The sequence below is a fragment of the Pristiophorus japonicus genome, chromosome 16, assembly GCF_044704955.1.
Source record: "Pristiophorus japonicus isolate sPriJap1 chromosome 16, sPriJap1.hap1, whole genome shotgun sequence".
NCBI classification, from domain to species: Eukaryota; Metazoa; Chordata; class Chondrichthyes; family Pristiophoridae; genus Pristiophorus; species Pristiophorus japonicus.
The window spans coordinates 95,854,494-96,142,851 of NC_091992.1; the positions used below are offsets into that span (position 1 = coordinate 95,854,494).

The 288,358-nt window shown below is 43.7% G+C and overlaps 1 protein-coding gene and 1 pseudogene across 1 annotated transcript; both read right to left on the reverse strand.

The window, feature by feature from the left end:
- Positions 1–33,968: 33,968 nt before the first annotated feature.
- On the reverse strand, positions 33,969–212,752 carry LOC139227110 (heparan sulfate glucosamine 3-O-sulfotransferase 3A1-like). The gene is made up of 2 exons (XM_070858177.1): positions 212,220–212,752; positions 33,969–34,590 (listed from the first exon to the last, which is right to left on the reverse strand). Exons 1-2 carry the CDS (start codon positions 212,750–212,752, stop codon positions 33,969–33,971), a joined length of 1,155 nt encoding a protein of 384 aa, XP_070714278.1.
- Positions 212,753–272,418: 59,666 nt separating this feature from the next.
- On the reverse strand, positions 272,419–272,620 carry LOC139227255 (U2 spliceosomal RNA; annotated as a pseudogene).
- Between the last annotated feature and the right edge of the window lie 15,738 nt (positions 272,621–288,358).

The following is a 288,358-nucleotide window of genomic DNA, read 5'->3' on the forward strand; positions in this document are numbered from 1 at the left end:
GTTCTCAAGGTGTACAACTTAGGTCAGCTTATACATGGGTTACAATGATAGTTGATTACATGACAGAGAGAAAGCAGGACAGGGGTACTGAGGGAATGATCAGCCATGATGTTATTGAATGGTGGTGCAGGCTCGAAGGGCCGAATGGCCTACTCCTGCACCTATTTTCTATGTTTCTATGTTTCTATGCTCACAGCTATGCTCGGAGAATCAACCCAATACTACTCAGAGGACTTCAAGCCGTGAGCATATTCTAAGGCTTGGAATGGAATATTGCTGCATTTCTGCCAAACGAGATGAGGAGAAACTTTTTCACCCAGATAATTGTGAACCTATGGAATTCTCTACCACAGAAAGTTGTTGAATCCAGTTCGTTGGATATATTCAAAAGGGAGATGGATGTGGCCCTTACGGCTACAGGGCTCAGGGGGTATGGAGAGAAGGCAGGAATGGGGTACTGAAGTTGTATGATCAGCCATGATCATATTGAATGGTGGTGCAGGCTCGAGGGGCTGAATGGCCTGCTCCTGCACCTATTTTCTATGTTTCTATGTTTCTATGTAAACCGTGTCCAGTGGAGTGAAGTCTGCCTTATTCGAACAATATACCTTATCATCAACATCAGGGAAGCTGACCCTCTTGCACCAGTGCGACTATTCAATTTCCCACACACCCCAACATCCTAACCATATGACCACTCTAAAGACTGCCAATTCAGTACACAGGGCCTAGACAGAGTGGATAAGAAGGACCTTCCCTTAGCAGAGGGGTCAACAACCAGGGGGCATAGATTTAAATTAATTGGTAAGAGGTTTAGAGGGGATTTGAGGGGAAATGTTTTCACCCAGAGGGCGGTGGAGGTCTGGAACTCACTCCCTGAAAGGGTGGTAGAGGCAGAAACCCTTGTCACATTAAAAAAGTACTTGGATGTGCACTTGAAGTGCCGAAACCTACAAGGCTACGGACCAAGAGATAGCTCTTTGTCAGCCGGCACGGACACGATGGGCCTCCTTCCATGCTGTAAATTTCTGTGATTCTATGATTCAGCTTCAATTCGCACAGAATGATTATTCATTGAGATTGCCTAACATTAAAGCAAAATACTGCGGATGCTGGAATCTGAAATAAAAACAGAAAATGCTGGAAATCTCAGCGGGTCAGGCAGCATCTGTGGAGAGAAAGCAGAGTTAACGTTTCAGGTAGATGACCCTTCGTCAGAACTGGAGAGTGTTCGAAAAGAACAGATTCTTAAGGAACACTGAAAGGGGGAGAGGAAGAAAGAACAAAAGGGAAGGTCTGTGATAGGGTGGAAGACAGGAGAGATTAGAGAGATGAAAGGAATGATGGGCCGACTTGAAATGGTGATGGCACCTGCATGGACCTGGAGTTGAACATGGGTACTCGAAATAAAAAGACAGTCATGGCCTGCTGTTACATTCAGTTCCCTATGGTGACATTGTTATTAAACCTGTCGGATGCCAACAACATGGTCCAGGCACAAGGGAGTTTAGTAATGTTCAGGGATAATGTCCTCACATATTGGACCACTTACGATTCTGTTTATGTAAAGTGCAAGTCTCTTGCTGTGGAATAGGTTTCCAATTATATTTAAGATCACTAACTATTTTGTGGGAATTTAATGAATGTTTTCCTTGATCCTTGAATCCTCTCATTTCATTGCTTAAATTTGAAATTAGTTTGGATTCACACAAGTGAGGAAGTGTAATAGGAAATTTAATTAGCTGCTGCCTTCACCCTTCTCAGAAGTATAGCAACAATTTCATGCTGTAATTTAAGTGCTAGAAGTCAGCGGGATATCACAATAAAAAAGGAATGTGCACATAATCACCCTCCTCCGCCTAACAATGATGCAGCACCATCATATTTACAGCTCATTAAACTGATAATAAGACACACTGGGTGGATAGGATTGTTTAAAGACACATTACAAAGTATTGTTCAGGAAGAATGGTTAAACATTAGCTGTTGATGGCAAATTTTATAATACGTTTTTTCAATCATTGTTTTTCCCCAGTTTTCTCTCTCTTTTTCTTAAGGCAATAACTCTGACTGGTATGTGGTTTTACAGAATGGTGCCACATTCATCCAAGTGCCATTATTTTACATGTCGAGCCAGAGTATTGGTTGGTCATTAGATTGAGGGGAGCATCGTAGTTGAGCCCAATCCTTTTCTCAGCCAACATGTATATTTTCCATTTCCAGCAGTTCCGCTCCGCCCCCCTCAGCCCAATGACATACATTCCAGTTGTGGCATCTTTTTGAGGTGGCTGAATTCAGCCAACAAGGCACAGCCAATCCATTGAACCGAGGCAAAAGCAAAATAATGTGGATGCTGGAATCTGAAATAAAAACAGAAAATGCTGGAAATCTCAGCCGGTCTGGCAGCATCTGTGGAGAGAGAAACAGAGTTAACGTCTCGGGTCTGTGACCCTTCGTCAGAACTGGAAAAGTTTGAGATGTAACAGATTCTTAAGGAAGTGAAAGGGGGAGGGGAGGAAAGAACAAAAGGGAAGGTCTATGATAGGGTGGAAGGCAGAAGAGACAAAAGGGATGATGGGCAAAATTGAGATGGTAATGGAACAAGCTCAGAAACAAAAGATGAGTCTAGATGGCGTATGAATGGCAGAATCATCACCAGCTGCCATGGGAAAGAGAAAAAAATTGGGTGGTGTATAAAAATAGGTCCATTGAAGCAGGGACCTTCTTGGTCACAGCATTCTTGTGCAAGGACAGATTTGCACATTGTTGTGCAATGTAACTAACCTTTTGAAGTTTCTACTATATATTTCACTAAGTTTTTTAATATGCAACAAACAGCATTCATTCGTGTGCACGATATTCATTTCATTTTCAGCGGCACGGTATTTATTTACCATTACACTTTTTAAATTACACCCTCACAATTATAATCAATTCCTATGTGTGTTAGATTAAAACTAGTTTTTATAACGCTGAGGTGTCATAAGTTTGCAAACATCAATATCAAGAGGAAAATCTATTGAGCAATAGGCTTTTCTAATAGCACATTATGTCAGCTGTGGCTCAATGGCAGCATTCTCACCTTGGGGTCATAAGGTTGTGGGTTCAAGCCCCACACCAGAGACTTGAGCACATAATCTAGGCTGACACTTCAAGGCAGTACTGAGGGAGTGCCGCACTGTTGGAGGTGCTGTCTTTCAGGTGAGATGTTAAATCGAAGTCCTGTTGGTCCTTTCAGGAGGACATAAAAGATCCCTTGACGCTATTTGTAATGCAGTGAATATTACATTCAATTGTTCACTTGCTGAGCACCTCCAAACTGACTCTGTTTCTCCCTCAATGCAGCTAAGTTTTGTCTCATTACCGCTCTATTTACGCCTGCAAACAGACGGTAGGTGAGAAGGATAATGAAAGCTGACTTATCCCTGGAGGTCTGTCTGTTCCATTTCTGGGTGACTTTGACTTAGGCCAGGAACAGGTGGCGGGGTGGGGGGCAGTTGGGGGGGCTTATAAATAAATTAAAATAGAGGTCATGACCCTTAATACCATTTTTGTTTCAATTAGTGCTGCGACTGCTATTTCCTCAACTTGTCCACAAACTGTGGGTAGTACAGGTCACAAGGTGGCCATTTGCAGCAGTATTTAAAGGACTCCTTAGCTGCGGTCAGGAAAAGCTGGAAGCAGGTTTGGCACCCATTTTCTTTTTTCAGTCTCTTGACTATTTTGAGCCTTACAGATTCCCATAATTGCATCTCCTTGCTGCTGCGAATGCTGCTAAAATGTCCCTGCTGCTGAAATCTGCTGCTTCGTCCTACTGCCAATGCTTCAACCCTCCTGCCCCCAACCCCCCTCCACCACCACCACCACTCCCCCTGCCCCAACCCCACCACACCCCCCAACCCCCCTCCACCATCACCCCCAAACCCCCCCCACCACCACCACCAACCCCCCTCCACCACACCCCCCAAATCCAACCCCACCACACCCCCCAACCCCCCTCCACCACACCCCCCAACCCCCCTCCACCATCACCCCCCAACCCCCCCCACCACCACCACCAACCCCCCTCCACCACACCCCCAAATCCAACCCCACCACACCCCCCAACCCCCCTCCACCACACCCCCCAACCCCCCTCCACCATCACCCCCCAACCCCCCCCACCACCACCACCAACCCCCCTCCACCACACCCCCCAACCCCAACCCCACCACACCCCCCAACCCCCCTCCACCACACCCCCCAACCCCCCCTCCACCACACCCCCCAACCCCCCCTCCACCACACCCCCCAACCCCCCTCACCATCACCACCACCCCCCCTGCCCCAACCCCACCACACCCCCCAACCCCCCTCCACCATCACCCCCCCAACCCCCCCCAACCACCACCACCAACCCCCCTACCCCAACCCCACCACACCCCCCAACCCCCCTCCACCATCACCCCCAACCCCAACCCCACCACACCCCCCAACCCCCCTCCACCACACCCCCAAACCTCCCTCCACCATCACCTCCCAACCCCCCCCACCACCACCACCAACCCCCCTACCCCAACCCCACCACACCCCCCAACCCCCCTCCACCATCACCCCCCCAACCCCAACCACACCACACCCCCCAACCCCCCTCCACCACACTCCCCAAACCCCCTCACCATCACCACCACCATCACCCCCGCCAGGTGCTGTTGCAGGCCCATTATGATCATCTATGCCACTGGATTTCCTGCCCTGCCAAACAGTGAGCTGGCTGTAAGCAGCATGAATAGCGCTGGCAGCTTTTCTACTCAATGCAAATGAGGACCAACCGCTAAAGCCAATTGAGCCTCCCACTGATGCCATCGGGCGAGTAGAGTTGTCACCTTGTCCACCACCTACATTATGATAGAGATAAAGATTGACCCCAATATGTCTAGAAGTGACCTGCCTTTATCTAGTCAAAATGCAGTATTGATTTCTAACATGGACTCTTGAGTAGAAAATCAAAATGAAATTGCCAATGAAATAATAAACACTGCAGCAGTGCACTCAAGGATGGAGCATTTATTCCTAATGCAAACATTCGCCATATCGTCTCCCTTCATGTAATGTATTATATGTTAATTGTGTGGTAGACTGCAGAAGTACCCATGCCACTTGAAATAACAGTTGACTGTGTACGCATTTGGTGATGTGACCTTTGATTAATTCTCTACCCATTGTGCGAACAGATGAAAATCAGCAACCAGTGAAAAGTGATTCTGTGGATCCTCTTTTTAGTTGGTAATTTGTGATCCACTAATTATTCATCAATTTACATAACAACATTAAAAACCCAGTGGTCATCAGTAGCATAATGCTTCTACCGTCCTGACAACTGTTCCAAGAACTGCTTCTGAGTAAAGTTCTTAACCTGTTTCCAACTCATAAATTTCCTTGTTTGAATCACATGGCAACTTTTAGTCCAATTATGTTTGAGTTACTTTCCCTCTAATAAGGGGCAGAGGTGGAGCAGTCTATCAGATTTAATCCCATCGTAATTTAATATCAACAAAACAACAACTTGTATTTCTATAGTGCTTTTAACGCAGAAGAACATCCCAAGGTACCTCACAGAAACGTAATCAGACAAAGATGGATGGAGAGCCAAGAGAGGAGAATTTAGGAGCAGTGATCTAAAGCTTGCTCGGAAAGGGGTGGGTTTTAAGGAGGGTCTTAAAGGAAGAGAAAAAGGTGGAAAGGAGGAGACGTTTATGAAGGAAATTTCAGAGTGTAGGGCTGAGACGGCTGAAGGCACGGCCACCAATGGTGGGGCGAATAGAGTGGAGATGCACAACAGGCCAGAGTTGGAGGAATGCAGAGTTCTGGGAGGTCATAGGGCTGCAGATATTATGGAGATACAAGGCCACAAAGGGACTTGAACATAAGGATCAGAATTTTATATAGGAGACATTGAGGGACCGGGCTAGAACCTCCACTTTTGTATTATCGCCCCAAAATGGGTGTTATTTCCGACGCGGGCAGTAAAAAAGGGTTTTCAGATCGCTGGCTTCTTGCCCATTCTCGAAACACCTAGTTTACATTTTTGAAAATGGATGTTACCGCGAGCGATATCAAAAGGGAGTTAAATTTTTTGACCTTCTGCCGTAAAGTGTGGCCGTCCTTAGCAACGGCATTGCAACGCTCGATTCCCACAATTCTAGAGGTCAAGGGTCATCATGACATGCGCAGAAGAGGAGACAGAGAGAGAGGGAGCTCAGAGGCACTGAAAGCGTGTGTGGCTGTGGTGTGTGCTTGTCTGGCTGTTGTGGGAGGCACAACGGAGATTCACCAGTAGCAAAAAGCCTACTAAGCACCAAAACATAGTTGACACTGAGTTTTTGTCCAACAAATAAGAGATAATATGGAAGGGATGGAGGACGCCCTGGAGCTGATAGCCAGGAACATTGGTGGCAGAGGACTCCCAGTGGTCCCTGAGCATGGCACTCCATCCCTAGGTTCCACACCACCACTGTGAACGACAGATGAGAGCAAGGACCAAGATCCTGCTTCTGCATCAGAGAATGTTGCTCCCTCGGCACCCCCCGCTCCCGTACCAGTGCACCCACCGTATCTGCCTTCATCCCCCCCAATGAGGTGCCGTCTGAGGAGCTCCTCGGCCAGGCGCCGTGGAGCGAGGAGGGGAAGGGGTAGAGGTGGGCAGAAGAAGGAAAGGGGGGAAGGAAAGTGAGGTGCATGTGCTCAGGTGATGGCTGTGTTATATCTCCATCTGGGTGTATGCAATTTGTTGCAATGTATGGGGGCTGGGGACCACGCTCCTGCTTTGCCTTTGCATTCTGTGTTGGTGGACGTTGACCATGTGATTTATGTCAATGATGGAAAAAGTGTGGGGTTGGGTGTTATTGGCTCTGATACTTATGATTTCAGACCAATGTTGGTATTAAACTTTTGTTATTGAACATAACCTTGTTGCGCATTGCCTCAGATAGCTGGACCATTACACATTGGTGATTCCTTACCATGAAAGGGTTAAATACAACTTAACATCAATCAACGTAAACTTTAACTGGCATCAAGGTGATGGGCACCTTTGATGTCTGAGCTGCACACACACACAGCAGTGTGTCAGCGTTGTCATTCACATCAGTGCTCTTTCAGGCAAATCTTTCTGATATCAGATCCTCACGTAAGAGTGTGATTTAACAAATGCTAGCCACACCGCTGATGTTCATTCTGGATAGTTCCACTTTTTGTGGGCATTTTTTTGAGTGAGCGATATTCCGGGCGATATGTGTGCGAGTTGGTGAAATTGACGATGGGCAATCTCCATGACCGCAAGTTTGGGTGAATATGCTCTTTACGACAAAAAACAGTGGGCGGGCATTCATATTGAATCTCGGCATTAATTCCATGCGGAAAGCAACACTGGGCGATATTATGGCTGTTGATTTCGCCCATTCTGCTGATTCCGCCCCAAAAAAGTGGGCGGGCGGTGATATTTTTCCCCGGCGTTAAGCCCATTGGGAAAATAACGCTCGGCAATAAGTCTCCTAAAAAAGCACGTCAGTTTCCATTTTGTTCCAAAATGGGCGAGATATGGGATTATATGCCATTTCAGCGGTAAAGTGGCCGTTAAGCATGCAAAAAAAGTGGAGGTTCTAGCCCCAGGAGGCAATACAAGTCACAAGAAGAGAGGGGATGGATGAACGGGACTTATGGTCAGCAGAGTCCTGGATGAACTGAAGTTTATACAAGATGGAGAATGGGAGGATGCCCAGGACAGCATTAGAATAGTTGAGTACGGAGGTAACAAAGGGATGCATGAGGTTTTCATTTATTCATCTTGGTAATATATTGAAAAAAGGTAATCAGAAAGAAATCACTTCTTTCCCTCCTTTTTATAATTGTGTTCTTGAACATTTCAATGATTTGAGCAACTTGATAATTTCTTCTGCCAGTGTGTGTCTTTCAACTTGATTGTTTGTTTGATATCTCCTTATTCAGCGGTTTTTAAATCAAAATATATACTCCAGACTTTTCTCAACATCTTTAATTCAGTTCCTGAATTTGACAGTAATGCGACAACTTAGGAATCACAGTTTCTACGTATGGCATTTCATTTTGAAGGTCCATGAGAGATGGTTTCAACCAAAAGCTTCATTGCAAGACAACTGTGTAAAAAAAGAACCTATTTTAAGCTTTGTGTGCTGAGTCCACAAACTCCCGTTCTCTTGCCATTGACTCCATTCCTCTCCCCAACTTTTGTCTGAGGCTGAACCACACTATTCACAACTTGGTGTCATATTTGCTTTGAGCTTTTGACCACATATCCACAGCATAACTAAGACCGCCTATTTCCACCTCCATAACATCGCCCATCTCCACCCTTGCCTCAGCTCAACTGCTGCTGAAGCCCTCTTCCATGTCTTTGTTACCCCTAGACTTGAATATTCCAATGCACCCCTGGTTGGCCTCCCCATTCTGTGCTATACAAAACTCAGCTGCCCATGTCCCATCTCGCCCCAAGTCCTGCTCACCCATCACCCCGTGCTCTCTGACCTACATTTACTTCTGGTTAAGGAACACCTCGATTTCAAAATTCTCATCCTTATTTTCAAATCCATCCATGGCCTCGCCCCTTGCTATCTCTGTAATCTCCTCCAGCCCCATAACCCCCCCGAGATGTCTGCACTCCTCTCATTCTGTCCTCCTGAGCATCCCTGATTATAATCACTCAACCATTGGTGGCCGTGCCTTCTGTTGCCTGAGCCCTAAGCTCTGGAACTCCCTCCCTAAATCTCTCCGCCTCTCTACCTCTCTTTCCTCCTTCAAGACACTTCTTAAAACATACCTCTTTACCTGTGCTAATTTCTACTTATGCAGATCGGTGTCAAATCTGTTATCTCATAATACTCCTGTGAAGCACCTTGGGATGTTTCACTCCGCTAATGGTGCAACATAAATACAAGTTGTTGGTGTTGTTGATTCCACTTTTATTGGTTTCGAGATATTTTTACTATCAGTCGGGATAATTTTCACTTTGAACTTCAATGCAAGGAAGATCAGGCGGAATATATAACAGGTGGCCAATCCACTACTGTTAGTTTCCCGCCTCCACCAAGAGTGAAAATACCCCTGTACCTTGATGCTTCTATGTAAAAATGTATTTAGTAATAATTCTGACCATTAGTTTTAGCTTAAATGAAATGGTCTGACCATATGGTATTTGGCACCATTTGGAGCAGATAGGAGAAAATGAACAGCATCCCATGTAGTTTCTAGTGCGATTGGCTAAAGTTAAGGGGTAATCCCATGGCATGTCATCCCACTTGCACTGGGTGTAGGTTTCGGCTCCTCGGAGACTCAGTCTACTTATGGAAACTGGGAGAAAGCCTGGTGCGCAGCAATAATCTTTAACAATAAAATCATCTGCTCAAAAGATGTTTCTAAAATTTGAATTAACTATAAATTCAAATTTCCTGGGAAGAGATTGATAATTCATAACATATTTTCATCTTTGTTGACACCATCAGCTGGACATAATCCATCATGTGCAAAAGATGTTTAGAGAAACGAGCATCTCTGTGTTTGAAGATGAATGTATGCATTAAATGGCAATGCTACAACTTGACTGATATTGAAGATTCCAACTTCATTGTCAAAAAAGATAAATATGAGAAGGCTGCAGTATTTCCATGTTTAGTTGAGCAGGATTTGAGTATCATATTGATAAGCAGATAAAATCTACACCCGTTCTTGGTATTGTAATCTGCTCATTTCAAATTTTAGCATGTGTACATAAAAACCACTCCAATCACTTGTGATCCACGATTACAGTAAATCAACGGCACAACACAAATCTAAATGCTGCCTTTTCAAACGAGTATAATTGCCTATTGAGCTTTGCCGAAGCAAGGTAAATTTGTCAAATGGATTTGGCCATATAATGGTAGACAGACACTTACCCTTCTGGAAAGTTCGTTGGCTCTGAACGCTGAATAAGCTCTACAAGTTGAACCAGTATTTTTTTCCCCAGAGGAAATCTCCTATAGTTTATATTTCCAAATATCTTCTGGAATGAGTCAAGTGTTGTTAGTTCTGTCTTAATCAAATATTTAAAATTTGAAATACAGCTGGCCATCATCAGCAGTCAAATAGTATAATTTAAAAAAAATTATCTGTGAGTATTTTATACAATTATACAACACAGAAAATTCTCATCCTTGTTTTCCAATCCCTCCATGGCCTCACACCTCCCAACCTCTGTAATCTCCTCCAGCCCCACAACCCCCGAGATGTCTATGCTCCTCTAATTTTGCCCTCTTGAGCATCCCTGATTATAATCGCTCAATCATTGGTAGCCATGCCTTCTGCTGCCTAGGCCCTAAGCTCTGGAATTCCCTCCCTGAACAACATAAGAACATAAGAAATAGGAGCAGGAGTAAGCCATATGGCCCCTCGAGCCTGCTCTGCTATTCAATAAGATCATAGCTGATCATCGACCTCAACTCCACTTTCCCGCCCGATCTGCATATCCCCTGATTCCCCTAGACGCCAAAAATCTATCTATCTCAGCCTTGAATATATTCAGAGACTCAGCATCCACAGAGAATTCCAAAGATTCACAACCCTCTGAGTGAAGAAATTCCTCCTCATTTCTGTCTTAAATGTCCTACCCCTTCTCCTGAGACTGTGCCCCCTAGTTCTAGACAATCTAGCCAAGGGAAACATCTACACTGTCAATCCCCTTCAGAATCGTGTATGCTTCAAAGAGATCACCTCTCATTCTTTTAAACTCCAGAGTGTATAAGCGCATTCTACAAAATCTCTCATAAGAACATAAGAACATAAGAATTAGGAACAGGAGTAGGCCATACGGCTCCTCGAGCCTGTTCCGTCATTGCTGATCTGATCATGGACTCAGCTCCACTTCCCCGCCCGCTCCCCATAACCCCTTATCCCCTTATCGTTTAAGAAACTGTCTATTTCTGTCTTAAATTTATTCAATGTCCCAGCTTCCACAGCTCTCTGAGGCAGCGAATTCTACAGATTTACAACCCTCTGAGAGAAGAAATTTCTCCTCATCTCTGTTTTAAATAGGCGGCCCCTTATTCTAAGATTATGCCCTCTAGTTCTAGTCTCCCCTATCAGTGGAAACATCCTCTCTGCATCCATCTTGTCAAGCCCCCTCATAATCTTATATGTTTCGATAAGATCACCTCTCATTCTTCTGAATTCCAATGAGTAGAGGCCAAACCTACTCAACATTTCCTCATAAGTCAACCCCCTCATCCCCAGAATCAACCTAGTGAACCTTCTCTGAACTGCCTCCAAAGCAAGTATATCCTTTCGTAAATATGGAAACCAAAACTGCATGCAGTATTCCAGGTGTGGCCTCACCAATATCTTATATAGCTGTAACAAGACTTCCCTGCTTTTATACTCCACCAGACCAATAAAGGCCAAGATACCATTGGCCTTCCTGATCACTTGCTGTACCTGCATACTATCCTTTTTCATTTCATGCACAAATACTCCCAGGTCCTGAGAGAAGGAATTGAAAAATTGGGAGTTCTCCTTAGAGCAGAGAAGGTTAAAGGTAGATTTAATAGAGGTGTTCAAAATTATGAGGGGTTTTGATAGAGTAGATAGAGAGAAACTGTTTCTGGTGGCAGGAGAGTTGGTGACCAGAAGACACTGCTTTGAAAGAACCAGAGGACCCAGGAATCAATCTAGTGAACCTCCATTGCACCGCCTCCAAGGCAAGTATATCCTTCCTTAGATAAGGAGACCAAAACTGTGCACAGTACTCCAGGTGTGGTCTCACCAAGGTGCTGTACAATTGTAGCAAGACTTCCTTACTCTTATACTCCAACCCCCTTGCAATAAAGGACAACAGGCCATTTGCCTGTGCTGGCTCTTTGAAAGTCCTGCTCCCCTGCAGTCTCCCCATAGCTCTACAATTTCTTTTCTTTTCAAGTATATATCCAATTCCCTTTTGAAAGTTACTAATGAATCTGGTCCCACCACCCTTTAGGGCAGTGCATTCAGATGCTGCATAAAAAGAAATTCTCCTCATCTCCCCTCTGGTCCTTTTGCCAATTATCTCAAAGCAGTGTCTTCTGGTTGCCAACTTTCCTGCCAGTGGAAACAGTTTCTTTGTCATGGGTCGGGACACCGTCGAGCACCTACAAAACCTGGAGGATGTCCTCCAGTGACTAGATTGCGTAGGGCTGCAGCTGAAGAGGTCGAAATACATCTTCATGGCAACAGAAGCGGAGTTTTTGGGGAGAAAGATCGCAGCGGACAGCATTCGGCCCACAGGCGCCAAGACAGAGGCTATCAGGAACGTACCCAGGCCACAGAATGTCACGGAGCTGCAGTCGTTCCTGGGACTCCTCAACTATTTTGGTAACTTCCTGCCGGGGTTAAGCACCCTCCTAGAGCCCCTACATGTGTTATTGCGTAATTGTGAGAACTGGGTATGGGGAAAAAACCAATGAATTGCTTTTGAGAAAGCCAGAAATATTTTATGCTCCAACAAGCTAATTGTATTGTATAACCCGTGTAAAAGACTTGTGCTAGCATGTGATGCGTCATCGTACAGAGTCGGGTGTGTATTACAACAAGCTAACGTTGCGGGAAAGTTGCAACCTGTCGCCTATGCCTCCAGGAGCTTGTCTAAGGCCGAGAGGGCCTACAGCATGATTGAGAAAGAGGCATTCGTGTGTGTTCAGGGTAAAGAAAATGCATCAGTACTTGTTTGGCCTCAAATTTGAGCTGGAAACCGACCACAAGCCCCTCATATCCCTGTTCGCTGAAAACAAGGGGATAAATACTAATGCCTCAGCCCGCATACAAAGGTGGGCACTCATGCTATCAGCATATAACAATACCATCCGCACAGGCGAGGCACCGAGAACTGTGCAGATGCTTTCAGTCAGCTACCATTGCCCACCACGGGGGTGGAAATGGCACAGCCTGCAAACTTGTTGATGGTGGCGCAGCCCACAGACTTGTTGATGGTCATGGAAGCGTTTGAAAATTATAAATCGCCTGTCACGGCCAGCCAGATTAGGACTTGCACCAGGCAAGATCCTCTGCTGTCCCTAATAAAAAACTGTGTACTGCATGGGAGCTGGGCCAGTATCCTCGTTGAAATGCAAAAGCTAATCAAGCCATTCCAGCGGCGAAAGGACGAGCTGTTCATTCAGGCAGACTGCCTGTTGTGGGGTAACCGCGTAGTGCTACCCAAAAAGGGCAGGGAGACATTCATCTCGGATCTCCACAGCACACATCTGGGTATGGTAATGATGAAAGCGATAGCCAGATCCCACGTGTGGTGGTCCGGTATTGACTCTGACTTAGAATCCTGTGTATGGCAATGTTGCGTGTGTGCTCAGTTGAGCTATGTGCCCAGAGAGGCACCATTAAGTTTGTGGTCCTGGCCCTCCAGACCATGGTCGAGGATCCATGTCGACTATGCGGGCCCGTTTCTCGGTAAAATGTTCCTGGTGGTGGTGGATGCTTTTTCAAAATGGATTGAATGTGAAATAATGTCAGGAAGCACCGCCATCGCCACCATTGAAAGCCTGAGGGCCATGTTTGCCACCCACGGCCTGCCTGACATACTGATCAGTGACAATGGGCCATGTTGCCCCAGTGCTGAATTTAAAGAATTCGTGACCTGCAATGGGATCAAACATGTCACCTCGGCCCCGTTTAAACCAGCCTCTAATGGGCAGGCAGAGCGGGCAGTACAAACAATCAAACAGAACCTTAAACGAGTCACAGAAGGCTCACTCCAAACCCGCCTGTCCCGAGTACTGCCCAGCTACCGCACGAGACCCCACTCGCTCACAGGGGTGCCCCCGGCTGAGCTACTCATGAAAAGGACACTTAAAACCATACTCTCGCTGGTTCACCCCAACCTGCATGATCAGGTAGAGAGCAGGCGGCAGCAACAAAATGTAAACGATGGTCGCGCCACTGTGTCACTGGAAATTGATCTGAATGCCCCTGTGTATGTGCTAAACTATGGACATGGTCCCAAGTGGATCGCGGGCACGGTGATAGCTAAAGAAGGGAATAGGGTGTTTGTAGTCAAACTAGACAATGGACAAATTTGCAGAAAGCACCTGGATCAAACGAGGCTGCGGTTCACAGACTGCCCTGAACAACCCACAGCAGACACCACCTTTTTCGAGCCCACAACACACACCCAAAGGATCAATGACACCACCCCAGACCAGGAAATTGAACCCATCACGCCCAACAGCCCAGCAAGGCCAGGCTCACCCAGCAGCCCTGCAGGGCCAACAACACGCCAGCCCAGTGAGGGCGCAGCCAACACACCAGAACAGACATTTGTACTGAGGCGGTCCACCAGGGAAAGAAAGGCTCCCGACCACCTCACCTTGTAAATAGTTTTCACTTTGACTTTGGGAGGGGAGTGATGTTGTGTATCTGTAAAGCATGCATTCCCATGTTCCGCCACCAGGGAACTCATCTCCTGAAGTCCCAAGGGATCCCAGCATCCCTTGGGAGCACTGTATATAAGCCGGCCCCTAATGCCTGTTCCTCACTCTGGAGTGTCTTAATAAAGATTGAGGTCACTGTTACTTTAACCTCCCTGTGTGCAGTCTCATCTGTGTTAGGAACACAATAAAAGGAGAAATGGGAAAAAGGATGAAAAGCAAAACATAGGAATTTCACCGATCTTCCAGGAAGCAATGTACACAGATAAGCATTCTACCCTACCTAAACTTGAGGTCATCCAAAACTCGGCTGCCCGTTTCCTAACCCGCACCAAGTCCCTCTCACCCATCTCCCCTGTGCTCGCTGATCTACTTTGGCTCTCAGTTAAGTAATGCCTCGATTTCAAAATTCTCATCCTTGTTTTCCAATCCCTCCATGGCCTTGCACCTCTCTATCTCTGTAATCTCCTCCAGCCCCACAACCCCCCCAAGATGTCTGCGCTCCTCTAATTCTGCCCTCTTCAGCATCCCTGATTATATTCGCTCAATCACTGCCTTCTGTTGCCTAGGCCCTAAGCTCTGTAATTCCCTCCCTGAACCTCTCTGCCTCTCTACGTCTCTTTCCTTCTTCAAGACGTTCCTTCAAACCTACCTCTTTGACCAAGCTTTTGGTCATCTGCCCTAATTTCCCCTTCTGTGGCTCAGTGTCAACATTTTTCGTCATAATACTCCTGTGAAGTGCCTTGGGACATTTTACTATGTTAAAGGCGCTATATAAATACAAGTTATTGTTGTTATTATTAAATAGCAGCAAGTGCAAGGCATGCTAAAACAGAATCAGCATATAATGAACTACAAAGGGACAAAAACAGTAAGCTATTTCCTAGGAACTGCAATTATGTGCAGCCAGAATCACTAATTATATGTGCATCTTTGGAATTAATAACACAGACAAAATGTCAACAGCTTCTCATTGTTTTTCTACAACTCATAGCAAACTGAACGGATTGACTGCGATACATAGTGGTTTACGATCTCCCTCGATGATATTGACAGTGAAAGCTGATTACTGATTATGCCCCCTCTTTCTACATTTTGAGAAAACACACCTTCGCGACACCACTTTTTTTTTTAATCGATCACGTCGCTGGAAAGGCCAGCATTTATTGCCCTCGAGAAAGTGGTGGTGAGCCGCCATCTTAAACCACTGCAGTACTTCCTTGGTACAACTGAGTGTCTTGCCTAACATAGTTGCTGTGGGTCTGGAGTCACATATAGGCCAGACCCGGTAAGGGTAGAAGATTTCCTTCTCTGAAGTACATTAGTGAACCAGATGGGTTTTCACAACAATCCGGCAGTTTCATGGTTACCATTACTGACACTAGCTTTTTATTCCAGATTTATTTAATATTTGAATTTAAATTCCCAGCTGCAGTGGTAGAATTTGAACTCCAGGTCATTAGTCCACCCCGACCAGTCCTACACGGTCCCGGGCCGGACAATCCACGATAACATCTATCTGGTCCGGGACCTCATCCATTGTTCCCAGGAGGCTGGTCTGTCGGTCGCCTTCCTATCCCTCGACCAAGAGAAGGCGTTCGACAGGGTGGATCACGACTATCTGCTCGGAACTCTGCGCGCTTTCGGGTTTGGGACGCATTTCGTCGCCCGGATCCGACTTTTGTACGCCGCCGCGGAGTGTCTGATTAAGGTTAACGGGTCCTTGACGGCGCCCCTTCGCTTTAGGAGAGGGGTGCGCCAGGGATGCCCCATGTCCGGCCAGTTATATGCTGTTTGCGTGGAGCCTTTCCTGCGCCTCTTGCGGACGAGGTTGACGGGACTAGCTCTGCAAGGGCCGGGCGTGGAGGTCGTCCTCTCGGCTTACGCCGATGACGTGCTCCTCGGGGTAGAGGATCCCGCTGACCTGCGGAGGATGCGTGAGTGCCAGGAGATTTACTCGGCCGCGTCCTCCGCCAGGATCAACTGGGAGAAATGTTCCGGACTCCTGGTGGGTCAGTGGCGGGTGGACTCCATGCCGGAGGAGCTCAGGCCTTTTGCCTGGAGCACGACCCATCTCCTCTATCTGGGAGTCTACCTTAGCCCCGACGAGGGAGCCTGGCCGGCGAACTGGCAGGAGCTGGAGGCCAAGGTCGCCGCTCGCCTAGGGCGCTGGACAGGACTGCTCCGAGTGCTGTCCTACAGGGGTCGAGCGCTAGTCATAAACCAGCTGGTGGCCGCAATGTTGTGGTACCGGCTGGTCACTTTGACCCCTCCCCCTGCGTTTGTCGCCAATATACAGAAGAAGCTGGTGGACTTCTTCTGGAACAACAGGAAGCACTGGGTCTCTGCCGCGGTCCTGAGTCTCCCGCTTGAGGAGGGCGGTCAGTCGTTGGTGTGCGTCAGCGCCCAGCTCGCGACTTTCCGTCTTCAGACCCTGCAGAGATACCTTTACGTCGAGCCCCCTCCTAGGTGGTGTGCTCTGGCGAGGTATTTCTTCCGCCAGCAGCTCGACCTCAATTATGACACGCAGCTCCTGTTTGTGAACTTGGGGGGTGCCAGGACTGCCCTCCGGGAGCTGCCTGTCATTTACAGGGAACTCATCAGGGTCTGGAACAAAGTCTCCACCAAGCGCAGCTCTCCGCCGGCTGGAGTGGCGGCCGTCCTGCAGGAACCGCTGCTCGGGAATCCGTACCTCCACGGCCGAGGTTTTATGTGGCGGTCGGAAGAGAGGGCTGTGGCTGGTGAGGTGACCAGGGTCAGGGACCTGCTCGATGGCGGAGGAGCGGGCTGGATGGCGCCAGACACGCTGGCGCGGCGCCTAAATTCTGCCAACGTCCGCCACGCGGCCGATGCCATCGAGTCGCTAAAAACAGCTCTGGGCCCTGACTCCGTTAGGTGCATCGAGGAGGCTCAAGCACGTGGGGAGATCCCGTCCGAACTGACCCCCGTCCGGACGGAATTCCTCATCGGCGCCAAACCCCGGAACCTCCCTCGGGGGCCGGCGCCTCACAACTTGAGCCGCCTCGGGGAAATCCCCTCCGTGCCTTTCAGTTCCGCGCGGAGGGGTTTCCTGTACGGGCTGCTCCTGCACACCCTCAACTTTGCCATCCTCGCCGGCCGTCCGGACACGCCATGGCGTACCATCTTGCCGTCCGGAGGAGGCGGGGGTCCCCGATGGAGGGCACTCTACGCAGGGGTCCTCCCACTATTCATCGGGGACTTGGCCTGGAGGGTGGTGCATGGAGCAGTGCCGTGCAACAAATTTTTAAGCCGGTTCACGGACTCCCAGGCCGCCTGCAATTTCTGCGGTCTGGAGGAGTCCGTGTTCCATGTTTTTATTGAGTGCACAAGGTTGCAGCCCCTGTTCCATTATTTGAAGGGGCTGCTCCTGAAATTCTGGCTGCACTTCAGTCCCACTCTCCTGATCTTTGGGCACCCTGTGCGGAGGGGAGCGGGTAGGTCCGAGGGCCTCCTCGTAGGACTGCTCCTGGGCACGGCCAAGGGTGCCATCAGCCGGTCCAGGCAGCGGGCGGTCGAGGGGGTCGTTCAACCTGACTGCCTGCCTCTCTTCCGCTCTTACATCCGGTCCAGGTTGTCCTTGGAGATGGAGCACGCGGTGTCTACCGGTACGCTCGCGGCCTTCCGCGAGAGGTGGGCACCGGAGGGACTGGAGTGCATCATCACTCCCGGCAACCAAATTTTAATTTGATTTTACGTTTTAAAGTTTAATTTGTTTTAATTGCCGGTGCTTTTAGTGTCCCCCTCTCCTTTTATAGGGGGCACTGGAAAAAGGAAAAATTTGATTTTAGTGCCCCAAAAAAAAAACCACAAAAAAACCCAAAAAAAACAAAAAAGGGCCTTGTAAATGTCTTGTGTGTGTCATCCAGGTCGGGTGGCACGGATACATGTTTTATGTTTTGCAGGTAGACTCTAAAAGAGTTTCCAGGTCATTAGTTCAGGCCTCTGGATTGCTAGTCCAGTAACATGACTACTATGCTACCGTTCAGCAAACAATTAAGAAAGCAAATGGTATGTTGGCCTTTATTACAAGAGGATTTGCATATAAGAATAAAAACATCTTACTGCAATTATATAGGGCTCTGGTGAGACCACGCCTGAAGTAATGTGTACAGTTTTGTTCTCCTTACTTAAGAGGAAGGATATACTTGCCATAGAAGCAATGCAATGAAGGTTCATCAGGTTGATTCCTGGGTTGGGGGGATTGTCCTATGATTGAGCAGACTAGGCCTATATTCTCTAGAGTTTAAAAGAATGAGAGGTTATCTCATTGAAACATACAAAATGATTACAGGGCTTGACTGGGTAGATGCAGGGAGGATGTTTCCCCTGGCTGGGGAGACTAGAACCAGAGGTCACAGTCTCAGATAAGGTGTCGACCATTTAGGACTGAGATGAGGAGAAATTTCTTCACTCAGAGGGTGCTGAATCTTTGGAATTCTCTACCCCAGAGGGCTATAGAGGCTCAGTCATTAAATATATTCAAGACAAAGAGTCAATAGATTTTTGGATATTGAGGGAATAGTGCAGGAAAGTGGAGTTGAGATCGACGATCAGCCATGATGGAGCAGGCTCAAGGGGCCGAATGGTCTACTCGTGTTCCTATTTCTTATGTTCCTGGCTGGCACTTAATTAATATGAAAATCAATTTGCAACTCAAACTCCCCTAATCCCAAATTGTCCTTTATGCAGCTTGTTTGCTTTTACTTCCTTGAATCTAAGGTATATTTTACCCAGAAGCCTAAATTGAATGTGATCAATCTCCCTGACATGCTTATTTTTGCAAATTAGAGAACTTTTTATGAAATAATAATTCTCAGCCAATTTCCAAAGCTTAACTCGGAAGTAAACAACGAAATTCCGCCAATCCCCATAAATATTTCTGCAAGAAACTTGTGTAATTTGGCTTAAACAATTGGTCCCTAACCCTTCATGTTTCTACCAGTGCTGACAACGCTATACTGTAACTATTGCATCCCTTAAGGAGGTGAGATTTTTAATTCCAACAGCTGTTAAAAATATTGCAGTGCTTTCCACTATTGTAACATGGGCTATAAAGAACGGTTTCTTTGTCCCTGCCCAGGGCAAAGGAAGCATATGATTCCAAAGATCTGAGCATGGGAGGAGTTATCCTCATTGCTTGAAGGGTACTGAGTTAGAAAGACATCGTCCGAATAATCAGTAAGACAACACGTTGACCACTCACACTATTAACAGCACACCAGATTTCCTTTGGCAGTGCACATTTCAGCATAACTCTAACTGAAATGTGTAAATATAAAGTAGCAAATGGTCATTTGTGAATGATAGACTCAGATGAAATCACAGGTTAATTTGGCAGCTAGTATATGCAAGAATGGCAATGCCATAAATGCACATGCAAACCTGAAACTAATGAGAGACCCATGCACATCTGTAAATCATCCCCTGACCAGCTGTTACTTTGCATCATATAATGAAGGCATTTTATTCATTTTTGTTTTCTGTTTGTTAAAAATGGATGGGCCACACTCACAGAAATGATGGTAAAGAGGCTGTTTGTGAATAAAGAAAGGCTGGTGCCATGGGCAAAGGATTGTGAAATATAGCTGGGATCATATTCACAGAAATGATTACACAGATAAGAAGGTTGCTGGTGATGAAAAGAGAGTGGTACCATGGGAAAAAGATGACTAAGTTTCTATTTACATGAAGGCATCGTCCTTATGATCAATCTATTGTGACTGCTATAACATTTTAAAGCTCAACGTTTGTGATGTGTGATTGCACAGGAAAGCTTATTCAATAACCAATTACAAGCGTCAACATTTATCAGCCATAAATTGTTATATAACTGGGTGACAGACCAGAAGACAGTAACAACTACCGTTTGTTTAGTTTCTGTTTGCAAGTTACAGCTATATAAACAAATAATCACCATCATGTCAACTTGTTTGCCATAGAATTAATTGGTACTGAAATTGTGCTTGATGCTTTTAACGATTAGTTAGAATTTGCTGAACACGTTTATTAGTAATAACATTTGTTGGTTAATAGATTAAATGAGGATAAGTTTCATTTTTGTTCACTACATCATTGTAGTCAACAATAAATATCTTGAATGCCTTCGTGTACATGGCCCAATAATCCTAATATCAAATGCACAAAGTAATAGAAAATTAATTTATACACTTTACAAAGGCATCACTTCCAGAAAATCCAGCAGGTAAAACAACTTTATTATTAATCCACAGCCATTATGACAGGGATAAAATAAATTCTATGCAATAAGCCTTTGGGGACGTTCTTTGGAACACTCTTCAGGTGTTTCATTTTATTTTAGACAGGTGGTTTTCTATATTATAGGCTTAAATCAGGGGCCAGATCTTGCTGGAAAAATAAGGATGTGTTAATGATACATACCATTATTAATGTGCAAATCGCCCAGTAAGTTCAGGGGATTAAAAGATACGCCATGAGTTGTGAAAATCCAGAACTTGCTGGTTGATTTACACCACTCTGCCATTTGTTTTGCACAAATGGCATCTTGCCCTTAGATTCCATGTTATTTTTAAGAACTTGCTGGATTTGCACATTAATTGCCCATTGGCTTGTAATTAACAGTATAAGTACCCTTTTAATGATGTGATCATTGATAATGCAGTCCCAAAAAAGCTCTCTGGACCAGAATAGAATCATAGAATAGTGCAGCACAGAAGGAAACCATATGGCCCATCGAGTCAATTTAAACTGTGGACTCTCATTCTTTCAGATGGTAAATTGTTCTTGGAGATTTAAAAAAAGTCAAATTTAAAATTTCTTAATTTCCTTTCTGTCACTTTCTTTTCTCTCTCTTAATCAAATCTTTCTTCCCCTTTCTTTATTTCTCTTCCTGCACCTGATATGACATTGAGTTCGCCCACTCTAATTCACCCTCCTTCTCAGTCCTTCCTCTGTTTATTTCTCAATCTTTAAATCTGATTGGTTTAGGAGATACTCTGTTTGTCCCACCATTCACTGAGGTCCCAGATGCCCTGGTGCATTTCCAGCAAGTTACGGCGCAAAACATTTTTGAGCTGAAGGGTGCAGTAAAAAGTCTATTGGGGCACAGCTTGGGATGCCTTGCTCCAGCAACATCCAGTCCATTGTAGATATAAGCATAAACCTCATGGGAGCTATCAAGACCATGACCTCCACACAGAAAAGAAAGTGGGCCTAAAATTGAGGTTGGAAGCTTCCTTCATACAAACGCCTCTGACCCGAAAAAAATCTACGAATCTACCTGTTGGTCTTGAAGAAACGTAAGATCCCGGTCGGAGGCCTAGATTCATTGTGCAGCGCATGGGAAGATGTCTTCAAGGTACGTAAGTCCAAGCTGGAGTCATGTGGACAACAATCACGAAGCAGTATTCTCATTGATAATAATGGGAACCCTGTTTGTGCAAGTTCCCATTACTATCAATGAGAAAACCCTCTAAAACACCCAAACACAGTATAATAAATATATAAAACACCACACATATTTAAAATTCATTGAAATTAAATGTAATTACATGTTTTAGAGAAGAAAAATATTCTTCTGAATTTTTTTAATGTGTTTTAATAGTGTTAAAAATAAACTTACCTTAATGGACAGAGTTTTTACTATAAAAATGTGTACTTAAATTTAATTTTTATATGTGTTAAAACTCTTACACTGGTAAAAGTAAGCTATGCGCCGAATGTCTTTCTCCTGGGGATGCAGAGGATCTGTCAAGAAAAAATCAGCTTTTGCGAGGCCTTGCCGGGTCCGTCCGCATTTCGTACAGACCCGACGAAGCTGGAATTTTAGTCCCAATGTGTTTTTTTACCCATTTTCCTTTGGCATATCATGATTCCTCCATCGCTTACCCCTTAACCAACCAGGAAAACAAAACGGTTATGCTTGTGCTGATATATATAGAAACAAGTCGATGTTCATACAGGTTCAATCTTAAATCTGTAGAATGTCTGTCCAATGCATTTTCCAAAGGTATTTATCCCAGTGTTAAGCCACGTATCCACACCTCAAAAGTTTTTCACATTAAAAGTTGGCTAACTCCAATCTTTAATAAAAATTGAATTAAAAACAAATGTGATTATTCCGTTTCTTTTTAACATTCCCATCACCGTGCACATTCTTGTTGCTGCAAATAGGATGACTTACGAATATACGAAAATGATGGGCAGGAAAAAACAGCTGGTCCATCAGGATTCTACTTCATTAGATTATTTTACTACTGTTCAATGTATTTGTTTTGCAATCTGACAAGAGCTTTAATCAAAAGATGTTTTTAAATGAATAACAAAATGGAAAGTGCAAGGTTGGACAGTTCTGGTTGTATATGATCTCGGTTTCCTCAAGCACAATAAAAGACAGATTTCTCTCAATAAAATATTTGCAATAACTTGGTCAAAATAAATGGTGTTTTCTTTCTAATGAGTGTGTAGGGAAGTTAAATATGTAGTGCATTTCACAGACAATGACTTTTATAAACTAGTAACTGATTGCCATAATACAAACATAAAATAGGTAATGAGATTTTGCAAAATAAAATGTAACATGGTGATGTTAGCTATCAGCTTCTAAAGCAGTTACTGTGAAATGGAATTGGTTTAAATGACATTCGAGCCAATTTACTTTTCAGTGCTCGGGAAGCATTGTACATTCTTCCAGACATTTAATTGCATTCTATTAGCATGAACTGGAGGTGCTGTAGTCAAACCATGACAGTAAGATATGATTTAGCTCTTTAGCATAAGAAGTGCACATCTGAAATCTTGTATTACGTCTGTCTCTTAAAAAGCATTGGCTGCAGTACAGGGCTATTGTGGTGAGCTATGGAATCAAAAGTTTTAGAATGGATTGAAAGTTTGTTGCAATGTCCAAAACTAAAGGCATTTTTGCATACTGAAGCTCATTTGTGTATCCCTTACGGCTGAAATGCTGCAGTAAATGTTTATTTCATTATATCCTTGCACTTCATGTATTCATTTTGAACTGCTGCTGGAAGCCTTTTTCATATATTCTCAACTTGTCTTCTGAAGCAACCATATTGGCAATGGTATCAAAGATCCCTTTTGTCTGTCTCATTACGCTCCTCCTTTGTATTGTGCACTTGCCGCAGCACTGGTAAGTGGTTCCAGGCTGTGCCTCTGGAAAATGGTTCATTCAGAGAGGATTATTTCCTTCTGTTCTTGAATTAACTTGTGCTTCTTTGAGTATTGTCCCTTTCGGAATATTATTTGTGACAAATGATAGTACATCTCTGATATTTTGATGGAGTCCCCCTCTGGTAAGATGTTGGTGGAATGTTGCGTGTGGTTGAAGGAGCATAAGAAACGCATGGGGATAATGTTGTCAACCAGTGTGAGTGCAGTGAGTCTTTGGAGCCTTTCAGCTGACTTTTAAGGGTGCATTCTTTCTCATGGGGTTGATCTAGTTTTCTATTATTTTTCCTTCTTTATCTTTCTCTAAGCCTTAATGGGAGCTCCAGACTCCCAGATGGACTGGACAATGCTAATTCAGTTATGTCTGTCCCTATTCAATGGTATGGCCTCTTTGCTTGAGCCTAGGCTTCCAAATGATGGTCCCTGTATGTCTTCAGTTCTGACTGTACCCCTTGCTCATCTGCTACCATTATCTTCATTCCTGCTATTCACAAAAGACATTTTATAGATTAACCTTTTTTTAGTTGTACTTGTTATGTTATGAATATCGTATTTGGAGTGCATTATTCTCTGTTTTAATGTTGACATGCACTTATCAAAAAACTACTTAATAGTAGACGTCCAACTGGAGGCAGGGACTGACAGGCGTGGCATTCACAAACTGTGCCAAATGGCTGGCTTCTCAGTGGCAATGTAATTTAAAATTTCAAGTGCAGTAATTTTCACAACACGCTAAAAATCTGTCCCTGCATCTCATGTCTTTAGATAATGAGGAATGAGATATAGTTTCGCAAAAGAAGATACCAGTGATTGGAAAGAATGTGGTATTTGTAGGAGTGGGACCAACTGCCTTGCATGATTGCCATAAAACCACTCAAGCACGTTAATGGCCACGCATTGTCCTCCTGATATAGAGAATGCAGTGCAATGTTAGCACTCTACATACTCTCATATAAAGATATGACTTTCTTTTTACAAAAATGTGTTAATTTGGGCATTAACTTTCATATGGATGGAGCAGTAACCAATAGAAACGAGCTAATGTCTGATCTGTCACATGCTATATATCTCCATTAGGTGCTGTACCACAAACTCGATAACCATTATGGCACACATTATTGATTTAACTAGTGCCAAGACATCATCCTTTTTGTGATAAGGTGCTCGTTGACTCTGAAATCTCAAGATTTATATGCCAATCGATAATGTTAGGAACATAGGCCATTCAGCCCCTCAAGTCCGCTCCGCCTTCCAATTAGATCATGGCTGATCTGTATCTTCACTCCGGTTACGCACTTGGTTCCATCTCTTAATACCGTCACCTAACAAAAACCTATCCATCTCAGATTTGAAATTTTTCAATTGGCTTCAACAGCTTTTTAGTCGAGAGAGTTCCAGATTTCCACTACGCTTTGTGTGAAGAAGTCCTTCCTTACATCACCCCTGAATAAGCTCGCTCTAATTTTAAGGTTATGGTGCATTATTCTAGACTCTCCCACCAGAGGAAATAGTTTCCCTCTAGCTATGCTATCAAATCCATCCTCTTAAAGGTCGCAATTAGATCATCCCTTAGGGGCCAAAATTCATCACTTACAGCCCGTTGCCGCCAACTGCCACTGACATTGCTCTTCTTGATCCGTCCAGTGTCACTTTCGGCGTGGCCTGGAGTGGGCGGGAGGGGAGAGCTGCCGGGAACAGCCCGCTGACATCAGCGGATGGCCGAGTGGCATAACTGACCTCCCGCCCGCCGAGCTCCCAGATTCCTGTGGGCGGGAGTCAGCGGGATTCGGTGGCAGAATGGGGGCAGACTGCTGCGAGGAGGCTGGTCTGTCCCCAACGGTCAGTATGAAGAACCTGAAAAAAAGTTACGTGAAAAAAAAAAATTTTACATTTCCACGCCGACCTGCATGGGGTCCTCTGGAGATCTTCTGATTAGTTTTTTTTTTATTGCTTCCCGGCTCCATCCTCAGCGGCACTTGGGCAGCAAACGCCTCTGCTACCGAGAATGAGACCTCCCGCCCGCTGCCGCCCAGATTGGTGGCGTATGTCGTCCATTTGCCACCCGCCGACCTTCGAGGGACCTTGGCGATGAATATTCCGCCAAAAATATCATCCGGTACCTCAGCGGCCATCGGCGGCACTTGGGCGGGCAGAGGCCTTGATGAAAATCGGCCCCTTAATCTTCTATACTCAAGGGAATACAAGTCTAGTCTATGCAACCTGTCCTCATAATTTAAACCTTTTAGCTATGGTACCATTCTGGTGAATCTGTGCTGCACCTTCTCCAAGGCCAATTCATTCTTCCTGAGGTGTGGTGCCCAGAACTGAATGCAATATTCCAGATGCGATCTAACCAGTCTATAGAACTGTAACACAACCTTCCACCCCTCTGTAATCCACACCCCTTGAGATGATGGCTAACATTCCATTAGCCTTTTAAATTACGTTTTGTATCTGCTCACTAGTTTTTAGCTATTTCTGTACATGGACTGCTATATCTCTCTGCTCCTGCACAGTTGCTAGCTTCTCATCATTTAGGAAATACTCAGATCTAACCTTCTTAGATCCAAAGTGGATGACCTCGCACTTCCCCACATTGAATTCCATCAGCCACAGTTTTGCCCACTCACTTAATATATCAATGTCACTTGGAAACTTTCTGCTCCCATCTACACTACTTACTGTGCCACCTAACTTATTGTCATCAACAAACAGATATATGGCTCTCTAAGTCATTGATAAATACAGTCAGAAGCTGAGGCCCAAGTACAGAAAAACAGAATATTTGTTAAATGGCAAGAAACTTTTAAATGTTGGTGTTGGAGATTTGGGTGTCCTTGTGCAAGAAACACAGAAAGCTAGCATGCGGGTACAGCAAGCAATAAGGAAGGCAAATGGCATGTTGTCCTTTATTGCAATGGGGTTGGAGTATAAGAATAAGGAAGTATTTCTACAATTGTACAGGGCCTTGGTGAGACCACACCTGGAGTACTGTGCACAGTTTTGGTTTCCTTATCTAAGGCCTTGGAGACGGTGCAACAGAGGTTTACTAGATTGATTCCTGGGATGAGAGGGCTGTCTTATGATGAGAGATTGTGCAGAATGGGCCTATACTCTCTGGAGTTTAGAAGAATGAGAGGTGATTTTATTGAAACATACAAAATTCTGAAGGTGATTGACAAAGTAGACACCGAGAGGTTGTTTCTCCTGGCTAGAGTGACTAGAACTAGGGGGCACAATCTCAGGATAAGGGGTAGGCCATTTAAGACAGAAATGAGGAGGAATTTCTTAACTCAGAGGGTTGTGAATCTTTGGAATTCTCTATCCCAGATGGCTGTGGATGCTGAATCTCTGAATATAGTCAAGGCTGAGATAGATAGATTTTTGGAGTCTAGGGGAATCAAGGAATATGGAGATCGGGCAGGAAAATGTTAAGGTAGATAATCAACTATAATCTTATTGAATGGCAGAGCAGGCTCGAGGGGCCATATCGCCTACACCTGCTCCTATTTCTTATGTTCTTACAGATCCTTGGGGGGGGGGGGGGCACAACTAGTCACACCCTGCCAATTGGAGTCTATACCCATTATCCCTAATCTCTGATCTCCCACCTCCTAGCCAGTCAACTGTGATCCATGTGTTTGTCAATCCATGTCAAAAATGTGCCTCCAATTCCATTTGCTTTTCATTTTTGCTAACAGTCTCTTGTGTGGAACCTTATTGAATGCCTTCTGGAAGTCCATGTTAAAAACATCCACAGATTTCCCAGATCTACCATTTTTGTGACCTGCTCAAAAAATACAACTGGGCTAGTTAGATATGATGTACCCTTTACAAATTCACACAACAGGCATTAGACTAATAGATCTATAATTTTAAGGTTTATCTCTACTATCCTTCTTAAATAATGGAGTGACGTTGGCAATTGCTAATCCAAGGGGACAATTCCTATAGTTAATGAAGTGCACAGACACATCCTTTCCAATTTGTATCAGCCTCACTAGAATTGCAACCAGTGAAAGATTACTTTAACACCAGTAATATCATTTATCATTCAGTCATGCAAACAATGTGTAGGGGAGGACGAAAACCCCCTCATTTTACCCAGAAGGAAAAGGGCTGTGGGATCAGTCTGTGCTGTGAATTGAAACCGATGGAAGGAAAACTTTGGGACACAAATGGAGACCCCCCCCCCCCCCCCAGTGTTTGGACTCATAGGAAAGGGAATGTAATTTGGAACTATCTACCAGAAAGTTTGAAATCCTAAAGTGCACATGGAAGAAACTATGAACTTTAATCGAATTTGGGATTTTTTTAAAGGTCTGCAAGAAAAGGGGTGGAGTCAATATCAAAAGGGCCAGTTTGGACATTGGAACTAATCAAATTGTCTGGGAACTGTATACCCTCGAAACTTGCCCCTTGAAAACATTAGCATTTAAACAATGCCACATACATATTCCAACACCTTTTTCATCAGGCATAGAAATATCTGGCTCAGGCCAGACTAGCACAATGGCTACAGGAGGCCAATGCAATCAACACCCACTCAAACCTTGAGTAGGTTAAGATCAGTGGGAAAAAAAACCTAAAAACCTCATACTGCTGCATTTTTCAAAATCAAAAGTCCACCAATGAGAAGAATCGACTTCAGCAGGAGAGGCGGACTGGATAATCTGGCTATAAAAAAGGGGTTTCTGACGTAGTGAAATAGAGGAGTGATGATTTTCCCTGCCCTGGTGATTCAACAACCACAACCACAGGCCTCTCGACACGGAAGGAAAACCAGTGTCCGAAAACACCAAAGATAGAAGAAACAAACCACCAGACTGCGGAAGGCACAGTAGTGAGTATAACCTCTGGTCCCCAGAACTCCCAACTCAGTTAGGCCAGGAAAGGTGGGAGGTTGGGCATTGTACTGCTAAACTGGTGTAAAGATTTTCGTTGTGTCCGTTTAGTGGGATTTAGGGGGATTGTTTTGTTGGTGTATTGCTGTTTGTTGAGTTACACCTTGCCAAATAAATTGGAAGCCTAAAGTTCCTCTTGGAATCACCTTGTCTCAGTTCTATTGTATTACATCTCCTGATCATGAGTCTTATGTCAGAACCGTGTAAGGGAAGCTAGGAGCGCCTCGAAAATGCTCAACTGTGTGTCACAGGCTAGGGAAGAAGGGGTTAGGAGTGTTTGACACTCACAGGTGCCTCACAGGCTAGGCATAAGCTGTGGGGACGCACGAGTCTCAAAACCCCCTTCATAAGCTGTGGACACAGTCTCTCCAGGGGTGCTCTTGCAGCACTCAGGGTACCTCACAGGCCAGGCATAAGCTGTGAGGACAGAAGCCCAGAGAGAGACACCCAAGGCACAACAACAACCCTGTGAAAACCCCTTACAAATGGTAACATACGCTGCTTATAGTACTGAGAAAAAAGTGCATCACTGTGATCACATAATGTTTCCCACATTGCAACAGTGACTACACTCCAAAAGTACTTTATTGGCTGTAAAGTGCTTTGAGACGTCCAGTGGTCATGAAAGGCGCTATATAAATGCAAGTCTTTCTTTCTTTTCATACATGCGTTAGAGTGAATCATGTAATATGATCATACCAGACTTGTTCAGAACTGTAGCTTCCAGCAGTAAGGCCTAAAGCAAATTATATGCATTGTATTTATTTTTAAAATGTGTTCAAATCCTGTGCTATCATCAAAATACTTCACGCTGCTATATTTTTAATTTTTAATGTTTTTACTATGATTTTTTTAAATCTCGTGACTTCATTTAAATTAATTCTGATCAGTTGAGGTCGAAATGCCTGAGGTCCACAAACCCATCTTTCTCCAGATATTCCTGCCTGAAGTTTCATTGACCAGAGGAAAATAGCCAGCTGCATTATAGGAGCTAATTCATGAGTCGCATGAACTTTCATGTGAAAAAAATCAAGCTGGACATGCTCGTTCTTTCAATTTGAAGTTCTTGTGTTGCACTCATAAACTGTACCTTTACAGTAATGCACACTTCCCTTAATACAGGCACAGAAACCATGCCCTACATTAAACTAAGATGCAGTCATTCATCATCACATCACCATTAACCCAAACATTGGATCTCAGACTGTCACCTCAGGCTGCCATTAATGTTGAGATAAAAGCACAATGACAATTCTAAACTCTTCTACATAATTGCCCCGATTTTAACCTCATGGGTTACAGAAGGTGTGTGATGCGCTTGTCGCAGGCAAGCGAGGGCCTAATAAATATTCAGGAGTCGGGGACCGATTACGTCATTTTGACCCCCCACGCGATTTTAACTCTGAGCTTTGCACAGTACCAACTGCACCATGCAAAGCTGTCAGCAAAAAGGCTCTAGAGCCAGAACAGGCTCAGCCGTCTAGGATTGTTTAATACATTTAATGGGGTCTTTCTGGGTCAAGAGGAACACTCTTCTGGGCCCCACAAGGACCCTTGTGTTGACTCAAATCTCTGCTGACCCTATCCTAAACCCCCTAGCCCTCGGGTTTCCCCCTCCCCCGACCGTGAATGTCTCCCAGTTCCCCTCCCCTGAACGATGAACCTTTGTGCCCAGTCCCTACTGCCAGCGCAACCAGGTAAACCTGTCACTCTGCTCCCTCATGCCACCATTAAAATTGAGGCTAATGTAACATCCAGTGTGTCCCATAGTGTTCAAAGGTTGTTTAATTATTGTTTCTCTTGCATCTGCAAAGTACAGTTGTTCAGTTTTGTTAACACCTTTCTTTTACCAATTGCACCACCTGGTGAATGAAGCTTAAATGAAATACGTGAAGTTGGACCTCTCTTGTTGTGGAGCTGTAGAAATACATTTAAAACAGATCTTTCACCTGAATTTAAAAAAATGCATGTGGCATCTACCTTTAAAACATTGTCAGGAAAAACAATAATCCTTCGAGAATAGTTATTTGTTGGATGTTTTAGAAACTAAATTGATTCAGAGTTCTTCAGTGCCTCATGTATAGGATCAAGTATCTACCCAAACAGTGTCAATGGAACCACTGAAACCAGACTAGGTGAGGACACAAGTGCAGCGAGACGGTGTTAATATGCAAAATATAGTCAACATGGAAATATTTAATTAACAATCACATCTTCCACTCTCAGCATTCACAGGCACATGAACATAGCGTCACAGTAAAGTTCCCCAAGTACAAATTGCATAAAAACAAAGTGAAGGGTTTATTTTTCCCCAACAGTCGAAAAGAAACCATGAGTTCTTCTTACTATTTCCAGTATTTATTTAATCGGTCAATTCTCAAATCATGACTTGGGACAGGTTTAAAAGAGCCACAAATTACAACACTGAGGAAGGAAGATCTGCTTGAGTAAAAAGGAAGCAGTATCTTAGGTGCCCCATCTACTGATAAATAACGGAAGCATGCCTTTAGGCGGTTCAAACGCCTGGATTCAGGAGGTTGGTGGGGACGTTCATGGAATTGAGATGTGAATTTGTGAAATACAAAGCCACTGGGAAGTAACCTGAGAGTTACTTCATTCCTGGAGCATCATCTACTCCAATAAAGCTTTTCAGATTGAAGATGGCTGCAAGTGATTAATACCAGAAATGTCATCGAGAGCTGTACAATGGGGTCATTGTATTTCTGGGTTTTGTTTTGGAAAACACTGTTCTCTCTGCTGGAGGACTTGCTTTCATTGTAGTGGGAATAATTGGTTTTAAATGTTAGGCTGAATAATAGATAAATAAATTTAATCCTTTTCAAAGAATAGAAATTGTCACCATTGAAAGACCAGAGGACACTAAATCTGTATGTAGCTTTAGCAGAAAGAGTAAAGGAATAGGAAATTAAGTTCACCTTCATTGTAGATCTTCTCTAATGGACTGACAGCTTTAATTATTTTACGAAGATATTAGAATCCCTTTAATGCTTGGTTTCACCTCAATTTATATATGTGAATTTCTGTGCTTCTATTAAGGTGAGGGATATCACTGCTGAGGAATGGAATATTGTTCTATTTTACGCACCCTGTGCTCCACAAACAGGCAGGGCAAGCACCAGGTGTAATGTATGACTTTCTCTGTTCTGCCCCAACAAATGGTTTAACTGTAGCCTCAGAAAGATCGTCTTCACTGCAACTGTGTGACGCCTGTGAGTGAGATGGTTAATTTTGTGACAATATGTATTGAAATCCGGGATGTCTTGTGCTTTGCAGTTGCAGATACTTAGGGGCATCTGGGACCTTGGTGAACGGCGGGACCAACAGTCTGTCTCCTTAACTAATTAGATTTAAGGATAGAGATAGAAATAGCAGAATGATGGAGAAGGAAATAGAGAATTAGAGTCAAATTAGGTGCAGAAAGAGAAATAAAGAGAGAGGTTAAGAGAGAGAGAGTGAAATGGGAAACAAAAAGGTTAAGAGAGAGAGAGTGAAATGGGAAACAAAAAGCAAAAGTAAGAAAAAAAATTAAATTTTAAATGTTAAAAACCTCCAAGAATAATTTACTACCTGCAGGAATGAGACTCCAGAGTTTCAATTGTTCCCTTTCTGGGCTGGAAAGGTTGCGTGGTGTTGCGGGGACATAAATCTCATCATTAAAAGGATCCTTACGCTGTTGAATACCATCCCTATCTTTCTGAGGCGAGTTTGATCCAGATTTGCTGCGCGAATGCAGCGATTGCTTGAAATTCACGGGGAGGTTGAGGGCGAGCTCCCGTTTTCGCGTGGCTAATGACAGAGCGGCGCCGATTTTCAACTCATGGCGTATCTCTTCCTCGCCACAAATTGCTGGGCGATTTACAACTAATAACGGCGTGTGCATTAAACTTGCTATTATTTTCCCAACAACTTGTGGCCTTTGTGTGTAACAAATTTCTTGTGATCCTGTTCCACAATGCACAATATAATCTGGTCAGGGAGAGAAAGTTATATACCCGTACTGGGGAAGAAGAGTGGAGCACATTTCTCTTCCACTTTCTTTAATCTACGGCATCATTTTTCAATGAACATCTTTCTTCATTCCAATTTTACATAACAGTGCTTGGGCAACATCCACCTTCTGAAATGTGCTAAAGAATCTGTGCAACAAAACAATGAAATCAGAAAATGCTGGAAATATACAACTGGTATCTGCATATAGAAATGATGGTGGAATGTTTCTGGTGAGGCTGATTGTCAGGACTGGAGAGTTTGAGCTGCCTCTTCTGTGTGTTTCCAATATTTTTTATTCTTATTTCAAATTTCCCGCAATTGCAAATCATGCAACCAATGCGAAGTTGGATTAACAGTCACAAAAACGGCCACTTTTTTTTTAAAGATACCATAGCAGTTGGAGAATGAAGACTCATAAATTGTCACAAAATAGTTATTAGCTCTTCCTCACAAATTAAACCCAGCAGTGCACTAAAATAATTGCACCATTCCATGGATATTGAAGTTTTGTGCATTTCTTTCTTTAAAAAGACCAACATATTTTTCCAAATAAATATAGGGGCTATTTCTCTTCACCACAACTTCCTTACCCTGTTGGTAAAAAATTCTATCCAACGTTCTTCTCATTACGAACTCCCAATTTTTATACATATATTAAATACGCTTTTAAATTTTTATGGGGCGGAGGCATGTTTTTGCAGTTTGCTCATCTGTAAATAGATTTGGAGATCTTTATGTATTTGGGCACACTTATATGCTGAAAATCGAACAAATATTTTTATTTTACCCCAATAAAGAGATATTAATTCTGAAACATCTCCTTCACTCGCCAAAGTTTTCCTTTGTTCACACAAACAAAGTCAAATTAAGATACAGTAAAAAATATAATAAATAAAAGATACATAATATACCAGTTCCTAACATGTCCTTATAGGCAAGTAGTGACTCCTGATTACAAATGATATTGTTATAAATACCCGTAAACTTTATTAAATGTGTGCTTTTTTTTTAAACTCGTAAATGAGCTAAAAGAAATTACCCAATACAGAAATAGCACCCTTAGTTAAAGAAATCTGTGAATAAAATATTAAAGTATCACAAAGAATTAGCAACTCTGTAAAAATAACAATTTCTGCTAAAGGCTTTTGTAGTTTTGAGATAAAACCTCTAAATAATTCTGAGTAAAGCTGAACTCTAATGCAAATGTGTTAGATTCTCATTCTATATTCTTGTCTAATATGTGGCTAATAGTTTCAATAAATAATCCAGAAAAAAATGCATCTTTGAACATAAGGATAAAACCGTCGTGATTCCAACAGATTCCTGCTCAAATTTAGGCAGAATATCTTTTTTCTTATTATTTTACTTCATAGAGTCTTGTTGGGAATATTTTTACATATTTAGTATTTCAGTTATCCCAGCCAAAGTTATGTCCTGTCATTTGGTAAAATTTCATGTTAAAAGGCCGGTAGAAGTCTCTCAGCCTCTGAATCACCTCTGGGTCAATATTGGGATGGGTTCTGCCTTTTGTTTTGCCCAGGCAATGGGGCTTGCTGCTGCCCTCTGGCTTTTTCAAGCAAGGGAAGCCCTTGGTTTTGTTTAAATAGAAATGTTTGTCTGTGATGATCCTCTTCAGACCCAGAAAGTCTTGCACCTTGCCGAGTTCTCCCGCTGGGTCGTTGATCAGCCTCTCTCCACTCACAAACAGGATTTGGCCCATGGGGAAATAGAGAAGCCAATTCTCCAGGTGCTTGGCGTAGATGCCGATCTGAATGGCACTCCACGAGGTGTCAATCAGGCCTGTAGTCCTGTTTTTGAAGACCAAGCTCTCAAAACTGGGGATGTCGGGTTTTTTCGAGAGAGTTTGCGTGTAGTCAGAAATAGCCCGAGTGACAGGGTCCCGAACCACCACTATTAGCTTGGCATCCTTGGACATTGCATAGATTCGGGCAGCTGCCTCCTTGGTAACAAAGTAACTGGGAGTTTTCTCCATAGTGATTTGTCCATCCAGTGTTTTAGGCATCTGGTCCCTGTAGAAACATAATGTTATATTATTTTTAAATCATGTCAGAATTTTCCTTGTATTAATTTTTTAAAAAAAATACTAAAATCCAGTCCGGAAAAGTTTTAAGGAGGGTTTTAAAGGAGGAAAGAGACGTGGAGAGGCAGAGAGGTTTCTGGAGGAAATTTCAAAGCTTAGGGCCTACACAGGTGAAGGACAGCTGCCAATGATGGGATGAAGGAAGTCAGGGATGCACAAGAGGCCAGAAGTGGAAGAAAGCAGAGTTCTTTGAGGTTTGTAGGGCTGATAAAGGTTATAGAGATATGGAGGGGTGAGGCCATGGAGACATTTGAACATGATGCTGAGATTTTTTTAAATCAAGTCTGTGCACCAGTATCTACATATCTCCCTCCTGTGCTGTATCCTGTAGGTTGTTACTGCTCCTCTTACATTCCCACTACTCATTCCCCATCCCCTGAATTTCTGCACATTAAATGGCATCTGCCACTTGTTAGCCCAATCCCCAACCTTTCCACCTCCTGCTGTATTTAGACTACTTGTTCCCTCTTTGCAACTCCACTCTCTCTTAATTTTGAATCGTCTCCCTCAATTACTTAAGCTAGCTTTGTTTCTGCCCCTCCTTCCCAACTCATTTATGTCCAACGTAAACGATGGTGGCCCCAAGGCTTCCCACTGATTCTTCCATTCTGATACAGCTCTATGCACAACTATCCTTTGTTTCCTTAGATTGAGCCAATCCCTGATCCGCTCCTGAGGTGCAGACCAATTGAGGCTGTGCCTGGTCGGATTTCACTGTTAACACATTCCACTCACTTCAGCTTGATCCTGAAAAATTCATAATAGTTTGCCAAAAAATTGTATGGTTAGTACAGAATTTCCACCACCTCCAAAAAACAATCAGATTTGCAAGTCTTTGTACCGCAGCCCTTTAATTTTCACTCAGTAATTTAAACCCAAACAAAATTAACAATGTTTTCCAAAACATTGATTACCCACAATGGTGATTACATGTGGCTGCCTTTCAGACAGACTTGGCAGACTGACCATGTTCTATGTGCTAAACCCATTAAAAAAAACGACTGGGGAGTATTTTATGAATGGTTCAGGATTTTCCATTATAATGTTTTACACTGCGAGTGAACGGCATGATTTGGTTCATTACATTTATACGTTTCAAACACAATTATGCCTGTTTCAAGTTTACATTAAACGGCAATCAACATGCCAGAGAATTTCTTTCAGTATGAATTTCCTAGAACGCACCAGCTGCTACTTTTAAAATATCCTTATCATAGGCCTAGAAATTAGCCTGGGTGTGCTTTCAGGCCCAGCTGCATGGCTCGTGGGCGCAATAACATAGAGGCCTAAGAATTGATGGAAATCGGTTCTTGAACTCATTAACTGTGAGCATCCAGAGCTGGTCACTCCTCCACAGGCGACTCGCCCCAGCGATGACATCAACGTCAGGCCTCCTGCCTCACTGCCAGTTCCCCTCGGGTAGGTCCCGGGAGGGGGGGTGGGGGGATTGGAGCAGGATATGGGTGGCAGGGAGCTGATTGCAGTTCCTGTGGTGCCTGGAGAGCAGCCCTGCTCCTACTGGCTCCACAAGATGGGTTGTTTAATAAAAAATATTTTTTTCCAGTTGCCTGTTGCTGACGACTGCTAAAGAATCCCGATTGGGGCAGACCCAACGCCTGCACTGACTGATTTCTCAATTGGGATCTTTCAAGAGCACCTAATTTAAATATAAGAGGCCTAACGCCTACTTTAGGCATCTGTTGCGGATGCCTTAAAAAGACCCCCACAAATTTGGTTGCGGGATCAACGCCAGCGCAGATTGGGTGCAAGATATCCCCACTGCTAAATTGGCATGCTTTGCGCCCATTTTACACCGAAAAACTGGTGCAACACATACTTATCTCTACCTCTATATTGTCTTTGTGACTTTCTATAATATGGCACTAAATGTCTCCAATAACCCATGCCATCCTGGTGCTATCATAGGCTTCTTTGCACAGCAAACCAAGAAGGCCCCAGGTTTGGATCCTGGTGTGCTGCAGAGTTGGCTGATCTCTGCTGATGTGCTGAGGTCTGGGTGAGGGAAAGGTTCCTGCACCTAACTCCTACCCAGTGATCCAAGGTTCCAGCAACTGACCCCTACCCAGTAATCCCCTGCCGGAACTGCGAATGTGTGGACATTGGGTGAAAACACAATCTGGCTTGATTGTGATGTCTCCTCAGTTTAATAGTCAATCAGCTTGTTGAGGTGTGGGGGGGAAGGGAGAGGGGGTGATATGTCCTTACTATACAGAATAAATGCACACGAGGCCCATACTTGAGAGAAGGTCACTCTGTGACCAGTTACCTTTATTACCAAGACCTCAAGTGATGAAGGTGGGTGGAGCTTCCGCTTTTATACCTGAAAGTCCAGGTTAGGAGTGTCTCTCACAAGTTCACCCCCTTGTGGTCAATGTTCTCAAGGTGTACAACTTAAGTCAGCTTATACATGGGTTACAATGATAGTTGAATACATGACGGGGGGGGGCAGGGGGGGATGGAGAATTTTCCTATTCTGCCCACACGCTCCCCATCGTGGCCAGAGTTTATTTCATATGCATGCCAGACACCCAGCAGCATTCTCGCCGTCCAAAGGGAGCGTGTTGGGGTAACTGAGTAATACCGGATTGGGAATGCGGAATGGTTCTGAAGCGACGTGCTGTCTTACATGCAGAGCAATCGTTGCAGCAGCAGTTGGTTCAATATTTTCTGCAAACGCATGTTAAGAAGTTTCAGCTGATGGTAAGCTAAGCTGCATCCCGATGAATGATGCGGCAAGGAGAGCTTTAGAAATTGGCCGATCATGGAGCAAGTCTGCAGCTTTATGAAATCCTATCTGATAAGTGGGGAGCCTTGGCAGCCTGTCTTGGCAACCCTCAGAAACCGATGAGTGTCAATGTAAAAAAAAAAGACAATTCTCCTTTAAGTGGAGAGGAAGCAGTTAAATGAACTTCCAAAAATTCACAAGTGAACTATCCTGTAAGCTCCTGTGGGAATGATCATTGGTCTGCTCCTCTTGACTTCCCTCATTTTCGCTTTCTTTAACTTTTCACATCACTATTCCCAGTTGTTTAGAGGCTAGCTATGGCTGTAATTAATATTAACATTATTTCAGGCCAGGCCGCTCATTTATGATGTAAATCTGATCAGTCATGTGCATGTGCTGCATGGTGCAAAACATAGGTTCCAAGCCCTGGGTCGTCAAGTTTAAGCACAAATGCGCGTTTGAATTTATTACCTAGTTGGCAAGTTACCTCTGGAGTCTCGCAAGGATCTATCCTTGGCCCCCTCGTCTTTCTCACCGGCATGCTGCCCCTCGGCAACATCATCCGAAAACACATCAGATTCCACATGTATGTTGACAGCACCCAACTCTACCTCACCACCACTTCTCACAATGCCTCCACTGTCTCTTATTTGTCACGCTGCTTGTCTGACATCCAGTTGGATGAGCAGAAAATTCCTCCAACTAAATATTGAGAAGATCGAAGCCATTGCCTTCGGTCATCATTACAAACACCGTTCCATTTCCATCCCTCTCCCTGGCCACTGCCTGAGGCTGAACCAGACCGTTCACAATATTGGCATCCTATCTGACCCTGGGATGAACTTCCGACTGCATGTCCGCTCCATCACCAAGATTTCCACCTCCATAACATCGCCTGTCTCCGCCCCGCCTCAGCTCAACTGCTGCTGAAACCCTCATTCATGCTTTAATTACCTCTAGACTTGACTGTTCCAATGCTCTCCTGGCTGGCCTCCCATCTTCCACCATCCATAAACTTGAGAGGTTCATTCAAATCTCTGCTGACCCTATCCTAACTCGCACTAAGTCCTGTTCAGCCATCACCCCGTGTCCGCTGACCTACATTGGCTCCCTCTCTGGCAACATCTCGATTTTCAAATTCTAATCCTTGTTTCCAAATCCCTCCATGGCCTCGCCCGCCTTTATTTCTGTAACCTCCTCCAGCCCTATAACCCTCAGATCTCTGTGCTCTTCCAATTCTGGTCCCTTGCGCATCCAAATTTTAATTGCTCCACCATTGCCTAGGCCCTAATCTTTGGAATTCCCTCCCTAAACCTCTCCGCCTCACTACCTACCTCTCTCTCTTTCTTTAAGATGCTTCTGAAACCGACTTATTTGACCAAACCTTTGGTCATGCCCTATTATGTGGCTCGGTGTCAAATTTTGTTTTATAACGCTCCTGTAAAGTGCCGTGGACATTTTGCTACGTTAAAGGGACTATATAAATTGAAGTTGTTGTTAATGGAGTTGCCAGATTTTAACATACCGACCGGAAGATAGAATGTTTAACTAGAGCATGGTGTCTGGCACAGGGAGATTTAAAATTAAAGAGAATTAACAACCAATAGAAAATAGCTCACAACGGCTATTACTATTTCTCCTGGCCTTGATCTGTCCCATTAAGGGTTTTCTGCCTAACAATGATGAAGGGGCCCTCCCAAAATATTAACTTGTTAATCTCTTTGAGATGCCAACTGATATGCTGTGCATTTTGGATTTTAGCTCCAGCATTTTCAATTTTTCTTTATATCTGTTAATAAGTCACACAATGACAGTAATCACAACATTCAGTCAATTGTACTATAAAAAACTTAAGACAAAATAAAAGGTTGTAATATTTTTACCAATTTCGTTTCCATACTATAATGGAAGGCATATGCTTACTGAGAGCCGAAAGCAACATTTTTGACAAATATAAATATTCATTAAAGAACTTCACAATTCAGGAAATAAAAGAAGGTACAAAATGGCGGTTGGGGACATCTGAAGGAACTTGCATTGACTCAATCTGCATAATACTCATTGAGCTGTGGCTTTACAGTGATTGTGTCATAACCAGGACTAATACTTAGCAACTGACAGCTCTACAAATCAACACTTAGACTGTCATCATCCATGATGATGTCCATTATGTGCTCAAGCATTGGATAAAGCTATAATGAGTTCCCGAGACTATAATTCCAACAAAATTATGCCATGTTCGTTATCACTGAGAGTTGGTGGTTTATTTGCAATGCTTTTTCAGAACACAGTAAAGAAAAAGGAAAGAAAAAGAGAAAATTTGGGAAAATAATATAATTGTTTTATTTCCTGTGTGATAATGCCTTAGTGGATATTTGCTGACCTGAGGTAGATGAGTGTATTTGGACCAAGATAAGTTTGTTTTTTTAAATACTTTAAAATTTGACAACTGTAAAGATGCTTGGCATCAGTTTCTGGACAAAATATCACAACCTTCTGTCAAATCCAGATTTCATTCAGTGAGGGATTTCTAAAGTTCTTCCACATGAGAGGAAGACAATCTCTATTTTTACCCAAGGTCTGTGGGTTTTCTATTCATATCACATTAATGCGAAGATAGCCAGCAATGCTATCAAAACTTGCTCGCCCTCTAAATTTTCCTCTTCCCCCATTCCCTTTAAGGTGTTAACTTGCTCCCCGGAGCACTGTTGCCTTCTGAGGTGGCCATTAATCATATATGAGTTTTGATAGTCATGCCGGGAAGCCATAGACCCTGGCTATGCAAGGTATCAGAGTGATCAACTTCCACACCTGCACACTTACAGGAGGGGTCATGGTACAGTGAGCAAGAGCAGGAACCATGGCTGATTTTCCATTCTCGGACCAAAGGTGATGCTGCCATCTGCAGTACTCCCTATCGCTACTCTAGTTGAGATCAGGTAACACAGCACACACTGGGGATCGAACCTGAGATCCTTGCTGGTCTGCATAGCTGAACCAGGAAGGTAGATTTTATGATATGGATGCAGTTTACTTGCAAATTATAAGACACAGGTGCAAAGCTTTCTCTGTGCTCCACCAGCTTAAAAATCTACTCCCTCCACCACCAGTGCACTATGGCCAGTGTGTACTATTTACAGGATGCAGCACAGCAAATCACCAAGGCTTTTACAGCTGCACCTCCCAAACCAACGACCTCCACCACATTGAAGGACAAGGCCAGCAGATGCATGGGAACACGAGCACCTCCAAATTCCCCTCTGTCAGACTTTATTTTCTTCCCCGTGAAACTGAGATGGGAGATTTCCATTGGGAAATCCATTACAAGCAGTAATGGAGTAGTACAGCAAGAGGACAGGCAGCAGATAAATTGTTGCAAAGGTCCCTCAAAAACAAAGTGGCAGTTGAAAAAAACATGTAAAAAGAAGACAAACAATATTCAAAGAGCCTTAAAACTTTTGAATTAATTTTCTGACTATTCTGTTTAAATGAGCCCGTGCATACAGAAACCCTGGTTGCCCGATATTCAGGGGCATAAATATGGCTGAGTGTCCGACATGCATAAGAAACATAAGAACATAAGAAATAGCAGCAGGATTAGGCCATTTAGCCCATCGGGCCTGCTCCGCCATTCAATATCATGGCTGATCTGATCTTGGGCTCAGCTCCACTTCCCTACCCGCTCCCCATAACCCTTTACTCACTTATCGCTCAAAAATCTGTCTATCCCCACCTTAAATATATTCAATGACCAAGCCTCCACAGCTCTCTGGGGCAGAGAATTCCATAGATTTACAACCCTCTAAGAGAAGAAACTCCTCCTCATCTCAGTTTTAAATGGGCGGCTCCTTATTCTGAGAATATGCCTCTTAGTTTTAGTTTCCCCTATGAGTGGAAATATCCTTTTTGCATCCCCCTCATTGTCTTATATGTTTCGATAAGATCACCTCTCATTCTTCTGAACTCCAATGTGCATAGGTCCAACCTACTCAACTTATCTTCATAATCAACGCCCTCCTCTCCGGAATCAACTTAGTGAACCTTCTCTGAACAGACTCCAATGCAAGTATATGCTTCCTTAAATACAGAGACCAAAACTGTATGAATTTTGGGAAATTACATGCAGGATATTCTCTTCGCACCCCTATGTTAATACTGAAATGAAGATCACATCTGTTTGAGCCCAGCACTTCCTGGCTTTTTTTTTCCTAGAAGAGAACACATTGCACAAAGTAGCTGGAGATCCATCACAACAAACATTTACCATTTTCCAATTGGCTTTGAATAGAGCAGGCAAAACTGACTGGAAATCCACCGACAGAGATTATTCCTTCAGAACCATGGGGCAGCTCAGAACCGATTCATTTTTAAGAATGAATATCATTCAAATAAGATCTTTGGTCATTTTATTTGTATTTCATGTGATATAGATGAACGTTTTGCTGTGAAGACCAGGTGTGCTTTATGAATATATTAACCATTAATGGAGAGTTTACCAACATGAAAATGTGCTGGTTCAATCCGACTGTATTGCCACTATGAGTGCCTGTGAGTACATTCACCTCCTTTTGGCCATACAAAAAAGACAGACGTTAAAGGCAAAAGCACAGCTCCACTCACATTCATTTGCAAACAGATTCATTTTCAAAATAATTATCAGTCTGGTCTGATAAGAACTGAACCAGGTTGGTTCTATTTTTACTCTTTGCTGAAATCTGCTTAGTCTGATCAACTTGGATGTCAATCAGCAGCGTGGTTTTGCTAAACGCAGCACTTGGCCTTACTGTATGGAGTGGCTGAATCTGTCTATCACCCCAATTTTCACTGTCATGGAAAGCTGAATCCCTACTCAATGTAAAGAATGTAAGAATGTAAGAGAAACTTGATGAACGTACCACAATGTTTCCTGGATTGTATGAATTGTACCTTGAAATGTAACGTAAAGAAATGTATTGAACGGAACTGCAGTCAGCATCCAAATGTAATGTATGGAATTGCTGACCGCATTCAAATGTACTGAACTGCTTTTGAATGTATTGTGCAAATTTTTATATGAATAAAGTATATTTTGAAATTTTTTTAAAAGTAAGAAAGTACCTGATAGCAATTGCCTTTTCTGACATGCTCAAACGTTAATGTGAGCATCTGTGACAGACGCTGCCACTTTTTTGCACTGTCACTCCAGGAGTTACATTTGGAATCATTTTTATATCAAAGGGAAACAGTCTTGCATAAATGTTCGGCAAACATATTGCATCTGTGTTCAAACTTTGATGAAAATTGCGTTGCCTCATCTCATCATTTGCACCTAACATTTTATTGTAGTGAAAATAACATACGGTTTCTTCTCACTTTCCTCCCTCTAACCCCAGACTTAATATGAATAAAGGAAATAAATGTGACATTCGAACGTCACTGAGTTTGCTGCGTGTAGATAGTTTACTTGGAAATGGTCTGACATTGGCACGTGTACAGTTAATGAGTCTACAATCATTCCTGAGACGTGATGAGCTGGACTTAAAGATGATTTGTCAATGTTTCTCGACAGGAGAATTGAAACCTTTTGTTAGATAATGGTATGTTATGATGATGGTAGATTATTCAACAGCACTCTTTAAAGGAAGATTCCCCTGTTCCAAGCTTTCATCTCCTGAAAACATCTTGCATACTGCCATTGCAGGGAAAGAATCATAAAATCTTGTTGCACTGAAGGAGGCCATTCGGCCCATTGTGCCTGTGCTGGCTCTTTGAAAGAGCAGACTTTTAACTGGGTGGCTTTTGTTAGAACTTTCCTTTACAGAACTACGCTTCCTTTCAGCTGAATTGGCACTGAACATTTGTGTGAACTGTTTGTGTGTTCGAAATCTGTAAAAATGCTGTACTGAATCTCCAGGATTTTAATTTGACTACTTTTGGTGAAACACAAAGGTTTTTTGTATTTACAGTTAATGTGTTCATGTTTATAAGATTGTGGTTTGGGCCAACAGCATAAGAGTAGATTATTAATGATTTACAGCTGTTCTCTGCCACTTCAATCTATTTTCAAGCTCAGGGAATTCGAAATTCAAAAGTCAAAAGAACAGTTTAATTATTTATTAAAACTGCTGGCACTGCTTGAAGGAGAGCTTTGTGTACAATGCTTCAGCCCATAATAGCACCGCACGGTAAAGCAGGTTACATTCTGAAAGCTAAATCTCAAATGAAAAGGGACTTGCATGAGCCACTCAGTGTGATGCATAAGAAAATACAGATTGTGGAAGTCATAAAGGATGATTTTAATTAGCAGGAAAGCTGCTGGAACCTTAGATAAGTGAACAGTTTATGTGGCTATGCAATGTTGGTCGGGCTTACACCAGATGTTTTATTGCAGGTTAAATACCACTTTAGGAATAAAAGATAAAATCTGACAGAAATCTTATTCCATTGCGAAACTGGCTTAAAATTTTACCTTAGGATCTGGTGGTACTGAACTGCTCTTAAAGCCAGATATTGGTGATGTAGGTGTGGTCTTAACACTGCTCAGCATTGCTATGCAATGGTGGTATATATGGATGTCATGCTGAGCAGTACAACATCATGAAGTGAATCTGTGTTAAAATATTGGTTTTGTTCAAATCACTCCAAGGCCTCGCTCCTCCCTATCTCTAACATTGTCCAGCCCTACTACCAATGTATACAACACATTTTTCTAGATCAGTATGTTAAGGAACCAACTAGGGAACAGGCTATGTTAGATCTAGTATTGTGCAGTGAGAAAGGGTTAATTAATAACCTTATAGTAAAGGAGCCTTTAGGGAACAGTGACCATAATATGATAGAATTTTATATTGAGTTTGAAAGTGATTTAGTTAAATCCGAAACTAGGGTCTTAAATCTAAACAAAGCAAACTACATAGGTATGAGGGGCAATTTGGCTAAGGTAGATTGGGAAACTACATTAAAAGATATGACAGTAGACAATGGCTATCATTTAAATAATTCACACATAATTTACAACAAATATACATTCCTTTAAGGCACAAAAACTACACAGGAAAAGTAGTCCAACCGTTGCTAACAAGAGAAGTTAAAGAATGTATTAGATCAAAGGAAGAGGATTATAATGTTGCCAAAAAGAGTTATAAGCCTGAGAATTTGGAGGATTTTAGAATTCAGCAAAGGAAGACAAAGAAATTGATTAAGAAAGGGAAAATAGAATACGAGAGTAAACTAGCGAGAGACATAAAAACAGACTGTAAAAGTTTATTTTTGTATGTAAAAAGTAAAAGATTAGTGACAGTAAATGTGGGTCCCTTACAGGCTGATACAGGATAAATTATAATGGGGAATTATGAAATGGCAGAGAAATAAACAAATACTTTGTGTCTGTCTTCACGGAAGAAGACGCAAAAAAACCTCCCGGAAATAGTGGAGAACCAAGAGTCTAGCGAGAATGAGGAACTGAAAGAAATTAGTATTTGTAAAAAAATTGTACTGGAGAAATTAATGGAACTGAAAGCCAATAGATCCCCTGGACCAGATGGCCTACATCCTAGGGTTTTGAAAGAGGTGGCTATAGAGATAGTGGATGCATTGGTAGTTATCTTCCAAAATTCCATAGATTCTAGAACGGTTCCCATGGATTGGAAGGTCGCAAATGTAACCCCACTATTTAAAAAAGGAGGGAGAGAGAAAACGGGGAACTACAGACCAGTTAGCCTGACATCAGTAGTAGAGAAAATGCTAGAATCTATTATTAAAGACGTGGTAACAGGGTACTTAGAAAATAATAATAGGATTGGACAGAGTCAACATGGATTTATGAAAGGGAAATCATATTTGATGAATTTGGTAGAGTTTTTTGAGGTTGTAACTAGCAGAATAGATAAGGTGGAACCAGTGGTTATGGTGTATTTGGATTTTCAGAAGTAATTCACGAAGGTTATTAAACAAAATTAGGGCTCATGGGATTGGGGGTAATATACTAGCATGGATTGAGGATTGATCAGACAGAAAACTGAGAGTAGAAATAAACTGGTCATTTTTTGAGTTGGCAGGCTGTAACGTAAGGATCAGTGCTTGGGCCCCAGCTATTCACAATCTATATCAATATTGACTGAGGGGACCAAATATAATATATCCAAGTTCGCTGATGATACAAAGCTAGGTGAGATTGTAAGTTATGAGGAGGATGCAAAGAGGCTTCAAGGGGATATAGACAGGGTACGTGAGTGGGCAAGAACATGGCAAATGGAATATGATGTGTAGAAATGTGAAGGTATTCACTTTGGTAGGATAAATAGAAAAGCAGAGTATTTTTTAAATGGTGAGAGCTTGGGAAATGTTGGTGTTCAGAGGGACCTGGGTGCCCTTGTCTGCGAATCACTGAAAGTTAACATGCAGGTACAGCAAGAAATTAAGAAAGCAAATGGTATGTTAGCCTTTATTACAAGAGGATTTGATTATAAAGATGTCACTGCAATTATATAGGTACTTGGTGAGACCACACCTGGAGTATTGTGTACAGCTTTGGTTTCCTTACCTAAGGAAAGATGTACTTACCATAGAGGGAATGCAACAAAGGTTCACCAGAGTGATTCCTGGGATGGGGGTTGGATTATCCTATGAGGAGAGATTGAGTAGACTGGGCCTATATTCTTTCGTTTAGAAGAATGAAAGGTGATCTCTTTGAAACATACAAAATTTTTACAGTGCTTGACAGGGTAGATGCAGGGAGGACATTTCCCACTGGCTCGGGAGTCTAGAACCAGGGGTCACAGACTCAGAATAAGGGGTCGGCCATTTAAGACTGGGATGAGGAGAAATTTCTTCACTCAGAGGGTGGTGAATCTTTGGAATTTTCTAGCCCAGAGGGCCATGGAGGCTCAGTCATTGAGTATATTCAAGACAGAGATCAATAGATTTTTGGATATTAAGGGAATCAAGGAATATAGGAATAGTACAGGAAAGTGGAGTTCAGGTAGAAGATCAGCCATGATCTCATTGAATGGCGGAGCAGGCTTGAGGGGCCAAATAGCCTACTCCTGCTCCTAATTCTTATGTTCCCTTGTCTGGACCTCCCAAGCAGCTGGCTTTTCAATGGTAATTACCTGCATGCTCATATTTTAAAGGGGCCACGCACCCAAAAAATATTAACAGGAATGTGGACTACAACCCTCTGAGAACTCTGCGTTCCTCTAACTCTAGGCAACACTGGCCTCTTGTGCGTCCCCCATTTCTTTCGCCTCACCATTGACGGCCATACTTTCAGCCTGCAACTCTGGAATTTCCTTTCTAAACCTCTTCGCCTCTCCACCTCTCTCCCCTCCTTTAAAACCCTGCTAGTATCAAATAACTAACAGGAAACGGGTAATATTATGCTTTTTTTGAAAAATCAATACCATTATACATGTTCTAGTATTATGAGAGTTTATAGATGTAATATTAAGCAGTTTTTATAGTTAGGGAAACTTTAGCTGAAAATTCCTCTGCTTTGGCGGGTTCTGGTGCGGCCGTTTCTGGTGCTACAAAGGGTGTCCCATTGTGGCATTGCTGCATCTTGCTCCCTCGCAGCAGCCATGCATTCTTGGCTCTTCCACTTCAATGTCCTGTGCTTGCAGCCAAATGGTGTCTCGACACAGGGGCGACACAAAAAACTAGCAGCGGAGCTTTTGCCAGGACAATCTTCAGATCGGAGTTCATGGTGGGGACAGACAGTGATGGCTTTGACCTTTCCGATGCTTAGCTGGAGGAAGTTAAGATTCATCCAAGACTGGATGTTGGATAAGCAGTCTGACAGTTTGCAGTGGATGGGTTGAGAAAGATTCTTGGGTGTCATCAGCATACATGAGGAATAAGAGAATGTTAAGGCAGATTCGCGGAGGACTCCAAAGGTGATGGTGCTGGGTTAGGAAGCCACAGAGAATGTTGTTTGTATATTTGGTTCGGAACGTTTCAGTGCCGTGGGTGTGATATCTTCTGTACGAGCTCAGAAACACAGCCTCTAAGATGGCTGATAACTTCAGGAACCTGTCAGATGACCTGTTCCCTCTTTGTTGTTGTAAACAGCATTGGCTGCATTACCACAGTAGTCCACTGGGTGGAGCTATATATTACAGTGGGAAGAGCAGTAGCCAGAGTGAGGGGATTCAAACCAGCCCCTTCCCCTCTTTGCAAAGGGAAATTATATATCATTTTGTCTATGAGAATTTAGACTTGTTCCATAACCTCAGTAAGTGCTGAATTAAGATTGTGATTGAACGACTGGTTAGAACTTACTGGACAAGTCAATCTTGAGATAGAGCTTGTGAGCGGCCATTGAGCTACTGAACAAGAAATCATTTAAAATCACATTAGATCTAATCGTTCTTTTATAATACAATGCTGGACTCTGAACAATGTAAGAGCTGGACCTGTTTCTGGCTGGGCGGAGATCACCTCATACAAGAGGTAGATATTGCATGACATTCACCAGGGACAGAATGGTCTCCTGGACTAGTTTGAATTGCCTAAGAGGTCGAAGTGGAATTTTCCAGATTTTTTCCCCCAAATTGTTCTGGGTTTTTATCTGTTTTTTCACCTCTCCAAGGAGATCACATAACTTTTGGGTGGGGTGGGGAGTTGTGTGGGATACGCTGGAAGAACCAGGTCTTTTTCCTGTCCATCATTGTTTGTATAAGAACACAGCGGGGCGGATTTTCGGATCTTCTGTGCTCCGTTTTTCGCCCAGAGTGGCGGCAATGGCAGCGGTGAGATCTTCTCGGCAGGCGGTCAGCCTGCAGCGCCCCGCAGGGATCCTCGGGTCCGGTACTGTGGCGGCGCGGAGCAGCACCACCCGGAAGAGCTGCGCTGGTATGCAATGCCCCTGGTTGCGATATCAGTGTGAGTTTCGATTTCAGCCCGACCCGTACACCCCGAAGCGCACCCACAGTGAATGCCTGGGAAATCAGGTGGTACAACAATATCGACTGCAGAGAGGTAAGTAATGGACTCCTAAGGTAAGTGTGATTGTTTTTTCTTTTAATTTTTTTTGCGATTTATGTTGTGGTGGCGTGTGTAATGTTTCGGGAATGGTTTTCTTTGGGGTTCTCCCCCGGCGTCTCTGGGAGCACTGCCAGCCCGGCTCTTTAGCTTGGGATTTTCCCATGCTAGCACCCAAGAGAGGTGTACAACGCCTCCCTTAGCACTGCGCCCCTTGACTCAGGGCCCAGCTGCCCAATTTTACTTACTGAGGCGCAAACTGTTCCCGAGCACAAACTTCACCGCTCAGCCGCCATTACCGCCCTGAAATCATCAAAGCCGAAAATCCAACCCTGCAGGGTTTAATTCTTTTTGTAAAAATCCATGAATTTTATGTCTGTGAGTGAAGAATCACAGCCTGTAGCTGTGGAGTGAAGTAACATTGATATTACTGTAGATAAATTGCAACTCTTATCCTTCTGGTGACGGAAAATCTTGCAAAAAATATTACAAGGTTAAACAGCAATTGGAAGTATGAAGTAGCTTTTGGAGAAAATGAAAGGACTGAGTAGAGGAAATAATCCATTTCTATTTTATTGCAGAAGAGGCACAAGATATGTATTTCAACTTCGAAGAGGAAGAATCTGGTACAGGATGTAATAATGAATAAATTTGAGATTTTTTTACGGTGGTAAACAAAAACTGATGTATGAAAGGCAGCCATTTTTCATATGTGCAGAAAACAAGACAAACCATTAATTATTTGAAATTGAATTAAGAACTTGCAGTAGAACCTGTGAATTTGGGCAACTGACAGAATCAGTAAAAGGGGGCTGAGTAACTTGTGAAACACCACATCATTCTCTGTGACAAAGGCGGAAATGGGATGTTAGACACATAGAAACAATGAAAGAGCAGGGCAAAGTGCTACGTGACAAGGAAAATGGAACCATTCAGGGGGTACTCAAATAAGATTAATAAACTGTCAAAAGAGAAAATTGAAATGCAATCCATCAAAAGTGAAGGAGAGAGTGAGGGGGAAAAAAATAGAAAATTGTGTGGGTAGTGTAAATTGCAGTGAAGTACCAGCCTTGGGGGAAGTAAGAATAAAATATGGCAAAAATAATATGTACAGGCAAATTCAAGTGCACATTGGAAGGAAAGTCACTTAAGGACTACATATGCAGAAACAATAGCTGCAAATCAAACAAATGGGAGATATTGGATGCTGCTATTAGTTACGAATTGAACAGTAGTACCATTTAAATGAATAGAGGAATTCAAGTGGGTGTCAAGTGGGAGACAAGAAGCAATTATAACATAAGAGCTTGGCTGCAGTAATACCATTGTAAGAAGGATATGCTGCTGGCATCGCACAAGGGTACCAAATAGAAGCTATTGTTTGTATCATTGACAAAAGATGTCCGCCCAATTTTTAGGTCTGAGTGCTTTGGTCAAAAGTAAAGGCTGAAAATGACATGGAGTATGGATCGCTTACACTGGAATGCAAGGAACTATTTCAAGGGAATCACTGCTTGCTATGAAACACCAGATTGATATCATGATTGATAAACAAGTTGGGCTGGTAAGGCACCCTTGCAGAACAGTACCATTTGTACCGCAGGAAAAAATAAAAGTGAAACCTGATAGAATGAAGGACTTAGAAACAGATAAACCAAGCGAATGGATAAACTCGATAGTAATTGTTGAGGAACGGATTGGTAAATTGCAAATAAAAACAGAAATGTTAGAAATCTCAGCAGGTCAAGCAGAATCTGGGGAGTGAAATAGAGTGAACGTGTCAGGTCTGTGACTCTTCGTCAGAACTGGAAAAGTTCGAGATGTGACAGATTCTTAAGGAAGTGCCAGGGCATTGAAAAGTGGTGGGGAGGGGGGGGGTTGGGAGAAAGAACAAAAGGGAAGGTCTGTTATAGGGTGGAAGGCAGGAGAGATTAGAGAGACAAAAGAGATGATAGGCAAAAATTAGATGGTAATGGAACAAGTTAAGAAACAAAAGATGAGTCTAGATGGGGTGTGAATGGCGGAATCATCACCAGCTGCCATGGGAAAGAGAAAAAAGGGGATGGAGGGAGTTTGTTAAAAAAAAAGAGAAAAAAATAGGGGCAGAGGTTGTGGTCTGAAATTGTTGAACTCGATGTTGAGTCCAGAAGGCTGTAAAGTGCCTAAACGAAAGATGAGGTGCTGTTCCTCGAGCTTGCATTGAGCTTCATTGGAATAGCGTAGGAGACCGATGACAGAGAGATGCAAATTTGTTTGGAACCTACATCAGGGAATCATTAGAAATTGGAGTGGTGCCTGAGGCCTGGAGCTCACTACTCACCAGTTTTTACAAAGGGGCACAAAGAACTACAAGTGGAGAACCGAACATCTGCTGTGGGTAAAATATTAGAAAAATATCTTGAAAGAGGGGATAATGAAAGGGATAATGGATGGGTTTGATATGGTATTAGAGAATCACCATGGATTTATGAGAGGAATGTCTTACCAAATAAATTTCCTGCATTTCTTTGAGAAAGTGGCAAGCCTCATTGGCAATGGAAACGCTGCATGTGATAGATTCCGATCTCACTGCGATGCAATCACAGATGTGGCTGTGAATGGACTGTGTTAACAGGCACTTGGTCTGCTCATGGGCTGCTTCAGGGATTAATACTGAAGTCATTGTTGTGTAGTGTAAGATACATGTTTTGAAGCTGAGGACTGAACGAAAGCAGTATAAATTTGCAGATAATGCACAAGTAATAATGGACAATGGCAAGATAATGAGTTTAGGGGAAAGAAATCAACAGTAAGAATATAAATTTTAAACTATAAAACACAGCAAGCTAATTATAACTAACAGCACAGTGTGTAGCACCAGTAAGGAAAGCTAACTGAATTTTGGGATGTATATTCAGAGTGATAGAGCACAGATCACAGAAGATGATAGTGAGTCAGTGTAAGGCATTGGTATGACCATACCAAGAATATTGCAAACAGTTCTGGTTACTGTCCTATAGGAGCAACATCCAGGCATTGGGGACAGTGACGATACTTAGTGTAATGTATTTGAGCTGTGAAGAGTGGTTGGGATCAGCCTAGGATTATTTACTTTGAATGAGAGAAAGCTCAGGGAGATGTTATTCAAGTGTTCAGGATCCTTAAGGGAATAGATAAATTGAACCATTATATGTTCAAAATCGCCACAGACTCTAAAATCAGGGCATACAGGCTCAAGCTTAGAAGGAGGCAGGTGTACAGTCAGTTACATTTAAATAGATTTCCCAGGAAACAGTAACGGCAACTAGCACGGAATAATCTAAGGGAGAATTGGATAGATATTTGTGGGTAAAGGCAATTGAGGCATATTAATTTTTGAGCCAGGCCAGAGAACTGAGGAGTCTTTTCTAATCCTGTATTTTCTTATGTTCCTATATTGAGCCAAGAAAACAGAAGTTTTCAAAATTCTAACTCATGAAGAAATAAATGCATAATTTACGAATGTTAAATATTTTAGGAAGTTATGTGTGTCCTCAGGTTTCTGGCAGTTGAAGCTGACTGAGCATGGTCCAAGTTGTCTATATTAATATTCCTTTGGGTGGTACAGCTTTTTAAATATCTTCTCTTTGGCATTGTTTCAGTTCCAGGCATAGATCACAAAAAACTGTAATAGAAAGGCACGTTTATGGCATTAACACATTGATGGATGAAATAATAATGTGGGTTGCTTCAAAGAGGAACATGTTGTTAGAATTTGGAAAATACTTGAGGCTGCTGGAACAGTCAGCCTGAAGTTTCATAAAGACACATGTGTGTTTGGAGTCACTGAACAGGTGATTGATATCATCACTAGGGAAGGCATTAGCGTCATCATGCGAAAGTTATCGGTATCAAGCATGTGCCACATAAACAGTACATGAGATATATATAGCAAAGGACTCCAAGGTGTGGGGAATTATCTGGACACACATACAAAATCTCTGGGAGAAAGTTTCACCTCTTCGGGAAAAAAGTAGAAAAACAACTGAATGGAGGTGGAATCCCAAAGAGGAAGAAGTTTAAAGGGGTTGTTCATTCAAGAAATAGTTTGGACATTCAATGACCAATACAAATTTCAGCTGATACATTGGAGATACCATTAGGCACCATATTGCTGCAAAAGTGTGATGATGGGTGACAACCTGTCACTTACGCAGTACATTTACCAATGCATAGACTGAGTATGCCCAGATCTGTTAAGCAATTCAGTTTTCTTCCAAAAGTTTCAATCAGTTAAGGTAGGGACTGTGTCATTAGTGCTGCCACTAATTGCTCTATTTGTGAATGATTATCCTTGTGAATAAAAAGCATGATGATCAGGTTAAGGAAGTGTGACCTGAGGGTGTCTATGTTGCTAATCATCATCATCATCATAGGCAGTCCCTCGGAATCGAGGAAGACTTGCTTGCACTCCTGAAGTGAGTTCTTTGGTGGCTGAACAGTCCAATACGAGAGTCACAGACTCTGTCACAGGTGGGACAGATAGTCATTGAAGGGAGGGGTGGGTGGGACTAGTTTGCCGTACGCTCTTTCCGCTGCCTGCGCTCGATTTCTGCATGCTCTCGGCGTTAAGACTCGAGGTGCTCAGCGCCCTCCCGGATGCACTTCCTCCACTTAGGGCGGTCTTAGGCCAGGGACTCCCAGGTGTCAGTGGGGATGTTGCACTTTATCAGGGAGGCTTTGAGGGTGTCCTTGTAGCATTTCCGCTGCCCACCTTTGGCTCGTTTGCTGTGAAGGAGCTCCGAGTAGAGCACTTGCTTTGAGAGGCTCGTGTCTGACATGCGGACTATGTGGCCTGCTGATGCACTTTCAAGAACAGTGGACCAGAATGCAAGAGCTAATGTCAAATTCAATGAGCTTTTTGAAGCTTACATTAACATGGTTATTATGGCTATGACAGTATATAACCAGAAGATGAGACTGAGACAGCAGGAATGAAATCTTTGGGATCTTAAAATAAAGTTAATGGAAGGAAGGCCATGAGTAAAACAAGATTGTTCTTCAGACATTGGAGCACACTGGAACCATAGAAGTGAGAACATGTGTTGGTCCAGAATAAATCCGAATATTGCTCATGTAGTTACAAATCCTGCTTAAATTATAGAACCAAGAAGCCGAATCATTGAACCCTCAGCCAATACCATACTAACTGGACCAAAAAGTTGGACTACTTGATAAATCTTGACTGCTATTAAACTTACCATGGTGCATGCAATTTACATCATGAGCAAAATAGTGATAAATTGGATGCGCTATCGTTTAAAGACACGGACTACCTAATCAAGTCTTCAGTAATATATGGGCCATAGTTTGCCAGTACTCAATACTGACATTTTATTGAGATAACCTCAAGTCCAAATTACCTGTCGTTGAATGGACTCATGAAGAACTCAGTCTGCACTGTAAAGAAACTCTTGATGAGCCAATAGGGGAGAGATTTGACTTGCGCCCAAAATGGGCGGCAAGTCAGTGAAATGATTACTGCACGCACCGGCTTGTACTGTCCTGAGGCAAATTTGGTATCGAGCCCCATTTAAAAAGGAGTTGCAAGCTCCCGGCACCAACTGAGCATCCCGATGCAGCTTGTGGTTTGCGTTCTGAGGAATCCTGTTTGGGTCCAATGCAGAGCCAGCTTGGAGGTAGGACCAAGGGTGGGGTAGGGAGGGGGAAGCAGGTTCAAGCTGAGAGGTCAAGCCCAGGTCAACAGAGGCCCACAGAATTTCTGTGGAGCCAGAAGGTCTGTTTGCAGGTGCGGGAGATCCAGTGCATTAGCGGTCCAGGCTGTTTTTATGGAGGCTGTGGAATCATTCCTGCTCCTCCCCGCCCTACAAAATAAATTAAAACTTACCTTCTGGCCTCCTCTTTGGCTGGACTACCAGATGAAACTGGGCAGATCGTGCATGGCACAAACTCCACCCAGTCGAGTCCTAATACGTCAATAGAGGTTCTGTGAATGTCATAGGACACTGATTTGTATATTCAAAGGCTCTACTGCCTGACTCAGGAGGCTGCTAATGCCAGCGAGTGATGTAAAAATCCCTCCTCCCCCCACCCCTCCCCCACAGAGATAGAAAACTAAGGCCTGGAAATGATATTGTGGGATCCTCGCATAGGACTGCTCAACATAATCACCTGTAATTCCTCTCTCTCTTATTTTATTAAGCCTATCTATTTCAAAAATGTCAGGATTTCTTCAAATAGTGTGAATTTGAAAAATAAAAATAGCGTGTCAGAATTCCAATATAACGAGAGAGCCAGAATCGGCAGTGTTGTAAGAGAATTTAACATACAGAGCATAATGACCTTGATGGTAGAGTTCATACAGGCTAAACCTCTGAATTCATTTTTATTCATTATTTAACTTCTTACATTATTATTTAGTTTGATGGTGGCCCTGATTCTGCAGTGTCTCTTGAGTGATTTTCATTTCAAACAAATTAAGTTGGGATATTTACAATATGATTATAATTTCTAGTGAATATTAAATTCCCAGTGCCTAATGGTTACTGTAATAGAAAGGGTCAACATATTTCCAAAGACTGTGATTTCACTTAAAGAAGCTATTTTTTACAACACTACATCACTATCACTCTCTTTCAGACCTCACTTGCAATTGCCTGTGACTGCTGTTTTGTAAAGAAGGTTTGAAAGGTGAAATAGTGTGGGCTTTTTACATTATGTGTAATGTAAGTTGGGTATGAAGCCACCTAAATCAAATTTAGATAGCAGACACAACACAGTCTATTTACACTTACAAGGCCCGCGTAGGAACATTTTAAATCTATTTAATCTTAATAAATAATCAACTTTCCATCATCTGGTTATCACTAAAATTGAATTTGCATCCCAAGCATGCAGCGAACTGTCACTGGCAACTCCACATCATTGTCCAAAGGTAGTGGCCCAATTCTTCATCCACAGCTCTTAAACCACCTTACATCCATCATCTTTCATAATATCAGCGGAAGTTATGTCTTCTCTCACTTAGGATAGTTATAATGTTGGGATCCATGGAAAGAAAAAAATAAATCTTACATTTATATATTGCATTTCATGGCCTCCGGGCGTCCCAAAGCACTTCGCAGCCAAAGAAGTATTTTTGAAGTGCAGTCACAGTTATAATGTATGAAAATGTGACAGTCAATTTGAACATAGGAAGGTCATGCAAAAAGCAAGAGACAAATGACTAGAAAATCTGTTTTTGGTGTTGTTGGTGAGGGATTAATGTTGGTCAGGATGCTCGGCGAGCTCTCTTTGAGCTTCTTTGAAAAGTGCCACGGGATCTTTTACATCCACCTGAATTTGGTTTAATACCTCATCTGAATGACAGCACTCTCTCAGCACTGCACTGAAGTGTCAGTATAGATTATGTGCTCAATATCTGGAGTGAGGCTCAAATCCAAGACCTTCTGATTCAGAGGTGAGATTGTGACCACTGAGCTAAATCTGAAAGGAGAATGATGAGGGAGAAACCTACTCAAGCATATTTTATAATGGGTTAAATACAGACCCAAACTTGGCACCATGCATGTAAATGTTTGTCAGTGGATCATCCTACCTTCCTGATTATGGATTAAAGGACTAAAATGATGGAAATATAATGATAGTTGTATGATGAATAATGCAAACTTCTATCCATGTATTTTCTCTTCTTCTTAGATGGTCCCTCGTATCGAGGATGACTTGCTTCCACACCAAAAAGGGATGAGTTCACAGGTGTCTCAATGAAGGACCTGATATCCCAGGTCGCAAACTACATATTGAAGGGTGGAAGATGCCTGTTCGTGGATTTTTTTAACGTGGGGTGGTTGTTGCACACCAGCCATCACACGGGCTTGACAGAGCTAGGTCTTGGTCCAGTGGCAAGGATTACCCAAGACGACTGGAGACCAGCTCTGCTGCATGGACCTAGTACGCACAGATATCACAGTGTGGGCTGGCCCATGCTGCCTCTGGGCCCTCACCTCTTCTGGGCCCCCAACTCATGCCTCTCCTGGGCCCCGATTTGTTTGAAGGGAAAGCAAAATGGCGGAAGGAACAGCATGGCAGCATACTACTGCATGGTAAAGCGCGAGCCAGTTCAGGAGGGTGATGACTTGCAGGAGGGCGACTGGATTGGACATCACCAAAATCCAGGTCGCTGATTGGAGCGTGGGCAGGTACAGGAGTGGCGAGGTCAGGGCGAAGGAGCGGTGAGAGATTGCAGAGCGACATATTCATGTATAGATGAAGTCCAGGTGACACACTTCAGATGTCACACTTCATTACAGTTGCAAAACAGCCTTTAAAAAGAAGAAAGCAAGTGGTTTCCCTCGAGATTTAACATTTACAAGAAATATGATTGACCTGAATAATTTATGAGTTGCTAAAATGATCTGGATTTGCTTAGAGCAATAGCAAGACAGTCAAGTTCCAAACCAGAGAATACCTGAGAGCAATGCCATGGGCGATCTGCTAGTATCATTGGTAAAATTTTGAATTTGAATTGCCTGGCAATGCAAACACATCCGATGATTTGTGGTATCGCATAATGTGTAGATAGACAATCCATCTCCTGACTTTATGATGCCTCCAGCCCCACAATGAATGGAACAACATGAGTGATTAACAATCCAAATGGACACTTACCATTCAACTGCAAAAGAATTAGACCTCAAGGATGAGGTCAAAGCAGCTGGTCCATGCTATATTAATTAATGCCCCCAACATGCATTAATGCTACTCCTACTCCTTACTGCACATGTCCATTAGCAGTAGCCATAGCAGCCAATAGCCTATCAATAGCCAACTCTAAGTCAGCGCACAAAGCCATTATCATAATCTCAGACACAAGAAACTGTTATGTATCTGTAAAGCATGCACTCCCATGTTCCGCCGCCAGGGAGCGTATCCCCTGAAGTCCCAAGGGATCCTAGCATCCCTTGGGAGCACTGTGTATAAGCTGGCCCCTAAGGCCAGTTAATCACTCCAGAGTGTCTTATTAAAGACTGAGGTCACTGTTACTTTAACCTCCCTGTGTACAGTCTCATCTGTGTTAGTAACACAACAACTGGCGACGAGTACACAAATCCAACGCAATGATGCAGCAAACTGTGGGCATCCTGGAGAAGTTCTCGGAGCATGAGGACTGGGAAGCCTATGTCGAACGGTTAGACGAGTACTTTGTAGCCAACGAGCTGGACGGAGAAGGAAGCGCTGCAAAAAGGAGAGCGGTCCTCCTCACAGTCTGCGGGGCACCGCCCTACAGCCTCACTAAGAATCTTCTGGCTCCGGTGAAACCCACAGATAAGTCGTATGAGGAGCTGTGTACACTGGTTCGGGAGCATTTTAACCTGAGGGAGAACATGCTGATGGTGAGGTATCGGTTCTATACGTACCAGCGATCTGAAGGTCAGGAAGTGGTGAGCTAAGGCGACTTGCAGGACAATATGAGTTTGATGGCTACCTGGAGCAAATGCTCAGAGACTTTTTTGTACTGGGCATTGACCACGAGACCATCCTACGAAAACTTTTGATTGTAGAGACACCGACTTTCAGTAAGGCCAGTGCGAAAGCACAGGCGTTTATGTCCACCAGTGATAACACCAAACAAATCTCTCAGCACACAATTGCTAGCAATGTTCATAAATTAACTGGATCTGTGTTTGCGAGCAGAAATGTACAGGGCAGAAACCACAAGTCTGCAACTGCCAGCAGGCCTCAGGTGACCCAGATGACTCAGAGTCTGCAACAAAGGATGAATGCAAGGCAATTCACACCTTGTTGGCATTGTGGAGGCTTCCACTCAGCTATTCATGCCACTTCAAAGGGTATGTTTGCAAGAGCTGTGGAACAATGAGGCACCTCCAACGAGCTGCAAGCCCTGCAAAACCTGCTAACTACCACGTGGCAGAGGAAGATCAGTCCATGGTGGACCAAAGCAATTTCGAGCCTCAGAGAGAGGAGGCAGATGCTGAAGTACACGGGGTGCACATATTTTCATCGAAATGTCCGCCTATAATGCTAAACGTAAAATTGAATGGCTTACCCATAGCCATGGAACTGGTGCTAGCCAATCCATCATGAGTAAAAAGATGTTTTAGAGACTGTGGTGCAACAAGGCACTCAAACCAGGCCTGAGCCCCATCTACACGAAACTGAGAATGTACACCAAAGAGCTTATCACTGTCCTGGGCAGCGCCATGGTCAAGGTCACCTACGAGGGCACGGTGCACGAACTGACACTCTGGATTGTCCCGGGCGATGGCCCTACACTGCTTGGAAGGAGCTGGCTAGGCAAAATCCGCTGGAACTGGGATGATATCCGAGCGCTATCACATGTCGATGAGCCTCATGTACCCAGGTTCTTAACAAATTTCCTTCCCTTTTTGAGCCAGGCATTGGAAACTTTTCTGGGGCAAAGGTGCGGCTCCACTTGGTCCCAGAGGCATGACCCACTCACCACAAGGCGCGAGTGGTACCTCACATGATGAGGGAGAGAGTGGAAATTAAGCTGGACAGGCTGCAACGCGAGGGTATAATTTCCCCAGTGGAATTCAGCGAGTGGGCCAGCCCGATTGTTCCAGTACTCAAAAGTGATAGCACGGTCAGGATTTGCGGCGATTATAAAGGAACTATTAATCGTTTCTCGCTACAGAACCAATACCCGTTACCTAAGGCAGACGATCTAGTTGCGACGCTGGCAGGAGGCAAGACATTCTCCAAGCTCGACGTGACTTCAGCCTACATGACGCAGGAGCTGGAGGAGTCTTCGAAGGGCCTCACCTGCATCAACACACACAAGGGACTGTTCATCTATAACAGATGCCCGTTTGGAATTTGGTCGGCTGCAGCGGTCTTCCAGAGAAACATGGAGAGCCTACTCAAGTCAGCACTGAGGTTTTTCAGGACGACATATTGGTCACAGGTCGGGACACCGTCAAGCACTTACCAAACCTAGAGGAGGTCCTTCAGCGACTGGATCGCATAGGGAAGTGGATGAAGAGGTCGAAATGCGTCTTCATGGCAACAGAAGTGGAGTTTTTGGGGAGAATGATCGCGGCGGACGGCATTCGGCCCACAGACTCCAAGACAGAGGCTATCAGGAACGTGCCCAGGCCACAGAACATCACGCAGCTGCGGTCGTTCCTGGGACTCCTCAAATATTTTGGTTACTTCCTACCGGGGTTAAACACCCTCCTAGAGCCCCTACATGTGTTATTGCGTAAAGGTGAGAACTGGGTATGGGGAAAAAAAACAAGTAATTGCTTTTGAGAAAGCCAGAAACATTTTATGCTCCAACAAGCTGCTTGTATTGTATAACCCGTGTAAAAGACTTGTGCTAGCATGTGATGCGTCGTCGTACGGAGTCGGGTGTGTATTACAACAAGCTAACATTGCGGGGAAGTTGCAACCTGTCGCCTATGCTTCCAGGAGCTTGTCTAAGGCTGAGAGGGCCTACAGCATGATTGAGAAAGAGGCATTAGCATGTGTGTTTGGGGTAAAGAAAATGCATCAGTACCTGTTTGGCCTCAAATTTGAGCTGGAAACCGATCACAAGCCCCTCACATCCCTGTTCGCTGAAAACAAGGGGATAAATACCAATGCCTCAGCCCGCATACAAAGGTGGGCACTCGCGCTATCAGCGTATAACTATACCATCCGCCACAGGCCAGGCACCGAGAACTGTGCGGATGCTCTCAGTCGGCTATCATTGCCCACCACGGGGGTGGAAATGGCGCAGCCTGCAAACTTGTTGATGATGGCACAGCCCGCAGACTTGTTGATGGTCATGGAAGCGTTTGAAAATGATAAATCACCTGTCATGGCCTGCCAGATTAGGATTTGGACCAGCCAAGATCCTCTGCTGTCCCTAGTAAAAAACTGTGTACTGCATGGGAGCTGGGCCAGCATCCCCGTTGAAATGCAAGAGCTAATCAAGCCGTTCCAGCGGCAAAAGGACGAGCTGTCCATTCACGCAGACTGCCTGTTGTAGGGTAACCGCGTAGTGCTACCCAAAAAGGGCAGGGAGACGTTCATCTCGGATCTCCACAGCACACACCCGGTTATAGTAATGATGAAAGCGATAGCCAGATCCCACGTGTGGTGGCCCGGTATCGACTCTGACTTAGAGTCCTGTGTACAGCAATGCAGCATGTGTGCTCAGTTGAGAAACGCGCCCAGAGAGGCACCACTAAGTTTGTGGTCCTCGCCCTCCATACCATGGTCGAGGATCCATGTCGACTATGCGGGCCCGTTTCTCGGTAAAATGTTCCTGGTGGTGGTGGATGCTTTTTCAAAATGGATTGAATGTGAAATAAAGTCGGGAAGCACCGCCATCGCCGCCATTGAAAGCCTGAGGGCCATGTTTGACACCCTCGGGCCTGCCTGACATACTGGTCAGTGACAACGGGCCATGTTTCACCAGTGCCGAATTTAAAGAATTCATGACCTGCAATGGGATCAAACGTGTCACCTCAGTCCCGTTTAAACCAGCCTCCAATGGCCAGGCAGAGCGGGCAGTACAAACAATCAAACAGAGCCTCAAACGAGTCACAGAAGGCTCACCCCAAACCCGCCTGTCCCGAGTACTGCTCAGCTACTGTACGAGACCCAACTCATTCACAGGGTGCCCCCGGCTGGGCTACTCATGAAATGTATACTTAAAACCAGACTCTTGTGGTTCACCCCAACCTGCATGATCAGGTAGCAGCAACAAAATGTAAATGATGGTCGCGCCACTGTGTCATGGGAAATTGATCTGAATGACCCTGTGTATGTGCTAAACTATGGGCATGGTCCCATGTGGATCGCCGGCACGGTGATAGCTAAAGAAGGGAGTAGGGTGTTTGTAGTCAAACTCGACAATGGACAGATTTTCAGAAAGCACCTGCACCAAACGAGGCTGCGGTTCACAGACTGCCCTGAACAACCCACAATAGACACCACCTTTTTCGAGCCCACAACACACACCCAAAGGATCAACGACACCACACCGGACCAGGAAGTCAAACCCATCATGCCCAACAGCCCAGCAAGGCCAAGCTCACCCAGCAGCCCTGCAGGGCCAACAACACACCAGCCCAGCGAGGGCACAGCCAACACACCAGAACAGACATTTGTACCGAGGTGGTCCACCAGGGAAAGAAAGGCTCCCGACCGCCTCACCTTGTAAATAGTTTTCACTTTGACTTTGGCGGGGGAGTGATGTTGTGTATCTGTAAAGCATGCACTTCCATGTTCCTCCACCAGGGAGCGCATCCCCTGAAGTCCCAGCATCCCTTGGGAGCACTGTATATAAGCCGGCCACTAAGGCCTGTTCCTGACTCTGGAGTGTCTTAATAAAGACTGAGGTCACTGTTACTTTAACCTCCCTGTGTGCAGTCTCATCTGTGTTAGGAACACAACAGAAACAATTGCTAAAAACACATCAGAGCTCAAGGCGAATCCTACAAAGATTGTTTTCTTTTGCCACAGAGCTGCAAAATAAAACCTAAGTTCACTGCACGACAAATAGATGTCAGGACTAGGCTGCCTCTAGAGAAAACCCACTGCTACACGAGTTATTTTGCTCTGTATGAGACACAACATGACATCACTCTGCAGTATACTGCCACCTGTGTAGGTAAGTAGCCCTTTAAATTCATTTCATATTTATTTTTTTAAAGGCTTGAATAACCATTCAGTGATTGAACAAGATGTGGCATGAATAGAATACATTTGAGAGTGGGGCATGTTAATATTTTGTGCCTGAACAACTGATAAAATATGAAGTCATTCATTCATGAAATATTTTCATATTCCTTCACATTCTATATCTTCTGTTTTGAACATTTAACACTGTGTGCTATGGAACAAGTACCATTACCAAACAAATATTACTCTTGACTACACAAGGCAAGAGCGAGTAAATAAGGTGGCCTAATAATTCAATATGGAGACAATTCCCAAAGTACTAAGATTGTCAAGCCCATGCCAATATTACTGGTGATAACCGCAAGTTCTGCTGTCGGGTCAGATTTATTAAACAGAGAAATGGGGATTGGTTTCTGTCTCACTGCTGCCCCTGCGTTTCAGCCTGAACGGCACGAGGGAACTGAAATTGACCGCCTGAAGCATGACCAATGTGATTTTTGAATAGGTCCCGATTTAAGTAGCCAGCACTCCCAACCAAAGTAGGCAGGAGCCTGATTAATGTATTTAAATTAGGGTCCCTTGGTGTATTTGGGACACTGCTGCACTTTTGATCTTCCACTGGAAGGAGCACGGGTTCTCTGACCGGTGGAACTGAACAGGAGGTGACCTAGGCAGCAGTAAAAGGGCGACTCCACCCCGCACCACGCTCACATTCAACTATTGCTCCCACAGTCTCTGTACCAGAAATGTATTATATTGATGTACCAAAAGAGCTGCTTTGCATTTTGCACATTTATAGAGGTTGTGCGGGGAATTTTAGCTTGCAAATGGGCAAGTGTTTACCAAGTGGGAAGTTGTAAGTATGGCAACACTGAAGAAAGTTTGCCATTATTAATAATAAGCTTAATGTTAGCTAACTCTGCATCCCAGAAATGGCCTCTTACTGATACTGGAGCTGTGTAAGGACATTGCACAAATCCTAATTTGTCATTCTTTACTACTTTTCTTTGTCATAATGTATCAGTAGTATTGGATTTTGAAACTAATATAATGATTGACAGTAGCTGTGGGCAAATGCAACTCCATCACAGTTTAGACAGCTATGACCAATTGCTTGTCACTTTGACCTTTCTCACTGCTAACACCTGCCCATCCCAGCATGCTCTCTATGATTGTTACTGCAGCTGCTTATTGGCTGACTTTACATGTGTAGTATCAGGTCGCCGTGACCCTCCTCCTGTCACGTGATCTGACATGGAGGTCATGTGTTTGCAGTCAGGAAGTGGCTGGGTTTTGACAACACATGTGAATGTCATTCATTAGATGGAAACAAAGACTCTCATGTGACCCATTCAGCTTCTCACCTGACTGCACAATAGGGACATTTACCATCTCGAGTACTGAATTTCCTTGCTAACTTTAAAAATCTTCATGCAGCTTTTACTATAACATCAACAAGGCTGAGCTTGTAACTCTAGACATCAGAGTATTAGAATTAAATGAACATATGGAACTAGAGAATTTTCCATTTACAGACTTCTCTGAATCATAAAATATTAGATACCAGTTACATTTTAATTTTGATGGGCATGATCCTGCCATTGTTCTGAAAGGAAAATGCAAGCCCATATAATGTAAACATAGATATTAAAAAGGCTAACAGTTTAATATAGTATGGCTGTATAAATTATAAAGGAGAACCCTCACCCAACATCACTACAACAGATAGTCTGGTGATTATGGCATTGCTGTTTGTGGATCTTGCTGTGTATAAATTGGCTGTTGTGTTTCCTATATTATAGCAGTGACTACATTTCAAAAAGTACTTCATTGTTTTGAGGTTGTAAAATGCGCTGTATAAATGCAAGATCTTTCTTCTCTTTTCTTCTTCTTCTTAGATGGTCCCTCATATTGAGGATGACCAAAAAGGGATGAGTTCACAGGTGTTTCAATGAAGGATCTAATATTCCAGGTCCCAAAGGGTGGAAGATGCCTGTGCGTGGATTTTTTTAACGTGTGGTGACCGTTGCACACCAGCCACCACACGGGTTTGACAGAGCTAGGACTTGTTCCAGTGGCAAGGGTTAACCAGGACAACTGGAGATCAGCTCTGCTGCACGGATCTAGTGCGCACACATATCGCAGTGTTCTCTTCTCTTTTACATATTGTAGGACAGCGCTGTGCAGCATAGACTCTTTTCTTCTGTTAGATTGGTTAACCTCTAGAGTTAAAGGTGTCCCATTTTTCTCATCTTAAGAGAGTTAATCAGAGCACCATATTATTCAAGCCGTAAATGATTGCATACAATCAAAGGATGGTTATAGCACGGAAGCTGGTCATTCGGCCCGTCGAGCCTGTGCCGGCTCTCTGCAAGAGCACTTCAGCTAGTCCCACTCACCTGCCGTTTCCCCATAGCACTGCCATTTCTTTTCTTTCAGGTACTTATCCAACCCCTTTTTGAAAGCCATGATTGAGTCTGCCTCCACCACTGTTTCAGGCAGTGAAATCCTGATTCTAACCACTCGCTGTGTATAAGAAGTTTTTTCTTATGTCGCCTTTGGTTATTTTGGCAATCACCTTAAATTTTTGTACTCTAGATTAAGACCCTTCTACCAACGGGAACAGTTTCTTTCTATCTACTCTGTCCAAACCACTCATGATTTTGAACACCTCTATCAAATCTCCTATCAATCTAATCTTCTCTAAGGAGAACAACTCCAGTCTATCCACGTAACTGAAGTCCCTCATCCTTGGAATCATTGTCATACATCTTTATACAGATTGATCATAATTTGTACTCTTTACTTCTATTCATGAAACCCAGAATTCCGTAAGCTTTTTTAACTGCTTTCTCAACCTGCCCTGCCACCTTGTGCACATTTGTGAATATATACCCCCGTGTCTCTCTGTTCATGCACCCCCTTTAGGATTGTACACATTAGTTTATATTTCTTCTCCTTTCAGGAGAGTGCAAGAGACTTTCTGAGCCTTGCAGTTACATTCATAAGAACATAAGGAGATAAGAAATAGGAACAGGAGTAGGCCATATGGCTCCTCGAGCCTGCTCCACCATTTAATAAGATCATGGCTGATCTGATCATGGACTCAGCTCCACTTTCCTGCCCGCTCCCCATAACCCCTTATCCCCTTATCGTTAAGAAACTGTCTATTTCTGTCTTAAATTTATTCAATGTCCCAGCTTCCACAGCTCTCTGAGGCAGCAAATTCCACAGATTACAACCCTCTGAGAGAAGAAATTTCTCCTCATCTCAGTTTTAAATGGGCAGCCCCTTATTCTAAGATCATGTCCTCAAGTTCCAGCCTTCCCCATCAGTGGAAACATCCTCTCTGCATCCACCTTGTCAAGCCCCCTCATAATCTTATACGTTTCGATAAGATCACCTCTCATTCTTCTGAATTCCAATGAGTAGAGGCCCAACCTACTCAACCTTTCCTCATAAGTCAACTCCCTCATCCCCGGAATCAAGCAGTGAACCTTCTCTGAATTGCCTCCAAAGCAAGTATATCCTTTCATAAATATGGAAACCAAAACTGCACGCAGTATTCCAGATGTGGCCTCACCAATACCTTATATAGCTGTAGCAAGACTTTCCTGCTTTTATACTCCATCCCCTTTGCAATAAAGGCCACGATACCATTGGCCTTCCTGATCACTTGCTGTACCTGCATACTATCCTTTTGCGTTTCATGCATAAGTACCCCCAGGGCCCGCTGTACTACGGCACTTTGCAATCTTTCTCCATTTAAATAATAGAAACATAGAAACATAGAAAATAGGTGCAGGAGTAGGCCATTCAGCCCTTCAAACCTGCACCACCATTCAATGAGTTCATGGCTGAACATGCAACCTCAATACCCCATTCCTGCTTTCTCGCCATACCCCTTGATACCCCTAGTAGTAAGGACTATATCTAACTCCTTTTTGAATATATTTAGTGAATTGGCCTCAACAACTTTCTGTGGTAGAGAATTCCACAGGTTCACCACTCTCTGGGTGAAGAAGTTTCTCCTCATCTCAGTCCTAAATGGCTTACCCCTTATCCTTAGATTGTGACCCCTGGTTCTGGACTTCCCCAACATTGGAAACATTCTTCCTGCATCTAACCTGTCTAAACCCGTCAGAATTTTAAACGTTTCTATGAGATCCCCTCTCATTCTTCTGAACTCCAGTGAATACAAGCCCAGTTGATCCAGTCTTTCTTGATATGTCAGTGCCACCATCCCGGGAATCAGTCTGGTGAACATTCGCTGCACTCCCTCAATAGCAAGAATGTCCTTCCTCAAGTTAGGAGACCAAAACTGTACACAATACTCCAGGTGTGGCCTCACCAAGGCCCTGTACAACTGTAGCAATACCTCCCTGCCCCTGTACTCAAATTTCCTCGCTATGAAGGCCAACATGCCATTTGCTTTCTTAACCGCCTGCTGTATCTGCATGCCACCCTTCAATGACGGATGTACCATGACACCCAGGTCTCGTTGCACCTCCCCTTTTCCTAATCTGTCACCATTCAGATAATAGTCTGTCTCTCTGTTTTTACCACCAAAGTGGATAACCTCACATTTATCCACATTATACTTCATCTGCCATGCATAATAACTTGCTCTTTGATTTTTTTCTGCCAAAGTGCATGACCTCACACGTTCCGACATTATACTCCATTTGTCAAATTTTTGCCCACTCACTTAGCCTGTCTATGTCCTTTTGCAGATTTTTTGTGTCCTCCTTACACATTGCTTTTCCTCCTATCTTTGTATCATCAGCAAACTTGGCTATGTTACACTCAATCCCTTCTTCCAATATAATAAAAATTGTAAATAGCTGGGGTCCCAGCACTGATCCCTGCGGCACCCCACTAGTTACTGGTTGCCAACCAGAGAATAAACTGTTTATCCCGACACTCTGTTTTCTGTTATTTAGCCAATCCTCTATCCACGCTAATACATTACCCCCAACCCAGTGAATTTTTATCTGGTGCAGTAACCTTTTATGTGGCACCTTGTCAAATGCCATCTGGAAATTCAAATACACCACATCCACTGGTTCCCCTTTATCCACCCTGTTCGTTACTTCATCGAAGAACTCCAGCAAATTTGTCAAACATGACTTCCCCTTCATAAATCCATGCTGACTCTGCCTGACTGAATTTTGCTTTTCCAAATGTCCTGCTACTGCTTCTTTAATAATGGACTTCAACATTTTCCCAACCACAGCTGTTAGGCTAACTGGTCTATAGTTTTCTGCTTTTTGTTTGCCTCCTTTTTTAAATAGGGGTATTAAATTTGCAGTTTTCCAATCTGCTGGGACCTCCCCAGAATCCAGGGAATTTTGGTAAATTACAACCAATGCATCCACAATCCCTACCGCTACTTCTCTTAAGACCCTAGGATGCAAGCCATCAGGTCCAGGGGATTTATTTGCCTTTAGTCCCATTATCTTACTGAGTACCACCTCCTTTGTGATTGTGATTGTGTTAAGTTTCTCCCCCCCCATAGTCCCTTGACTATCCACTGTTGAAATATTGTTAGTGTCCTCTACCGTAAAGACTGATACAAAATATTCCGGCATCAAACAAAACTGATCGGAAGATCAGAATGATTTAAGGGATTCCTTTCAGTTAATAGCTTATCTACATTTTAGAACTCTATGTTGGTACTATCTCATCATTTTCGGTTACCACTATTATTGTGGGTATCATGAGCCATTTTTCAGGCACAATGTTTAAAGGGTCTATGTCAGTCCATTGAGGAATGTGTAGACCAAAGCTGTCAGTAGTAATTAGAGTACAATTGCACTTGTTAATATGAAGACTAGTATGATGAGCACAATGTGGGAGAAATGGTGGTCAGAGGTGTACCTTCGGAGTACACCTCTGACCCGCGAAACAATGACGAAATTACCGGCTGATGCCCAGGCTGCAAAGAGCTGTGGTCTCAAGCCTTGATCTGGAAGGCAATGTAATGGCACACGGTTCCCAGGGATACCGGCGGTTGGGAAGTGTACCTGGGATCATGTGGATCCGGTCCTCTAATCACAAAGGAGCATACCATTGTCGTCAGTTATGAAGGGAATCCCCTAATGATCAGCAATGGAATCCCGAAATGTAAAAATTATACAATTAACAGAATGTAAAGTTTAATCATAATTACGTTAATTCCACCAAACTCAATAAAAATTCAATGTTTTCATAATTTCACATCATTAAAACTGTAATCCAGGCCAATATTTCCATAAATTCATTTGGATATGTAAATATTACACTGATGGAAGCAGGCCCTATACCTGCTTGCATTCAACCTAAGACTTACGTGGGCAATTGCTGGCCAGGTGCTGGGCAAATAGTCCAATTCTGCGCCAGCGATTTGCTTTTTCCTGGCCTCCATGGATGGCCTGTCAAAGTGTACGTTGACAGACCGCGAGTTCCAGATGCGGAAATCCAGAACTTCCGTGACTTTTCAATGGGATTGCGATGGCGGACATACGCCATCACAGACATCACAATTTCAGGGCCATTATTTAAACGCTTGGAAAAATAGTCTTACTAAAGAGAGAGCAGCACATTTATAGTCTGATGTCAGTTTGGACAGTACCGAGCTGGTGGTGTGTTTACCGACCGTGATTTCTCGCTTCCAACTTACAAACTGATCATGACAATGGCTGTTTAAGGCTGCAAATCTATTGATGAATCAAGTTCAGGTCACATTTCAAATGTTAATGTCTGTCTGTAAAAGACCAAAGAGCTGGCAATTATTGCCCCCATTAACATGAAAACAATTTGCCTGAATTAGATTTGGCATTGTTCAAACAGTCCAACAATCCCAGTGGATTTCTGCAGTGCAAGAAATAAATTGGGAGCTACTTAGCCTGTAAAGGTACGATTCTTTGAACAAAATGTAATTATTTTTCTTCCAATTAGTTTTAAGATTCCGTCTCAATGAAAATGAGCTACTCCAAAGGTGGATGGTGAATCGTACTTTGAGTGGGGGGAGGGGGTGGTTAGCACAGTTATCCAATACTGCGGTTTGGTTGTCTGGAGGTGACCCCTTGGCCATCAGGAATCATGGGATATTTGGCTTCAACTGGCTCACATTGAGCTGTAGGCCGAAGTACTCACCTTCACCAAGGGCAAAGTGCAAGAACATAAGAACATATGAAATAGGAGCAGGAGTAGGCCACTTGGCCCCTCAAGCCTGCTCCGCCATTCAATTAGATCATGGCTAATCTGATCCTGGCCTCAACTCCACTTCTCTGCCCACTCCCCATAACCTTTGACTCCCTTATCATTCAAAAATCTGTCTATCTCCATCTTAAATATATTCAATGACCCAGCCTCCACAGCTCTCTGGGGTAGAGAATTCCAAAGATCCACGATCCTCTGATAGAAGAAATTCCTCATCATTTCTGTTTTAAATAGGCGACCCCTTATTCTGAAACTCTGCCCCCTAGTTCTAGATTCCCCCATGAGGGGAAACATCCTATCTGCATCTACCCTGTCAAACCCCCTCAGAATTTTATATGCTTCAATATGATCACCTTTCATTCTTCTAAACTCCAAAGAGTATAGGCCCAACCTGCTCAACCCTTCTTCATAAGACAACCCCTTCATCTCAGGAATCAATCTTGTGAACCTTCCCTGAACTGCCTCCAATGGAAGTATATTCTTTCTTAAATAAGGAGACCAAAACTGTATGCAGTACTCCAGGTGTGGTCTTACCAATGACCTGTACAGTTGGAGAAGGACTTCCCTATTTTTATATTCCATTCCCTTTGCAATAAAGGCCAGCATTCCATTTGCCTTCCTGATTACTTGCTGTACCTACATGCTAACTTTTTGCATTTCATGCTCAAGAATCCCGAGATCCCTCTGTACTACAGCATTTTGTAATTGCTCCCTATTTAAATAATAATTTGCTTTTTTATTTTTCCTACCAAAGTGGATAACCTCACGTTTTCCCACATTGTAGTCCATCTGCCAAATTTTGCCCACTCACTGAGCCTGTCTGTATCCCTTTGCATCATCCTCACAACTTGCTTTCCCACCTATCTTTGTATCATCAGCAAATTTGGCTACGTTACACTCGGTCCCTTCATCCAAGTCATTAATATAGATTATAAATAGTTGAGGCCCCAGCCCTGACCCCTGTGGCACCACACTAGTTACAGTTTGCCAACCTGAAAATGACCCATTTATCCCAACTCTCTGTTTTCTGTTTGTTAGCCAATCCTCTATCCACGCTAATATATGACCACCAACCCCTTTGAGCTTTCATCTTGTGCAGTAACCTTTTGTGTGGCACCTTATCGAATGCTTTCTGGAAATCCAAATATTCGAAAGCAACTGGTTCTCCATTATCCACTCTGCTCATTACATCCTCAAAGAACTCCAGCAGATTTGTCAAACATGATTTCTCTTTCATAAAACCATGCTGACTGCATTATGATTTTCTAAATATTACTTCCTTAAGGATGGACTCCAGCATTTTCCCAATGTCAGATGTTAGGCTAACTGGTCTATAGTTTCCTGCTTTCTGTCTGCCTCCTTTTTTAATTAGAGGTGTTACATTTGCGGTTTTCCAGCCCCCTGGGACCTCTCCAGAATTCAGAGAATTTTGGTAAATTACAACCAATGCATCCACTATCTCTGCAGCCACTTATTTTAAGACCCTAGGATGCAAGCCATCAGGTCCAGAGGATTTGTCAATCTTTAGTCCCATTAGCTTGCCTAGTACTTTATCTATAGTGATAGTGATTGTTTTAAGTCCCCCACCCCTCCCCTGCAATAACTCCTTGATTATCAATTATTGGAATGTTTTTAGTGTCCTCTACTGCAAAGACCGATACAAAATATTTGTTCAAAGTCCCTGTTCCTCATTATTAATTCTCCAGCCCCATCCTCTAAGGGACCAACATTTACTTTAGCTACTCGTTTCCTTTTTATATACCTGTAGATGCTCTTACTGTGTTTTTATATTTCTTGCTAGTTTACTCTCATAATCTGTCATCTCTGTCTTTATCATTGTTTTAGTCATCCTTTGCTGGTTTCTGAAAATTTCCCAATCCTCTGGCCCAATGCACAGTCTTTCGCAACATTGTATGCCTTTGTTTTCAATTTGATACCATCCTTTACTTCCTTAGTTAGCCAGGGATGGTTCATCCTTCTCTTAACATCTTTATTTCTCACTCGAATAAATCTTTGCTGAGAGTTATGAAATATCTCCTTAAATGTTTGCCACTGCATTTCTACAGTAATATATTTTCCCAGTTCACTTTAACCAACTCTGCCTTCATACCTTTGTAATTATCTTTATTTAAGTTCAGGACACTAGTTTGAGACCCAAATTTCTCACCCTGAAACTGATTTTGAAATTCTACCATGTTATGATCACTCTTCCCAAGAGGATCATTAATTAATCCAGACTCGTTAAACATTACCAGATCTAGAATAGTCTGCTCCCTGATTGGTTCCACAATGTATTGTTCCAAGAAACCATCCTGCATACACTCTATGAATTCTTCCTCAAGGTTACCATTGTCAATTTGATTTGTCCAATTAATATGAAGATTAAAATGGCCCATGATTATTGCTGTACCTTTCTTACAAGCCTCCATTATTTTTTGATTTATACTCTGTGCCACAGAGTGGCTACTGTTTGGAGGCCTGTAGACCACTCCCACCAGTGACTTAGTTTCCTTATTACGTCTTATCTCCACCCAAACTGATTCTACATTTTGATCTTCTGAGCCAATATCATTTCTTACTACTGCACTGATCTCATCCTTTATGAACAGAACTACCCCACCTCCTTTTACTTTCTGCCTATCTTTACAAAATGGCAAATACTCCTGGATATTTAGTTCCCAGCCTTGGTCACTTTGCAACCACGTCTCTGTAACTGCAATCAGATCGTACCCATTTATTTCTATTTGTGCCATCAACTCATCTATCTTGTTATGAATGCATCGATCCCAAGTCCAGTTGCCCTTCTCCTACCATGCCAGGCATTCAAAAATCTAAAAAATGTGGAACTTGCATTGACATGTTATACAGAAACTGAAGAGTTACTTTGGTGGAGACATCTTTAAAATAATTCGGAGTCTACAATCCAGGCAATTCAGTGGGTTTCTGGCAGGACTAGACCGCTCAGTCAATCAACTCTATTTCTCATTCATTTCAGTAGAAAGCAAAGCACTTGCAAAACTAGACTGTGCGTGTGTTTTCTAGCATATTTTCCAGTGTGCATTATGGGCCGGAGGCTCCTCTGGGAGTGGGGTAGTGGCTTGCTGCCGCCAGAAATGCATTAAGTTTATCATTTCCCAGTGCCAGCACTAAGCGCATAGTTTAAATTTTTTAAATGTCACTGCTGGTATTCAGCTATTATATTGGCCAAACTGAAGAACTGTGTCAGCAAAACAGAAAAGGAGGCTTGCCCAACCCAGCCTGACGTGTGACCCACTGAGATAGAACATTTTAACTATCCGCTGCTGTGCATAAACAAATTCGCAATCCTAACCCACTTAATGTGTCAACGATGACCTGGCATCCTCTTATGAGACCCCATATGTTTCCCCAAATTTAAGAAGGAATGTATATAAAGTATAACAATGAGACTGGGTGTAATATGCATTTGTGAGTATGCTCACAAGTTTGTAGAGTTGTTGAATTGTGAGTGGCTTAGCCAGTCACGTGATGTTCACAAGACTCAATAAAACCCCAGCCAGTTGGGTTCGGGAGATCCGCGATGCGGCATGTGGTTGTGAGCCTAGTGGATGACCTGCTAATGTGTAGTGTGATTGTTAAACCTTTACAAATAAACCAACTAATTCTTACTAGTAATGTGTTGCTATGACTTATTAAGCAAAGAACCCATGAAGCAAATACATTGCAACTGGGTACTATTTTTAAAGTAGGCATTTATTCCATCCCTAGTTGCCCTTAAGAACATAAGAACATAAGAAATAGGAGCAGCAGTAGGACATACGGCCCCTCGAGCCTGCTCCACCATTTAATACGATCATGGCTGATCCGATCATGGACTCAGCTCCACTTCCCCGCCTGCTCCCCATAACCCCTTAATTCCTTATCGGTTAAGAAACTGTCTATTTCTGTCTTAAATTTATTCAAAGTCCCGGCTTCCACAGCTCTCTGAGGCAGCGAATTCCACAGAGTTACAACCCTCTCAGAGAAGAAATTCCTCCTCATCTCAGTTTTAAATGGGCAGCCCCTTATTCTAAGATTATGCCCCCTAGTTCTAGTATCCCCTATCAGTGGAAACATCCTCTCTGCATCCACCTTGTCAAGCCCCCTCATAATCTTAAACATTTCGATAAGGTCACCTCTCATTCTTCTGAATTCCAATGAGTAGAGGCACAACCTCCTCAACTTTTCCTCATAAGTCAACCCCCTCATCTCCAGAATCAATCTAGTGAACCTTCTTTGAGCTGCCTCCAAAGCAAATATATCCTTTCTTAAATATGAAAAACAAAACTGCACGCAGTATTCCAGGTGTGGCCTCACCAATACCTTGTCTAACTGTAGCAAGACTTCCCTGCTTTTATACTCCATCCCCTTTGCAATAAAGGCCAAGATTCCATTGGCCTTTCTGATCACTTGCGGTACCTACATACTAACCTTTTGTGTTTCATGCACAAGTACCCCTAGGTCCCGCTGTACTGCAGAACTTTGCAATTTTTCTCCATTTAAATAATAACTTGCTCTTTGTTTTTTTTCTGTCAAAGTGCATAATCTCACACTTTCCAACATTATACTCCATCTGCCAAATTTTTGCCCACTTACTTAGCCTGTCTATGTCCTTTTGCAGATTTTTTGTGTTCTCCTCACACATTGCTTTTCCTCCCATCTTTGTATCGTCAGCAAACTTGGCTACGTTACACTCAGTCCCTTCTTCCAAGTCGTTAATATAGATTCCCAGCACCGATCCCTGCGGCACCCCATTAGTTACTGATTGCCAACCAGAGAATGAACCATTTATCCTAACTCTCTGTTTTCTGTTAGTTAGCCAATCCTCTATCCATGCTAATATATTACCCCCAACCCCGTGAACTTTTATCTTGTGCAGTAACCTTTTATGTGGCACCTTGTCAAATGCCCTTAAGATGGTGGTGGGCCTGGTGCTCCCACACTGCTGTTAGGTTGGGATTTTCACCCAATGACGATGAAGGAATGATAATGTATGTCGGGATGGTGTTTGACCTGGAGGTGATGTTGTTTCCATACGCAGTGCGCTCTAGGTGATGGAGATGGTTTGAGAGGTGCTGTAGAAGATGCCTTGGCGAGTTGCTGCAGCGCATCTCGTAGATGGTACACACTGGAGCCATGGTGCGCCAGTGGTGAAAGGGTTGATGTTTAAGCTAGTGATGGAGCACCAATCATGTGGCCTGCTTTGTCATGGATGGCGTTGAGCTCCTTGAGTGTTGCTGCAGCTACACCATCCAGACTAGTGCAAAGTATTCCATCACACACTTGATTTGGGTCTTCTAAGTGGTGGAAAGACTCAGCGGCAGTTGGTGAGAGGCGGGAGCAGCATCGGAGCGGCCTATAAAAGGCCCAGCGGGAGCTCGAGAGCCAGCGGCAGTTGGGGAGAGGCGGGAGCAGTGTCGGAGCGGCCTATAAAAGGCCCAGCGGGAGCTCGAGAGCCAGCGGCAGTTGGGGAGAGGCGGGAGCAGTGTCGGAGCGGCCTATAAAAGGCCCAGCGGGAGCTCGAGAGCCAGCGGCAGTTGGGGAGAGGCGGGAGCAGTGTCGAAGCGACCTATAAAAGGCGTACCGGTGCAGCTACAGCGGGAGAGAAAGCAAAAAAGAAGTAGAAAGGAATCAAAAGGTGACGTCACAGCCAATGGGGTAAGTGATTGGCTGGTGATTGGTGAGTAGCTTTTCTTTTTATTTTTATATCAGTAAGTAAACTGTAACATTGTTATTACCAATTTAAGTGTATCTAAGGGTTAAGGCATGGCAGGAGAGCTCGGTCACGTGATATGCTCCTCCTGTACCATGTGGGAACTCAGGGACACTTCCAGTGTCCCTGACGACTACGTGTGTGAGAAGTGTATCCACCTCCATCTCCTGACGGACCGTGTTACGGAATTGGAGCTGAGGGTGGATTCACTCTGGAGCATCCACGATGCTGAGAATGACATAAGTGGCACGTGTAGTGAGTTGGTCTTACCGCATGAGAAGGATCCACAGCCAGCTAGGGAATGGAAGACCAGCAGGAAGAGTAGTACAAAGAAGGTAGTGCAGGGGTCCCGTCTGGTCATCCCCCTGCAAAACAGATACACTGCTTTGAGTGCTGTTGAGGGAGATGACTCATCAGGGGAGAGCAGCAGCAGCCAAGTTCATGGCACCATGGCTGGCTCTGTTGTACAGGAGGGCATAAAAAAGAGTGGGAGAGCGATAGTGATAGGGGATTCAATCATAAGGGGAATAGATAGGCGTTTCTGCGGCCGCAATCGAGACTCCAGGATGGTATGTTGCCTCCCTGGTGCAAGGGTCAAGGATGTCTCTGAGCGAGCGCAGGACATTCTGAAAAGGGAGGGAGATCAGCCAGTTGTCATGGTGCACATTGGTACCAACGACATAGGTAAAAAAAAGGGATGAGGTCCTACGAGACGAATTTAAGGAGCTAGGAGCTAAATTAAAAAGTAGGACCTCAAAAGTAGTAATCTCGGGATTGCTACCAGTGCCACGTGCCAGTCAGAGTAGGAATCACAGGATAGCACAAATGAATACGTGGCTTGAGCAGTGGTGCAGCAGGGAGGGATTCAAATTCGTGGGGCATTGGAACAGGTTCTGGGGGAGGTGAGACCAGTACAAACTGGACGGTCTGCACTTGGGCAGGACAGGAACCAATGTCCTAGGGGGAGTGTTTGCTAGTGCTGTTGGTGAGGAGTTAAACTAATATGGCAGGGGGATAGGAACCAATACAGGGAGACAGAGGGGAACAAAAAGGAGACAAAAACAAAAGACAGAAAAGAGATGAGTAAAAGTGGAGGGCAGAGAAACCAAAGGCAAGAAACAAAAAGGGCCACTGAATATAAAAGGGCTGCAGGAGGGGTAAAAACTAGGATGAAAACACTAGACCTAAATGCACGCAGCATTCGAAATAAAGTAAATGAGTTGACGGCACAAATCATTACAAATGGGTATGATTTGATGGCCATTACAGAAACGTGGTTGCAAGGTGGCCAAGACTGGGAATTAAACATACAGGGGTATCTGACGATTCAGAAAGATAGGCTAGAAGGGAAAGGAGGTGGGGTAGCTCTGTTAATAAAAGATGATATCAGGGCAGTTGTGAGGGATGATATTGGCTCCAATGAACAAAATGTTGAATCATTGTGGGTGGAGATTAGAGATAGTAAGGGGAAAAAGTCACTGGTCGGCGTAGTTTATAGGCCCCCAAATAATAACTTCAAGGTGAGGCGGGCAATAATCAAGGGAATAATGGAGGCATGTGAAAAAGGAACAGCAGTAGTCATGGGGGATTTTAACCTACATATCGATTGGTCAAATCAAATCGCACGGGGTAGCCTGGAGGAGGAATTCATAGAATGCATACGGGATTGTTTCTTAGAACAGTATGTAACAGAACCTACAAGGGAGCAAGCCATCTTAGATCTGGTCCTGTGTAATGAGACAGGAAAAATAAACAATCTCCTCGTAAAAGATCCTCTCGGAATGAGTGATCACAATATGGTTGAATTTGTAATACAGATTGAGGATGAGGAAGTTGTGTCAGAAACGAGCGTACTATGCTTAAACAAAGGGGACTACAGTGGGATGAGGGCAGAGTTGGCTAAGGTAGACTGGAAACAAGGACTAAACGGTGGCACAATTGAGGAACAGTGGAGGACTTTTAAGGAGCTCTTTCATAGTGCGCAACAAAAATATATTCCAGTGAAAAAGAAGGGCGGCAAGAGAAGGGATAACCAGCCGTGGATAACCAAGGAAATAAAGGAAAGTATCAAATCAAAGACCAATGCATATAAGGTGGCCAAGGTTAGTGGGAAACTAGAGGATTGGAAAATTTTAAGCAACAGCAAAGAATCACTAAAAATTAAATAAAGAAAGGGAAGATAGATTATGAAGGTAAACTTGCGCAAAACATAAAAACAGATAGTAAAAGCTTTTACAGATATATAAAACGGAAAAGAGTGACTAAAGTAAATGTTGGTCCCTTAGAAGATGAAAAGGGGGATTTAATAATGGGAAATGTGGAAATGGCTGAGACCTTAAACAATTATTTTGCTTCCGTCTTCACAGTGGAAGACACAAAAACCATGCCAAAATTTGCAGGCCACAGGAATGTGGGAAGGGAGGACCTTGAGACAATCACTATCACTAGGGGGGTAGTGCTGGACAGGCTAATGGGACTGAAGGTAGACAAGTCCCATGGTCCTGGTGAAATGCATCCCAGGGTATTAAAAGAGATGGCGGAAGTAATAGCAGATGCATTCGTTATAATCTACCAAAATTCTCTGGACTTTGGGGAGGTACCAGCGGATTGGAAAGCAGCTAATGTAATGCCTCTGTTTAAAAAAGGGGGCAGGCAAAAGGCAGGTATAGGCCGGTTAGTTTAACATCTGTAGTGGGGAAAATGCTTGAAACTATCATTAAGGAAGAAATAGCGGGACATCTAGATAGGAATAGTGCAATCAAGCAGACGCAACATGGATTCATGAAGGGGAAATCATGTTTAACTAATTTACTGGAATTCTTTGAGGATATAACGAGCATGGTGGATAGAGGTATACCGATGGATGTGGTGTATTTAGATTTCCAAAAGGCATTCGATAAGGTGCCACACAAAAGGTTACTGCAGAAGATAAAGGTACGCGGAGTCAGAGGAAATGTATTAGCATGGATAGAGAATTGGCTGGCGAACAGAAAGCAGAGAGTCGGGATAAATGGGTCCATTTCCGGTTGGAAATCAGTGGTTAGTGGTGTGACATAGGGATCAGTGCTGGGACCACAACTGTTTACAATATACATAGACGACCTAGAAGAGGGGACAGAGTGTAGTGCAACAAAATTTGCAGATGACACTAAGATTAGTGGGAAAGCGGGTTGTGTAGAGGACTCAGAGAGGCTGCAAGGAGATTTGGATAGGTTAAGCGAATGGGCTAAGATTTGGCAGATGGAATACAATGACGGAAAGTGTGAGGTCATCCAACTTGGGAAAAAAAAACAGTAAAAGGGAATATTATTTGAATGGGGAGAAATTACAACATGCTGTGGTGCAGAAGGACCTGGGGGTCCTTGTGCATGAAACTCTTTTAGAGTCTACCTGTAAAACAAAAAACATTAAACCGTGCCACCCGCCCTGGATGACACAGCAGACATTTACAAGGCCCTTTTTTTTTCCCTTTTTTGTGTTTTTTTTTGTTTTTCTTTTTTTTGGGTTTTTTTTGGGGCGCTAAAATCACATTTTTTCCAGTGCCCCCTATAAAAGGGGAGGGGGACACTAAAAGCACCGGCAATTAAAACAAATTAAACTTTAAAACGTAAAATCAAATTAAAATTTGGTTGCCGGGCGTGATGATGCACTCCAGTTCCTCCGGTGCCCACCTCTCGCGGAAGGCCGCGAGCGTACCGGTGGACACCGCGTGCTCCATCTCCAAGGACACCCTGGACCGGATGTAAGAGCGGAAGAGAGGCAGGCATCCTTGTGCATGAAGCCCAAAAAGTTAGTTTGCAGGTGCAGCAGGTAATCAGGAAGGCGAATGGAATGTTGGCCTTCATTGCGAGCGGGATGGAGTACAAAAGCAGGGAGGTCTTGCTGCAACTGTATAAGGTATTGGTAAGGCCGCACCTGGAGTACTGCGTGCAGTTTTGGTCACCTTACTTAAGGAAGGATATATTAGCTTTGGAAGGGGTACAGAGACGATTCACTCGGCTGATTCCAGAAATGAGGGAGTTACCTTATGATGATAGATTGAGTAGACTGGGTCTTTACTCGTTGGAGTTCAGAAGGATGAGGGGTGATCTTATAGAAACATTTAAAATCATGAAAGGGATAGACAGGATCGAGGCAGAGAGGTTGTTTCCATTGGTAGGGGAGACAAGAACTAGGGGGCACAGCCTCAAAATACGGAGGAGCCAATTTAAAACCGAGTTGAGAGGCAATTTCTTTTCCCAGAGGGTTGTGAATCTGTGGAATTCTCTGCCCAAGGAAGCAGTTGAGGCTAGCTCATTGAATGTTTTCAAGTCAAAGATAGATAGATTTTTAACTAATAAGGGAATTAAGGGTTACGGGAAGAGGGCGGGTAAGTGGAGCTGAGTCCACGACCAGATCAGCCATGATCTTATTAAATGGCGGAGCAGGCTCGAGGGGCTAGATGGCCTACTCCTGTTCCTAATTCTTATGTTCTTATGTTTTTATGAGTCAGAAGGTGAGCCATTTGCTGCAGAATACCAAGCAGAATATTTGAGCATGTAGTGCATGCAGGCAGTTCAGTGCTAAACTAATGGGAATGCTGCATTATCACACCTGACAGCTTTCAGATGAGATCGTAAACTGCAGCCCTGTGTTCCTGTTCCGATGGATGTCAAGGATTGCCTGGCACTTTGAGTGTCCTGACCAAAATCTATCCCTCAACCAGCAGATTAACTGCTCATTCATCTCATTGCTGTTTGTGGGACTTTGCTGTGGGCAAACAGGCTCCTGCATTTGCCTGCAAAACAGTGACTACTCTTCAAACATAATTAGCTGATGTGTGTTTTTTAAAGGAATGCGAGTTCTTTTTCCCTCCTGCATGGGGAGTAACAGGTAAAAATGTCGGGGTTGAATTTCTGGGGGGCTTCTCCTGGTTTTCCACCGTAACCTTTTTGGAAGATTTGCGAGGGCCCCAGAGAAACGGCGTAAACAGCAGCCAATCAGGAGAACCTTCACAGAAACTAAACCCCTTCAAATCTGAATAGACCAAATATAATAAGATCTTTACTGGGACCTACAGTGTGCTGGCCTAGAGAAATACATATTAAACAAGCCTCTTTGAAGCCCCATGTAAAACTGCATTGATATCTTGATTTCATGCATTTATTTTCAATAGTTAATATATTGCTAAATGCAGCGATAAAAACTCAAATCAATAAAGACTAAGTACTGTTGTCAATATGCAAACATACTTTTAATATAATCAAATAATTCCATATTTTGGCAGATTGGATCTTGACAAAATCATACAATAACTCACGGGACTCAAACTATCCATTGAGCATTCCCCATGCTGCAGCAGAGTTTTCCATTAAGTATATGTACGGTGTGAAAGACTCTCACTGAGATAACTGCAGTCAATTAGATTAAAATAAATCTCCATCATCCTAAAAAAGATGCTGTGGTCTGTTAATCGGGTGCTCTGAGCATGGGTGTTGATCTGAACATGGGTTTACTTTATGCTGCTATTGCCATCTCTGTACAGCTGAAGAATGGCTTCAGGTAAAACTTTAGGTGGAGATTAATCAGTGGATCCATCTGTTCGACTGTATTGAAGAATAATCAGTTTACAAGTAGCTAGTTTGTCACCCGCAATGAGAGAGGCTGGCCCTCCAGCCAACTCACAAGAAGAGCTAACATTTGCAGCAAAACTGACAAGATCTTGTGTTTGCAACAATTCGTATTCTCTGTGAATAAATATGTTAAACTCCCTAGTATATGTGCACTCACATTCAGTGAAGTCATTGCTCAAGAAACACGGGTATTGTTGTATGAACCGCAGTCCATACAGAGTTCTGACATTAGAAACATAGAAACATAGAAAATAGGTGCCATTCGGCCCTTCGAGCCTGCACCGTCATTCAATGAGTTCATGGCTGAACATGCAACTTCAGTACCCCATTCCTGCTTTCTAGCCATACCCCTTGATCCCCCGAGTAGTAAGGACTACATCTAACTCCTTTTTGAATATATTTAGTGAATTGGCCTCAACAACTTTCTGTGGTAGAGAATTCCACAGGTTCACCACTCTCTAGGTGAAGAAGTTTCTCCTCATCTCGGTCCTAAATGGCTTTCCCCTTATCCTTATCATTAATTTTTGAAGTGAGGATCGAAGGCTAAACAAGGCCCAACTCTGGTTTCTTCACATTGCAATTATTTTCCAGCTTCTTTTAAGTCCTGGGAGCCAAAATTGATGGCCTTACCACTCACTGCTGCCGACTGCCGCCAACATTCCTCCTCGAGTTGCGCCCAGTGCCACTTACCATTTGGTGTGGAGCGGGCGGGAGGGGAGAACCGCCGCGAACTGCCCACTGGTGTCAGCGGACGGCCGAGTGGCGCAACTGACCTCCTGCCCGCCGAGATGCCAGATTGTTGTGAGTCGGCAGCAGTTGGTGCCAGAACAGGGGTGGACCGCTGCGAGGAGGCTGGTCTATCCCCGACGGTGAGTGTGAAGAGCTGAAAAAAAACGTTAGTGAACAATTTTAAGATTTTTTCTTCACAGCAACTTACCTTGATGAGGTCCCCTGAAGGTCTTCCGATGATTTTTTTAATGCTTTTTATTTGCAGCTCTTTGACTCTCAGTGGGCCCGACTCCATCCTCGGCGGCACTTGGGCAGCAAGCGCCTTTGCCGCCAAGAATGAGAGCTCCCGCCCGCTGCCGCCCAGATTGACGGCGTAAGTCTCTCTTTTGCCTCCGTCCACCCTTTCAAGGACCTTTTTGCCGAAAACCCCGCCCAGAGTACCGTCAGGTATCTCGGCGGCCATTGGCGATCCTTTGGGCAGCATCTGGGCGGCCCTTGCCCTTCACCAATTTCGGCCCTTGTTGTTTGCATTCAAAAGGTAGAACCAGCTAGCGCAAGTTATCCGAAGTGTGGATTGATGCGAAGTGGCTGAATTTGCATCAATTAAGATTCCAATAAAACCATGTTTCCCTGAAACAACGAACCATTCCCATCAATATAAAAATGTAGGGGTAGATATTGGTGTGCGTTACGCTCATTTTCCAGGTGTAAATTGAGGGTAAAGCATATCAATTTAGCAGTGGGAGAGTCTGCACCCAATCTGCACAGGCACTGGTCCCACTGCTAAATTTGTGGGGTCCATTTTTAGGCATCTTCAGCAGATGCCGAAATCAGACGTTCCACCCCTTGAATCTAAATTAGGACCCCTTTTCCAAATTTACTGCTGATGAATGAGACGTACCTGACACCTGCCCCGCTCGTGATTCTTCAGTGGCACCCGCGGACAGCAATAATGGCTATGTCAAATTCTTCTATTAAAAACCGTTTGTGTGGAGTCCAGAAGAGCAAGAGTGCTTCCCCTGATTCCACAGGTGTCGCGATCAACCTTTCCCCCGACCAACCAGGTAGGCCACCCCAATTCCGCCACCCATGGGAATTACCTAGTGGGGCAGGCGGCCTGACATTGATGTCTTCGCTTGGGCGAGCTCCCTGTCAAGGGGTGACCAGCGCTGGCAGCTCAGGCCGAGTACGCGAACAAGGCCTGAGGCCCAATTTCTACCGATCCTCTAGGTTCCGGCACGAAGCGCCAAGTCTAAAATAGGCCCAGACCAAAATATACCCAGTAGCGCTCACCTCAAAGTTGGAGGACAGAGAAGGCCGAGAAAGATGTTTGTTTATTTATTTTTTATCCGATACCCTGGAAGACCTTTTCGCAGCCGTATAGATACCCTTAGTTTCATCTAAAGCTTGGAGGCCATTCTGGATATAACATTCTTTGTGTTAATGTCATAGTCATTGTAATGTATGCACCTATGAGCATGCTCACAGGTTGGTAGAGCTGTTGAGTTGGAAGTGGCTTAGCCAGTCACATGATGTTCACAAAACTCAATAAAACCCCAGCCAGTCATGTTCAGGGGATCCACGATGAGTCATAGAAACATAGAAAATAGGTGCAGGAGTAGGCCATTCGGCCCTTCGAACCTGCACCACCATTCAATATGACCATGGCTGATCATGTAGTTGTGAGCCTGGTGGATGAGCTGGTAATGTGTAGTGTGTTTGTTAAACCTTTGCTAATAAATCAACTTGTTCTTAATAGCAATGTGTTGCCATGAATTCTTAAGCAAAGAACCCATGAAGCAAATACACTACACTTATAGGCCCCAAGTTTCGGCCCGCGCCGAAAACGGCGCACCTCCGAGCTGGACGCCTGTTCTTCGCGCCTAAAAGTGCACTAGAAAAAAACTTCGATAATCCCCGGCTCCTCGGAGCTCGATCTCAGCTTGGCGCGGCGCGCTCTTCACAGCGGGGGGCGGAGCCAAACACTCACGCCGATTCTGTAAGTAGTGGGGGGCGGGTCCAATTTAAATGAGCCAACGTGGTGCCGGCAACCCTGCGCGTGTGCGTTGGAGCGTGCGCGCACGCGCAGTGTCAAACAAACATTGGCACTCGGCCAGTTTTAAAAGGACTTGGCTGTCGTCGAGCCACTGACGCCACCCCTGAAGCGTGGCCGAATGGCCTCAGCCCCCTTGAAAAGCTGCGTGCGTCCGGTATTGATCCTTCAGCTGCGGCCAGCCACTGACGCCGCTCCTATCCCAGGGTCGAATGGCCTCAGCCCCCTTGAAAAGCTGCGTGCGTCCGGTGTTGATCCTTCGGCTGCCAGTCAGCCACTAACAGAATGAAGGCCTGCCTGCAGCACAGCAGCTCAGCTCGAAGCTTGCTGCCACTGCCGTCGAGACTCTGACGCCACACCCCTGCCTGTCTCTAACATGAAAGGCCTGCCTGAAGCACAGCAGCTCGAAGGCTGCTGCTGTTTCACACAGGTAGGAACATGGTTTATTTAATCTTTTCTTTGCTTATAAATTTTTATTCAGGTTGGATTTATTTGTATAATATTTGTATAAGTATAACTAAGGATTGATTGTAGAATTTAATGACTTCCCTTCCCCCCCACTCCCCCCCCACCCCATTCCCTATGCCTGATTTGTAACTTACGCCTGATTTTCTAAAGTGTAGACAAGGTTTTTTCGAGCGTACAAAAATCTTCACTTACTCCATTCTAAGTTAGTTTGGAGTAAGTTTTCACTGCCGAAACTTTGAAAACAGGCGTAAGTGGCCGGACACGCCCCCTTTTGAAAAAAAAATTTTTTCCAAAGTGAAACTGTTCTAACTGACTAGAACTGGAGCAAACTAAATGCCGAGAATTTGAATTTCTAAGATACTCCATTCTATACCAGTTGCTCCAAAAAATCAGGAGCAACTGAAGCCGAAACTTGGGCCCATAATAGCCATCGGACATTACCATCCAACAGTGATTCCATTAAAACCGCTGCCATAGGAGATTTGCCAAACTCATTTTCTGTTACATGGGCAATTATTGATGCCACGGCCATTAATCATAAACATTTGAACTTCAATAATTTAAAAAAAATATTTGCTTTAAACCAAAACACAGCTGCATGGATCACCCCATTAATTTCATTTAACATTTCTACACTCCATAAACTGTGTTTAATCTTTTACAGTTTAAACCCAATGAAAGCAATGCAGATGAATTTTCCCAGCTGTTAACTGCAACACACTAAAGTGTTTTCATTTTCTGTCATTTGCAGTCATTTAGCAAAAGCCTACAGATTTCTGACTTCACTTTGTAAAAGTTTTATAGAACAGCTGTAGAAGTAATTGGTTTATTTAAAAGGAAACCATGTTAATATAAGACAATGGAATTTAGATGCATGTTAAATGGATGAAGGATAGCTTAACAGAGTGGACTGCAAGAGTACATCAGTGTTTTGTCCTGCCCTGCCACAAATACATGATGACATCCTTTTCCTGTAATGAGCCATTCGAGCAACTTATGGAATAGCAATCTAGCTTTGGGCAAGCCAAATATATGGAATTAGCAGAAAAAAGCAAGAGATATGCAAAGTTGGATAAAGTCAAATTTGAACACTAATTCGATCGTTGCTCCTTCTCAAACTTTCAAATTGGAACCTCAGACCCGTGTTCCTTCACTATTGCTATTTGCTTCCAATGCTGTGTGAAGGTGTTGTTTGCCGAACTGCTCAAACTGATCTGAATTGAGCCGATTCAAATTTCGGAAATGATTTTGGAGCTTATCCTAACTCGCTACTATTCCTGACAAACCTTTTTTGCAGTGCTTCTCTCCTCGAGGTTCTGACTCCCGCTGGGGTACGATTCCATGGGCGCCAGTCTCCAGTACCATGTCCCCAAATAGCTATTTTTCCTGTGTGAATCCAAACGGTAAGTGTTGCCTGGGTTTTTGGTCTTTGGGAGCATGACAGCTGACCCAATGATGTCATCACTTCGTACTCATACATGTGCACTTTCCAACAGTGGTGACTGAATAGTCATCAAGAGTGGGAACCTTTATTGATTATTCTCTTCCCAGCCCAGGGCCACTGAAACCAATGTCAGTGTCTTTACGGCTGCCTCATATCACTCAATCAGTTAACTCAGCACAATCTGGGGCTCAAACCTTGATGGTCTTTTCTGGTTTGTAGGGCTGGGTTCGCCCTGGGTCACTGGGGGAAAATTATCCGAGAAGTCTGCTTATAAGTAACTTCAGGAGAGATGGGAAAAATTAAATGATATATATGCATAGGATAGCAGGAGCTAGATAAAAAGATAAGTGGCAGATGTCAGTTCAAGGAATATGTTATGGAAGTAGGAATAGAGAAAGGAAATACACCCAAAAAGATGACATTTTAAATGAGCTAGGGAAGCAGAGATCTTTAAAGATGGTAGCATAAGTGGATAAGTCAAACAGAATCCTTGGTTTTACATCTGGAGATAATTCATGAATATAAAAGGAAGGAGTTCATGTTGATTTTGTATAAGACCACAGTTGGAGTATTCTCAGTTGGATTAGTGTCAGCTGTGGCTCAGTGGTTAGCACACACTTCTGAGTCAGATTGGTTGTGGGTTCAAGACCCACTCCAGGAACTTGAGCACATAACAATCTAAGCTGACACTCCAGGGAAGTACTGAAGGAGCACTGCACTGTCGGAGGTGCCATCTTTCAGATGAGATGTTAAACCGATATCCTGTCTGCTCCCTCAGGTGGATGTAAAAGAGCAGGGGAGTTATCCCCGGTGTCCTGGCCAATATTTATCCCTTAATCAACATAATAAAAACATATTATCTGGTCATTAACACAATACTGTTTGTGGGAGTTTGCTGTCCCACATTACAACAGTGACTACACTCCAAAAGTACTTAATTGGCGTAAAGTGCTTTGAGGCATCGGTGGTCATTAAAGGCGCAATATAAATGCAAATCTTTCTTTCTATTGTGTTCAGTTTTGGGCACCCTATTAAAGGATGGGTATAACAGCAGTTTAAAAGGTGCCAAATAGTTCATTAGAATGGTACATAAGAACATAAGAAATAGGAGCAGGAGTAGGCCATTTGGCCCTTCGAACCTGCTCCGCCATTCAATAAGATCATGGCTGATCTGATCATGGACTCAGCTCCGCCATTCAATAAGATCATGGCTGATCTGATCATGGACTCAGCTCCACTTCCCTGCCCGCTCCCCATAGCCATTTACTCTCTCACCGCTCAGAAATCTGTCTATCTCTGCCTTAAATATATTCAATGACCCAGCCTCCACAGCTCTCTGGGGCAGAGAATTCCATAGATTTACAACCGTCTGAGAGAAGAAATTCCTCCTTATCTCAGCTTTAAATGGGCGACCCTTTATCCTAAAACTATGACCCAGTTCTGGATTCCCCAATGAATGGAAACATCCTCTCTGCATCTACCTTGTCGAGCCCTCTCATTATCTTATATGTTTCAATAAGATCACCTCTCATTCTTCTGAATTCCAATGAATATAGGCCCAACCTGCTCAACCTTACTTCATAAGGCAACCCCCTCATCTCAGGAATCAGCTTAGTGAATCTTCTCGGAACTGCCTCCAATGCAAGTATATCCCTCCTTAAATAAGGAGACTAAAACTGCACGCAGTACTCTAGGTGTGGCCTCACCAATACCCTGTACAGTTGTAGCAAGACTTCTCTGCTTTTATAATCCATCCCCCTTGTAATAAAGGCCATCATTCCATTTGTCTTCCTGATTTCTTGCTGTACCCGCATACTAACTTTTTGTGTTTCATGCACAAGGCAGGTCCCTCTGTGCTGCAGCATTTTGTAATTTTTCTCCATTTAAATAATAATTTGCTTTTTTATTTTTTCCTGCCAGAGTGGATAACCTCACACTTTTCCACATTATACTCCATCTGCCAAATGTTTGCCCACTCACTTAGCCTGTTTATTCCCCTTGGCAGATTTTATGTGCCCTTCTCACAACTTGCTTTTCCACCCATCTTTGTATCATCAGCAAACTTGGCTACATTACACTTGGTCCCTTCATCCAAATCATTAATATAGATTGTAAATAGTTGAGGCCCCAGCACTGATCCCTGTGGCACCCCACTAGCTACTGTTTGCCAACCGGAAAATGACCCAGGGATGCAGGGTGACAGTTATGAAGAGAGACTTTAGAAGTTTTTCACAGAGTTACCGACTCGAGGTCTTCAACATTATGAAGGGCTGTGATTGGGTAATAATGATAGATTGTTTCCATTAGTTGGTAGGCACAAATTTAAGGAGAACTAAAGGAGAGATTAGAAAATAAAATTCTTAGAGGGCAATTAGACTGTGGGACTTCACCACACACCACTGTTAAAGCAAAGTCCTTAAATTCTTTAAAAAGGGAATTGCATATTTGTTTTAAAGGAGAAACATTAAAGGGTAATAGAAGTGAGGAGAGTGGGTCAGATTTGTTGGCTCATGTGGAGAAAATGTTGGAGAATGCCCTGTTTTCATGCTGTAGAATGCCACAGTTCTATGTAGAGGGGGAGACACCCGATTACTGCCTACATGCTAACAGCTTACATTTTGTGCACTTTGCGGTTGCAGTAATTTATAGTCTAAAACAAACATTACGGAAAATGTACTGGACTTGGCAGCAGCTAGTACGAATTTGAACTTTTTTTAGGAACAAATCCAGAAATGTCTTGACAACCTTTCCAATTAATATTTATTCAGCATTTGAAAGGAGACTCATCACGGACAACACCATTGTTTTACACGGTCATGTTCTGTCCAGGTTTAGTCATGAATGTCTGGCCCAGTGAGGCTTCTTGCCCGACAGTAAGAAAGGAGCTGGAACCTGGGTAAGATAGATGAAGTGATTTGACCTGCCACTCATGACACTAAGGTGTTCAAATTGAAAAAACAGATATAATACATCACCTCCCTCAGAGTTTGGACAGTGCGTGATCACTAAACATCGACCTTAGAAGAGGCACTTCTGTTCTAAATGCAGGAGTTTGAATTATTTGAGCAATTACAATATTCAATGCAATCACATTTTCTTTGCTGCCCCACCCCTCCCTCAAAGGTGCTGGCTCTTGTTGGGATAACTGAATGGGCACTGCCAGCATCTCCCAAATGGTCATTCCATGTGTGAGTCGAGATAATCACAGTGAATCCATAGCTTCTCGTGTCAGATGGTCTTGGATCTGCCTTTAGTCTTGGAATTATAATGAAAATGATTTTACTGTTATACTGCTGCTACTTTTGTACAATTGTACAATTGAATCCAGTGATTGTTCTTTTTTAAATTTGGTTATAATTAAACTTCTGCATCGCAACAGAACTGATTGTACCACAGGAAAGTCAGGAACAAATTAAGATTTTTTTTTACTTCTGGAAACATAACTCTCGGATTTTTTTTTCTCACCAAGAATTCTCTGCCAATATTTCCGTCCTTCCCTCATGGCACTGACAGTTCCACAGGTGTCATTGGCACTCTGGTACCTGCCCAGTGCCCATTAATTACGTTGCCTTTATTGGTCTCTGGTTAACTGGCCATGTAAGTACCATGTCGGAGCCCAATCCTTTTCTCGCCTTGCATCCACAAATGTATATTTTCCAGCAGGGCTCAGTAAGAATGGATCGCGAACGGGTACTCCCTCCCTCCCCTCCCAAACTAGAGATGCTGAGCCCAAATATATCGTTCTCACATTACAACAGTGACTACACTCCAAAAGTACTTAATTGGTTGTAAAACGCTTTGAGACGTCCGGTGGTCATGAAAGGTGCTATATAAATGCAAGTCCTTCTTCCTTCTACTTCTTCCTTGCCTAAAATCAGCTGATTCCACACAGCCCGGGATCAAACCTGGGACTTTTTGTTCTCTATATTTCAGCTATTCACTGGCTGAACTTACTCATCTGAGATGCAGAGGTTTACCTAAAAAAATAATAGTGGATTTAATCCTTTCACTTCAATGAGTTCCTTATTTCAACCACACAACTGTGGAGTGGGGAGGGGGGGAGATCAAATGGAGGCACCATTCACCCCCACATCCCAGTGGGGAGATAAAATAATGGAGTTACAATCAGGATTCACCTATCCACTCCCAGCTTTTGGCTCTAAAGTGGAGTATGGGCTGCTAGGACAGATCACCAGTTGTCCCTCCAGCCCACAGGATATAAGAACATATAAGAACATAAGAATTAGGAACAGGGGTAGGCCATCTAGCCCCTCGAGCCTGCTCCGCCATTCAACAAGATCATGGCTGATCTGGCCGTGGACTCAGCTCCACTTACCCGCCCACTCCCCATAACCCTTAATTCCCTTATTGGTTAAAAATCTATCTATCTGTGATTTGAATACATTAAATGAGCTAGCCTCAACTGCTTCCTTGGGCAGAGAATTCCACAGATTCACAACCCTCTGGGAGAAGAAATTCCTTCTCAACTCAGTTTTAAATTGGCTCTCCCGTATTTTGAGGCTGTGCCCCCTAGTTCTAGTCTCCCCAACCAGTGAAAACAACCTCTCTGCCTCAATCTTGTCTCTCCCTTTCATTATTTTAAATGTTTCTATAAGATCACCCCTCATCCTTCTGAACTCCAACGAGTAAAGACCCAGTCTACTCAATCTATCATCATAAGGTAACCCCCTCATCTCCGGAATCAGCCTAGTGAATCGTCTCTGTACCCCCTCCAAAGCTAGTATATCCTTCCTTAAGTTAGGTGACAAAAACTGCACGCAGTACTCCAGGTGCGGCCTCACCAATAACCTGTATAGTTGCAGCAGGACCTCCCTGCTTTTGTACTCCATCCCTCTCGCAATGAAGGCCAACATTCCATTCGCCTTCCTAATTACCTGCTGCACCTGCAAACTAACTTTTTTTGGGATTCATGCACAAGGATGCTCCTGGGCACAGCCAAGGGTGCCATCGGCCGGTCCAGGCAGCGGGCGGTCGAGGGGGTCGTTCAACCTGACTGCCTGCCTCTCTTCCGCTCTTACATCCGGTCCAGGGTGTCCTTGGAGATGGAGCACGCGGTGTCCACCGGTACGCTCGCGGCCTTCCGCGAGAGGTGGGCACCGGAGGGACTGGAGTGCATCATCACGCCCGGCAACCAAATTTTAATTTGATTTTACGTTTTAAAGTTTAATTTGTTTTAATTGCCAGTGCTTTTAGTGTCCCCCTTCCCTTTTATAGGGGGCACTGGGGAAAAAATGTGATTTTAGTGCCCAAAAAAAAAACCAAAAAAAGAAAAACACAAAAAAAAACCCAAAAAAGGAAATAAAAAGGGCCTTGTAAATGTCTGGTGTGTCATCCAGGTCGGGCGGCATGGTTTAATGTTTTGTTTTACAGATAAACTCTAAAAGAGTTTCATGCACAAGGACCCCCAGGTCCCTCTGCACTGCAGCATGTTGTAATTTCTCCCCATTCAAATAATATTCCTTTTTACTGTTTTTTTTTCCCAAGGTGGATGACCTCACACTTTCCGATATTGTATTCCATCTGCCAAATCTTAGCCCATTCGCTTAACCTATCTAAATCTCTTTTCAGCCTCTCTGTGTCCTCTACACAACCCGCTTTCCCTCTAATCTTTGTGTCATCTGCAAATTTTGATACACTACACTCTGTCCCCTCTTCCAGGTCATCTATGTATATTGTAAACAGTTGTGGTCCCAGCACCGATCCCTGTGGCACACCAGTAACCACCAATTTCCAACCCGAAAAGGACCTATTTATCCTGACTCTCTGCTTTCTGTTAGCCAGCCAATTCTCGATCCATGTTAATACATTTCCTCTGACTCTGCGTACCTTTATCTTCTGCAGTAACCTTTTGTGTGGCACCTTATCGAATGCCTTTTGGAAATCTAAATACACCACATCTATCGGTACACCTCTATCCATCATGCTCGTTATATCCTCAAAGAATTCCAGTAAATTAAACATGATTTCCCTTTCATGAATCCATGTTGTGTCTGCTTGATTGCACTATTCCTATCTAGATGTCCTGCTATTTCTTCCTTAATGATAGCTTCAAGCATTTTCCCCACTACAGATGTTAAACTAACCGGCCTATAGTTACCTGCCTTTTGTCTGCCCCCTTTTTTAAACAGAGGCGTTACATTAGCTGCTTTCCAATCCGCTGGTACCTCCCCAGAGTCCGGAGAATTTTGGTAGAATATAATGAATGCATCTGCTATAACTTCCGCCATCTCTTTTAATATCCTGGGATGCATTTCATCAGGACCGGGGGACTTGTCTACCTTGAGTCCCATTAGCCTGTCCAGCACTACCCCCCTAGTGATAGTGATTGTCTCAAGGTCCTCTCTTCCCACATTCCCGTGACCAGCAATTTTTGGCATGGTTTTTGTGTGGCTCAGCAGGACCAGAAAGGGGTGAAAATGGGCTTGAATAAATAATCAGAACATGTAAATTAAGCAACCGATTTCTCAGCAAACGAGTACATTTGAAAATTGATGCACAACATTCTTCACAATTGTGATTGATGAAGGTTTAGGCCAATGTTAATGTTAGATTTTTGAACTTTCTTGTTAAATTTCTTCACATTTGCACTTTCTAGTTTTACTCTTTGCTGCCCTCAGCAGCTTGTTTACACTGCTCAACCAAGTTATCGCTCAGCTTTCAATGAAACACGATACCACTCCCATCGGACCCAGAAGAAAGGGAATGTGTTGCCTTTCTGGTGGCCTCACCACAAAGGGTCAAAAGCTGAACACCGCTTTTAAAAGCCAAAGTTACTAAAGGTGGTTTTCAGGAATGAAGGTTTACCTCAGCCTTGATTATCTGTATTTTCCCTCCTGAAGTCTAAACAAGATACCACTGCACAAATATGGCACATCTCCCTCTGGTATGCGAATATTCTGTTCGTCATACATGATTGACTTTTGTAAAGGAGAACAAAGTGGCTTTGAAGCTTCCTACCCTGCTGGCATGTAACAGCTGTTCGCAAACCTTGCAGTGCGATGAAGCTCACGTGCCCTCATTGTGGTGTAACTCCAGACTAATCTGGCACCTCCATGGGTTGGTAAAGGATTCCCAGAATGACCTAACTTTCTGAGTGCATCTGCACCTATAAAGTGAAGTTGTCCCAATTGCTCATTTGCTGTCTAATCGGGCCAACAGAACATTAAAAGAGATAAATCATGCTGAATGTCTTTGTACTCAAGGCAGTGAAAAAATATGGTAATTGTTTCTGTGCAATACTCCTCCCTGCCACTGATAGATTGCAGGTCTACTTTGAAGCACATCTACTAAAAATCAAAGATTGGAGAGGTGGGCGAAATGTTCATGTATGTGGAAAACCGTCAGTTATAATATGTCCTTACTATACAGTATAAATGCACACGAGGCCCACACTTGAGAGAAGGTCACTCTGAGACCAGTAACCTTTATTAGCCAGCACTGAAGTGATGAAGGTGGGTGGAGCTTCCCCTTTTATACCTGAAAGTTCAGGTTAGGAGTGTCTCCCACAAGTTCACCACCTAGTGGTAAATGTTCTCGCGGTGTACAACTTAGGTCCGTTTATACATGGGTTACAATGACAGTTAAATACATGACAAGTTATACATTTGTATAATTGCAGGAGTCCAAAGGCTACCTGAACTGAATTGATGAAGTGATCATATTTTGTCAATTACAAGTCACAGTGCAATATTTTACAAGCTGTTGCTCAGTGTGAATTCAAGTCTGTTGATGTCATTTGAAATGTAGGAATGTAGTGACAGTGCATATTGATATGCTTCACTGGCAGGGACGGATTAATGCACAGGTCTACAGAGCCTGTGCCCAGGGGCTCTGATATGGCTGGTAACAATCAACATAACACAGAAAATCCCTCCTATAACCACTGGTTCGGTTTTATTTAATAGTAGTATACTGTGATATGATTTTCTTTATTAAGAATGCAGCATGTAAAAATTCTAGGGCCTACTTCTTCATGCATTTAACTACACATTTGTGTTTTGTTGGATTTTTAAAAACATTCATTCTTGGGCGTTGCTGGCATTTATTCCCCATCCTTATTTGCCATTGAACAACTGTGTAGTTTGCTGGGCCATTTCAGACTCAACCACATTGCTGTGGGTCTGGAGTCACATATAGGCCAGACCGGGTAAGGACGGCAGACTTCCTTCCCGAAAGGACATTCATGAACCAGACAGGTTTTAATAACAATCCCATCGGAGCAGGCCAGGGAGCGGAAGGAGCAGTGTGGCAGCCTAGCCCAGCAGTCTAGCGGCCCCCGACCTGCGAGCACCATTGGAGCAGGCCGAGGAGCGGAAAGAGCAGCGTGGCGGCATACCACTCCAGGGAGCAGCACGTGTTAGAGCAGGAGAGCAACGGCAGTGAAGAGTGACATCACCAAGATCCAGATCGGTGATTGGAGCGTGGGCAGGTACAGCAGGAGTGGCGAGGTCAGGGTGAAGGAGTGGCGAGAGATTGTAGAGGGACGTGATCAGGGCCCAGGAGAGGCATGAGTTTGGGGCCTGGAATCGGTGAAGGCCCAGGGGCAGCACAGGCCAGCCCATACTGCGATATGTGTGCGCATTAGGTCTGTGCAGCAGAGCAGGTCTCCAGTCGTCTTGGTTAATCCTTGCTACTAGACAAGACCTAGCTCTGTCAAGCCCGTGTGGTGGCTGGTGTGCAATGGTCACCACACGTTAAAAAAAATCCACACATAGGCATCTTCCATCCCTTTAAGATTTAATTCAGACCGGAAATTTTAGGTCCATCATTGAAACACCTGTGAACTTTTTGACGTGGAAACAAGTCATCCTCAACTTGAGGGACTGCCGATGATGATGATGAATGACAATCCATTAGTTTCACAGTCATCATTACTGATAGTCGCTTTTTAATTCCAGATTTATTTAATTAACTGATTTCAAATTCCCCCAGCTGCCTTGGTGGGATTTGAACACATCACTCTGGATTATTAGTCCAGGCTTCTGGATTATTAGTCTGGTAACATAACCACTATGCTACCATTCCCGATGGATTAGGTAGAGTTGTGCCTGGGATCTGGAGGGGCCCCTACTGTTCTTTGGTGCGCAAAACCCAATGAATTCTCAAACTGGCTCTGAACACTGGACCATGTCAGAAACCATTCCCATCATGGAATGAGTACTCATACCAAGACTGAGCTAAAAGCAATAATAAAGGTAAAAAGGAAAATGATTCAATACATTGGAAGGGCTAATATTCCCACTGAATAAACTCGATACTTGTAACTCTTTTCTTTGCCCTATTTGGTTGGGACAAACTGGTTCCCATCACCAAGCCACTTTATGCGAACAAAATAACAGAGCTACTCTAAAAATAATTATAACATTTTGCTGACATTGGATGAGTTTTGTGCTAGTCCGATATAAACCCTTGAGCAGGTTTGAGACTCCTTAATGCCAGTTCTAATGTATTTAGCCTTCATTTAGAGGAGCCCACCTTCTCTTTTCTCATGGACTTTAGCTCCTTTTGACCAGCACTGGCCCATATGTAGATTAGGAAATGCTTCCTGGCTTACAGTGTCTCCATTAAGATCGCACAAAATCGATTATCTAGCCTTCTGAAAAATATATCAACAAAAGGCAGATGAATTGGACATTCACCTTATTGCTGTGTGTGGGCTAATACTGGTACAGAATGGCTGCTGTGTTTGACTGCTGTCCCAGCCATGGCTCAGATGGTAGCACCCTCATCTCTGAGTTAGAAGATGGTGGGTTCAAGCCCCACTGCAGAGACTTGAGCCCAGAAATCTTGGCTGATACTCCAATGCAGTACTGAGGGGGCGTTGCAATGTCAAAAGGTGCTGTCTTTTAAATGAGACGTTAAACCAAGGTCCTGTCTGTCCTCTCAGGTGGATGTAAAAGATCTTGGCCAATATTTATTCCTCAATCAACATCACTAAAACAGATTATCTGGTCATTATCACATTGGTGTTTGCGGAAGCTTGCTGTGCAAAAATTGGCTGCTGTGTTTCCTACAGGAAGGCCAATAGTATCCTGACCTTTATTGCAAAGAGAATGGAGTATAAAGGCAAGGAAGTCTTGCTACAGCTATACAAGGTATTGGTGAGGCCACACCTGGAATACTGCGTGCAGTTTTGGTTTCCATATTTACGAAAGGATATACTTGCTTTGGAGGCAGTTCAGAGAAGGTTCACTAGGTTGATTCCGGGGATGAGGGGTTTGACTTATGAGGAAAAGTTGAGTAGGTTGGACCTCTACTCATTGGAATTCAGAAGAATGAGAGGTGATCTTATCGAAATGTATAAGATTATGAGGGGGCTTGACAAGGTGGATGCAGAGAGGATGTTTCCATTGATGGGGGAGACTAGAACTAGAGGACATGATCTTAAAATAAGGGGTGCCCATTTAAAACAGATGAGGAGAAATTTCTTCTCTCAGAGGGTTGTAAATCTGTGGAATTTTCTGCCTCAGAGAGCTGTGGAAGCTGGGACATTGAATAAATTTAAGACAGAAATAGACAGTTTCTTAAACAATAAGGGGATAAGGGGTTATGGGGAACAGGCAGAGAAGTGGAGCTGAGTCCATGATCAGATCAGCCATGATCTTATTGAATGGCGGAGCAGGCTCAAGGGATCGTATGGCCTACTCCTGTTCCTTGAAAAGTACTTCATTGGTTGTAAAGTGCTTTGGGACATCTGGTGGTCATGAAACACGCTGTATAAATGTAAGTCTTTCTTTCAACATTCACTGCCCATCAAAGATAAATTACAGCGTAAATCATGTAAGGATTTCAAAGGTTCAAGGAGCTATAGAAAGGCAATCACTTTCTTTTTAGCTATGCCACGAATAAAAGTAAATGTAGAAATTATTTAAGATTAGAAATTACTGGCAAAATTAGTTGAGGAACCCTGAATACATTTGTTTTCCTCTGCTACTTCATCTAGAAATAGTAACATGTAAAATATATGGGCTTGCACCTGCATTAAAATAGCAGAATATCATGCTATTTATCTGCCATCACAAACAGCCATTTGATTCAGTGTCGGACTGCGCACAATGCTGGCGAGGCCCCAATTATTGCCCCTCATTAATGCCCTGAGAAGGTGCTGGCAGGCCGTCTCCTTGTAGTGATGGTGCTTCCACTATGATGTTAGCTCGGAAATTCCAGTATATTGACCCTATCTCACTTCTAGGATATAATGCTCTGAAAATTTTGTAATTTTATGTACTTCTATATATAAGCTGAAGCAGCGTAAAGGATTACATCTCATTTTTTATGATTGGTGTGCAAGCTTTCCCTAACTACTTGTGACTAAAATATACAGACCATATGCTTAGACCCTCCCCCCTCCGCCAATCGCAGAACCTAGTGACTATACTTCTATTTTATTTGATCGTCCCCTATCGTTGCATTTCCACTGCCTTGTCATCCTCCCCTCACAAGAAGGGAACGTTTTCCCATGGCTCCAACCCATGCTGCTCTACACAAACTGGCAGGAGCTGCTGTTCTGGGATACAGCAAAAGTTATCCTGCTGATTTGGGTTCCACCTCCTGAGATAACAGCATTCTTTTACAGTGAAGAAGTCTCGTGGCACCACACATTCATAAAGGGTTACGACACTCAAATGACCTTTAATGGTGTGATGCAAATAATTCTGACCTATCATTAAAGTGACATCTTGTGCTGAATATGAAGTTCTAATATGCCCATATTTAGTTTATTTTTTGTTGTTTCTGGAAAACTTTTAAAGCAAAAAATTGGTGCGTCTACTTAGGTTTTGATAGAGTGTATTCCAAGTAATAAGTGTTCATCTTTTTCTGATATGTATACCCTCGCATTTCTGGTATCATCCTTGTAAGTCTTCTCTGCACCCTCTCCAGTGCCTCGATATCCTTTTTATAATATGGCTACCAGAACTATATGCAGTACTCAAGTATGGTCTAACCAAGATTCGATACAGGTTTACCATAACTTCCCTACTTTCCAATTCTATACCTCTAGAAATAAACCCTAGTGCTTGGTTTTTTTTTTATGGCCTTGCTAACCTGTGTTACAACTTTTAGTGATTTGTGTATTTGTACTCCGAGATCCCTTTGTTCCTCTACCCCACCTAGACTCGTAACTTCCAAGTTATAAGCAATCTATCTCCCCAGTCTTCCTACCAAAATGTAATACCTCACATTTATCCAAGTTGAACTTAATTTGCCAATTATATGCTCATTCTGTACGTTTATTAATGTCCCCCTGTAATTTGCTGCTCAGTATTGACAATACACCACCCCCCCCCACCCCCCCCACCAATTTGGTGGCATCCGCAAATTTAGAAATTGTGTTTTTGATTCCAAAGTCTAAATCGTTAATATCAATTGTGAACACCAGTGGTCCCAGCACTGATCCTTGTGGAACACCACTACCCACCTTCTGCCACTGTGAATAACTACCTTTTACTCCAATTCTCTGCTTTCTGTCTTGAAGATAGGTAACTATCCATTCTGCAACTTATCCCCTGACTCTGCATTCTCTGACCTTGTTCATCAGTCTATTATGGGGTAACTTATCGAAGGCCTTTTGAAAATCTAGATAAATTACATCTACTGCAGTATCATTGTCTACTCTCTCTGTTACCTCTTCAAAAAATTCAATGACTTTGGTCAAGCAAGACTTTCCCTTTTGAAATCCATACTGGCTATTGATTATTATATTTTTGGTTTGTAGATGTTCTTTTATTTTCCACTTTAGTAGGGATTCCATTATTTTTCCTATCACTGATGTTAAGCTGACTGGTCTATAATTCCCTCGACATGTTCTATCCCCCTTCTTAAATATTACGTTAACTATCCACTAGTCCTCTAGCACTAATCTTTTTTCTAACTAATTATTATATCAGAGTGACTAGTTGCACTGTGTTTTTTCTGCACCTGCACCCTTTGGACTCCACCCCCGATGCCTCTCGCGCATGCGCAGACTCCTCGGACCCGAAACCGGAATCGGAATCGGAATTGAGGCCCCGCAACGACCACATTTTCTGGTGCTTTCTTCCAGCTTTTGCATTATATGGAACATTTTCGTGGCCTTCTGTTGGAGAGAAAACATTGGAGGTAGTGGGAGCGAGAGAAAGGCGTCAGGCAGGCGGAGGGGGGGCGGGGGGGGAAGGGGAGAAAGAGAGAGACACGGGGTGGGGGGGAGAGAGAAAGACATGGGGGGGAGAGAGAGCGAGAGAGAGAGAGACATGGGGGGGGGAAGAGATAGAGAGATGGAGGGGAGAGAGACATGGGGGGAGGGCAGAGAGAGACACACAAGTGGCGGGGGAAGAGAGAGAGAGAGAGAGAGAGACAGAGACAGAGACCAGAGACTGGGAGAGAAAGAGGGGAAGCAGGAAAAGGGATTGGAGGGGAGAGATGGAACTTAGGGAAGACGGATCACGTTCCTCCAACCCCATCTCTTTACACTCACAACCGATTTCTCGGAAAGCTCAGTGCATGTGTTACAAGGGACATCATTGGGGTGGATGAAATCCAGAAGTCACTATTCACTTCATACCCAATAAACCGGTTAACAATCTGTGACCAAACAATGGCATGTCAGGGGAGGGAGGAGGGTGTTAGGTCAGCAACTTGGGCTGGGATGGGGTCAGAAACTTTGGCTGGGGGCAGCATAAACTTGGCCTGGGATAGGTTCAGGAACTTCAGCTCGGGGGAGGCCTGACCTTGGGCTGGAATGGGTCAGGAACTTGGGTTGGGATGGGGTCAGGAACTTTTTCTGGGTTTGGAAGCTCTATCCTTTGAAGTCAGAATGGCTCGAATTACACTTTGGGTCAGAACTTGGGCTGGGCGGTTCCAATTACACGTTCCAGAAAAACTTCTGGGTGTGGCTTATCCTCCAGGGTGACCAATTAGAAATCAGGTCATGTGATAATGGAGAGTCAATCAGAGCAATTTCTACTGCAAATAACTTTGTCCTTATTAAATATGTGTAGTAATGCCTCTACTAACTCTTCCCTAGATTATTTTAAAATGCGCGTATGCAATCCATCCGGACCACGGGTTTTATCCTCTTGGAGTTTGATTAGTTTATTTAATATATCCCCTTTTTATTTTAAATGTACTTATCTCATTAATCGTCTCATCATCCAATGTCATGTCCATCTGTTCTATCTCCCTGATAAGTACTGAAGAAAATTAATTATTTAATATTTCTGCCATCTCTCTATCGTTATCTGTGGTATTATCCTGTCTATCCCTTAATAGCCTTATTCCCATCCCAACCTTCCTTTTTTTAATTATTTTGTTTTATGTTCCTTGATAATTTAATTTCATAGTTCCTCTTTGTCTTCCTAATTGTTTTTTGACTTCTCTCCAAATCTTTTCATATTCTCCCTCATCATGCACTTCCTTGCTGTCTATGTATTTAATGTATGCCTCTTTCCTTACCCTCAATTGTTCCCTTGTGGCTTTTTTCATCCTTGGAGTCTCATTTGTATTTAGTTTTTTCTTTTTAGCGGAATGTATTTTTCCTGCACTCTGTTGAACACCATTTTAAATGTTTCCCATTGTTGTTCTACATTGTTTTTTTACCAATATTGTTGCCCATTTTATTTTCAAAAGTTCTATTCTCAGCCCCTCAAAATTAGCTTTTCTCCAATCTATTAACCTGTTTTTTGTTATACTTGTGTCCTTCTCAATTATCATCTTAAAGCATATTATTATATTATGGTCACTATTGCCTAGATGTTCCCTGACTTTTACTTCTCTTATCTGCTCCGGTTCATTCACCATTACTCGATCTAATAGTGAATTCTCCCTTGTTGTGCTTTTTATAAATTGTGTTAGAAAGGAGTCCTGTGCACATTGTAGGAACTCCATTCCCTTATCCCCTTTACCTACCTCTTCTGTCCAATTAATATCAGGGTAGTTGAAATCCCTCACGATTATTATTCTATGTTTTTTACTCATTTCCCTAATTTGTCTGCATAATTCCTCCCTTCACCTCCCTTCCACTATTAGGTGGTCTGTAGACTACACCTATTAGTGTGATTGATCCTTTATTATCCTTTATCTCTATCCATATGGATTCTATTTTTGTCTTGCTGATAGCTGCGTCACTTTTTTCTACTGCCATTATGTTATCCTGAATAAGTAGTTACTCCACCTCCCCTTTTCCCCTCTCTACTTTTTCTAATTATGTTATATCCTGCAATGTTTAACTCCAAGCTCTGATTTTTCTGCAGCCACGTCTCATATTATGTCTGGTTCCTCACAATGCATGATTGCCTTCAGCTCCCCATGTTTTATTAAGGACACTGTTTTTAATAGGATTTCCTCTCACTTTATGTTTAACCACCTTTTGTCACTGTTGTATGCCATCCATTTTTAGTGTCAAAAGCAAATTTATAAGAAGGGTCATATGCCCCCACACACGTACACTGGCTTTCCACCATAAATTGTTCAAAGTCTATTCCTGAACGGGAACATATTAAACTACCTGCCCGTTGCACGTGCTCAATGCCGGCAGGTACTTACTTATCAGGGACATGCTCCAAGTTTCAATTTCTGGCTGTCTGCTGCACTCATCAGCAATAATGGTTCTAGAAACTTTGAAGTCAATCAAGAGATAAAAGTGTTACTCGAAAACTCTACCGGATTGAACTGAATGCTGCTCAGACTTTGTGCTCAATTCTGCTCCAGGCTTATAATAAGTGTACATTTCTACCACGGCTATCAACAGAGTACTGAGGATACCCACATAAAGGTGCTCACCACTTACAACAGTTCATTTCCAAAGGAGTGAATGGAGATGTGTGCAGTCAACAGGATTACCAGTCAATAATGTTTGTGTCTGGCCAGGTTCTTTGTGTAGTCATTGCGGTTTGACAGCAACAATGCAGCATACTGTTGTGTCAGAACAGATAGAGCTATTTCCTTTAATATCCTGCAGCTTCACATCCAAGTGAAATTGTATTCTGATTTAATCAGTCGGTATGTTATTTATGAGACTAAGATTGAGCAATCAGTTCCTAAAATTAAGCTCATCTTAAAACTGACTGTGGTTTAAAAAATTAAACCATGCTATTTGCTTGTCTCTATCAGGTTTTCACATATGTGCTATTACCAGACATAAATATATATTTTCTTCAGCTGACACAAGACATATTTGTTCCTGAGTGTCATCAACAGGCTCAGTATCTCAGACTGGCTGGTAGTACCTGGAAATTCATAGATAATCATCTTCTGTACTCAATGATGTGGTAAACTATACTGTGTAGGGAAAGGTCACATTTGTTGAAAACCGACAATTCACTCATGCTTATTACAATATGGCTTGTGTGTCTTAGCCAATTCCTGTACTGGTTAAGGTGGCTATATCACTGCATCATTACATAGGGGCCGAAATTGTCCTTCCCTTAAGGCCTGTTAACACTGGACATTGGCGGTCATGCAATGGCCACCGATTTTCCGTGTAATGGCAGCCATTATCAAAATTCCACTCCTGCTGTATCCCAGCGGTGACCCGCTCCCCCCCTCCCCACCCCCACCGCTCCGCTGCTGCCGATCCGTCCTAAGTGTATCATCAGAGGATGCACCGCTAATGTTCCCCCCCGATGGCGCAATTCCGCCGAGAAAATCTTTCTCCCGCAGAGCGATGCCAAAACCTGCATTTTTGAGATAGGTCAGTATGGCTGTGGCCTTCTAAAATGGCAGTGCAGCTCCCATTAACGAGGAAGACGCACTGCCGCTGCAGCCATGTTTTTTTTTGTCAGACGACTGCCATATCGGGCCAACAATTATGCCCCCGGGTTTGACTGGGCCGCCAACAGGCAGCTCTTGGCCCGGCCGAAACCCTCCCTGGTGGCCAAGTGGACCGAACGTTAAAAATCATGCAGGCTCTCCCCTTTAGGTGAAGGGGAGAGCCATGGTGACAGGGTGATGTGATGATATCATCAGTGCTACGCTGATGACTGACAGCAACGGCTACTACACCCCGCCCCCCAACTTCCGCCCCTCAAGTGCACTCACCGCCACACTACCGCCCCCATTATGAACAACTTCCAGTCCGCCAAAAAAAAATACCAAAGAGCGGAATTTAACTCAAGAGGCCACCTCATCCACCGTGGTGGTGAAAACAACAGAAACAGGGTGCGTGCGCCCCATTTCCAGCAGGGGCAATTTTGGCCCCATAGAATTTACAGCACAGAAACAGGCTATTCGGCCCAACTGGTCTATGCCAATGTTTATGCTCCACACGAGCCTCCTCCTATCCCACTTCATCTAACCCTATCAGCATAACTTTCTATTTCTTTCTCCCTCCTGTGCTTATCCAGCTGCTCCTTAAATGCATCGATGCTATTGGCTTCAACTACTCCATGTGATAGCACGTTCCACCTTCTAGCTACTCTTTGGGTAAAGAAGTTTCTCCTGAATTCCTTATTATTTATTAGCGACTATCTTATATGTGTCCTCTAGTTTTGGACTCCCGTTCAAGGTGGAAACATCTTCTCTATGTCGACTCTATCAAAACCCTTCACAATTTTAAAGACCCCTTTTTAAAGGTCAACCCTCAGCCTCCTCTCAAGGAGAAAATAGCTTCAGCATGTTCAGCTTTTCAAGATCATGATCCTGATTTTCTTCATACTCTTCAATAGAAACATAGAAACATAGAAAATAGGTGCAGGAGTAGGCCATTCGGGCCTTCTAGCCTGCACCGCCATTCAATGAGTTCATGGCTGAACATTCAACTTCAGTACCCCATTCCTGCTTTCTCGCCATACCCCTTGATCCCCCGAGTAGTAAGGACCTCATCTAACTCTTTTTTGAATATATTTAGTGAATTGGCCTCAACAATTTTCTGTGGTAGAGAATTCCACAGGTTCACCACTCTCTGGGTGAAGAAGTTCCTCCGCATCTCGGTCCTAAATGGCTTACCCCTTATCCTTAGACTGTGACCTCTGGTTCTGGACTTCCCCAACATTGGGAACATTCTTCCTGCATCTAACCTGTCTAACCCCGTCAGAATTTTAAATATTTCTATGAGGTCCCCTCTCATTCTTCTGAACTCCAGTGAATACAAGCCCAGTTGATCCAGTCTTTCTTGATAGGTCAGTCCCGCCATCCCGGGAATCAGTCTGGTGAACCTTCGCTGCACTCCCTCAATAGCAAGAATGTCCTTCCTCAGGTTAGGAGACCAAAACTGTACACAATACTCCAGGTGTGGCCTCACCAATGCCCTGTACAACTGTAGCAACACCTCCCTGCCCCTGTACTCAAATCCCCTTGCTATGAAGGCCAACATGCCATTTGCTTTCTTAACCGCCTGCTGCACCTGCATGCCAACCTTCAATGACTGATGTACCACGACACCCAGGTCTCTTTGCACCTGCCCTTTTCCTAATCTGTCACCATTCAGATAATAGTCTGTCTCTCTGTTTTTACCACCAAAGTGGATAACCTCACATTTATCCACATTATACTTCATCTGCCATGCATTTGCCCACTCACCTAACCTATCCAAGTCGCTCTGCAGCCTCACAGCATCCTCCTCGCAGCTCACACTGCCACCCAACTTAGTGGCATCCGCAAATTTGGAGATACTACATTTAATCCCCTCATCTAAATCATTAATGTACAGTGTAAACAGCTGGGGCCCCAGCACAGAACCTTGCGGTACCCCACTAGTCACTGCCTGCCATTCTGAAAAGTACCCATTTGCTCCTACTCTTTGCTTCCTGTCTGACAACCAGTTCTCAATCCATGTCAGCACACTACCCCCAATCCCATGTGCTCTAACTTTGCACATCAATCTCTTGTGTGGGACCTTGTCAAACGCCTTCTGAAAGTCCAAATATACCACATCAACTGGTTCTCCCTTGTCCATTCTACTGGAAACATCCTCAAAAAATTCCAGAAGATTTGTCAAGCATGATTTCCCTTTCAAAAATCCATGCTGACTTGGACCTATCATGTCACCTCTTTCCAAATGCACTGCTATGACATCCTTAATAATTGATTCCATCATTTTACCCACTACCGATGTCACGCTGACCGGTCTATAATTCCCTGTTTTCTCTCTCCCTCCTTTTTTTAAAAAGTGGGGTTACATTGGCTACCCTCCACTCTATAGGAACTGATCCAGAGTCAATGGAATGTTGGAAAATGACTGTCAATGCATCCACTATTTCCAAGGCCACCTCCTTAAGTACTCTGGGATGCAGTCCATCAGGCCCTGGGGATTTATCGGCCTTCAATCCCATCAATTTCCCCAACACAATTTCCCGGCTAATAAGGATTTCCCTCAGTTCCTCCTCCTTACTAGACCCCCCGACCCCTTTTATAACCGGAAGGTTGTTTGTGTCCTCCTTCGTGAATACCGAACCAAAGTACTTGTTCAATTGGTCCGCCATTTCTTTGTTCCCCGTTATGACTTCCCCTGATTCTGACTGCAGGGGACCTACGTTTGTCTTTACTAACCTTTTTCTCTTTACATATCTATAGAAAGTTTTGCAATCCGTCTTAATGTTCCCTGCAAGCTTCTTCTCATACTCCATTTTCCCTGCCCTAATCAAACCCTTTGTCCTCCTCTGCTGAGTTCTAAATTTCTCCCAGTCCCCAGGTTCGCTGCTATTTCTGGCCAATTTGTATGCCACTTCCTTGGCTTTAATACTATCCCTGATTTCCCTTGATAGCCACGGTTGAGCCACCTTCCCTTTTTTATTTTTATGCCAGACAGGAATGTACAATTGTTGTTGTTCATCCATGCGGTCTCTAAATGTCTGCCATTGCCGATCCACAGTCAACCCCTTAAGTATCATTCGCCAATCCATCCCAGCCAATTCATGCCTCATACCTTCAAAGTTAGCCTTCTTGAAGTTCTGGACCATGGTCTCTGAATTAACTGTTTCATTCTCCATCCTAATGCAGAATTCCACCATGTTATGGTCACTCTTCCCCAAGGGGCTTCGCACAATGAGATTGCTAATTAATCCTCTCTCATTACATAACACCCAGTCTAAGATGGCCTCCCCCCTAGTTGGTTCCTCGACATATTGGTCTAAAAAACCATCCCTTATGCACTCCAGGAAATCCTCCTCCACCGTATTACTTCCAGTTTGGTTAGCCCAATCTATGTGCATATTAAAGTCACCCATTATAACTGCTGCACCTTTATTGCATGCACCCCTAATTTCCTGTTTGATGCCTTCCCGAACATCACTACTACTGTTTGGAGGTCTGTACACAACTCCCACTAACGTTTTTTGCCCTTTGGTGTTCTGTAGCTCTACCCATATAGATTCCACATCATCCAAGCTAATGTCCTTCCTAACTATTGCCTTAATCTCCTCCTTAACCAGCAATGCTACCCCACCTCCTTTTCCTTTTATTCTATCCTTCCTGAATGTTGAATACCTCTGGATGTCGAGTTCCCAGCTCTGATCATCCTGGAGCCATGTCTCCGTAATCCCAATCACATCATATTTGTTAACATCTATTTGCACAGTTAATTCATCCACCTTATTGCGGATACTCCTTGCATTAAGACACAAAGCCTTTAGGCTTGTTTTTTTAACACCCTCTGTCCTTTTAGAATTTTGCTGTACAATGGTCCTTTTTGTTCTTTGCCTTGGGTTTCTCTGCCCTCCACTTTTCCTCATCTCCTTTCTGTCTTTTGCTTTTGCCTCCTTTTTGTTTCCCTCTATCTCCCTGCATTGGTTCCCATCCCCCTTCCATATTAGTTTAACTCCTCCCCAACAGCACTAGCAAACACTCCCCCGAGGACATTGGTTCCGATTCTGCCCAGGTGCAGACCGTCCGGATTGTACTGGTCCCACCTCCCCCAGAACCGGTTCCAATGCCCCAGGAATTTGAATCCCTCCCTGCTGCACCATTGCTCAAGCCACGTATTCATCTGAGCTATCCTGCGATTCCTACTCTGACTAGCACGTGGCACTGGTAGCAATAGGGCAATTCTTGTTATTTTCTTTTCAATTTCTTCATGTCTCTTACAATTCCAGTCAACATCTAGCAACTCGGTTCCACCCTTATTATTCTTCATCTGCTGGAATTTTTGACTTCCCTATCCCCGCTGTCATCGGGTGGAATTCTCATATCTTCTCACTCACTAACGTTTCTTCCAACAAGTTCCGTTCATACCAAATAATTGTTAACTCCCTGTAAAACTTACATCTGAGTATGGCTTAAATGCTGTTCCCTGAGAAGTTTCACATGCAGTCTGGAATCCTCATGTTGTCTGAGACACTTCAACCTGCAGAACTTCTATGCCACTGTCACTAGGTGGGATAACCATGGCGACCGTCCATTAAAATAACAAAAATGCATCTCACCTCATTACAAGATGGTAAAAGCAGCATTGCCATTCAATCCATAGTGAGTTGCTCAGATCATTTAAAGTCAAACGAGAGTAATATTGGGCTTAGTGTAAAACTGGTATTCCACCCGACCCAGTGGGTTTCTCACCCGGCGAGTTAGACTAAAATTACCCACCGCGGCATATCCAATACTTGAGTATCTTGAGTAGAATGAAGTTGCAGTAGCCTTGATTTTAAACTAACCCACCAACTGGAGTGAGAAACGCATCCGGCCCAAACCCGGCCCGTTCTCGTCAGGTGGGTTAGGTTAAACTCAGGGCTATAATTTTCATCTTCTGATCTTTGCTCATCTTTACAGTCTGCTGATTTCAATTAATAGAACACATTTTTAACTAATATATAGCTTATGTGTCTCTATATCTAACAAACTAAGAATGGCTCAGGATGCATTAAGAGGCCACTTAGTTCTTTGTTTATTTTTTTTACTTCAAAGCTGCAATGCCTCGTTACAGTTGTAAAATGCAACACTAAACACAGACATTGGCTAAAAACAATGCCTTAATTGCATTTGGCTTCTAAAGACGCGGTAGTTTTTATACCACAAGACAGGATGAAAGAATATGACAGCAGTTGTGCTAACCTTCTCCGATATTATTGCGTTATGACAAATAATGGTGATCATGACAAAGGAATGCATTTGCTATTGTCTGGGTGACATTGAGATAATACAGAGAGAGGGAGAGAAAGATAAAGATTAATCTACTGCGGATAAAAATAAAAGTTAAGGTGCATTGTCATATTTTAGGTGTTCCAGTTTATCATAAGTTTGTGTGTCACACTATTTTGGAAAAAAAAGTCAAAAAGAGAAAGGAACCACTCTGGGCTGGTCCAATATTGAGTGGTCCAAAAGCTCAGCTCTGGGTCACCGAGCAGGTAGGTTTGGGGAAAGTGCGATCACAGAGAGGGTGAGCCCCTGGCAGGAGCGGCCTGCATTATTTTTATGAGGTCAGAGAAACACTCCTGGTCCTCCTGGATCCACAAAAATAATAATTTCTTACATTTTGGGGTCTTGTTCCTTTTCATCGCTTGGTTCAACTGAGTAGAGAATGCCTAACACAATTTAGCCCAGTTTCCTACTCAAATGCACTGGTGTCCTGTGTAGGTTATAGGATCATGATTTGCATACAGTAATAAGGCTGCCATCTGATTCAGGATGGCACTTGGGTTGCCTGAATAAAGCCCCAGCAACTATGACAACAGAGCGGTAGGTGATGCCCAGCGATTTTAACTCAGCTACTGCCCCATTTCCGCCAGGCGGATTGAGTTAAAATCGGCCCTCAAATCTTCCAACGTATCATGAGCAATGCCACTGGGGAACAGTTAGCATATTTTTGTATATATATAAATCTACACACACACAAACACATATATATATATATAATCCTCTTGTTATATTTTGTGATTATGTTGTGTATCATTGAAAAATATTTCAAAGAGTGAAACTAACAATTTTCACTAAACACCATCTATGTGTAGCCAGTAATGGGGAGAGCAGAGAGTACAACATGGAGAGAACTTCAATCCATCATTTTCCCAATAAGTTGTAACCCCTTGCCTGCTTTCCAGGGCACCAATAGACCATTGTAAAGCAACAGGACTACAAAGACATAGAAGGTTTTATCAATTGAAGAAGTGAAATATCTTCTCACTCTTCTATTGGCTAGCTGAATAAATCTTGTTCTATACAACAACAATAAAAACAACTTGCTGTATAGAACAAGATTATATAGCACCTTTAACTTAGTAAAAACATCCCAAGGCGATTCATACAAGCATTATTAGAATGAATTTGGCACCAAGCCACATGAAGAGAGATTAGGATACATTATCCAAAAGTTTGGTCAAAAAGGTGGGTTTTAAGGATTGACTTAAAGGAGGAGAGAGAGGTGGAGAGGTTTAGGGGGGGAATTCTCATGCTTAGGGCCTAAGCAGCTGAAGGCACAGCCGCCAACGGTGGAACAATGAAAATTGAGGATGCCAGAATTGGAGAAGTGGAGAGATCTTGGAAGGCTGTTAGAGAGATAACATTCCTGAACATCTGAGGTAACGTAAGCACCTCGTTCATTTGCTCAAATGAACCTAGATTACAAGATACTGCAGCTAGAATACACCCGAGGAAAGCTGCACTCACAACTTTTGATATTTTAGGTCTATTAGAAATATATTAATATTTCACCAGGTAACCTACATTGCCTATAAAAAATCTGTTTGCTGATACCATCTTGTTCAGGTCAACCACTATGCTCAACCTTAATCTTCACCATATTCTCGGAATGTGTCGGGAATTATGATGCTTGAATCAATGCAAAATCATCCCTTTTTCCTTTGGGGCAGTGGGGAAAGTCAAAAAGCAGGCAAGCAGGAAAGTATCATTCTCTGAAAGCTCTGTGACCTGTCAAGGCAGAATGAAAATATCAAAGTGCAGTGGAAAACCACTGGGGCTGGAAGCAGCTATGATCTTTGACAACCTCCTCAGCACATCAGACATTTTCAAAAAGTACAGTCCTTTGGGAATACTTTTGAAGGCTTTCTTAACTTTCCTGGCTCCCGTATCGATTACTAGCTGGAGACATAAACTGTATGTGCACAGATTTTCCTGAATGGTTAATTTTCTTCATTAAAATGCATGCACCACAGACTTTTGTATGTTGTCCAGAGAACTATTTCAGAAGCTCCGTAGTACCTGGAAGAGCCCAGTGTTTTTTCAATAGCCACTTGAATTAGAAGTGAACAAAAATATATTACTTTTCACTCCCTAATGCAGTAGCAGTGGGGCATTAGCACTTGTTTTATTTGGTGTCAGAAGAAGCTGATTTTTAACTTGTGCCATATTGTTTTCCCAAAGCAATATTTAATGCTGAGTAAAAACTCTGATCTTCCCGGACCTCCTAAACAAACAACGTAAGTGCATTGCTGGGCATGTACAGAAATGTCCAATTTCTAAGCCTAAGCCTCTGTTTTAGTAATGTTGAACCAGTGTTGGCTCCTCCCTGCACCTTTGTTTGAAGGCTCCAAACTCTCCAGAACAATTGGTACTTGATGCTGATGCCAGTTGCTTTGCATTACAGGCATATTTCTATAAATGAGGTTCAAATATTGATTATTTATTTTTCGTTTGTTCCTTCTTTGCTATGACATGTGCACCAGTCTTGCAATCTGTCAGATCACACTGAATGCAGATCTGGCCCTGATTTTAACGCCATGTGGATTCCCCGCTCTGGCCTGAGTTAAAATTACAGTTGGGTCTCAAAGACATTGGGCCACAACATGCATATGTAAAGAAGGACCCTGTTGTCTCTGGCCGCTCATCCTTGCTGCCTGCTCAGGATAGCAGGTTAAAATTGCAGATGTTGTGATCATGGCGGCTTTTGGACAGATAAGAGCCAAGGTGATTTTAATTGCTCACCCGCCAGGTTTCTGCTGAGCGAGTAAGGTTAAATGTGGTTATAAAACACTTAAAAGTTTCTCTTTAGCACTGATATTGTTCAGATACTTTCTGCAACACCTATCAATTGGCTCCCACTTTTGACACCATGTATTTTATAGTCTCTTGAACACTTAGTTCAATTTAACTCTATTTATTCTGGAGATCTGTAAGCCATGTGCAGTTAAAATGGCATTCCTCATACAGCCAGTTTCTTAATTACAGATCTAGGGCATTACACCTCCTAGCTAGAGGGCGCTATACCTTATATCATTACACTTTTAAGTTCAGATCATCTTTGCTCTTTTGCTGCTCTCGGATTTGCGAGATAGTGGGGACCAGCATCACAGAATTGAAGTCAGCAAACTTTCTAATTGGATTTATCTTTGAGAAGGATCAATCTTGTACAAAAAAGTGAAAAGCAAGTGACCAATGTACATTTTCACTAAAGTACATTATAACCACACATGCATGTTTAAAGGGCACTGGGGACCATTAAAACCAAGAAGCAGTTAGAATCTATAGGGAATTGAGAGTATGAGCGTACTATTCACTACATCATCCCCATCAATTAAGCCATCAGCGCTGACTTTAGACACACTGGGAAATATTTCTACCTGAGTAAAGGAATTTCCCGATTAATGTCTCTAAGGATTCAAATTTAAAAATAGCAAATAGTACTGGTCATGTTTAGCTGTCTCTTGGTCAGCACAGAGTGATGTGATGTGTCACGCCTTTCATTTCGCCATAGAGCATTCAGTGCTGAATATGGTTTTCAATGGGTTCTGAGTATTATGGAAATTATGCAGTAAAAGGACATCTCCAGATGGTTAAAGAAAGAAAAGAAAGGCTTGCATTCATATAGCGCCTTTCATGACTACCTTTCATTACAACAGTGACGACACTCCAAAATTACTTCATTGGCTGTAAAGCACTTTGAGACATCTGGTGGTCATGAAAGGCACTATATAAATGCAAATCATTCCTTCTTTTTACTGGATGTTCCAAAGTGCTTTACAGTCAATTAAGTACTTTTTAAAGTGTAGTCACAGTTGTAATGTAGGACACGTAGCAGCCAATTTGCGCATAGCAAACTCCCACAAACAGCAACGTGATAATGACCAGATTGTCTGCTTTAGTGGTGTTGATTGAGGGATAAGTATTGGCTAAGACACTAGGGATAACTACCCTGCTCTGCTTCGAAATAGTGCCATGAGATTTTTTATGTTCACCTAAAAGAGCAGACGGGGCCTCGTTTAACATCTCATCCAAAAGACGGAACCTCTGACAGTGCAGCAGTCCCTCAGTACTGCACTGGAGCATCAGCCTAGATTTATGTGCTTGCGTCCTTGGAGTGGGACTTGAACCCACACCTTCTGACTCAGAGGCGAGTGTGCTACCCATTGAGCCACTGCTGAGAAGAAAGCCCAAAGATCAACGAGACGCCACATGAATATAATAAGAAGGTAAAGCAATTTGAGTTTTGTTGCCATGGTGACATTTTCTACCCATGTTTGCATACAGTGGAGCAAGTGATGACATGATCAGTGACCTAGTGGTAGGTACTGTTCATGATTGCAGCTGCAATTACAAATTCTAGAAGGGAAACAAGCTGAAAACCATTTGGAAATGTTTTCCTTACAGCAGTAACAGAATCTGATATCATGTTAACTTATGCTGATAATTAACACTGCAGAATTTGATTGTAATTTTCAGAGCTGGCTGTTACTGAATGCTACAGGATTTCGCCCAAGTCTAATTTTTGAACCCACAGTGAGCTGGCAATATTCATTTACGTCAAGAATAATTCAGAAGATTGACTCTTCAATCATACTGACCAGTGAAATAAAAGGAACCAATAGTGGAATGAATGGGACCCAAGAGTCAGTAACCAGAGGTCACAGATTTAAGGTAATTGACAGAAGAACCAGAAGGGAGATGAAGGGAATTATTTTATGCAGCGAGTTATGATCAGGAAGGCACTGCCTGAAAGGGCGGTGGAAGCAGATTCAATAGTAACTTTCATGGCATCGATCTCCAGCATGTGGCCAACTGGGATGTTACTCAAAGTGCTACAGTTGGCTTCAGTGACCCTAAAGAGAGGAAGCTGGCCAGGGTTCCTGCTCCTGATCGCTATCCAGCAATCCATGCTGGGTGTGTGGGTGTCGAGTGAGGTCCAAATCAAGCTCAGCTGTAATCTCCCCCCTTTCCCACCCGCTATGATCAAATAGCTGGATGACTTTCACTGTGAAGCTCATAACTGAATAATAGCTATTTGGATTTGGTACCAGAGGGCAACTGGTGCCTGTGGAACCAAACCCTAGAAAGGAATCAATTATTTTCAGAAGAGGATAGGAGGAAAGTAAATCAATTAATTTACATATAAGTTAATGAAACAGAAAATAGACCAAATCCTGCAATTATTAAAAAAACACCTTAGTAAGTCACAAGATCACTCTTTCTCACAATTTATGCTCTGAAATCATAGTCTGCCTGCATCCTCCCCTCCCCAATTGACGCAACTGAACATTTATCTGCACATGCTAAGTGCGACCACAGTCACTAGATGGCGTTTGATTTTAGTCCTCAACTTTGACCCCGAATGTATCATTATTGTACACCTTGCATCTCCGAATCGTGCAATCGGATCAGTATGGTTCTGATTTGTTATTATTAAATGTAAATATGTTTTACTATTTTTAAATGGTTTTAAAATTGGATTTAAATTTTTGGTTTTAATATTTTGGAATAAGTATGACCACTTCATTTTCGACATGCAATGGTACCTTTTATTGTTTCTGTCTAGTTGTCTTTAAGTGCTCCATCTTTTTGCTCTTCAGTTAACGATACTGATGAGCCAGTGGCAATTACTGATATGATGCTTCTAATTTCTGGCCAGACCAGCAGCAAGGTTAAGTGCTCCTGACAAAATAGTTTTAGGGCTGAGGATTCTATTGGTTGCTGTGTCCCTTCAATAGGCGGTGATTTGGAAGTGGCTGCTAATTGGACCTTATAGTTGTCATCTCCGATCAAAGTGTTCACTGAACAAAATCAAAAGCTTGAAAGGTTACCTAACAACGCTGAAAATCTGAAAGGAATAGAATAGAATATAGAATATGGAAGAAGATTGTGATTCCAAAGTAGAATAAAACCAATATTATACAATAGACTGTTCAAACAGAAATGAGAGAGACAGGTTTAAAACTGCTCAGGGTTGTAATACCTGCCTGACCTTGTTGTTGGCACAAACCCATAAAGAGGTTTCAACAAGCTAACTTGTACTGGGGAAAATCACAGTTTGCACTGCTGGCCTCTCAGCTTGATGTTGTATTTGTGTAGCACTGAATGAAATGGAATGGTGTTTTGCCAGCAATGTACACCATATAAAAAGGAGTTTTTCAAACTCTGAATAAACTTTTCAGATCCCAAAGGAAATTTTTAGTAAAACTCTTGCCAACTAATTTTCTTTTTTTTAAGTTCTTGCTTAGAGTTGAAGGGCATGTGTCACGGAATGGTAGGATGCTGGGCCCATGCCAACAGTTCCTTGCGATGTGAGCTCGGGGCTGTAGATAGCACTTTGCAGGTTGTCCACATACTAACTGGTCCCTGCCCAGCCACCTCTACTTTGCCCCAGGACTGGTGTTCCTGTGAATTGAGTGGGATAATAAACCATGCAGACAGTGCAGTAAATATTGTTCCCCATCCTCTGGATCAGGGAAGCAAAGTGACAGCTGATAAATGATGCAGCAAAAAACCCTCCCTGCCGCTACTGAGACACTGAAAGAAATGTATACACAATTGCGCACACCTTCTTGTGCTTCTGAGTAAGTTCACAACCCAGAGCTCTGTCATCAGGATGGGAGGGTACGGCTGCTGTGGAGCATAAATACCGGCATCGACCAGTTTGCCTGTTTCTGCGCTGTAAACTTCTTGCCAATTCTATATAATGAGCAAGGAAAAGTGTCAACTGAAGTCAATGGAAATAAAAATTGGGAGAGATGTAAAGTGGACTGCCGACTCACTATCGCCCATTTTACACTGTCGCGCAAAGTGAAAATGAGCACCCCCCCCACCGCACCCTCCACCCCAGGTGTTGTCACTTTGCGAGAGATGAAAGGAAAATAAATGAAGGGTGAGGCACATCAGCTCACTCTCGAGCACATTCTGGTAGATAAATTAACATCAGCAGCAGCAGATTCTTGAGAAGTCACCGGCCCATTCTTTCAGTCAGGCAACATGTGCATGGCAGGGGATCAGACTTAAAAAGGACATTTTCCAAAAGTATCTTTTCAATGTTGTGTCTGGAGACTATAAAATTGTGTGTACCTTGATTAACATTTATACTGAGTTTCATTTATTCAGTTGACAAAATGGTTTCCATTTACAGCACACATGCACTGTCTAGGTAAAGTTTTCAGTGCACGTTAAGACCAGTTTACAAAGGCACAGCTTGTCCCTGTGAAGTCTTATTGATGGTACGGCATCCTGAGAAAAATCACACTGCACATGCACCTCCCACTAATACTGTGCCTGCATGGTAACAGAGCCTTTCCCAACTATTGATGGCATTTCTACTCCACACGAAGTAGGCACAGCAGAAAGCTTTCCAGGAAAAGCACGTGAATATTTCCAGCATCTCAATGCAGCAGCATTCCGCCATTGTGTGAAATATTCCAGTGAGCCCACTGTGTGGAAACATGCTGAGAGACGCAATGTTTGCCGGATGAAAGAATATGGTCTGAATGTGATTGGCATTCTTACCGTCCATGCCTCCAGTGGAAAATAATGCTGTGCATCAATATGTCATGATACATAACAATGCTATTTGGATATTTAAATGTTCATGTACAGTGACCTATACTCTTCCACCACCATCTATTCCTGTGAACAGGGAGATTGATTCATCACACACTGTCCTGGTATTTCTCACACCCCTCCCCCCACCCCAACCACCATCTCTATTAATATTTAGTTGCTCTTGAACTTTGTTTAATACGTGCCCGCTGCTTTATTTTACCATCTGTGCACAGTAAAAACTAACACACCAATAAGGGTTCAAGGAGAAAACCCACCACCACCTTCTCAGGGTATCTTGGGATGGGTGATAAATGTGGCTTTTCCAGTGTTGCCCACATCCCAAGGTGGTCTCATCAGTGCCCCCTTCCTCTCCTGGGTCAAAGTCCATGGCACATCAATTTCAGAATGGCATGGCGTTCATCGTGCTTGATGCACCGCAACACAATGCATCCCACTACTCTACTCCATCCTCACAGAGCATTACATCCAACACTGCTGGAAAAAAACAAGGGTGTACGATACATGCATTCAGTTTGACAGCACGAAAATAATCTTGCGCCAGGTATCCTGCAGCAAAGTGTTTCAACACTATCACAAAAAAAACGAATCAGATTGTGCCCTGAAGATTTAAGTAAGTCTACACAGTCCCAGGAGCAGCCTGTTCATGTCTGCACTAAAAGCCGTGTGATGCTGAAAGCTTAGATAAGAAATTGCTCTGTGTCTAAGGTAATACCAGCGGTCGACGTCCAATTTGTCTGGGATGGCTTTTTCTCTGAGCTAGTTTAGCTTCTGTGTAACCATCGAGCTTGTAGATGAATTGTCTGGACAGGGAGAAGCAGTGGGGTCATATAACTTCTCTGAAGAAAGACATTAAATCATTCTGCAATCAAATTCTTGCCCTTGAAATAGACAGCTTCTCACCAGTCACTTGATGAATCTGTTTATTTTGGTAATATATCGGGAATGACAATTGCCTGAGATTGAACCGTCTTGTCACAGCAGGAATAGACAAATAAGAGTGTCCGGAAAAAGCCATAAAGTCTTTAACACTGGCACGGTGGCACAAACTGATGTGCAGGATGGTACAAGGTGCGACTGGTAGCATCGACCAGTCCAGCGAATCACACCTCTTGTGAACACTGGGAAAAAAAGTTCTAATAAATATTACCAAATGTCATCTGTAAATGCCCCAGCCTGATTTTAGAACACCTAAGTGATACCCATGCCAACGGGTCACGAGGCAGGACCGATATCAACCTTCGATGTAAAACAAATACAAGCTTGTGAAAGTTTATAACCGGCCATGTCAGCCCTGAGATGACTCCCCTATTTGGTTGACAAGGTGAGGGTTGTTAGGTCGAGCATACGCTGCTCCCAGGTCAGACACAGCATAGATCAGACACAGATTAACGATTCCTTTACTCCACCCAAGTCTGATGCCTTAAACCGAATGACATGAGAGCATTCCCTCGCCCGACCAGTGCGATATATTCATACCAGCATCCTTGCGAACTCTCCGAGTAAGATTGAAAATGTAAGGAATTATTTTACAAATTCACCTCCCAGTATGGAGTCTCGACCACAGGGATATAGGGACTTCAGGCTGTAATTCCCACTATTTCCCATCCACTAATTTTAATGGATGGATAATTATAGGGAGTGCATTCCTAATGAGTAGGGATCCAAGCTGAATGCACAAATTCGTAAAATGGCCCTTTATTGCTAATTAGGAGCAGGTTTGTGTGATACCTGTAGTTCAATGTTTTTTCAGGAACTGGATTGAGACTGTCCAAATTAATATCACTTAGGTCTCGAATAACCAAAAGGTAGAGAACATGTTCATCCCACTTGTCTATGTTCAATGATGTGCTGATTCACTTGACCACCTCGTCCTGTCGAGAATATTTTATTCCATTTTGGGTCAGTTTTCCCTTGCCAGTGTCATGACTGGCAATGACAGCCAGTGTTACTGATACATGATCATGTCTTCAGTGATGGTATTAATAACTGCAAGTGAGAATCAACAGCGATTCACTGGGAATACTGCAGTCAGGATACAATACAAAATACCAAATCATCGTGTATAAACATTGAGCTGTGAAGGAGTTAAAAAAAAGACTTGCATTTATATAGCGTCTTTCATGAACACCGGACGTCTCAAAGTGCTTTACAGCTAATGAAATACTTTTGGAGTGTAGTCACTGTTGTAATTTGGGAAATGCGGCAGTCAATTTGCGTACAACAAGCTCCCACAAACAGCAATGGGAGAATGGCCAGATAATCTGTTTTTGTTATGTTGTTTGAGGGATCATTATTGGCCAGGACACCGGGGATAGCTCCCCTGCTGTTCTGCGAAATAGTTACATGGGATCTTTTAACATCCACCTGAAAGAGCAAACAAGGTCTCAGTTTAACATCTCAGCCGAAAAATTGCACCTCTGACAGTGCAGCACTCCCTCAGTCGTGCACCGGAGTGTCAGCTTACATTTCTTTTTGCTCAAGTTCCTGGAGTGGGACTTGAACCCACAATTTTTTGACTCAGAGGCAAGTGTGCTACCCACTGAACCACTGGCTGACACTCAAACAAGTGCGAATTGACTTCAGGTGATGATGTCATGCTAAACTGAGCAGACCGGAAGGCTGACCTTTGCCCCCACCCCACTCACTTGGCCTCAACCTTTAATGATCTAGTTTCCCGATCTAATTTCCCGTAGTTTGAAATCACATGTCCATTTTCGCTTTAACACTGCACTTGCAATTTCCACAATATCAAGTCAAGTCCAAGGTTGGAATTTGCCTCCCCTGCCATTGGCTATGGATGTGGGTAGGCAGGAATTAGTTGCATTATACATTTATGACCCTCACAATCCACTGCACACAATGGCAATTTATTATGCAACTAATATTAGACAGACCCCGAAAATCCATGGGTTGCAATCCCAGCAGTTCAGCCAGTATTGTGCCCGCCAGTGCCCACTGGCGCTGGTCCTGACAGATTTTGTTGGGTTGGTGGGAGGGCACCTTGTGCGTAGAGCAAGCGGGTGCCCACACCACAACGGGTGCAGCTTGGGCACCCGTCAGCATCCATGCAGTGTCTGCTGTGGCTCGGTGGGGAGCACACTTGCCTCTGAGTCAGAAGGTTGTGGCTCAAGTCCCACGCCAAGAATTTGAGCACAAAAATCTAAGTTGACGCTCCAGTGCAGTGCTGAGGGAGTGCTGCACTGTCAGAGGTGCCATCTTTCGGCTAAGATGTTAAACTGAGGCCCTGTCTGCCCTCTCAGGTGGACGTAAAAGATCCCAGGCACTATTTTGAAGAAGAGCTGGGGAGTTATCCCCAGTGTCCTGGGCCAATATTTATCCCTCAATCAACATAACAAAAACAGATTATCCGGTCATTCTCACATTGCTGTTTGTGGGACCTTGCTGTGTGCAAGTTGGCTACTGCGTTTCCCACATTACAACAGTGACTACACTCCAAAAGTACTTCATTGGCTGTAAAACGCTTTGAGACGTCTGGTGTTCGTGAAAGGCGCTATATAAATGCAAGTCTTTCTTTTTTCTTTCATGCTATCAAAAGCTCTAGTCTCTGACCATCCTTCTCTGGAGGCCTCATGGCTGGAAAAATGACCTAATCTTGTGGTCTAGACTACTTCACTGGCCTGGACCACCTACCCCTTCTGATGGGGCCTATCTTTGCCTTGAAAGAGGTTGGTTTGAGTCATCTCACTCGGTGTACCTGTCCCCTGTTTTGTACCAAATCCCTAATGGGACAGGAAAACGGGAACGTAGGTTGTAGGGAGTTCCCACCTCGCTCCCCTCTGGCATGGCTGGTCTTGTAAGGGGCAGCCAGAGGAAATTCAATCGGCAAGTGTCATAATAAGTCAACATTATGAGTAGTCATATTGATCGCTCTTTTAAATAGAGAAATGCACAGAGACAGTTGGGGTTGTTTCATGGAATGAAATCTTCAATTATAGTTTCAAATTGAATACTCACTGCATTTCAGCAGTAACATTTGTGATTTGCTGCCTCAGCTATAGCAAATGCTGTTCCATCAGACGGCAGACAAATTTTGGCACTGTGGGATCAAATGCTATTTAAAAAGGACACTTTTATGAAATTTCTGACTTCCAAACCAGAAATTGCCACAAGCAAATATGGGGACGGTTCATGGACGTTTAAAATGGTGGAAGGTTTGGAATAAAAAATGGTACTCGGTAGCTTTAAATATTGCTGGTCACATGAAACCTAATTATGTACTGCAACGCAACACAAACACTCGAGCTACTCTGTTTCTGTGTTCATCATAACCAGTCAGTGGTAGAAATCTCTTGAATGAGAAAGGGGAAGGATACCATGTTTTACAATATGTCACTTTTACAGCATTTTTTAAAATTGCCCCCTCCTTTCCCAATTGTGTTCAATCTTTGCCATGGTCCAGTTCCACAAGCCCCAGAAGCCTTCCACTGCCTCACCTAAGTGGTCATTCTTTAGGTGTGAGCCTAGACAGTAAATGTCCATTTGCTATTTGACTTTGATGGGCATCACTCCTGAACTCCATCCTGTCCTCCTCTGCTCTCCACACACATGCACTTCCTAGCAAGAGGTTACTGGATACAATATGGAAAGGGAACCCTGTCCAATTCTTCCCCTTTCCTAACCAAGGGTTACTGAGGCTTACTGTAGCTCTCAATATTTGAGCCACACTTGCTGTCAGGCTAAGATCAACTATGTCAATGCAGTCCATGAACAAACCTGGGTTCTCTGGTCTATATGGCTCAGTATTACATGGGACCTTTACTTAATGGGTCTTTGGGGAATGGGCCTCTTTTACTGTGTCTCCATACAAAGCAGAGCGGCAACATTCTACATATATAGGTTTCTAATGATCTCCAATATGCACTCAAAACCATTATTCACACCATGATCACTGTCTTTAGTTTAGGTGTTCAGCCCCATTCGGATACCTTATAGGAGGTACCAACCAAAAAAGGGTGCATAGCATTAATGAAACATTGATTTTGATTTCTTTTAATGTTGTACTTTGTCCTTTAAGGAGGCAATTTTATGAAATGTGCACTCGATGCAGAGCTTCATGCAACAAGAGTGTGGAGGGCAGCACACCCTGCTTGATTTTCCATCCATTTATCCGTTTACAAAGGAGCGGGTTACTGGAAAGATTCCCGATGAAAACTGGCGGCTTGAATAGACTCTTAAGCTTAGTTCAGTTTCCCAACGTAAATATTTCTTTGAATGAAAGTTACTGAAATAAAATATGCGCCTGATAAAAATAAAAAATGAGAGCACTAAGTGAACAAACTTCCTCAGTATCTCATCACTCCCCTTGCAGCACCGTAAATATGGACACTAATCATCTCATTAACCACAGGGGTGTAATTGCCCATGATGTTGTGAACACACCTCTGAAGATTGAAGAATATCTCATAGTCAGCTCAACTCGTCCAGCCTTGTAGACTGAATTGTTAATCTAGCGCTCCTTCAATCCAAACTGATGGCACTTTGATGCTTCAGTGTAGCCAATCTGTCCGTAAAAAAAAAACAGACCAAGGAAGTGCTGCTGAAAGCGCACGCTGCCTTTGTTCCCCACAGGTAGTGTGTATCAATCACAGCCCAATGCACTTAATAAAGCTCCGACTGCACTTTCCCACACACAGCTTCAGAACTCGGTGGACATCGGGAGAAATAAAACAGACCCACCACGAGCAAGAGAGAGCGAAAAAATTACATCAGGAAAGAACAACTCAGACGTTCAAAGCAATTTACCTTCCAGCACATTGTGAGGCAAGGTCACCTTCCATTAGCTGCCTGAGAACTACAGAAATAATTCAGAAACCAATTATCACAAGGTTAACTTTGTTCATCAGATTGTAACAACAGTAAAAGGAATGCTGCTTTAGACAAAAGGTAGATTGCTCCCTTGTCTGTACAGAGCATTTTATCTTATTGTAGCGTTTACATAGCAATTACTTTAGTCACGTCAGGAACCTTCGCTTTAAGCCCCTAATGAGAAATCAAGTTTGCGCCTTTGTTGCCGCGTTTCCTTTTTCAGTGATCTTCGGTTTTAAATTGCAACATTTCGAAAAATGTATTTGTTTGGACCAATTGTGAATGATGTATTGCTCAAGCAGTTTTACGCGTGCGCATTAATGCTAGGTGGCTCTGATATTTAAAGAACGAGCTTGCATTTATCTAGGATTTTTCACATCCTTGTGGCATCTCAAAGCATCTTATTCCCAAACTGTTGTTCTGTAGGCAGCCGCAGCAAGGTCCCACAAACAACAAATGAATGCGAGATATTCAAGATCCATTGGCACTATTGGTTCTCCCTGTGTCCTCACCAACATTTCATGCTCAACCAACACCAACACCACAAAACATTAACTTACTCCTCACACGGTTTTCCTTTTGTGAAAAATGGCTGCTGTGTTTGCTTCCATAACCACTGTGGCTGCACTTTAAAGTAATTAATTGATTATGAAGGACTTTGGGAGCCCCGAAAAGACTCGACAACATGATATTTGAACACAAGTTCTTTTTCTTCCTTCTAAATTATTGAATACTTTCTTGAATACTTTAAAAACCTCCTCTTTACTTCCTGGTGTTTCACATAGTTGGGTGTTTGACTCTCAACCAAAAAATATTTTGCATTTTAGATCCAAGACAAACAAATGTGCAAATCTACCTACCTGTCTACTTGCCTTTGGGTGTATGATAGACAGAAACTGACATTGTAGGGGTCCATGTACCTAGATCATTAAAATGTCACGGTCAGGTATGAAAAATAGTCAAAAAGGCTAATGGAATGCTGGCCTTTATATCTCGAGGTCTAGAATACAAGGGGGTAGAAGTTATGCTGCAGCTATACAATGTCCCGAAGGACATTTCCACAGCCTTCTGCTCCCTGCTGAAACAAATGTCTCTCCATTTTGTTCTGGATATTTCTTGTCCACTGCACTACAGAACTGGTAATATGATGGTGGTCATCCCACCCTTCCCCACCCCCATATATTTGGACGTGGAGCCCTGAGGTCTTCAGCACACCCAATGAGCTCCGTGTGGTCAATGTTGCCAACCTGCGTGAAGGGTACTGAGGCCCTACACAGAGCTTGAACACTACTAGCACCGGCATTATCAGCCCAGGCTTCCATTCCTCCTACAATCTACAGACTTGCAAAACCCAAACTTGGCGTCGCTTAACGCTACTTCTTGACTTGTCATGTCTTCTTCCCTACTTTAAATGTTTCTTTTAATTCTACAGTGTGGCCGATGGCCACTTAGAAAAAATAGATTTGCCCAAGATAAACTGTTTCATTGGGCTTAATTTTGCCCAACCCCTTTTTCAGCGCACTTACCTTAAGTGCGCCGACTTTGCGCGCTGTAAACGGCACCGGAAAAAAGTTGCCCCATCCTGGCCGTTCTTACGAGTACCCGGAATCCCAGTGTGGCGTGCATTGTGAAGTGGGGGGGCGGAGCAACAGGCCAGCGCCGAAAACAGTGCCGGCACCTGCGTGCATGCGCAGTGAAGTCTACGCGCATGCTCTTGCCCTCCCAGCGTGTCCTGCTGGCTGTGAGCAGGACCCAATGCTCGCAACCCCTATCCCCGGCCAAGTGGCCTTCCGCACTGGCCGGCCGGCCTGCTGAGTTCCCGGCCAAAGTAGGACTTCAGTTCTATTTTTTATTCATTGATGGTTATGCTTGAGAGTTTTGATTGGGGGGGGTGGGGGGGGGCGCGGGGAAGGAGGAGAGTTTTAGGTGGGGGTGGGATGGGGAGAAAGAATATTTTGATGGAGGGGGGGAATTTTTTTAAAACTTGATTCTGGCATAAAGATAGGACTTCTATTTTTTATTTGTTATTGATTGATTGCTTATTACTTTTTGTGGTTTGTTTAGTGCTTTGTAAGTCTTGGTACTTTAAATGTACTAACCTGCGCTAAATTCTTAACTGCCCGCAATGTTTTTCAGAGCTGGCCACATACGCTGACCTAAGTGGATATGGAGTAAGTTTTAGCTGGCCAAAGTGGCATAAATGGCCAAAACTGGCGTAAATGTCTGGGAACGCCCCCTTTTGAAAAAAAAACGGAACTAAAAAAAAATCTGACTGACTTACTCTGGAGCAAATTTTGGGGGGAAAATGACATTTTTTAACTAATGCCAGAAAAAACAACTTACTCCAAAAATATTGATGCAAGTCATGGCCAAAATTGGGCGCATTGTGAGCTAGTTACTGTTAAGCTGTGATTAGCTTGCGATATACTTTTCTTATATTACTTTAACGTAACTTATGCTTACCTGGCTCTCTTCCACTGATTCATCACTAAGAACCTCTCCACACCATTTGCTCCTTTCATAATTTTAAAAATATTGCTCTGTTTTACAAGGAAGGCAGATTTAACCCTCTTCATCTTTCTTCAGAACTGATTGATTTAAGACCCAGGAGCAACCTGGTTATCCTTCCTTTGAACCCTTCGAGTTTATTGTGGAAATATTGTGAACCTGTAAGTGTCCTTTGAGGGCGCACATTGCCTCGATTCTACTCCATGACATTCGTGTTTTGGCAACGTGAAAAAGCCATTTGGTATTCAAAGGCTTCAGCACTTCAGTTCCTGACCTTTTATTATATTCGTTCATTTACCAGTTTCACTGGTTCATTTTCCTTAATTTATTGCACTTTTAAAAAGAAATCATTTGTGGTAATTCCTAGCCCTGACAGGCCATCAAAGAGCATATTAACTGCGATGTAGACGGGCGGTGAGCTGTCACAAGTCTAACCTTCACTCAGTCCTCTAGGAAGTGAGGGATGACCGCGTGGACAATCACAGGCACAAGCCCAGGGCTCATCACTCTGCAGCACAGTTCATAGATCTCACAAATAACAGAAGCTCCTTTTTTGTATTGTACATACATCTGACTGGCAGCTGATAAAACAAATCATGTTGCATTGCCTAATGGAGATGTTCGTTTTTAATACAGGTGCTGGTTCCGATTATTACAGACACACCGCCAGCCAGCGGAACTGTATCAGTAAACATACCTACTACTCCCTCCCACTCGCTGATGATATGGTGTATCTTTTCATCATTGTACTGTCATAGGCCAGTAAACCTGTTGATTTAAACCTCCACCACATGGTTAACCTTCAGCTGAACCGGTCAATAATTGCTGACAACCGATATATGAAAGGTGGTTGGGAACCAAATGATCATTCTCAGCTGCAGATGCTGAGAATCGCCATGGCAACACGGATATTTTAGGGCAACACAATCTGACTTCCAAAACAAAATTAATCAAAGAAATGCAGCATAAAACTGCCTGCGCAGCCCACAAGATCCACACCTGGAAACTCCATGGTGGAGGGTTATACCGATCTCCCACCATAACTTTGATACAAGAGCAGCAGAAAATGCGGAGAAATGGCATATGCGCCACCATTTTGAAAAGGGGAAAGTTGGGTAATTAGTTGTATGTCTGAGTCCTAATTACAGAACTCTTCATGGGCCCTAATTACTCTTTTGAACACATTTGTGCAGACCCTTGCCTTTCTCTGATATTAAAAACAAGAGAACAAAATCACGGAATATGCAACTTTGAAATAATGTGGTGTATCAGTTGCTTGTTAGCTACAGAGAAAAAAAAAAGCAATCTCCCAACTTTTGGTTAAAAGAGAAATGTCATTCCCACAATGTCAAATCCCAGTTAAATCATAGAATCATAGAATGGTTACAGCACAGAAGGAGGCCATTCAGCCCATCGAGCCCGCCTCGGCTCTCTGCAAGAGCACTTTAACTAGTCCCACTCCCCCGCCGTTTCCCCATAGCCCTGCAATCTTTTTTCCTTTCGAAAGCCACAATTGAATCTGCCTCCACCACACTTTCAGGCAGTGCATTCCAGATCCTAATCACTCGCTGCATAAAAATGTTTTTCCTCATGTCGCTTTTGGTTCTTCTGCCAATCACCTTAAATCTGCGTCCTCTAGTTCTCGATCCTTCCGCCAATGGGAACAATTTCTCTCTATCTACTTTGTCTAGACCCCTCATGATTTTGAACATCTCTATCAAATTTCCTCTCAATCTTCTCTGCTCCAAGGAGAACAACCCCAGCTTCTCCAGTCTATCAACGTAACTGTAAATCCTCATCCCTGGAATCATTCTCATAAATCTTTTCTGCACCTTTTCTAAGACCTTCAAATCCAAGTCGTACAACATTAAACTCCCAACCGTACGACTTTCACAAGCATGGTGGGCCAAATTCTTTCATACTGTAAGTTTCCATAATGTGATAAAAACTTTGTTTCTCTCTCTGAAATCCCAACCATACATTAAATCCCAGGCATACAATGTTAAATCCCAACCCTACACCTTTGGGACTGAAGGCAAAAGGTTGGATTCTGAATCAGTGCAGTGAAGTCTTGCCTCTTTTTCTCTGTGATCAGAAGATCTTGCACAGTTCAAGAAGATCGTCCTAAAACACCTTGATTATATTGTATCTGGGATATAGAGCAATGGGTAACTTCTCCCAACTATTCACCAAAGTTATCCTTAATTTTGTTGCTGAGGAGTGTGCAAGAACAGCACGGGTTGGCTCGCTTGTTTTGTTCATATTTTTGGTCTCCCTATTGGGTAATATCTGTGGTCCATGTGGCCCTTTCAGATGGCACAGACCAGACTAAAAATTCAGCCTGTGGACACAACTCATATTGTTGCCTCTCCTGGACACAAAATATTGCTTCCCTAACATTCTGTACCATCATTCAATTCAATACTTTCAACCGTACCAACTCTTAATTTACTGAGTACTTTCTTGAATACTTTAAAAGCCTCCTCTTTACTTCCTGATATGTCACATAGTTGGGTGTTTGACTCTCCAACAAAAAATGTCTTGCATTTCAAATCCAATCCAATGGAATGAGCAAATTTACCTCCCTGCCTACTTGCCTCTGGCTGTATGATAAACGAAAACTGACGTTGTAGGGATCCATGTACATAGGTCGTTAAAATAGCATGGACAGGTACGGAAAATAATCAAAAAGGCTAATGGAATAGTGGCCTTTATATCTAGAGGTCTAGAATACAAGGGGGTAGAAGTTATGCTGCAGCTATACAAAGCCCTGGTTAGACCACACCTGGAGTACTGTGAGCAGTTCTGGGCACCACACCTTAGGAAGGATAGACTGGCCTTGGAGGGAGTGCAGCGTAGATTTACCAGAATGATACCCGCGCTTCAAAGATTAAATTACGAGATTACCAAACTAGGGTTGTGTTCCTGGAATTAGAAGGTTAAGGGGTGATTGATCAAAGTTTTCAAGATATTAAGGGAAACTGATAGGGCAGAAAAAGAAAAACTATTTCCACTGTTTGGGCAGTCTAGGACTAGGGAACATAGCCGAAAAGTTAGAGCTAGGCCTTTCAGGAGTGAAATTAGTAAACAATTCTATGTGCAAAGGGTAGTAGACATTTGGAACTCTCTTTCACAAATGGCAGTTGATGCTGGGTCAACTGTTAATTTTAATCCTAGGACTAATAGATTTTTGTTAACCAAACATATAAAGAAATATGAGGCAAAGGCATCCATATTGAAAAGTGTTTTTTTCCTCCCAGTTTCTACAAAAACTCATTTGCACATTGGCAAATGCAAAATGTGTCATGAACCAGTGCAATCGGGCAGAGTTTTAAAGCACAATTTAAAAAAAATTGCTTCAAAAAATATTCCTTGATATATTTAAGAGTGGTAACCAATGTTCCCTGTATTTTTTTTAATTACACGGGCCCATTAACTGGCTGTGTGGCCCATTCAAATCATCACGCACGTACGGTTATTCCCATTGCAAATCTGGTGAACGGCCTGCGCGGGACGTCAAGACTGCGCTTCATGGAAACGTGGTGTTTAAATTGGGAGAAATTTGCAAGTTAGATTAGAGTACAGTAGTCAGTTCCTTCGTAAATGAAGAAAAAATTCATTCAAAACCTTTCAAAACATACCTATTAGTGTCCTTACGCCCAAAAGATCCAGCTTAAATTCTGGAGCCTCCTCGAAGACCCGCAAACGAGCGCAATTAGCGGAAACTCCCAATGGTGATTAATTCATCCTGGGGTCGCGGCCAGTTTTGTGGCCGGGGCCAGCTTCTAGTGGATGATTTTAAACCAATAAAAAGATTGCGGAAACGCGAGTTGCGCTGAACGCAATTTGCGCTTAAAATTCCATGATCTATTGTGTCGGTTACGATGATATCGGCCGAATTGCGCAGAAGGAAATAATGCAATCAAGCGGAAACTCCAAACCGAGATATTCAAATGTTTTCAAATTTAATCTAAAAAAAATTCAATGTTTTCTTTCATGCTAAGAAACGCCATTGATTAACAAACTAGTTTTTTCAGTACTTTATTAAAGGGGATGTTGAACTAGTCTTCATTTTTATACTCCATAATTGTAATTGGTCAGTGAGAGGGGAGACTGTCTCTTTAACAAAGGATTTGCTTTTAAAAATGGAAACAGACACAGGCTTTATGGTATTTTGAAACTCATGAGTTTAACTTTTACATTGTATAATATTCTGTTTGAACAACTTGCAACACCCCAAGGTACAGGAGCATAATCAGACAAAAAAACTGACACTGAGCCAAAGAAGCAGACATTAGGACAGATGACCAAAAACTTGGTCAAAGATGTAGGTTTTAAGAAGGGTCTTAAAGCAGGAGGGAAGGGTAGAGAGGCAGGGAGGTATCGGGAGTGAATTCCAGAGGTTAAGGCCAAGTCAGGTGAAGACACGGCCACCAATGGTGATGCGAACAAAGTCAGGGATGTGCAAGAAGCCAGATTTTAAAAGATTATTTTGAAGGAGGTTGTAGCATTATTCCAGAATTGCAAACAAATTTTGATAAGGCTGACTCTAATACTATGGAATTCAGTGCTTTTTCAGCCTGTCATTTTTCAAGTAGCAGCTTGTTTCTCCTGCTAAATTATGTTGTTAAAGTTGTATTTTTTGAATCTGGCAGTCACAAAAATTCTTAGTGATCTTCGAACGTCAATTCTGCAGCTCTGTTGAATTCCTCCAATCACCCTCAGGTGACAAGTTACATTAGTAATCTCTTTGTTTCACCCTCCGTGTCAGATTAGCATTCTGCTATTTTTATTTGTCTTTGACATGTCAGGAAAAAAACATAAAGCCAACAGTAGCTTAAAAATACCATTGTGAATGTACCAGAGTTATGTTTGAAGTGCGTATTTATTTATTTTTGACTATTTCCTTTTATCATTTTGGAAAAGTGTTATTGATGTTTAAAGTTCACTTCATTTCAAAACTGCCACACACGTAAAGTACGCCTTTGATCACTCAGCATTAGAAAACTACAGTGTAAATTGCACACTAGGCTCGTCTATTTTTGCTTGGGCTTAAATTTGGCTTTGTGTGAAGGGAAACAATTAATTGGTCAACACTGAGACATAGTTTTCCAGTCACAAGGGATCTGTGTGTCCCACTCCTAGTTTGATCCATTCAGGATCAGGTTCAGGACCAGGTTGGTTCAAGAAGAAATTGGAGACTCCGTTCTGGAGAGGTTGGAGGTAAGTCACTGAACTATGAAGACGAAAAGGGGCGTAAGTGATTTTGTTAACTGTAAGAAAGACCTTGATCTGTTTGATCTGGTTTGAAGGTGGAGTGACTGTAAGAACATAAGAACATAAAAACCAGGAGCAAGAGTAGGCTATTTGGCCCCTTGAGCCTGCTCCACTATTTAATAAGATCATGGCTGATCTGATCTTGGGCTCAGCTCCACTTCCCTGCCCGCTCACCATAACCCTTCACTCGCTTATCGTTCAAAAATCTGCCTATCTCCACCTTAAATATATTCAATGATCCAGCCTCCATAGCTCTCTGGGGCAGAGAATTCCACAGACTTACGACCCTCTGAGAGAAGAAATTCCTCCTATCTCAGTTCTAAATGGGCGACCCCTTATTCTTAAGCTATGTGGTCCTAGCACATTAACCTGGTCTGGCCCGGATTTAGCTGAATACAAATCAGCCATTTTGCTTCACTACTGAATGAAACATTGAAATGGTCAAATAAGAACATAACCAGGGCTTTGCAGTGTCCATAAGTCTCAGCTCCAGCAGGCAAAACTTGTCAGTCTTCATCTCAGTCAGTTGTTGGAGATCCAATACAATAATGAAAAAAGAACTAAGACACTGTGACGCTCAGAATAGCGACAAGCGATCCTAATGCTCACCCACTATAACTTCATGTCTATTCAGATCTGCTTTTGTAGAAATACTGATCTGGGTTTACTTGTACCAGCAAGCTCAGGTCAGCATCTTCAGGATGCGGTTGAGGCAATGAGCTCCCTCAATGGTTCCGTTGCTCAGTGCAGAACTGACCCAAACAGGCCAGGAACATCCCAGGTTTGATCCCTGCTCAGGCATCATCATCATAGGCAGTCCCTCGGAATCGAGGAGGACCTGCTTCCACTCCTGAAGTGAGTTCTTTGGTGGCTGAACAGTCCAATATGAGAGCCACAGACTCTGTCACAAGTGGGACAGATAGTCGTTGAAGGAAGGGGTGGGTGGGACTGGTTTGCCGCATGCTCTTTCTGCTGCCTGCTCTTGATTTCTGCATGCTCTCGGCGTTGAGACTCAAGGTGCTCAGCGCCCTCTCGGATGCACTTCCTCCACTTAGGGTGGTCTTGTGCCAGGGACTCCCAGGTGTCAGTGGGGATGTCGCATTTTATCAGGGAGGCTTTGAGGGTGTCCTTGTAGCGTTTCCGCTGCCCACCTTTGGCTCGTTTGCCGTGAAGGAGCTCCGAGTAGAGCACTTGCTTTGGGAGTCTCGTGTCTGGCATACAAACTATGTGGCCTGCCCAGTGGAGCTGATCGAGTGTGGTCAGTGCTTCAATGCTGGGGATGTTAGCCTGAATGAGGACGCTGATGTTAGTGCGCCTGCCCTCCCAGGGGATTTGTAGGATCTTGCGGAGACATCGTTGGTGATATTTCTCCATCAACTTGAGGTGTCTACTGTCCATATCTCTGAGCCATACAGGAAGGCATGTATTACTACAGCCCTGTAGACCATGAGCTTGGTGGCAGTTTTGAGGGCCTGGTCTTCAAACAGGCAGGGTGATGATGGAGGCGCGACAATCGCCCTCTGCACCCCTGCACAAGGAAGGTTAAAAATTTGTCGCGTTGTGACTCCTGATCACTTTCTGAAGGCCTCTGGTAGAAATGACAACTGTAGAACATCAGGTGAGGCCAGGCTCAGGCTGGCCCGTCAGGAACCAATTGGTGGCAGCTGCCCCAATGGAAGGCAGGGCCTTCAGGGGAGGAAGAAATTGAAAGGAATAAAATACAAATTAAAAATACTGCTAAATCTACTTCAGTTGAAGCCACTGCAGTTAGAACTGGGTCGCTGGTAGAGGCTGTTCTAAAGAAGGTGACTGTTCTGGTCCAATCCATAATTCAGCAAATGTTTCCTTCCTAAGCTCTATTACAAGGGAAATCCACTCTAATTTGAATCAATTTGATCTATATCGACATGCTTCTTTGCTCATTTCCTGCTCCATTTACACGAAAATGTGGACTGTTTACATAATGTGTAAATCAATACAGATTAAGGAGATACATTTGTGTCCTAGAATGTGAGTGAGTGGTGTGAGGAACAGTGTAACAGGTTCATTATTTTACTTCAAGTGTCTGGTTTGTACTGAAGGAATTTTGGACTTGCTGTGAAACCTATTGAGTTAAGAATGCACTGTAAGTGGGAGTGCATCCAAAGGAAGGGAACACTAATATTTACAGGAACTAAAAATAACAAAGTTTGTGTAAATAAGGCATACAATAATATGCTGTATGGTAACCAACCCTGCAATTTACTGGAAAATATGACTTGATAATAGCCATCTGAGTCAGGTGATCCTACGCCTGGCCTTCCATGCTCACTGTAGAATGCACCAAGCCTATAGTTGATGCAACATTTAAAATTTATTTTAGAAATAAAACTCAATCCCTGGATTTATCCAATGAGTAGCTGACTCTACCAGACCAGGAATATCCCAGGTTCAGTCCCCAGTTTATGCTGAGTTGTGATGTGCACGGGTTTAGGAGGTAATAACATATTCAAGGACTTTGGAAAGGAAAGGGAAATTAAAGATAGAGCAGTAGTTTGCAAAGACATCAGGACTGAGGATGAGTTTTTTGTGGGAGGGTTGGGGAGGGTAGTGTCAGTGGTTTTGAAAAGGAGGGGGACAATGCCTGAGAAAAGAGAATCATTTACTTTATCAGCTAGCATCGGGTGCAAGGAAGGGAAGTTGGGTGATCAACAGTTTAGCGGGAATGGGGTAAAGGGTGCAGGAGGCGGATTTTGTGGACCAGATGAGCTTGGAGAGGGCATGAGGGGCAATAGGAGAAAAGCTCAGACTCTGGACTAGGGCAGAGGGGCACCTTGGGGCTGGTTTGCTTTGGTGGGCAAGGGGAAGGGAGGATGTGGCGGAGGCAGCTGAACAGATGGACTCAATCAGAGTGAGGAAGAAGTGAATGAACTCCTTGCACTTGTTGTTAGAGGTGAGCATGGAGGTGGCAGGGGAGGGGAAGAGTTGGTTTAAAGAGACGGTTGGTAGTGGAGACAGAAAGCTGGGGCCCATCTTTGTTCTGCATACCTTTTGTAACAGTCTCGCAACAGCAGTAAAATAAAAACTTTCAACAAATCCGAGTTTGTCATCTGATTGGAGCGACTCAAACAAGGGGTACCAGGAAAGATGTACACAGGTTTGGGTGGTACATTCCTACATTACAACTTCATTGGCTGTAAAACGCTTTGGGACATCCGGTGGTCGTGAAAGGCGCTATATAAATGCAAGTCTTTCTTTCTTTTCTTCAGCAGCAATAATCCACAATTCCTGTACTCACTTTCCAAAGATACTGGGTGGAACTTTCAACTTCGGCAGGTGCGTAAAACAGGCAGTTGTGGATTGGTCACCCAGTACAAACCCCGCCTGATGTTCATGTACATTGACTTCAACGGAAAATATAATCAGAAGGAGCATGGGACAGGGGGGATGATCCGATATCGTCCGTTTTACACCCCCATCAAAGTTGAAAGTTCTGCCCGTTGTCTATCACTGCCTTGAGTTTGAATTGCTCATTGATTTCTAGTTGTGCATTCAACATGCTGTCCCTTTGATATCTGAAAGGAAGACCACCTGAGGGGAGGAGCTGTTATCCCAACAGCGATGATCAGAGTTGATGGTGAGGGAAGCAGCTCCCCTAATGAGGCTGATTAATTATTGATGAACAAACCATTTATTTTCAGGAACTCAGCGTGTTACACCACCCCCACTCTTTCCCCCCCCCCCCCCCGCCCCCCTCCCCCACCCCAAGCTTACCACAACCTGACCCAGGATTCTGATCCTGGATCTAATGATTAAGGAGTTAGCATTTGCTCCTGGAGACCTTGGCAGCCGACTTCTATTATTCAGAGTAAGCTTCTGAATGGAGGGAATTACGGGATTTTATGGAGAGCTTAGAGTCTGCCAGCGGCTGTCAAACTCAAACTATCATTGATATAATGAACTCCTCCTACCTCTCTGTGTTAACTCTTGAAGTGTAGTAAGTTCTTTCACTGGGGAAGAGACTGATACTGTACAACCTCAGTTCAATTAAGGAACACTTGTTTATTTAAACATCCGATGATATGGCCGAACGTGCCTTACCAACTGAATTTTCTCCAGTGCATGTTATTTGATGCAATGGGAACCATCAAGCCCTCCGAATGCAATTGTTTTTCATGTAATAAAATTCAGTAGTGAAACTTTAGTAATTCAGCGTTTTATTTAAGAGAGCTCTATGGATCGAATTATAAATATTTCAAAAGCTGTAGTGAAAATGGAGGAACAGAACTGAAGGGCACAGGTTCCACCAACCCCCCCTCCACCCCTCCCCCCCCGCCCCACCCACTTCACTGTGACTCAAAATTAACTTCCTACTGCAGCTACCTCTGGGCTGCCAGTCGCGATCGGCTCAGCTGGGGGAATATTGCCCAGGCTGCGATTCAATGCTATTCCCTTGACTATTTTTTCCCACAGACAAAAAAAGTCATGAGAATGGAGTCAGACTTAACCCATCATCCAAGTAAAAAATCTCATTAAATTCGACAATGGTCAAATAGTTTGCTTCCTTCCTGAGGGAAAACAAACTTAATGACCTTCACTTGGTAACTACTCAGGAACAGGTTTGAAATCAACAGCTCCGCAGGTAAGGATCTGTATCTCATCACTCTGTGCTGAAGCTTTCCTGAAACTGGCCCTTGTTGGAATTGCGGCCCTTGACAAAATAGGAAGTCGTACATCAATCCTGAGATTTTGCAAACTTTTATACAGAAACATAGAAACATAGAAAATAGTTGCAGGAGTAGGCCATTCGGCCCTTCGAGCCTACACTGCCATTCAATGAGTTCATGGCTGAACATGCAACATCAGTACCCCATTCCTGCTTTCTCGCCATATCCCTTGATCCCCCTAGTAGTAAGGACTACATCTAACTCCTTTTTGAATATATTTAGTGAATTGGCCTCAACAACTTTCTGTGGTAGAGAATTCCACAGGTTCACCACTCTCTGGGTGAAGAAGTTTCTCCTCATCTCGGTCCTAAATGGCTTACCCCTTATCCTTAGACTGTGACCCCTGGTTCTGGACTTCCCCAACATTGGGAACATTCTTCCTGCATCTAACCTGTCTAAACCCATCAGAATTTTAACGTTTCTATGAGATCCCCTCTCATTCTTCTGAACTCCAGTGAATACAAGCCCAGTCAATCCCGCCATCCCGGGAATCAGTCTGGTGAACCTTCGCTGCACTCCCTCAATAGCAAGAATGTCCTTCCTCAAGTTAGGAGACCAGAACTGTACACAATTCTCCAGGTGTGGCCTCACCAAGGCCCTGTACAACTGTAGCAACACATCCCTGCCCCTGTACTCAAATTCCCTCGCTATGAAGGCCAACATGCCATTTGCCTTCTTAACCACCTGCTGTACTTGCATGCCAACCTTCAATGACTGATGTACCATGACACCCAGGTCTCGTTGCACCTCCCCTTTTCCTAATCTGTCACCATTCAGATAATAGTCTGACTCTCTGTTTTTACAACCAAAGTGGATAACCTCACATTTATCCACATTATACATCATCTGCCATGCATTTGCCCACTCACCTAACCTATCGAAGTCACTCTGCAGCCTCATAGAATCCTCCTCGCAGCTCACACTGCCACCCAACTTAGTGTCATCTGCAAATTTGGAGTACTACATTTAATCCCCTCGTCTAAATCATTAATGTACAGTGTAAACAGCTATGGCCCCAGCACAGAACCTTGCGGTACCCCACTAGTCACTGCCTGTCATTCTGAAAAGTATCCATTTACTCCTACTCTTTGCTTCCTGTCTGCCAACCAGTTCTCAATCCACGTCAGCACACTACCCCCAATCTCATGTGCTTTAACTTTGCACATTAATCTCTTGTGTGGGACCTTGTCGAAAACCTTCTGAAAGTCCAAATACACCACATCAACTGGTTCTCCCTTGTCCACTCTACTGGAAACATCGTCAAAAAATTCCAGAAGATTTGTCAAGCATGATTTCCCTTTCACAAATCCATGCTGGCTTGGACCTATCATGTCACCTTTTTCCAAATGCGCTGCTATGACATCCTTAATAATTGATTCCATCATTTTACCCACTACCGATGTCAGGCTGACCGGTCTATAATTCCCTGTTTTCTCTCTCCCTCCTTTTTTAAAAAGTGGGGTTACATTGGCTACCCTCCACTCCATAGGAACTGATCCAGAGTCTATGGAATATTGGAAAATGACTATCAATGCATCCGCTATTTCCAAGGCCACCTCCTTGAGTACTCTGGGATGCAGACCATCAGGCCCTGGGGATTTATCGGCCTTCAATCCCATCAATTTCCCCAATACAATTTCCTGACTAATAAGGATTTCCCTCAATTCCTCCTTCTTACTAGACCCTCTGACCCCTTTTATATCCGGAAGGTTGTTTGTGTCCTCCTTAGTGAATACCGAACCAAAGTACTTGTTCAATTGGTCTGCCATTTCTTTGTCCCCAGTTATGACTTCCCCTGATTCTGACTGCAGGGGACCTACATTTGTCTTTACTAACCTTTTTCTCTTTACATATCTATAGAAGCTTTTGCAGTCCATTTTAATGTTCCCTGCAAGCTTCCTCTCGTACTCTATTTTCCCTGCCCTAATCAAACCCTTTGTCCTCCTCTGCTGAGTTCTAAATTTCTCCCAGTCCCTGGGTTCGCTGCTATTTCTGGCTAATTTGTATGCCACTTCCTTGGCTTTAATACTATCCCTGAATTCCCTTGATAGCCACGGTTGAGCCACCTTCCCTTTTTTATTTTTACGCCAGACAGGGATGTACAATTGTTGTAGTTCATCCATGCGGTCTCTAAATGTCTGCCATTGTCCATCCACTGTCAACCCCTTAAGTATCATTCGCCAATCTATCCTAGCCAATTCTCACCTCATACCTTCAAAGTTACCCTTCTTTAAGTTCTGGACCGTGGTCTCTGAATTAACTGTTTCCTTCTCCATCCTAATGTGGAATTCCAGCATATTATGGTCACTCTTCCCTAAGGGCCCTCGCACAACGAGATTGCTAATTAATCCTCTCTCATTACACAACACCCAGTCCCAGATGGTCTCCCCTCCTAGTTGGTTCCTCGACATATTGGTCTAGAAAACCATCCCTTATGCACTCCAGGAAATCCTCCCTTAATCCCTTTAGCCGTAAGGGTCATATCTAACTCCCTCTTGAATAGATCCAATGAACTGGCATCAACAACTCTCTGCGGCAGGGAATTCCACAGGTTAACAACTCTCTGAGTGAAGAAGTTTCTCCTCTTCTCAGTCCTAAATGGCTTACCCCTTATCCTTAGACTATGTCCCCTGGTTCTGGACTTCCCCATCGGGAACATTCTTCCTGCATCTAACCTGTCCAGTCCTGTCAGGATTTTATATGTTTCTATGAGATCCCCTATCAACTAAACTCCAGTGAATACAGGCCCATTCGATCCAGTCGCTCCTCATATGTCAGTCCCGCCTTCCCGGGAATCAGTCTGGTGAACCTTCGCTGCACTCCCTGAATAGCAAGAATGTCCTTCCGAGCATGCCGCCATATGTGCTCCACTTGAGCCTCCTCCCATCTTTCCTCATCTAAATCTATCAGCATAACCATCTATTTCCTTTTCCATCATATGGTTGTCTAGCCTCCCCTTAAATGCATCTATACTATTCGCTTCAACCACTCCCTGTAGTAGCGAGTTCCACATTCTCACCACTCTTTGGGCAAAGAAGTTTCTTCTGAATTCCCTATTGGATTTCTTGGTGACTATCTTATATTGATGGCCTCTAGTTATGCTCTTCCCCACAAGTGGAAACATTCTCTCTATCCACTCTATCAAAGTGATCAATGTTAAAAGTATTCCTGCATTGTACTTTGGGATTTCACAAGACGGTGTTGTGCTTTGTGTTAAGTCCACAACCTCCTAACACTCCTAAAATATCATGCAGGGCAAAAATCGATGACCCGAGTGCATATCTGTATTTTGACGTTTGAGCAGCTTTATTATTCAGTACATGTTTTAAACATTGACACCTACATCGCCTGTATTTTGTTTCCCTGTTTACATGTGGCAGCTTTCCTTTTTGTTTTGTTGGATGTTTTAAGAGGCATTATCCTCCTTGGATCCATCAGCTACTGTTAAGAGACAGATTCAGCAATAATTTAACAGACAAAAGTCCTCTCGAATGCCTTAATTTTGATAAAAATCATTTTAGCTTCACTGTTTCATGATAAAGCTCCCTTGATAATTAAGTATGGTTGCTGTACACCCATTAAACCCAATCAGTTTGAAAAGCTCCTTAGTGATATGCTAATATCTCCTGTAGAAAATCATGAATCTATATTAAAGAAAAATTCAACAGGGTCTACAGCAGTCATACGGAAAAACTGTAGTGAATGGCTTTCGGCTGATTCTGTGCTCTAATGTTTAACCATGGACAGTCTAAGTGCTGAGATTTAACACAATCATTGTACATTCAATTCCTTATATTTGGGTGAGATTCTCTATCCCATTTCCAAACTTACTTAAACGATCCCTCAGGCCTGATAGGAGGATCCAGGCAAGTGTGCATCATAACACACCTTAGGCTATTAGTGACCAGACACCAGAAGGTGAGACAGGAAACATAAGTTTTACCCTTCATCCAAATAAGACATTCCCCTAATGACAGGGCAAAGTTGAAGGAACTCATTCCAACTGCTGCAGATTGATTCAAGTGATAGGCAGCCCTGGGACTCAAACCTGTACCCATCTGTTAAGGGAAACAGGCACTGTGTTACCATGAGGCCACTGGAACACCCATGTTCACAGAGAGGTCTGTAACACTCTTTCATAAATGATAGCTTTCTCAGATGCTCTTGAGTTTTGCACAGGCACACTAAAGAGGCATCCTTTAATCATTCTCAGTTAAGTACTGTCATAGAATGTAAATGCCATGTAAGGTGCAAACTACTTTGAACTGAACACGGAGCATGGATATTCTTCAGACCATTACATAACTTTTTGTTAACTAAACCTATTGGTTAAAGATTTAGCCCTCTGGGTACAGATAAATAAATGAACCTTGACTTGTACTTCTGGTTTGATTTGATCATGTACAACTGTGAGTCTCCAAAATGTTACAGTTGGAAAAGTATTTTAAAAGCCAATTTGTCGTGGGTTTGTATGGATTTCAGGTTACAATGAAGTTTAGAAGGAGCTGAGGTAATGTAATGACCGTTTTATGGATGTCCATTTTGCTATTTTGCATTGGCAAGAACTTCTCGCTAAAAAGACAAAAAATGAAGTGACCATGGAATAATGGTTCATTGAACTCTGCGATTTATTGAGATTTTGTTGATGTGAGGATGGGGAGCAACAAGAAAATGCACTAAAACCAAAGATCTGATATTGTTTGAGTACAACTCAATATTTAGGTTTCTCAAAAGAAACAACAGCGAATGCTGGGAACATTCAATAGGTCAGGTAGCATCTGTGGAGATGAGTTAACAATTCTGGAGGTGTCACAATGTTTAGAACAGAATGGGGAGAGGTGATGGATAGGGACAGGAAATTAATATGCCAGGATAGGGGACAGATCAGAATACTTAAACAGGATCCTATAATGTATATTTGATTAAATTCAAAAACTCAACTCGTATCATTTTAGCATCAACACAATAGAATGAGGATATCAACTAAGCACAGGAAATGCACAGCACATTGATCACCATCTAAAAGCGAAAGATAGGATAACTTTTGGGGTAGAACCCATTATCAGAAGCTAGTCCTCATTCTAATTTCCTACATTACAACAGTGACTAAACTCCAAAAGTACTTCATTGGCTGTAAAGCGTTTTATGACGTCCGGTGGTTGTGAAAGGCGCTATATAAATCCAAGTCTTTCTTTCTTTCTTTCTTTCTAATGAAGGGTTACATTTGAAACATTATTATCTTTCAGATGTATACCTGAACCCTATTGTGTATTTCCAGCATTTCCGTTGTTATTTCAGATTTCCAACATTTCCCGTTTTCTTTCTATCTTTGCACGTTGAGAACTATCTGTGTGTTTGCATTCTGAGTTAGTGTTTACAAGCCACTCCCCACCCATAGAATGCAAAGAAAACACTCATGATAATGACGATCTCTGAACGCACTCACGGTATAACTGTAGCGTTGAAATCCATCAGCCTCGCTTGGCATCAACACTGCAATAGTGTAAATGCAGCCAAAATGCAGAATCAGGGCTTGACCAGACACAAGACCTGGAGAATATAGTTCCACTCTACTTCTCTTCAGAATCAGTTCATACCAACGCTAAACTTGTAGTGTGAATATACCATACATCATCAGCCAAAATGCTACAAGTATTCTTCCAACCACAACCCCCTCCCTTTCGCTATCTGGCCTAGCTAACAATCTACTTTCATTCGAGCCACTGGTAGCTCTACAGTACGCAGTGGACATCTGCAGCTAAACTGCCAGGACTTTTATGTGACCTGCTTCTCAAGCTTGGTATGAAGATTTACGCTTAATCTGCTGAATTGGAACTCGTAACTAACATCAAAGGTGATGGATCAAACCAAAATAAGGTTTTCTCAAGTGAATTATATACAGCATGCATTTTTCTATTTCTAGTTGTTTTTAAATGTAGGTTCAATGAAAGGAAGATTGGGTATCTAGAAGTCATTATAAGGTCATAGAGCAATTGAGGAATTTCAAACAGCATCAAAAACTGAGAGCAAACATTGATTGGCTTCCAACCATTATCTGAACCCCAGATTATAATAGTTTCCTAATTTTTAATTTTTTGGAACATACAATACCAGAGGCCAAAACAAATATAAAGAATGTCCGAGTGATGGGATTCTATTAGTACAATTCTGATGGGTGGAGAATGGAATTTAACCATGCCAAATATATACTATGTGAAATATCCCTGTCCCCCACCCCTCCATATTGATTGTGCCCATGTTGTAACTATTACATTTTAATTGGTTCTATATTAATGGAATATAATGGAAGCAGACGCTCTAAGGCCGAACTCCAAGCCATCATCAACACCTTCACCGAGGCATACGAGAGCATGGGCCTTACGTTAAACATCCGTAAAGCAAAGGTCCTCTACCAACCTGACCCTGCCACACAGCACTGCCCCCCCGCCCACCCCCCGATGAGGCTTTAGACAACGTGGACCATTTTCCATACCTCAGGAGCCTACTGTCAGCAAGAGCAGACATTGACGACGAGGTCCAACACCGTCTTCAGTGCATCAGCGCAGTCTTCAGTTGCATGAGAAAGAGAGTGTTTGAAGACCAGGTCCTCAAATCCGGCACTAAGTTTATGGTCTACAGGCCAGTAGTGATACCCGTCCTCCTATATGGCTCAGAGACGTGGACTATATACAGCAGACACCTCAAAATGCTGGAGAAGTACTACCAGCGCTGCCTCTGCAAGATCCTGCAAATCCATTGGCAAGATAGATGCACCAACGTCAGTGTTGTCGCTCAGGCCAACATCCCCAGCATCGAAGCATTGACCACGCTCGATCAGCTCCGTTGGGCGGGCCACATCGTCTGCATGCCCGATACGAGACTCCCAAAGCAAGCGCTCTATGTGGAGCTTCGATACGGCAAGCGTGCCCCAGGTGAGTAGAGGAAATGCTTCAAGGACCACCCTCAAAGTCGCCTTGATAAAGTGCAGCATCCCCACTGACTCCTGGGAATCCCTGGCCCACGACTGCCCAAAGTGGAGGAAGAGCATCCGGGAGGTGCTGAGCACCTCGAGTCCCATCGCCGAGAACAAGCAGAAACCAAGCATAGAAAACAGAAGGAGCATGCGTCAACCCAGGCTCCCCACCCACCCTTTCCTTCAACCACTGTCTGCCGCACTTGAGACAGAGATTGTAGGTCCTGCATTGGATTCTTCAGTCACCTGAGAACTCACTTTTAGAGTGGAAGCAAGTCATCCTCGACTCCGAGGGACTGCCTATGATGATGATATTAATTGAATAAAAGGGACAGTGGCAGCATGGATACGAAAATGGCTAAGTGACAGAAAACGGAGAGTAGTGGTGAACTTTTTTTTTCGGACTGGAGGAAGACCCCTGTTTTTCTTGAAATATATTAATGACTTGGACTTGGGTGTACAGGGCACAATTTCCAAATTTGCAGATGACACAAAATTTGGAAGTATAGTGAACAATGAGGAAGATAGATAGACTTCAAGAGGACATAGACAGGCTGATGAAATGGGCGGACACATGGCAGATGAAATTTAACGCAGAAAAGTACGAGGTGATACATTTTGGTAGGAAGGACGAGGAGAGGCAATATAAACTAACGAAGTAACTATTTGTACTGCACTTTTCTTTGACAGACAGCCGAATCATTCCATGCACGTGGTGCCGAGAAGCAGGATCTGAGGCTCCGATTCTCTCCCACACCGGCCGGTGCGAGGGGCCAGTGTCAGGGGCCGAGTGCAGCCGGGGTGAGGGGCCGAGTGCGGCCAGCGGGGACCCGATAGCAGCGGTCCCAGGCCTGATAGCGAGAGAGAGAGGGGGCGGGGGGGCGGGGTGGGGGGGGATCAGAGGCAAGAGAGGGAACTCAGGGTAGACGATCACGTTCTCCCAACACCCTACAAAGGACATCGTTGGAGTGGATGATATCCAGAAGTCATGACACTGTCACTATTCACTTCATACCCAATAAATCTGTTAACAATCCATACACAATGCCTGCCTCATCTCTGATGGTGGTGGGGGGGATGCACTTGCGCTAGGGTAAGACACTTTGGCTGGGAGAGGCATACACTTGTGCTGGGGTATGGGACTTTGGCTGAGGGAGGCATGCATTTAGACTGGGGTAAGGTACTTTGGCTGGGGGAGGGATGTACAGGACTTTGGCTGGCCCTTGCTGTCTTCTGAGGAGCTCTGTCCTCTGTCGCTTCAGGAAGTCAACGTGGATTGAGTTACAATTTGCAATGTCAGTGAGACCTTGGGATGGGCGGTTCCAGTGACCCATTCCTGTGAAACTTCAGGGTGTCGCTTATCCCCCAAGGGGACCAATCAGAAACAAAGGATGGAGCATGTTGGCCATTTTGGCAGTACAAATAAACGCGTCCATAAACTAAAGGTTACAATCCTAAAGGTGGTGCATGAACAGGCGACATAAGGAAAAACTTCTTTACGAAACGAGTGGTTAGGATCTAGAATGCACTGCTTGAAAGGGTGGTGGAGGCAGACTCAACCGTGGCTTTCAAAATGGAATTGGATAAATACCTGAAGGAAAAGAATTTGCAGGGCTATGGTAAAAGGGCAGGGGAGTGGGACTCGCTGAGAGCTGGCACGGGCTTGACGGATCAAATGGCCTCCTCTGTACTGTAATCATAAGCGGTCCCTCGAACAAGGATGACTTGCTTCCACATGAGTTCACAGATGTTTCAATGAACAACCCGATGTTCCAGTCCTGAACTCCAATTGACGGGGTGCAAGATGCCTGTGCGTGGATTTTTTTAACGTGTGGTGACCGTTGTTACACATCAGCCACCACACGGGCTTGACAGAGCCAGGCCTTTATCTAGTGGCAAGGGCTAACCAAGACGACTGGAGACATGCTCTGCTGCACGGACCTAGTGCGCACACATATTGCAGTGTGGGCTGGCCCATGCTGCCCCTGGGCCCTCTTCTCTTCTGGACCCCGTACCCTCACTCGCCGCTCCTCCGCCACAAAAACGCTCGCAGCATCTCTGCCATGATTTCCCGCCGCACCAAAACATTCGCCGAACCTCTGTCACGATTACCCATCAAATCTCAGCCATGATCCCTCATCCCTCCTCCGCAGCAATCACTCTCGTAAGTCCGCCATAACCTTCCCGCTCCTCTGCTGTACCAGAGCCACACCGATGTTCCTGCCCATGCTCCAAATGGCGACCTGGGTCCTGATGACGTCACCCAGTCGCTTACCTCAACCGTTCTATGATTCTATGTTCACACAAGAGAATTAACCATGAAATAATCGCGACTGCGGATTAATCAAGAAATAATCTGAGGTGTATTATTGATAATTTTAAGTAAATAGCGTATTCTGGTAAACCCTGAATTTTTCATCCTCTGTTATCAAGGCCCTATCAACAGGTTGTTAAATAACAAAAGGCTTGTTAGAGAGTGAATTAGCAACCTGTTGAGTTATTAGATCTTGATTGACCTAAATTGATGTTTGTGTTTTGAGTCGCGAATACCAATTTGTGCTAACAGGCACACAGTAGTCGATATTGACACTGTGTGGATGGTGGCGTTTGCTGGTGGTATTTGTTTCAATGTAGTTGTGAGTGAATATGTTGGGAGAATGCTTTACTTTGGCTGCAGGGTTCAGTGGTGATGGTTTTAACCAACATTTAGTTCTGTGTTAGACCTCCCCTGGAAATTCGGATGCTAACATTGAGTGAGGAAAGTGGAAAAGTAGCCTACTCCCCAGTTTGAACATGGTGAGCTGAAAAGTTTGCCTACTGCAGAAACAAAGTGCTAGCTGGCCCTTGCACCTTTGGCAAAAGATTGGGCTCAAATCACCAGCCTACCCTTGTTGCTCAGGAATTGTGTATTATGTATAGAATTTTAAAAGGAAAAGTTGTTTTTCTTTTATTGTGAATGTCCTCGCTTATCTGGAGCATATTGATGCCTTACTGGCCATGGCTCTGGAAATAGCTAATTTCTTGTTGTAATATCGCCCTCTGATATCCCGCCTAAATAGCTTCTATTTTTGTTGTAGGTCTTGGGGTCTTAAATTCCGTGAATCTTTTAGTCGGTTCAGTTCCACGAGTGGCTGGCTCTGACAATTTATCTGCAAAGCAGCCATTTCGATGTTGTAGCAGGTTGACAATGCCGCAGATTGTTTCGACTGTAAATGAACCTTTTCAATGCAATGTTTCATATTTACTACGAAAAGAAATTAAGTGCAAGTAATTTGTTGCATCAAACACAATTGGTAACCTGATGCTGTTACATCACCAAGCAAAATTGCCCAGGAGTTGCTCCGTTTTTTTTTTGGAGCAACTTGATTTTTCTGAAGTATCTTAAAAATCCCCATTTTGCATATTCAATTTGCGCCAGTGTAAGTGAGTTCGTTAGGATTTTTTTTTAGTTTAGTTTTGTTTAGTTCAAAAAGTGGGCGTTACCAGCCACCTACGCTCGTTTTGGCCATTTAAGCCACTTTGGACAGCTAATAGTTGCTCCAAACTAACTTAGGCCAGCGTATGTGGCCACTTGTGGCCGCACAGAAAACCCTTGCGGAGAGTTAAGAAATCAGCACAGGTAGGTACTTAATGACTTGACTAAAGAATGTGAATAGGGTCAAATAGCTATACAGGACATCATATGACAAATTTCGCAAAGTTAATTTACTATACAGCAGAAGCATTCATGGAAGCTTAAACAACAAAAATAAAAGAAGTAAAGAGACAAAACATATTTAGATAATTTTTTTCAAAATATCCAAATAAAAAATAGAAGTACCTCGTGCTCGTAATTCTTATGTTCTTATGTAGGAAAGTATTTTCATCAACAGGGTTAAGGAAAGTCTTGAGTAAGCTCATTAAAATTACTGGCTACACAGTTATCACCCCCACCCCCCCGCCCCACCCCGGATCAAAACTCCCCCAGGATCAAAACTCCCCAACCCCCACCCCACACCCTGGATCAAAATTCCTCCCTCCCCCCACCCTCCCATCAACCTTTTGAGATGGATTTCAAAATAGACAATTCTACCTGAACCTTTGCATGGCAATGTCCTCAAGTCTTCAAGTTGTGTGTAGAATATAATGCAGGCAGCCAACAAAAGAACCAAGTGCTTTAGAGGAAGGCAGGCTTCTCTTGTTCCTGTGCAGCAGGCCACTCGGCCTGGCATAGGGGCGGGATGCATCGGGTCCCACGCTGCAGGACGCATTATCGGCAGGAACTACTGTGCATGCGTGAACGCTCTAATGCGCATGCGGACAGCTGCCGGCACTCTTTCACGCGCAGGGCCCTAGCCTCACCTCCCAATGGAATCGCCATGCTGTGCCAAGCCCCGGGAGAGTCAACAGAATGGCCAGAATCTGGGGACAGCTTTTTGGTGCCGTTTTGAGCCTAGGAAGTCGGCACATCTCATGTGAGTGCGCTGAAAAAAAGGGATGGGCCAAATTTGGGCCCACAGTTACTACACCCTACTGTGTGCATAGGCATGCTGAAATGTCTCTATCTTGTGATGTTAATCCAAACTCTATGGTGGGAGAGTAGGTAGGTGAATGTTTCCTCGGACTTTGCCAACACCACTCTTGAGTTCACTTATCACAAAGGTGAGTAATAATGAGTAAAGCTCCTCATTCCTTTTAAAAACCACCACTCCTATTGCAGCATTTAACTGCTTCTTGAATTATTTGAGTTTTTGCTTCCATTGCCCTACATGGAAAACGATCCTAAGTGTAATTCACTCTGCATGAAGTGATTCGTGACCCAAGTCTTCACTGTGCAATTTACCAGTTTATATTGATATCCTTTTGTTCTGCAGTTGTGGTTTAACTAATAATAATGCTCCACATTTAACTTTTCTATTCCACTGAGTCATCATCATCATAAGCAGTCCCTCGAAATCGAGGAGGACTTGCTTCCACTCTAAGAGTTCTCAGGTGGCTGTACAGTCCAATACGAGAATTACAGTCTCTGCAAAGGTCTCCCTAGTATGCTCTATCTGGTTATAAAATCCCTTCTGATTGACCTCCTTTCAAGTCTGAAGAGTTCAAGTTATTTCCAGTCTCAATCTTACTCACCGCCATGCTCCACCTCACAATCAACAGCCTTTGCCCACAGCCTAGTTGTCTGATGTTAAGAACTAATCTTGTGACCCTTCTCAAGGGAGGAGATATTCCTCTTCGTGTTTGTTGCTCAGAACTGAACGCAGTACTCGAGGTGTGGCCCAACCACAGCACTAGTACAGTTTCAGCATGATGTCGACAGGTATGTACTCCATAGATTTGGCAATAAAGCTCTACATTCTGTTAGCTACATTGACAGCTGCTTCACAAGATTCAGCTTGCCAACTGTTGATTCCATTATTGTTCCCAGGTCTCCTTCAATCTCTCCCATTCATTGAGTAAGCGCAGATGCGCATTCAGATTGCGGCAGACTGGTATTCAAGTGCCAGCTCCCTTAGGCTAATGGCAGAATTACCAATCCAGTTTCTTGTGGGTTTATAATTACGTGCTGTGACCCTGAATAATTATCATTTCTTTCCACTCTTGGCTTTCCCATTGAACAGCGTGAGCAAGATTGGCCATTTGTGAAGAGGAAAAGAACATATCCACACCCAGCTCCCACCACTCCATTACACAACATGTTAAAGCACTTAAATACTGCATTCCACCTCTCCACCTCTGCTTTTATTTAAACTGCAAAGTGGATTGTTATCTGCAGAATCACTTGAGTAATATCTTCCTCTAAGAACCGTGACCTTGGGCATCAAGTTGAAAATCTTGCTTATCATCCATTGATAAATTTAAGAACCAAAAACAACAACTTGCATTTATATAGCGCTTTTCACATGGTGAAACATCCCAAGGTGCTTCACAGGAGTATTATGAGATTAAAAAATTTCACATCGAGCCGCATAAGTAGAAATTAGGGCAGGCTTGCTCAAAGAGGTGGGTTTTAAGGAGCATCTTGAAGGAGGAAAGTGAGGTAGAGAGGTTTAGGCAGGGAGTTCCAGAGCTTGGGGCCTAGGCAACAAAAGGCACGTCCACCGATGGTTAAGCAATTATAATCAGGGATGCTCAAGAGGGCAGAATTAGAGGAGCGCCGACATCTCGGGGTGGGGGGGGGCTGGAGGAGATTACAGATAGGGAGGGGCGAGGCCATGGAGGGATTTGAAAACAAGGATGAGAATTTTTAAGTCGAGGCGTTGCTTAACCAGAATCCAATGTAGGTCAGCGAGCACAGGGGTGATGGGTGAGCAGGACTTGGTGTGAGTTAGGACACGGGCTGCCGAGTTTTGGGTCACCTCTATATTCTAAAGTGTAAAACTGACCTGTGACCACACTGAGCCTCAACTTTAACCCAAATCAAATGTTAATCAGAAAAAAATATATAAAGAAAGATCCACGTGGGATGGGTGTATAGATGTTGGGGATGAGAGGAGGCAGGTTGATGCTTGAGGTGAAGACCTTTCATCAGAACATGGCACAGGCAGAGGAGCCAGAACATGAGGTCCTCTCCCTGTCCTGTCAGTCCCTGCTGATCTTGCCAGCTTCCCCGGTTTTAATTTCAGGCCTGTATCTCCTTTCCTGTAGCTGTCGCCGCCTCAGATACTGACACACATTTTGTTTCCCACCTGTTTTTAATTTCTTTAATGTTTCTTTTTATTATAAGAACATAAGAAATAGGAACAGGAGTAGGCCATATGGCCCCTTGAGCCTGCTCCGCCATTCAATAAGATCTTGGCTGATCTGACCCAGCTCCACTTCCCCACCCGCTCCCCATAACCCCTTAACCTTTAAGAAACTGTCTATTTCTTAAATTTATTCAATGTCCCAGCTTCCACAGCTCTCTGAGGCAGCTTCCACAGATTTACAACCCTCTGAGAGAAGAAATTTCTCCTCATCTCAGTTTTAAATGGATGGCTCCTTATTCTAAGATCATGCCCTCTAGTTCTAGTCTTCCCCATCAGTGGAAACATCCTCTCTGCATCCACCTTGTCAAGCCTCCTCATAATATTATACGTTTCGATAAGATCACCTCTCATTCTTCTGAATTCCAATGAGTAGAGGCCCAACCTACTCAACCTTTTCTCATAAGTCAACCCCCTCATCCCCGAAATCAACCGAGATGTAAAGATCATCTCAGCCATCTAACAATCTTCTGTTATTCTTCTAAGCGGATTGTAGTTCAATCCACCAATACTTCTTTTTTGTTGCTTTTTGCTGATCTTCCTTTTGTGCCAATTCTATTTAAATGCTTGTTTAGTTTTCACTTGTTCACTTCTAACAAAGGGCTGTTCTCTCAAAGATGCTGATCTGTTTTTTTTATTTCCGATTTCTAGCATGTACAATTATTTTGCTTTTTCTTTGAAAATCTCTTGAGGCATTTGGCTCCTTTTTTTAATGTATGGAGAGCTGTTTTGGTCCTGTGCTTATATTGCGTTGCACTGCTCTCTAACTCTTTCAATGAAGTGAGAATCTGAGTTAAGGCTGCAACTGTTAAATATGCAACAAATGAACAGTGTGCCATTTTTGTGATGACCTCACATCATTCAGCATGAAATCTAGTGTACTTGACTCATTATGCTGTTTCTCAATTAAACATAAAGACATGTTGCAAAGATGATGTCCTCTTAAAATTAAAATTAATCTGATCACTCCCAAACATTATCTCTCATTGTTTATACAAAAACATTCAAAATCAAAAGAATGGACAAAAGAAAGTATATATTATACTGCTAAATGGGACAGCAAGTTTATCCACTGAATACTTGAACCTTCCAAACCCGCGACCTCTACCATCTAGAAGGACACAGGCAACAGTTGCACGGCAGTACCACCACCTCCAAGTTCCCCTCCAAGTCACACACTATCCTGACTTGGAAATATATCGCTGTTCCTTCATCGTTGTTAGTTCAAAATCCTGGAACTCCCTCCCTAGCAGCATTGTGGGAGTACATTCATCACATGGAATGCAGTGGTTCAAGAAAGCATCTCGCCACCACATTCTCAAGAGCAATTAGCGATGGGCAATAAAAGCTAGCCTTGCCAGTGTCACCCACCTCCCGTGAATGAATAAATTACAGACAAAGAAGGTTCTCGGTTTCATCCTGGCTGCTAAGTCAAGGTGGTGGTAAAGGAGTTACAATTAACTTCAGTGTCCCAGGAGGAGAAAACTGATGGAAGGTCCAGCTCCAGTGACCGCCCACTCCCGTAATATGTGGATGTCAAACGAGGTCAGGATCAGGCTTGGCCATGATGCCCCTTCCGTGGGCAAATAGTCTGCAATCACTCACATGAATAATGACCATTTTGAGGAGGTGCTGGAGGAGGCTGAATGCCCATGGAGGCGTACTTCAGCAAGGTGTCAGGGGAGGGGAGAAAAATGTTTTTAAAATGAATGATTTGGTCCTAATTCTTCAAATCTTTTTAAATGGGGTCAGGAGACGCTTTCTTTGATTTATAGCAATACTATGAACACCATATTTAGCTCTTCTGATATTTCTTCTATATTTTTGGATTATATTAACTACACTATAAATGGTCAGGAAGATCAAATAATGAAAATGATTCATTTCAGGAGATTGGCTTGTTTTCATCCATCACCACAAGAGTGCAGTTTCCATTAACTGTCAATTCTAATCCAGTAAATTAGATTTGAAAACCGATATCTAGAAATGGGAAGTATAAAAGCGAGATCAATTCTCACTTTTCAATTGATCTCATTACAATTGCATGAGGTTCGGTCGTATTCCAGTCTGCACCTGAAATGAGCTGCACAAAGAGTGCAGGATCACCGCTCTGCCATCAAGGGAATATGCCAGTCACATACTTGCAAAAAGGCAGAGAAAATCAGAGGAGAAGTCCCCTGGGGCACAATCTTCCAGCATGTATGGCAGCCAACTTCAGTGAGACATAGCTGGAGACCTGGGAGCAGGATAACTGGCTCCCCTTTGGACCTGGGGAATGACATTAAGAGCGATGGAACCTTTAAAATGTAGGGAAGGAAAAACAATTCAGAATGGAAGCGGGGTTATTTTTTGTAAAGTTGACAATAAAACTAGCTGTGTTTTTATTACCTGCTGGTTGCGAGTCCTCATTTAATCTCGAGTAAAATCATTCCTCAGATAGAACATCATCTCTTCGGTTATCTGAGAATCTGGGACTGACCTGAATCTATTCAAGGAAATCAAGTAAAGAGGAAGAGGCAGCTGCCCTTTGCCCTGCCGAGGCTCAAGAGCTTAGGCTTCAGCCTCCATTTTTAACAGAGCTGATAAAATATTAAAGCTGTAAATAGAATTAAAAGAAGGTTTTTGAGCCTCAGGCAATTCCAGGATTAGATCTGACGAGGCACTGGAATTCTGCTCATAAAATTAGTTAACTCTATTTTTCCCGTGGCACAGCCACTGTTACCTAGGTGACAAAGATGTACGCGGATACGACCGAGAAAGCTGCCTTTTGTTATTTGATGCTGCAGTGCCAAAATGGGGTATTGGGTGGGATTTTAGTCTTTGTGATAACGCAAACCCTTTACTACTGCTAACGTGGGTTTTTCCCCAACATTGTTCGTTTTAAACGAGCCTGGTGGGATTTAAAAGAGAACGCATTGAAGTTGCTTTAAATAAGCAATAAGAATAAAGAAAGCAGCCATAGATGCTTTTAGGATAAAAAGTGCTGGTTACAGAAGGAAGACACGCTGGAAATAGAAGCCAGTTTAAATAAACAGTCCAGGATTAAGAAGTGAATACACATTTGAGCTGGCATCTGCTTAAGATCTGAAATTTGTGCAAGTTTACCAGTTTACCACTAGTTCCAATGTAATGAACTGAGCTACCATATTGCATTAATTAACATTCAGTACTAATGATCAAACTCTTGCATATCAGTGGCGTAGGCAGGATATGTTTTCGGGGAGTGTTTGGATATAAGGTTGCTAGGAAAATCTACTTCAAAAAGTCTATTTTTCAAATATGATCTTCTCAATAAGCTTCAAACAGTCTTGTCAGACAGAAACTCAAAGCACAAAGTCCAAGTGTTGGTTATGTGTCGCTAGTCTGTCAATGGCTTTGCTACTGTTCGCTCCAATATCCCGGTGAACATTTAGAAGCATAAACCTATCTAATCTCACTGGTCAAATTGTGGAACTGACTAGCTCTGGAAAAACATCCATTGTTTCTGAATTCAATCCAGTGATCTAAGGAACGTGCCTTCAAAAGGAGATTGCTTGTCCGATATCTAGTACTTGATGAGCAAAAGGTTTCCTCCAACTAAATATTGGGAAGACCGAAGCCATTGCAAAAATTCCATCCCCAAGCCATCGACTCCATCTCTCTTCCTGGCAACTGTCTGAGGCTGAACCACACTGTTCACAACCTTGGTGTCATATTTGCCCGTGAGATGAGCTTTCGACCACATATCCAGCCATCCGTAACATCACCTGACTCTGCCCCTACCTCAGCTCATGTGCTGCTGAAACCCTCATCCATGACTTTCTTACTTCTAGACTTAACTATTCCAACACCGACCTGAGTGACCTCTTATGTTCTGCCCTCCGTAAGCTTGAGATCATCCAATACTCTGCTGCCCGTGTCCTAACATATACCACATCCCGTTCACCCATCACCGCTATGCTCGCTGGCCTACATTGACTCCCGGTTAAGCAATGCCTCGATTTTAAAATTCTCATCCGTGTTTTCAAATCCCTCCATGGCCTCTCCCTTCCCTATCTCCATAATTTCCTCCGGCATAAAGCACTCCTAGATCTCAGCGCTCCTCCAATTCTAGCCTCTTGAGCATCTCTGATTTTAAGCGCTCCACCTTTTGCAGCCAAGGCCCTGATCTCTGAAATTCCCTCCCAAAACCCCTCTGCCACTCTACCTCTCTACCTCTCTTTCCTCCTTTTAAATGCTCCTTAAAAGCTACCTCTTTGACTATCTGCCAAATTTTGTTTGATACCGCTCCTGTGAAGCACCTTGGTATGTTTTATTAGGTTAAAGGCGCTCTATAAATGCAAATTATTGTTAGTCCAATTAAAAAATTAAAAAATCATAGAAATTTCAGGGGGTGTTTGAACATGCCCCCCATACCTCCGTCAATGTTAGTGTTCTAGATATACATGTACATGCTCTATCTGCTGTGTTAACATACATCATGGACTCTGTCCAATAATTAATCGTGTACTTATTAACTCATTATACTTTGCATATTGAGACTTCCCTACTTCTATCCTTTATTATTCTTCACCTAATCAGATTGTTGCTTCATAGATTCTGAAAAGATTGCTTCTCAATGGGAAGAAGATTCCATCTGCTGGGATGTGGTTATAACCAGCCTGGTTTGAGCCAAATAAAACAAATTGGAGGGTTGTTACATCCATTCAGAGTGTAAGAGTGGCAGCTTTACATCCTGCTGAATATCATCTGCAAAAGGAACAAACCAGCATTGCAAAACTTTACCCTGCCACGTAAACGAAAATGCTCTGCATCTCAGCTTAGGAAATGTCAAGCAAGTTATTCTAGCAGCTCGAGTGCCAAGGAGGGGCATTGCTCAATATTTTATTAGCAGTATTAATGCATTGCATAATTGCTAATAAATTAATGATTGCCGCAGTGTGTGATCTTTCCAAGCATTAAACACTATTTTGTTCAGAAAGCCATTTAACCTAGTAATGTTCAAGATAAAAGTATAATTGGCTGCATGTTTGTAAAAGTTCAGCTATGCTCAATACTAATTGAAGAGCGAGTTTTCCTGAGCATTTTTAATAGCCTTATTTTTTTGATTAAATATTTAACATCTGCAGTATGATTCATTGTTTTTACATTGAACACAAATACTATTCCACAGAAATTGAGCCATTGATTTTTACTTTTCCTATTTGGTATCCCTTACTTGAACAAGGCAAATTTATCATCCTGAAGTCTACATTCTGAGAAACATACTTAGAGTCCAAGTCAATGAGGTTTCTTTTTTGGATTTACAATACATTTTCTCACTGCTCCAGGGATTACCGAGTAGCCTGTTCCAGCTGTTACATACCTGTGCAACCTCACTTGAGGGATGACTGGATTGTTTTTAAATGAGCAGTTTTAGATACGGCACTAATCTGGGAGCATGAGGAGGTTTCAATAAGTTTGAAGTGAAGATCCATTAGAGAGATTAAAGTAAAGCTGCCTTTTGTGTGTGGGTTGCAGATATAAGCAGTGTGATTGTGATGTTTCACAAGGCAGATTCCAAGCTACAGCACTAATTGGCAGACTCCAATTTCCAATGCTGTGCTGCAAAACTCACATACTTTCTGCACATTCATACAATATCTTCAGCTGTGTCTCTACATTTTCACTTTGATGATGTTTAGGGAGTTTCCCTGGAGAATTTTGGTACAGAAAGAAGCTGTAATTATCTTCACTTGGGAAATGGTTGAACATAGGAACAGGAGTAGTCCATTTGGCCCCTCGAGCCTGCACCGCCATTCAATAAGATCATGGCTGATCTTCTACATCATCTCTACCTTCCCGCACTATCCCCTTATTCCTGGATTCCATTAGTATCCAAAAATCTATCGATCTCTGTCTTGAATATACTCAATAACTGAGCATCCACATTCCCACACTGTACCAGACTGGGTATAAAGTCCCTGTGACCCATTCCCACGCTGTACCAGACTGGGTATAAAGTTCCCGTGATCCATTCCCACACTGGGTAGAGAATTACAAAGATTCACAACCCCGAGTGAAGAAATCTCTCCTCCTCCCAGTCCTAAATGGCCGAACCACTGATTCTGAGACTGTGACCCCCAGTTTTAGACTCCCCAGCCAGGGGAAATAGCCTCTGAAGTAGAGCAGAAATAATCTCTGGTGTTCTTCACCTTAGTGTCATATTGTGAAAATTATTGTTCTCACTTACTCTCCCCTCCTCCCCCTCTGAAGACATTGACTCCGATGCTTGGATACTGTTCCACTGGTGGTGACGACTCTCAGTTGCCTCCTGATGTGGTCATTTTTCTTTTTCTTGGGGTATAGTTCCATGAGTACAGACATTCTATGGTACCTCATCCATGTATGAGTGCTGGGAAACTATTTGACTATGGGAGGCATCACTGCTGAGGTTGATCCGCCTCTCGCCCAACATGTACACAAACGCACGTCCCTGGGCTGTTTTATTTTTCTGTCCCGCCTCACCCAGGCCCCTCCCCAGCCCATCTAATTCAGGGTAGGCATTTGTAGCATCCCATTATCACCTTTTCTAAGATCAGCTAACTCAGCACAGACCAGGGATTGAAACTTGGAGCTGGGACATTTCTATTTGCCTGATCCAACTAACCATTTAGGTTTAACTGGCTGAGTCAATCATTCTTTAATTATGAGCCGAGCCTGTGAGAGTAATCAGGCTATTTGACCACTGGCACTTATCTATCCTCACACCTACACCAGGAGATCCCCTCCGACCCCCCCTTGTTCTTAGGGGCTTTATCACTTCCCTGGCTTCTGTTGGCTAACTGGGCACAGAAGAGGAGAGAAGAAAATTTAGCGGGACAAATCGATTTTTTTTTAAGATGTCCTCGCAGTGAAGACCATGAGAAATTCTGTCTGCTCTACTGCAACCATTTTATCAGCAAAGCTCACGGCAGCTCAACTTGGCAGAATCTTCCTGAGAAAAAAAAACCAAAATCAAATAACACCATCACTGAGCTGAATGACGACGGAATTTAGAAGGTTTGAGCCATCGGGGATGCCCACGGACTTCTTTCAAAATCAACCTGACGTGGCTGAAGCCATGACTTTAATGCATTTGCTTGGAAAGCTCTCACCAGACAACAGGGTCGCTGTTAACTTTCTGTGAAGGGAAGTGAATTGCCAGGCAAAAGCACCTATACTTACTGACTGCAATATTTGCATTGCACAGATTGAACAAATGTACCTATGTGTATGGGTGTATTGAGCACAGGCCATTTTTGGGAGCTGGGGAAAAAGGGGAGCCAGCAAGCAAGGTTCTTGTATTGTAAATTAAAACCTTTGAAATATAGCCTTACTTCTTTACCCAGAGAGTGGTGGGAATGTGGAACTTGCTACCACAGTGAGTAGTTGAGGTGAATAGCATTTATGCAGTTAAGGTGAAGCTAGATTATGCATATGAGGGAGAAGGGAATAGAGGGTTATGCTATTAGAGTTAGATGAGGAAAGATGGGAGGAAGTTTAAATGCAGCATAAATGCCCACATTTGACGGGTTGTGCCGAATGGTCTGTTTCTGTGCTATATATTCTATGTAATACTTATTCATGATCAGTTCACTGAATCCACGCTTAAGAAACCACTGTTCGCATGCCCTAATCATCTCAGCATAGAGAGATATGACCTGTATTGGTCCTAAATGTTGGCCTCATTTGGCATAACTCGTTAAATACAGTTTACCAGAAAAGGAGAACTGCTGCATGTGCTGATTCACAAGAGGAGTGCTGATGCCAAAAGTGCAGGAACAATTACTCAGGCATTTTATGATGGGATAATTATAGCTTGACTTTTTGTCAGCAACAATTCCAAGTTTCTGACAGTTATAAATGCCAACAACTAAACTTCTTTTAGTGGTGTCACATATATCACACACGTGGCCAAATAAAATTCAACACTTGGCTCGAGTAAGTATTATTCCTGAACGTACCAGCGGCAGCAGTGCTGTCATCAGTCGTGTTTGATTCCATGTTAAGTTGTCAGTGCTATGCAGTACATTTTGGGTTTACATGTTTGCTCACAGCAACTTAATCGATTCCTTCCCAATTTCTCAAATCTCCTGATTGGGCAGGTACAAAAATAAGCAAGTTACTCTGAAGGGAAAAAAGTGATAAAATCAAAATGATGCAAGATAAATGGTACTGAGTAACATTTACTTTCATGACTGAGTCGTTGTAATGTTCCTAAGATATTAAATTATTGAGTCCAGCAACAAATTTGCCACTGGCACATTCTGCTGATTATTTGTGCTCCTCTCGTGACTCTTGCGGAGGTTTATTCTCACAAGCGTCAGCAACTCTCTAGTATCCCGCCCAAGTAGTAGTTCTATAAGAACATAAGAATTTGGAGCAGAAGTAGGTCATACGGCCCCTCGAGTCTGCTCCGCCATTCAATAAGATCATGGTTGATCTTCAACCTCAACTCCACTTTCCCACCTGATACCCATAACCCTTGATTCCCCTGGGCTCCAAACATCTACCAATCTCAGCCTTGAATATACTCAACAACTGCACGTCCACAGACATCTGGGGTAGAGAATTCCAAAGATTCACAGCCCTCTGAGTGGAGAAATTTCTCCTCATCTCAGTCCTAAATGGCCAAATCCTTGTCCTGAGGCTATGCCCCCTAGTTCTAGACTCTCTACCCAAAGGAAACAGCCTGTCAGCTACCCTGTCAATGGCTCTCAGAGTCTTATATACTTCAATGAGATCATCTCTCACTCTTCTAAACTCCAGCGAGTATCTCATTCTACTCAATCTCTCCTCATAGGACAACCCTCTCATCCCAGGGATCAATCTAGTGAACCTTCATTGCACCCACTCTATCCTTCCTTAGATACAGAAACTAAATACGAAAGACCTGATAGTGACATTATTTAATCATGAGGCATATCGTGGCTGAGCCCAGCCTGTTCTTGTATATATTTGCAGCGGGGGCACTGGAAGTGATCAGGAACAAAAACACTGGCTGATTTGATATGTATGGTACTTGCATATTGTTAACTGAACACTAGATGGCGCCCTAATGGGAGTAAGCCCATTGTAGCAATTACACTCCAAGGTCTCTCTTGTATTGCTTTTGTGATTCATTGACAAAGAATCTAGCGGGGCTGGAAATATAAGTAGCTAGTTATTACCATAGCAATTTGGGTGGTTATCTGGTACCAAATACCAATTGTAATGCCTGTCCTGCCAAACTAGCTGAGATAAGCTAAGTCTAGAGACTGGAGATTGAACCTGGGCTCACCTTGTCGATATGATTTGGTTACAGGCTGCCTTTAGCAGCTCAGCCATTGGAGAAACCCTCATTCTGCTCTTCTATCAGTTCTCTATGTTATGTGTGGTAATGGGCAGATGGTGGTTTATTTACTACTCAGCCAGAAAGATGAACAATTTCCTGAGAAACAATTCATAAGCCAGTCACTAAAATTTGCTGATAAAAATTGGTTGCTCGTGCTTATGTAATAAACCATTTGAACTAATTAACAGACTTTATGGAAGATGTTAATTGATTTTCAGATTTTTAGTTTCTTATGTCCTCCAGATGTGGAAAAATGCCAAGATTGGCTGAGATTTCAAAATTTGTCGATAAATCTTTTGATGACACAAAATTATTCGATAAAACACCAATTACACGCAATTCTCTGTTATGTGTGGCTTAACACTGATCTCTTTTTCATATTATTAGCTCAAGTTAATTTGATCAATAATTATTGACTTCACGAGAACCAGCCAACTGTGTTCTCAAGGCCTCAGCCTGGCTTTGAGATTCAGTATCTTATGTCATGGAGCAGGTTTGTAAATCCCTATTTGAAAGTTCCTTATCAGCTTATACCACACACTAGTGTTATTTTCAAAGAGGAATTAATGCCTGCAAAGTTGTGACTCTTGTGACCCAAGGTCATGAAGTCACACAAATTACTTCCAGGTGGAAAATAATCGCTTGTTTGGTGGAAAAAAAAAGTCCTAGGCCAGAATCGTAACGTGGTGTAAACTAATATCAGTGCTCAGACAGCAGAAAAATAATAAACAGTAAATACCTTCCGGGACTGGCCTATACATTCATAATCAATGCCCCTTACAGCAGACAGTTACCTTTTAACAGAACTATGTTTAGCATTTCTCCACCACTCCAATTTACAGCTGGTCAGTAAGAAATCTGATTGACTGCCTGCGTGTCAAGTGGGCCATTTTGCCAAAAGCCTAACAGTCACAGGACATCTGGGCCCAGACAATGGGATAATCAACAGAAAAAGTGGTGCTCTCGGCCGAGGAGATATTTGTTCACACTTGTTGGACAAGGCTGGCCTGTTTTATATAGCATTTAAAAAAAACATGTTCAACTTGAATTGTAGTAATTCCTATTGAAGGCTATGACTATCTACGAGGACTGGTAATGTATATTTTTTTGCTGTCCTCAGTCAAGGTGCACATTGTAAATTAAAGCTACTGCGTTATTTGCTTTTCCTGTAATTGGTACTGAAGGATGATCTTGATTAACCTCATCAGTTTGTTTTTTTCATGCCCTTTGGGGTCCGTCTTTCAGATGAGACGTTAAACCGAGGCCCTGTCTGCTCTCTCAAGTGGCTATAAAAGATTCCATGGCACTATTTCGAAGAAGAGCAGTGGAGTTATCCCCGGTGTCCTGGCTAATATTTATCTCAATTAACATAACAAAAACAGATTATTTGGTCATTATCACATTGCTGTTTGTGGGAGCTTGCTGTGCGCAAGTTGGCTGCCGCATTTCCCACATTACAACAGTGACTACACTCGAAAAGTCCGGTGGTCGTGAAAGGTGCTATATAAATGCAAGTCTTTTTTTCTTCTTTCTTTCTTTGTTGAGGGGAAGTTTAACTAAAAGACTGCACCAGAGAGAATATAAATAATTGGGGTACAGACTGCTTTCGTTGGCGGTGAATGGAATGGCTTTGCATTGTTTATTTTATTCCTGCCCCCGCCATTCTGTCTTTTAGTATGAGCACTTTGCCAGCATTGCACTCAATTGCTGACTCAAGTCATGTCAAAATGACATCAATTGCCTTGGCTAATCCCCTGTGCTTTTGAAGGATGCCTCAGCAAAGGGCTGATGGCATAATGCTGCGCTTTTGCTGTATAAGTTGTTTAGTTTTTTGCTTCCAGCAAAAAATAAAATTAAAATACACCACAGTAGCAATTTTCGCACAGATCAATGTTTTAGGTAACCTCACTAATACAAAATAAATGTGATTTTCTTTTCTTAATGCACAAATCACAACAAATTGAATCTGCTGCTGCTCTTTTTTTTGGAAAATGTTGTGCTCATCAAGTTGATTTGATGTCAACGCTCGGAATGAAATGTTTTCCCCACTTTCTTTGCACCCGACGTCAGCATCAAATTATTCCAGGTCATTGTTATATTTTTAGGTCTTTAAACTTTCCCAAGATTATTTTGGGTCTCATCTTGGATTACTCTTTTTGGTGAATTCCAGGTCCCCATATCCTGGAGCGTCTCTATCCTTGTCTGGAGATTTAGGTAAGCTTTCATACCCAGGATGACAAAACATCTACACTAAGGTGCAAGATGATGATGATATGGAGATCTCACAAAACTATCACAGAAATTCCAGAACACAGCGGCTTCCCATCCCCGGGAGCACCAGCAGTAGATTGGAGTGAGGAGCATCAGTCACTTTTGCTACCACAAGAGAGTAAAATGTGTGTGCATTTGTGTTCACCTCACTATACCCCTGCTTTAATTTGGGAACCGTGTCGGGTTTGCCTGACTCAGACTTAACCAGCTCAATTGTAGTGCAATGTAACTTATTTTTTTCTGTAGACATTATTTTACTTTTGGAATGCAATTCAGCCCAGCATCTGACTCTTCAGGTGAACCATCCTGCCTATTTTTTCTTTGTTGGTTTGTACAAATCATGCTTTGAGACATATTGCGTGCTGTGTTCGAGACTACATGAAATTGGCAGGTATAGATGCTGAGGGACATATCGCAGATTCTGTACATCAGCATGGGAGTGCTTGGCGATCGTGCCCGGGGACTTTCCTAGTCAGGGAGCCGAGGTCGATGTGCAGGGAGGAGCAGGTGTGAGAAGTTTCACTGGACGCTGGGTTGAGGCAATAGGAGATGGGCGGGATACAGGGATCTGTCTCTTCAGCAGTCAGCCCCAGAGTTGCTTCAGCTGTGGAGTTCTGGGAGGTGGGTGAGCACTGCAGAGACCCACAGCAAGGAGCCCAGGATGTCCCTCTTAGTGCTTTCCTAGCTCCGTCCACAGCCCATGAGTTGCTTGTGCTTATTGGCTCACATTTGCTTTGTCCGTATAGTTATTGTGGGGAGCGATCTAACCCTTTTTATGGAACATTTAATCACCACCTTTGTCTACATGTTCCTTTATTTTTTTTAATAAATATGAAACTCTCTTCTAGTCTGAAGTAATTAAAGTCCCTGTGTCACTTGCAATTTAAATTCCTGTTGACAGAGCCTCACAATATGATGTCCCTCCTGCTTATACAGCAGGGTTTTTAATGACTGTAGCAGAGGTGGCAGCAGACTGAGTCTATTGCGATTTTATAACTAGTAACATTCTAGACAGTCTCAAATGTTTATCTATAGGCCTTCGGAGAAGGATCCCACTATTTAGATTATGTGTTGTTTCCAGCAAAATCATGGCAAATTCTGTTCCTCATTCTTGTTATGCTGCTCAATCAGCCTATTAACAGGAATTTCTCCTTTGCAACCACGTATTTTCCTGTCAACACTGGGGCTTTAAAACCTAATTTGATTTTGAAGCAATTTCAGTGGGCAGAATAAAATTAAGCATTTTACAAGCTAATAAGCTGGACTATTGCCATAATGAAGCCTCTCTCTGGGGGTCGGTGGTGGTGGGGGAGAAAAGAGCGTGCCAATTCAGTTTCTTGCTCACGCTCGGTAATTCCGTATCGCTGTCCAAGATGCACACATTAGGAGTAAGAGTCGTTTACGGAGAAATAAGATTGCTCCGTATGTTTAATTGAGTTTGCAAGCGATGTCACATGCACTGAGAACAAACATCGCCCCCAATGTTGTCACGTCAGCCTGTTACCGGATCACAGGAAAAATACAGATGAGGAAAGTCGTTTGGTGCATCTTAGTGCAATGACTCAAAGTACCCCCATCACAGCATCATATAGTTGGTCAATGATTGCAGGGTTTTCACCATTCTTGCTATATCTTATAAGAAAGACAAAACTTGCATTCATAGAGCGCCTTTTACAACCTCAGGACATCCCAAAGCGCTTTACAAACAATTAAGTAATTTTGAGGTGTATTCACAATTGTAACGTTGGAAAAGCGGCAGCCACTTTGCACAAACAGCAATGTGATGATGACCAGATAATCTATTTTAGTGGTGTTGGTTGAGGGATTAATAGTGGCCAGGACACCGAGGAGAACGCCCCTGCTCTTCTTCAAAATAGTGCCGGGATAATTTACGTTGATCTGAGAGAGCCTTGGTTTAACATGTCATCCGAAAGACGGCACCTCCGACAGTGCAGCGCCCTCTCAGCACTGCACGGCAGTGACTAGCATTTTTTTTTTTTGACCCCTTTATTTGTAGAAACACATTCAATTTGAAGCATTTCTGCAATGTGTTGGGGTTCCTGGTGACCTGAATCAGCCCATTTATATCGCAGAAAGGATATCTGATAAATGCAGCAATGGAGAAACTGCTGAGTCTGCCCAAAGTCACAATTCCAACGTTCCCATTATGGCTGCCAACACGAATGTTGGGAAGTGATCTGTACAAACCAACAATGGAAAAATCACAGCTGTAGTAGCACAATGACACATTATACACAAGCAATGATGTCCACAGTGAATGCTGTCCCATCAACAGTAAAGTACTGATTCAGACAGAATTACATTTTACTGTCTATCTGAAGTTGCTGGAATACTGCATCCAGTTTTGGTCTCCTTATTTAAGGAGAGATATACTTGCATTGGAGGCAGTTCAGAAAAGGTTCACGAGGTTGATTCCTGAGATGAAGGGGTTGTCTTATGAAGAAAGGTTGGGCCTATACTCATTGGAGTTTAGAAAAATGAGAGGTGATCTTATTGAAGCGTATAAGATTCTGAGGGGCCTTGACAGGGTAGATGCAGAGAGGATGTTTCCCCTCGTGGGGGAATCTAGAACTAGGGGGCATAGTTTCAGAATAAGGGGTCGCCCATTTAAAACGGAGATGAGGAGGAATTTATTTTCTCAGAGGGTTGTGAATCTTTGGAATTTTCTACCCCAGAGCTGGGTCATTGAATATATTTATGGTGGAGATAGACAGATTTTTGAAAGACAAGGGAGTCGAGGGTCATGGGGAACGGGCAGGGAAGTGGAGTTGAGGCCAAGATCAGATCAGCCATGATCTTATTGAATGGCGGAGCAGGCTCGAGGGGCCAAATGGCCCACTCCTGCTCCTATTTCTTATGTTTTTATGTATGTTCTGAATGGTTGAGAATTAATTATACAAGAAGCAGATTTTCCATTTACTCAAGTAAGGAGTTTAAGCCATTTCTTCATTTAACAGAAATTATTCAATACTAATTAGAAATAACAGCAAGTTATTCTGTCCTGATTAGATACAGAAGACACGAGTGATGCACAGAGTAATGCCTTGCTGCCTAGTTCTTTCAGACAGCAGTGTACTGGTAAGAGCGGGAAAAGTTAGAAAATATTGACCTGTTTTGTGTTGGTATTCTGAGGGACATCATGCCATATTTTGATTTTTGTGATTTGTGCAGCTCTAGTGCAGCTGGTCTGGTCTCCCTTCACACTATGAGGGGTGGACAGGCAGCAGGTAGCAGTATACTCATCCCACCCTTGTTCAAGTAACAGTGCTGGTGAGCTATTCATTATAAGGGGGCATCATTCTTGAAGGATAGCACAATGTAAAGTGCCCCTTCCCCTTTTCCCAGGTGTACTCTGTCCGTCCATTGAATGAGAGGTTAAAACCAGTATCCATCTGCCCGTTCAAATGGCCACTTCTAGACTCTGTGGCAGTGTTTGAAGAATAATAGGAAGTTCCCCTGGTGTCTTGGCTGATATTTCCACCATGAAATACTATCAATAAATGTAATAATTGCCCATTTCCCTTGTTGCTATTTGTTGCTGCAGAGTGGCTCATGTTTTGCCCGAATAACAATGATGGCACTCCCAAAAGTAATTCATTTTGTGAAACACTGGGAGACATTTTGACATAAGGGCCTACATAAATGCAAGCTTTGATTATGATGATGATACTGTTCACACCTGGTTAATGAATGAGATGCCACTATTGGAGGTTGTCAAGAAATTACCCACAGTTGACTACCGAGAATTTCTGCAGGCTGAAGAGAATACAATACGGCACATCACCTACCTCTTGACTCCACTTTAGTCCAGTATGTTCTCTACTTGTGGTCATCAGCATCATAAATGTGCAAATGAATATCAGAAAAAAGTAAAATGCAATATTCACTTGCTGAGATTACTGTGTAGGTTAATTCAACTGATTATTTTTATCTCAGCCTGCATTAAATAATTAAATAAAAGTGGGAAGAAATGAATATTTAGGAGCCATGACGTGTTTACCTTTTTGTTTTGCATACAAATGGCTTTGACAGCAGGCTTGAGATAATTGTTGCAATTAAAGAACAGAGACAAATACAAAAGGCATAATTACGTAGCCAATATAAATGAACTGGATGTCTTAATGACACTAGAGATTGTGATGGTAATGAAGTCACTATTACATAGTTATGGCTAATGAGCAGCCATCACTGAGGGGAAGTGGCCCACAGGGAAATTGGTTTTGTGTTGATTTTCATTCGAAGTGTCTTCATTATCTGATGGTGTCGCCAACTATCCAAAACAGAATTAAACAGTGGATACCCACGGCCTTCCTGAGAGAAGCTGCACGTTTGGTTACTTTAAAAAAAAGTTTACTCCTTCTGATGGAGCTGACTGTTTCTAGGGTGCAAGTCTCCCGTTACCACCAGCCCTTCATCCCCAGCATTGAAGCACTGACCACACTTGATCAGCTCCGCTTGGCAGGCCACATTGTTCGCATGCCAGACACGAGATTCCCAAAGCAAGCGCTCTACTCTGAAATCTTTCACGGCAAGCGAGTCCCAGGTGGGCAGAGGAAACATTACAAGGACACCTTCAAAGCTTCCCTGATAAAGTGCAACATCCCCATTGATGCCTGGGAGTCCCTGGCCAAAGACCGCCCTAAGTGGAGGAAGGGCATCCGGGAGGGCGCTGAGCACCTTGAATCTCGTCGCCGAGAGCATGCAGAAATCAAGCGCAGGCAGCGGAAAGAGCATGCGGCAAACCAGTCCCACCCACCCCTTCCTTCAACGACTATCTTTTTAAAAATTCTGTCCCACCTGTGACAGGGACTGTGGTTCTCGTATTGGACTGTTCAGCCACCTAAGGACTCATTTTTATAGTGGAAGCAAGTCTTCCTCGATTCCGAGGGTCTACCTATGATGATAATGAATAATTCACCCGAGTGGCTGCATATAGTGACACTGCTATTCCCGGCCAGAATGATTGGGAAATTCCCCGTCAATCATGCCGAGAGACCACACTGCTGTAAGTGGCTGGGATTGATTTTACGCACACTGTTTGTATAATGTAACTATTCTCCACTCATGGCATCTTGCTGGAGAAATAACTGGGAAATAATCGGGAAAAGTTGCTGCAATTTCGGTCATGTGTTCTGTTTGCTGCTTCAATTCTTTTTAAATAGTCTCTGTACATAGACAATGTTTGCTTTGCTGTTTGCTGCGTAAATAAACTTGCTGTAAAATACACTGGTTGTAAGTTCCACCCAGCCCCAACCCATTCGCTGACACAGTGCATGCCATTGGCTGACACAGTGGTGTCAATAGACACTCCGCACCCGAGTAGCTATTGCAACATGAGTCTGATCAGTCTATTCAAACATAGAAGACATCAAAACTAAGTCTGATCTTGTCCTCACTGATGTCCATACATGCAGTTTCCAGCAAAGCAGAGAAACTACTGTGTTTGCCTTAAATTGACAAGTAATCTGCCCCAAGCAGTGGAAGCTGCTTAAACAGGATGGTAGGTACTCTGCAAAGAAAGGTACATTAATGGTTCTTTTTTTTAAATTGTAAAACGGCAATTAGCTTTTAACCGATCAGGAATGTTTTTTTTAACATTTTTATTTTTTTTTGTGAAAAAATATTTTTTTAATTTTCGGCCCAACCGTAGCCTCGGACTAAATTTTTAAAAACATTTTAAGAACCGCCTGTTCTTGACACTTTCGACTGTAACCGGCCACAAACCGCCGAGAATCTTAGTGTAAGAACCATTTTCTTGCCGGGCGGTTTTAATTACCGAATTAGTGGAAACATTTACCGGAGTGAACTGATGAAGCTTAGTGGTATTTTCAGGGCGGCAATCGGGCGATGAGGGCCTTGAGGAAAGTCTATCTCAATGTCACCATAAAACGAGAGGAGAGAGGAGGTTAACATTTCTGACAGAAAATGATTTGTGATATTGAGAGATGGGATATTACTAGAATTTCCAGTTTGTATATGCGGCATATACCTTTAAATATCAGTTATATATAGTGTGGTAAAGTTTCCACTCGGTTGCACTGGACTTTTCGGCGTAACTCGTCGGATCTTTTGTGCTAGTTTAAAAACATTGCACTAGAAGATGGCCTTGTCCACAAAACTGACCACGCCCCTAGCCATGTAAGTTTCCACTAATTGTGCTTGTTTGCAGGCCTTGGAGGAGGCTCCAAGAATTAAGTTGGTTATTTTAGGTGCACAGACATGTTTTAGGCATGTTGTAAAAGCTTTTGAATGTTCTTTAATTTACTAAAAAAATGGACTACTGTCTAACTAGCTAGCCAATGGTTCTGTGTAGTGTTTAAAAGTCATTTTCAGGCATTTAAAATTGGGTTATTCACAGGTGGAAAATTGACACGACGATTAAAAATGCTTATTTTTTTATGATAAACCAATTTTCAGCTGTATTAATCAAACTGCACCAAGTTACCACTCTTTATTATATCTGGTAATATTTTTTGAACCAATTTTTTTGTTTTAAATTACGTTTTAAAAGGCTGCCCAATTGTGCTGGTCCATGGCAGATTTTGTATCTGGCGATATGCAAATGCATTTGAGTGGAAACAAGGGGAAAAAAAACTTTTCAAAATGGGTGCAATTTTGGACGCAGTTTGCGCCTGGATCACTGATTCCGCCCAAAGCAGAAACACTTGGTCAAGATATCTGACATTGCAAAAAAAAGATGTATTTAGAAAAATACTGTTTCATTGTTTTAGTAATAGGATGATACCAGGGTTGGGGGAGTACAGTTATATGGAGAGGTTGGAGAAACTGGGAGTGTTCTCCTTAAAGCAAAGAAGGTTAAGGGAGACCTAATGGAGGTATTCAAAATTATGAGAGATTTTCATAGAGCAAAAAGGGATAAATTATTTCCTCTGGCAAGTGGAACAGAAACCAGAGATCATTGATTTAAAATAATTGACAAAAGAACTAGAGGGGAAATGAGGAGAAATGTCTTCACACAGAGAGTTGTTATGATCAGGAATGCAGTACCTGAAAGGGTGGTGGAATCAGATTCCATAGGAACTTTTAATAGGCAATTGGACATGCTCCCGAAGATTTGCAGGCTTATGGGGAAAAAGCTGTGGGTGTGGGACTAAATTGGACAGCGATTTCAAAGAGCCAGTACAGGTGTGATAGGCTGAATGGCTTTGTTCTGTTCTGAAAGAATCTATGATTTAGAATTAATTAATGAACTCATTAAGTCTCTAGTGCACCCTGTTGTCATTGTAAGACTGCTATAATGAACTATGTTCTGCATTGAATGTCTTATAACTTAGTGTCATAAATCAAAGTCAGCCGTACTATACTCTTCAAACATTCATAGTATTACATATTGCCTGCACTCCTGTGGCCAATATAATTTTGAGGGGGGGGGGAGACGCACCTAGTTCAAGGAACTATTTTGATGAATTCTTAATGAACTAGTTAGGAACATAGAAATTACGGGCCCAAGTTTCCACATGATTTGCGCCTGATTTTTAGGAGCAACTGGTGGAGAATGGACTATCTTAGAAATCGCAATTCTCCACATTTTTTTTTCTGCAGTTCTAGTCAGGTAGAACAGTTCTACTTTGGAAGAGAATTTTTTCTTCAAAAGGGGGCGTGTCCAGCCACTGACGCCTGATTTGAAAGTTTCCACAGTGAAAACGTACTCCAAACTAAAGTAGAATGGAGCAAGTGAAGATTTTTGTAGAACTGAAAAAACCTGTTCTACACATTAAAAAATCAGGCGCAGGTTACAAATTAGGCGTCCAGAACGAGGTGGGGGGGGGGGGGGGGGAAGGGAACTCATTAAATTCTACAATAAATCCTTATTTATACTTATACAAATATTATACAAATAAATCCAACCTGAATAAACATTTATAAGCAAAGAAAAGATTAAATAAACCATCTTCCTACCTGTGTGAAAGTGCTTCAGCCAGGGAGAATTCTGCAGCCGTTCGTGCTGCTGAGCGGGAGGGGGGGGGGGAAGAAAGCCGTTTGTGTTGCTGGGGGGGGGGGGGGGGGGAGAAAGCGGTTTGTTGTTGTGGAGGGGAGGGAGGGGAAGGAGACAGCGGGTTGTTATTGTGGCGGGGAGGGAGGGGAAGGAGACAGCCGTTTGTTCCCGCGGGGGGGGGGGGGGAAGGAGACAGTGAGAAGGGTAGCCTCAGTGCTGATGTGCTGATGGCAATGTGCTTTTATTAAAAAATGTTCAAAAATTAAACAGCTACAAAGAACTACAAAAATGGCCGAGTGCCAATGTTTATTTTCACACTGAGCATGCGCGAACGCTCCAACGCGCACGCGCAGCGTTGCCGGCAGGAAAAAAACTAATTTAAATAGTACCCGCCCCCTCCCACTTACAAAATCGGCGCGAGTGTAGGCTCCGCCCCCCTGGGCGCCGCGCCAAACAGACAAGGAGCTGCAAAGCGCTCGAGAATAGCGCGTTTTTTTTCTGGCGCCGTTTTAGCTAGGAGGGGCGCCCGTTTTTTATTCTGTGGAAACTTGGGCCCATAGAAACAGGAGTAGGCCATGTTCAGTCAAGGGGGTCATTCGGCCCGACTGCCTGCTTCTCTTCCGTGGCTACGTTCACCCCCAGGTGTCAACCGGTACGTTCAAGGCCTTCCACGACCGGTAGGCGCTGGAGGGACTGGAGTGCATTATCACAACCGGGAACAAAATGTTAATTCAATTTGTTACGGTTGCTTTAAAATTTTGTTTTTATAAAGATTTACAGTCTTTATTGGTTGTGCCTCTTTAAAAATGGGGCACATGCTTGACTTTTAATTGGCAATTGCCAATGACATTTTAAAGAGTCATGAGTAAGCCATTCAGCTCCTCGAGCCTATTCCACTAATCAATTAAATCATGGTTGATCTTCATTTACCTACCTTGGTTCGATATCCATTAGGTTTTAAACCTATCAATACCAATTTTGAAATTTTCAATTGACTCCCAGCCTCAACAGCTTTTGGGGGGAAAGTGTTCCCGATTTCCACTACCCTTTGTGTGAAGAAGTGCTTCCTGACATCATCCTTAAACTGCTCAGCTCGAATTTTAAGGTAATGCCCCTTGTTCTGGACTCGATCCCACCGAAGGAAATAGTTTCTCTCTATCTACCCTATCAACTCCTTTAATATTCTTAAACATCCCAATTAGTTCACCCCATGATCTTCTAAACTCAAGCCCAGTCCTCCTTAGTGAATACCGAACCAAAGTACTTGTTCGATTGGTCTGCCATTTCTTTGTTCCCCGTTGTGACTTCCCCTGATTCTGACTGCAGGGGACCTACGTTTGTCTTTACTAACCTTTTTCTCTTTATTAATCTATAGAAACTATTGCAATCCGCCTTAATGTTCCCTGCAAGCTTCTTCTCGTACTCCATTTTCCCTGCCCTAATCAAACCCTTTGTCCTCCTCTGCTGAGTTCTAAATTTCTCCCAGTCCCCGGGTTCGCTGCTAATTCTGGCTCATTTGTATGCCACTTCCTTGGCTTTAATACGATTTCTGATTTCCCTTGATAGCCACGGTTGAGCCACCTTCCCTTTTTTATTTTTACTCCAGACAGGGATGTACAATTGTTGTAGTTCATCCATGCGGTCTCTAAATGTCTGCCATTGCCCATCCACAGTCAACCCCTTAAGTATCATTCGCCAATCTATCCTAGCCAATTCACGCCTCATACCTTCAAAGTTACCATTCTTTAAGTTCTGGACCATGGTCTCTGAATTAACTGTTTCATTCTCCATCCTAATGCAGAATTCCACCATATTATGGTCACTCTTCCCCAAGGGGCCTCGCACAATGAGATTGCTAATTAATCCTCTCTCATTACACAACACCCAGTCTAAAATGGCCTCCCCCCTAGTTGGTTCCTCGACATATTGGTCTAGAAAACCATCCCTTATGCACTCCAGGAAATCCTCCTCCACCGTGTTGCTTCCAGTTTGGCTAGCCCAATCTATGTGCATATTAAAGTCACCCATTATAACCTTTATTGCATGCACCCCTAATTTCCTGTTTGATGCCCTCCCCAACATCACTACTACTGTTTGGAGGTCTGTACACAACTCACACTAACGTTTTTTGCCCTTTGGTGTTCTGCAGCTCGACCCATATAGATTCCACATCATCCAAGCTAATGTCTTTCCTAACTATTGCATTAATCTCCTCTTTAACCAGCAATGCTACCCCACCTCCTTTTCCTTTTATTCTATCCTTCCTGAATGTTGAATACCCCTGGATGTTGAGTTCCCAGCCCTGGTCATCCTGGAGCCACGTCTCCGTAATCCCAATCACGTCATATTTGTTAACATCTATTTGCACAGTTAATTCATCCACCTTATTGCGGATACTCCTTGCATTAAGACACAAAGCCTTCAGGCTTGTTTTTTTAATACCCTTTGTCCTGCATCCCAGAGTACTTAAGGAGGTGGCCTTGGAAATAGCGGATGCATTGACAGTCATTTTCCAACATTCCATTGACTCTGGATCAGTTCCTATCGAGTGGAGGGTAGCCAGTGTAACCCCACTTTTTAAAAAAGGAGGGAGAGAGAAAACAGGGAATTATAGACCGGTCAGCCTGACCTCAGTAGTGGGTAAAATGATGGAATCAATTATTAAGGATGTCATAGCAGCGCATTTGGAAAAAGGTGACATGATAGGTCCAAGTCAGCATGGATTTGTGAAAGGGAAATCATGCTTGACAAATCTTCTGGAATTTTTTGAGGATGTTTCCAGTAAAGTGGACAAGGGAGAACCAGTTGATGTGGTATATTTGGACTTTCAGAAGGCTTTCGACAAGGTCCCACACAAGAGATTAATGTGCAAAGTTAAAGCACATGGGATTGGGGGTAGTGTGCTGACGTGGATTGAGAACTGGTTGTCAGACAGGAAGCAAAGAGTAGGAGTAAATGGGTACTTTTCAGAATGGCAGGCAGTGACTAGTGGGGTACCGCAAGGTTCTGTGCTGGGGCCCCAGCTGTTTACATTGTACATTAATGATTTAGACGAGGGGATTAAATGTAGTATCTCCAAATTTGCGGATGACACTAAGTTGGGTGGCAGTGTGAGCTGCGAGGAGGATGCTATGAGGCTGCAGAGTGACTTGGATAGGTTAGGTGAGTGGGCAAATGCATGGCAGATGAAGTATAATGTGGATAAATGTGAGGTTATCCACTTTGGTGGTAAAAACAGAGAGACAAACTATTATCTGAATGGTGACAGATTAGGAAAAGGGGAGGTGCAACGAGACCTGGGTGTCATGGTACATCAGTCATTGAAGGTTGGCATGCAGGTACAGCAGGCGGTTAAGAAAGCAAATGGCATATTGGCCTTCATAGCGAGGGGATTTGAGTACAGGGGCAGGGAGGTGTTGCTACAGTTGTACAGGGCCTTGGTGAGGCCACACCTGGAGTATTGTGTACAGTTTTGGTCTCCTAACTTGAGGAAGGACATTCTTGCTATTGAGGGAGTGCAGCGAAGATTCACCAGACTGATTCCCGGGATGGTGGGACTGACCTATCAAGAAAGACTGGATCAACTGGGCTTGTATTCACTGGAGTTCAGAAGAATGAGAGGGGACCTCATAGAAACGTTTAAAATTCTGATGGGTTTAGACAGGTTAGATGCAGGAAGAATGTTCCCAATGTTGGGGAAGTCCAGAACCAGGGGTCACAGTCTAAGGATAAGGGGTAAGCCATTTAGGACAGAGATGAGGAGAAACTTCTTCACCCAGAGAGTGGTGAACCTGTGGAATTCTCTACCACAGAAAGTAGTTGAGACCAATTCACTAAATATATTCAAAAGGGAGTTAGATGAAGTCCTTACTACTCGGGGGATCAAGGGGTATGGCGAGAAAGCAGGAAGGGGGTACTGAAGTTGCATATTCAGCCATGAACTCATTGAATGGCGGTGCAGGCTAGAAGGGCTGAATGGCCTGCTCCTGCACCTATTTTCTATGTTTCTATGCAACATGTCCTCATAATTTAACCCTTTTAGCCCTGGTATCATTCTGGTTTTGCAGAGGTGATCACGAGAGGTGGGCACCGGAGGGACTGGAGTGCATCATCACCCCCGACAAACAAATCTTAATTTGATTGGTTAATGTCCAAAGTTTAATCTGTTTATTTGTAGGTTTTAGTGCCCCTTGAAGGGGCCCTTGATTTATAGGTTCAACTTAAAATAGTTGCAGAGGTGGCCAGTATTCTGCTGCTGAATTGTGCGTTGAGAAGCTGGGCTGCAAAACATGAAAGGAAACTATATTATTATATCCTGGCTCAACTGTAAGTTGTCTCACCTCTTGCGTCAGAAGAGCTGTGGTTTCAAGCTTCAGGATTTGAGCACATAATCCAGGCTGACACTTAGTTGGAAGTGCCATTCTTTGGATGAGATGTTAAACTGAAACTCATCAGCCAGTTCCAATATCTCAGGTGAACATTATATCCAACTACACTGTGGAAGAAAAGCAAGGAGATCTTCTGGTTTCCTGGACAACATTCCTCCCCAAACCAACACCATCAAGAGCCACTTAACTGGCCACTTGTCTCTTTGCTTATGTTTAATAACTGGGTGATTGCAGAATGTTTAATGACAATGTGTGATTGTGCTATGCTTTCATAACAGAAAGGTGATTATGTTTAATAAGGGGGTGATTGTACTATGTTTAAGAACATGGTAATTGCACTATTTTTAATAATAGGATGTTTGCACTATGTTTAATAACAGAAGGTGATTGCATAATGTTTTAATAATGGAGGCTGATTCACACCGTGTCTAATAAGAACATAACAACATAAGAAATAAGAGCAGGAGTAGGCCATTTGGCCCCTCGAGCCTGCTCTGCCATTCAACAAGATCATGCCTGATCTAATCTTGGCCTCAACTCTACTTTCTTGCCTGCTCCCCATAACCCTTGACTCCCTTGACAGGATGATAATTATATCCCGACCTGCGAGAGGACACCACCGCAGGTCGGGAGGATAAAAGAGCTACAACTTCCAGCGCGAGCCATTCCAGGTGTGCGACGACTTCAAGGTGGGTGACTGGGTGACGCCATCAAGGCCCAGGTCACCGTTTGGAGCGTGGGCAGAAGCATCAGTGGGGCCCAGGTACAGCAGAGGAGCGGGAAGGTCGGGGCGGATGAGCGGCGAGAGATCGTGGCGGAGGTGCGGCGAATGTTTGAAGTAGAGGAGTGGCGAGAGATCGAGGCAAAAATGCAGCAAATGATTGTGGCGGAGGTGCGGCGAGAGATTGTGGCGGAGGTGTGGCGAATGTTTGCACTGGAGGAGCAGCGAGAGATCGTGGTGGAGGGTGCGGGGCCCAGGAGAGCTGAAGGCCCAGGGACAGCACGAGCCAGCCCACACCGTGATATGTGTGCGCACTAGGTCCAGCAGAGCAGGTCTCCAGTCGTCCTGGTTAACCCTTGCCACTGGATAAAGGCCTAGCTCTGTCAAGCCCGTGTGGTGGCTGATGTGCAATGGTCACAACACTTAAAAACAATCCACGCACAGGCATCTTCCACTCCCTCAATTGAAGTTCAGGACTGGAACATCAGGTCCTTCATTTAAACATCTGTGAACTCATCTCTTATGGTGTGGAAGCAAGATATCCTCGTTCGAGGGACCGCCTATGATGATGACTATATTTAGTAATGGATTAAGCACTATGTTTAATGCAGTATCAGATGTAGCTCAGTTGGTAGCACATTCGCCTCTGAGTCATAGTGCAATCACACGATGTCAATAAACAGTCTGCAATCACCCAGTTATTAAACATAATCAAGGAGATAAATAGCCAGTTAAGTGGCTCTTGGTGGTGTTGGTTTAGGGAGGAATGTTGTCCTGGCCATTATTTATCCCTCAGTCAACATAACAAAAACAGATTATCTGGTCATTATCACATTGCTTTTTGTGGGAGCTTGCTGTGCGCAAGTTGGCTGCCACGTTTCCCATATTACATTCCAAAAGTACTTCATTGGCTGTAAAGAGCTTTGAGACGTCTGGTGGTTGTGAAAGGCGCTTTAGGCCATATGGTAAATCTAATCTCATATCCCTGATACCTCCATGCATCGTTTTTGTTAGCAATGGACTATCTTTTTATGATAGTTTAGATTCAGATGGAGAATGTTAATGATTATATTAACTGAGGTTGAGCTATTATACTCATTCTTCAAGTCTAATTTGGCACTAACCCTGAATGCAGGGATGACGATAAAACTCAGGATGAGCTTTAAATTTATCTATAGATTTATTTAGTGTGACATCTGGCAAACACCCCGTGTATTTTTTTTCTGTTTGCAACTAAAATTATTTTCAAAGGCTTCATTTAGATCATATCCATAGTGGATACTGCCTTTAAGTACATTGAGTGACATGGCCCCTAACCAAAGGGATGGAAAGCAATATCAGATTATGGCACATCATCCAGTAGCCATTTTGAACGCAATAGAATCAGGTGGATGCAACGATGATGCTCACTGTAGATGTGATCCATAAATAGTAAGCTTTTTAAGCAACAGAAAGGAAGGTAATAGATGGAATCAATTATTAAGGATGTCATAGCAGCGCATTTGGAAAGAGGTGACATGATAGGTCCAAGTCAGCATGGATTTGTGAAAGGGAAATCATGCTTGACAAATCATCTGGAATTTTTTGAGGATGGTTCCAGTAGATTGGACAAGGGAAAACCAGTTGATGTGGTGTATTTGGACTTTCAGAAGGCCTTCGACAAGGTCACACACAAGAGATTAATGTGCAAAGCACATGGGATTGGGGGTAGTGTACTGACGTGGATTGAGAACTGGTTGTCAGACAGGAAGCAAAGAGTAGGAGTAAATGGGTACTTTTCAGAATGGCAGGCAGTGACTAGTGGGGTACCGCAAGGTTTTGTGCTGGGGCCCCAGCTGTTTACATTGTACATTAATGATTTAGACGAGGGGATTAAATGTAGTATCTCCAAACTTGCAGATGACACTAAGTTGGGTGGCAGTGTGAGCTGCGAGGAGGATGCTATGAGGCTGCAGAGTGACTTGGATAGGTTAGGTGAGTGGGCAAATGCATGGCAGATGAAGTATAACGTGGATAAATGTGAGGTTATCCACTTTGGTGGTAAAAACAGAGACACAGACTATTATCTGAATGGTGACAGATTAGGAAAAGGGGAGGTGCAACGAGACCTGGGTGTCATGGTACATCAGTCATTGAAGGTTGGCATGCAGGTACAGCAGGCGGTTAAGAAGGCAAATGGCATGTTGGCCTTCATAGCGAGGGGATTTGAGTACAGGGGCAGGGAGGTGTTGCTACAGTTGTACAGGGCCTTGGTGAGGCCACACCTGGAGTATTGTGTACAGTTTTGATCTCCTAACTTGAGGAAGGACATTCTTGCTATTGAGTGAGTGCAGCGAAGGTTCACCAGACTGATTCCAGGGATGGCGGGACTGACATATCAAGAAAGACTGGATCAACTGGGCTTGTATTCACTGGAGTTCAGAAGAATGAGAGGGGATCTCATAGAAACGTTTAAAATTCTGATGGGTTTAGAGAGGTTAGATGCAGAAAGAATATCCCCAATGTTGGGGAAGTCCAGAACCAGGGGTCACAGTCTAAGGATAAGGGGTAAGCCATTTAGGACCGAGATGAGGAGAAACTTCTTTACCCAGAGAGTGGTGAACCTGTGGAATTCTCTACAACAGGAAGTTGTTGAGGCCAATTCACTAAATATATTCAAAAAGGAGTTAGATGTAGTCCTTACTAATAGGGGGATCAAGGGGTATGGGGAGAAAGCAGGAATGGGGTACTGAAGTTGCATGTTCAGCCATGAACTCATTGAATGGCAGTGCAGGCTCGAAGGGCCAAATGGCCTACCCCTGCACCTATTTTCTATGTTTATATGTTTCTATAAATGCAAGTCTTTCTTTCCATCATTCTTGTGAAATGGCCAGTTATTCGGTTCTCGGTGGTGTTGATTAAGGCAGGAATGTCAATGGAACCTTGCTGTTCGCAAAATGAGTGCCACCTCTGCTCACAACAGTAATTGCACAATGCAACGTATTGTATGTGAAGTGCTTTGGGATGTTCCTGGGAAACATCATAAGACACCATATAAATACATGTTCTTTCTATGATGAGAATAATCATTATTCATAATACCTTGGCAGATGAGGCCTCTAGAGAAGCGAAAAAGCAAAATATGTGTTCATTTATTGTGTGGTTATTTTAGGGAAATAGGATTGAGCACTATGATGAGCATTTGCAGAGTACCTTTCTCATACTTGTGGAATTGAATTATATTAATTACAGGTTGCCATGCACGCCGTAAGCAATGTTATTTGTTGCATTCTCCCTGGAACCTGGGTTTGAGGAGATGGTCTGGTAAGTTCAAGAGTTTCCGGGTTGGACTTGTGTATGTTTTTTTTTAATTGAAATGTGCCCAAGGACAGGCCACTGAATAGATTAGGTGAAAAATAAGCAAGCTGAGGGCAGGATTAAATAAGGAAATGCTTGCATAACAGACATCATTTAAGGTTTGCTGTTGCAGTGGGCAGCTGCCTTAAATGTCAAATCTGTAGCTAAAGGACTGCAACTAATTTTCAAGAAAAGCTTTAAAATAAATTCTACTCTCGTCTACCATCGAGTCTGAAGGTTCTGTAGCCAAGGAGATTTTAAATGGGACACATCTGGGGGTGGGAGGGTGGAGGGGGAAGCGTGCACTGTGGAAAAGAAAACTTAATGGCATCAGCTGTGGCTCAGTGGTAGCAATCTGGCCTCTGAGTCAAAAGGTTGTTGGTTCAAGTCCCACTCCAGAGAGTTGAGCACAAAAATCTAGGCTGAAACTGGGAGTGCTGCACTGTTGGAGGTGCCGTCTTTCGGATGAGACCTTAAACCAGGTGCCCTCTGAGGTGGATGTAAAAGATCACACAGCACAATTTCAGAGAAGAGCAGGGGAGTTATCCCCGAAGCCTTGGACAATATTTATTCCTCAACCCACTTCACTAAAACAGATTATCTGATCATTATCACATTGCACAATTTGGCTACTGTACTTCCTATATTAAAAGAGTGACTACACTTCAAAAGTACTTCATTGGCTGTAAAGTGTTTCGGGACGTTCTGAGGCCATTGAAGATAAATGCATGTCTTTATTCCTTCCTTCCTGCCCTGGAAAGGTGTAATATATGTCTTCACAGGAGGTATAGTCTCACCAAGTATCCACGGTAATAGGCATTACTAGCCTGCTTACCAACTGATGAAGTAAACTACCTTTAAAGACAATTTTTAACCTATTTATTTCCAGATCAGCTTTCTTTAACTGAAGTTACAGGTGGATAAGTGATTTATTGGAATGCATTGTTTTAGTTTCTCTTCTCAACCCCTCTCTCGCTGCCGGCTGGCCTGAATCCAACTTTGCTTCAGGGCCTAAAAATGCTGCAAGCACACAGTAGGTAAGTCAGCATCTGAAAAGTGAACATACAGATTACCATTTCAGCTAGACATCTCTTTACAGAATCCAGCTACTGCATATCTCCAGTATTTTCTATTATTTAGGATTTTCATGTTGCAGTTTATTGTCTTTAGATCATGTTGGATAGGTTAGGTGAGTGGGCAAATGCATGGCAGATGAAGTATAATGTGGATAAATGTGAGGTTATCCACTTTGGTGGTAAAAACAGAGACACAGACTATTATCTGAATGGTGACAGATTAGGAAAAGGGGAGGTGCAACGAGACCTGGGTGTCATGGTACATCAGTCATTGAAGGTTGGCATGCAGGTACAGCAGGCGGTTAAGAAAGCAAATGGCATGTTGGCCTTCATAGCGAGGGGATTTGAGTACAGGGGCAGGGAGGTGTTGCTACAGTTGTACAGGGCCTCGGTGAGGCCACACCTGGAATATCATGTACAGTTTTGGTCTCCTAACTTGAGGAAGGACATTCTTGCTATTGAGGGAGTGCAGCGAAGATTCACCAGACTGATTCCCGGGATGGTGGGACTGACCTATCAAGAAAGACTGGATCAACTGGGTTGTATTCACTGGAGTTCAGAAGAATGAGAGGGGACCTCATAGAAACGTTTAAAATTCTGACGGGTTTAGACAGGTTAAATGCAGGAAGAATGTTCCCAATGTTGGGGAAGTCCAGAACCAGGGCTCACAGTCTAAGGATAAGGAGTAAGCCATTTAGGACCGAGATGAGGAGAAACTTCTTCACCCAGAGAGTGGTGAACCTGTGGAATTCTCTACCACAGAAAGTAGTTGAGGCCAATTCACTAAATATATTCAAAAGGAAGTTAGATGAAGTCCTTACTACTCGGGGGATCAAGGGGTATGGCGAGAAAGCAGGAATGGGGTACTGAAGTGCATGTTCAGCCATGAACTCATTAAATGGCGGTGCAGGCTCGAAGGGCTGAATGGCCTACTCCTGCATCTATTTTCTATGTTTCTATGTTTCTATGTTGGATCTTCCATCTCTTTAAAGGTTGATGTATTTGTCACCCATTTTATCAGCTTTGTTAGAAGTCTTGAGAGGTGGATGGAGTTGCTGCTTCGGAGGACCTGTGCATCTCCCCAGAGGCTGGCAGATCATTCTTTCATATTATAGGACTGCAATGTACCTCACTATATAAACTTCAACTATTAAGCTTTTCTCTCTTCATTATTTTCTAGTCGAGAAAAGTTTGAGTTGTCACATAATATTATGGTCTGCTGATTATATAAAGCCAACTGCTGTACTGTTTTCATGGTATTTTGACCTTATCCATGCAAATGCTGTGATGTTTTTTCACCTTCTGGCATAATGCAAACATACCTCAGGAGTAGGCTTCAGGGTGGGTCCAATTAGGAGACGAAGCATTACAAAAATAAGGGTCAATAAAACACAAAATTAACCCTCTCTAACATCAACACGTACAACACTGGTGTCAGCTTGCACTCATTGGTACTACCTGAGGAATTTGCCAAAGTAGAAAAAAAGACTTGGACATGTGACATTAATACACTGAGTATATATGTGCACACACAGAAGCTGAACTCCAGGACATAGTCGACGTATTTACCAAGGCGTATGAAAGCATGGGCCTTACGCTAAACATTAGTAAGACAAAGGTCCTCCATCAGCCTGTCCTCGCCGCACAGTACTGCCCCCCCCCCAGACATCAAGATCCTCGACGTGGCCCTGGACAACGTGGACTACTTCCCCTATCTCAGGAGCCTCCTATCAACAAGAGCAGGCATTGATGATGAGATCCAACACCGCCTCCAGTGCGCCAGTGCAGCCTTCGGCCGCCTGAGGAAAAGAGTGTTTGAAGATCAGTCCCTCACCAAGCTCATGGTCTACAGGGCCGTAGTAATACCCGCCCTCCTTTATGGCTCAGAGACGTGGACCATGTACAGTAGACACCTCAAATCGTTGGAGAAATACCACCAGCGATGTCTCCGCAAGATCCTCCAAATCCCTTGGGAGAACAGACGCACAAACATTAGTGTCCTCTTCCAGGCCAACATCCCCAGCATTGAAGCACTGACCACACTTGATCAGCTCCATGGGGCAGGCCACATATTTCGCATGCCAGACACGAGACTCCCAAAGCAAGCGCTCTACTCGGAACTCGTCCACGGCAAACGAGCCAAAGGCAGGCAGAGGAAACGTTACAAGGACACCCTCAAAGCCTCCCTGATAAGGTGTGGCATCCCCACTGACACCCGGGAGTCCTTGGCCATAGACCGCCCTAAGTGGAGGAAATGCATTCGGGAGGGCGCTGAGCTCCTCGTGTATCGTCGCCGAGAGCATGCAGAAATCAAGCGCAGGTAGCGGAAGGAGCGTGTGGCAAACCAGGCTCCCTGCCCACCCTTTCCCTCAACGACTATCTGTCCCACCTGTGACAGAGACCGTGGTTCTCGTATTGGACTGTACAGCCACCTAAGAACTCATGCTAAGAGTGGAATTAAGTCTTCCTCCATTCCGAGGGGCTGCCTATGATGATGATGTAAAATATATTATAACCACCGATGAATTCAACCCATAAAGTCATAAAAAAGTCCATTATGCTTTCATTACATTCATGGTAGGGGTAGTTAAGTTATTGAATAATATTAGCAACCGTTTAGCAAAAATAATTAAGCACAGTTTCCTTCTGCTGTGCTCTGAGGGTAGTTTGAGTACATGGCACAGATTTTCGGGAAGCTATAAACACTGGCCAAATTTCCCACTTGGCACAACAGCACAAATGGATTTTGGTTTGGACAAGGGCATAAATGAAGCCTAAGACAAGCTATTGCTTCTGTGAGATGTCCTTAAGGTAGGGGTACAGGAACAGACAGGTAACCTTGTATCTTGACCTCTACTAAGTTTGCTGTTCTTGCAAGAGTAACATTGTAGAATATAATAGTTTACAAATTATAAGTTGGAGCTCTTTTTTTGTTACAAATATGCCTGGCTCATATCGAGCAAAAAAGGTAAATAACTAGGAACATATGCTGTATTATCCAGGCCAAAATCCTTCCAGTGTAAATGAAATGGACTGTTTCCTTCCAGCAGCAGCTGGATAGACTCTAGGCGCTGCAGAGGTGATTAGGATAGTGGCTAAAGTGGAGCAGAGAGTCTTATGGCATGGGGTGGAAGTGGGGGGTGGGGCATTGGATTTGCCATTGTGCAGCTGCAGGATTGGCTGGGAGAGCAGTGGGGAGTTACAATTGGCTTCAGTGTCCTTGTGCGATGGAGGGGAAACATCACCCAAACTTCCTTTGCTGATTTGCTTTTTAGTGAGCAGATAATCTGGCATGATCAAATAGCCTTCTATTATTCACTATTTAAACTCACACGCGGAGAAAGACCATTTGGGCAAAGTACCGGAGGGTTGATGCTGCCATTTGGAACCATACATCAACACTTTCCAGAGAAGAGAGATAGGAATTGTAGGTTGGACAACAACAAAAGAATTGTAAGTGTTTTTCATGGTGTTGTGAATAATGAACTAGCAAGGAACCGAAGTGAAGATCAATTAGAAGTAATTTTAAGAATTTGACTTCAAAAATAACCACCTTTTGGAATATTTTTTTTTTCTATTTAATCTCCATAAACATTAAATGTTGATCAATGGTTTCTCCAGTTTTCTGTGAGTTACTTTATTTTCTCTTTGTAGCGACATTTTTGTTTAGGATTGTGGCATCTCGGAAAAACTTTTCATAATTACATCCAGTATCAGATCTTCTCTTTCCACAAAGTTGAAATTATGGTAAGTATCTGGAGTTTCTTCCTGAATAGCATGTGGGGAAAATGGATGTTTACATCTTGTGTTGATCTTCTCTCCAGTAACTGCGAAATAAATACTCTTCCAAAACTTTCTAGTGTTCTGCAAGATTTCCAGTATTTTACGCATGAGGCTCCTTTCTTTCAATTACTTACCTTGATTCTAAACATTCACTTTCCCCTTTCTCATTCAGCACTGCCGGCACCATGTATCGTTTTTTATGTTCAAATTGCCATTGAAGATTCTAATCATCCGGCATCAAATGATGAAGAAGCAATAACAATATTTCTGATGATTTTTAAACAACTTTACAGCCAATCATCATCATAGGCAGTCCCTCGAAATCGAGAAAAACTTGCTTCCACACTAAAAGTGAGTTCTCAGGTGGCTGTACAGTCCAATGCAGGAATTACAGTCTCTGTCACAGATGGGGCAGACAGTGGTTGAAGGAAAGGGTGGGTGGGGAGTCTGGTTTGCCGCACGCTACTTCTGCTGCCTGCGCTTGTTTTCTGCATGCTCTCGGCGACGAGATTCGAGGTGCTCAGCGCTCTTCCTCCACTTAGGGCGGTCTTTGGCCAGGGATTCTCAGGTGTCAGTGGGGATGTTGCACTTTATCAAGGAGCAATGAGTCATTGCTAGTTTGCAGGCTGACCAGTCGATCCAGTCTGATCTAACCAGTTGTTTAGTTAAATGATTGATACTAAAGGGAACATCTCTAAAAGTTCATACTCGAACTGATACGTCATTACAGTATTTCTGGGACGTGTATGAATGTCCAGTGAGGATAGGATCGCTCAGCTTTAATGCTTTCCATGGTTGAGCAGCCATTTGATGCGCATTTATCCAGCCCAACAACAGCCATTATTATAGCACCAGTCACATAATCAAATCACCAAGGGACTTTACAAGACCAGTGGTGAATGCCAAACAGGAAATGGGAAAGACTTTAGAGAAGGTGACCAAAAGCATGGTAAAAAGCCTGAATAGGCTTTTGAAGGTGGTGTGAGAGGTGGCAAGGCACCAACGTTTAGGAAAAGTGCAGAGCTGTAGTGGCGATAGGCTCTGCCGCTGATAGTGGGGGGGGGGGGGGGGGAGAGACACATAGAAAATCAGAGTGTGATGAGTGGTGAGTGTGAGCTGGAAGGTAGGGCTCTAAAATATTGCAGAGGTTGGGGGGGAGTGACACCATATAGAGTTCTGAACATTTGAACAAATCTGGACACTGACGCACAGTGGGACAAGAGGCCAGTGTTGGTTGGTGAGGACAAGGGTGCTAGATTTTGCAAGCCTTTATGGTGGATAGGATATTGGCAATGAAGTACTGGATGATTTGGAAGTTTGGAGCTGCGATGTAGGGGAGCTGGCAAGAAGAACGTTGGGGAACTCGAGCCTTGAGGTGACAAAATGGGTGGATAAGGTTTTGGCCATAATGGGGTACATTAGGGGCATCAACAAGTGATGTTGCCACAGTAGAAGTGAGTGATGTGGGGTTTAAAGTTCAACAGTCGAACAGGACACTAAGACTGTGTAGCTTTTTGATTGAGATTGAGTAAAGAGCTGGAGACAGACATGAACCTACACCTGAGGTGTGGAGTTTCTGGCAACAACCAAAGAGGGTGGCTTTGATGTAACCAATGTTGACTCCTGTCCCCCAAAAAAGAGTGCTGACTCATTCAAGACTTGATATTCGACAAGCAGTTGACCAATTGGATGTGATATCAAAGGGTTGCTGATCAGCATGAGTCAGTTCCTTCAGAAAAAAAACTGGAGATAAAATAATTGTCAAAGGTAAAAAGATTTTACTAGAGCGGTTTCTTGAGTTGATGGTAAAAGGGTGGTCCTGCTTACCATTCATAACTGTTTATTATGCAAAGCAAAGGCAGCCTTATCGCCAGTACTTCTTGCACACCTCTCCTGAGTCATTACAAAGACCGAATTAAACACAAAAGCCGACAGGGATAAATGAAACAATGACCGTTTTAAAGCTTTATCATCATTTGGTTATCAGTACGAGTCCACCCCATCTTCGGATCATCACCTTTGACCTATTTAGCCGGCTGTTATCCACTTCCATTCAGCAGTCAAAGGAACAAAAAAAGGGCCAGGATTTCTTGGGCTCAGCAGGTGCTCTCCCCCCATGAATCGATTCAGCTAATAATAAACAATTAGCCTTTCTCTCCTGATAAATCCAACTAGATCAAAGCCGTTTGTGTCTGCGCTTGAAGGATAAGCTTATTTGTACAGGCTAATTAAGAGTTTTTACAGTCATTACAGGGACAACGGTCTTTATTTTTGTCCATCAGCTCCCACCAACAGAGGTGGTGTTTGGTGAAACAGGCCATGTCACTGACATGGCACCTGCTCTCTGCATTCTCCACATGCTTCTTGGCAGCTGATAAAAGAACTCTGGAGCAGGTGCAGAGGTCTCAACCGTCCCCGAACTGCCAGGATCCATCCCCGTCTTTCCCTAATTGTCCTGGGCTAGTCTTATATTGTCTTGGATTTAAGCCAACCACGATAGAAAATGTACCGGGCATGCAGAAAGACAAAAAGTGCTATCTTGAATTTAGGGAGTTCTTGATGGGAAATACTCCGAGCGTGCGCACTAACACAGCCGCTCGCACTGGGCCAGGATACTTGGATAGTGGTGATTGAGGTGGTGCTCTTTGCTAAGCTCCATTGATTCCCTGCGCCCCCGGCAGATTGGCTTCAAAATCCCCAGCCCACTATTCAAAGCGTAGGATTTTCTGCTCTCGGCTAACTGGAGCCAGGCATGGTTAACTGCAAGCTCAAAGCTAGCCAAAAGCACAACCAGCTGACTGCTCACAATTTCCTCCAGTCACCTCATTAGCATAATTATTCTATGTAGCTTTGGCGTTGTGCCTGATGGGGGGGGGGGAACAGGAATATCATAGCTTAAATTTAAAGGGAAATTCAACGGTAAGTGGCCACGCCATCCTAACTTGGACATATATTACCATTCCTTCATCATCGCTGGGTGAAAATCCTGGAATTTGTTTTGTAATGCTCCTGTGAAGTGGCTTGGGACATTTGACTACGTTCAAAGCGATATATAAATACAAGTTGTTGTTGTTTTTGAACGTCCTCCCTATCGCATTTCCTATCTTACAACGGTGACTACACTTCAAAAGTAATTCATTGACTGAGGACGTGAAAGGTGCTATATAAATGCAAGTCTTTCTTTTGCCTAACAGCAATGTGGGAGTAACTTCACCACAAGAACTGTAACGGTTCAAGAATAATGCTCACCACCACCTTCTCAAAGTAACTAGGGATGGGCAATAAATGCTGGCCTTGCTTGCGACGTTCATATCCTCAGAATGATGGGAGAGCGGAGAACAAAAATTACTAGAACTTTTAGGAAGGGTGTGAATGAATGTCAATCTGGCAATAGAAGCCGGATAAGATGTTCCTATTAGAATTGTGGCATGGCAAGACTGTCCAACAGGACCACTTAGCAGCTTGATGGTAAAATTACATGCCACAAAGTGTCGTCTGTCAACCTGTTACTGCTCACCCACGCCTAGCCCTCACGCAAACACGCTCACAATCTTCCAATGGCTTAATACCTCGAGTCGTTGTTACACAACCTAGCTGCATGATGTACGGTGACTAATGTCGAGGTTGTACATGTGTCTGTTTCTGTGCAATTTACAGCACCTCTAAACGATTTTCTGTTCTAATAGCTTGTACTATTTTTCACTCAATCTGACAAAGACCCACACACAACGGCCTAGATTTCCTCAATCTTTGAGTTCAAAAACATCTTCTTCTGGGGTTGGAATTTTTTACTGTCATCAAAATCTCTGGCTGAGTTGGGGGGGGGCGGAGTTGAGGGGGGGGGGGTGGGGTGGGTGGGGGGTTGGGGGGGGGAGGAGGTTGGAGGGAGGCATATGTACCAGCAGGGGATCACTGGATAGCAATCAGGAGCGGGGCCTACCTCGTTTTATTTTTCTCCATCCTGAGGTCAGGGGCTCAGCAAAGCAGGGATCGAACTTGGGACCTCCGCAGTTGATATAGCTCAGTACCACATCGTGTGACGCATTCACTCACAGACCCTCCGAGCACTCCATCCACATTTTGTGAACAGAAAGCCTCATGTAGAAAGTGAATGTGGCTGAGGAATTGGAAAGCAAATTTTTGTGGATTGCTGCCAGTATAGATATAAATATTTAATGGAAACTGAGTGTACTAGAGGCCTTTTTGACTAAACATAGAATAAATTGAGTTAAAAATGGCAATGTTAATGTTAGTTACCAAAATATTCATACTGGGTCAAAGGCATTCTCTGCAACAAGGTTACTCTGAGCCCCGAATCAGATGGCTCAATTTAAAGGACCCAAGTCACTTACAGCTAACCATGGTGTTTAAATTCTGGAATACTCCTCAAACGCACACCCTGGTAGGTCAGCCGAGATGGAGTGAAGTGGAACTGCCCAAAGGCTAGGTAATCTTGCCCTCCTAATAAAGGGATGACTTTAACGTTCCTTGTGGAAGTGGTCATAGCCTGCACCATCCTGAATTTCTCAAAGAAATAGCACTGGTGCTGCTTATTGATGTATTGACAGAACAGACCATTCTGTAGGGTTAGCACCTTTTGTCAAGTCCAAAACTGGTGTCCAGGGCTTAGAAGTTTTTATTTAATGGTATTAATGTATTTATTTCAACTATTGTATGCCCTCAATATACAACTGCTATAGGGAGCATACTTGCGTTATCGTTCTCTATATTTCTTTCTCTCTCGCTCTCTCTCTCTCTCATTCTCTTTAACTCTATTTATTTCTCTCTCTCTTTCTCTCTCTCTCTCTATTTCTCGCTCTAGTTCTCGGCTCCTACCCTTTATAGCTTTGAGTTTGGTTGCTGCCGATTTAAGTGCAGTGTCTTTGCTTGACTATTATTTATTGTTCTATTAGGTGTCAGCCGTGGCTCAGTGGGTAGCACTCTCGGCTCTGAGTCAGAAGGTTGTGGGTTCATAGTCCCACTCCAGAGAGTTCAGCACAAAAATCTAGGTTGACACTGCAGTGCAGTGCTGAGGGAATGCTGCACTGTCTTTTGGATAAAGCATTAAACTGAGGCCCCATCTGCTCTCTCAGGTGAACGTAAAAAATACCAGGGCACTATTTTGAAGAAGAGCTGGGGAGTTCTCCCTGGTTTCCTGGCCAATATTTAGTCCTCAATCAACATCACTAAAAACAGATTATCTGGTTATTAATCACATTGCTGTTTGTGGGAGCTTGCTTGTACGCAAATTGGCTGCCACATTTCCTACATTACAGCAGTGACTACACTTCAAAAAGTACTTCATTGGCTGTGAAGCACTTTGGGACATCCAGTGGTTGTGGAAAGCGCGACATAAATTCAAGTTTTTCTTTCTGTAATTTTTTTTGCATTTAAAAAAAATTAACTTTAGGTATTCTCCTGGTCCCCAGCAATAGTGTAGAATATTTATTTGGACTCTCCTTTACACTGTTTACATTTATATCACTGGACCCGGCTGCTCCTCTCCTTCCTGGTGACACTGAATTTCATTTCAAGGCTCTGTTGGTTTTGCAGTCATTGGAGCAGTGAAATTGGTCCTGCTTGATATTTTACTCTAAATCCCACGATTCAAAAAAGCAAAATATATATAAAATGGCCTGCTCCAAAACAGACTGGGATGGGTGGCAACAGTACCATCCTGCCCTTCAAGGAAATGTTTCTGGAGATGTCCATGGTTTGGACCATCCTACCCTGCTGAAGAAAGAACGTTGTCTTCAGGAGCGGCCCACAGTCTGGACCATCCTGATCTTTTGACTACATGCCAACTTGAGATGTTTGCACTTTAACCTCTTTTCCTTCATAATACTGCCGTACAATCAATTCACACTGTGTATCCCATAGCTTCAAAGTTTTCCAAAGCAACAGTAACAATTACACCATCCATTCCTGCTGACTGCTTATATAGCCTCCTTTTCACCTTTATTTTAAAATTACGACGAATTTGCAAGGAAATATTAGTGAGTGATTTGTGTTCCACCAATTCCTTGAGCGCTATTAGTGTACGTTTTCTAAAATGTTTCATGCTATTATTCTTGATTTGCCACAGATGGTAGAAATCAGAGAAAATTATACAAATGTTATACAAAAGGGGCCTTGGTGTAATCTGAGTTGTAAACAAAGTACTGGGGGAAAGCACAAGGTTAATGGGAATTTCCTGCTAGAAACAGGAATTTACACAATGGTAAAGACAGCAAATGATTAGGGATTTTCAGCTTCTGTACAGAGCAGAATAGTCATTCATCAGGCATTCAGGTAAGTTTCTCAATATTTTAACAGCTATCTAACTTTGTTTCTTTAAAAAGGAATGTGTTTACCAGGGGAAATGTTTACCCAAATCTCTCATAACCACACTTAAATCAGTGGAACGGACACCTTTACCAGTATCCCAGGGAAATGTAAGCTTCGGATTAGAAATTGTTTTACAGACATCCTGCAGTAAAGCTAATGGATAACCCAGAATGGTGGTAGTTTAGTTATTGTGTGAGTGAGGTTCAGGAGAACTTAGAATAGTTTAGTGCTGTTAATAATTGAGTTTTGTGCACGAATGCTTAATTTTGTTCATGAATTTCGTACTCTAAGAGAGCGCTGTTAATGATGGGAAGTGGATCATAGCCCCCATTTTAAGGAACCCAAGGTACTTTCATTATGCTAAAATGTAGCCAACGGTAGGCTAATGACACTCTCTGGTATTTATGGATAATTGATACAGCAACTTTAGGAAAAAGTTGCTGTCCGAATTGCGCCGCTCCACCATTAGTTTCATGAAAATGGCATCTCGCCCTTAGCCTCTCCATTTAATTTTAGGAACTTGCTATTTTTGCCCATTAAATGCATCATAGAAATGTAAGCACCCTTTTATTCAAGCGTAAGTACCCTTTTATCAACATGATAGCTGTTAATTACAGCCAATCAACCGCTCTGATACTGAAAATTAACTATTATAAGTGTGGAGTCTCATTCCTTCAGTTTTTGAACTTTTTAGGGAGGTTTTAAAAATGTAAAATTTTAATTTTTTTTTGCTTACTTTTTCTTTCTGTCTTTGTTTCTCTCTCACTCTAAAACCAATCTTTCTTTCCCTCTCTGTTTATTTATCTTCCTGTACCTGATTTTGTGATTGAATCCACTCTCTTTTACTCACCCTCCTTGTCAGTGCTTCCGCTGTTTATTTCCCAATCTTTAAATCCCATTGGTTAAGGAGGCACCCTGTTGGGTTCCCTCTTCATTAAGGTCTCAGATGCCCTGTTTCCCTCGGTGCGCCATTATCAACTTGCATTTTAAGCAACTTAGTAGGTATAATATTTTTGAGCTGAAGGGTGCAGGGGCAAGTCTAACTATAACAGCAGACATCATTAGATGCCCTGCTGCAGAAAAATCTGGCTAAGGTTATTCCTCCTTCAGCTGTACTCTATAGTGTAACTCATCTGACCTACAGTAAGCCAGTGGAACTACAGACCTATTAAAGTGTCGGTGCACGAACCATGAGGAGAAACCACACGACAAAATATAGAGACAAGAACTGCATTTGGCAGATCCTCGATGTCAACTACAAATATAAATGTTAGCCATCCATTCTGAAGCCAGATCCATTCCTCTGCACATATAAAATCCTGGCTCCACTCCTGATCTTATATACATGAGGTAGTGCTTTGAAAATTCACTGAACTTACTGTAGATACTGTATTTGTAAACAAAGATGATTATTGTGAAATTCCGTCCAGGAAGTAGTCTAAAACAGGTGAGATGTTTTGAGAGTAATTTAATGACCATTTTAAAACTGCCATATGGTTAAAAAAACTGTTTCATCTGGGCACTGATTTGCAAATGAAGGATCCACAATAAAAACAGTTTGTTTCTTGTTTCAACAAATATTTAGTAAAACCTTGTACAATAATTGCAACATCACATAATGGGCCTGAAATTGAGGCCGGAGGCTTCCTTCGTATGAATGCCTCTGACCCGTAAAAAATATGTTTTTGGAATTCTTTTTAATGTGTTTTAATAGTGTTAATAATAAACTTACCTTAAGGGACAGGGTTTTTACTATTAAAAATGTGTACTTAAATTTAATTTTTATGTGTTTTAAAACTCTTATGCTGGTAAAAGTAGGCTATGCGCTTGCTTTCACCAGGCGTTAGAGTGTGAAGGATATTCGCTGGGCATGATTTGGGCAAATAGTCCAATCTCTCCTGCGCGAATGTCCTTCTCCTGGGGATGTGGAGGATCTGTCAAGAGATATCTTTTACAGATCGGAAAAGCCGGTTTTTGGCGCATGTGCATCGTGTCCCGAAAACCGGCTTTTGCGAGGCCTCCCCGGGTCCGTGTGCACTTCGTACGGACCCGGCAAGGCCAGAATTTTAGGCCCTTTAACTCTTTTTTGTCACTTAAAAAAAGTCTTCCTCCATCATCTCCAGCTGCTCTTTCAACCACTGCACCACCTTCTTTCCTTAAAGTGCCTTCACCCATGCTTTTGCCCTCCCCAACCTTTCTCCCTCCTGACCCACTGTTCTTTACTCCTTCTCCACATGAAGACCTCCACTGAACAGACGAACATACAAAATTGACAGACGGGAAAAGAGCAACTTATCCTTCAAGCCCGCCCCACACAATGATGGTCGGACCATCATAACTAAATATTTCTTCCTTCCACTCCGTCCCGCAGCAATGATATCGCCCACCCACCCCCCGCCCCGGAGAAGTGTTATCCCTCCCTCCCTCCGCAGCAACATGATCTCCTGCGAGAGGCAAACAAAACAAACAATACAAGATATTTTGTTCTCTGCCTCCTGAATTCATGACAGTGCAGAACTGCAGATCTGCCATCCCGTACACTGGTGCACCTGCGCCCAACCCTGATCACTTGTTCCTCGTGTTTAAAAAAACAAACTATGTAAAGCTCTTATCAATCTACCAACATTGTGGGTCCAATGACAAAAAAAAAGTCTTTAAAAAAGGGCGAAAAAAGTAGCAGAGAAAAACAAGTCACTGATGAGAAAAACACCTGGAAATCCACATCGCAAGTCAAATGCATTCGGTTAGTCACAGCACATTCTGGCGGGGTGTGAGTACAGGGGGAATGGCAGTCCAGGGCTGAAATCAAATCCTAGTGCTGACATTACCACACTGGTTTCTTCTTTGATCTTGTTTGCACCCTGTGACTTAACGTTGTCCATAAAATTCACCAGTGTGAACGCCTCTGACTCAAAAACTGAGGAAAACCTATCTTGAAGCCATGTGAAATTCTCATTCCCTCACCCCCACAACCCTATATGAATGAATTTAATGTAAGTTTTCATGGTCAAGGACCTCCACCCCACCACAGCTAACACAACGTTGCCCCTATAGGTCATTATATGGCAAGCCAGGAATGCTTTGGTTTTATTTTTGTATTCGATGGAGAAAACTATGCAGCCTGCAACTTTCGAAATACAATAATTGTGCTCCTGTTGCGTCTGCCCACTCAAATCCTGTTGGCTAACAACATCAGCCCCAGGTGGTAGGGACAATTCACCTTACTCTGGGTAGGACAGTATGTTTACAAGAAGCTGCATTAAAACCAACACAAATTGTTGCTTCTGACTCCCCGCGAATGAAAATAATTCCAACCTCAACAATATTTTATTTAAATCACCAAAGTTTATAAAATCAGTGAATAAAGTGGAGTTGCACAGTCTCCAGCAGATCATGGAGTGACTTCCCTCCGATACATAGAAACATAGAAACATAGAAAATAGGTGCAGGAGTAGGCTATTCGGCCCTTCGAGCCTGCACTGCCATTCAATGAGTTCATGGCTGAACATGCAACTTCAGTATCCCATTCCTGCTTTCTCGCCATACCCCTTAATCCCCCTAGTAGTAAGCACTACATCTAACTCCTTTTTGAATATATTTAGTGAATTAGCCTCAACAACTTTCTGTGGCAGAGAATTCCACAGGTTCACCACTCTCTGGGTGAAGAAGTCTCTCCTCATCTCGGTACAATCGCAATCCACTCCCGATTATTCCATGTCAACTTTCAACCTCTTTTTTTGTTGGAACATACTGTAGAGTCAATGCAAACATTTGTTTATTTTAGATCATGATTACCCAGTTCAAATCAATTGTTCCATATCTCCGAGTACTGAATAAGTCAGGTCAGTCCAAATATGCCCCACCTTCTGCAACATGAAAACATATTTCTAAACAAGCTAATCAGCCAGTGAGCAAAGTTTGAAATCCACAACGATTTTAGATTCATGGTGCTTTCTACATAGTCTTATTGTTGAATGCTGTGATTGGGTGTCAATATCAGAAATGCGTTGGCATGGTGATAGGACACCTTGGAGCTGCTACCTATGGTGCCAAAGGTGTGTAGGATGAGAGTAGACACTTGCGATTTCCCTACTGAACAGCAAGATCACAATTGCATCTGTGCTATCAAAGGCGAAGAGTTGAAATACCTCTCGGCCTTCTAGCAGAAAAGAATATTGAGAAAGCACTTTCACAATAAAGCAGTGCTGTTGACTTCATCTTGAACTGTGGCAGTTCAGGCCATTGACAGTGATGTAAATGAGCATTGCAGAGTCATATTTTCATTGGTCTCCCAAACTGCCATCATGCCTCCATTCAACTGTAAAACAGCAGAGCTGGATTCCCTCTCGTTCAGTGATGGAAATCCTAGGTCCCTCACCTCCATCGGGCCTAGACCTGGAGCAGCAGAGACCCATGAAGTTAGCCGGGGAGAGCAGCGCAGAGAGATCACGGGGCTCCATCTGAACACCACTCCCCCTGAACCCCCTAAAGAGAATCTAAAATGCCTTGCTAGTTGTTTTTGGACATACTTGTGCAACTCACAGAGGCTGGCTTAAGAGCCAAATGTGGCAGAGGACAACAGGTAATCGGCCGTACCCATTTACTGCAGAATAGTACAGGAAAACATAGCATGATTAAAGAAAAATGGAGGAAAATGGAAAGAAAGATTTGCATTTATAGAGCACCTTTCACAACATCAGGGCATCCAAAAGCGCTTTACAACCAATGAAGTACTTTTGAATTGTAGTCACTGTTCTGGCAACCAATTTGTGTATAGCAAGGTCTCACGAACAGCAATATGATGATGACCAGATCATTTGTTTTTAGTGATGTTGGCTGAGGGACACTGGTGAGAGCGTCCCTGCTCTTCTTCGATATCTTGCCATGGGAGGGATGACAAGTCTTCGGTTTAGTGTCTCATCTGAAAGACAGCACCCCCAACAGTGCAGCTCTTTATTGCGCTGGAGTGTCAACCTGGATTATGTGCTCAAGTCTCTGGAGTGGGACTTGAACCCGCAACCTTCTGACTCAGAGGTGCCACTAAGCCATATTATAGTGAAAGAGTAAGGTGTTTCTCAGACAAGGCATTTTAACAGTAAAAGGTCAAATCAAAGATTGGAATATTAGTCCATGTGGCATGGGAGCAAAAAGGCTGGAGCAACTCGCCATCTAAACTACCAATTGTTTTTCTATTTGTTTTCCAGTAATAATCTACTTCGGTACAGAAGTGCAATGGATTGTGCAACAGAACTGGCCTCAAAGTAGATGTGAGCAATAGATTTGGAAATTCCTCTGCAATCAAATTAATTTAGCTACAATTACTCATTCCGGTCACTGCCAACAGTTGCTTTTTTGCAGCATTACCCTGAGCAAAGTACTGTGGTCCTTTTGTCCGAATATCACACATTTTCTCCTACAGTTTTGTGGTTTGATCAATGTTAATAAACAGTAACTGAGTTTTCCAGTTGGCCCCAAATGATTTTCATCAACAACCTTTAATTAGGTGGTAAAAGGTGCTGTGACAAACTATCTGCATATAGCTACAGAAAGTTATTTTGCAATCAATTCTTGGAGCCTGTCAAAAGAAAAAAATCTGCTGGAAAAGGTCAGTAGGATAGTTTTCTGCTAATAATTAGTGTGCGATTATTTTTCACCTTGAATTTCCCTGGCTGATTCCGACTGCAGATATTTTATTGTGACTCTCGTTTGTTAGCAACAATCAAACCAGTGCAGTTCAAGAAGAAAATCATCTGATTTGGGTCCAAAAGGTTATAGAACATTATAGTATTCAAATGATGGTTGCAGCCAGCCAGAAAGAATGATTATACAGAATTCCCCTGAAGCTACCCCTGATATAGTGCGTGCAGGACACAGTCTCTCTGTAATCAACAACAGATTAGTTTTCCAGAGACTGGCAGCAAATGCCTCACACTTTCAATCCTCATTCATAAGTATCACAGCACACTGCCCTGAGCTGCCCATTTTGTATGGAAAACTTGAGAAACAGCGGTGCCTTGGAAACAGAATTAACATCACCAAACTCTGTGTCTGTCAACAGTTTTTAGTAGCAGTGCTAAATTATCACTAGACTTATGGTACAAAGTTATATTGTGATATAACAGGCCAGCCCACACTGTGATCTATGGATAATAGGAGCATGTGTGTGCACTAGGTCCGTGCAGCAGAGCTTGGTCTCCAGTCGTCTTGGTTAACCCTTGCCACTGGATCAAGACCTAGCTCTGTCAAGCCAGTGTGGTGGCTGGTGTGCAACGGCCACCCCACATTAAAAGAATCCATGCACAGGCAACTTCCACCCTTCAACATGTAGTTCTGGACCTAGAATGTCAGGTCCCTCATTGAAACACCTGTGAACTCAATCTTTTTTGTTGTGGAAGCAGGTCATCCTCGACAGGAGGGACTGCCGAATACTATATCGTGATATAAGTTACCACAGTGATATCCTTATTGCCTCAAAAAGTATGGGACATATCACAGGCTCCATCCACTATGCCAATGGCGGTGCAGTCACAACTTACATTTCTAGCACCCTTCACAAGAACAAATAATAGGGAGGTCACTTATTGCTTGGAGGGTGTGAGTCTAGGTGGAGTAGAGAAACAAAGGGATCTCGGTGTACTAATACACAAATCACTAAAAGTTGCGACACAGGTTAGCAAAGCCATAAAGAAGCAAATCAAGCACTCGGGTTTCTTTCTAAAGGTATAGAATTGAAAAGTAGGGAAGTTATGCTAAGCCTGTATTGAACGTTGGTTAGGCCACACTTAAGAGTACAATTCTGGTCACCATATTATAAAAAGGATATAGAGGCTCTGGAAAGGGTGCAAAGAAGATTTACAAGGATGATACCAGAAATACAAGGGTATACATATCAGGAAAGGGTGAACATAGAAACATAGAAACATAGAAAATAGGTGCAGAAGCAGGCCATTCAGCCCTTCTAGCCTGCACCGCCATTCAATGAGTTCATGGCTGAACATGAAACTTCAGTACCCACTTCCTGCTTTCACGCCATACCCCTTGATCCCCCGAGTAGTAACGACTTCATCTAACTCCCTTTTGAATATATTTAGTGAATTGGCCTCAACTACTTTCTGTGGTAGAGAATTCCACAGGTTCACCACTCTCTGGGTGAAGAAGTTTCTCCTTATCTCGGTCCTAAATGGCTTACCCCTTATCCTTAGACTGTGACCCCTGGTTCTGGACTTCCCCAACATTGGGAACATTCTTCCTGCATCCAACCTGTCCAAACCCGTCAGAATTTTAAACGTTTCTATGAGGTCCCCTCTCACTCTTCTGAACTCCAGTGAATACAAGCCCAGTTGATCCAGTCTTTCTTGATATGTCAGTCCCGCCATCCCGGGAATCAGTCTGGTGAACCTTCGCTGCACTCCCTCAATAGCAAGAATGTCCTTCCTCAAGTTAGGAGACCAAAACTGTACACAATACTCCAGGTGTGGCCTCACCAAGGCCCTGTACAACTGTAGCAACACCTCCCTGCCCCTGTACTCAAATCCCCTCGCTATGAAGGCCAACATGCCATTTGCTTTCTTAACCGCCTGCTGTACCTGCATGCCAACCTTCAATGACTGATGTACCATGACACCCAGGTCTCGTTGCACCTTCCCTTTTCCTAATCTGTCACCATTCAGATAATAGTCTGTCTCTCTGTTTTTACCACCAAAGTGGATAACCTCACATTTATCCACATTATACTTCATCTGCCACGCATTTGCCCACTCACCTAACCTATCGAAGTCACTCTGTAGCCTCATAGCATCCTCCTCGCAGCTCACACTGCCACCCAACTTAGTGTCATCCGCAAATTTGGAGATACTACATTTAATCCCCTCGTCTAAATCATTAATGTACAATGTAAACAGCTGGGGCCCCAGCACAGAACCCTGCGGTACCCCACTAGTCACTGCCTGCCATTCCGAAAAGTACCCATTTACTCCTACTCTTTGCTTCCTGTCTGACAACCAGTTCTCAATCCACGTCAGCACACTACCCCCAATCCCATGTGCTTTAACTTTGCACATTAATCTCCTGTGTGGGACCTTGTCGAAAGCCTTCTGAAAGTCCAAATATACCACATCAACTGGTACTCCTTTGTCCACTTTATTGGAAACATCCTCAAAAAATTCCAGAAGATTTGTCAAGCATGATCTCCCTTTCACAAATCCATGCTGACTTGGACCTATCATGTCACCATTTTCCAAATGCGCTGCTACGACATCCTTAATAATTGATTCCATCATTTTACCCACTACTGAGGTCAGGCTGACCGGTCTATAATTCCCTGCTTTCTCTCTCCCTCCTTTTTTAAAAAGTGGGGTTACATTGGCAACCCTCCACTCGATAGGAACTGATCCACAGTCAATGGAATGTTGGAAAATGACTGTCAATGCATCCGCTATTTCCAAGGCCACCTCCTTAAGTACTCTGGGATGCAGTCCATCAGGCCCTGGGGATTTATCGGCCTTCAATCCCATCAATTTCCCCAACACAATTTCCCGACTAATAAAGATTTCCCTCAGTTCCTCCTCCTTAATAGACCCTCTGACCACTTTTATATCCGGAAGGTTGTTTGTGTCCTCCTTAGTGAATACTGAACCAAAGTACTTGTTCAATTGGTCTGCCATTTCTTTGTTCCCCGTTATGACTTCCCCTGATTCTGACTGCAGGGGACCTACGTTTGTCTTTACTAACCTTTTTCTCTTTACATACCTATAGAAACTTTTGCAATCCGCCTTAATGTTCCCTGCAAGCTTCTTCTCGTACTCCATTTTCCCTGCCCTAATCAAACCCTTTGTACTCCTCTGCTGAGTTCTAAATTTCTCCCAGTCCCCAGGTTCGCTGCTATTTCTGGCCAATTTGTATGCCATTTCCTTGGCTTTAATACTATCGCTGATTTCCCTAGATAGCCACGGTTGAGCCACCTTCCCTTTTTTATTTTTACGCCAGACAGGAATGTACAATTGTTGGAATTCATCCATGCGGTCTCTAAATGTCTGCCATTGCCCATCCACAGTCAACCCCTTAAGTATCATTAGCCAATCTATCTTAGCCAATTCATGCCTCATACCTTCAAAGTTACCCTTCTTTAAGTTCTGGACCATGGTCTCTGAATTAACTGTTTCATTCTCCATCCTAATGCAGAATTCCACCATATTATGTTCACTCTTCCCCAAGGGGCCTCGCACAATGAGATTGCTAATTAATCCTCTCTCATTACACAACACCCAGTCTAAGATGGCCTCCCCCCTAGTTGGTTCCTCGACATATTGGTCTAGAAAACCATCCCTTATGCATTCCAGGAAATCCTCCTCCACCGTATTGCTTCCAGTTTGGCTAGCCCAATCTATGTGCATATTAAAGTCACCCATTATAACTGCTGCACCTTTATTGCATGCACTCCTAATTTCCTGTTTGATGCCCTCCCCAACATCACTACTACTGTTTGGAGGTCTGTACACAACTCCCACTAACGATTTTTGCCCTTTAGTGTTCTGCAGCTCTACCCATATAGATTCCACATCATCCAAGCTAATGTCTTTCCTAACTATTGCATTAATCTCCTCTTTAACCAGCAATGCTACCCCACCTCCTTTTCCTTTTATTCTATCCTTCCTGAATGTTGAATACCCCTGGATGTTGAGTTCCCAGCCCTGATCATCCTGGAGCCACGTCTCCGTAATCCCAATCACATCATATTTGTTAACATCTATTTGCACAGTTAATTCATCCACCTTATTGCGGATACTCCTTGCATTAAGACACAAAGCCTTCAGGCTTGCTTTTTTAACACCCTTTGTCCTTCTAGAATTTTGCTGTACAGTGGCCCTTTTTGTTCTTTGCCTTGGGTTTCTCTGCCCTCCACTTTTCCTCATCTCCTTTCTGTCTTTTGCTTTTGCCTAATTTTTGTCTCCCTCTGTCTCCCTGTATAGGTTCCCATCCCCCTGCAATATTAGTTTAACTCCTCCCCAACAGCACTAGCAAACACTCCCCCTAGGACATTGGTTCCGGACCTGCCCAGGTGCAGACCGTCCGGTTTGTACTGGTCCCACCTCCCCCAGAACCGGTTCCAATGCCCCAAGAATTTGAATCCCTCCCTGCTGCACCACTGCTCAAGCCATGTATTCATCTGCGCTATCCTGCGATTCCTACTCTGACTAGCACGTGGCACTGGTAGCAATCCCGAGATTACTACTTTTGAGGTCCTACTTTTTAATTTAGCTCCTAGCTCCTTAAATTCTTTTCGTAGGACCTCATCCCTTTTTTTACCTATGTCGTTGGTACCAATGTGCACCACGACAACTGGCTGTTCTCCCTCCCATTTCAGAATGTCCTGCACCCGCTCCGAGACATCCTTGACCCTTGCACCAGGGAGGCAACATACCATCCTGGAGTCTCGGTTGCGTCCGCAGAATCGCCTATCTATTCCCCTCACCATCGAATCCCCTATCACTATCGCGCTCCCACTCTTTTTCCTGCCCTCCTTTGCAGCAGAGCCACCTACGGTGCCATGAACTTGGCTGCTGCTGCCCTCCCCTGATGAGTCATCCTCCCCAACAGTACTCAAAGCAGTGTATCTGTTTTGCAGGGGGATGACCACAGGGGACCCTTGCACTATCTTTCTTGCACTGCTCTTCCTGCTGGTCTTCCATTCCCTATCTGGCTGTGGACCCTTCTCCTGCGGTAAGACCAACTCACTACACGTGATACTCACGTCATTCTCAGCATCGTGGATGCTCCAGAGTGAATCCAACCTCAGCTCCAATTCCGCAACGCGGACCATCAAGAGCTCGAGGCGGATACACTTCCCGCACACGTAGCGCCCAGGGACACCGGAAGTGTCCCCGAGTTCCCACATGGTACAGGAGGAGCATATCACATGGCCGAGCTCTCCTGCCATGTCTTAACCTTAGATACCCTTAAATTGGTAATAACAATAAAAAGAAAAGAAAAGCTACTCACCAATCACCAGCCAATCACTTACCACATTGGCTGTGACGTCACTTTTTGATTACTTTCTACTTCTATTTTGCTTTCTCTCCCGCTGTAGCTGCACCGGTACGCCTTTTATAGGCTGCTCCCCTCTCACCAACTGCCGCTGGCTCTCGATCTCCCGCTGGGCTTTTGACAGGTCGCTCCCCTTTCACCAACTGCCGCTGGCTCTCGATCTCCCGCTGGGCTTTTGACAGGTCACTCCCCTCTCACCAACTGCCGCTGGCTCTCGATCTCCCGATGGGCTTTTGACAGGTCGCTCCCCTCTCACCAACTGCCGCTGGCTCTCGATCTCCCACTGGGCTTTTGACAGGTCGCTCCCCTCTCACCAACTGCCGCTGGCTCTCGATCTCCCACTGGGCTTTTGACAGGTCGCTCTCCTCTCACCAACTGCCGCTGGCTCTCGATCTCCCACTGGGCTTTTGATAGGTCGCTCCCCTCTCACCAACTGCCGCTGGCTCACGATCTCCCGCTGGGCTTTTGACAGGTCGCTCCCCTCTCACCAACTGCCGCTGGCTCTCGATCTCCCGCTGGGCTTTTGACAGGTCGCTCCCCTCTCACCAACTGCCGCTGGCTCACGATCTCCCGATGGGCTTTTGACAGGTCGCTCCCCTCTCACCAACAGGCTGGGTCTCTTTTCTCTTGGAAAAAAAAAGCCTGAGAGTTGATCTAATTATATTGTCCTTCCGTCATCTGCTCCTATAGGAGGGGGTTCCCACAACATTTTTTACTGTGTCTTCTTGACTGCTGATTATCTCAGTAGAACTACTGCAATGTAATTCAAATGGTGATGTCACGGCATTGACATAACATCACACACAAACCTATTGCCAGTCTCCATACTGATGTGTCATAATATTATGGCATCAATATTGCATTTTTTTTTTAATTCATTCATGCTTCAGATATTGGGGGTCACTGGCAGGGCCATTGATAAATTTATTGCCCATCCCTTGATGCCCTCGAGAAGAGATTGGCAGCCTTCTTGAACCACTGCAGCCTATGTGGTGAAGGTGCTCCCACAATGCAGTTAGGTCGGCAGTTCCAGGATTTTGACCCAGTGCCAAATTGTTATAAGGCAGCCTGCACATGCATTTAACCTTTGCTGCAGGTTCACAGGCATGATGTTTGCTTTAAAAATTGGAGTAATGTCAAGATCCAGACTAGAGTGTAAAAGAATCATTTAGCGCATCCCGGATTACGCACCCTTTCCCAGTCAAGAGGTGAAGCAAGTCACCTGTTTCCAGGCCTGTGCTGGTACTGACTGCTGACTCAACTGCAAGCCAAAAGGCAAGGTTACACAGCAGTATCCCACCAGCTAGTATTCTTACAACCCCTCTCGCCACCCCCCCCCCCCACCAACCCCCGCCCTGCACACCCACCCAGTGCCTAAGCATCACTTCCAATGACACAGCTAAGGCCAGCAACTTCCTTTATGTGGATTCCAATTTGCTGCGTGACAGCATTGTCACATTTTTTTTTAAAGAGTAATGTTGTATAATTGCAAATAATGTGCAAGTGTAGAATGTAACCTCACCCCCTCGGCTATTTATAATTCTGGCACAATTACTGGCAATACTTGCATGGCACTAGTATCTGAAAGATTGCGTTGTCACTCCAGAGACTGCTTGATCAATGGGCAATGATCCAAGGCGCAGCTCCTCCCACTCATTATGCCTTGACTGGAAACAGGTTACCCGAAGATTAAATGCTTCAATCAGATAGTCAGGTAACCTTTCATTATTTCCTTTAATCCTACATAATAACAGTGTCAGGGTGTCACTAATGCTCCATTACACAGGAAACAACCAGAAAGAAAGACTTGAATGTCCCTAAAGACCATCAGCACCATATTGACATGGATGAAAACACAATATATTGATTTTACCAAGTAAAGGAAGAATCCATTTGGAGAATTTCTACCAAGTGAATAATCTGTTTCTTTACAAAATTGCAGTTATAGTCATCACAGAAAGGTCATACTTCAGAAATAAGATTAAAATGCACGGTATATTTTCTGAATTAAGTATAGAAAAATTGGGCAAAAGAATATAATTTTTGGACATATTCAGGATTTTTTTTTCTTGATATGGCAAAATGCACTAACCTGGACATTAGATTGCAATGCCACTAATGTGTGATTTTATTTACAACTTAATGAATTCACAATGTTGATATGCACAATTTACAGGAATAGAGGGAGAGAGGGAGAACCAGTCCAGTACACTGCACACATTAAGGCAATATGGCAAAATCAATAAATCATTAATGAAATAGCTGAGGTCGAAACCTTTTGAAACCAGGATATTTCTTATATATGTCACTTACCGCAATCCAGGCTGGCACGAAAACAGCGGAGGCTGTTCCTGTTTCTTCCTGTTGATCAAACTATGGTGAGGTATCTCATCCAGATTGCTCAACTGATAAAATGAACTTGCTGCAAACAGCTGAGAAACTATCAGTGCAGTGAGCTCAGACTAATAGCAGACGAACTAATATGTTTCATCTTAACAACAGATAAACTACACAGGGGTAACTTCTCACTGTTTTTCCCCAGATAGACCATGTGTTTGATGATAACTGCACTCCTTCCCATCCAGCACAGGAAACAACACTCAGGATACATTTTCAATTTTTCTGATTTCAGTTAGGGGAATGTATAGCCATGTCGATGGCAGCATTTCATGACACCCCAATCTGTGTTGGAATTACAGTCCTAGCCATAAGGTATGCTGGTCTGGGAATCAAAAATGTCACACTGGTGAAAGTGAGCCAATGTGTTTTCTTTTCCCTAAAACCACAATGTTGGAGAAGTCTACAGCGAGAACCATACTAAATCATATACACTTTTATATTGTTGAACAGCTAGGATCCTGGTGCTACGGGTTCTACTGAAGGGCAACTTCTACACTAGTGAGAAATACGTATGTTTCTGGTCTATCTGATCAGCTGAGTTGATAAACTGGTGGCCAAAAACATGGCTGCCTCTGCATTCTATGGCAATATTTGTCTTAGTGCTAGGAGTAGCATTGCCTTTAGGGACATCCACAAATAGATCTTAGACCCACTTGAGGCACCAATACTGCGTGGTCAACTTTACCACACTACCAGAGGTGCTGTTTTTTGGATGAGATATTAAACCGAGGCCCTGTCTGCTCTCTCAGGTGGACATAAAGGGCCCAGGTTTCGGCCTCAGTTGCTCCTGATTTTTTGGAGCAACTGGTGTAGAACGGAATATCTTAGAAATTCAAATTTTCGGCATTTAGTTTGCTCCAGTTCTAGTCAGTTAGAACAGTTTCACTTTGGAACAGAATTTTTTTTTCAAAAGGGGGCGTGTCCAGCCACTTACACCTGTTTTCAAAGTTTCGGCAGTGAAAACTTACTCCAAACTAACTTAGAATGGAGTAAGTGAAGATATTTGTACGCTCGAAAAAACCTTGTCTACACTTTAGAAAATCAGGCGTAGGTTACAAATCAGGCGTCGGGAATGGGGGGGGATTTAAAGGGAAGTTTACAAACATTAAACACTTCAGTTTTACAAATAAAGAGCCATCATCAATAATAAATGATAAAAACATCAATAAATCAACCAATAAATCAATCAAAAAAAATTAATAAGAAATAATTTTTTTTAAAATCAATAAATAAAACATTTTCTACTTACTGACTGCAGCACCGGGAGCCCTCCAACAGCGTGCTGGGATGCCCCCCCCCCCCAAGTGTGTCTCTGTCAGTGTCTCTGTCTCTCTGTCTGTCACTCTCTGTCTGTCAGTGTCTGTGTTTCTGACAGCGAGTGGAGGGGGAAGCGGGGGGTAGAGGGAGAGAGAGTGGGGCCTGGGGGAGGGGAGGGAGGGAGGCAGAGGGGGAGGGAGGGATGGGGGAGAAGCGGGAGGGAAGGGGGGAAGGGGAGGGGGGAGGAGAAGGGGAAGGGGGGGAGGAGAAGGGGAAGGGGGGGAGGAGGAGAAGGGGAAGGGGGGGAGGAGGAGAAGGGGAAGGGGGAGGAGGAGAAGGGGAAGGGGGAGGAGGAGAAGGGGAAGGAGGGGAGGAGGAGAAGGAGAAGGGGGGAGGAGAAGGGGAAGGGGGGGAGGAGAAGGGGAAGGGGGAGGAGAAGGGGAAAGGGGGGGAGAGGAGAAGGGGAAAGGGGGGGGAGAGGAGAAGGGGAAAGGGAGGGAGAGGAGAAGGGGGAAGGGGGGGGAGAGGAGAAGGGGGAAGGGGGAGAGGAGAAGGGGGAAGGGGGGAGAGGAGAAGGGGAGGGGAAAGGAGAAGGGGGAAGGGGGGAGAGGAGAAGGGGAGGGGAAAGGAGAAGGGGGGGAGAAAGGAGAAGTGGGGGAGAAAGGAGAAGTGGGGGTGAAAAGGAGAAGGGGGGAATGGAGAAGGGGGGGAAAGGAGAAGGGGGAAAGGAGAAGGGGGGAAAGGAGAAGGGGGAAAGGAGAAGGGGGGGAAGGAGAAGGGGGAGGGAGGGTGAATGGGCCGGGCCCAAGACTTCGGGCAGGGCCCATCCCTAGCACCAGATTTACAGGTAGGTGGCGTTGGGTCGGGTCGGGTCCGGGGTCTGGGGTCGGGAGCGCGGATCGGGTCAGGAGGAGCGCGGGTCGGGGTCAGGAGCGCGGGTCGGGTTGGGGAGACGGAGGGAGGTCGGGTCGGGTCGGGTCCGGTCCGGTCCGGGGGGGAGGGGGCGGCGGTCGGGAGCACAGGTCGGATCGGGGGGGGATGGGAGGAGGGAGGTCGGGTTGGTTCGGGGTGGGGGGGGGAGGGAGGGAGTGCGGGTCGGGTTGGGTCGGTTCGCGTCGGGGGGGGGGCGGGGGGCAGAGGGAGGTCGGGTTGGGTTGGTTCGTGACAGGGGCAGGGTGAGGGAGATCAGGTTGGGTCGGGTCCGGTCTGGGTGGTGGGGGAGGGGGGGCGTCGGGAGCGCTGGTTGGGTCGCGGGGTGGTGGGAGGGAGGTCGATGCGGTTCGGGTCGGTGGAGGGTGGGGGAGGGAAGAAGAGGGAGGTCAGGTCGGGTGGGGGGGGGGGGGGAAGCGCGGTTCGGGTCCAGTCCGGAGGGTCCGGTCCGGGGGCAGAGGGGGGGGGGAAGTGGGAGTCGAGTCGGGTCAGGAGGAAGCAGGAGCTGGGCGGGTGAGGCAGCCTTATACACGCAGCCCCAGTGAGGCCATTCGGCCAGGGCTAGGGACTGCGTGCTTCAGGCCCCTCCCACACAGTTTTGGGCGCCTGGAGCTACTGCACATGCGCGCCCACTGTAGCGCGCATGTGCAGAGGTCCCGGCACTATTTTCAGCGCAGGGACCTAGCTCCGCCTCCTACAGCTCATGCTGCGCCACGCCCGGCTCCAGAGGACCAGCAGGGAGCCGGAGAATCTGTAAGTTTTTTTTAGGTGCACTTTGTGGTGCAAAAAACGGGAGTCCAGGTCGGGGCTGCGCCATTCTAGGCGCGGCCCGAAACTTGGGCCCAAAAGATCCCCGACATTATTTCGAAGAAGAGCAGGGGAGTTATCCCTGGTGTCCTGGCCAATATTTTTCCCTCAATCAACATCGCTAAAAAATGATTATCTGGTCATTATTACATAGCTGTTTGTGTGGCACTTGCTGTGTGCCTACGTCACAACAGTGATTACACTTCAAGAGAACGTCATTGGCTGTAAAGAACATTCGGACGTCCTGAGGTCGTAAAAGGCACTATATAAATGCAAGTATTTTTACCACTGAAGCCGGGGCTACTGTGGTAAAGTACAGAGTATAATTTAGGTTGGGCTTGACCAGGAAATGCCTGATGCAGTCACTGGTTACAAAAAGAGAAATTGTTCCCTTCTCCAGCAATGTTACCTTGAATGGATAAAAAAATCACTCCATTGCATTTTTTGTTTTAGAAGAATAGCAAAGCATTTGAAAACTGATCTTGAACAGGCATTGAATTCCCTTGGAGAATTAGTTTTGCTCAGTTTGCTACACATTGAACTGCAGGGACAAAAATGATCAAATATTGTGACTAGGTTTTAGTTTTAACAACAGTGTATTTCTAAATCGGATGCACAGTAATCTGGGTTACGCCATAATTGACAGTATAGCGGGGATTAGAAATGGATTTCTTTTTAATTATGTTACTTCTTTGCAATTGCCAGTTGCTGGTGATCAAACCACAAAGTTAGTGATTTACCTAACAACAATGCCAATTACTAGATATCATTCCTTTTAAGGAGTTGGCTGATTTTTGCCAATTGCCTGAAATTTGTGTCCTCTGATTACCAATCCTCCTGCCAGTGGAAACAGTTTATCACTCTAACAAAAAACTATCATAATTTAGAACACTTCCAAAAATCTTCCCTTAACCTTCTCTTCTCGAAGGAGAGCAAGCTCAGCTTCTCTAGTTTCTCCACATAACTAAAATCCCCCTTTGGGGGAGTAAGAGAATTCAAGATAGTTGCTTTACCAAATGAGGTGAAGGCAGACTGTCCCTTGACTGGAACATATATGATGTGTCTTTGGTATACTGAGAGAGATACATTCTGGCCTCTGAGGTTTAACAATTTTGACCTAGGCTATTCGAACTCACAAGCATTTCCCTGGTATAGGATAATGTCGAATGGATCAAATTCATTCCTAAATGTTCAGTTTAACTTTGCCCATTAAACATTTAAAGAACAGAGCACAGGAAAATATTAGAGGCGTTTTTCATCTATTCATCTGATAATTCCTGCTCTACAAAATCTTCAATGTCATTTTCATTTTCACAACTCTGTTTTATGCTGCTGTTTTAACCAAGCCACAGTCTTACAACAACAACTTGTATTTATATAACGCCTTTTACGTAGTAAAACGTCCCAAGGGGCATCACAAGAGGGTTATCAAGCAAAATTTAGTATTGAGCCACTTAAGGAGATATTAGGACAGATAACCAAATGCTTGATCAAAGTGCTAGATTTTAAGGAGCGTTTTAAAGGAGGAAAGAAAGGTAGAGATGGCCACCAATGGTGAAGTGATTAAAATCGAGGATGCACAAGAGGCCGCAATTAGAGGAGTGCAGAGATCTTGGAGGGTTGTAGGGCTGGAGGAGGTTGCAGAGTTTATTGTATAGGGTTAATCACATAGAGTTAATTATGTTATTTAGTCATTTACAGTGTGTCTCTGTCCCATGCCCCTATAGAATGTTGTTGCTATAGAGAGAGAGAGAAGCGACCTTGGGACGCACACCAGCTTGTTATGAGACAGTCGGCGCCTCAAGATCTCATGCTTTGTGGACAAGCACCTGGGGCCTTACAGAATAGGAGTTGGCCATAAGCCATATGCACCCATGTTTTGTTCAATAGTATGTTTGTTTGATAGTAGAAAGGTACAGCACTGTCCCGTAGCTCTTTGAACTTCACCTTGGACCATGATTCGTGAGCGGTGCTGGGACCCCCAATGCTCCAGACCAGCCGTCGCTGTGGAGTTCCCGACGGGTTGAAGGCTGTGAGCATTGTTGCATCTTATCATACTTCTCTTTTCTTCGTAACCTGTATTATTAATGTTTCTTTTCTCTCTGTAAACGGTATTTTATTCTTTACTTCATTTGTCTTGTCTCTTATTTAACATTCATCCAGATCCCAAACCTGGGTCTATTATTATCGATCCAAAACACAGAGATAGGGAGGGGCAAGGCCATGGAGGGAGTGGAAAACAAGAATGACAATTTTATGCCAGGCCCTTCTCCCTTAAACAATAATTCATTGCCATGTGCACCAGGAAGATCCCAGGTTCAAATCCTCATCTGTACTGAATTAGCTGATCCATGCTGGGCAGTAGTCTATAGTTACCCTTACTGCCCCGGGTTAGGGAAGGACAAATCAGCTAGGTTTCCTGCTCTTGTTGTAGCTGCTGAAAACAGGATTAGGCTTGGCTGTGATACCTTCTGTGGTAAAATAACCTGTTGAATCCTTAAGGGCTAATTTTTCTAAATACACACCCTTAACACAGGACCTTGCTCTTCTGGAACATATTCTAGGCATTAGCGGGCATGCTCCCTGTGATACTTCTTCTCGGGTAATCAAGGTATATGGAGATAGAGCAAGAAAGTGGAGTTGAGGTAGAAAATCAGCCATGATCTTATTGAATGGCAGAGCAGGCTCGAGGGGCCGAGTGGCCGGCTCCTGCTCCTATTATGTCCTTATGTTCTACCCTAACCCCTAATGCAATTGTGAGTGTGTTTGCAATAAGACACAACAGAGATTAGAATAAAAACTGAGCTTCTTGTATGTGGTAGCCAATTGAGCTACTGACAAGTCCATTTTCATAGCCTTCCAAAAATATTGAGAGGGTGAATTTCTGCTGGGGTTCTCCTGCTCATCGGGGGGGGGGGGGTGGGTCATTGTAACTTTTGGCAACAGTGCAAAACAGGTGATGTCAGATTGGCCGCCCGTTGCACACTGCTCTTGATTTTCTACTGACTTCAGTGGGAAGGAAAATCAGGAGAGGTGTATCACGGGCGGCCAATCCGACATCATCCGATTTGCACTGTGGACAATTGTTAACATTACCAACATCTATCGTAACTTCACTGGAAGAGCTGCGGAGAGCCCAGACTAATGGCGGAAACAGCTTTTGTGCCAATTGACCTGCCTTTCCGCGTCTACTCCTCCATAGTTACAGCGGACAAGTGGAAGAACCGCCACAATTGTTCAACCCCTGAATATCTAAAGTTGCTTTTACACTGGTGCTTATTTAGGTCAGCACAATGTTCATTAGATAGCTCCCCATATTTCCACTACTAAATCTGACTGCAGTTCAGATTTAGTGGTATAAACCAAGGCAGCCAACTCACAGACACTGGTTTCCTTCAATCCAAACTGAACAAGCATCCAACTAAGTGGTCTAACCCTGTTTTCATGATTGTACTTCCAAAGCCATACATTTTAAAAAAAAGATCGCTTTTAACGGACAGCTACATGTCAATTCTGGTTTGAAGAAAACTATACGATACTGACTTCCTAGCAACATCATTCCCCTCTGTTTATACTTCAGTTCCATATCATTCTTCATCAGGCAATGGGCAGAATTGGAGCTGGCAAATCCCCTGGGACCTTGCAGGGCTCAAGAAAAAAGTGAAACAAGGTCTATTAGGCTTTAAAAAATATATTTCTAATAGCAGCCAATGGCAAGAGAGCCAAGTATGGGCTGTGAGTTGCAAAATTCAAATGTAAATCCACCATTTATCAAGTAAAAAGCTGAGCAGGTATTTGCACCCATAGTGGAGTTCAGAGAGTTAAACACATTTTTAAATTTGGTTGACATTTAACATTGTAACTCAATATATTTTTTTAGCAGTTTGAGTGAATTTTGACTCCCGAAGGAGAATTCACTCTCCAGGTTACAGTAGTATGGAGAAGAAATGGAAATTTGATTTTATGGAAGTCAGTTTCTGGGTTAAAATTCCAGTAGGTCTGGATTACATACAACTTCTGTGTCACCGCTGGCTGCCCTGGGAGGAGAAGGAGTTTAAGGCAATCTCATGAGCATGGAATGAATTAGAGATGTGCTGTATTTTGGGAAAATTCTTAGAAAATTAAACACTGTTGCTTTCACAGATTTTCAGGTAAAGAAATATAGACGCACAATAAATTTAAAATGATAATCTAATATGTTTTGGACAGATTCAAAATAGAATACCCCTTTAAAATATATTGGCCTGGATTTTGCTGTGAGTTGCCAAGCAACGGCTCTCGTCATTCACCTCACCTCCAGTTGCCCAGAGAGTTTTAGCGGGCATGTCAGTGGAGATTTCCTGTCTTCCGGCATCTGTTTGAATTCAGCACCCTCTACAGAGGATCTGTGGTGTCTGTGAACAGGTAAAACAGCAGGGAAGCTGTTCAACCAATCAGATAATCCTCACAGATGGCAAAGCAGGAAGTAAAAAACAGGAAATACAAATTACATTTAAATAATTTTACCGGAAGAAAAATAAAGATTAGGATGTGCACATGGGATTAAGGGAGCAACATTAAATAAAAAAACAGAAAAACTTAAAAGAAAAAAATATATCTTTTCTAAAATCTGCAACATTACTTTTCTTCTAAGGGCATGAGACTCCACATTTGTAAAATAAATTTTTCAGGGCTAGAGAGGTTGTTTAGCAGTAATTGTCACTTATTACACCATTAAAAACTCACTTACTCCTGATTCTACAAGCTCTAACTTTTCCATCTGTCTTTAGAGGGAGAATAGTGGGCAATTAGTCTAAGTTCCCACCATAACATTAATTACTGTGCAGATTCTATCGGCAAAGACTGCAACAGCGCAGCCTATGGAGGAGCCGAGTATCACTGACAGCAAGTTATGGATTTCCACATTTAACTGTGCATGTGCGGAGGCCAGAAGTTGCTGGCAGTTTTACTCTGTAATAACTGCGAGCGCTGACAGCCTTGCTAATATTAATGCAGCAAAATCTGGGCCAGTAATTTATTGTAGACTCTCAAGTGAAATTACCAATGTGTGCATTGATATATTAGTTAATTACTGATGCATTTCTGTCTGTTTTGGTACTCATTGATATGTATATAATGTATGTATGCATGTTGCAGGAACAGTATTGATGAAATGGAAAGGACAAGGTAAGGCAATGAAGAAATTTCTTTTCCCAGAGCCTAATTCACACTGAATTTGTAAAAGGCTTGCTCTCAATTGCAGGGACTATACAAACAAGCTTGTTCTCTTTATTTGGATTTCAATTTAAATTACAAATAGGCACATCTGGCTGCATTACAGCAGAAACCATTTTTCCCCTGAAGTGAATCATCCAAGATGAAACAAGGTTACCACAAACCACAGTGCTCTTAACTTTGTATATGCCTTTCCATCTCTATGCATAGTGCAGCTGGCTGTGCTTCACATTACTTTCAAGATTTAAAATCATTTTTTTGCTCTTGCAAAACAGCGTGGAAGTTGGGGGCATAACAGAGCTGGAATAATTCATTTGTATCAGTTCATGCTGTGCCAGCTGTATAGCACACTCTTGAGTCAGAAGCTTGTGGGTTCAAGTCCCACCCCAGGAACTTGAGCACATAAATCTAGGCTGACACTCCAGGGGGTACTGTCGGAGGTGCTGTCTTTTATGAGACGTTAAACCAAGGCCCCTTCTGCTCACTGAGGTGGACGTAAAAGATCCCATGGCACTATTTTGAAGAAGAGAAGGAGAGTTATCCCCAGTGTCCTGGCCGATATTTATCCCCCAATCAACATAACAAAACTGATAATCTGGTCAATATCACATTGCTGTTTGTGGGAGCTTGCTGTGCGCAAATTGGCTGCCGCATTTCCCTCACAACAGTGACTACACTCCAAAAAGTACTTCGTTGGCTGTAAAGCGCTTTGCGACATCTGGTGGGGATGAAAGGCGCTATATAAATTCAAGTCTTTATTTTTCTTTACAAATGTGATCATCGGAATTTTTAATGGAAAATGATGACACAGAGTGTGACAACAGGAAGTAACATTTTGCAGACAAGTGTGTGCAAACATGATATTTTAATATTTTATAGATAGATACTAAAAATCATTGATTTAGTGTATTTTCATAGAATATGACAGCACAGAAACAGAGGTAGGCCATTTAGCCCATCATGCCATTGAAACAGCTATCTATTTAGTCCCACTCCCCTGCTCTTTCAACATAGCCCTGCTCCTTTTCAAGTATTTATCCAATTCCCTTTTGAAAGTTATTATTGAATCTGCTTCCTCCTCTCTTTCAGGCAGTGCAGGTCATAACCACTCACTGCATTAAGAAAAAAATTCTCCTCATCTCCCTTTGGTTCTTTTGCCAATTATCTTAAATCTGTGTCCTTTGCTTACTGACCCTCATGCTATTATCTCATGAAATAGGTTTTTAAATGCTTCTCATTCTTGACAACCCAACTTCAACATAGATTCCTACTAATAATGCAAGTATTGTGGAAAATAAAACTGCCTCAGGCGGTTAAATATGCACAACAGTTTATAAAATGAGTGAAACCAATAGCAAGGATGTAGCAAACATGAGATCTAATTTATATTCCGTACTCACTAGTTCCCAAACCCAAGTGGGCCACTCTTTTCTCTTCCTATATCAATTTTTTAATAATCAGAAAGTACTAAACAACCATGCCAGCTTATTCCTGAACAGAAACCTTTTGATTAAGGTGTTCATTTTGACTGTGCAAGTAGCAAACTTCAAAGATCTCAGTGACTGACACAGGTCTGTGTGAAACTTAATGCCAGGCTCTCAAATAGGTCACTGTATTAAAAAAAAACACACCACTCTGGAAATGAGCTAATGTATTCGCAGTTTTTACTGTTAACTTTAATCTATCAGCAACAAATTCATTTCATTTCAAAATTGGAGAACTCTTCCAAAGAACATTATTAATTCAAAACTGATGAATTAATTGAAAATGCCAATTAAAAAATGATATGGCCAAGGCTACCTAAGAATAATGGTAATTACTGTTTGATTTGAAGCAAGGAGGGAGAGGGGTTCAGTGAGCTAATTTCCTGGTATTTCCATGCAGCTCGGTCTACAAGAATAATGTAAGCTCTTGGGTTTGAATCCGAGCTCCTGCACTTCCAACCTGTAGCCCTTTGTAGCAATATCATTAACTTCTATTAGGTTGAAGGCGAAGTGCAGAAGGGCTATTACTTTCACTCTCCTGACATGTAGTTCTTATTAGAGGAATGATAATTTATTATATGTTTGAGACAGAGGGATTTTATGAGATTTTTCTGCATGCTCCAACCAACATCTATACTTTGTTACAAGGCTTAGCTATGGAAAGAAAATGAAGGAGAGGGTACAAAAAAGTCAAAAAGCCCATTTGTATTTCAGGCCTTTCCGACCTTTTCTCAGGCTCTGTCTCTTAGTCTAATCATTTCATTAAACTGAATTCAAAATGTAACACTATATAAGGAACACATCTCAGAATAAGATTAGCCTATTTAACTTCTAATAGTTTCAAACACCGTACCTCACTTAATAAAATACAAAGTATAAATACATTTTTTGAGAAGGGTCAGACCTGAAATTTACTTGCCATTTGTGTCCATATATGTATATTTCTGGAGGCGACTACTTATTTTAATATGAATATATGATTCTGTATCATGCATAACCTCTCAAAAGATAATTATATCAAGTATCAAAAACTGTCAGTAGTGTTTGATCCATACTTTTCTGGCCAAAAATCAAATTTAAATTAAAAAATCAGATTTTTAATAATGACTTTTAATTAGTAACCAAAAGGGTGTCATGTATGATGAATCATTCACATCAATAAAGAGTATACTTGAGCACCAACAGATTGATTAAAATGTTAATCTCACAATGGTATTTTACCATATGTATTAAGAATTAGATCTGGCAAATTATACTCCTGACAACAAACCATTTAAATATGTTTGCTGGTATTAGTATGCAAATCACAAGTAATCTTAAACTTTTCACCTTGACTTACTAAAGTGAAGTAATTTTTCACCACAGTTATATGGATACGCTTCCCGTATTACAATTAGGGACGTTTAGAGAGTGAGTTTCAACAAAGAAGTTTCATTTTTAATTAACTATTCGTCCATGCTTTTGAGGAAATTGTAAGTGCTGGTAACATCATCAATGAACCGTATTGGAGGGGTTCTGAAACTTCGCATAGGCAGGTCCTGAATTCACTTTAGTAAATGCAACCATTGACCCAGGAACCTTCCTTCAGCCGTGATGTGTGAATTCAGCTCGTCGTCATCAGCAACTCCCACATGCCCAGTTGTTTTGATAAGAAACTCAGAATTTCCCCTGTCTAAACTAATCATAATCACTTGTAACTGTTGAATTCTACACGGTAAAATGTTCCTGCTCTACTTTTTAAAAGAAAAGTCCAACATATATCTGGTGTTTGCTGTTAAGCTTCTCTAGTTGGGGTGTTTTAAAGTCAAAGGTGCTGCCAAGTTGTCTACTGGAGACAGCAGCTATATAAAACACTGATCGCCCTGTTAAACACCAATGCTGTTACTTTCAAATGACGGAGATTCCATAAAACTAACCTATTCGCCTCTTTTATTTCGCCAATGGGCTTAAGCTGCTGTGTCAGAAATAAAACGAGAGGAATAATCTCACGTTCTAAATTAGCTGTGTTATTTATAGATACATTTAAGCCATTCGACCATTTATGTTTCAAAATATTTCGTGTGAAAGGAAAGAACGAGAGAGAAAGGCCTGTGATAGCCGCTGGTGGGCTTGTGGAACTGAGGTGCAGTATTAAACATGAGCCTTACAGTAAAAAACACATTTTAGTGTGAGTTTCAGCGGGATCCAGTGATGGCACGTTCCACTATTGGAGCTTTATGCTCGTAAGCCAGCCGCTATTCGCTGATATTTTTCTTCGCTGAGCTTGAGTGAAAGGAAACTACTGTGTTAAATGCTATTAAAAAGGTATTATTGCAGTTCCCAAAAAAGTATTTGGAATGGGGGGTGGGGGGGAAGGTTTATATACACCCATACCTCTCCCCCGCCCACCCCCGTCCATCTCTAGCTAGCTATTTAGCTGGTAGTTTCAGCTGTCCCGGCTCAGTGATAATATTTTCAATAAATTCTGTGAAAGCAGTCTGACTCATTTTTGATGCACATACCCAGGTCTTAATGGTCCAAGAATCACAAAGCAATCCAACCAGATACGTACTTCAAGTTGGCACACAATGCGCCACTGGATTGACATTACTGGAGGGGAAAGCTACCCTTTATGTCAACTGAAAAGCCCTATGCATCAGGCAATCTTTTAACACACAAGGGCTTTGGTGCAAAGACAATATAAACCAGGGAAGAGAGGTGATGAGCAACGATACAATTAACCATTGTGCTGTACAAGTTTAATCAAACATTACGCAGTGACAATAAACAATTATTGCATGGAGAATGCCCGCTCGCCAATGTGTATTGCAGCAGTGTGTTGTATTTTAAGTTTATAAAAACACCCTTTACTCTGGGAGATCATTGCTCATGAATGTTTATCAGCAACTTCGGATCAACAAGTGACCGCTAATGATAAACTAGTCTGTGTGCGTGTTGTTTGTGTCTGCTCGGTGTGAAGTGCCCAAGATTCATTTACCTGTACCAACGCAGCCCCTTATCGTAGTGTCTGTCGAAGAAATGCGGCTCAGCCCCCACCGCCCGGACGTCGGGATGGACGCGGACAAATTCGAGCAGAGCCCGGGTGCCTCCCTTCTTCACCCCGATGATGATGGCCTGCGGGAGCTTCCTCACGCCGTCCCCGCCGAAGCTCAGGGTGCTGGGCGGATTCGTCGCCAAAGGTCTGCTGGACGTCACTTGCTGGTTGACGGTCAAGGACTGCAACTGCAGCCTCAGGTCTCGGAAGTACTTTTCGGGGAGCTCGCCGCCCAAGTAGCCCCGCACCTGAAGCTTCTGCAGCAGCCTCTTCCTGCGGACCGCCTGCCACTCGTCAAAGTCTGCGGCCAGGTAGTCGCCTTCCTCTGAGCCGCGGACGGGGCTGGGCATTGTGTGACCAAGATCCGCGAGATAATACAAGAAGTACAAGGACATCAGGAGCGAACAGAGCATGACCACAGTTGTCCGATAGACCTTGGTGGATGGAGCGTCTGAGAAGATTGCGCTAAATGCCATAACGTGTAGCAGTTCCCGGCACAAGAGAATGCCATGCTAGGCTGACATACTCGAATTTAGCCATGTATCAGCTTAAAATAAATATTTTATTGGTGTGTGTGTGTGTGTGTGTGATCCTTTTATGTGCGTGTTTAACATCCAATTGTGAATAAAACAGGATGCCCCGCTTCTTGTTATATCCTCCGAGTTTTACGGCTCCAGTCTTCAGCCGCCCGCCAGTCTACTTGCTGGAGCATGTTTCAGTCGGGTCCACTCTCTCTGTGTGCTGTCACGGCGCATTACTCCTGACTTTGATACATCCCCACTTTGCGCTACAGCCACATGGATACAAATGTAGCAAACTTGCTCAGCAGGGGCGTGTCCCGCGTCAGTCTGTGTATCGCCTGAGTGACCGTCAGCCCAGCCCAATCACGGTCGCCGGCCACCTTCCAATGAGAAGGCGCCTTGGAGCTCTCGTCCTATCAGAGCGCCGCAGGCGGGACCTGGGCATGAAATTGACCCGAGCCGCGCGCGCGGCCCTGAGCGGTGGCAGAAACTGAATGGAGCTGCCGCTGTTTGCTTCTGCTTGCCATCGGTTTGAATCCAATTCATCGAGTCAACTACTTGCAGTTATGCTCCAATATGTTGCAAAATAAAATAATACGCTTTATCTGTAAAATTGGGAGAATGGGAGGGGAGTGGCGTGAATGCAATAGAACCCGAAGCAACGCTGGTGAATTTAAATAGAAGCATTTTACTGGACTGCTGATATAGCAAAGTGGAGGTGTATAAAGCGACGTGCCCGCGATAGCTCGTACTAAACGGAATCCCTGCCTATATTGCAACGAGAAATCCCCACGGACCAGTTCCGCCGAAATGGCATAACTTGGGTTTGGTAACATTGGGTTTGCAAGCTATCTGACCGCCCACCCCCCCCCCCCCCCACCGGATTTGTGGAGTGATGAAGGTGGTTAGAAGCGTTCACCAGATATGTTAACAGCGCTGAGTTTTATGGTGGCAGGAGTTGTTTCCGGAGCCTCTGCTTGCGCTGCGCGATCCACTCTTTCGCTGTCAGGTGATTTCAGCTCCAGTGGTCAAGGTGGCGGTATCAGACTGGGCGCCTCTAAAATTAAAGCTGGGAACTGGTAGGGGTTTGGAGGATGATAACAAAAGTCTTAATTCCGCTCGCGAATGAGCTGCTCTTTCTACCACGAGCCGTCAGATACTGTAAACAGCGGCCGGCACAGGGCGACTTCTTAACTGATCGGAAAACAATTGTGTTATTTTAGAAAAGCAGCTCCTTTACAATTTAATGGATCGCAAAACAATTTCATAGTCGATTGCTCCTCCACCCCGCGGGCCTGTGTCATTGGGCGATAAACTCAGCGTTGTAAAAAATAAAGAGTTGAGGCAAAGTATAGGAGTGGGGGATATTTATAAATATCTTTATCTGAATAAATGCAACCAATTTTATTGGGGGGGGGGGTAAATCGCACTAATTCTTTTCTTTAGAAGTTGTACAGCTGACACAGTTCAAGGGGGATCTCGATTGAGAAAGGGGTAAGTTGAGAAAGTTAATGACAATAAAAACATGTTGAAATATATTATTTTATGATGTCGAATGGGGTTCCCAAATATTATTGCACAAAGTTTAAAAAACATAAATGATGCGGTATCTATTTATATTTTTAGACATAATAGACCCAATGCAGATAGAAGCACTCTAGTGAAACAATTGTTTTCGGAGTGTGGGGACATTTTTGGTGGGGTTGTGTTGAAATGGGCAATGTCCCAATCCGCGGGATGTCCAGCAGCGTGTGGGGTTACTCTAGATTACAAAGTCCACACAAGATCTGTTGCTTTTCAGTGACTTTCTGGTTATGATAGTTCTCACATTTTTTCTCCTAAAGCCCCAGGACACGTTTCGACACACTGTAGCTGTTCCAGAGAACATCATTGTTAAATCAAACACGCAATGAAAGAAGTGAACCAGGCGCGCTGTGAAGATTGCTATCATGGTTTTGTTTGACTGATTATGATTGGGCATGAATTCCCTATTTAAAAAAAATAAATCTAATTAATTTTCTCAACAATATATCACCAAAGTGGGTCTGATAGAATGAGTTATACGCCATTCTCCTTTCTGAACACTGCGTGGTGAGTGGTAGTCTTGTACTATCCTTCATTGTGTGTTTGTATTTGCTTCAAGAGGATCCTCAGAAATGTGTCCCATTTTTAAAACAATATTGAATATAATTTGAAATCTGCCACATCCAGCAAAGGTGGCGATTCTGGCGTGTATTTGTCTGACAACCATCTGGACAATTGAAAGCAAACACGTTTAAGATTGGAGCCCTTCTCTTGAATGTATGCCAGTGTTTGTCCTCCCTCAAACTCCTAAACTTTCCTTGTTTTCGTATTAGCGACAGAGGTTAGGACAACAGCAGTTTTTGGGACAATGGTATAGTCTGGGGAGAAATTATATCACGTGAAAATCAATACAAAACAGCGAAGAATCAGTCTGAAGTGGTTAAACCCCGGCGCCTGGACGTATTACAGATTACCTTTTCATTATTATTAATTCCCAAGTCCGATTGTAAGAAGTTGGGACCCAATAATCTTCCTTCAACCCGATCGTTTCTGGTTCAGTTAGTCTCTGTCCAGTTTTGTTGCATTCTGTCACTTGTTGCGTGTTAACATCTCGATCTCCCACTAAGTTGCATTAATTTAGCCCAGTTTTTGAACAAACTTCATCGTACAGGCCACCAAGGGCGATCACTTTTATTGGAACTTGCCTTGTCCAGAGTTTGATTATTTCTTCACAAGTGAAACAAGGGCGCAACCAAATGTTTCACATCTGCTGCCTTATTTTTGTGTGTGTGTGTTGTTTCTTCCGCTGCTTTCTGGAGGTTAGAATTTGCATGAAAATAACTAAGTCAGTGCTTCAATTTGTCCGCACATCAGTGCCTGAGAAAAGAAGAGTGCCCCAAAAATCAGCGACCTCGGCTCTACCATATGTTCCTGGGCTCACAACAAAAGGGCGCGCCAATGGTTAACAAATCACCTCTGTAGGATTTCTTTTTTTTAAGGACCGAGAGAATGAATTGTGGGAACTAATATCCCAGCGTTGTTTCCAAACGGTTTCATAAAAGGCTAATTTCTAAATGCATCAAGCACTGCCACACCCAGACTCTGCCTTTATATTGGCACTTCTGCTAATACAGCGCTAGATTTGTGTATTTCAGCAAATTATGTCTAAATCCCAGCGATTAATATTTCTGATCACAGTGTAGCGTGTTAGTGTATCAATAGATAATATTTCTGCTTAAAATGGTAAATGTTCTTTCCAAATATTTCAGGAATTTTATATAAATAGATTGGAATTCCTGGACATAATAGTTGCGCTTTCCCCATAAAACTTTCATTTAGGAAACTAACTCGGAAAGTATTGTTATTAACACGTTAAGGTCTCACCAAGTATTTGAAACTGAAATGTACGGGTCGATTTAACTTTGTCAACTTTGTGGATTTAACTTTGTAAAAGTTAAACAAGTCTCAAAATTCAAATGAAGGGTTCAGAGTTTTATATTTATTATCTTAAAAGGAAAGTTTGGAAAAGTGCAAAATAGTTGTACATCGACTAGTAAATAAGATTCCTGTAGTTGAACTGAGCGACTAATTTATTTGACTAAACTTGCCCATTTATGTAACGTACCTTATGGCATCGCCCTTAGAGTGAAGGAATGTTGTCCTCCAAAATAGATTTTAAACGATTCAATTTTCTCCATCATAAATTGCACATAGCTTGTTGTAGAAACGATGTATATCGGAAGCCATAAATATATATGTTGCAGAACATGCAGTTTTATTCGGAAAGCACGTTGCAGCCGTTCACTGGTACCAGTGCTTGGACTCTCAAACAATCACAGAAACTTTGCACGGAGGGGTCCCGATAAATCATTAAACTTGAATACCCCGTGAACTATTTGTAGAGATAGTGGTTTGAATTATTCTAAAACTAGGGTCGGCTCTTATTTGGTTATCTATGATATTTTTAATCTTGCGATTTTCTTTAGTCATAGATATTGTATTATGGGCACGAAAGTTAATTTATAGTCCAGTTCTATACATAAGTTGCCATTTATCACAAAAGGGAAAATCCACGTTCTAAAACAAATGTATTAGTTTTTATTTTCCCTTGCTCTCTCATAAATATGCAGAAAGTTCCCTCTGTAAATCCCCACACTGCGCGGTTAATGTATATTGTGATTGTTCAATATTCTTCTTATTAAGATGTCTCACTTGTAGTTAGAAAAGCTCCTTCCCCGCCCCCTACATGGCGGAACTCCGGAATTTGCAGCTGACTGGAGACACATTCCAGCCTCTGAGAGGCAGCAACGACCAATGCAAGACACTGGGAACACGGGCTCCTGCACATCTGAGCGTCCGCGCCAACCAGGAACCCGCACAGAAATGGGAAATATCTTGTTTCTGTGATAAATCAATCGACAGTAAAATTAGCAGGGATTTGTTATTTTTTTTACAATGGTGTAACCCGATTGAAATTGAGTGCTTAGTTTCTCTAAACGACTGCAGCCTCTTATGTGAATATTAAGTGAAGTAAACTCAAGTATAACAGTCACACACCCCAACCACAGTGCTGTGACAGTCAGTTCACCAGTTGGTACAGTCGGTCCCAGCAACATTAAACAGCGCGACACCTTACACATCGCGATATTGGTACTGAACAAAAGAATCACTCCCAGTGCTGTATGTAATGTAAATACAACTCATTTTCTATTTATTAAAGTGTAAAAAGCTTAATGTCCAGCTACATTTTCTGATGATCAATCACGGAAAGGAGTGCACTATATAAAAGGACACATGTGGCTTATTGTATAATTAACATTTAAAAGGCACATGTATGGATTGAGTGATATATGTGCGTATTGAAAACGGGAAATTAATCGGATAGAGAGAGAGCGGGAAACAGAAGCTGTACATCATGTGTGAGAGGAGAACAGAGTGAATCGCAGAATAAATGGTATTAAAAGTTCCAAAGCTGAAGTCAATCCGAATGCGGGGAAGAGAGCAGAATATGACAGATGCTGGATGCTGAAATCAAATAAAACAGAGCAAAAAAATGTGCTGGCACTAGAGTTGATTTTAATGTATTTAAATCACCGCCTTATTAAACGGCTCTGTCATGTTAATGTTTGAAAGACAAATTTACAAAGGCAGAGCATTTAAAATGAACGAGTTCACATTCAAGAGGCAGGGTATTAGCAACACGCTGTTCTCTCCCTCCCCGTAGAAAATAGTTTCAAGTTAAGGCTTTATTCCAACACGAGCTGAATTCTCTGTAACCTATATTCATCGAAAGATTTCCCTGCCAGTGACATGCAATGCAATGTGCCCAGTAATAAACTTTAATTTATATATTCAGAGAGATCAAAAGATTTGATTTATTTGCCTCAATCTGACTTTTTCGGCTGACAACATCTTAATTATTTAATTAAAAAAAACACTGATGGTGTGTGATGTGGAAGTTTGGTGTTGCAAATGCCTAATTTATCAGTGGCAAATATTTAATGCAGTACACGAAATTGCAGCTTCTCGGGACGCCTGGTCCTTCTACTCCTCACTGCTTTCCATCTTTCACCCGAAGCTGAATGATTCAAATAAAATTGCTGGAATTATAAATATCTACATGGTGAATCACGCCTGGTCACTTGGAAAATAAGTAATGACGATCATTCGTTAATGTCATTGAAGGGGGTGATGCATGACTCTTCTGGGCGCGTTGCTCCCCTCTCGTTGGAGAGTTGCTTTTTTACCTGCTGCTCTAATTAAATCTTTACTGTCTTGGCCACTGTTTGCACCAGCCAGGCGTGAAGGATGCGCACTAAAATTAACATCTCCAAATGACTTTACATTTGCAAGCAGAATAAGAAAACGCACAAGTAAACAACAGCTCAAAGGGCTTGTATTAACAGTTTGTTAGTCGTAAATCTTTTTAACTCTTTCGCCCCCATCCCCCTTTTCCTTTGGCAATTTCGTCCTGACAGTTCAAAATTGTCACAGATTATGGTTGGCTGCTTGTGGAAATTCAAAGCTCCACAAACCATTGGGTTGGGGTCCGTTCAGCTAAAGCAATAATGCGCTGTACTGATACATTAACCCGTTCGCCCCCACCACCAATCCACAGAGTCGTCCATTCATACAAGGCAGAAGGAGGTAATTTGGCCCATTGTGTCTGTACCACTTTGAAAAAGAGTTCTAATTAGTCCCACTCACCCACTCTTTCCCTATAAGCCTGCAAATGTTTCCTTATAATTGATTACAATCTAGTTCTCTTCACTCGAGCTCCTGTAATGGAGCTGGGCATGTCGGTGCTCACACTTGTCTGGTTTATGGATGGAGATATACTTCCAAATCATAATGGCCTAGAAATTGCGGGGAAAATAATAGCGAGTTCACGGCGCTAGCCATTATTAGTGCGTAAAAAAAACCTGTAATTTGTGATGGGGAAGAGATACGCCGTGAGTTGTAAATCGCCGCAAATTGTTGGGCGATTTGTGCCGCTGCACTTTAGCCTCGGAAAAACGAGAGCTGTCAACCGCCCCGTGAGTTTCAAGAAATTGCTGCATTTGTGCTGTAAATACGAATGAATCTCGCCGCAGAAAGTTAGGGCTGGTATTTCATAAGGACCGTTTTAATGACATGATTGATGGTCCTAACATGAAACTCAAGCATAGAGATCCAGAAAGGGAACAATTGAAGCTGTGGGATCTCACTCCTGCAGGTAGTAAATAGTTCTTCGAGGTTTTTAAATGTAAATGTTTTGAAATTTTTTTCTTACTTTTCCTTTCTGGCTCTCCCCCCCCACTCCCCCTCTATTAATCCAATCTTTCTTCCCCTCTCTCTACTTTTCTTTCTGTATCTAATTTGACTCCAAGAACCCTATTTCCTTCTCGTCTTTCGCTGTTTCTTTCTCTATCCTTCCATTTCGTTGGTTATGGAGATAGTCTATTGAACCCAATGTTCTGGAGATCCCGGATGAGCCTTTGACCTCACCACGCCGTTAACAATTCACATTTCCAGCAAATTGTGGTGCAAAAATAATACCACCTGAAGGGTGAGGAAAAAATCCAATTGACGGCATTTGCCACGAGATGCTGTGCTCCTGTAAATTCTGGGCCAATGTGTGCTGTGTGGGTAATGCCTGTGCCCCTAGTGCATGAATTTGGAAGCGGTTTCCAGCTGTCTGGGGACAGAGCTCCTTTCCCGTCACACGGCTCTCGCCTGGCATGGGGTGAGGCGCAGAGAGTAGTTGGGTAGATTTTACGCATTTCAACTTTTTTTTGTTACTATTTTTGTTCCTGCTACAGCACCCAAAGCCGGCAAAAAATATGTGGAATAAAAGGGCTGCATATCAGACTGCGGACCTGAGCAAAGCTCACTTCGATTTTTAAAGGGATATTGTTTTCATGACTAAACAAATGTTTGGCACATTTTTTTATTGTTTGGGGAGAGAGGGAAGCTGTAGGCCATAGACCACCCTAAGTGGAGGAAGTGCATCGGGAGTGCTGAGCTCCTCGAGTATCGTCGCCGAGAGCATGCAGAAATCAAGCGCAGGCAGCGGAAGGAGCGTGCGGTAAACCAGGCTCCCTGCCCACCCTTTCCCTCAACGACTATCTGTCCCACCTGTGACAGAAACTGTGGTTCTTGTATTGGACTGTACAGCCACCTAAGAACTCATGCTAAGAATGGAAGCAAGTCTTCCTCGATCCCGAGGGACTGCCTATGATGATGATGATGATGAGGTCATTTTGATTCAAAAGTAATCGAGTGCACATGATTCTGATAGCTTCAATCGTAATCTGTCCAATCACATTGTACCTTCGGAAACAAATGACAAATGAACACTTCAGATCACTTCCTTATAGATCACTTGTGTTCAGACTTTGTTAGGACCTATGTACCTTTTAAAATGGTACCCCTTTAAGTTCACCTCTGTTCAAAACACTTGGTTTATAATCCATTTACCTTCCAATGGAAGCAATTCTGTAGTTGAGTTGATTTTTATTGCCAAAATGCCTGATTATGGTGTGTGTGTGAGGATGATTCACCAACAATGGATCAGCTACACATGGCAAGATTTCCACATGAATAAAGATAATAAGTAAGAAAGACTTGCATTTAAATAATACTTTTCCTGACTTCAGGATGTTCCAAAGCTCTTTGCAACCAATGAAGTATTTTTGAAGTGCAGTCACTGTTGGACTGTAGGAAATGCAGCAGCCAATACACGCACAGAAAGCTTCCACAAACAGCAATACAATAAATGACCAGATCATCTGTTTTAGGTGTTTGTTGAGGGATCAACATTGGTCAGAACACCAGCTAAACTCCTTGGGTTGTGGAGACCTTTCCAATTTCAGCATATTTCTGCGCTGCTCCGGTTGTTTGAGAACTTGACATTCAAGAGCTAAGATAGTGGTTCTAATGCATGTTTCACTATTATCCAATAGTGTTTCAAGATTTGATAATGGTACACTGCCATTGAAGGCATCCAAAGATATTTCCCTTAGAAGGGTTTTGGTGCCTATGACGGCGCCGCTCGGCCTATTATGAAGGCTCTGTAAAGTAAATGGTGTATTAAAGATCACATCTATAGATACACTACTTGCGTTTTCAATCTCAGAATGAGCAGCATTCCTAATAAATCATTTACTTATTTCAATAATACTTTTATTGCCTAAATAAAAATGGAAAATGCTATATATATATATAGCAGGCCTGTCAGAATCTGTAAGAGAACAATATTTTGGGTTTAATCTTTAATCAGAACTAAAAATGGAAAATTTGTAATTTACACCTGAAACATGAACTTGTCTGCTCTTTTTGCAGATGCTGATGGATTGGTCATATATTTCTACCATTTTCTGTTTTATTTCAGATTTCCAGCTTTTAACATTTTCTTAATAGTTCACTGCTTGTAATGCATATTGTACCACATCACAATCAGCAATTAAGAACTACTAAATTACGGCTATATCTGGGCTATTGCTTAAACCTACTTTCAAATCTGTACATGGCACCCACAATTACAACCTGGGTTCATACTTCATAACTATGCTTGGAATCATTTAATCACTTGGCAGCCCAACTCTTTCTGTTTGATGAAATACTTCCAGATCTGTTATAATGTATATGGATTGCATAGCTACTCAGCAAAACACACCAATATTCTGTTATACCTTCCCATTGATAGAGTTGCTTCTCCTCTTCTGCTTGGTAGCTGCTGCAATCAGCTGGCCTATGTGACATAATGGAGTTAGAACATTAGAAGACTAATTTAATCAATGGGTTGGGAATTTATAAACTAATAATGATCATCTGAATTCAGAGATTAGATTACAGCATTGAACTTGCTCCCTGGTATATCAGTTTGTATATAATACACTGTTTCAATTGCCTGTGGGCTTTTTAATTTTATTTTTGAGTCAATGAAGGTCACCCATGCATCATGTACTTGATGCATGATAATATTTTTACAAGAATATGTAATGCCTTGTAATGTTAACAAAAAGGCCATGAGCAATTTCCAACTAACGTTGATTGGCAGATTTTACTGCAGTTGCTGTAAATCGTGTTCCCTTTTGTAACCTTATCAGAGGTTTGCTTCCAACTGCAATTAATATTTTCCTCAGTGAACACAAACTCGGGAGCTATACAGTTGTAATGATATGAATTACCTGCATTCTTATTTTTTGAATGACCAAATGTAACACTAACAGATGCTGCGGAGGGAGTTAAAGGCTGTAATTCAATCCTGGGGCTCTGCTGATGTACATAAACCGCTCAGCCTGCGTTCCTGTGGTTTATGATGTCACCAGGTCCTTTGATTAAATTAGACTATCTTGCAGCTCCCTCCACAGTAACCATTATCATTCACAAAGATCCCTTATTTTATCATGTAAATGCAATTTATTTTAAGACGTATTGATCTGTCATGTTCCTCCATTATTTTTTTTAGAAAAGAGAATTCTAACAAATAAGAGTGGGGCACCCTCACTCCACGTGATCTTACAGCTGTGCCTTGCCTGCCAGTATTGCTCTACCCATAACCTTTAACCTAGATACCACTTTCAACATTGCCAGACAAATAAGCTCTAAACCACCTCAGAGAATGTGTAATAAGATATTTCTCCCATTTCTGTACTTCCAGCAAATTATGGTTATTGAATCATTTAGAAAAGAATGTGACAGATTCTTGATTAGTATGGAGTAAAGGGCTACATGATCACTGGCGTGATAGAGTAATGACTCTCTGAAACGCCAATCACAAGAATTGGCTTCAGAAAAATGAACTGTATGGCATTTTTTACTTCCCCTTAATACAACGTGAGTTGGTAGTTCTTAAGGTGCTGGAGAACAGAACCCTTTTCAACATTTTGCATCGAATATCAGCAACTCACATTCCCGGCGCAAGTTTAGCAAGTGGTGGATGAAGAACATCATTCTTCCCCCATAGTCTTGACACTGGCCGAGAAATTAATGTTGGCAGTTTTCGCAAAAAAATGCTTAACATGGTCATATGACATTCCTCTGCTTGCTATTTTAACACCGCCATTAACCCATTTATTTTAAAAATGGGTTAACACCTCTGCTAAGGTTTTGATTTTCCACATTAATCATCCTTACAGCCTCTGTGAATAGGAGTCATATCACTTAGTGCCCTTAGACTTGTCAGAGAGAAGGGATTTTTATGCCATTGGTATGAAATGATTCCCAGCCTCAGAGGTGAGACAACAGGGCTCTAACCTACTGTATCACCCGTCACTCATTCATTGTTACCCCATATTTTTCTCTTCTATGCACTATAACATAAAGCAGCTTAATATATAATATATATAATATACATAATCTAAAATGTTATATTGTAGATCTTTAGCATTGATAGATACATGGTTTATAATTTTCCAAAATATTTTATATACGTTAGATATGCTCTTAATGAAATTAATATGAAACTAAGAGCGTTTATTTATCCCTTTCAATTGAAGTGGCCTAAAATAACTGCCTAGATGACACTTTCAACTCACTAATCCATCTGCCAAAATAGTTTTCTTTAGGGTAAAAAAAGAACATTTATTGGAGTTAACTTCATTAGAGATCTGAAGTTGCTCTTGTTTAAATTTTGTTTGCATATGTGGGCGGTTAACTAGGCTTATAAAGGTCAAGCTTCCAGGAGAGGGGTTATCAGGTCAGAGTGTGTGGAGCGGTTAATAGGGCAGAGTGCATGTTAAGGTTATCAAACTGTCTATTGAACAGATTATTGAATTTGATATATTGTCACCTGGTAGATAAGGAATGCAGTCTCAATATCTGGGTGTACAAAACTGTTTACAAACATCTTTTAACTCTGATGTCTGATTATTACCTTAGTCCCAAAGTTCAGAATAGTTTTGCTGAATGATATGTCTCCATTCTTAAAATTATTGAGAGGGGAAATTAGCTTTGATGGAGACATTCTTTCATAAGTGCGGGATTATTTCATCAGTTTAATTGCCATCTCTATCATTAAACCATCATCCTTCTCGCTCCTCTATGAACCATTTCTGGTTATGTTTAAATACCTTATTTTTTCTGGGTTGTAATGGGAGACATATGGTTCAAGATGTATATTTTATTGACAGGAATTTAATTTCCATATTTGAAAATGGCACTTTTGGAGCAAATGGTGTTGGATCAGCTAATCTTAGAGCTGAAGAAATAAGGATGTGGTTTACAGAATGAGAAAAGTTGTTATTTGGACAGAGCCTGCCCTTTAGATTCTGTTCTCTATTATATGTTGAGTCTCTAGTGTCAGCTGTAGCTCAGTGGGTAGCACTCTCACCTCTGAGTCAGAAGGCTGACACTCCAGAGCGTTGCATTGTCGGTGGTGCTGTCTTTCGGATGAGACTTTAAACCGAGGCCCCGTCTGCTCTCTCAAGTGGACGTAAAAGATCCCATGCACTATTTCGAAGAAGAGCAGGGGAGTTATCCCTGGTGTCCTGGCCGATATTTATCTCTCAATCAACATAACAAAAACAGATTATCTGGTCATTATCACATTGCTGTTTGTGGGAGTTTGCTTGTGTGTAAATTGGCTGCTGCATTTTCTACATTACAACAGTGACTGCACTCCAAAAGTACTTCATTAGCACGTCGTGAAAGGTGCTATATAAATCCAAGTCATTCTTTCTTTGGAATTCTTTGAGGATATAACGAGCATGGTGGATAGAGGTGTACCGATGGATGTGGTGTATTTAGATTTCCAAAAGGCATTCGATAAGGTGCCACACAAAAGGTTACTGCAGAAGATAAAGGTACGCGGAGTCAGGGGAAATGTATTAGCATGGATAGAGAATTGGCTGGCGAACAGAAAGCAGAGAGTCGGGATAAATGGGTTCTTTTCCGGTTGGAAATCAGTGGTTAGTGGTGTGCCACAGGGCTCAGTACTGGGACCACAACTGTTTACAATATACATAGATGACCTAGAAGAAGGGACAGAGTGTAGTGCAACAAAATTTGCAGATGACACTAAGATTAGTGGGAAAGCGGGTTATGTAGAGGACTCAGAGAGGCTGTAAGGAGATTTGGATAGGTTAAGCGAATGGGCTAAGGTTTGGCTGATGGAATACAATGTCGGAAAGTGTGAGGTCATCCACCTTGGGGAAAAAAAACAGTAAAAGGGAATATTATTTGAATGTGGAGACATTACAACATGCTGTGGTGCAGAGGGACCTGGGGGTCCTTGTGCATGAATCCCAAAAGGTTAGTTTGCAGGTGCAGCAGGTAATCAGGAAGGCAAATGGAATGTTGGCCTTCATTGCGAAAGAGATGGAGGACAAAAGCAGGGAGGTGTTGCTGCAACTGTATAAGGTATTGGTAAGGCCGCACTTGGAGTACTGCGTGCAGTTTTGGTCACCTTACTTAAGGAAGGATATACTAGCTTTGGAAGGGATACAGAGACGATTCACTAGGCTGATTCGAGAAATGAGGGGGTTACCTTATGATGATAGATTGAGTAGACTGGGTCTTTACTCCTTGGAGTTCAGAAGGATGAGGGGTGATCTTATAGAAACATTTAAAATCATGAAAGGGATAGACAAGATAGAGGCAGAGAGGTTGTTTCCATTGGTGGGGGAGACTAGAACTAGGGGGCACAGCCTCAAAATACGGGGGAGCCAATTTAAAACCAAGTTGAGAAAGAATTTCTTCTCCCAGAGGGTTGTGAATCTGTGGAATTCTCTGCCCAAGGAAGCAGTTGAGGCTGGCTCATTGAATGTTTTCAAGTCACAGATAGATATATTTTTAAGCAATAAGGGAATTAAGGGTTACGGGGAGAGGGCGGGTAAGTGGAGCTGAGTCCACGACCAGATCAGCCATGATCTTATTGAATGGCGGAGCAGGATCGAGGGGCTAGATGGCCTACTCCTGTTCCTAATTCTTATGTTCTTATGTTCTTATGTTCTTATTTCTGAGTTTTTTTTAACCTGCTCCTACAGTTTGCTTCTGCAAATTTGGGTCTGCCATTGCTATTCTATGATTCTACCATCTTGTGTTTGGTGGTGTCACTCACTCTCATAAGTGCTGAGATTTCCTATTGTTTAGTCTCTTGGGGGAAACAACTTCCATTTCACATCTTAACCCCTTTTTGTCCAGGTGTCTTTTTAAAAACTTAAGAATACAATTTGCTTAAAAAATTAAAAGTAAATTTACCATCGTAATACCGTATTGCCACAGTCGAGTCCCTTACCATCACCATCCTGAAGATCACCATTGATCAGAAACTTAACTGGATTAGCCACATAAATACTGTGGCTACAGGTGCAGGTCAGAGGCTGGGTATTCTGTGGCGAGTGTCTCTACCTTAAACATTCACTTCCTCCACTACCGGCGTACCATGGCTGCAGTGTGTACCATCTACATGATGCACTGCAGCAAATCGCCAAGGCTTCTTTGACAGAACCTCCCAAACCCACGACATCTACCATTCCCAGAAGGACAAGGGCAATACCACTTCCTAACTCCCCTCCAAGTTACACACCATCCTAACTTGGAAATATATCGCCGTTCCTTCATCGTCGCTGAGTCAAAAGCCTGCAACTCCCTCTTTAACAGCACTGTGGGAGTATCTTCACCACATGGACTGCAGTGGTTCAAGAAGGTGGCTCACCACCACCTTCTCAATGACAATTAGGGATGGGCAATAAATTCTGGCCTTGCCAGTAACACCCACATCCATTGAATGAATACATAAATAAAACTTATTTCCAAACCCTTTCTGTGAAAAAATGGTCAAAGAAATCCTGAAACATGACAACACTATGTGACACTGACATTTTAATACATACAATTACATGTATAACTTCATGATCATATTTTGTATTATTACAAACCTAAAGCACATCCCTGGTCTTGGTTGATTCACCATTATAGTCAGCAGAGGAGCACAGATCTTGACTAGATAAACTTGTAAACTATAGGATAAAGATTGCCTTAAATGTCATTGAGTGGGCTGATTGGTCTGAGAGACATATGAAATAATAGATATTGAGACTGTATTCTTTATCTACCAGGTGACAATATATCACACTCAATAATCTCTCCAGTAGACCGTTTGATAACCTCAACATGCACTGATCAAGATGTGAGTCAGAAAATAGTTGCATTCATTTTCTGGGGATGGAGGTTGTTATGTATTTGACCCCTTGCAACCTGTATTACACTAGCACCAAAGGGCCTACCTGTTGGAGTCCCAAGGGGTCCCAGCATCCCTTGGGAACACGGTATATAAGCAGGCCACCCACGAGGTACCTGCACTCTGGAGTCTCATTAAAGGAGCTAAGGTCACACTTGCTCATTGTACACAGTACTCAGTTTCATCCTTTATTATGAGCTTATCAGGAGTGGGGTAGCTTTTCAAGAAGTGTTGCTCTGTAAAGATGCACATAGAATAAATTAAACTAATTCAATTGATCATATACTCATGTTGTGAAATAAGATAAAAACTAATTAACCTCATCCAGTTTTCTCAGATTGTTTCTGTTATATATGTGGACTTGTATTTACTCTGTACAGCCACCAGAGGGCTCATCCCCTGGAGTCCCAAGGGATCCCATAATCCCTTGGGAGCACAGGTATTTAAGGAGGCTTCACAGGTTGGAGAGGCACTCTGGAGACCTGCAATAAAAGACTAAGGTCACACTTTACTTTGAGCTCACAGTGTTCAGTCTGACTCTTTCTCCATAGACAACAGTTTCCAATTATTTCCTAAGCCTTGAAAAGCTGTTGTTGGGTATAATTTGCCAGGTTTTATCCATCTCCGTGTCTCTCAACCACCATGACATCCACAGCAGCATGTTACATCAGATATGTGGTATCCTGGATAAAATAAAAAGTTGAGAGGAAGATTTTGGAGAATTTGGAATTAATGATTCTGATCAGTTGAAATATTTTGAACTTAAATAACAAATGAAAAGTATGTTGCTGGAAATCCTTAACATCTAACAAGAGATGGAAAAGTTGGTGACCAGTCAGATAGGCGACTTCATGAGCAAACAACAACAACTTGTATTTATATAGCGCTTTTAACGGAGCTAAACATCCCAAGTCGCTTCATAGGAGTGTTATAAGATAAAAAAATTAATTTGACACCAAGCCAGATAAGAATAAATTAGGGCAGATGACCAAAAGCTTGGTCAAAGAGGTTGGTTTTAAGGAGCATCTTGAAGGAGGAAAGAGAGATAGAGAGGTGGAGAGGTTTAGGGAGGGAGTACCAGAGCTCAGGGCCTTGGCAACAGAAGGCATGGCCACTGATGGTGGAGTGATTATAATCAGGGATGCTCAAGAGGGCAGAATTAGAGGGGCGCAGACAGGTCAAAATATTAATTCAAAATCCTTTCAGCAGCTATGTGCATCTCCTTAACCATCAGGGCACATGGTTTATTTTATTTTTCAGAGTTAAGGGGACCACATGTCCTTAGCTTGCATTTTTTTGAGGGATATGGGCCCAGAGTTATAATTCCTTTTGTAGCCACTCGGTAGCCAGCCAGCAGGAAACAAGGCCACAAGCTTAAAGCTATTTTTTTGGAAGCAGTCATCCAGCAGGGATCAAGGCTCCAAGCACCAAACAGTTTTGGGATGTCAAGCCTCAGGTCTGAAGCCATTTTGTTTTCAGGGCAGCCAGCTGCATCGGACTAGAGCCACAAGCCTAATATTACATTTTGTTCCAGGTAGCCAGTGGTGAGCAGGAAAGCAGATATACAGACAACTGAAGGCTGAGGTCCAACAGAACACTTGTGACCTAAGGAACAGATGGTGGGTGGAAAAAGCACAGGAGATCCAGCAACTAGCCAACAATCATGATGTGCGTGGATTTTTTAGCACAGTCAAGACCACCTATGACCCAAGCACCCAAGGTCCTACCCCACTGAGGGCTAAGAATGGAGAGGTGCTCATCAAGGACAGAGAGGCAGTCAGTGCCCACTGGAAGGAGCACTTCAAAGATCTCTTTAACCAAGACTCTGTCTTCGATGTGAGTGTCCTTGACTCCATCCCACAGCATGCTACCCGACACCACCTCGGCACAACTCCAACCCGGCATGAGGTTGAAAAGGCCATCCGACAACTGAAGAATAAGGCCTCAGGAGTAGATGGAATCCCCGCCGAAGTACTAAAGCATGGCGGAGAAGTACTTTTGGTGCAAATCCATGACCTCATCTTTCTTATCTGGAAGGAGGAGAGCATGCCAGGGGATTTCAGAGACGCTGTAATCATGACCATCTTCAAGAAAGGTGACAAGTCTGATTGCGGTAATTATAGAGGGGTTACCCAGCTATCTGCCACAACCATCCTCCTCAACCATCTTCTTCCTGTGGCTGAAGAGCTCCTCCAAGAGTCACAATGCAGATTCCGCCCATGAGGGGCATCTTCACCGTGTGCCAAATCTAAGAATAATGTAGGGAACAGCATCAACCTCTGCACATGGCCTTGTTTGACCTAACAAAGGCTTTTGGCTCTTTCAACCGTGAGGGATTATTGAGTGTCCTTCTCAAATTCGGCTGTCTTCAAAAATATTTCACTGTCCTCCGCCTGCTACACGATGACATGGAAGCCGTGATTGTTACCACCGGATCCACCACAGACCCAATACATGTGCGGACCGGGGTCAAGCAAGGCTGCGTCATCGCACCAATGCTGTTCTCAATCTTTTTCGCTGCAATGCTCCATCTCACCCTCAACAAGCTCCCCGCTGGAGTGGAGCTAAACTACAGGACAAATGGGAAATTGTTAAACCTCCATCACCTCCAGTCCAGATCCAAGCTCATCACAACCTCTGGCCTTGAATGACAGTATGCAGATGATGCTTGCGTTTGTGCACACTCAGATGTCGAACTCCAAACCATCGTTTCACCACAGCGTACGAGAGTCTGGGCCTTACAGTAAACCTCCATAAGACAAAGGTTGTCTACCAACCTGTCCCCACCCCACACTACTGCCCCCCAATTATCAAGATCCATGATGAGACCTTGGACAATGTAGACCACTTTCCCTACCTTGGGAGCCGACTGTCAACAAGAACAGACATCGATATCAAATCCAAAACCGCCTTCAGTGTGCCAGTGCAGCCTTTGGCCACCTGAGGAACAGAGTGTTCGAAGACCAGGATCTCAAACCCGGCACCAAGCTCATGGTCTACAGAGCAGTTGTGATACTTGCCCTCCTATATGCCTCAGAGACATGGACTATGTACAGTTGACACGTCATAGAATCATAGAATCATAGAAAGTTACAGCACATAAGGAAGCCATTTTGGCCTATCGTGTCCGTGCCGGCCAACAAAGAGCTATCCAGCCTAATCCCACTTTCCAGCTCTTGGCCCATAGCCCTGTAGGTTATGGCACTTTAAGTGTACATCCAAGTACTTTTTAAATGTGGGTGATGAAATTTCCCTCAAATCCCCTCTAAAGCTTCTACCAATTACTTTAAATCTATGCCTGATAGTTTTTATCCCCCTCTGCCAAGGAGGGGGATAAAAATAAGCCATTTCTATCCACTATATCTAGGCCCCTCATAATTTTCTGCACCTCAATAAGGTCTCTCCTCAACCTACTCTGTTCCAAGGAAAACAAACCCAGCCTATCTAATCTTTCCTCATAGCTAAGGTTCTCTACTCCTGGCAACATCCTCGTAAATCTCCTCTTTACCCTCTCCCGTGCAGTCACATCTTTCCTGTAATGTGGTGACCAGAACTGCACGCAGTACTCTAGCTGTGGCCTAACTAATGTTTTATACAGTTCAAGTATAACTCCCATGCTCTTGTATTCTATGCCTCAGCTAATAAAGGCAATCATTCAGTACACCTTCTTAACCACCTTATCTACCTGGCCTGCTAGCTTCAGGGATCTGTGGACATGTACTCCAAGATTGTTTGACAAGATGCCACATAAAGGGTTACTGCACAAGATAAAAGTTCACAGGGTTGGGGGTAATATATTAGCATGGATAGAGGATTGGCTAACTAACAGAAAACACAGAGTCAGGATAAATGGTTCATTCTCGGGTTAGCAATCAATGCCGCAGGGATCAGTGCTGGGACCCCAACTATTTACAATCTAGATTAACGACTTGGATGAAGGGACCGAGTGTAACGTAGCCAAGTTTGCTGATGATACAAAGATGGGAGGAAAAGTAATGCGTGAGGAGGACACAAAACACCTGCAAAAGGACATAGACAGGCTAAGTGAGAGGGCAAAAATTTGGCCGATGGAGTATAATGTTGGAAAGTGTGAGGTTATGCACTTTGACAGAAAAAAAATCAAAGAGCAAGTTATTATTTAAATGGAGAAAAATTGCAAAGTGCTGCAGTACAGTGGGACCCGGGGGTACTTGTGCATGAAACACTAAACACTGTAGGTACAGCTAGTGATCAGGAAGGCAAATGGAATCTTAGCCTTTATTACAAAGGGGATGGAGTATAAAAGCAGGGACGTCTTGCTACAGTTATGCAGGGTATTGGTGAGGCCTCACCTGGAATACTGCGTATAGTTTTGGTTTCCATATTTAAGAAAGGGTATACTTGCTTTGGAGGCAGTTCAGAGAAGGTTCACTAGGTTGATTCCGGAGATGAGGGGGTTGACTTATGAGGAATGGTTGAGTAGGTTGGGCCTCTACTCATTGGAATTCAGAAGAATGAGAGGTGATCTTATCGAAACATATAAGATTATGAGGGGGCTTGACAAGGTGGATGCAGAGAGGATGTTTCCACTGATAGGGGAGACTAGAACTAGAGGGCATGATCTTAGAATAAGGGGCCATCCATTTACAACTGAGATGAGGAGGAATTTCTTCTCTGAGAGGCTTGTAAATCAGTGGAATTCGCTGCTTCAGAGAGCTGTGGAAGCTGGGTCATTGAATAAATTTAAGACAGAAATAGACAGTTTCTTAACCGATAAGGGAATAAGGGGTTATGAAGAGCGGGCAGCCATGATCATATTAAATGGTGGAGCTGGCTCGAGGGGCCGTATGGCCTACTCCTGTTCCTAGTTCTTATGTTCCTATGTAAGGTCCCTTTGTTCCTCTATACCTCTCAGTGTCCTCCCATTTAATGTGTATTCCCTTTCCTTGTTAGCCCTCCCCAAATGCATTACCTCACATTTCTCTGGAATGAATTCCATTTGCCACTATTCTGCCCACCTGACCAGTTTATTGATATCTTCCTGCAGACTACAGCTTTCTTCTTCATTATCAACCACACAGTCGATTTTGGTATCATCTGCAAACTTCTTAATCATATCCCCTGTATTCAAGTCTAGATCATTGATGTACACCACAAAAAACAAGGGACCTAGTACTGAGCCCTGCGGAACCCCACTGCAAACAGCCTTCGAGTCACAAAAACACCCATCAACCATTACCCTCTGCTTCCTGCCTCTGAGCCAATTTTGGATTCAACTTGCTACTTTGCCCTGGATCCCATGAGCTTTTACTTTTGTGACCAGTCTGCCATGTGGAACCTTATCAAAAGCCATGCTAAAATCCATATACACTACATCAAATGAACTACCCTCATCTACCCACCTTGTGACCTCTTCAAAAAATCCAATCAAGTTTGTTAGACATGACCGTCCCTTAACAAATCCATGGTGACTATCCTTGATTAATACGTGTCTTTCTAAATGAAGATTTATCCTCTCCCTCAGAATTCTTTCCAATAATTTTCCCACCACCAAGGTTAGGCTGACTGGCCTCTAATTATTTGGTCTATCCCTTTCTCTCTTTTTAAACAAAGGTACAACATTAGCAGTCCTCCAGTCCTCCTCAAAGCATTGGAGAAGTACCACCAACGCTGCCTCCACAAAATCCTGCAAATCCATTGGCAGGATAGGCACACCAATGCCAGAGTTCTCACGCGGGCCAACATCCCCAGCATTGAAGCATTGACTACGCTCAACCAGCTCCGATGGACGGGTCACATTGTCCGCATGCCCGACACTAGATTCCCAAAACAAGCACTCTTGTCCGCGCTCCGACATGGAAAGCTAGCCTCAGAAGAGCAGAGGAAACGCTTCAAGGACACCCTCAAATCCTCCTTGAAAAAGTGCAACATCCCCACTAACACTTGGGAATCCTGGCCCAAGACCGTTCAAAATGGAGGAGAAGCATTCGAAAAGGCGCCGAGCACTTTGACACTCTTTGTCGCGAGCACGCAGAAGCCAAATACAAACAGCAGAAGGAGCGTACGACAAATCAAACACTCCACCCACCCATCCCTACAACCACAGTCTGCCCCACCTTTGACAGAGACTGTAGATCCTGCATTGGTCTCATCAGTCACCTTAGAACTCATATTGGTGTGGAAACAAGTCATCCTCGACTCCAAGGGACTGGCTAAGAAGAAGGTGAGCAGGGAGTAAATGGCTCGAGAGGCCAGGAATATCAATAGAGATGGTGGTGATGTAAGAGGAGGTAGAGAGTATGGAGTTCACAGGACAGAAATGGAGGAGGCAAGTTCGTGAGGCTGTGGGCTAAAAAAGGAAATCAAGTAAATAGAACGAAAAACAACTAAAAGAAATAGATGATAAAATTAGCAACAAAATGGTGGGCAGAGCTGGGCAACTAGCACCACCAGTGATAGGAGGTTTACAATTACTGTATGACATGTAGAAAACTTTTCCCCATTGTATAAAGGGCTGACATAAGCATTTGCCATTGTAAATTTTTACATAAAAAGCTCTAAAATAGCGACAACAGGAAGCGGACAATTGACGACTTGTAATAATTTACACATATTGGTAGATTTCTGCTATCAAGTAGTCTGAGATCTGGAGCGCAGTTTTTGATGTTTACTGAGGTTTTACAGCATAAATGTGACAGTGGTTCATTCATGTTTTAACACAGATCATTTACTGATGGCATATATCATATGCCTGACTCAAGGTAAAATATTACCTACATGAGTGGCATACTATCATACATAGAAATACATTTGTAAGTCCTGTTTCCTGAAAGATGCAGGATTTACAGATATACCTCTATATACTTTCAATCCACCACTTTATAAAACTTGCTTAAAATGCAAGCACTTTGTTCACCGCTCCCACCGCCGCCCAAACCCTCATATTTCCACTTATCCACATCATAAAACATTTTTTTCCTCGACCTTCAAAACCTCCAGTAGATTTGTAGTATTTGCTTAAGGTGACAGTTAGTTGGTTTATTAATTTTCCTTCCTCTCCTCAAAGCCATCCTTGTTTTTCTGAGTTCTTTACATGAATCTTAAAGAATAAATTCTTCTTTAACATTCCACAGTGATTTGTAGTTTTGTGCTGGAGCTGTCACTTGTGTAGCACTACCAAGGGAATATTTTTCCACTGTCGAGTCTCCAGTAAACAGCATCTGATCCGATGGTAATTCTCCATGACCCGGGCCTGACTGATGAATTGACTCTGACCATAGGATCCCAGGTCAGAATTCAAGTGCCTTATCAGCATTTCCCTTTGGTCCCGTCAGTCATACACCAGTACTGATACTGGTAATTGTGTGGTACCTGTTCTTTAGTGAATGTTAGCTTGGAGAAAACAATGACCAGTTTAATTGCTTTGCTTTCTTCTGCTTACTCTCTTCTCACTGGTTGTTACTGAGTTGCGTATGCTTTGGATTCATTCATGTTTAATCGACTGATTTGCCAATTTAACAGACAAGTCTTCATTTCAACCGATCACTAAGTTTTCCTCTATGGATGTGTCTTGCCCTGAGAAGCGACACCATTGAAGTATTACATATTTAACGTGTGACACAACAGATGCTCTGAATGGACATGGAATGCAAAATTTAGTTGTTTTTCAGATGTGTCTGTCACGCTTCAGGTGTTACACTTGGTCAGCCGTCAAAACTTCTGTGTCACATTTCTTTTAATAAAATGAGAGAAAGAAAGCCAATCAGTCCCTACTGTTTTCTTCTGACCTCGGGACCTGCCGAAGAAACTCTAATTGACTGCAGGAACAGCCCTTAAATGGACACACTAAGTTATATACACTTGCACCTTAACAGCAACATATTGGCCCTGAAATTCCAATGTCCCGGGCCCATACGAAGTTTCTACGGACCAAGGAAGGCATCGGAAAAGCCGGTTTTCAGCGCGTAATGTGCATGCGCTGAAAACCAGCATTTCTGATCTGTCAAGTTTCTGGCTTGACAGATCATCTGCAGATCGGGAGCGAGGACAATTGCAGGGCAAGATTTCCGATATTTACGAATGTCTTGTCCTGCAAATGTCCTTTAAAATCTTGCGCCTGAAAAAGCAGGCGTATAGCCTACTTTTACAGGCGTAAGAGTTTAAAAACATGGAAAAAAAATGATTAAAATAAAAATTTAAAAAACACATTTATGTTAAAACCCTGCCCACTCAAATAATTTTATTTTAAATCCTAACCCTAACTTTTTTTTAAAAATCAGGAATTATTTTTAATTTAAAAAACATGTGTAACATTTTTAATTTCTATTATTTTATTGTGTGAGGTGTTTTTCAAATATTTTGTATAGTGTTTGTGCGTTTTGGGGTTTTTCTCATTCATAGTGTAGGAGATTCGTAATTTACGATGAGAAAATACTTACCTGTGATTGGGTGTCCAGGCACACGTGACTCCTGCGGACGTCCTGACGTGCATGCGCTACGTGTCGTTGGGAGAGGAGGCCCGTGAATCAGAAGTTCCAATGTGTGCAGCAGCTCCAGGTAAGTGCGCAGTTTATTCCTATTTTTCCAAGATTTACCCGTGGGAAGCCCTCCTCGGAATTTCAGGGCCAATATATTGTGCATTACATGATAGACTGCTCCTGTGCTTATAAAATAACATATCCTCGAAAACAATTCTTAACTGTAATTTTGTTAACAGAAAATTATATTTTTCCAATAAATTTGTTCTTGTATAACAACATGCTTCATATTGGGGGGAAAATTCCGGTTGAAGGCTTCCTTCGGACGAATGCCTCCAACCCAAAAAATGTTTGTGAAAATATCTGGTGGTCACAGAGGCGCCTACCATTCCGGTCAGAGGCCTTCATTTGATGCACAGCGTACGGGGAGATGACTCTCTCGAACGTTTGAAAATGCTGGAATCACGTGGGCATAGACCACCAATCACTAGGTAGTATTCTCATTGATAATAATGGAACTCCGTTTTTACGAGTTCCCATTACTATCAATGAGAAAACCAATCTAAAACAAGAAACACAACGTAATAAATTTAAAAAAAACATCTCACATATTTTAAAACAATTGAACTTAACGTTAATCAAATGTTTCAGAAAAAAATAATATTTTTTGGATTTTTTTAAATGTGATTTAATAGGGTTTAAGATAAACTTACCTTAATGGACAGGGTTTATAACATAAACATGTATGATTAAATTTAATTGTTATATGTTTTAAAACTGTTATGCTAGCAAAAATAGGCAATGTGCCTGCTTTCACCAGGCGTAAAAGTTTGAAGGGCATTCCAGTTGGCAAACAGTAACTATTTACAATCTACATTAGTGACTTGGATGAAGGGACCGAATGTAATGCAGCCAAGTTTGCTGATGATACAAAGATGGGTGGGAAAGCAAATTGTGAGGAGGACACAAAAAATCTGCAAAGGGATATAGACAGGCTAAGTGAGTGGGCAAAAATTTCACAGATGGAGTATAATGTGAGAAAATGTGAGGTTTTCCACCGTGGCAGAAAAAATAGAAAAGCAAATTATAATTTAAATGGAGAAAAACTGCAAAGTGCTTCAGTACAGAGGGACCTGGGGGCCCTCGTGCATGAAACACAAAAGATTAGTATGCAGGTACAGCAAGTAATCAGGAAGGCAAATGGAATGTTGGCTTTTATTGCAAGTATAAAAGCAGAGAAGTCCTGCTGCAACTGTACAGGGTATTGGTAAGGCCACACCTGGAGTACAGAGTGCAATTTTGGTCTCCGTATTTAAGGAAGGATATAACTGTTAGACTGAGTACTGTTTAACTCCAAGAACCTTGGCTCTGATATATTAAGGCCCAAAGTGACTAATATACAAAATGACTGGCCTTTTATACTTGGGCTGCACACACGTATGTGCAGCCCAATGGCCTCCAACAGTGACGCCATCTAGTGGCTATGATCCCAAAAGTACATACATGACAATATATTAACTCTGAGATATTAACACAAACTTTTACAAATTAAGATGGTCCGGTGTTTTATGCTCCCGGGTTGACCGTCTCAGTTCAACTCCAGCCTTGGGTAAGTGTTCAGAGTCTGTTGTGACTGGTGGCTGGGTGGCTGACCTGGTGGGAGTGGCAATGGCCATGTCAGGGATTGAAAGTCCATTTTCATTGAACATGTCAGTGATTGAAAGTCCCGATTCACTGATGACCACTGAGTCCTCTGATGACTGGGGGTAGTTTGGTTGGTCGTCAATTGTCTCTTCCTCCAACTGTTCCGGTTTGTCTCTGTGCAGCAGCTTTGTCTGATCCATATGTTTCCTGCAAGTTTGCCCATTTCTGAGCTTGACAATAAATACTCTGTTGTCCTCCTTGGCCATGACAGTACCAGCGATCCACTTGGGACCCTGACCATAATTCAGAACATATACAGGATCATTTACAGAAATATCACGTGACAGAGCTGCGCGATCAAGATACCCTTGCTGACTTTGTCTTCTACATTCAACACGATTATTCAAGTCAGGGTGTACAAGAGATAGCTTGGTCTTAAGACCTCTCTTCATCATTAGTTCAGCAGGTGAGACCCCAGTAAGCATGTGTGGTCTTGTCCTGTAACTATGCAGTATGCATAACCCTTGGGTTACTCACTTCATACTCTGTTTTATGATTTGGACAGCACGTTCTGCTTGCCCATTGGATGCAGGTTGGAATTGTACTGACCATACATGTTTGATACTATTGAATTTCATGAACTCTTGAAACTCCTGACAGGTGAAGCACGATCCTTTGTCACTAACAATGATGTCAGGCAGATCATGTGTCGCGAACATGAGATTCTCAATGGTAGCCGTGGATGTGCTGGATGACATGATTATACACTCTATCCACTTTGAATATGCATCCACTACAACTAAAAACATCTTCCCCAGGAAGGGACCTGCAAAGTCTATGTGGATCCTGGACCATGGTTTGAACGGCCATGACCACAGACTCAGCGGCGATTCTGCTGGTGCTTTGCCTAGCTGCATGCAAGTGTTGCACTGATACACACATGATTCCAGCTCAGAGTCAATTCCCGGCCATCATACATGAGGCCTGGCAATGGCTTTCATCATTACAATGCCGGGATATGTGCTATGTAGCTCACGTACAAATTTCTCTCTCCCTTTCTTGGGCATAACAACACGATTGCCCCACAGTATACCATCCGACTGAATAGACAGTTCGTCTTTGCGACAAATGTAAGGTTTGGTCTCCTCGCACATTTGCTTTGGTATGGCAGACCAATCACCTTTGAGGATGCAACTCTTCACCACCGATAAAATTGGGTACTGGCTGGTCCAGGTCTTAACTTGTTGAGCTGTGACAGGGGTTCCTTCACTCTCAAAAGCATCCATAACGAACAAAAGGTCCGCCAGTTGTGGCGTTTCCACCTCTTGTGTGGGCAACAGCAGATGGTTCAAAGCATCAGCACAATTCTCGGTGCCAGGTCTATGGCGAATGACATAATCATAAGTGGATAATGTTAGCGCCCACCTCTGGATGCGGGATGAAGCATTGGTATTGATACCTTTGTTTTCAGAGGACAGTGAAATGAACGGCTTGTGATTTGTCTCCAGTTCAAACCAAAGACCAAACAGGTACTGATGCATCTTTTTAACCCCATACATACAGGCTAGTGCTTCTTTTTCTACCATGCTGTAGGCTCTTTCCGCTTTAGACAAACCTTTTGAAGCATACGTGACTGGTTGAAGTTTACCTGGCTCATTAGATTGTTGGAGTACACAAACAATTCCATATGACGAAGCATCACAGGCTAATACTAAACATTTACCTGGATCATAATGTACCAGCAGCTTGTTAGAGCAAAGTAGATTAGTGGCTTTCTCAAAAGCTCTGTCTTGAGACGCAACCCACACCCAGTTGTCGCCTTTTCTTAGCAGCATGTGCAGTGGTTCTAATAAGGTGCTCAATTTAGGTAGGAAGTTACCAAAGTAGTTGAGTAGACCCAGGAATGAACGCAGCTCTGTCACATTCTGCGGCTTGGGTGCATTCTTGATGGCCTTAGTTTTCGCGTTCGTGGGCCTGATGCCATCAGCAGCAATTTTCCTCCCCAGGAATTCGACCTCTGGTGCCATAAAGATGCACTTCGAGCATTTCAGTCTGAGTCCCACTTTGTCCAGACGATGTAGAATCTCTTCCAGGTTGTTCAGATGTTCCTCGGAAAAACGACCTGTGATCAGGATGCCATCTTGGAAGACGACGGTTCTGGGAATGGACTTCAGTAGACTCTCCATGTTCCTCTGAAATATTGCTGCAGCCGAGCGAATTCCAAAAGGGCACCTGTGATAAATAAACAGTTCTTTATGCGTGTTAATGCACGTAAGTCTCTTCGACATCTTGACGAGCTCCTGTGTCATGTAGGCTGACGTCAAGTCCAGTTTGGTGACTGACTTCCCCCCGGCTAGCATTGCAAACAAGTCATCAGCCTTTGGTAATGGATACTGATCCTGTTTCGAACCCCTATTGATCATAGCCTTGTAGTCTCCACAGATTCTGACTATGCCATCACTTTTCAGCATAGGAACAATGGGGCTGGCCCATTCATTAAATTCAACCGGTGATATGATCCCTTCATGCTGAATTCTGTCCAGTTCGATTTCGACCTTCTCCCTCATCATATACGGAATTGCCGGAGCTTTATGATGGATGGGTCTTGCATCCGAGTCCACGTGGATCTGCAGCTTGGCTCCCGTGAAGTTGCCGATGCCTGGTTCGAACAGCGAGGGGAACTTGCTCAGTACTTGGGCACATGAATCTTTCTCCGACGACAATGCCTTGATGTCATTCCAATCGCATCTGATTTTTTTCAAGCAGGTTCCTGCCAAACAGCGTTGGGCCATTGCCAGGGACAATCCATAGCGGTAACTCGTGAGTAACTGCTTTGAGTACTGTTGAGGGGGATGACTCATCAGGGGAGGGCAGCAGCAGACAAGTTCATGGCACCGTGGCTGGCTCTGTTGCACAGGAGGGCAGGAAAAAGAGTGGGAGAGCGATAGTGATAGAGGATTCAATTGTAAGGGGAATAAATAGGCGTTTCTGCGGCCGCAACCGAGACTCCAGGATGGTATGTTGCCTTCCTGGTGCAAGGGTCAAGGATGTCTCGGAGCGGGTGCAGGACATTCTAAAAAGGGAGGGAGAACAGCCAGTTGTCATGGTGCACATTGGTACCAACGACATAGGTAAAAATAGGGATGAGGTCCTACGAAACGAATTTAAGGAGCTAGGAGTTAAATTAAAAAGTAGGACCTCAAAAGTAGTAATCTCGGGATTGCTACCAGTGCCACGTGCTAGTCAGAGTAGGAATCGCAGGATAGCGCAGTAAAACATGGCTTGAGCAGTGGTGCAGCAGGGAGGGATTCAAATTCCTGGAGCATTGGAACCGGGGGGAGGTGGGACCAGTACAAACCGGACGGTCTGCACCTGGGCAGGACCGGAACCAATGTCCTAGGGGGAGTGTTTGCTCGTGCTGTTGGGGAGGAGTTAAACTAATATGACAGGGGGATGTGAACCAATGCAGGGAGACAGAGGGAAACAAAAAGGAGACAAAAGCAAAAGACAGAAAGGAGATGAGGAAAAGTGGAGGGCAGAGAAACCCAAGGCAAAGAACAAAAAGGGTCACTGTACAGCAAAATTCTAAAAGGACAAAGGGTGTTAAAAAAACAAGCCTGAAGGCTTTGTGTCTTAATGCAAGGAGTATCCGTAATAAGGTGGATGAATTAACTGTGCAAATAGATGTAAAAAATATGAAGTGATTGGGATTACAGAGACGTGGCTCCAGGATGATCAGGGCTGGGAACTCAACATCCAGGGGTATTCAACATTCAGGAAGGATAGAATAAAAGGAAAAGGAGGTGGGGTTTCATTGCTGGTTAAGGAGGAGATCAATGCAATAGTTAGGAAGGACATTAGCTTGGATGATATGGAATCTATATGGGTCGAGCTGCAGAACACCAAAGGGCAAAAAACGTTAGTGGGAGTTGTGTACAGACCTCCAAACAGTAGTAGTGATGTTGGGGAGGGCATCAAACAGAAAATTAGAGGTGCATGCAATAAGGGTGCAGCAGTTATAATGGGTGACTTTAATATGCACATAGATTGGGCTAACCAAACTGGAAGCAATACGGTGGAGGAAGATTTCCTGGAGTGCATAAGGGATGGTTTTCTAGACCAATATGTCGAGGAACCAACTAGGGGGGAGGCCATCTTAGACTGGGTGTTGTGTAATGAGAGAGGATTAATTAGCAATCTCGTTGTGCAAGGCCCCTTGGGGAGGAGTGACCATAATATGGTGGAATTCTGCATTAGGATGGAGAATGAAACAGTTAATTCAGAGACCATGGTCCAGAACGTAAAGAAGGGTAACTTTGAAGGTATGAGGTGTGAATTGGCTAGGATAGATTGGTGAATGATACTTCAGGGGTTAACTGTGGATGGGCAATGGCAGACATTTAGAGACCGCATGGATGAACTACAACAATTGTACATTCAAGTCTGGCGTAAAAATAAAAAAGGGAAGGTGGCTCAACCGTGGCTATCAAGGGAAATCAGGGATAGTATTAAAGCCAAGGAAGTGGCATACAAATTGGCCAGAAATAGCAGCGAACCCGGGGACTGGAAGAAATTTAGAACTCAGCAGAGGAGGACAAAGGGTTTGATTAGGACAGGGAAAATGGAGTACGAGAAGAAGCTTGCAGGGAACATTAAGACGGATTGCAAAAGTTTCTATAGATATGTAAAGAGAAAAAGGTTAGTAAAGACAAACGTAGGTCCTCTGTAGTCAGAATCAGGGGCAGTCATAACGGGGAACAAAGAAATGGCAGACCAATTGAACAAGTACTTTGGTTCGATATTCACTAAGGAGGACACAAATAACCTTCCGGATATAAAAGGGGTCAGAGGGTCTAGTAAGGAGGAGGAACTGAGGGAAATCCTTATTAGTCGGGAAATTGTGTTGGGGAAATTGATGGGATTGAAGGCCGATAAATCCCCAGGGCCTGATGGTCTGCACCCCAGAGTACTTAAGGAGATGGCCTTGGAAATAGCGGATGCATTGACAGTCATTTTCCAACATTCCATTGACTCTGGATCAGTTCCTATCGAGTGGAGGGTAGCCAATGTAACCCCACCTTTTAAAAAAGGAGGGAGAGAGAGAACAGGGAATTATAGACCGGTCAGTCTGACCTCAGTAGTGGGTAAAATGATGGAATCAATTATTAAGGTTGTCATAGCAGCGCATTTGGAAAGAGGTGACATGATAGGTCCAAGTCAGCATGGATTTGTGAAAGGGAAATCATGCTTGACAAATCTTCTGGAATTTTTTGAGGATGTTTCCAGTAAAGTGAACAAGGGAGAACCAGTTGATGTGGTATATTTGGAATTTCAGAAGGCTTTCGACAAGGTCCCACACAAGATATTAATGTGCAAAGTTAATGCACATGGGATTGGGGGTAGTGTGCTGACATGGATTGAGAACTGGTTGTCAGACAGGAAGCAAAGAGTAGGAGTAAATGGGTACTTTTCAGAATGGCAGGCAGTGACTAGTGGGGTACCGCAAGGTTCTGTGCTGGGGCCCCAGTTGTTTACACTGTACATTAATGATTTAGACGAGGGGATTAAATGTAGCATCTCCAAATTTGCAGGTGACACTAAGTTGGGTGGCAGTGTGAGCTGTGAGGAGGATGCTATGAGGCTGCAGAGTGACTTGGATAGGTTAGGTGAGTGGGCAAATGCATAGCAGATGAAGTATAATGTGGATAAATGTGAGGTTATCCACTTTGGTGGTAAAAACAGAGAGACAGACTATTATCTGAATGGTGCAGATTAGGAAAATGGGAGGTGCAAAGAGACCTGGGTGTCATGGTACATCAGTCATTGAAGATTAGCATGCAGGTACAGCAGGCCGGTAAGAAAGCAAATGGCATATTGGCCTTCATAGCGAGGGGATTTGAGTACAGGGGCAGCGAGGTGTTGCTACAGTTGTACAGGGCCTTCGTGAGGCCACACTTGGAGTATTGTGTACAGTTTTGGTCTCCTAACTTAAGGAAGGACATTCTTGCTATTGAGGGAGTGCAGCGAAGGTTCACCAGACTGATTCCCAGGATGGCGGGATTGACCTATCAAGGAAGAGTGAATCAACTGGGCTTGTATTCACTGGAGTTCAGAAGAATGAGAGGGGACCTCATAGAAACGTTTAAAATTCTGACGGGTTTAGACAGGTTAGATGCAGGAAGAATGTTCCCAATGTTGGGGAAGTCCAGAACCAGGGGTCACAGTCTAAGGATAAGGAGTAAGCCATTTAGGACCGAGATGAGGAGAAACTTCTTCACCCAGAGAGTGGTGAACCTGTGGAATTCTCTACCACAGAAAGTTGTTGAGGCCAATTCACTAAATATATTCAAAAAGGAGTTAGATGAAGTCCTTACTACTAGGGGTATCAAGGGGTATGGCGAGAAAGCAGGAATAGGGTACTGAAGTTGCATGTTCAGCCATGAACTCATTGAATGGCGGTGCAGGCTAGAAGGGCCGAATGGCCTACTCCTGCACCTATTTTCTATGTTTCTATGTTTCTCTGAAACGCACCGTCATACGACACTTTAATTGTGGCACTGCCAATCACCGTCATGAGTTCTTTGGTGTATGTGCGCAACTTGGCATTGACTGGACTCAGCCTAAGCCTCACAGCCTTGGTATCCCACAGCTTGTCGAATGCCTTCTGGCTCATTATCGATTGACTCGCTCCCATGTCCAGTTCCATTGAAACCGGCACCCCATTAAATTTCATGTTGATCATTAGCGGTTTGCTTTTAGTTCGGAACGAATACAATCCATACACTTCCTCCTCTGGTATCTTGGATTGCGTATCTGGATCCACGCTAGTCTGACCATAATCCTCCATGTAGTGTGTCGCAGCACACTTGCTCATCTGCGGACACTTGGGCTGGAGATGCCCCACTCTCAGACAACCTTAGCAACTATATTGCTTAAATCCGCACTGCTGGTGCCAATGATTTCCCTCATAACGCCAACACGGAGAAATCGGATGCATTCCTGCTGGTGAACTTTGGGCAGCCACAGGTTTTGCGTACACAGTCGGGTAGGCCCTGCCATGTGCCGCTCTGCTGAACGCCGAATCAATCATACTTATAGTATTTGCCAAGTTTCGATTTTTCACTGATATTTGCTTTAGACTTCTATCCATCGTCATGCATGACTGAGCGATCGTGATGGCCCTATTCAAATCCAATGTCTCCACCGCCAATAGTTTACGCAGGATCACCTCATGGTTGATGCCGATTACAAAGAAGTTCCGCAGCATGTCTGCCAACACAGTCCCAAACTTACACGGTCCTGCTCGACATCTCAGGTCGGCAACGAATTCCACCGCATTCTTGCTCTCTGAGCGAACATGCGTGTAAAATCTGTATCTCGAGATGATGATGCCTTCATCTGGCTTAAGGTGGTCCTGTACCAGTGTACACAATTCTTCATACGTCTCCTCTGTTGGACTCACAGGCAGGAGTAAATTCTTTATCAGACCATAAATGTTTGGTCCACAATCCATGAGGAACACCGCCTGGCGCGATCTGCGTCGCCGACCTCCTCCATTTTGTTGGCCATGAAGAACTGGCTCAAACGGCTCACAAAGTCTGCCCAATCTTCTCCTTCCACAAATCGCTCCAACAATCCAATTGTGTTCATTTTTGCATGCAAAGGTTCTTGTTGCCTCATCGCCAAATGTTGTGTATGCAATAACTGTTAGGCTGAGTACTGTTTAACTCCAAGAGGTATGATCTTGGCTCTGCTTTATTAAGGCCCAAAGTGACTAATATACAAAATGACTGGCCTTTTATACTTGGGCTGCACACTCGTGCGTGCAGCCCAATGGCCTCCAACAGTGACGCCATCTAGTGGCCAGTGATCCCAAAAGTACAGACATGATAGATATACTTGCATTGGAGGCTGTTCAGAGAAGGATCACTAGGTTGCTTCCGGAGATGAGGGAGTTGACTTCTGAAGATAGGTTGAGTAGGTTGGGACTCTACTCATCGGAGTGCAGAAGAATGAGAGGTGACCTTATCAAAACATATAAGATAATGAGAGGGTTTGACAAGTTGGATACTGAGAGGATGTTTCCACTCATAGGGTAAACTAAAACTAGGGGGCATAGTCTCAGAATAAGGGGCTGCCCATTTAAAACTGAGATGAGGAGGAATTTCTTCTCTCAGAGGGTTGTAAATCTGTGGAATTCTCTGCTCCAGTGGCGGCTGGGTCATTGAATATATTTAAGGTGGAGATAGACAGATCTTTGAGCGATAAGGGAGTGAAGGGTTATGGGGAGCGGGCAGAGAAGTGGAATTGAGTCCATGATCAGATCAGCTATGATCTTATTAAATAGCAGAGCAGGTTCGAGGGGTCAACTGCCCTACTCCTGCTCCTATTGCTTGTGTTCTTGTGTATTCGCTGGACATGAGTTGGGCAAATAGCCCAATCTCTTCCGTGCAAATATCCTTCTTCCGGGGATGCGGAGGATCTGTCAAAAGAAATCTTGACAGATCGGAAAAGCTGGTTTTCGGCACTTCATTAGGACTCCGTGAGGCTGGAATTTTTGGCAATATATATATATATTCCACTCCAGTACCTGGCCATATGTATGTGTTGATAGTTGTGGAAAATTGGTTATGGACTTAAAAAGAATGAACTGCCACAAAGTAAGCTTGTGCTTCGTATGATTTAATGCAACTATAGTGACTGCATTACCTGGACCTGGATGCTGAATCCCACTCACATCAGCAACCATTGCCTTGGCTGTGCTGGGATGCCATCATTCTGAACAAAGTTACTAAATGAACAAAGCTGACTTCTTGTATTACCTTGCCAAGTAAATGGAGTCTTCCAAATCCTAATAATATTTATATAATTTTGATCTGAGGAATATTTATTTTATGTAAGGATGTCGCTCATAACTTAGAAAAAATGATCAGCAATAGATTCATATTTTTATTAAATTTGATTGTGAATTTGTTCCTACTTATTGGTGATACTTGAAACCCTGCATTTACTAGAAGTTAAGACAGGCCATCAGTTGAGCTCAAAACCCCTTAATACCTAATAGAACCTCTACTGAGACTAGTCCAACTCATTACATGTAGGACTTTCAACAAGAATTGGGTTGCCCTTTGTCCGCTCTTAATGGATCTCATGTTCCAGAACTGAAAGGAAGAACTGTGCAGTGACTTGATCTATGCTATGCTGGCACCTTTGCTGTAGTATTGGTGGATAGGTGCCGTCTTTCGGCTGAGACGTTAAACCGAGGTCCCGTCTACTCTCTCAGGTGAACGTAAAAGATCCCTTGGCACTATTTCAAAGACCCATTCAGAAGTAGGTGTATGCACGGAATTGTCAATGTAAAATCGGCTCATTGGTTGTACAGGACTCCTGGAGCTCTGCGCGGCCACGCAGCTTGAAGGGAGCATTGCAAAGAAGGCTTCCCCTTTACGCATTTCTTTATAGAAGCTAGATAAACATGGAAGAGAAAAGAATAGTAGTGTATGTTGATGGGGTTAGATGAAGTAGGGTGGGAGGAGACTCATGTGAAGCATAAATACCGACCTGTTGAGCTGAAAGGCTGTTTCTGTGCTGTACATTCTATGTAATTCTATGTTTTTCTTTTCTTTAGTCCTCCCTGACTCATTGGGAAACTGAGCAGGTTACCTGGCTCCCCAGCCTCTTCTAATGTTTTTGTGATCTGCTGTTGGGAGGTGCATGAGAATTGCCACGTTGATTTGCACACTGATATTCCATTGTTGCAACCCTGTAAGGAAATGCAGCTGAGACTCTGCTCTGAACCTCTGCAGGCAGTCTATTCCACAGAGAATTAAATGAAGTAAAATTACTGCAATCTTAGATTGAGTAACTCCTCCATTATCTCCATTTCTCCCTCAGACGATTCATCGTACTGGTACTGAACGAAAGCACGACCCAAATTGAAGCTATTTTGCTGTAATGGTCTATCCATATGTAAACACTCCATGCTGATTGTTCCCTGCAAGCGTTTACTGCACTTGGTACAGGCAGACTAACAATATTGCTGAAAAGTCTGTGGCATATATAAACACCTTTAATTTACTACAGATGCATGTTTCTCAAGGGGCAATCTTTGACTGTTCTGAATGGTCAACTCGAATCAACCAACTAATACCTTGCTTATGCTGAAGCCCAGCATCTTAATCTTGGCTCAGCCACTGAATCTATAATGTTTAATTAAATGGTGCTTTCCTTTCCGTGCTGCACCTCCATGAGTGTAATTGTTTTTTTGACACATACATCACAGTCCAACTTGCAAATGACAGACACTAGATACATGTACATGCAAATACTTTACAGAATATATATATTTTTAATGTTTACACGTTTGATGTAAAGGGATTTATGCAGCAGCAAATCTATCAAGTGATAACCTTGTGCTGCTTTCCAATTGGTCCCAGTAGGAAACCCTTGCCAGAGGTGGGTTTATTCTATACCAATATGGTAAAGTAACCCCATTTCTGATGTTTGGCAGTCTCTGTGGCATCCTCTGTTGTTGTTAGTAGAATTCTGTGTAATTGGCCAGTGGATATAAGTCACAGTAGTTTCTGATGCTCTCCACACCCCTGTTACGCTCGTGGACTTTATGAAGAAGGGCTGTATATCATTGAACCAGCTCCTTTTCAATTGGGTATCTGGTCTTCTTCCTTCTCCCAAATTCACCTTCATACAGCAGTCTAAGTAATCTTCATAAATTCCTTGAACCCCATGTTGTTTCCAGTGTGTGATGTTAGCGAGCCAATGCATTCTCCTGTGAGTGCTGCGTGACAAAACTCTAGATTGGCGTCACAAGATATATGGACACATTGTTTATTTATTTTTTTAATTTAAAAAAATCCAATGTTGTTGAAAATACTTCTGGAACATCTGTCAAAATCTTTGGAACCTTACAAGCTGTGAAGCAAAAAAAAATACACAGACTGTTGGGAAAAGTGTGATTCTCCTGATCCACTATGGTTTTAGCTGTTAAAGAGATCGTAGTGTACTAAAACTAGCATTCCTAGTCTGACGCAGCTCAGCCCATTTTAATTTTGAAATATAAACAACATATCTGTTATGTCTATAAAGTACTTATGAATGACTCCATGAGGCAATGTGTTGTACTCAAACTGTAGTGACCTTGGTCCTTTATTCCAAACTCCAGAGTGCTGTACAAGCATGGTGTGCAGCCTTTTATACAGGGTCCTGCCACCAGTGCAAGAAACCCCCTGTCTCCACCAGTTGCACCCTCTAGTGATGCCAGCATGTATAGTACATCAGGTAAACCAGTCTCCATCTTATGCAATCACACAGTGACTACAATAGAGTACATGCATAGTCTGTATATTCAACAATATCCCTCAATAATCCAACACACATACAAGCCTGGCATAGGCCGTGGGATTGAAGTGCTTGAGCACAATACATTCACAACACAAGAATGGAATACGACTGATATCAGCCAAGCATGCAATATTCTATCTGTACCAAAGAAAACCTTTTGTTTTATTTTGATTCTTAAAAACAATTTGATCCATTTATTAAAAACTCAAAAGGAGTTTTGTGGTCTGCTTTACCAGGAGAGATATCATAGTCAAGCCCAATCTCTTGCCAACACGGCACTCACCTTCCAGGAAGGCTTATCTAGATAGTTATCAAAAATGGGAAATACGATTGTTTTTACCTTGTGTTATTGTTATTGAAGGCTTTTTGGCACCACTTTGTGTAATAAATACTTTGTCATTTTAATTAGAAACCGGAGATGGATCAGATGATAAATAGTCGTTAAACATATGCACGTCAGGCTCTCTTGATTGCTCAGCAGATGTGGCCAATGTGCAGCTGAAGCATTCAGGAATGCAGGGATCGAGCTTGGTGGTGATACCCTCCACAAGGTTGAACAGCCTATTTACATCGCTTTTCTTTTTAGTTTTTAATAAATGGATCAATTTAGTTCCCAAAATTGAAATAAATGGACCAAAGCTTATTTTTTGTTACAAATAGAATATTGCACGTTTGACATCAAATTCATTGCAAATTCAATCCCTAGTCTGTGTTGAGTAACCTGATCACTGCTGTGGGCACTACTATCAATCTTATCACCTCTAGTTTAGTGATGGGAAAATTGTCCAAGATTCCTCCTCATGGTAAGTATCCATCAATACCTGCTGGAAGGGCACTTGTGAATATTAAACAAGGATAGGATGTGATGCGTGCATAATAAAGGATGAAACTGAATACTGTGTATAATGAGCAAGTGTGACCTTAGCTCCTTTAAAGAGAACCCAGAATGCAGGTACTTTGTGGGTGGCCTGCTTATATACCATGCTCCCAAGGGATGCTAGGATCCCTTGGGACTCCAACAAGTAGGCCCTCTGGTGGTTACAAGAGGTTAAATACATAACATCACTCCCCCGTAAAGTCAATAGTACATTTATTTACAAGGTGAGACGATTTGGGGCTTTTCGCTCCCTTGTCGATTGTCTCGGTACAAATGCGGGTATGGGTGAGTTGGTTAGTTCTTCACTGGGCTGCTGGGCAGCCGGCCTTGCCGGGCTGCTGGGGATGGTGAGTTCAATTTTGTGGTCAACCATGATGTCAGTTGCCACTTGTGTGTGTTTTGGAGGGTCAAAGTTGGTGGTGTCTTCTTCAGTCGTAGCTGTTGGTGAACCGTAATTAGATTTGTTCCAAATGTTTTCTGCACGTTAGTCCATTGGCCAATTTGACCTGAAACACCCTACTCCCCTCGTTAGCTATGATCATGCCAGCGAGCCATTTGGGTCCATGTCCATAATTGAGCACAAACACAGGGTCCTTGACCTCAATATCACGTGACAAATTTGCGCGGTCATTGCACACATTTTGTTGATGCCGCCTGCCCTCCACGTGATCATGGAGATCAGGGTGGACAAGGGAGAGCCTTGCTTTGAGCGCTCTTTTCATGAGCAGCTCAGCTGGGGGAACCCCGGTTAATGAGTGGGGTCTGGTGCGGTAGCTGAGCAGCACTCGGGATAGCCGGGTCTGCAGGGAGCATTCCGACACGCGTTTCAAGCTTTGCTTGATGGTCTGAACTGCCTGGCCGTTGGATGCGGGCTTGAATGGGGCAGATGTGATGTGCTTGACCCCACTGCGGGTCATGAATCCCTTGAATTCAGCACTGGTGAAACACGACCCATTGTCATTGACTAGGACATCAGGCAGACCGTGCATGGCAAACATGGCTCGTAGGCTTTCAATAGTGGCCATGGATGTTCTTACAGACATTATTGCACATTCAATCCATTTTGAGTAAGCATCCACGACAACCAAGAACATTTTGCCTAGAAATGGGCCTGCATAGTCCACGTGGATCCTCGACCACAACCACAAACTTAGCGTGCCTCTCTGGGTGCATTGCTCAGCTGACAGCAAGTGTTGCATTGGCGCAAGCATGACTCTAAATCTGAGTCAATGCCGGGCCACCATACATGGGATCTGGCTATGGCTTTCATCATTACAATGCCTGGGTGGGTGCTGTACACTTCACAAATGAATGTATCTCTGCCTTTCTTGGGCAAGACCACATGATTGCCCCACATCAGGCAGTCCGCCTGCAGGGACATTTCATCTTTGCGCCTATGGAGCGGCCTAATCGCCTCCTGCATCTCCGCTGGGACACTGGACCAGCTCCCATGGAGGACACAGTTTTTTTTACCAAGGACAGTAAAGGTTCCTGGCTGGTTCAGGTCCTGATCTGGTGGGCTGTAACGGGGGCATTTTCGTTTTCGAATGCATCCATTACCATGAGTAAATCCGCAGGCTGTGCCATTTCCACCCCGGGGTGGGCAATGGCAGCCGACTGAGAGCATCAGCGCAGTTCTCTGTGCCCAGTCTGTAGTGGATTACATAGTTGTATGCCGATAGCGGGAGCGCCTATCTTTGGATGCGGGCGGAGGCATTGGTGTTAATCCCTTTACTCTCAGAGAACAGCGATATGAGCGGCTTGTGGTCAGTTTCAAGCTCAAACTTGAGGCCAAATAAGTACTGGTGCATTTTCTTTAACCCGTAAACGCACGCCAGAGCCTCTTTTTCAATCATGCTGTAGGCCCTTTCAGCCTTGGACAAACTCCTGGACGCATAAGCGACCGGTTACAAAATCCCCGATTCGTTAGCCTGTTGTAACACAAAGCCGACTTCATATGACGACGCATCGCAAGCTAGCACTAATCATTTGCACGGGTTATACAGGACAAGCAGTTTGTGAGAACTCAACAGATTCCTGGCTTTCTTAAAGGTAACCTCTTGTGAATTTGTCTCCCTTGCGCAGTAGCGCATGCAGGGGTTCTAGCAGGGTGCTTAACCCAGGTAGGAAATTACCGAAATAGTTAAGAAGTCCCAGGAACGACTGCAGCTCCGTCACGTTCTGTGGTCTCCACCCGTTCTTGATGGCCTTCGTCTTGGCGTTGGTGGGTCTGATGCCATCTGTTGTGATTCTTCTTCCCAAGAACTCGACCTCCTGTGACACACTTCGAGCATTTCAACTTGAGTTCCACGCGATCCAACTGACTCAGAACCTCTTCCAGATTCTTCAAGTGCTCAATGGTATCCCGACCTGTAACCAGCATGTCGTCCTGGAATACCACGATGCGTGGAACCGACTTTAGCAGGCTCTCCATGTTCCATTGGAAGATTGTCATGGCTGACCGAATCCCGAACAGGCATCTGTTATAGATAAACAGACCTTTGTGCGTGTTGATGCAGGTGAGGCCTTTCGAAGACTCCTCCAGCTCCTATGTCATGTAGGCCGAGGTCAGGTCCAGCTTGGTGAATGTCTTCCCTCCAACCAGAGTCGCAAATAGGTCGTCTGCCTTGGGTGGCAGGTACTGGTCCTGTAGCGAAAAACGGTTAATCGTTACTTTATAGACCCCACAAATTCTGACCGTGCTGCCCTCTTTAAGTATCGGGACAATTGGACTGGCCCACTCGTTGAATTCCACTGGTGTGGTGATGCCTTCTCGCTGCAGCCTGTCCAACTCAATTTCCACTTTCTCACGCATCATGTATGGTACCGCCCATGCCTTGTGGTGGATGGATCGCGTACCGGGAACCAAATGGATCTGCACTTTTGCCCCCAAGAAGCTTCCAATGCCTGACTCGAACAACGATGGAAATCTGCTCAAGACCTGGGCACATGAGGTGTTGTCGATGGAAGAAAGCGCTCGGATGTCATCACAGTTCCAGCGGATTTTTCCCAGTCAGCTTCTGCCAAACAATGTGGGGCCATCCCCTGTCACAATCCACAGCGGGAGTTTGTGTACTGCTCCATCATAGGAGACTTTGACTTCTGTACTGCCAATTACAGGGATTAGCTCCTTGGTGTAAGTCCTTAGTTTGGTGTGAATGGGACTGAGCTTGGGCCTGTGTGTCTTGTTGCCCCACAGCCTGTCGAAGGCCTTTTTACTCATTATGGACTGACTCGCACCCATGTCCAGTTCCATAGATACTGGAATTCCGTTCAGTTCAACTTTCAACATTATTGGTGGGCATTTCATTTTTTTTAATTTCAAAATATACTTTATTCATATAAAAATTTGCACAATATATCGGAAGGCAGTTCAGTACATTTGGATGCGGTCAGCAACTCCATACAACACATTTGGATGCTAACGGCAGTTCCGTTCAATAGATTTGCTTGCTTTACATTTTGAGGTACATTTCAGTACAATCCAGGATATATTGTAATACAGTCATCATATTGCTTTACTAGTGGCACTATACGATACACGGAATGGGTGAGGGTACAGTTACATTTCTTTGCAACATACATTACTAAACAGAACTTGCATTATACATGGCACTGCATAGGTTTTTTCAGATCGTGGTGCTCTATGTATACAAAAAATTTACAAGTGCAGCCCGAGGGGAGTTTTATACTGATTCCAGCTCCTGGGTTTATCGTGGCGGAAGGGCTTTAAACTGTGGCTCTTCCCCACCGTGCCTTTGCGGCGACTGTACCAATTTTTAGTCCGTCCCTCAGCATGTACTCCTGGATCTTGGATTGCGCCAGTCTGCAACACGCAGACGTGGACATCTCCTTGCAAGTTTCACCGAGTTGATGGCCCTCCAGCAGCAGATGATGTCTGTCTCGGTGTGTCCCCCTGGGAACAGCCCGTAGAGCACAGAGTCCTATGTTACGGAGCTGCTTGGGATGAACCTCGACAGCAACCACTGCATCGCTATCCAGACCTGCCTTGTAAAGGGGCAATCCCAAAGGAGATGGATGACTGTCTCGTCCGCACCACAGCCAACTCGGGGGCAGAGTGCCGTGTCTCTGAAACCCTGGCTGTGCATGAAGGATCTGATGGGTAGGGCCCTCCTCACTGCCAACCAAGCTACGCCTTGGTGCTTGTGTGAAAGCTCTGGCCATAAGATGTTCTGCCAGACGAGTTCGACAGTCTGCTCGGGGAACCATCCGACAGGGTCCACCCTCTCCTTCTTTCGTAGTGAATGTGTGTACCCCGTACACTTCTGCCTCCTCGGTACGAGCCTCCAATTCAGCCTGATCCACAGTGGATCAATCTTCCTCAGCAACGTGGTGGCTTGCAGGGTTTGCAAGGTTTTCAGGGTTTGCAGCTCGCTTGCACATTCGCTGGAGGTGTCCCATTGTTCTGCAACCGTTGCACGCATCGTGCTTGAAGCGGCATTAATGGGGCCGATGATCACCTCCACAGTGCCAACAAGGTGTTAACTGCCTCACATTAACGATTGATGGCGACCTCTGGGTCATCTGAGGTCGAGCAGCAGCAGCCGGTGTGTACATTCTGCCATGTATATTCCTGCTCTAAAACAATGTTACTTTGTGCACAGTACTGGCCGCAACTTCTTTATTCTGCAAAATCTGTTTGGTGTTGTCGCTGGTGGACATAAATGCCTGGGCTATCGTTATGGTTTTACTTAGATTCGGAGTTTCAACAGTCAACAGTTTGTGAAGGATTACCTCATGGCCAATGCCCAGTACAAAATAGTCTCCAAGCATTTGTTCTAGGAATCCCTCAAATTCGCAATGTCCTGCGAGGCGCCTTAGTTCGGCGACATAGCGCGCCACTTCCTGGCCCTCCGACCATTGACACGTGTAGAACTAATATCTCACCATCAAAACGCTTTCCTTAGGATTTAGGTGCTCCTGGACCAGTGTACACAATTTTTATAGGATTTAACTGTTGGTTTTACTGGAGCTAGGAGATTCTTCATGAGGCCATAGGTTGTTGCCCCACAGACAGTTAGGAGGATTGCCCTTCGTTTGGCAGCGTCCTTGTCCTCTTCCAGCTCATTGGCCACAGAGTATTGGTCGAGTCTCTCCACGAAGGCCTCCCAATCGTCTCCTTCTGAGAACTTCTCCAGGATACCAACTGTTCTTTGCATTTTCGGCGGTTGTTCGTTACCTCGTCGCCAATTGATGCGCTCTTAATAAAGGATGAAACCGAATACTGTGTACAATGAGCAAGTGTGACTTTAGCTCCTTTAATGAGACTCCAGAGTACAGATACCTCTTGGGTGGCCAGCTTATATACCGTGTGCCAAAGGGATGCTGGAATCCCTTGGGACTCCAACAGGTAGGCCCTCTGGTGGTAGTGTAATACAGGTTGCAAGGGGTTAAATACATAACAGGATGGATTTAGCCGTAATATGCTCTGAAGTCAAATAACCTGCTGACACTCACTATGACGACTTGCACATGACTAACAGCGATGTGGGCAAGGAGCCAGAATATTTCCTGGTTTGTACAACCCAGTACCACATGGGAATTTGCACTTAGCCACTGAGACATTGGAGAACGTAGAACGTTTTTGAAAAGAAACTTGGTGAAAAGATAATAAAAAATGTTAGAGGACTGTGCCCAGCCTAATGATTTCTTGAAGTCTGCACAGACTTCTCAACCTGTGATTGAGCCAATTGGGATGTCACTGGGTGTAATTCGAGGAGAGGACGGGGGTGGGGTTGGGGGCAACATCTGTATCACTTTGCTGTGCAGCAGTGGCAGCAATGGATTACTAGCTGATCTTGTCCTATGGCTAAATTGTGCAGACACGTGGCCTTAAGACCACAAGGAAACCAACTGCACTTATCAATTGTGGGCATAAAACAAACATTAAAAATACACACGATAGTTATTCCTGACTTATAATTTACAAGTTTAATTCTGGGTGGATATAAAATGTGAAACTCAAACTTTTACAAGGTTTTCGCTCTAACTGATAAAACTCCAGGTTGAAGAAAATCCAAAATGAACTATTGCCTCCAAGCTTCTGGAACATTAAGATCAGTGTGTAGATGGCATTTACATTGAGTTAACCTGCACTCTGCAGTAGGGTATATAGAAATAGCCCGGAATCTTACCGGTATTGTGAGTGCGAGTTTGGAGGTGGCTCTGCTGTCAAAATGGCAGTGATTGACAGCGGAGCGAATGGCCGCTCTGAACCTGCTTCCATGTCAGATTCTCAAGTGCCGACTCTGCCTGCGGTTTGCAGACCTGGCACTAAGCGAAGGGTCAGGCAATTGAGATCTTAAGAAGCTGTTTAAAGGAATTTAAGCAGCATTTTACCAGATCAAAATGACTTTTCCAAGATCTTTACGAGGTTCCCGGTGCTCGGGGATCACATCAGGTAAGTGTGTCGGGTTCTCAATAACTCTCCATTACTGTGAATAGCTGTAAAAGTGGTATAAAAGCTCCCATTTCACAGCTGTTCAATTTCCAATCTTAGAAGCTGGAGCCTTCAGGATTTGGAATATACTTTTCAGCTTTATGGAGGTTTGCAGTGTTTGCAGTGAATTCTGTATCCAGTGTCACCTCCTTGGAGCAACCTCTCTCACCATTGACAGATCGCTTCTGTCATCTCAACTTCATCTGCCTTCTATTTCAACAGCATTGGTGCCCTTGAAAAAAATATCACCTTGGTTTTCAGAATCCCACCACGATCAGTCCCAACACCAACATCACTAAACACACCAGCAGCACCAACAACAACACCAACCTTCTCCGCAATCATCTGATGCTGCACAGGACACAGGGCATCAGCACCCGACCACAGGAGGCCAGGGATGGTCTCACCATGCCCAGATTTACTTCAGTTGACACTGTACACCCTGGCTAACACATGATGCGTCAGGTTGGCACCACCCCACATCAGCACCATAAAGCATCCCTGCAATGCCTAAGCCATTCCTTTCACACCCTTCACAATTGTGGGACGTACCGTTATGTCTCACCATTCATTGCAACTCACTAAGCCACTTCCAAAGGTGCACACAAATCTGTCCAAGAAGGCAAAGTGTTAACAATAAAGATTTCAATGTTTGACAGCACATTAGCAGGAACTCTACATGAACATTGACTAAAAGACCCAAGTGTCTACCCTTGTATGTTGTTAGTTGGTATGATTGAACAAAGATGAGGATGAGTGTGAGGTGCAGCTAGTGAGATGGGGATGTGATAATGTAGATAGAGATAGAGAGAGAGAGCGATGGGTGAAGATGCAAGGTAAGTTGGTATGAGTAAGGATGTGCAGGAGTAAGGTAGGGAAGACAGAGTGATGGGGATGTGATGAGAGGCACTGGAGGATGAGGTTGAATGTGGCTTTGTAGTAACATTTTGTGATCTACTGAGATCATTGAAAGGTTTGCTGCACTGCAGCCAGGTCCTCCTGACCACATCCCTGCTTGTGCCCTCCTGTGCAATGTGCAACCAGGCTACGTTGGTGTCCTGGGGAGGACTTTTCCACCCATTGGTAAGGAAGAGGACCTCCCTGCATGTTGTGACTCCCTTCATAAGCATCTGGAGGGAGTGATGGGAGAACCTGGGTGCAGCCGTGCACCTCTGTGCAGTGTTTGTCAGGTTTGCAGCACCTCAGTGCTGCAGAACACTGACAGCACAACTGTCAAAATGAACATGGGTATGGTCCCTTTAAGGAAACTGCTGATGAAGTGTCATCAAATGACATCATCAAACCCGCTTCCTTTTAATTGGTCGGGAACCTCGCAGGGCGGGCTTAACAAGCCCCATTAACAGAAGATTACTTGGACAGAGCGGGCTGCAACCAGGAACGGGGTTCCATTGTGTACCCGAAGTCGCCTGCCTTGCTCCCGACCTGGTGGGAAAAATCACGGCCGTAGAATCTACAGGTTAGACATGGTCACTTTTATTGTGGAGGGGAAGAGGAAGTCTTCATAGGGACAACATCGAGAGTGAAATTCATAGCGTAAAAAAGGACGCAGTCACCACGATGCGAGATATGCCCGTACCCATTCAGAAAGTACAGGCAGCACGTCAATTTGATGCTGCTTGCTAAGTGACATGATAGCAGTGGACAGCCCAGCGAGGAATGCGCTGCTGACAGGGTGTCTGCTCAGCACGCGGCCAAAGTTCGCATCGCTGGAGCAATGCTGGATTTACATAAATGCAGTCTATAGATCTTAACACTAAATTGCCTTCTGCACGTAAAATGTTTCAAATCCTTCAGAACTAGGCAGTCTGCAGATCTTAAAGCTGAGCTTCCTTCTGTACGTGAAAAATGCTTCAGCACGAACACAAATGGCTCAACAGGCCAGGGAAAGGGCACCAATGGTCTCAGATGCAGCAGTCCAGCTTTGTGCAGGGGTGGTGCGGGGGGGGGGGGATGGGGACCAACACTGGAAGAGAGGTCCTCTACCCACAGCGGGCCAGGGAGCCCTCCAGAAAGAAGGATGTGGGACCGGATCTCCAAGGAGGTCACTGCCAGCAGTGTCACCCCCACGTCCTGGCTCTGGTGCTCAAAGAAGTTTCATGACCTCAGACAACTGGTCAAAGTCAGTGAAAGCATCTTCAAAGGCCAACTCTACCACTAGCCTCACACACTGCTCAATGCATGACTCCCCCCCCCTGCCCCACTCCACACTCACCTACCTGCTTCACCTCACCCCCATGCAGGAGGTTGTGCAGACCATTCTTGACAGAGGAGACAGTGCTGGCCATTCTTGGCAGAGGCATGGCTGAGTCTTTGTCCAGCGGTGCAGCTGAAATAATAGAAGATGCCTCATATCCTCATATGTTATCCTCCTTCTCACATCCCACTTCCTCCTCATCCCACAATCTCTTCTGATTTACAAGCTACACATGGTGTAAGCATCCACCTCTTGCTTTAACCCCTCCCCACGCCACAACTCCACCCTTGTGCTTTCCTCATTTCAGACACCCAAGAAATCCAGCCTTCCTAGCCAGTGGTTGACCAAGGAGAGGAGAGTGAAGAAGAAGAAACGCCATTGTTTGATTTCACACTCCCAGCCACCAGCTCCTCGAGATCATCCTGCAAGGCCATCTGCAGTGTCCCTCACTGAAAGTCAGCAGCCTTCCACCAGCCATGCTGCATCCGCTGGGGTAGCACTGCGTAACATGCACATGCAAGACAGTCACTAAGGGAATGCACAAAGATGATTAGTTGATTTTTGATATAATATTGAATGCATATATGGATAAAGTTGGATTGGAAAGTTTGCTTTGTGGTGGCTTTTATTTCAGCATCGTGACCAAGAGGACAGTAACAGAGGGAAGTTAAGGTGCGGGCCAAATATTGAAAGGGGAATTGGGGTCGTGGTCACTGGTACTGCAGGTGGATGATTCATTCCCAGATATCCCCAAGGTTCTGTCTGGGTTGCCTCCTTCCTTCTGCTTTTACCTCTTCAGCTTCCTCCTCCCTCTGCGAGCAGCTTGTCCCCTTTCCTGCCTCTGCTCCATCTCCAAGTCGTGCTGCAGCCCAAGGGGGACTGCAACTAGAGCCCCCAGTATTGGGAACAAGTGGTCTTCTCAGAGACCTTCCTTTAACAGCCAAAGCTTTGCAAATGTCCAGCAGCACTCCCCGTATACTTTGACAACGCTTTAACTGTATTGCGCCAAGCTACTACTCCAATAAAATGTAAAAAAATGTCCAAAATCTAAACTTACCTGAAAGATGTGTGCATCCCTTTAAGAAGCCCTGGCAGCGTCTCTGTTGAACTGCTGCCAGCACATGCTTCCATGCGTGGTTTGGAGAAGGCAGCATTAAGAGCGCCGATGTCCAAAATATCAGATTTTGTATTAATTCAGGCATTACACGCCGATTGATGTCACGATCTGCATCATTTAAATATGTGCGGTGAGCGCAGGCAATGGCAGCGCTGCCGACCTGCCCAAAATGGCAGCTGCTGCATTCTGCGGCGGAAGCAAGGCGGCTGTATTTTTTTCTGCAAAACTGTTTTACTGGCCGGCGCTATAGGTTTCAATTTTGTGGTCAACATTCCTGAACTCCAATTGTAATTCTCACAACATCTCTGGAGCATTAAACAACCCCGTCTAGCTTTCAGACGTGAGGCTGTATAGGCTGGTATGCTGATGTCGTTGCTACGTCAACAGCTACGGCTGCTCGAAGCTGTTCTTACAATCTCACTGATGTCTCAAAATAGACACGTCTTTCAGAAACAGGCCATGGTGCGCAGTGCCAGACTCAGCGTGGCTCCAATAAGTTCACTGTGGGAATGAGGCGTTAATGAAATATGCACTTATGAGCGATAAACTTAAGTGAAACAGACTGCACCTCATTTGTTCTCCTTTCAATTAGCTCTTGAACTATGCAAAAAAATTAATTTACGGAAGGTTGCTGTGTCAAAAGAAAAGACAAATTGAAACTTAATTTACTGTGACAATGACGACCCTAAAATTCACCTTCCAGCTTGTAAAATAGTTAATTGTGACCCTAGCTGAGCAAATCTTCTTATCGCTGTGAGCTACTAAAAGAGTGACTCTAGACTAACCACGATAAATTTCAGTCATTATGAAAACCCTCTGGTATACATGGCCTAGTATTTCGCCAAAATGAGTTAGATACCAGTTTCCTGGTTCTGCTCATTTCGGAACATAGGAACAGGAGTAGGCCATTCAGCCCCTCAAGCTTGTTCCACCATTCAATGAGATCATGGCAGATCTTTATCTTAACTCCAGTTACACTCCTTGGTTCTATATCCATCAAAACCCTTGCCCACACATGAAACTATCAATCTCAGTTTTGAAATTTTCAATTGACCTAGCCTCAACAGCTTTTTTGAAGGAGTGAATTCCAGATTTCCACTATCCTTTGTGTAAATAAATGCTTCCCGACATCACTCTTGAACGGCCTAGCTCTAATTTTAAGATTATGCCCCCTTGTTTTGGACTCCACCAAAAATAGTTTCTCTCTATCTACCTTATCATAACACCTCAATGAGATAAAGCCTCAGGGGCCGAAATTACTCTGCACCCCAATCGGGAGTGGGAACCTGCCGGGGCTTTTATGGCCCAGCCCGGAAGTCCTGCCACCAACGCGGAATTTGGCCTACCACCCCAATTGATACAGTCTCCGCCGCTTCGCTTCCTTTGGGGGGCGGTCCCGGGGCGGTAGTGCTGCGCTGAGGCAAGCATTACGCGGATGCTCCACCTAGCGCTGATGCGCTACAGCGCTCCTCCCCTTCCATTAAAGGAGAGGGCCACCACGCATACTGCATGGCCCTTTGGTGGACCACCAGGGCAGCATGAGACCAGAGCAGCAGCCCGGCACCCAACACAGAGTGCCGGGCTGCACGATGGTGGCCCGGACCACGCTATGGTCACCATGGTCAGGATCAAACCGAGACTCGGACAACCACCAAAGATGGCGGCATGGGGAACTGCAGGCCACCCCTTTAAACAGCGCCCCGGGAGCGGATGTCCATCAGCTTCTCGACCCATGAAGCTCGTGGGGCAATTTCCCCCGCAGGGCATTAAGGGTTGGCGCGGGGCGGTGAGAGGCCACTGCGTTTGGCGATGACATCATTGCTGGCTGCGTGGCGGCCCGGGGTGCTAACCGCGAGGCATTTCCCAGGAGATGGTAGCGCCTCCTTCCCCCGGGCCTTGCGCCTCGTTAGCGCCCTCCTGAGGCGCTAACGGGGTGCAAAAAGGGACAAGTTAGCACCTTAATCTTCTACACTCGAAGGAATACAAGCTTAGTCTGTGCAACATTTCCTCACAATTTAACCTTTTTAGCCCCGGCATCATTCTGTTGCATTCCCATTGGTGCAAACAGCTGAACCACCTGGTAACTGCTGTGCACCCTTTAAAAACAGCCTGCATTCTTTAGCAGCAGACTCGGGGGACAATCAGACAAGAGAGGAACAGTGTCTGGTATTTTCATCCATTTCACTTCAGTCTGCAATAACGTCACTGCATGTCTTAGGTGTGAGTCTTTGCTGAGGAGTAGCGGTCTCACTTCTGAGTCAGAATGTGTTCTAACCCCACTCCAGACAGTCCTGGTGAGTGGAAATTGGAATCAGGTCAGTCCCAAGTGCTTTCTGTAGCGTGTGAGGAGCCAACCACCTCCCCTGATTCTGGCTCTGAGGGAATGATACCTAGACGAAGCACGAGAATAGATTTTTTTTAAAAGGCACGTGTAAGAAGCCAGGGGAAGCATGATATTAAGAAAGAGAAGTTTGATTCTGTACATTTTGGAATTTTATGTGATATGTGATTTTATGTGCGCTTAGTTAGTGGTGGAGGTTCGAGGCATACAGCAGAAGGTGCACTTATGTGTTGCTGATATCTTCACGCAGGTGGTGATGGAGCGCCACACAGACACAACCTTCTGCTCAATTCTGTCTTCCCCATTCCCACAGGTCCACCACAGCAAAGAAGGATAATGTGTTATTATGTGGTAGGACGGGTAGTGGTTTGAGGGAAAGTGAAAGTATTTGAAAGTGGGGAAGAAGGAAGTGCAGCTGTGGTGTCAAAAGTAAACTTTGTTCCACAAAAAAGAAGACTTTTTTTTACTCGTTCATGGGATGTGGGCGTCGCTGGCAAGGTCAGCATTTATTTCCCATCCCTAATTGCCCTTAAGAAGTTCATGGTGAGCCGCCTTCTTGAACCGCAGCAGTCCGTGTGGTGAAGGTACTCCCACAGTGCTGTTAGTGAGGGCAGCCTTTAGTCGCCTGAGGAAGAGAGTGTTTGAAGACCAGGACCTCAAATCCGGCACCAAGCTCATGGTCTACAGTGATACCCGCCCTCCTATATGGCTCAGAGACGTGGACTATTTACAACAGACACCTCAAAGTGCTGGAGAAGTACTACCAGCGTTGCCTCCACAAGATCCTGCAAATTCAATTTGCAGGACAGACGCACCAACATCAGTGTGCTTGCTCAGGCCAACATCCCCAGCATCGAAGCATTGAGCACACTCGATCAGCTACGTTGGGCGGGCCACATCATTCGCATGCCCGACACGAGACTCCCAAAGCAAGCGCTCTATACAGAGCTTTGACACGGCAAGCGAGCCGCAGGTGGGCAGAGGAAACACTTCAAGGACACCCTCAAAGCTTCCTTGACAACGTGCAACTTCCCCACCGACTCCTGGGAATCCCTGGCCCATGACTGCCCAAAGTGGAGAAAGAGCATCAGGGAGGACGCTGAACACCTCCAGTCCCATTGCCGTGAACAAGCAGAAACCAAGCATGGACAGTGGAAGAAGTGTGCGTCAACCCAGGCTCCCAGGCCACCCTTTCCTTCAACCATTGTCTGCCCCACCTGTGACAGAGACTGTAGGTCCTGCATTGGACTCCTCAGTCACCTGAGAACTCACTTTAAGAGTCAAATCAAGTCATCCTCGACTCCGAGGGATTGCCTATGATAATGATGATGATGTTAGAGAGGGAGTTCCAGGATTTTGACCCAGAGACTATGAAGCAATGTCAATATACTTCCAAGTCAGGAGGGTGTGTGACTTGGAGGGGAACTTAGAGATAGCAGTGTTCCCATACACCTACTGCCCTTGTCCTTCTAGGTGGTAGAGGTCGCGGGTTTTGGAGGTGCTGCCAAAGAAGCCTTGGCGAAATGCTGTAGTGCATCTTGTAGATGGTACACACTGCAGCCACGGTATTTCACTGATGGTATGTGCTGTGATGCCTCTTGCAGTAAATTCTGCCTGAGTCTTCTTCCCTCCATCCTGTGGTGTGGCTTCCCCTCCATGATAATATAAGAACATAAGGATTAGGAGCAGGAGTAGGCCATTCAACCCCTCGAGCCTACTCCACCATTCAATAAGGTCATGGCTGATCTTCTACCTCAACTCCACTTTCTTGCACTATTCCCATATCCCTTGATCCCCTTAATATCCAATAATAATGACATTCAAAAGTACGCTCACAGACAATTCCACACCTGCTTCTGAGACGGCCTGGCTATGGGTATTGGATGGAGGATTCAAAAACCTGGTGGTTCAACTCTGTGAGAAGCAGTCAGAGGTAAGTGTAGGGGTCCGTAGGCAGAACTGGAATAGAAAAGCTAATACTGTTCTCACCTGTGAAAATCTGTATCCAAGGATCCCCAGACTGATCCGCATCAAAAACTCTTCACTTCCACCTTGAGCATCTGCCGCACCTCACAGGACTCAGTATGACGTACCCCGAGCGCAGCAGCAATCCAAAGCCAGGAAACTATGAGCAACTGCATCACTGGCTGTCACTCTGATAATGAAGCTAATGACGATTCTGAGGGCCGATTGCAGGAGGGCTCAAGAAGCAAGAGGAAACCCAGTGGAAGTCTTTTAAAGGCAGAAAGAAGGTGGAAACAGCTTATCCCGAATTTCCCCGTGAAAAACGTTTCCTATGCCGTTCCTGCATAGATAGATAGAGCGGAAACGTCAAGGGGATTCACGTCTATATTTTTCGTGACTTTGTACTGGCTATGTTTCATGTTTATTTATGCAAACTCATTGTATATGTTGTGTATCTGTAAAGCATGCACTCCCATGTTGCGCCACCAGGGAGCGCCAAGGGATCCCAGCATCCCTTGGGGGCACTGTATATAAGCCGACCCCTAAGGCCTGTTCCTCACTCTGGAGTGTCTTAATAAAGACTGAGGTCACTGTCACTTTAACCTCCCTGTGTGCAGTCTCATCTGTGTTAGGAACACAACAACTGACGACGGGTATACGAATCCAACGCAAAGATGCAGCAAACTGTGGGCATCCTGGAGAAGTTCTTGGAGGGTGAGGACTGGGAAGCCTATGTCGAACGGCTAGACCAGTACTTTGTAGCCAATGAGCTGGATGAAGAAGGAAGCGCTGCAAAAAAGGAGAGCGGTCCTCCTCACAGTCTGCGGAGCACCTTCTACAGCCTCATGAAGAATCTTCTGGCTCCGGTGAAACCCACAGATAAGTCATATGAGGAGCTGTGTACACTGGTTCGGGAGCATCTTAACCCGAGGGAGAGCGTGCTGATGGCGAGGTATCGGTTCGACACGTGCCAGTGATCTGAAGGTCAGGAAGTGGCGAGATGACGTCGCCGAGCTAAGACAACTTGCAGGACAATGTGAGTTTGATGGCTACCTGGAGCAAATGCTCAGAGACTTTTTTGTAATTGGCATTGGCCATGAGACCATCCTACGAAAACTTTTGACTGTAGAGACACCAACCCTCAGTAAGGCCATTGCGATAGCACAGGTGTTTATGTCCACCAGTGATAACGCCAAACAAATCTCTCAGCACACAAGTGCTAGCAATGTTCATAAATTAACTGGAACTGTGTTTGCGAGCAGAAATGTACAGGGCAGAAACCACGAGTCTGCAGCTGCCAGCAGGCCTCAGGTGACCCAGGTGGCTCAGAGTCCACAACAAAGGATGAATGCAAGGCAATTCACACATTGTTGAAATTGTGGAGGTATCCATTCAGCCTATTCATGCCGCTTCAAAGGGTATGTTTGCAAGAGCTGTGGAACAATGGGGCACCTCCAATGAGCTTTCAGACGAGCTGCAAGCTCCGCAAAACCTGCTAACCACCACGCAGCAGAAGAAGATCGGTCCATGGTGGATCAAAGTAATTTCGAGCCTCAGAGAGAGGAGGCAGATGCTGAAGTACACGGGGTGCACACATTTTCAACAAAATGCCCACCTATAATGCTAAATGTAAAATTGAATGGCTTACCCGTAGCCATGGAACTGGACACTGGCGCTAGCCAATCCATCATGAGTAAAAAGATGTTTGAGAGACTGTGGTGCAACAAGGTACTCAGACCAGCCCTGAGCCCCATCCACACGAAACTGAGAACATACACCAAAGAGCTTATCACTGTCCTGGGCAGCGCCATGGTCAAGGTCACCTACGAGGGCACAGTGCACAAACTGCCACTCTGGATTGTCCTAGGCGATGGACCCACACTGCTTGGAAGGAGCTGGCTGGGCAAAATCTGCTGGAGCTGGGATGACATCTGAGCGCTATCACATGTCGATGAGGCCTCATATACCCAGGTTCTTAACAAATTTCCTTCCCTTTTTGAGCCAGGCATTGGAAACTTTTCCAGAGTGAAGGTGCGGATCCATTTGGTCCCAGAGGCACGACTGATTTACGACAAGGCGCGAGCGGTACCACACATGATGAGGGAGAGGGTGGAAATTGAGCTGGACAGGCTGCAACGCGAGGGCATCATCTCCCCAGTGGAATTCAACGAGTGGACCCGCCCGATTGTTCCAGTACTCAAAAGTGATGGCACGGTCAGGATTTGCGACGATTATAAAGTAACTATTAATCGTTTCTCATTAAAGGACCAATACCCACTACCTAAGGCAGACGACCTATTTGCGATGCTGGCAGGAGGCAAGACATTCACCAAGCTCGACCTGACTTCGGCTTACATGACGCAGGAGCTGGAGAAGTCTTCGAAGGGCCTCACCTGCATCAACAAGCACAAGGGACTGTTCATCTACAACAGATGCCCGTTTGGAATTCGGTCGGCTGCAGCGATCTTCCAGAAAAACATGGAGAGCCTACTCAAGTCGGTACCACACATAGTGGTTTTTCAGGACGACATATTGGTCACGGGTCAGGACACTGTCGAGCACCTACAAAACCTGGAGGAGGTCCTCCAGCGACTGGATCGCGTGGGGCTGCGGCTGAAGAGGTTGAAATGCGTCTTCATGGCAACAGAAGTGGAGTTTTTGGGGAGAAAGATCGCAGCGGACGACATTCGGCCCACAGACAGCAAGACAGAGGCTATCAGGAATGTGCCCAGGCCACAGAACATCACGGAGCTGCGGTCATTCCTGGGACTCCTCAAATTTTTTGGTAACTTCCTACCGGGGTTAAGCACCCTCTTAGAGCCCCTACATGTGTTATTGTGTAAAGGTGAGAACTGGGTATGGGGAAAAACCAAGTAATTGCTTTTGAGAAAGCCAGAAACATTTTATGCTCCAACAAGCTGCTTGTATTGTATAACCTGTGTAAGACTTTAAGACTTGTGCTAGCATGTGATGCGTCGTCGTGCGGAGTCGGGTGTGCGGGGAAGTTGCAACCTGTCGCCTATGCCTCCAGAAGTTTGTCTAAGGCCGAGAGGACCTACAACATGATTGAGAAAGAGGCATTAGTGTGTGTGTTCAGGGTAAAGAAAATGCATCATTAACTGTTTGGCCTCAAATTTGAGCTGGAAACCGATCACAAGCCCCTCATATCCCTGTTCGCTGAAAACAAGGGGATAAGCACTAATGCTTCAGCCTGCATACAAAGGTGGGCACTCGCGCTATCAGCGTATAACTATACCATCCGCCACAGGCCAGGCACCGAGAACTGTGCGGATGCTCTCAGTCGGCTACCATTGCCCACCACGGGGGTGGAAATGGCGCAGCTTGCAAACTTGTTGATGGGGGCGCAGCCCACAGACTTGTTGATGGTCATGGAAGCTTTTGAAAATGATAAATCACCTGTCACGGCCAGCCAGATTAGGACTTGCACCAGGCAAGATCCTCTGCTGTCCCTAGTAAAAAACTGCGTACTGCATGGGGGCTGGGCCAGCATTCCCGTTGAAATGCACGAGCTAATCAAGTCGTTCCAGCGGCGAAAGTACGAGCTGTCCATTCAGGCAGACTGCCTGTTGTGGGGTAACCACGTAGTGCTACCCAAAAGGGGCAGGGAGACGTTCATCTCGGATCTCCACAGCACACACCTGGGTATAGTAATGATGAAAGCAATAGCCAGATCTCATGTGTGGTGGCCCGGTATCGACTCTGACTTAGAATCCTGTGTACGGCAATGCAGCGTGTGTGCTCAGTTGAGCAACATGCCCAGAGAGGCACCACTAAGTTTGTGGTCCAGGCCCTCCAGACCATGGTCGAGGATCCATGTCGACTATGCGGGCCTGTTTCTCGGTAAAATGTTCCTGGTGGTGGTGGATGCTTTTTCAAAATGGATTGAATGTGAAATAATGTTTGGAAGCACCATCACCCCCACCATTGAAAGCCTGAGGGCAATGTTTGCCACCCACGGCCTGCCTGACATACTGGTCAGTGACAACGGGCCATGTTTCACCAGTGCCGAATTTAAAGAATTCATGAACCGCAATGGGATCAAAGGACAAGCTGTCGATTCAGGCAGACTGCCTGTTTTGGGGTAACCGTGTAGTGCTACCCAAAAGGGGCAGGGAGACGTTCATCTCGGATCTCCACAGCACACACCTGGGTATAGTAATGATGAAAGCAATAGCCAGATCCCACGTGTGGTGGCCCGGTATCGACTCTGACTTAGAATCTTGTGTACAGCAATGCAGCGTGTGTGCTCAGTTGAGCAACGCGCCCAGAGAGGCACCACTAAGTTTGTGGTCCTGGCCCTCCAGACCATGGTCGAGGATCCATGTCGACTATGCGGGCCCGTTTCGCGGTTAAATGTTCCTGGTGGTGGTGGATGCTTTTTCAAAATGGATTGAATGTGAAATAATATCGGGAAGCACCGCCACCACCACCATTGAAAGCCTGAGGGCAATGTTTGCCACCCACGGCCTCCCTGACATACTGGTCAGTGACAACGGGCCATGTTTCACCAATGCCGAATTTAAAGAATTCATGACCCGCATTGGGATCAAACATGTCATCGCAGCCCCGTTTAAACCAGCCTCCAATGGGCAGCAGAGCGGGCAGTACAAACAATCAAACAGAGCCTTAAACACGTCACAGAAGGCTCACTCCAAACCCGCCTGTCCCGAGTACTGCTCAGCTACCGCACGAGACCCCACTCGCTCACAGGGGTGGCCCCGGCTGAACTACTCATGAAAAGGACACTTAAAACCAGACTCTCGCTGGTTTACCCCAACCTGCATGATTAGGTAGAGAGCAGGCAGCAGCAACAAAATGTAAATGATGGTCGCGCCACTGTGTCACGGGAAATTGATCTGAGTGACCCTGTGCATGTGCTAAACTATGGACATGGTCCCAAGTGCATCATGGGCATTGTGATAGCTAAAGAAGGGAGTAGAGTGTTTGTAGTCAAACTACACAATGGACAAATTTTCAGAAAGCACCTGGACTCAACAAGGCTGCGGTTCACAGACTGCCCTGAACAACCCACAGCAGACACCACCTTTTTCAAGCCCACAACACACATCCAAAGGATCAGCGACATCACCCCGGACCAGGAAATCAAACCCATCACGCCCAACAGCCCAGCAAGGCCAGGCTCACCCAGCAGTCCTGCAGGGCCAACAACACGTCAGCCCAGCGAGGGCACAGCCAACACACCAGAACAGACATTTGTACCGAAGCGGTCCACCAGGGAAAGAAAGGCTCCCGACCGCCTCACCTTGTAAATAGTTTTCACTTTGACTTTGGGGGGCGGCAGTGATGTTGTGTATCTATAAAGCATGCACTCCCATGTTCCGCCACCAGGGAGCACATCCCCTGAAGTCTCAAGGGATCCCAGCATCTCTTGGGAGCACTGTATATAAGCCGGTCCCCAAGGCCTGTTTCTCACTCTGGAGTGTCTTAATAAAGACTGAGGTCACTGTTACTTTAACCTCCCTGTGTGCATTCTCATCTGTGTTCGGAACACAACAGTATAAATGAGATTTTTTAATTTAGATGTCCAGTCTTCATACCTGAAGGATGTAATTCATTCCTTTAGGCTCTTTTAATCGTAGTAAACATTCATTCAAAATACTAGCCAAACCAATCCCTTTTCCACCATGTTAGAGTATTATTCCCAGTTTTCTGAGTTGCGTCTTTTTCCTCCCTTTCCTGACTCGAAGAGAACTGACTTAATCTGGGATGCTGCTCTGTTTTGGTTTCTCATATCAGTATCCATTCTTCCCGTGTCAGCCCAGGCAGTGAATGTTAGCAGGGTATTGATGGAAAGTATCACAACTGAACCCAATCCTATACTTAACCTGACACACCCAAATTTCCAATGGAGTCGCTGGATAATCATCATCATCATCATAGGCAGTCCCTCAGAATCGAGGATTACTTGCTTCCACTCTAAACATGAGTTCGTGGTGACTGAACCACAGTCTCTGTCACAGGTGGGACAGACAGTCGTTGAGGGAAAGGGTGGGTGGGACTGGTTTGCCGCATGCTCTTTTCGCTGCCTGCACTTCATTTCTGCATGCTCTCGGCAATGAGGCTCGAGGTGCTCAATGCCCTCCTGGATGCACTTCCTCCACTTAGTGCGATCTTGGGCCAAGGACTCCCAGGTGTCGGTGGGCAATGTTGCACTTTTTCAGGGAGGCTTTGAGGGTGTCCTTGAAACTTTTCTTCTGCCCACATTTGGCTCGTTTGCCATGAAGGAGTTCCAAGTTAAAGTTAGGGTACAGAGGCTGAAATCCAAGTCATAGTCAACATATTCAGTGAGGCATATGAAAGCATGGGCCTTACACGCAACATCCGTAAGACAAAGTTCCTCCAGCAACCTTTCCCCACTGCACAGCACTGCCCTCCAGTCATCAAGATCCATAGCGCAGACCTGGACAACGTGGACCATTTCCCATGCTGGATAGTGATAAGGGGCCCAAATTTCCCCAACCCCTTTTTCTGGCGCCCTCACCCGAGGTGTGCTGCTTTTGTCCACCTCCAAGCGCACAGAAATTCTTCCTCCTGATTCTGGCCGCTCCCCAGCCTCTCCTCAGTGGTGGCGCAGCGTGGCCAGTGGATTGGGGCGGAGCCAGGTCCCGGCGCTGAAAACAGTGCTGGCACCTCTGCACATGCGCGCTAGAGTGTGCGCGCATGTGCAGTAGCTCCTGGCAGCTCGAATCTGTGCGACACTCTGCAGGCTGTGTGGGAGGGGCCCAAAACATGCCACACCTAGCCCTGGCCAAATGGGCTCCCTCATCGGCGGCCCGCTGCGTTCTCCAAAGTAGGACCTCTATTTTTTATTTGTTATTTATTGATTGATTGATTGCTTATTACTTTGGTCTTGGTGCTTTCGGTGCAACGTTCCTTCTATTATTTATTTGTTAATTAATTGCTTGTTACTGTTTGTGCTTTGTTTAGTGCTTGGTGCTTTAAATGTATTTATGCTTTTTTAATGTTGTTGTGAAGGTGTTTAGTGCTTTATAAGGTCCCCTTCTGCACCCCCCCGGTCTCTGGCTGCCTGCAGGACTTTTCAGAACGTACACTTACGCTAGCCTAAGCTAGTTTGGAGTAAGTTTTAGCCGGCTAAACTTGCTTAAATGGCCAAAACAGGCATAAGTGGCTGGTAACGCCCACTTTTGAAAAAAAAACGGAACTAGAAAACCGTAATTAACTCACTTACACTGGAGCAACTTAAATGGGGAGAATTGCAATTTTTAAGTTACTCCAAAAAAACCTAGTTGCCCCCCAAAAAAACGGAACAATTCCTGGGGAAACTTGGGCCCATAGCCTGACTACTAATACTTCTCTTCCTGCTCACTGAAGTGAAATGTAGCAATCTAACTGAGATCAGCTAACACCATACAATTTGAGAGGGGATTAGAACCTTATGGCTCAGGTTTACACTAGGGAGTGATTCTACCAATTGAACAATGGAGGGGTGACCATAGTGAGTTTTTATGGATGTGAATCCATTGTTTTCCTCAATGGTTGAAAACTGATAATCAATACATCTGAAGAAGGTGGAAGGCAAATGATTGCAGTTATGCTTGTTATTCTGCATAAGCTGATCTCCTACCCTAACAACAGACAATGCTGCGGAAACTAAGTTAAGGGCCAAACAATTTTATGTACATTCCTTGGAAACCTGGCAAAATTGTAGTAAATTCACACTTTATGGCACAGACAGACTGGCCCATTTACCATTTCAGGACAGGCACCAGACTTAATCCAGCCAATTAGATAGTTTAATGACCACCCTTTACTTGAATCCATAGCACTGCCAGTGGCAGAATAGATAAATAGTCCATTGTTCTCCAATGAGTGGTTTTCTTCAAAAATAGAACTTTTATAAGATTACGAAACCCTGTGGTTTGGAAAATCAGTAGGCATGATATTTACAGCCAAGAATGGTAGCGTCAATGTATCCAGTCGCACTAATCCTTGTGTTTCCTCTAATCAACCTTGTGTAAACAACAAAGAAGAAAGTTACATTTATGTGAAAGAGCCTTGAATTTCCAATCAGCATTATTTAAATGCCAGCAGTAATGCTTTTATGTTACAATGTGTTATTTTTAACACCAGCAATAACCTGTCAGAAAAGCTAGGCTATTGCTTGTTTGGGGGCTTTTAAGAATTTAAGGATAAAACTTCAGTTTTGGACCTCTGTCCTATATGAGGATTTCATCTGATACATTGATCAGCATGTTTTTCTGTTATTGAAGAATAGAAATGATTTTTAAAATGATCACATTTTTAATTTATTTATTCATTCGCGGTATCTGGGCAACGCTGGCAAGATCAGCATTTTTTTATTTTTATTTTTATTTTTTTATTCGTTGCCAATCTTTCCAATTCTGTCAGATCATCTTGTCAGATTACAAACGCCAGAGGTCACCTTGCACACATCAAGGATCACTCTGCGCCAATGCTCTTAGCCAAAAGGCCTAGAGCCACTGCACCGTTCCTGGAAGTACTGCAATACCAGATTCGTGCCATAGAGGTGGATGGGTCAAGCCACCCCACCCACCTCCTATTTCCAAAAAGCATAGGAGAACCACCTTCCTGATCCAGGGAGAACCACTTTCTGGTCATGGTTACTCCCCTGTCAGGTCAGTTACGCATGATCTTAGCCAAAAGGCCGAGAAGCGATCAGCATTTATTCCCCATTCCTAGTTGCCCTTGAGAAGGTGGTGGTGAGCTGTATTCTTGAAGCGCTGCAGTCCATGTGGTGAAGTTACTCCCACAGTGCTGTTAGGGAGGAAGTACCCAGATTTTGACTCAGTGACGATGAAGGAATGGTGATATATTTCCAAATCAGGATGGTGTATGACCTGGAGAGGAATCTGGAGGTAGTGGTGTTCCAATTAAATATTTTAATGAGGCGGGCAGCCTCTGATTTAGCTTGTTTTGCAGGTTTAACCCTGGCCAGCTGGACTTCCAAGACCTCTGGAAACCCGGCAGCTGAAGGGAGGCAAGCACAGCTTCAGGGAGAGGATAAATGCTTCCCCCTGGCTCCCCAAACTCCTCTCCCATTAGAATCTCACCATGTACCCACCCCCGCTACCCTGCCCTGGGGTCAGGGATCAATAGTAAAAAGTATTATCCAGGTAGGAGAGCAATTAACCAGGGAAGAAGGCAATGCGAGAATGGCCACTGAGAATACAACTAGGATGATAGAAAGTGTAGGGCTAAATGCATAGTTTTTTAAAACATATTTTTTCCTCCTCCTCTCCTAAATGGCATGGTTCCTCAGGTAATTGGTGTCTTCCTGCACTCCATTAAGCAGCCATTCTTTACGTGTGAGCCAAGACGCTGAGTATTGGCAGGTTTTCCACTGTGGGTAATTTCACAGCCAAACGTGACCCTGTCCTCACCCGATGTCCGTATGTTTCCACTTCCTATCAGGAGTCACTGGACAATGATCTAGAGTGGGAACCCTGACCATTTTCCCCCTCCCAGGGGCACCGTGGCCAATTGTGGCAACCCCTCTGCTGTCTTGGCTGAGAACAGCTAACAGCTCAAACCAAGGATTGAACCTGGCCTCTTCCTGGTCTGTACAGCTCACTACCGCACTAGTTGCTGCACTTACCCACGGCACCACCATGTAGAAGTGTAGCTGTCAAAGTCAGTATTGAAGCTTCAGTCCTAACAGAGTTTTAACGTGCCTATATATGCTTGAACAAAGACACTTCTATAGAATTTGAGTTAATTCAAGTCTTTAAAAACATTTCTGGGGGCCAGAAGAACTTACAGCAGTTTGTATAAAGTGGATCTGTGTCCTGAATAAATAAATTTAATATAATATAATAATGCCACTGTTGGGAAGACCTGTCTGGACCTCAGCGTACAATGACTCTGTCCATCTGTGTATTTGTAATTGAAATGGATAACAGCTGTAATATCTCCTCGATATACATTGCATATGTGCCTTGTTTATGCAACACAAATGGGAAAAAGTCAAGTGTGAGTTTCAAAGAAGCCCAGCTTTGTAAATTTCTTTAACAAAAATATTTATAGACTCGGGGTTAATTATGACATCATCACGTGCATCAGACAGGGCAAGGAGGAAACCATTATGACATCATTGGTTTAGCGACAAGGCAAGGCTCATTAAATGATATAATCTGTTTCAGCAGGCAGACTAGCCATTTAGCATCATTGGCATTGGATCAACCCTTTCCACTACAAGGGTGGCATTGTCTGACCACTTGCTATTATATGCACAGCAGTCTTCAGTTATGCTACTTCAAGAGTATTACCCTCCAAGCCTTCAAGACTAATTACTTAAATCAGTAGCAACAGAATTGTGATAGCGCATCAACATAGGTGACTTAAATAATGCCAAAGTTGGCAGATTTGGAGCTTACTGCTCCTTTTCCTTCACATGCTAGATCAATTAATTATTGAACACTCTGCCACCGAACCGCAAGGTTGGGTATTAAACATATAGAGAGATTTATTCTTTTTGTCAGTCTTTTTTTTCATGATTCATGGTACCTATGCCTCACCCTCAAAAAAAAATATATTTTCCTTCTATCAAAATAAATCCCAGCTTTCTCCTATTTCATGCTTTTTCCTACCTGTTCCCAGATTCTAGTGGGGTTAATTTTATTTAAATAACTTCCCAGATGACCTTCACGGAATCTCAAGAATACAGTTGTCAGTTGTCAGGCTTCTTAACCCTCGCGTCTTATTTGGGAGCAACTTTGTCGAATGCTCAGCTATTTTTTGACAGTAATTATTTAGTTATTAAGCCTGTAGCACTTAATAATTCTTTATATAGGGTGAGGTCATTTCTGGTTTGCGTGTTCTTGTGTCAGAGGATTTCCTTCAAGCCCTTTGTCCATTCACACAGCAGGAGCTCAATTTATGGTTCATAAGAATTTTGGCTCTTAAAGTTTCCTGTGTGATTTGCATTGTTAACTTATTCTGACATTTACCACACAAGTTGTATTTTATTCAATAGATAGCTGCTTTATACCGTGAGAATTTGATAGTTCAACTACATTTTTGATCAAGGGACTAGCTTACTACATAAATAGATAAAACCTAGACATTAACCAAAAAAGCTTTTCATTCCTCTAATCGTAATTGCTGTACAATTTTGCAGTTTCTTTGGATAATCAATGCAGGCAAAGCATGTTTCTCATTATATCCCACATCTACTTTCAGCCAATCTGCCATTTTCTTTTGCCCTCTCTGCTTCCTGAAGGTGCCGACTTGTGCAAATGGTACCATTCCCTGATCTCTGATAATTCCCAAATGGCCATTCATCACGTGTGTCTCTAGACAGTGGCAGCTTTCAGTCTTGGCACCACAACTAAGACTGCTCCTGACCTCATCCACAGATACAAGTTTATCAGGAGTTGCTAAAATGTCATCAGAAGCAGAAATTTGATTGATCTTTCCTCTTTCTAGCCCAGGGGTTCAGAGTGTAATTCAAAGTCTACGTGAGTTCAGCTGACAGCACAGATCCGGATAGAACCTGGGAACTTCCTGATCTGTAAGGATCAGTTTGATACTAAACAGTGAATGTACCAACTGAGCCATTAAGGAGTCAATGGCCCTAATATTGGCAGGGGTGGGTTATTCGAGCGGGGAAGGGAGAGGGGCTGGGAGTTTCAGTTGGGAAACCCGGAAGTCTTCTTTTTCCCGATAGGATCTCCACCCGGAAGTCAGCCTGATTGACAGCTTTGGCTGTCGGGTGGGGAGCACTCCGGAGCAGAACACAGGAGCAGGTAGAGAGCCTGCAACTTTAAGCGGGAATGTAGGGGGAAGGGAGAGTCCCATCCCTGATCCTGGGGGTGTCCGATCCTGTGGGGGGGGGGGGGGGAGGGGCGGGAAATGGTGATCTGATGCCGGGGTTGATCCGATCCTGGATCTCAAGGGGGTGGCTCATGGCAGGGAAGCAGGTAGCTGGGGTAAGCAATCCTGCTCCTCTTGGCCCACAAGCAGTGCTGTAAAAGCACTTACCTTCTCCCCAAAGCTGTCCTCACCACCCTTGAGCTGCCAGGTTTCCCGAGGCCTGGAAACCCGGTCATCCTGTGAGACTTCCAGCCTCATTATAATATTTAACTGGCCAACCTGCGTCCTGGGAGTGGGTTGGCTGTCCTCCCCCTGCCTAGCCTCTGTTAAACCCGGACGTGGGCGGGTTGGAGATGGATTGGCGTCGGGTTTGCGATTTTAAAATTTTTTACATCTCACTTGACCCCAACGTACCTGTTTTTGGGGATTAAAAGGACTCCCAATGTGTCTTTATTTATTTATTTTACAAGTGCAGCTTCCAACTCATTGTTCTGTAAGTTTTGTCACTTGACCAGCTGGTTGGCTTAGTTAATAAATGTTTTTTCCTTTCCTTCAGGCATCATTAAAAGAAAATACAATAAAACCCACCCAGCCATTCCATTTTACAGAAGTTCATAATGAGAAACATAAATATTAGTTTGCATGATTTGACTTCCAGTCATTTGTGATATTTTGAAGAATAATAATGTTTAATTTGAATATGAGGTATAAGATAGCAGTAGTTGCTCTCACAATTACAATGGGTCAAAGCTAATCTGATACCATGCAACAGACTGTTTCTTGGCATACTTGGCATAGATTCCATGCTATGTTCCATACCGCAAACTCCCAATCCTGGCTGTGGCAGCAGGAAGCCAGGTTGGAGCGGTGTAAAAATTATAAATTGGTAGTCACTTCAGCTCATGAGGAGCTTTAGAATAGGCTGCTATCTTAATGGGGATTGAGACCTGACTTGGAGAGACTTAAAGACCGGGGGGGGAAAGTTAATTTTTTTTTTAAATTCAGGCCCTCACCAGTTAACCATAATTATACAGAAGCTTCAGATTACAACATCAAGTTCAGGTTGTTCTGATAGTAACTTTGAATATTAGCATTTTCTGCTTATTACTGACAGCTAACTTTCCTTATGATTTCTGCCTGATATATACATGTATTTTATTCATACAGCGATTAACCAAAAGCTCAACAGAAACATAGGTCGATACTATAATCCCTGGTAGACAGATTGCTGAAAGACGTTAAAAGAAACCGTGCACTTTTCATCTACCAAAACATCCAAAAGTGCTTTGTGTGGGGGTGGCAGGGGTGGTGGGTAGGGGGATGGGGGGGAGCGGAGTGCTGGGGAGTCAGGAACCTGAGCGAGAGGAGGAAGAGAAATGTTTTTTTAAAAGTAGATTTTGAAGAGTCTTTTGAAAGTGGGAAGAGATGTTGCTAGAGGGATTCAGGAAGATAATTCTAAATCTATCCCGATCCCTTTCTGACAAAAGCTTGGTTAAGTGCTTGTCTGGCTTGATTATGCAGAAATCACACTAAGCCAACAACTGAAAATAATGCAGATGTGATTTGATATGTACTATCATCATCTGTTTCTAACATGGCTGTACAGAAACTACTTAATATACATTCAATTCCTTATCACATTGGTTAGTCACATCATCTCCATAAGTTTTTAAGTTTCTCTTCAATTCTCCACAATTTCTGACAAATTCACTGAAGTTGAATGAAATGCTGAATTCCATCTGTCTAAATCAGATTATATTACATATATATGCTAATAAAATAAAAGCACCATTTCCCATCACAGGATAGCGGCAAAATGCTCGAAGTCCTTTGTAGAGCAGAGTAATTCACACAGCAATTAAAATACAAATGCAATTTAGGATGATTTGATTCCATTAGAATCTAATTTATTCATCTATTGTGTATTCTAGCCCAATGAAATAATGCACGAGTCACACATGTAAATGTTTGTAAGTAAATACTGATTGCATCCTCTGGTTCAAACATTTGTCTTTCTTATTGTCAGACATCCCTCTGAGAGTAACTTTGTTAATTTGGTATCCAATGTAACATAGTGGAAGGCTGTTTATTGCACATTTCAAATTGTCTTTTTTCATGACTTACAAATTATGCAAATGTCATTGAAAGGCACCTAGGGCTTTGCAGAGATTGAATGAAGTTGCTATGGCCTACTTGTGGATCGTAATGGAGCAGAATCATATTGCAAACTGTTGTTACAAATATAGTACTCAAATTACCATTTTCTGTTTCTGATGGATGAGCCATTATAATCAGTAGAGACTATCAAATCTTCAAGAGATTAACTCTTTGATACCTTAGCAGTCCCATTTTGTTATAATGAGGTTTGACTCTTTGAGCACATTAATAAAATAGGAGGTGGGTGGGGTGGCTTGACCCATCCACCTCCATGGAGGTGTGTGGGGGGCCTGACCCATCCACCTCCATGGCATGAACCTGGTATTGCAGTGCTTCCAGGAACGGTGCAGTGGCTCTCGGCCTTTTGGCTAAGAGCATTGGCGCAGAGTGATCCTTGATGTGTGCAAGGTGACCTCTGGCGTTTGTGATTTGACAAAGAATTGGAAAGATTGGCTACGAATTAAAAAAAAAAATTAATATTGCAAAATCACTTCCACTGGAAGTAGTTAGTAGTGAATGCCGGTGCTCACAATTCATCTTGTTTACAATTCATAGATAATAATAATAATGATAATAACTTTTAGTTATATAGCGTCTTTAACGTAGTAGAACGTCCCAAGGCGCTTCACAACAGTGTTACAGATAAACAGATAAATTTGACACCGAGCCACAGAAGAAATGAAGGCAGGTGATCAAAAGCTTGCTTAAAGAGGTAGGTTTTAACGAGTGTTTTAAAGGAGGAAAGAGAGGTAGAGAGGCGTAGAGGTTTAGGAAGGGAGTTCCAGAGCTTAGGGCCCAGGCAGCTGAAGGCACATCCACCGATGGTTGAGCAGTTATAATGAGGGATGTTCAAGAGGCCAGAATTTGAGGAGCTCAAACATCTTGTGGGATTGTGAGGCTGGAAAAGATTACAGAGATAGGGAGGGGCAAGTCCATGGAGTGATTTTTAAACCTGGATGATAATTTTGAAATCGAGGCGTTGTTTAACTGGGAGCCAATGTAGGTGAGAAAGCACAGGGGTAATACGGGTGATCTTGAATTCGTATGGGTTAGTACACAGGCTGCTGAGTTTTGGATGATTTCAAATTTACGTACTATGGAATGTGGAATATTATAACAATGCCAATAAAACTCTGATAGTTAAAGCAGAGTAGATCATCCCCATAGCACTGTTTTTTTGAGACAGGGAAGCAAAATGTAATTCATAGAGTCGGCGAGAGGTGCGTAGAGAGGCGTCGGGACTCTGTTGGTGAGGCCTATAAAAGGCACAGTAGGGAGTCCGGGGCCCAGAGTCGGCGAGAGGTGCATGGAGAGGCATCGGGACTCTGTTGGTGAGGCCTATAAAAGGCACAGTAGGGAGTCCGGGGCCCAGAGTCGGTGAGAGGTGTGTGGAGAGGCGTCGGGACTCTGTTGGTGAGGCCTATAAAAGGCACAGTAGGGAGTCTGGGGCCCAGAGTCGGCGAGAGGTGCGTGGAGAGGCGTCGGGAGTCCGTTGGTGAGGCCTATAAAAGGCACAGCAGGGAGTCCGGGGCCCAGAGTCAGCGAGAGGTGCGTGGAGAGGCGTGGCTTGTGCAGCTACAGGGAGAAGGCAAAAAAGAAGTCGAAAGAAACAGAAAGGTGACGTCACAGCCAAGGGGGTAAGTGATTGGCTGGTGATTGGTGAGTAGTTTTTCTTTTTTCTCTTCTATAACAGTGAGTAAACTTTAACATTGTCGTTGCCTATCTAAGGGTTAAGTCATGACAGGACAACTCGATCACGTGTTATGCTCCTCCTGTACCATGTGGGAACTCAGGGACGACTCCAGTGTCCCTGACGACTACGTGTGCGGGAAGTGTATCCGCCTCCAGCTCCTGATGGACCGCATTGCAGAGTTGGAGCTGAGGGTGGATTCACTCTGGAGCATCCACGATGCTGAGAATGACGTGAGTAGCACATGTAGCGAGTTGGTCTTATCGCAGGTGAATGGTCCACAGCCAGATAGGGAATGGAAGACCAGCAGGAAGAGCAGTGCAAGGAAGGTAGTGCAGGGGTCCCCTATGGTCATCCCCCTGCAAAACAGATACACTGCTTTGAGTACTGTTGAGGGGGATGACTTATCAGGGGAGGGCAGCAGCAGCCAAGTTCATGGCACCGTGGCTGGCTCTGTTGCACAGGAGGGCAAGAAAAAGAGTAGGAGAGCGATAGTGATAGGGGATTCAATTGTAAGGGGAATAGATAGGTGTTTCTGCGGCTGCAACCGAGACTCCAGGATGGTATGTTGCCTCCCTGTTGCAAGGGTCAAGGATGTCTCGGAGCGGGTGCAGGACATTCTAAAAAGGGAGGGAGAACAGCCAGTTGTCGTGGTGCACATTGGTTCCAACGACATAGGTAAAAAAAGGGATGAGGTCCTACGAAACGAATTTAAGGAGCTAGGAGCTAAATTAAAAAGTAGGACCTCAAAAGTAGTAATCTCGGGATTGCTACCAATGCCATGTGCTAGTCAGAGTAGGAATCACAGGATAGCGCAGATGAATATGTGGCTTGAGCAGTGGTGCAGCAGAAAGGGATTCAAATTCCTGGGGAATTTGGAACCGGTTCTGGGGGAGGTGGGACCAGTACAAACCGGATGGTCTGCACCTGGGCAGGACCGGAACCAATGTTCTAGGGGGAGTGTTTGCTAGTGCTGTTGGGGAGGAGTTAAACTAATATGGCAGGGGGATGGGAACCAATGCAGGGAGACAGAGGGAAACAAAAAGGAGACAAAAGCAAAAGACAGAAAGGAGATGAGGAAAAGTGGAGGGAAGAGAAACCCAAGGCAAAGAACAAAAAGGGCCACTGTACAGCAAAATTCTAAAAGGACAAAGGGTGTTAAAAAAACAAGCCTGAAGGCTTTGTGTCTTAATGCAAGGAGTATCCGTAATAAGTTGGATGAATTAACTGTGCAAATAGATGTTAACAAATATGATGTGATTGGGATTACGGAGACGTGGCTCCAGGATGATCAGGGCTGGGAACTCAACATCCAGGGGTATTCAACATTCAGGAAGGATAGCATAAAAGGAAAAGGAGGTGGGGTAGCATTGCTGGTTAAAGAGGAGATTAATGAAATAGTTATGAAGGACATTAGCTTGCATGATGTGGAATCTATTTGGGTCGAGCTGCAGAACACCAAAGGGCAAAAGACGTTAGTGGGAGTTGTGTACAGACCTCCAAACAGTAGTAGTGATGTTGGGGAGGGCATCAAACAGGAAATTAGGGGTGCATGCAATAAGGGTGCAGCAGTTATAATGGGTGACTTTAATATGCACATAGATTGGGCTAACCAAACTGGAAGCAATACGGTGGAGGAGGATTTCCTGGAGTGCATAAGGGATGGTTTTCTAGACCAATATGTCGAGGAACCAACTAGCGGGGAGGCCATCTTAGACTGGGTGTTGTGTAATGAGAGAAGATTAATTAGCAATCTCGTTGTGCGACACCCCTTGGGGAAGAGTGACCATAATGTGGTGGAATTCTGCATTAGGATGGAGAATGAAACAGTTAATTCAGAGACCATGGTCCAGAACTTAAAGAAGGGTAACTTTGAAGGTATGAGGCGTGAATTGGCTAGGATAGATTGGCAAATAATACTTAAGGGGTTGACTGTGGATGGGCAATGGCAGACATTTAAAGACCGCATGGATGAACTACAACAATTGTACATTCCTGTCTGGCGTAAAAATAAAAAAGGGAAGGTGGCTCAACCGTGGCTATCAAGGGAAATCAGGGATAGTATTAAAGCCAAGGAAGTGGCATACAAATTGGCCAGAAATAGCAGCGAACCCGGAGACTGGGAGAAATTTAGAACGCAGCAGAGGAGGACAAAGGGTTTGATTAGGGCAGGGAAAATGGAGTACGAGAAGAAGCTTGCAGGGAACATTAAGACGGATTGCAAAAGTTTCTATAGATATGTAAATGGAAAAAAGTTAGTAAAGACAAATGTAGGTCCCCTGCAGTCAGAATCAGTGGCTGTCATAACGGGGAACAAAGAAATGGCGGACCAATTGAACAAGTACTTTGGTTCGGTATTCACTAAGGAGGACACAAACAACCTACCGGATATAAAAGGGGTCAGAGGGTCTAGTAAGGGGGAGGAATTGAGGGAAATCCTTATTAGTCGGGAAATTGTGTTGGGGAAATTGATGGGATTGAAGGCCGATAAATCCCCAGGGCCTGATGGACTGCATCCCAGAGTACTTAAGGAGGTGGCCTTGGAAATAGTGGATGCATTGACAATCATTTTCCAACATTCCATTGACTCTGAATCAGTTCCTATCGAGTGGAGGGTAGCCAATGTAACCCCACTTTTTAAAAAAGGAGGGGGAGAGAAAACAGGGTATTATAGACCGGTCAGCCTGACATCGGTAGTGGGTAAAATGATGGAATCAATTATTAAGGATGTCATAGCAGCGCATTTGGAAAGAGGTGACATGATAGGTCCAAGTCAGTATGGATTTGTGAAAGGGAAATCATGCTTGACAAATCTTCTGGAATTTTTTGACGATCTTTCCAGTAGAGTGGACAAGGGAGAACCAGTTGATGTGGTATATTTGGACTTTTAGATGGCTTTCGACAAGGTCCCACACAAGAGATTAATTGTGCAAAGTTAAAGCACATGGGATTGGGGGTAGTGTGCTGACATGGATTGAGAACTGGTTGTCAGACAGGAAGCAAAGAGTAGGAGTAAATGGGTACTTTTCAGAATGGCAGGCAGTAACTAGTGGGGTACCGCAAGGTTCTGTGCTGGGGCCCCAGCTGTTTACATTGTACATTAATGATTTAGACGAGGGGATTAAATGTAGTATCTCCAAATTTGCGGATAACACTAAGTTGGGTGGCAGTGTGAGCTGTGAGGAGGATGCTATGATGCTGCAGAGCGACTTGGATAGGTTAGATGAGTGGGCAAATGCATGGCAGATGAAGTATAATGTGGATAAATGTGAGGTTATTCATTTTGGTGGTAAAAACAGAGAGACAGACTATTATCTGAATGGTGACAGATTAGGAAAAGGGGAGATGCAACGAGACCTGGGTGTCATGGTACATCAGTCATTGAAGGTTGGCATGCAGGTACAGCAGGCGGTTAAGAAAGCAAATGGCATGTTGGCCTTCATAGCCAAGGGATTTGAGTACAGGGGCAGGGAGGTGTTGCTACAGTTGTACAGGGCCTTGGTGAGGCCACACCTGGAGTACTGTGTACAGTTTTGGTCTCCTCACCTGAGGAAGGACATTGTTGCTATTGAGGGAGTGCAGCGAAGGTTCACCAGACTGATTCCCGGGATGGCGGGACTGACATATCAAGAAAGACTGGATCAACTGGGCTTGTATTCACTGGAGTTCAGAAGAATGAGAGGGGATCTCATAGAAACATTTAAAATTCTGATGGGTTTCGACAGGTTAGATGCAGGAAGAATGTTCCCAATGTTGGGGAAGTCCAGAACCAGGGGTCACAGTCTAAGGATAAGGGGTAAGCCATTTAGGACCGAGATGAGGAGAAACGTCTTCACCCAGAGAGTGGTGAACCTGTGGAATTCTCTACCACAGAAAGTTGTTGAGGCCAATTCACTAAATATATTCAAAAAGGAGTTAGATGTAGTCCTTACTACTAGAGGGATCAAGGGGTATGGCGAGAAAGCAGGCATGGGGTACTGAAGTTGCATGTTCAGCCATGAACTCATTGAATGGCGGTGCAGGCTAGAAGGGCCGAATGGCCTACTCCTGCACCTATTTTCTATGTTTCTATGTTTCTATAGGAAAGTGTATGAGAGGGGTGTTTGTGTCAATTCACATAGTATTTACAGCACAGAAACAGGCCATTAGGCCCAACTGGTCCATGCCGGTGTTTATACTCCACAACCTTCTTCACCAAACCCTCTCAACATATCCTTCTATTCCTTTTTCCCTGATGTGTTTATCTAGCTTCCCCTTATATGCATCTATGCTAGTCACCTCAATTACACCTTGTGGTAGCGAGTTCCACATTCTAACCACTGTCTGAGCAAAAAAGTTTCTTCTGAATTCATTAATGGATTTATTAGTGACTATCGTGTATTTATGGCCCCTAGTTCTAGTCTCCAGTACAAGTGGAAACATCTTCTCTATGTCTACCCCATCGAAACCTTTCATAATCTTAAAGACCTCTATCAGGTCACCCTGACCTGTCGGAGTTTCTGTTAACAAGGGATCAAGTTATCAAGGTATTCTAGACTAAAACAAGCCACATCCATGATGTGTTTCAGCAGATCTACCGACTTTCTCTTATTTAGTGGGTATCCCGTAAGGGAAATCACCAACTTTTGCCCTTCATCCTTCTGGAGAAGAAGAGAATACAGCAGAGGAGGACAAAGGGTTTAATTAGGAGGGGGGAAATAGAGTATGAGAGGAAGCTTGCTGGGAACATAAAAACTGACTGCAAACGCTTCTATAGATATGTGACGAGATAAAGATTAGTGAAGACAAACATAGGTGCCTTGCAGTCAGATTCTGGTGAATGTATAATGGCGAATAAAGAAAAGGCGGACCAGTTGAACAAATACTTTGGTTCTGTCTTCACGACGAAAGACACAGCTAACCTTCCGGAAATATTAGGGGACCGAGGGTCTAGTGAGAAGGAGGAACTGAAGGAAATCCTTATTAGGCAGGAAATTGTGTTAGGGAAATTGATGGGATTGATGGAAATCCCCGGGGCCTGATAGTCTGCATCCCAGAGTACTTAAGGAAGTGGCCCTAGAAATAGTGGATGCATTGGTGGTCATTTTCCAACATTCTATAGACTCTGGATCAGTTCCTATGGACTGGAGGGTAGCTTATGTAACGCCACATTTTAAAAAAGGAGGGAGAGAGAAAAAGGGTAATTATAGATCGGTTAGCCTGACATCAGTAGTGGGGAAAATGTTGGAATCAATTATTAAAGATGAAATAGCAGCGCATTTGGAAAGCAGTGACAGGATCGGTCCAAGTCAGCATGGATTTATGAAAGGGAAATCATGCTTGACAAATTTTCTGGAATTTTTTGAGGATGTAACTAGTAGAGTGGTCAAGGGAGAACCAGTGGATGTGATGTATTTGGACTTTCAAAAGGCTTTTGACAAGGTCCCACACAAGAGATTGGTGTGCAAAATTAAAGCACATGGTATTGGGGGTAATGTACTGATGTGGATAGAGAACTGGTTGGCAGACAGGAAGCAGAGAGTCAGGATAAACGTGTCCTTTTCAGAATGGCAGGCAGTGACTAGTGGGGTGCTGCAGGGCTCAGTGCTGGGACCCCAGCTATTTGCAATATACATTAATGATTTAGATGAAGGAATTGTGTGTAATATCTCCAAGTTTGCAGATGACACTAAACTGGGTGGCAGTGTGAGCTGTGAGGAGGGCGCTAAGAGGCTGCAGGGTGACTTGGACTGGTTAGGTGAGTGGGCAAATGCATGGCAGATGCAGTTTAATGTGGATAGATGTGAGGTTATCCACTTTGGGGGCAAAAACACGAAGGCAGAATATTATCTGAATGGCGGCAGGTTAGGAAAAGGGGAGGTGCAACAAGACCTGGGTGGATCAGTCATTGAAAGTTGGCATGCACGTACAGCAGGCGGTGAAGAAGGCAAATTGTATGTTGGCCTTGATAGCTAGGGGATTTGAGTATAGGAGCAGGGAGGTCTTACTGCAGTTGTACAAGGCCTTAGTGAGGCCTCAACTTGCACATTGTGTTCCGTTTTGGTCTCCTAATCTGAGGAAGGACATTCTTGTTATTGAGGGAGTGCAACGAAGTTTCACCAGATTGATTCCCGGGATGGCAGGATTGACATATGAAGAGAGACTGGATCGACTGGGCCTGTATTCTCTGGAGTTTAGAAGGATGAGAGGGGCTCTCATCGAAACATCTAAAATTCTGACGGGACTGGACAGGTTAGATGCAGGAAGAATCTTCCCGATGTTGGGGATGTCCAGAACCAGGGGACATAATGTAAGGATAAGGGGTGAGCCATTTAGGACTGAGATGAAGAGAAATTTCTTCATTCAGAGAGTTGTAAACCTGTGGAATTCCCTGCCGCAGAGATTTGTTGATGCCAGTTCATTGGATATATTCAAGAGGGAGTTAGATATGGCCCTTACAGCTAAAGGGATTAAGGGGTATGGAGAGAAAGCAGGAAAGGGTTACTGAGGTGAATGATCAACCATGATCTTATTGAATGGTGGTGCAGGCTCGAAGGGCTGAATAACCTACTCCTGCACCTATTTTCTATGTTTCTATGTTTCTAATGCAAAAGAGTATGATGGACATGAAGCACTCCTAGTATTGATTAGCAAAAGGCCCTGTTTAAAATGGCGGATCCTGTTGATTTAGCTGGTGATTGTCAGCAGTACTGGGTAAGCCCCGAATGCATTTTGTACATTTTCTTCTCTCCAAAGAGATAAAGCAAAATAAAATCTTGATTGCATTCACGTTAGCAACTAAGTGGGAAGACACAAATGGAAAATTGGAAGAGGAAAAGCAGGGACACAGAAGATAAAAAGAAGAAAGATCGTAAAAGAGGAAGTGAAAGGATGAGAGAAAATTTGGATAGATTGAGAAAGACGGAACAGAAAAAAACAAGACAATAGTTATTACCATGCAACCCAGAAATTTACAGAGTAAAGCCATTAATACTTTCACTTACAAATAATTATGACGCATAACAAATGGAAAGATGCTAAACACACAATCTATGAGTGATGGAAATATGCACCTGTCCTATTTGAATTTTAACATTCCTATGTTATTTCATATAAATTATCGTGTGATCAGGGTTCCAGGATTTAAAAAAATGGAAGCTGTGGCTGTTTCTGTGCTATGTTTTCATCTATCTACATAGGTTGAGTGTCGAAAATGAAAGCGAGGACACGCTTCTGGTTTGCAAGCCTGATAGCCTGTGAACTTTGTTAACCATTTAAGGATCCCCTTTAGGAAAATGGGTGCCTTTTTTGTAGATTCCTGACAGACAGGGGCTTTCAGGTATGCCCATTATCAATAATGCCTGAGCTATTAAAAAAACCTTTTGTTTTCCAAAACAGGCCAGATCAACCCGGTAATGTAGCAGAGGAAAGATATGGGGAGCATTTCAAGGTCCATCTGCCTGGAAGATATAATTGTTTAAAAATGTGTTTACCTGTCTATCCTGAAAGGATCTAGGGCTTCTTCAAATAAACTTTTTCCAGTGAGGAGAATCATTTTGGTTCTTTTTTTAATTAAATCATGGGATTTGGACATCGCTGGCAAAGCCAGCATTTATTGCCCATTCCCAATTGCTCTTGAGAAGGTGGGATTGAGCTGCCTTCTTGAACCGCTGCAGTCTGTGCGTGTTATGTATGGAGAAAGAGTCAGACTGAACACTGTGAGCTCAAAGTAAAGTGTGACCTTAGTCTTTTATTGCAGGGCTCCAGAGTGCCTCTCCAACCTGTGAGGCCTCCTTAAATACTTGTGCTCCCAAGGGATTATGGGATCACTTGGGACTCCAGGGGATAAGCTCTCTGGTGGCTGTACAGAGTAAATACAAGTTTACATATATAACAACACTCTCCCGCCTCCGCCCCCCCCCCCCCCCCGCCGCAAAGTCAATAGTGTAACTATTTACTATGTGAGTCGATCTGAGGCCCTTCTTGCACTGGTTGATCGTCTCAGTGTGAAAGCTGGTATTGTTGAATCATTTGTTGGGCCCTCGCTGGGCTGCTGTACAGCTGGCCTTGCTGGGCTGCCTGGTGTGTTGGGCCCTGCTGGGCTGCTGTGGATGATGGGTTCTGCTTTGTGGTCAACCGTGGTGCCGGTTGCCACTGGTGTGTATGTTGGGAGATCAAAAAAGGTAGGGTCCAAAGTGGGTTGCTCAGGATAGTCCGTGAATCTGATTTTGATTTGATCCAAGTGTTTCCGGTGAATGAGTCCATTTGAAATTTTGACCCGAAACACCCTGCTCCCCTCTTTGGCCACGACAGTGCCGGAAGTCACTTGGGACCTTGTCCATAATTCAATACAAATACAGGATCATTGATTTCAATCTCGTGTGACACATTTACGCTATCATGATGTGCACTTTGTTGAAGCCGCCTGCCCTCTACCTGTTCATGTAGATCAGAGTGAACTAACGAGAGCCTTGTCTGAAGTGCTCTTTTCATGAGCAGTTCAGCAGGTGGGATCCCAGTGAGTGAGTGGGGTCCCGTGTGGTAGCTAAGCAGGACTCGGGATAGGCGAGTCTGCAGTGAGCCTTCAGTTACCCTCTTCAAGCCTTGCTTGATGGTTTGCACTGCTCCCTCTGCCTGACCATTGGACGCTGGTTTAAACGGGGCAGATGTGACATGTTTGATCCCGTTATGGGTCATGAATTCTTTGAACTCAGCACTGGTAAAACATGGCCCTTTGTCGCTCACCAGGACATCAGG

What these genes read in the sequence shown, in the direction of transcription:
- LOC139227110 (XM_070858177.1), bottom strand. Translation starts at nt 212,752, where the DNA reads ATGGCATTTAGCGCAATCTTCTCAGACGCTCCATCCACCAAGGTCTAT. An exon ending in AAGGGGCTGCGTTGGTACAG is followed by an intron (nt 34,591 to 212,219) that starts GTAAATGAATCT and finishes ATGTTTCTACAG; the next exon opens with GGACCAGATGCCTAAAACAC.